General features: G+C 43.4%; 2 protein-coding genes and 1 pseudogene across 5 annotated transcripts; 1 reads left to right on the top strand and 2 right to left on the bottom strand.

Moving 5' to 3' along the window:
• Positions 1-3,733: 3,733 nt before the first annotated feature.
• Positions 3,734-5,045, top strand: LOC122455389 (annotated as a pseudogene).
• Positions 5,046-17,374: 12,329 nt separating this feature from the next.
• On the bottom strand, positions 17,375-25,457 carry GPR75 (G protein-coupled receptor 75). Its single transcript, XM_038394541.2, has 2 exons — positions 23,843-25,457; positions 17,375-23,034 (listed from the first exon to the last, which is right to left on the bottom strand). The coding sequence occupies exon 2, from the start codon at positions 22,938-22,940 to the stop codon at positions 21,288-21,290; it is 1,653 nt and encodes a 550-aa protein (XP_038250469.1). The 5' UTR covers positions 22,941-23,034; positions 23,843-25,457; the 3' UTR covers positions 17,375-21,287.
• Positions 25,458-55,791: 30,334 nt separating this feature from the next.
• On the bottom strand, positions 55,792-283,947 carry PSME4 (proteasome activator subunit 4). Of its 4 annotated transcripts, XM_038397749.2 has the most exons (47): positions 283,671-283,947; positions 248,805-248,945; positions 248,097-248,213; positions 238,197-238,241; positions 235,173-235,322; positions 223,062-223,125; positions 222,288-222,362; positions 216,276-216,398; positions 206,460-206,552; positions 204,490-204,755; positions 202,547-202,733; positions 200,634-200,723; positions 198,811-198,875; positions 198,093-198,243; positions 195,829-195,927; positions 195,273-195,342; positions 194,632-194,699; positions 192,221-192,436; positions 189,918-190,075; positions 187,869-187,964; positions 157,673-157,728; positions 154,497-154,553; positions 154,162-154,217; positions 153,981-154,079; positions 145,135-145,197; positions 144,864-144,959; positions 144,139-144,270; positions 143,251-143,460; positions 142,288-142,424; positions 133,977-134,030; positions 133,002-133,131; positions 131,716-131,797; positions 124,514-124,667; positions 122,598-122,667; positions 120,076-120,201; positions 119,270-119,422; positions 110,843-110,947; positions 104,759-104,850; positions 103,628-103,759; positions 101,932-102,140; positions 101,463-101,548; positions 86,365-86,493; positions 84,180-84,335; positions 68,900-69,062; positions 67,607-67,740; positions 58,091-58,229; positions 55,792-57,500 (listed from the first exon to the last, which is right to left on the bottom strand). In XM_038397749.2, exons 1-46 carry the CDS (start codon positions 283,883-283,885, stop codon positions 58,095-58,097), a joined length of 5,505 nt encoding a protein of 1,834 aa, XP_038253677.1. In that variant the 5' UTR covers positions 283,886-283,947; the 3' UTR covers positions 55,792-57,500; positions 58,091-58,094. The 4 variants fall into 4 exon arrangements, with proteins under 4 accessions (XP_038253677.1, XP_043367838.1, XP_043367839.1 ...); XM_043511903.1 differs by lacking the exon at positions 206,460-206,552; XM_043511904.1 differs by lacking the exon at positions 55,792-57,500 and having other exon boundaries at positions 58,093-58,229; positions 67,607-67,754.
• Positions 283,948-288,358: the final 4,411 nt, after the last annotated feature.

Here is a 288,358-nt window from a genome sequence, read left to right as displayed (position 1 = left end):
ACTGAGGGAGGGGGTGGAGTGAAGGTGGGATGCACTCAGGGGAGGAACAGGGTGAGAAGAGGTGGGGTGGGGTGGAGCGGGGGCGGGAAGAGGCAGGCAGGGATTTGGGGGAAGGGGTGGAGTGGGGAAGGGTGGGCCCAGGAGGAGGCGGGGTGGGGACTTGGGGAAGGGGTGGAGTGGGGGGGGCTGGGGCACAGCCAGGGGGTTGAGCATCCCCTGGCACATTAGAAAGTCAGCATCACTGGTTATAGGTCTATTACAGGAGTGGGTAGATGAGGTTCTGTGGCCTGAAATGTGCAGGAAGTCAGACTAGATGGTCATGATGGTCCCTTCTGACTTTAGTAAGAGTATCTGAATAAGGCGATACATTACAATTTTCAGTCTAACCCATGTCCCATAAGTGACTTGCCACAAGATGTCAGAACATGTTCGTATTAGAGCTGTGGGTCTAATATTTATTTAAATTTCTTTCTTGGTATAGGAATTAGATACAATGCTCCTGTCAGATATTTCTAAGTTATTATCTGCAAAAACACTAGAACTTTCAGTTGCCTAAGAAGCCCTTGGAATCATGGATAACCCTGCGACACCCCCTCCCCCAATCTAAAATGGTAACCCTGTGGGCAGGCACGGAATTGCCCGCCACTCCCATGTGTGGCCCTGTTGGCCTGACTGGAGCCACCCTCCCCACCCCAAATATAGAAGTCAAACTGCTCCTATGCCTCAGCCTGTCACCGAGGCAGGGATTACCCAGCGCAGGAGCTAGCTGCGGAGGGCTCTCATTGGTACAGGTCTGGTGCCTGTTAGAAGCAGTTGCAACAGTATATTGTAAACCGTCCCTTAGATTAAGAGACTAGCAGAAGCAAATTACATAGTGAGGTCATAACCTTAGTCATCCCCACACAACCTGGGTGAACAAGGTGCTTAGAAACTTCTTGTTTTCTAGTAACAAGCCCAGTGCTGAAAATGGCATTAGAGAAAAGCTAGGCCAAAAGGCTGAGTGGTAAACAAATGAAAACATTTAGTCCCAGAATAATAGTGGGGGTTATACTGATCCTGGAAAGCTATTCCACAGGGCAGTGTCAGCAGGGGAGAGAGGGCACTTACACCATCTGCAGTTTGACTGTATAAAGGCATAGAAAGGAGGCTAGTGCTAGATACAGGGAAAGACGCAAGGTTTGTGAGAGAGTCTAGAACAAATCAATGGAGTATTTTACATACATTTAAATTGAACCCTAAAACAAATGTGGGGCAGTGGAAGTATGTGCAGCTGACATGTGGTCCTTTGGTGATTATTTTAGTTAGTTTGTTTTGGTTTTATTTTATTGTAAATATCCTATGAGGTTACATAGCAGAAACACTGGCAATACTCATATAAACTTCAGGCAGAGAATAACCTCTACACTGTGTATGTAGAAGCAAAGAACCAGATCCTGCCATTCTTACTTACACTGAGTACTGCCCTACTTTTGGAAGAGTTCCACTGAATTAAATAGTACAGCTGTGGAGTAACAGTGCCAGAATATATCCTGAAAAATTTAGGGGTGAAATAATCAGGAAAATGACAAGAAGTTATAATTAACATGGTGCCATGTAAACATTTCCATCCTTTTTTTAAATGACTATAAAATATTGTAGCCCTGTGACCACCTGTCTCCACTCCATTCAACCCCAGCCTGAACAGAATGGATAATCAAGTTCTCAGAGCACTGCCAAGTGTTTCATAGAATCATAGAATATCAGGATTGGAAGGGACCTCAGGAGGTCATCTAGTCCAACCCCCTGCTCAAAGCAGGACCAATCCCCAATTTTACTCCAGATCCCTACATGGCCCCCTCAAGGATTGAGCTCACAACCCTGGGTTTAGCAGGCTAATGCTCAAACCACTGAGCTATCCCTCCCCCTTTTAAATATGCCCAACTGGCTCCTTTTTAAAATATATACAGTTAAAAGTAAACCAAGACTTGAATTGCTATAAGGGTCTATTTAATGTTGAAAGGATTATACTAATTGCTTTTACCTTTTTTTTCTCCAGGATCAGGTTCCTTACCAGAGTCTTTCATTTCTACTTAATTTCTTTCTTACTCAATGAGGAGGATGGATTCTTCAATCAAGATGATAATACCTCTAGCTCCAAATTTTCTAACTACTCCTATTTAAATCTTTCATCTATATCTGAGGTACTGGTGCCAAAAACTGCAAGAGCCTTTGACTTCTCACATAACATTACTGAAAAAATAATCAGAAAAGACTTTGAAGGATTTGGTGCTCTGGAAGTTTTAGACATTTCCTACAGTCAGATTCAGGAAATTGAATCTGGTGCCTTTGAGAATTTATTCAACCATATTTCTGTAAATCTTTCATTTAGCAACCGGTTGCATGAAATTCCTTATCTTGCCCCTCATCTAAAATTCTTACAAATACATGAAACCTCAGATTTTCCACAACATTTATAAATATTTTGAAAGATCATCAGAGACTGCTTTGAAGTCTTCTGTGTCAGCAGAAAGGTTGCAATATTCCAAAGAAAAGGAGTACTTGTGGCACCTTAGAGACTAACAAATTTATTTGAGCATAAGCTTTCGTGAGCTACAGCTCACTTCACGAAAGCTTATGCTCAAATAAATTTGTCAGTCTCTAAGGTGCCACAAGTACTCCTTTTCTTTTTTGTGAATACAGACTAACACGGTTGCTACTCTGAAACCTGTTAATATTCCAAAGGTTCATCTGGCTTGTTAAATGTTCATTCCAAGTTCAGGTGAAGCGTACAGGACTTTCAAAGACTAGATAAAAACATAACTGTGTTTCCACCTTCTATGATAAGGCATGCTTTCTGTCGAATGCCAAAATATGGAGTGTTTGATCTTTCAAAGAGTAAACTGTCTAAGGAAGATCTGACAAGAAAAAATGTCTGACATCTCAGTCTTTGCAAAGATCAGCTGGACAGTATTTTAGAGCTGAACATTAGTTACAACAATCTGGAAATTGATCTCTTGTCACTTTTTATCCTTTTTCTTCCAATGGAAAATGTACAGTCTATTGATGCTAGTTACAACAAAATAACGATTAGCAATGTAGATATTGGAAACATTTGTCATTTCACATCCAGCAAGCTTTTGTTTTTAAATATCAGTAACAATCCCACAAACAATTTAGATACTATATATCTCCCTTCAACAATTAAGATAATTGATTAGTCTTTCACAAACATAAATCAAATAGCAAAAGTTTTGGTGCAAAATTGTTTGATTAAGAAAAGATATATATTCAGGGAAATCAGTTAATCTATACTAGTGATCCAGACAGCTCTGGAACAGTTGTAGACAAAACTGAACCTGGAAGTATACATATTGCTGCAATTTCATATATTAGAAGACAAGAAGGTACACCTATAGAAAGCCTGCCAGAGAAAGTAAATTATTTAGAAATGTCAAACTGTTCTATTGTAGAACTCCCAGTAATTTGTCACTAATGTGCAAGAATTGCTATTTTTTAGATCTTAGCAATAAACCCATTTCTAAATTTCCTGACTTTATCAACCGCTCTGCAGCATCTGGATTTAAGTAACAGTGACATTAAAATAATAAAAAGAAAAGGAGTACTTGTGGCACCTTAGAGACTAACAAATTTATTTGAGCATAAACTTTCGTGAGCTACAGCTCACTTCTGAAGTGAGCTGTAGCTCATGAAAGCTTTTGCTCAAATAAATTAGTTAGTCTCTAAGGTGCCACAAGTACTCCTTTTCTTTTTGCAAATACAGACTAACACGGCTGCTACTCTGAAACCTGTCATTAAAATAATACTACCTAGTTTTAAATCAATATCCAATTTAACAGTGTTTAAAATTCAAAATTATAAAATAAAAGGTCTTTTTCCTGAATATTTCCCACTAGCTTTAACTGAATGTGATATTAATAAACATAAATTTAAAATGTTGTCTTTAAATGAAACTCTGAAAAAAGTTGAGTCTTAACTTTTCTGGAAATCTAATAAACCAAATACATCCTACCAGTCCAATTATTTTATTCACTAGTCTAGACATCAGTCAAAATTTAGTATCAGAGATTTCAGATCGTCTTGAAAAATTTCTTCCTATATGGAAATATTGTAATTTATCTGGGAATAAGATCTCATTTCTACAAAGTGGGTTGCTTCTAGAATCTTTGATTAAGTTAGATATTAGCAACAATGCCATTAGTACAATAGTGGAAGACATTTTGGGGAGTTTGACAAAATTAAATGTTTTAACTGTTCAAGGGAAACATTTTTTCTGTAACTGTGACTTGCATTGGTTTGTGAATACATATATCCATAGACCAAATCTGCAAATAAATGGATGAGAAAATCTAAGATGCAGCTTTCCACAAGATAAAAGGAGTGCATCGTTCCATTGGTGTTCAAATGGCTATTACAGCTTCTACAGCCATATAATCTATGTCAGTAATAACATGTTTATCTGGCATTTTGATGGACCCTGGAATGTAAAAATAGGCTGGAACTGGTGCATGGCAAAAAGGAAACAATGCAAAAATAGGCCAGAAAATAAGTTGTATTATGCCTTCATTTCGTACAGTGAAAATTATACAAGTTGGACTAAAGAGAATTTGTTGGAAAAACTAGAAATGAATGGGTTTAAAATATGTTACCATGAGAGAGAGAGAGAGAGTGTTCAAACTGGGGCATCTGGTACTTGGTAATATTTTCTATTTCATAGAGAACAGCCATAAGGTCCTTTTTGTTTTCTCCCCCAGCTTTGAAACAGCTGCTAATGTCAATATGAACTGTATTTTGCTGAACATCAGGTCCTGAATGAAAATAAAGATTCTCTCATTATGGTTGTGTTGGAAGACCTCATACCCAACAGCGTACCACAGAAATTCAGCAAACTCAGAAAACTGTTGAAAAAGAAAACCCATTTAAAATGGAGCCCAGAGGAACACAAACAGAAAATATTCTGGCACCAGCTCACAACTGCCTTAAAAACATTCAACGACCCACTTGTTTTGAAAGCAGATAATGGACTGACAAATATATGTAAGAGATGAAATGTGACTATTAGAATACATTAACTTGTGATGTAACATTTGCAGTCAAATAAAGCATATTTGCATATTTAATTTCAGGAAAGCTTTCCATTTACAAAATAGGAATTAAATCTATAAACTGATCAGTCCATTGAGAGATTATTAACCAGTTTGTGCCATATACATTCATTTCATCTTGAAAAGAAGCTATCATGTGGAATACCAAAGCTTTGATATTATCAGACAAAGTCATGATTTCTTAGAGTTTGATAGTCTACAATTTTAAACCTTGTCAGTGGTTCAGGAAATATAGTGGATTTCAGCAAAGAAAAACTTGAGTCATATCATATGCCGTAAATATCTTTTCAAAATCTCTGGTGAACTAGTCAAAAACAATGTGGTTAACATTATGGAGATCTAATATTGCTCATGATGAGAAAAGACAGAACAGAAAACAAAGGTATTAACACAACATTCTTGTGATTCAGACTGAAAAAAGTGTTGCAGTTCAGAAACCAACACAATTGCAATCACTCCCAAACCTGGTAGTGCCCAGTCTGAAAACTGCTTCTAGAGACCAAAAAAAAAAAAAAAAAATTCACAATAAATAATATGTAGTAATTGAATAGCACTTCACATCTGTGGTTTGCAAAATCCTTTACAGAAGCGAGGACTTTATAAACTAAAAGACTCTGTTAATACAAACCATTGGGGAAAAAGAAAAGGAGTACTTGTGGCACCTTAGAGACTAACAAATTTATTAGAGCATAAGCTTTCGTGAGCTACAGCTCACTTCATCGGATGCATCCGATGAAGTGAGCTGTAGCTCACGAAAGCTTATGCTCTAATAAATTTGTTAGTCTCTAAGGTGCCACAAGTACTCCTTTTCTTTTTGCAAATACAGACTAACACGGCTGCTACTATGAAACCTGTCATTGGGGAAAGAAATTCCTAGTCCATGTTGTGTTGTGAGCCCTTATTCAATGGCTAAAGTATTGGAACAGAACAAAGCTTAGATATTACAGTGATGGGTACTATAGAATATCCATTGACAACTAGATGTATGTATGTACAGATACCCCTAAGGTATCTACCCAGACACTTAAGAAAGTGCCAAGAAGAAAAAGTCTCTAACCCATGACCATGCAGGCAAGAGAAGCCAGGAGAGAGAAATGCTGTGCAGCTAATGGAGAAATACTGGTGATGGACAGGGGACTCAGACTACTTCACCTTAGGGCAGAGACATGGAGAAATTCCAGCTGACATCAGGGACCAGCACCACATTGTAGCTAGGAACAGAAAACTCACTGATTTTACATGCTTTTTGTTTTTCAACGTCATCCTTGCCAGATCATAAGTGATCAGGAAAGGAGTAAGAAATGCTACTCCTAGGCCTGGTCTACCCTACATGGATAAACCACCTTGCACTGACCTAGTTGTGCATGTATCTGTGCTTAAATTTGTCTCCCACTAAAGTAAGCTCTCCATTATGCCGACATAGTAACGCTACCTCCCCGAGTGGTGTCAAGCTATGGTTGATATACTGAGGCTCATGCAGTGCAAATGTAGACAATCCATTACCTATGGAGACCGGAAGCCCGCCACACCCTTTCAAAACCTCTTGAATTTTTGAAATGTCTTTTCCTGATTGTCCTTCTTGGTGAGCCCATCTAGCAGCTCTCCACTGTTGTGTGCAACTGTCCAGCTGACCATGCTGGCTTCATGCTCCAGACTCGCTCTGGCCTGGAGCAGACAGGAGATATTGGACTGTGGGGAGAAGAGGCTGTGCAAGCACAGCTACAATCCAGCCACAGAAACATAGACATCTGTGAAGGTGGCTGGTGTACAGCTTCACGAGCTAGGGGAGTAAGGGGTAGGTTGGTATAGGGTGTGATATGTGGAACATATAGTTTAGGTGTTGGGACATGTGAAAAGATGCCTGCTTGTCTGACAGGGAAGGAGAACAGCGAGGGGAACATCTGGGTCACCAACCTGATCAGGTAAATAACTTGGTCAGCAGTCCAATCAGGTAAACAATTGAGTTAGCAAACTAATCTTTGTGTTAGGCAGGAAGGTATTTATATATAACAAATAACTTTGTAACAATGTATTTAAGGGGAGCACCTGAATGTGGGTGCGAGCTTGCATTTAACCCTATGCTGTGCCTTGTTTTGGTGGACTGATTGCTAACTGAAGCAGCAAATAAATGACATACTTCACCTCAAGTCTGTCTGTGAACCTGTGTGTTCTCCCTTTGTGCTGCTTTCTAGTGCAAGTGGGACAAAAATGTGTTCTGTGCTGCTACAACAAATGTGATTGAGGCCTGGTAGAATCAAGTTTCAATTGCGCTTTCTGCAATGCGGAAAAATGTTTTCGTCTCATCTACATTAAAAATAACACTGTTTTCAACACCAAGTCAGTAACCCACTGCTGGCAACTGTTCTCAGCTTTGATCAATGTTCTAGTGTAGATGGGACTTGTATGCCATTTATTTATTGCATTCATAAAGCTTGATGGTCCAATGTTTCTATCATGAATGACAGATCTCAAGTAGTCCATAAACAAATGTTGAAGTTGTCCACAGAAAAGATACCTCTGGTCTATCTAAGTAATGTACACTTGTTTCGTTATAAGACAGCCTCGATGTTACTAAAAGCCAGAAGTACTCCTGTCGGGAGGTTAATCCACCAGTGGGTATGATTCTCCAATCACTACCAACAGTATAAAATAAGGAGTAATTCTGAGTTATCCAAGAGCAGAAATAGTAACCTTATGAATTAATGAGCAAGTGAATACAACCAGCCAAATTTAGCCTGGTGTGAGTTATGAGCAGGTACATTGACTCAATGGCAATTGCTCCTTCTTACCCCGAGATGAATTTGAACCATTAGGTTTAGAGTTCTGGGATTTTAAAAGGAAATGGTGGTATTTACGTAAGTAATGTTCAAAATGATGAGTTACACATTCCCAGCTTTGGAAACTGTCCATTTTCTAACATTTATAATAGCTATTTGTTAAACTCCTCTCAGCTGACAATTTCAACCAAAATGTTCTTTGGGCAAGAACATGAAGTGACTTATTTTCAATTGTATTTGCTAGCAAAGTTATAATTAAATACATTCTGCGTTAATTAAAATCTGTTTGATTAATCAGAAATATTCTGTAGTTACATAGATTTGACTGGTTTCAGAGTAGCAGCTGTGTTAGTCTGTATTCGCAAAAAGGAAAAGGAGTACTTGGGGCACCTTGGAGACTAACAAATTTATTTGAACATAAGCTTTCGTGAGCTACAGCTCACTTCATCGGATGCATATATCTCACGAAAGCTTATGCTCAAATAAATTTGTTAGTCACTAAGGTGCCACAAGTATTCCTTTTCTTTTTACAGATTTGACTGTGCCCAGGCTTCCAAGAATAGCTTCTCTTCTTCTCCCCATCCAGATTTCCTACCTTAGCCCTATCTGTTTACACATACCCAGTCTATCCCATTACAACACTACATTCTCTCTCTGTCCTGGAAAACAAGTTGGATATGAAACTGCAGCCAGATTAAATAACTGAATCCCACCAGGACAGTTAGCATAGCTCCCTCTCTGCTGTATCTTACACTTCACTGCACCTGAAGTGCTGGGCTGTGCCAGTCTTCAATGGCTTCAGATTTAAATCTTAGGCTTGATTCTTAGGTCAAAGTCTCCAAGCAAGATAGATGTGCATCTATTTAAACACCCAATACTGATTATGGCTTTCACTGAACCTATGGATTTTCTCATAGTTTCTCTTGCTCTGTCTTTGTAAAGATTTCACCTCAACATGCAATCAAACGTCACTATGATCAATGGATAGAGTATCCAAAACCTTCAGACCTGTGATCTTCAGTTTGGAAATTGCTATCTTAGTTCTATTGTAAAGAGGCCACAAAGAGCGCTGAAGTGTCAAGCCTTCTCTAATAAATTCTTGACCTCATGTAAGTACAGTATTTCCAATAATTATATGACACGTAAGCTTTTATAGAGCAGAAATGAAAAAGAGAGAGAGAGAGAGAGAGACTATGGCAACAATCACTCTAATGGGTGAAGAAATTAATTGTTACCACTGGAAGTCAATAACTGCAAAAACTGCTGCAATATCATAAACATTTTTAAAATTATAACCTATAATTATGCTCATGTAAATAAGTATAGGTCATCTGGCAGTCACCACCGATTTTGTGCATTTCTCCCACAAGCTCCTTTGTGCTTTCTTCCATGTATCTCATGCATAAAACACCCTGCTCAAACTATTATTATTAGTGATTTGTTTATGGTACTAGGTTCTTTTCAGACAATCAAGTAGGGATGGGCCCTGCCCCTAAGAGCTCACAGTCTAAGGGGACAATGGGGTTAGAGGAAGAGGAGCAACCAACAGCTATTTTTCTTTACCAATAACTGAGCAGCTATTAGCAGATGAGAAATTAATTCTACATTTCCTCTTCTGTGACCATTTCTACTCGGAGCCCTAAAAGGATTACCAAAGGATCATTTGGTAATAAACAGCCAACAATTTGTGATATTTGGTTACCAATTGCATCCCAATAATAGTACCCTAGAATACTTGGAACACTTAGTTCACCCTGTTTAATAGATCTATACAAAGTATCTGCACTCACTCTTGTTCTTTTTGTATGCCATATATATTCAAACAACATGCTCTGTATTCCCACTAGCGTTTTATCAGGGATACTCACAGAAAGATTTTTAAACAAGAAAAATGTTCACTTTGAGAAAGATGTTCACCTTGGCACGATGTTCACTTGACTGTAACTAGTCTTCCCAACCAAGAAATTATATACTTCCCCAGCACTCAAGATCTTTTTCCGTTGGCTGAAGTGTGGTTTGATATTTAAATCATAGATATTTAAATTGTACGTTGTTTGTAATTTGAATACCCAGGTATCTTATAGAATTTGTTGCCCATTTGTACCCAATATTTTCTGGAGGAGTGACTTTTCAGCATCTTGCAAATTTATAGCTAGTATTTCAGATTTGGCATAATTTACTTAATTTACTTAAATCCAGAAACTTTCCAGTGTTTTAAAAATATCCTTAAAACAAGTTTTTTGCTTTGAGTTGGAAACATACTCAATACCCATTTCAGGTTTCAGAGTAGCAGCCGTGTTAGTCTGTATCCGCAAAAAGAACAGGAGTACTTGTGGCACTTTAGAGACTAACAAATTTATTAGAGCATAAGCTTCAATACACATTGTTACTACTAACCCTGCGATTGCACCCTTCAACAATATAGATCTTTGCTTGTTCTTAAATTGATTTTTAATCTGAAAAGATATGTGTTTAGCCCTCTCATCTTTTCTTTTGCTGAACCAAAAAATGTCTGTTGAAATCAACACCAGTAATTTTCCCTTCCTGAAAATGAGTTTCTTGATGTAGAATAATTTGAGGGTGGATTTTTAAAAATTCTACCAAGGCTATTTTTCCAATTAATGACATTACTTAGCCCTTTCACATTCAAATACATTACTTTAAAAGGAAAAGCCATTGAGAGTAACTATTTAGCTTAGTGAAAAATTTGAAATTACTGTGATTTTTTAGCTGTTTGATGGCACCCTAATAGCTTTCTTTGACATGGTAACAAGACTTGGGGCTGGGGGGTGGGGAGAAGAGAGTTGTAGATGTGGTATATCTTGACTTTTGATACATGACCTTCTTATAAACAAACTAGAGAAATACAACTTAGATGGAGCTACTATACAGCAGGTGCATAACAGGTTGGAGAATAGTTATCAGCGATTCACAGTCAAGCCGGAAGGGCGTATTAAGTGGGGTCCCACAGGGATTAATTCTGGGTTCAGTTATGTTCAATATCTTCATCCATGATTTAAATAATGGCATAGAGAGTACACTTATAAAGTTTGTGGACGACACCAAGCTAGTAGGGGTTGCAAGTGCTTTGAAGTAAATAGGATGAAATTTGATAAGGACAAATGCAAAGTACTCCACTTAGGAAGGAACAATCAGTTGCACACATGCATAATGGGAAACGATGCCTAGGAAGGAGTACTGCATAAAGGGATCTGGGAGGTCATAGTAGATATCAAACTAATCATGAGTGAACAGTGTAACACTGTTGCAAAAAAAGCAAACATTATTCTGGAATGTATTAACAGGAGTGTTGTAAGCAAGACACAAGAAATAATTCTTCCACTCTACTCTGCACTCATAAGGCCTCAACTGGAATATTGTGTCCAGTTCTGGGAACCACATTTCAGGAAAGATGTGGACAAATAAGAGAAAGTCCAGAGACAAGCAACATAAGTGATTAAAGATGTAGAAAACATGACTGATGAGGGAAGACTGAAAACATTGGGTTTGTTTAGTCTGGAGAAGAGAAGACTGAGGGAGGACATGATAACAGTTTTCAAGTACATAAAAGGTTGTTACAAGGAGGAGGGCAAAAAATTGTTCTTCTTAACCTCTGAGGATAGGACAAAAACAATGGGCTTAAATTGCAGCAAGAGAGGTTTAGGTTGGACATTAGAAAAAACTTCCTGTCAGGGTAGTTAAGCATTAAAATAAATTGCCTAGGGAGGTTGTGGAATCTCCATCATTGAATATTTTTAAGAGCAGATTAGACAAACACTTCTCAGGGTTGGTCTAGATAATACTTCAGCCTACCTTGACTGCAGGGGACTGGACTAGAAGACCTCTCAAGGTCCCTTCCAGTCCTATGACTCTATGAACCTTTTGTTGCCAATGTCTCTCATTTCTAATTACGTTGCATTCATGATTGTGTGCCTGAATATAGCTTTGTTTCTGTTTGTAAACCTCCATCTATTTCTTGTATTAATCCCCCTCACCTCCTCAGTTCCCTCCCCTCTCCTGCATTCCCCATACTCTAAATCCACAACTGAAATACCAATTTAACATGTAAAACAGTCCCCAAATGACTGTGCTTTGTTAAACTGTTAGGCTAACAGAAGACAGATATTATTGATCATCCCAAATAAAGCAAATGTCGTAGTATTTTCTTTATAACAATAACATAGTTACTGTTCAGTTGTTCATTCCTGATGACTCCCAAGAAGTCCCTTCTGGTTAGCTTTAGATTACTCCTCAGGTATCTGAGTTCCCTTATTCACCTTCACTTCTGCCATTGCCAGTATGGTAACTAAAGTCTTTTGTCTTTTCTTTTAATTTCTTCTTTTTCCTGGGTTTCACCATTTCCCAAGAGTTTTTGAGGAGCTTATCTCTAGTTACTACCTCTGGAGAGATTTCTTGTATGTCTGAGATTTTGATTTCTATCACAAGCAACGGGGTTGTATTTTTTCCTTGTTTAAAGTTTCTTACCGTATAATACTGATTTTGGAAGCTGAATGAGAATCTAAATGGGAATCCCCATTTCTAGTGACTATCTGCCCTCCTGAGCATTCCTGTAATTTCCTGTAGCCCTCTTCTTTTTTTTAAGGTTAGGGCAGAGAGATCATGGAAAATGTGCAGCTTATAACCTTTGAGTATGAACTCTAAATGCTCTTTGGGTTTTTTCGTAATTAAATTTTTCTGCTGCTAATTTCACAGTTAGGTCTCTGAGTTTATTATTATTATGAGGCCCAGCCTGGGGGAGCAGTGCCCTGTGTGCTCTCTCCACTTTTACCTCTCCCAGAAAGCTTAGATGTAACAACTCTAGAATTAAAGGTTTTACATATCAGATTGGGTTTCCTCCTTCAGTGTTTTCATGCAGACCCTTAATTCTGATATTGTCCCTTCTTTATCTGTTTTCCATATTGTTCAATTTAAGCTGCATCTCTCTCTCTCTCTGTTCCCTCAGTGCCATGTGGTTCTGTAGCTCTGTTTCTCTCACTTGCTTTTCTTAGGCCAGTGACTCGCTCTTCCAAGTCAGCAACTTCCTTCTTTATTGCAAGAAGCTTGATCGTCAAATCATCTCTCATGCCTTCAACTCAGAGGTCATCTCCAGAATGCCTGCTTTAGTTGCCATTTGATTTTCTTCAGCTCTGGCATTTTTGCCTAATTCTGCTGCCATGAATTCACTTGGAGTCTGAGAGATTTCTCCATGCTGTGAGCCAGAAACAGTCTTCTCAGCCCTGGTCTACACTATGAGTTTAGGTCAAATTTAGCAGCGTTAGATCGATTTAACCCTGCACCCGTCCACATGATGAAGCCATTTTTGTCGACTTAAAGGGCTCTTAAAATCGATTTCTGTACTCCTCCCCGATGAGGGGATTAGTGCTGAAATTGACATCGCTGGGTCGAATTTGGGGTAGTGAGGACGCAATTCGACGGTATTGGCCTCTGGGAGCTATCCCAGAGTGCTCCATTGTGACAGTACTTTCAACTCAGATGCACTAGCCAGGTACATAGGACAAGCACCGGGAACTTTTGAATTTCATTTCCTGTTTGGCCAGCGTGGCGAGCTCATCAGCACAGGTGACCATGCAGTCCCAGAATCGCAAAAGAGCTCCAGCATGGACCGAACAGGAGGTACTGGATCTGATCACTATATAGGGAGATGAATCTGTGCTATCAGAACTCCGTTCCAAAAGACGAAATGCCAATATATTTGAAAAAATCTCCAAGGGCATGATGGACAAAGGCAATAACAGGGACCTGCAGCAGTGCCGTGTGAAAATTAAGGAGCTCAGGCAAGCCTACCAAAAAAAACAAAGAGGCGAACAACCACTCTGGGTCAGAGCCCCAGACATGCTGCTTCTCTGATGAGCTGCATGCAATTCTAGGTGTGTCTCTACCACTACCCCACCCCAGTCCATGGACACCTGCAAGAGGGGAGTCTCATACAACAGGGATGAGGATTTTGGGGATGAGGAAGAGGAGGAGGATAGCGCACAACAGGCAAGTGGAGAAACTGTTCTCCCCAACAGCCAGGAACTGTTTATCACCCTGGAGCCAATACCCTCCCAACCCTCCCAAGGCGGGCTCCCAGAGCATGAAGCCGGAGAAGGCACCTCTGGTGAGTGTACCTTTGTAAATATAATACATGGTTTAAAAGCAAACATGTTTAATGATTAATTTGCCTTGAAGAATTGGGATGCAATCGTGGCCAGTACCGTTACTGGAAAAGTCTGTTAACATGTCTGGGGATGGAGCGGAAATCCTCCAGGGACATTATTAAGGGGACATTCAGAGGTGGCCATTCCTGCTGGGCTGTTTGCCTGTGGCTGAAAAGAAATCATCCCTGCTTTAAGCCACGCAGTGGAGGGGGGGGGGGTGGCCATTCATGCTGACCTGTTCGCATTTGGCTGGCAGGGATCTTCTCTGATACTAGTCACACAGTAGGAGGAGGGGTGAAGCGATCATCCCAGAGAATTGGGGGGGGTTAGTTGGGTTTGTGCTTCACATTAACCAAAAACCGCAGCTGCCCCTTTTAAATGGACAACGCAATGGGTGCTTGGTACAGGAAAGGAGGGCGCCGCTGTTTGAACTATTCCCATGTTATGAAGGCTGAAGAAGCCGAAAGACTGTGGGTTACCATGGCTGCCTGCAAGCCGAATTCTGTTGCCCAGCCCTGTGTGTGTGATCTCTCACACCAAACCGGCAGGCCCTCAATATAAGAGGCAAAATGAGACCTTGTACCGAAAGCACATGTGCTATGTAATGTTAACAGCTTGGTTCACCGTGAAAGAGTCTCCCCATTGTTCTCTAAAAATGTGTCTTTTTAAACACTACTCTCCCTTTTTTCCTCCTGCAGCGGCAAATGTTTCAACGCTCCCCTTATCATCTCCGTCCCAGAGGCTAGCACAGATAAGAAGGTGAAAAAACGCACTCGCGATGAAATTTTCTCTGAGCTCATGCAGTCTGCCCGCACTGAAAGAGCTCCGCAGAATGCGTGGAGGCAAACAATGGCAGAATCCAGGAAAGCAGAAAATGAGCACGAGGACAGGAGGGACAAGCAAGATGAGAGGTTGCAGGAGCAAGAGGAGATGTGGCGGCAGCATGATGAGAGGAGGCAGTATGCAATGCTGAGGCTACTGGGGGATCAAACTGATATGCTCCGGCGTCTGGTGGAGCTGCAGGAAAAGCAGCAGGAGCATAGACTGCCATTGCAGCCACTGTGTAACCACTCACCCTCCTCCCCAAATTCCATAGCCTCCTCACCCAGATGCCAAAAACGTGCAGGGGGGGGGCCCTCCGGGCACCCAACCCTCCATCCCAGAGGACTGCCCAAGCAACAGAAAGCTGGCATTCAATAACTCCTTAAGTGCAGTGTGGCCTTGTCCTTCCCTCCTCCCCTCATCCACCACCCCACCCGGTGCTTCCCTCCTCACCCACCCCTCCCAGGTTACTTTGGCAGTTATCCCCCTATTTGTGTTATGAATTAATAAAGAATGCATGATTTTGAAACAACGACTTTATTGCCTCTGCAAGCGGTGATTGAAGTGGGGAGGGCAGGTGGCTTACAGGGAAGTAGAGTGAACGAAGGAGAAACAAACAGAACTGTCACACTGTAGTCTGGCCAGTCACGAAACTGGTTTTCAAAGCTTCTCTGATGCGCAGTGCGCCCTGCTGTGCTCTTCTAACAGCCCTGGTGTTTGGCTGCACGTAATCAGCGGCCAGGCAATTTGCCTCAACCTCCCATCCCACCATAAATGTCTCCCCCTTACTCTCACAGATATTGTGGAGCACACAGCAAGCAGCAATAATAATGGGAATATGGGTTTCGCTGAGGTCTAAACGAGTAAGTAAACTGCGCCAGCATGCTTTTAAATGTCCAAATGCACATTCTACCACCAGTTTGCACTTGCTCAGCCTATAGTTGAACTATTCCTTACTACTGTCCAGGGTGCCTGTGTATGGTTTCATGAGCCAGGGCATTAAGGGGTAGGCTGGGTCCCCAAGGAAAACTATAGGCATTTCAACATCCCCAACAGTTATTTTCTGGTCTGGGAAGTAAGTCCCTTCCTGCAGCTGTTCAAACAGACCAGAGTTCCTGAAGATGTGAGCATCATAAACCTTTTCCAGCCATCCCACATTGATGTCGGTGAAATGTCTCTTGTGATCCACCAGTGCTTGCAGCACCAATGAAAAGTACCCCTTGCGGTTTACATATTGGTTGGCAAGGTACTCCGGTCCCAAGATAGGGATATGCGTTCCGTCTATCGCCCCACCACAGTTAGGGAATCCCATTGCAGCAAGACTATCCACTATGACCTGCACATTTCCCAGAGTCACTACCCTTGATAGCAGAACGTCAGTGATTGTGTTGGCTACATGGATCACAGCATCCCCCAGTAGATTTGCCCACTCCAAATTGATTCCCGACTGACCAATAGCTGTCTGACGTTGCAAGCTTCCAGAGGGCTATCGCCACTTGCTTGTGAACTGTGAGGGCTGCTCTCATCTTGGTATTGTTGCGCTTCAGGGCAGGCGAAAGCAAGTCACAAAGTTCCATGAAAGTGCCCTTAAGCATGCGAAAGTTTCACAGCCATTGGGAATCATCCCAGACCTGCAACCCTATGCGGTACCACCAGTCTGTGCTTGTTTCCCGGGCCCAGAATCGGTGTTCCACGGCATGAGCCTGCTCCATTGCCACCAGGATGTCCAAATTGCCAGGGCCCGTACTTTGAAAGAAGTCTGTTTGTCCGTGTCCTCATCACTCTCGTCACTGCACTGCCATCGCCTCCTTGCCTGCTTTTGCAGGTTTTGGTTCTGCACATAGTGCAGGATAATATGCGAGGTGTTTATAAAGCTCATAATTGCCACGGTGATCTAAGCGGGCTCCATGCTTGCCGTGGTATGGTGTCTGCTGGAGAGAAGAGTTGCAGCGGAAGCGGTGGCTGACAACAGATGCCACGAGAATAGATATTTACTGAGAACGATGAGAGGACCTGCGAGGTGGATTCATGAGAGCAGGAGAGCAGAGTTGCAGCGGAAGCGGTGGAGGACGACGGTTAGCACTGTGCACATTTCCTGAGGAAGAACAAACATACCCAGGAGCCCATGACAGACAACATAGAGAGATTCGCTATTGAGACAATAGCAGCAGAGCAGAGTTGCTTCGGAAGCGATGGATGATGATGGTTAGCAGTCCTATTGCACCATCTGCTGAAAGCAGTATGGCGTCCGCATGGAAAAAAGGCACAAAACGGTTGTCTGCCATTGCTTTCACAGAGGGAGGGGCGACTGACGACATGTACCCAAAACCATCGCGACAATGTTTTTGCCCCATTAGGCATTGGGAGCTTAACCCAGAATTCCAATGGGTGGCAGAGACTGCGGGAACTGTGGGATAGCTACCCACAGTGCAATGCTCCAAAAGTCGATGCTAGCCATGGTAGTGAGGACGCACTCCTCTGCCTTAATGCACTTAGTGTGAACATACGCAATCAACTGTATAAAATCGATTTCTAAAAATCGACTTCTATAATATTGACCTAATTTCATAGTGTAGACATACCCTTAGTGAGTTATCTTTTTAAATGTTCAGAATTCCTTGGAGAATCCATCCTCTGCAACAGTATTGTCTGTTTTTGTGGGAAGTTTTGTAGGTTTGGGGGTGTGGGGGTTGATGGAGGCAAATTCTTTGCTATCCCCTCAAAGCTCAGGCTTCAGAGAGCCATGTTATTTTGGCCCCCTGATGGTCTCCTCCCCATATCTATTTTTACCATGAAGTCTATGAGAAATTGCCAAATTATAACCACTAAGTAGATGACCAGTAAGGATTTATTCTTTTAGTTTATAAAATAAATTAATCAACTGAAAATCATCTGGCTGTGCACTGTGCACCGTGCATCTGACTAATATTAGTGTTTTCCTCCTCATTTCTTCCATATATTTGTTACAGAATATCCCATCTCAAACAATGATCAGCATCAGATGCTTCAGAGGAAGGTGAAGTAACCCCACAGTAAGGATAATCTGCCCCCTCCCCATGAAGGTTTTATCCTAATCCCTAAATCAGAAAATGTTTTAAATCCTGAAGCAGGAGGTTTTATATCCTTCCAAAATTTCTTGGCATTAACTATTATAACTCTGGATGTTCTTATTACTCGTATCAGTGTCCAATCCCTCTTTGAATCTTGGTAGATTCTTGGTCTCAATGACATTATGCAGCTATGAGTTCTCCAGTCTAATTCTGTGTTATAATACAAGGACATGCCACCTTTCAGTTTCACTTCTTCTGTTATCAGACAGGGAGAACAGAAGCTCCAGATCTACCATCTCTAAACCATTCAGTATTTTATATACTTTTATCATATTCTCTCTTATTCATCTCCATTCCTTTCAATCTCTTAGTATGGGTGGTCCACCCCCCTAACCATTCACATGTTGCGTCTTGTCTCAGTTAGACTGTCACTTTTTTAGGAAGTAAGGGAATTTTATTCTGTGTCCAGCATAATGGTGTCCTGATTTGATGGGGCAATTAGGTACTACTATAGTACAAATAAATAAGATTACTGGAGATAAAAATCACTTATTTTGTGATCTTCTAATGACTCCTGATACTTAAATTAAGGCATCACTTCAATAAAATTACAGCAACATAATATATGTTCTATTTATCACATACATTCAGCTCCACAAAATGCTTTGTTATTTAATATTATGTAGGACAACTGAAATTGGACACTGTTCTTATTGCAGTTAAAAGTTCAGAAATGCTACATTTTATCATCTAAGACTACAAACATTTAAAAATATTAGGAATACAAAGTTACATCAGCAGTTAACTTAAGAAAAAACATTATAAAATATTTTGAAAAGATTTCAATCCCTTTCTCACTTTACTCATCATGCAAATATTGAATACATTTACTTTTATGAGCAAAGTGATCATAACCCTTAGTCATGTTATGTTATCACATAATTCAAAGCAAAATGCTTAATTTAAGGAGCATAAACAAACAAACCACCTTAAAACCTGATCCAGCAATCCTTGAACACCCAAAACTCTCACTGACTTCAGTGGGAGGTTCGGACATGCCAGGAATGCAGAACAGGAGATGTACACGTTAAGTACATATAGGACCCAATCCTGCATCCATTTCTCAGAGTCAGAGCCCAGTCCTAATATCCTTTCTCAAGTAAAGCTGCCACTTAGTGCAATCAGTGTGGTGTCTGAGTGAGAACTGCAGGATCAAGCCCATACCATCATCTCCACCCCAAAAAATTATGGGGCATCATGCTAAGGAGTAATCCAAAAACAGAAAAAAAACAAACGTGAGACATTTTAGTTAATTATATTTTATCGTCACTTTAGCGAGGACTATGTTATTCATTCACAGAAAAAAATATCTGGGTCTGGAGAAAGGAACCATTGAAATTATTTCAACTTTACCTTTGTGATAGAAATTTGTTTCGATTGCTTACTGCAAGAAATTATGTCATGTTTAAATTACTAAAAAAAGAAAAGGAGTACTTGTGGCACCTTAGAGACTAACAAATTTATTTGATCATAAGCTTTCGTGAGCTACAGCTCACTTCACGAAAGCTTATGCTCAAATAAATTTGTTAGTCTCTAAGGTGCCACAAGTAATCCTTTTCTTTTTTGCGAATACAGACTAAAACGGCTGCTATTCTGAAACCGTTTAAATTACTGATTATTATATTTTATTTTCTTTAAACTAAGAAAATTGTTCATTAAAGTGACATTCTTCAGTGAAAACACTGTAAAATAGTTTAGTTTCTAAAAAAGCCAGCTAAAACAATTCATATTACTATGAAAGGATGTTTTTCTTTTTCTAAATAATAAATCATTTTCCTGGAACTGAACGATGTAATTTTGTTAATTAAAGATGCCAACTTTTTCAAATTTGAGTAGCTAAAGTGAGGCACCTGAACTTGTAAGTGGGTTAATTATTTCAGAGCTTCTGCTGAAGTCTATAGGAGTTCAGAGGTGTTCAGCACTTTTGAAATACAGTCCACATATTTAAGTGACTGACTTTAAGAACACAAATCTGAAAATTTTGGCTGCCGATTTAATAGCAAAAACTTTATTTTAAAACTAAAACCATCCTGTTTCAATGGGATTTCCACAACACATAATACAATAAAACTAAATATCAGCATTATAAAAATATTTAACTTCTATATTTTGTTGCTTATGTAGGGCTGTAGATAAAATGCAGAAATAGACAAATAATCTGATTTCATGGTAAATAATTCATCACTAGACTGTTTTAAAATGTTTTAGTAGATAAGAAAATCTGAAAAAAGAGTAGTAATATTATGATTACTTGGTAATTTTGTTTTTTCCAGATATTAGTAATTTCTACCCGCATTTGATGGCAATGTCAGATCCTAATTTGCCAAATATATAAAGTCATAGACAAAAACCAAATAACAACACTGCTCCTCAGGTAACAGTTTGTAAAGTAGAAAATTACATAGGCTACTGCATTAGCAATAAATGTCAGCACTGTGATATTGCAATTGTCATTTGTATCCTCAAGTAAAACTTATAATTAGGCATTGCAAGTTAACTTTTATCGGTTGAAAATCATTTCTCCATATACCATTAAAATGGTATTTTATGACACCGGTGCCTACAATAAAGGTATAACAAAAATTAAGATTACCATATAACAAGGCACAATGCCTCTTGCAAGGATCATTCCTAATAGGTAGTGATATACAGCTATTTATAAGTAACCAGGAGTGATATCCTGGTCCCACTGAAGTCAGTGAGAATTTTCCATTGACTTCAATAAAGTCAGGATTTCACGTTAGAACCATAGAAAAATTTACTCAGTCTGGCACTTGTTATAGGAATATTATTCATTTGTTCAACACCTGAAATAAAACAAACTTTATACTTAAGTTATCAAGATAAATCCTTAAGCATCCACCCAATTCGCTGGAAACAAGGTTTTCTACATTCTTAAAAATACAGCAAATATATAACAAACCATAATGTTGGCAAAGTCTGTTTTCTTTACATACTTTGCCATATGATGTAATTAAACCTACAATTTCCACACTTACAGTGTTCAGCATAAAATTTAGTAACAAAAACACCCTAATATAACTATTCCAAATACAAATCTAAAAGATGTCCTTTTTATTAATGAAAAATTATACAATTTCAAAAAAATATTGTGGAAACAGTATTCTACTGCTTAGTTCAACTCTAAATAACTGAATATTAACAATAATAGTAATTTGTAAATTGGCAACTGGATAGCAAAATCAGATATAATACTATACCTTTGAGTTTAGAATAATCATGAATAAAAACAAACAAGGGGAGACAGAAAACCAGATGAAGCGTGGACAAGTTTCTCTGATATCATCCTCCAAGTTAAACAGAGGGGACAGGAATCTGTTTAGCTGAAGTGCTGTCATAATCTCGCACCAAGTCATTAGTGGTATGATAATGCATGGCAATATAGGATTTGGCAAATCCAAAAGTAGACTTTACTGGCTGTAAGCTATTTGGCGTGCTCACTTCCTGCGAAGGGCTGCTGTTATAGATGCTGTAATAAGGTTCAATGTGGGTATTCATGGGGGTTGAGCTGCTCTGTGCATAGTGCTGATGTCCAACAGAAGCCTTGGGACTCAACACACTTTCCTTAGAATGACTAGGACCACAAGCTTGATCCACAAACTTTTTCTGAGGTTTTGGAGACAACATGTATGCCGAATTGGTTTCATGATGGGATGACTTGTTTCTGTTGACATCCAAGCTCCCTTTGCCCATGGCTCGAAGCCTTGTCTTCTGCTTGCAGCAGAAAAAACCAAGGGCTAAATACTGGAGACACCAAAGGACTCTCCTCCTAAGTCCAGCACTGTTCCGGGAATATATAAAAGGATTTAATCCAGATTTGAAAAAAATGAGGGTAAATCCACACAACTCAAACTGGTAGAGGATGAAACCACCATTCCTGGACAGCACATCCTGCACCAAGAAGATCCCCAGGGGGAGACAGCAAACTAAGACAGAGAGGACAATGACCACACATGTCACCACCGCTTTGGAGTCTTTAGCTGTGGACAAATTCACTGTAGACACCAGTTGGAGCCTGGTGGATGCTGGAGCTGGCAGCTGGCTGAGATTCTTACTGTAGCCATGGGTCTGGACATGCTGCAACTTGTTGTAGTTCTGGTTCCTGTACAAAGCAGGCACGGCACACTGCACCCCATCCACCCCTCCTGAAGCAAGAGGTCCAATGAAAGGCTGCGGTCTGGAGGCATCTACTGTGATGATGGGGGGACATTTCCTCACTTGGGCATTTCTCCTCAATGCCTGAGCTATCATGATATAGGAGACTGAGACCACAGCTACACAGCAAATGAAATCACTCACATACAAGTAGAGGATGATCTTCCCTTCCCCACTGATCAGGCTGGACATGGGGAGGCAGAGGCGGGACTTACGGGTTCTCAGGGTGGCCAAGGTAGCCAAGGTGAAGCTTGTGGCCCACAAGAGCAAGGTGAGCAGGAGAGTGCAAGGGAAGGAGGCAGTTCGGTTGGGCTGCTTCCCCAGCACCATCCGCAGCCGGTGCAGGGCAATCACAGCCACTGTCTTGAGAGACATGATGATGAAGCCAGAGCTGGTGAGGTGGAAAGTAAAACAGAAAGCATCAGGAACACCATTCACAGAGTTGAAAAACAGGACGAAGGCAAACATGGGGGCAGTTACCCCACAAATGAAGAGGTCACAGAAGGACAAGTTGAGGATCATAAAGTCAAAGTTAGTCCTGAATTTCCTGAAGGCTGGGTCGAAGAAGGACAAGAAGACAATGAGGTTGCCATAGGACCCCAGGCAGAAGATGATGGCCAGCAGAAAGGTGCAGGTGACCAGTGTGGCTGTGTGGATGATTTCCTGGAGATCCCCCTGGAAAGAGGAAGAGGTGGAATTTCCACTGAGAGAGTGCAGCAGCTGTAGGGAGGTGTTGAAAGGATCCAGGCGCCTTGGGTCAGCCCAGTTCTGCAGCCTGTCTGTCAGGTTCATCTTCACAAAAATAAACACACTCCCACCCCCAAAAGGGGAGTCCAGTGCCTCAGCTCAGAGGCTTGGGGCAAAGCGGGTCCATGGTGGATGAAGCCTGTACACACCCCAACCCAAAGGAAAAAAAGTCAGAGCACAGAGATTAGCCCACAAAAGAGCATGAGTCACCGAATGACAGATGTTAGGAAGGAGAGGGACCTAACAGGACACACACCTCATCCCCTAGGGGCTGAGGCTGGGCTCTTCCCTAAAGTACAGGAGCCCCCCCAGTCAGTAAGGCATCGACAGAGACAGGGGACGGGGCCAGGGAGAGACCCCAGTCCCTGCAGGCAGGCCAGACCTCCCCCACCCGGTAAAAGGAGGCAAAGGCCCCAGTCAGAGCCTGCCCCACTCCCCAGGCTCCCTGGTGCATAGGGCCATGCCCACCCCACAGCCCCGCACCCGCCTCCCACGCTCCCGCAGCGCGGGCACAGACCCGGAGCCGCGGCGGCAGGGGCACCACTGCCCCGCTTGCCCTCTGCCCCCGGGAAAGGGAGTCGCTGAGCCCAGGGCAGCGGCGGGTCCGGGGCAGGGGCGGCGCGGCCGGCTCCTGGCGAGTGGCCCCGGACTGCCCAGCCAGGGCCAGGCAGGAGCAGCCGGCAGGATGCACGCAGGGCCCCTGGCGCGCCCAGCACCGCAGCCTCCCTGCCGGCCCCGGCGCTCCCCGCTCCGCCAGCAGCCTCCGCAGGTGCCCCGCACAGCTGTGCGCGCCCCTCCCGCCCAGTTGTTTCCTCCTCCCAGATGCGAGCCCCCCCCACCCCGCCAGCGGTGCCCGTCTGCGGCCCCCCGGGCGCCGCCATCCGGGCGGCCGGGCGCGGGGACTCGGGGCAGGGGAGCGCCCGCCCGCGCGCGCGGAGCCCCCTTACCTCGCTGCTCGCGGCGGCTCTGCCCCGGCTGCTGCGGCGGCGCCGGCCTGGCCCCCGGGCGGCCCGGCTCTCTGGCGAGCGCGGGGCGGGAGCCTTCCCCGGCTGGGCTGGGGGACAGGCGGCTGCTGAAGTCATCGCCGACGTGCGGGAGCGGATCAATCCCCTCACTGCCACCTGCAGCCAGAGCCCGGCCGTGCGCTGCACCCCAGGGCACGCACACGCTGCATCACAGCCACACAGTGCACCCCCGCTGCACAGTGCAATGCACCCCCGCTGCACCGTGCAATGCACCCCCGCTGCACCGTGCAATGCACATGCTGCACCACAACCACACACTGTACCCACCCTGCAATACACACTGCACCACAATTGCACACGGCACCACAACCACGCTGCACCCCGTTGCACTGCACATCGCAACACACCCACACAGTACAACACCGCCACACACTGCACACTGTACCACAACTACACACCGCACCCCCACGGCATGCGCACACATGCTGCAACACACATACTGCACCACCACCATATCCTGCACACCGACAATGCACCACTACCACATGCATAGTGCACCATCACTATATACTGCACCAGCACTGCGCACACACTGCAACACAACTGTGTGTGCACCATGCATGCACATGCACCCCACAACTGTACCTGCACATATGCATACTGCACCACAACAGTGCACACATTGCAACACAACCACACATTGCAACACCACAGCACACACTGGTACACACAGTGTGTGTCAACCACACACAGATCTACAAATGCAGCAACACAGCCTCACAGAGCCACACAGAGGTACACTGCCATATACAGAAGGACAACCACACACAGCCCCATCACCCCAGAACACAGCCATGCAACCCAATAATACAACAGAGAGGCACTGTCACAAGACAGTGTAACATAGCCATACAACACACAATTACACACAAACATGAGAGAGGCAGCATCATCACATAAAACTACCACACATAGCAGCACAACTTATAAATAGCAACACTGAAGAAGCACTGCTACCACACACACAAACACACATTCAGTGCCACAACACACAACAAAACACATCCCCAGACCACACAGAGTGTGACAGCAACATACACACACACCGCTGGTGACATGGTAATGCATAAAATGCTACAGCAACAAAGCCGTAGAGCCACACATTGTGTCAGAGTCACAGCAGCACTCTCTTATCCACATACAAGCCATGACTATGCTAGACCCTATGGCTGCCTCTAGACTGGCAATTTTTGGGAAAAGCATCCCTGGCCTGTGGATAGTGAGCTCTGCATGCTGACATTGTCTCCTTGTTACACGACTGTACAGCACCAGGCAAGAAGCAGCCCCAACGCTGGCTTGGGAATCCTAGCATTACTGTAATACAAAATCAAATAAGAATAACAGCAAGAGTGCGAGTACAGGTTGCCTGCTACCACTGGAAGCCCTCTGTCATGTAATCCTGCAGCTCTAGATGCCATAGTGTTAAATATGGGCCAGATGACACTACGGATCCCACTGCTGCTACAAACCAGCGGAGAGCTCCGGTCTGAATTTTGTCAGTAGAGACTCAGCCCTAGCATAGCCAGGACAAAAGTGCCTTCACAATATTACCAACTCATGGATTTTTTTTTTCCGGAGTGATGGGATTTTTCTTAGAACGGGGCTAGTTTAGTGATGAGGCAAGACACTCCAGCCCTCTAGCATTCCCACTTGCCCATTCCACTTGCCTGCCGCCTGGGAAAATCAGAGGTGCTGAAGGCAGAGCAGTCTCTCCCCCTTCCCCATCCCTAAAGCCACTTGAAGCCATTCACAAAGGGGTGAGGAGAGGGAAGAAGGGAGCAAGAGAATCCGGCAGCTCAGGGCAGCTCCATTTCCGCCTGCCCCCTCCCATCCTGTGAGCAATAAGGATGGGATGGTGCATCTGCTCCTTCCGGTCTCCATCCCTCTGGGGAGAGGTGCGGGGGGGGGGGGGGGGGGGGGGGAGAGGTGAAGAACCCCATGGAGCTTCCCCCTCCCCATCCTGGAAAGGGGAGATGGGACCAGACTTGCAGCCCCTCCCCCAAACTGGGAGAGGAAGATGAAGAATCCTAGGAGGAGCAGAGGTGAGGCTGGGCAGGGGTTGGGGTTAGAGCTCTGTCAGCAGAGGCCAAAATCCCCTTACTTAAAATATTTGGCAGCATGGGCAGCACTAATTATCGCTCACACTTATCAGGAAGGGCAGGAGTTATTCAAAAACAAAAGACAGACCAAAACCCCCACAATATGGTAATTAAAAAAACAAATCTCAAATTTGGGGTCCAATCTCATTACTTTTTGGGGTCCAACTCATAATTTGTGATCTCTTGTGCTTGGCAACAGTGAACCTTGACACCTGGTTTCAGCACTGGTCAGCTTCCTAGCCTTGGTATAGCTACAGTGTCCCAACAACTCGGTGGCACGCCAAGAATCAAATACTCTGTTGCCTGGCCAAGTGCTACAAATGGAAAGGGGAGAAAGACCAACTGGCATCTGCTGGGGTACATGTCACACTGCAAAAGAGGCTTTTAGGTGTACGTCTGAAGAAAAAGGGTTGGTCTTAACTGGTGTTAGCTGAGTTAGGTTAAAATAGCAGTGAAGACACAGCAACTCAGCTTTTAACTCAGTCTAGCAACTCAAGTTAAACCCAATGGGGCAGCCTCCTTTTGAACTCAAGCTGCTAACCTGAGTTAAAAGCTGAGGAGTTCCTGTATCCTTGCTGCTATTTGAACCCAAGGTAGCTAACCCGAGTTACGAATGCACCTCTTCTGCAGTGCAGACATACCCAAAGTGTCTGCCCAGGATGGGGCTCTGCTGCATGTTTGGAGTTTTAGCCTATAGGAATGAACCTACTGGATACCTTCCCTCCAGCCAGGTTTTTGAGGGAAAGGCATAGAAGGTGCTGTATTTTACCATGTTCAATCTCCAGCCAGCGGAGGACTCCCTAATACAGGTGAACAGGAAAAAGAAATAACAGCCAGAGACAGAGGGCAGCAGGCTCAGGAGGATGCCAGCTAATCAGAGGCAGAGTGTGAGCTGGAGCTGCTTGCTAGTGGCTGTAGCCTCAGAACTGGGACATAGGGATGCTGGGGGTGCTGCTGAACCTCCTGGCTTGAAGTGGTTTCCTTCATATATAAAGTTTACAGTTTGGTTCAATGGCTCTCAGCATCTTCCCTATACGAATTGTTCCAGCGCCCCTGAGCTGGGAAGAAAGGCAAAGCTGGGACTGATAGGGGCAAGCTGGCCAAGAAAGCAACCTGTTGTTGGCAGCTGTAGTGGCAGCAGCATGCAAGCAGGAGACATGGGATATGATGGGAACAGAGGAGGAGAGTGTAAAGCAGGGGTTCTCAAACTGGGGGTCAGGAACCCTCAGGGGGTTGCAAGGTTATTACATGGGGGGTCGCAAGCTGTCAGCCTCCACCCCAAACCCCACTTTGCCTCCAGCATTAATAATGGTGTTTAATATATTTAAAAGTGATTTTAATTTATAAGGTGGAGTCGAACTCAGAGGCTTGCTATGTGAAAGGGGTCATCAGAACAAAAGTTTGAGAACAACAGGTGTAGAGGGCCCCAATGAGACCCTGTTCCAGTTACAGCCCTGTACTGGGAGCTGGGCTGGGCTAGAAACCATGGGTTGATTTTTGTTGTAACCATTGACATCACTGGGGTATTTACATTTCTTCCTTTTGCTAACCCAGCCAAGTAACCCGGTTACTTATTTGAACTACTTGAGTGTCAGTGGGGACTCTTGAGAGCTAGAACCTATGGAGCCTGGTGCTCAGAGCACTTGCCTCTGAGTTCATGGTACACAGAGGAGTTACCAGTCACCTCAAAGGGAGCGGTATGCACAGCACTCAGAGCAACCCCCTGCAGCAGATGGAATTGATGATCAGTTGGCAAGAGCAAACAGGACAAATGCCCAGTTTTGCAAAAAAAGTCGGGACAGCCCTTAAAAAAGGGACTGTCCAGGCCAAAATGGGATGTACGATCACCCTATTGATTGTGTACTTGGTGAGAGTCTGGCTCAGGGCTTGCACAATTCACTGTTGTGATGCAGTGTGGCAATTCTGGTAGGGATCTGTAGCAACTTAGATAGAATAGAATAGAATAGAATACCAGAGTTGGAAGGGACCTAAGAAGATCATCTAGTCCAACCCCCTGCTCAAAGCAGGAGTGTTTGTTTTTGATCTTTTCTTCCCAGTGACTCATATATTGTTGTCTCCATGTCAGCATCATAGCAACACAGTATCACACAGAATGTCTCTCTCTCTCTCTCTCTCTCACACTCACACACACACACACACACACACACACACACACACTGTCAAAGATCTCTCCCCTCACACAGAGGGCAGCTCCATAATTCAAGGCTGCTTGTGAGGTTTAGTGAGGCATGTGCCATAGAATACAATGCAGGCTGCATATCGGTTGCCAAGGAAACTCACAGGCTGCATATCCTAGAAGTTTTCCTGAGGGGAAAGACAAGTCAGTTAAAGCAGCCTGGGGAAGTTTTGCTTGGAGTGAAATCAAAGTCCCAGGCTCATCTGGAGAGTAGAATAATGGCTGCATATTTAGTTTGAAGGCTCATTTGTCCCTGAACAGTGGTCAGGCTGTGGGAAGACTGCTGAGCATACAACACAATAGCATCTACAGTTCTCAGGACACATGTGTGGGTAACAGAACCCTTATTTCTGATTGTAGTTAAGGTTGTGGTTGCTTAGAGCATGACTATACATACTGAGCCAAAGTAACTGGCTAGTTGGGGTTTTGGAGGTTATACATGCACCAACTCATGAGGGTGAACAGCTAGGAACTCGGCACTAAAAAGAGAGGAGAGACCCTCTGCTCATTGTGTTAAAACAATTCTGCTGATGTTTTAAACCAGGATGAGAAGAGAATACTGGGCATGCCTAATCTCAAAGTAGCATTTCCCTTTTCCCTTCTTTTTCCTTGTAACCATCACGTAGGAACTGTTTTTCATAATGGAAGGATACTGTAACAAAGCAGCCTTTGGTGGGACACTACTATCAATTCAGTACCAATTCAGGACAAATTGCTTAGAGCATGGCAGTCACAGCCCAAGGCTGGGGGTCCTTTGCAAACCAAACCAGCCAAACAGAGAGGACTTTGGTTCTACCCCACTGGCTACCCAGAAGTCATACAAGCAATTCCCTTTGACGCTCCAGTTTCCCGGTATCACCACCAGCACTGCTCCTTATGGGGATGAATGGTTATGAAAACCAATAGCCCAGTAAAAGAATAAAAGGTTCTCCCGATCCCAAAGGACCAAGCCCCAGACCCAGGTCAATATACCAGTCAGATTTTACCCACAAATCATGCTGTTGCCAATCCTTTAGAATCTAAAATCTAAAGGTTTATTCTTAAAAAGGAAGAAATACAGAGGAGAGCTAAAATTGGTCAAAGTAATCAATTACATACAACAATGGCAAAGTTCTTGGTTCAGGCTAGTACCAGTGATGGAATAAACTGCAGACTCAAATCACGTCTCTGGAGTACACCCACAGCTTGGATGGGTGATTCAGTCCTTTGTTCAGAGCTTCAGTGTAGTAAAGTTTCTCCAGAGGTAAGAAGCAGGATTGAAGACAAGATGGAGGGGATGCAGCTGCCTTTTATAATCTCTTGCCATGCAGCCTGTGCTTCCTTTGTTTCAAACACAAGCTGCCCAGCACATTGCTTGAAAGCCTCAGAGTTCTCTTCATAGGCATTTCCCTGCATGTCTTGCTGAATCATAAGGTGTATCTGCCTTCTCTCAATGGGTCAATTGTATAGCTAATGATCCTTAATGGGCCATCAAGCAGGCTAGGCAGTCCTGATGCCAAACTGTCTGGGGTGTCACCAGAAGCATAGCACACGTTTGAAATATAGACAATATAAAGCCAATACTTATAACTTTATATACAAAAATGATACATGCATACAGATAGCATAATCATAACCAGCAAACCATAACCTTCTCATAGACACCTCACTTGACCTCCTTTGTAAAAGATTTGGTGCAACTATAAAACCTTGGTCGCAACAATCATCTATACAGTCACAGTTTATGTCAAAAACATCACAGATACATTTTCCTAAATTGATTTTTAAGCATTTCCTCCTCCTTTTCTTGGGTCACTGAGCCCTAGACTCTAACAGCACAAAGTTCAACAGGGTGCCAGTAGATAAAGTATTGATACAACTTCCAGGTGGCTGAAGGGCTTCAGTCTTGTGCTTTCCAACACACAATGTAGCCTGCTAACTAGCTTTGGACTTAACTGTTTTGAGTAAATTAGTATCGTCTGCAAACTTTGCCACCTCACTGATTACCCCTTTTTCCAGATCATTTATGAATATGTTGAACACCACTAGTCCCAGTACAGATTCCTGGGGGACACCGCTATTTACCTCTCTCCATTCTGAAAACTGACCATTTATTCCTACCTTTTGTTTCCTATCTCTTAAACACTTACTGATCCTTGAGAGGACTTTCTCTCTTAACCCATGACTGCCTACTTTCCTTAAGAGCCTTTGGTGAGGGACCTTGTCAAAGGCTTCCTGAAAGTCCAGGTAAACTATATCTACTGGCTAACCGTTGTCCACATGTTTGTTGACTCCCTCAAAGAATACTAAAAGATTGTGAGGCATGATTTCCTTTTACAAAACCCATGTTGACTCTCCCAAAACATTGTGTTCATATATGTGTTGTGACAAAGCTCTGTCCTTGCCTCCGTGGGTCCCGCGTTTCCTGGCGGATTTCGCTAGCCTGAGAGGCTCACTGTGACCCTCCATGTAACCCTTCTTTCTCTAGAGACAAAGGTCACAGTCTACTGAGCCATTTTCATTGTGTCTCCATAGCCCATTAGACAGCAAGGCATTCTCTCTTGACTACTGCATATTTCTGTTCTCTTGGGAGAAGCTTTCTGCTTAGGCAGAGGATTGGGTGTTCCTCTTCTCCCACCATTTGCAACAGAACTGCTCCCAACCCCGCCTCGGAAGCGTCTGTTTGTAAAACAAATTCCCTGTTAAAGTCCGGGGCTATGAGTACGGGGTCATTACAGAGGGCCGTCTGAAGGTCTTTAAATGACCCCTCTGCTGCGTTGGTCCACTTTACCATGTCTGGACCTCGGGCCTTCACCAGGTCCGTTAGGGGACTTGCCCTAGTGGTGAAGTGGGGAAATAAACTGTCGGTAGTAGCCTATCACGCCTAGAAATGCACGGACCTGCTTCTTTTGGGTCGGCCAAGGCCAGTTTTGAATTGCCTCTAGCTTATTCGTTTGGGGCTTCACTATGCCCCTTCCCACAATATATCCCAGGTACCTAACCTCTGCTAGCTCAATGGCACATTTAGCAGGATTAGCAGTGAGGCCAGTACGCCTTAAGGTGTGCAGTACTGCCTTAACTTTCTCCAAGTGGATTCCCCAGTCTGGTGTATGGATGATGATATCATCTAGGTATGCAGCTGCACAACTAGTATGGGGGCGCAGCAGCTTATCCACAAGGCACTAGAATGTGACTTGGACCCCATGTAGCCCAAAAGGGAGGACGGTGTACTGGAATAGCCCATCCGGGGTGGAGAATGCTGTCTTTTCTTTAGCTTCTTTGGTCACAGGAATCTGCCAGTACCCTTTTGTCAGATCCAATGTAGTCAAGAATCTGGCACTTCCCAGTCGGTCAACCAATTCGTCAATACGTGGAATGAAGTATGCATCAAACTGGGATATTTCATTCAATCAGCAAAAGTCATTACAGAATCTCATGGTACCATCAGGTTTAGGCACTAGAACAATTGGACTGGACCACTGACTATAAGATTCTTCAATAACCCCTAATTCTAACATTTTCTTTACTTCGGTCTTGATTTCCTCTCTTTTGGCTGCTGGGATTTGGTATGGTCTCTATGTTACCTTGGCTCCGGGGATCGTGCGGATATGGTGATAGGTCTCAGTCGTCCACCCTGGTTTTGTAGCGAACACATCTCTGTTGCGATTAATCATGTCAGCTGCCTCGATCTTTTCGATCGGCGTCAAGTCGGATGATATCCTCACTTGCTCATGTAAGTTATCCTCCTGGGGAAGGGTCTCCTGCATGACTAAGCATGTCTCTCAATCGTGCCAAGGTTTTAGAAGATTGATGTAGTAAATTTGCTCCGATTTCCAGCAGCCTGGTTGCCACACCTTATAGTTCACGGCTTCGATTATTTTGTAGGGTCCCTGCCACTGGGCCAACAGTTTACTTTCTGCTGTGGGCACCAGTACCATCACCCGATCCCTTGGTTGGAACCATCAAAGCTTCGCTTGGTGGTTATAATGGGTTTGTTGGGTCTCCTGTGCTCTCTCCAAGTGTTCCCGTACAATGGGCGTAACTCGGGCTATCTGATTTCTCATCTGCAGTACATGCTCAACTATGTTCCTCCTGGGATTTGGCTCCTCTTCCCAGGCTTCTCTGGCTATATCCAATATGCCCCGAGGGTGGCACCCATATAGTAGTTCGAATGGAAAAAAAATGATGGAGGCTTGTGGAACCTCCCGGATGACGAACATGAGGTAAGGCAGTAGGGTATCCCAATCTTTCCCATCCCAGCTCACCACTTTCCTGATCATGGCCTTGAGGGTCCTATTGAACCTTTCCACAAGGCCATCTGTTTGCGGGTGGTATACAGAGGTCCGTAGGGCTTGTACATGGAACAATGAACAGAGATCTTTCATCAACTTGGACATGAAAGGTGTCCCTTGATCAGTCAATATCTCCTTGGGTAGCCCAACCCGGGTAAAGATCTGTACTAGCTCCTTAGCTATTGTCTTGGAAGCTGTGTTGCGCAGGGGAACAGCTTTCGGGTAGCGGGTTGCATAGTCCAGTACAACAAGCACATATTGGGGGCCCCGAGCTGTCTTCTGTAGGGGCCCTACCAGATCCATGGCTATCCGTTCGAAAGGAACCTCTATTATTGGATAAGGCATCAAAGGAGCCCGCAAGTGCGGGTGAGGGCTATGTAACTGACACTCCGGACAAGAAGTGCAGTATCGCTGGACATCTTCATGTACTCCTGGCCAGAAGAACCTCCACAGGATCCGTGCCTGGGTTTTCTCTACCCCTAGGTGTCCTCCAAACAGGTGACTGTGGGTGAGCCTCAATATGGCTTTTTGATGTTTTCGTGGCACCAGAAGTTGTATCTCTTGCTCCTGCATTTGCACCACGCGGTACAGGAGATCTTTCTTCACTATAAAGTAAGGTCCGGGACCCCAGACCTTCCCATCCACGGGTATCCCATCAATCTCAGCCACCTCTTTCCTGGTGTTATCATATCTGGGGTCCTCCACCTGGTCCCGCCCAAAAGTCTCTCTCCCGGGACTAACTTACCCAAGCTCCCAGGGGCCGGCTTCTGCTTCTTCTAACGGCTTGCCGCCGTCATGGCTGGGGGCAGCTTCTGGCTCACCTTCTGTGGTGGAAGTTTCTCTGTTGGCTGCTCGCATCCATCTGCCTACTAGGGAGGTCTTCTGGCTTTGGGTGAGAATCCGGGTTCCCAAGGCCTTTGTGGCCTTCCTCTCCTTTTTTGTCTTCCGGGACTTTCGGGGGGCTGAGAACAGATCCTGAGAAATCTCAGTGAACATCGGGGGTTGACGTTCCCCCGGTGATGACTCACTGTCCTCAGGGTCCCCATCTCCCTCCAGCCTCTCCAGGGAAAGTAAATTATCAAACCCTGGATAATCCCTCCCAATGACTACAGGATATGGGAGTATAGGAACTATGCCCACGGTCACCTCAATGGGGTTTCCCTGAAGCTCTATCTCCACTGGGATGGTGGGGTAATAGCTCACGGCCCCATGCACACACGTCACTGCTACGCGTTTGGCTTGTAGCAGCTGACTATTTTTTACCAGCTTACCCGATATGAGGGTGATAGCACTCCCAGAATCCACAAGCACTGTAGTGTCTGCTCCATTTATCCTCACTGGCCTGGTGTAATTATGCGGGGCTAATGCGACCGCTGCGAGGTGGATAAGGGAGCATGGGACCTCCCAATCCCCCAAGTTACATTGCATAGGCTCCTCGGTGCTGGGACACTGTGCTGCTATGGGGCACTGTGTATGCTATGCCCCACTCCCCACATGCATAACATCTATAATTGCTTTTAATCACTCCCCTATCCCGGGGGTTAGGGGGTTTAGTCCCAGGGCTCCCCCCACTCAGGCCAATCCCTTCCTTCTGGGATCCCCGCTAGTTTTTGGCCCCCCCCTTCTTCCACCTAGGACTTCCCAGGGGTTTGGCTGCCCAACCTTCCAGGGTTGGGGTCGGGTGCTTGCTTCGAAAGGGGCCTTTCTTGGGTAGTCAGGTCAGTCCCCTGGCTGTCATCCATCTTTCTACCAGTGTTATCATCTCATCATACGTGGACGGATCATTCTGGCCTACCCATTTGCGGAGATCTGGCGGCAGTCCCCGCATGTAATGGTCTATGACCAGGTTTTCCAAAATCTCCTCCAGCCTGCACATCTTGGGCTGTAACCACTTCCATGCGAGGTGTATGAGGTCGAATAGCTGGGACCTCGAGGGTTTGTTCTCCTGGTATTTCTACTCATGGAACCTCTGGGCCCTTACCGCTGCCGTTACCCCTGCTCGTGCTAGGATCTCTGCCTTCAGACGGGTATAGTCAGTGGCATCTGTGGCAGGCAAGTCAAAGTAGGCCTTCTGGGCCTCTCCACACAAAAAAGGGGCGAGAATGCTGGCCCACTGCTCCTGGGGCCACGCCTCACACTGAGCAGTCCTTTCGAAGGAGAGAAGATATGCCTCTACGTCACCTCTTGACATCGTCTTTGGCAGACAACCAGTGGCCCTCAGGGTTTGCGTCCCATCAGACCCCTGGGCCTGGGTTGTGAGGATCTTCAGCTAGTTCACTACCTCTCTCAAGAGAGCACGATCTTGGGTCGCCTGGCTCATCAATAATTGATTGGTTTCCTGCTGTAGCCGCATAGACTCCTGTTGTGCCATTGCCTGGCTGCCGTGGCTTGTACCAGAGCTCTTACCACCTCCTCCATTGTGGTACAAAGCAAACAAACAAACAAAAAAAAATCCAAACCCCCAGTGCACTTTTTTTTTAAACCTCTTTCTTCCGCCACGCTGTGAACGAAATCCCACTCCTGACACCAGTTGTGACAAAGCTCTGTCCTTGCCTCCATGGGTCCCGCGTTTCCTGGCGGATTTCGCTAGCCTGAGAGGCTCACTGTGACCCTCCATGTAACCCTTCTTTCTCTAGAGACAAGGGTCACAGTCTACTGAGCCATTTTCATTATAAGCCAGCGAGGGAGGTGAGGAGAAGTTATCCTTCCTTGCACAGTCTTTGTTGTCTCCCAGTCTCAGTGATTAAACAGGGGGCAAAGGTTGGGGGGGGGAGCCCGGGCCCACCCTGTACTCCAGGCTCCAGCCCAGGGACCCTAATAGTATCAGCTAATGTAGCTGACCTTTTAGAAACATGACATGTACAATTCCCTGGGCTACTTTCCCCACAGCAGCTCTCACTTCCTCAAGCTCCACTTCACCCTTACCTCAGGGCTCCTTCCTTGTGCCTGATATGGTGTATACTACTCAGCCTCTCCAACCACACAACTTCTTCCCACAGCTCCTGACCTGCACACCCACCTGACTAACTGGGAGGCTTTTAATTAGTTTTAGCCAGCCCCTAATTGGCTTCAGGTGTCCCAATCAACCTAGCCTTGTCCCTGCCTTCTGGAAAGTTCTTAATTGGCCCCAGGTGTCTTAATTAACCTGGAGCAGCTGCCATTTCACTTATCCTGGTACCAGGGATTTGTTTAGCCTGGAGCTAATATATCTATCTCCCACTACTCTTCCATAGCCATCTGGCCTTGCTCTGTCACAGTGTCTAATAATTCTGTTCTTTACTATAGTTGCAACCAATTTGCCTGGTACTGAAGTTTGGCTTTCTGGCTTGTAATTTCTAAGATTACCTCTGGAGGCTTTTTAAAAAATCAGAGTTACATTAGCTATCCACCCAGTCATCTGGTACAGAGGCTGATTTAAGTGATAGGTTACATACCGCAGGTAGTAATTCTGCAATTTTGTATTTGAGTTCCTTCAGAACTCTCGGGTGAAAACCATCTGGTCCTGGTGAATTATTACTGTTTAATTTATTCCAAAACATCCTCTATTGCAGGGGTGGGCAAACTAAGGCCCGGGGACTGCATCTAGCCCTCCAGACATTTTAATCTATTCCTCGAGCTCTCTGTGGGGAGCGGAGTGTGGGGCTTGCCCTGATCCAGCACTCCAGCCAGGATTGGGATTTGTCCCACTCCACGCAGCTCCTGGAAGCAGCGGCATGTCCCCCCTCTGGCTCCTACACATAGGGGTGGCTAGGGGGCTCCACACGCTGCCCAAGTGCTGCCTCCGCAGCTCCCATTGGCCAGGAACCGCTACGGGGCCAGAGCCTGTGGACAGGACAGCGTGCAGAGCTGCCTGGCTGTGCCTCCTTGTAGGAGCTGGAGGGGGACATCCCACTGCTTCTGGGAGCTGCTTGAGGTAAGTGCCGGCACCCCTGATCCCCTCCTGAGCCCCAACACCCTGCAAGATGATCTCCATCATGCCTTCTGAACCCCTCCGTCCCAGCCCAGAGCAACCTCCTGCATCCCCAATGCCTCATCCCCAGCCCCATCCCAGAGCCCATACCCCCAGCCAAAACCCTCATCTCTTCCCCTCCCCTCCGCACCCCAACCCTCTGCCCCAGCCCAGAGCCCCCTCCCATAACCTGAGCTCCTCATTTCTGTCCCCACTCCAGAACCTGCACCCCCCCAGCCAGAGCCCTCACCCCTCCCACATCCCAAAACCCAATTTCGTGAGCATTCATGCCCTACCACACAATTTCCATAACCAGATGTCGCCCTTGGGCCACAAAGTTTGCCCACCCCTGCTCTATTGACACCTCAATCTGGGACAATTCCTTAGATTTGTCACCTAAAAAGAATGTCTCAAGTGTGGGAACCTCCCTCACATCTTCTTAAGTGAAGACCGACACAAAGAATTCACTTAACTTCTACACAATGGCCTTGCTTTCCTTGAGGGCTTCTTTAGTGCCTGGATTGTCCAGTGGACCCATTCGTTGTTTGGCTGGCTTCCTGCTTCCGATATAGTTAGACAAAAAATGCTGTTAATTTTTGTGTCTTTTCCCAGTTGCTCTTCAAATTCTTTGTCCTGCTTAATTATTCTTTTACACTTGACTCGCCAGAGTTTATATTCCTCCAGTAGGATTTGACTTCCAGTTGTTCAAAGATGTTTTTTTGTCTCTAATGGCCTCTTTCACTCTGCTGGGGTTTTGTTGTTCGTTTTTTTTGGTCTTGTAGTGGTTCAATGCGGGAGCCCTCCCACTCTGGGTCCTCTGGAGGCCACCCCGCCTCACTAAGTCACTGATACGTCAGCCGCTGTGGGGAACGAAGCAGTTTCCGCTCACAGCTGGGGCCCAGGCCTGTGCTCAGTCAGCCCTGGATCAAGGCAGGGCAGCAAAGAGTCTGAGGCTCAGGCCTGTGTGCAGGCTGAGCGGCAAATGAACAGTCAATTAGCCGAGGCCCTGGATCCAGGAGGTGCAGCAAAGAGTCTGAGGCTCAGGCTTCTGGCCTAGGGAAGGGGAGACTGCCACCCCCAGGTTGGGTGGCAGGGGAGACACAGACCCACCCACTCCACTGCGTCCTGGCGCAGGGCCCTAGCAGTGACAAAGCAGTTTGTCATTGGGTCAGCGGGGATCCATGCCGCAACACGTTGACTCACCCTCTGTCAGCGTTGCGGCCAGACAGAGGTCTGCTCCCCTAGGCCACTTCTACATTCCCCTTCTTGGTGTATCTGTTTCTGTGAGGAGCGGTCGAGATTGACAGCAGCTTCCAGGACCACGAGCAAGTCTTTGGGAGTCTGGTCCAACAGTGGTCCGGGCCAGTCATCTTCTCCCCCCGGGGTCAGATCCGACAGCGCTCTGGGCCAGTTGTCTGCTTCCTCCAGGTCTGAATCAGCTAGTAGCCCCGGTGGCCCAGGCCAGTCCTCTGCTCTCTCAGCACCCTCCACTGCTTCCCAGCTCGGGAGGCCACGGGGCGTCTGGTCTCTCCAGTGGTTGCCTCCCTACTGAGCTTTCTCGGTCACCTTTTATACTTCCTGCCCCTCCCTCCCACTTCCTGGGGGAGGGGCAACTAGGCCCTGGTTCTACCCATCAGGGTTCAGTGCAGGGGCCCTCCCACTCTGGGTCCTCGGGAGGCCACCTGGCCTCACTACACCCCAACCTCCCTTAAGTCCAGCTCCTGATCTTCGGAGCTGGGCTCTTGGCTTTCCCCTAGGCGGGACCAAAAGTCTGCCTTAGCATTCGGTTTCCCTGCGTGGTGTCAGATAGTGAAGGCATACTTCTGTAAGGTAAGGTACCCTCTCATCAGCTGAGCATTGGTGGTTTTCATGGTACTCAACCACTTTAGGGGCTCATGATCGGTTAATCAGAATGAAGGGTTTCCCGAAAAGGTAGTATCTGAGGGTCTCAATCGCCCATTTGATGGCGAAGGCCTCCTTTTCTATAACCGCATAGGGGCGTTCTGGAGAAGAGCTTCCGGCTAATGTAGAGGACAGGGTGCTCTTCCCCATCCACGTCCTGGGATAAGACCACCCCTAGCCCCACCTCCGAAGCATCTGTCTGGACCAGGAACTCTTGGTCAAAAATCGGGGCTGAATAGTACAGTTTCCCGACCCAGGCCCTCCTTGAGGGTTTGGAATGCCTCTTCGCATTCTGCCGACCATTGTACTCGACGGGGGCTGTCCTTAGTTAAAAGGGCCATGAGGGGAGCCGTGATGGATGCGAACTGGGCGATGAAGTGTCGATTGTAACCTACTATGCCCAAAAACTGCCAGACCTGCTGCTTTGTAGTTGGCATTGGGCAGACCTGGAGGGCTTGGACCTTCTGAGGGTCCGTACGAGGCCTCACCCTAGAGTATATCTCAGGTAGGTAGTTTCCTGCCATCCAATTTGACATTTCTTTGGGTTGGCCATGAGGCCTGCTTTCCGAATGGTCCACAGGACCACCACTACCCGGAGTAAGTGTTCTTCCAAGTGGTGACTATAGATAACAACATCCTCTAGGTAAACGGCCGCGTAGGTGATATGCGGACTCAGGAGGTGATCCATCATGTGCTGAAAGGTCCCGTGGAGGCCAAAAGGCATCAGGAAAAATTGATATAGCCCCGTTGGAGTGGCGAAATGTGGGTCCAGGGGGACCTGCCAATACCCTTTTGTGAGATCAAGTGTGATGATGTAATTGGCAGTTCCAAGATGGTCAAGGAGCTCATCAATCTGGGGCACTGGATAGGCATCAAACTTCGAGATCGCATTTACCTTCTGAAAATCAATACATAAGTGATGGCTCCCATCAGGTTTTGGGACCAGTACAATGAGACTGCGCTTTGATGACTCCCAATTCTACCATTGTTTGGATCTCTTTTTCCACAATCTCTCACATCTGCCGTGGGAGAGGGCGGGTCGCTTCTTAGACTACCTGTCCCAGGGTTGTCTGGATCATGTGGTGTGTGATGGTGGTCTGCCCAGGGCATGTGATGAAAGTCTTCCAGAAGGGTTCCAGGAGGCACTGAGCTTGTTTCTGCTGATTAGCTGACAGTGTGTTGCCCAACTGAGGCTCCTCTGTCTTGTCCAACTCAGGCACTTGGGGCCCTACGGCTGGTTCGGGTGGGTAGGGGATGATTAGCAATCCTTCCTGGGCATGCCAGGGTTTCAAGAGGTTCACATGGTTCAGCTGTTTCTTCTTCCTCTGGTTGGGCTGGTGAACCTCGTAGGTGACAGGCCCCATCTGATGGATGATTTCATATGGGCCTTGCCACTGAGTCAGGAGCTTTGACTCTTCTGATGGGAGGAGTAGAAGTACCTGGTCCCCAGGTGTAAAGCTTCTTGTTTGGGCCCCTTGGTTATAGCACTGCTCCTGGATCCCTTGGGCCACCTGAAGGTTTTCTCAGGAAAGGGTCCTGGTTTGGTCAAGCCAGTCTCGCAATTGCCATGCATATTGGAGGAGCCCCTGGGAGTTTGAGGGGGATCTCTCTCATCAGATCCAGTACCCCGCAAGGCTGGCATCCATACAAGAGTTCAAAGGGAGAGAACTTAGTGGATGACTGGGGTACCTTGCAGTTGGCCAGGAGCAACGGCGGAAGTAGCTGGTCCCACTGTTGAAGTTCTTGAGGAGGAAATTTCCTCAGCATTGTCTTGAGCATTCTATTAAAGTGCTCAATGAGCCCGTCCATCTGGGGATGGTATATGGACATTTGCAGCTTCCAAATGTCAAGCAGGGCACACACTTGGCGGAGTAACCGGGAGGTGAAATTGGTCCCCTGGTTGGTAAGGAGCTCTCAGGGAAGCCCCACCTGGGCAAAAACCTTCAGCAGCTCAGCCACAATGGTGCAGGTGCTGGTGTTCTGCAGCGGGATGGCCTCAGGTAAATATGTGGCATAGTCTAGTAGGCCAAGGATATGCCAGAACCCAGCCTTGCTCTTGGGGAAGGGCCCAATCAGGTCCATGGTGACTTGCTCAAAGGGCACTCCCACCACGGGCAAGGGAAGTAAGGGTGCCTTCGACATCCCGGGATTGGCGGCCAACTGGCAGTCAGGGCATGAATGGCAATAGTCCCTTACCTCCCAGTGAACTCCTGGCCAACAGAAGTGGGATAAGACCTTAGCCAGGGTCTTTTCTTGTCCCAGGTGGCCAGCTGCAGGGATGTTGTGAGCGAGCTTCAGAACACTTCTCTGATGGCATCGGGGAACAACCAGCTGGGTCTGGACCTCCTGGGTCTGGGGGTCCCGCTCTACCTGATAGAGGCGATCAGCTGTAAGTTCAAACTGCAGCCACTGCAGTGCTCTCTGGGGGTCTACTACAGTCCCATTGACACGGGACACTTGGTTATAGGCATGCTCAAGGGTGGTTTCATCCGGCTGGTCTTGTGGGAAGTTGGACAGGGAGGTTCTCGCAGGGTCTTCCCCCGCTGGATCTGGGGGCCGGGTTTGGGTTTTCCCCTCTCTGTTCCTCTTCCTCTGGTTCATGGTGTCCCTCTTCACTGGCCTCAGGTCCCTGGTCTATCCCTGCATCTTGCCCTAGAGCTGTCAGGGGAGGAGTCCCCCGACGGCTGGCCTCCCAGAGAAGGTCATTAAAGCCTGGCCAGTACCGGCCAAGAATGACGGAATAGGCAACGGTGGGGGCCAACCCTACCATCATCTCCTTGGTCACCCCATTTATTGTTAGAAGTACCCGGGCCTGTGAACACAATTGAGTCAAATTTCTCATATGGTCCTTTTTGGGTTCAGGATGACTCCCTGCCGTATGAGGGTCTGCTCATTTCCCAAATCCAGGAGGGCCATGACTGACTTGGGGCCCACTTCCACTGGCATTGTCAGCTTTGGGGAGGATGGCTTGTGGGCTCGAGATTCCCTGGTTCAGATCTAGCCAAAGCTACAATCCATCTCTGGACAGTCCCACTGTAAGTGTCCAAAACGGCCACACATGAAGAAGGGCCCCACGTTTGAATGCGCTTACGGGGGCGCTGCTTCTAAAGGTGGGCTTCAATGATAATCTGGGCCTGCTGAGCTCAAAACTCCCCGAGAGGCATGCCCTGTGGATGATCGGGGGGGCGGGGTTGGGTTACGGACGTGGTTCTGTGAGTTGTAGATGCCCGGGTGCTGCTCAGGTCTGGATCTGTGTCTGGGTCTCTGGGTCAATGCTGGGGTCATCGCCCTAGTTGCAGTGCCCAGAGCCTGGGTCCCCGGCCTGATGGGATCTTCAGCATCCAAGAAGTCCTCCATCAAGGTGACAGCTGTGCTTAAAGTTTTTGGATGATGTCAGAGTACCTATGTCCTCCCGCGGGTCAGGAGAATCTGGGTGAATTGTTCCAGGGCCACTTGCTCGGTGACTTCTCCTGCTGAATGCCGCTCTGGGAGCAACTACCACCAACAGAGGTCCTTTATCTCATGGGCGATGGTGCGAGGTTGGGCCCCTGAAGGGTAGGCTGCCTTTCGGAGCCGCCAATGAAAGGTCTCAGGGGTAATATTCAGGGCGTCCAGGATGATCGTCTTCACCCACTTGTACTCTTGTGCATCTTCATTTGGCAGCCTCTAGTAGGCGGTCTGGGTGATTCCACTCAAGTATGGGGCCAAGAGGGTGGCCCACTGCTCCTGGGGCCACCCAGCCACCACAACGACCCGCTCAAAGGTCTCCAAGAACGCTTCTGGATCATCCTCTGGTCCCATCTTGGAGAGCCGGGCAGGCACCAGGGCCATGGTGGGGCTGACGGCCCCCCAGATCGGGGCACACTGGGTTGGGGTAGCAAGGTCGAGAGCTGTTGGAGGCACTGCTGCTGCAGCTACCGATGTTGCACCCCCAGTTCCCAAGGGGCTTGCTGTTGTTGGGCCCCAGCTGCTGCACCAGTTGTTGTTGCTGCTCGCTTTCGGCCAGGTACATAAGGAGCTTCTCCAGCTCCATCCTTTTCTCTCTTTCCCCCCTTCCCCCAAGAACTCATCGGGGCAGCCACGGGACCCCTTATCACAGGGGTCAGATCGATGCCCATATTCTCCACCAAGTGTAGTGGCTCAGTGCACTTCGGATCCTCAGGAAGCCACCCCACCTCACTATGTCACTGATACATCAACCGCTGTGGGGAATGAAGTGGTCTCTGCTCGATCAAGGCGGTGCAGCAAAGAGTCTGAGGCTCAGGCCTGTGTGCAGGTAAACAAACAATCAGTTAGCCCAGGCCCTGGATCCAGGAGGTGCAGCAAAGAGTCTGAGGCTCAGGCTTCTGTCCTGGGGAAGAGGAGACTGCCACCCCCCAGATTAGGGGGGATGCAGGCCCACCCACTCCACTGTATCCCAGCCCAGGACCCTAGCAGTGACAAAGCACTTTGTCACTGGGGATCCACACCGCATCACTCTGTCAGGTCCGATGGCAGTCTGGGCCAGTTGTCTGCTTCCTTCAGGTCTGAATCAGCTAGCGGCCACAGTGGCCCAGGCCAGTCCTCTGCTCCCTCAGCACCCAGCTCAGGAGGCCACAGGAGACATCTGGTCTTTCCAGTGGTTGCCTCCCTACTGAGCTTTCTGGGCCACCTTTTATACTTCCTGCCCCTCCCTCCCACTTCCTGGGGGAGGGGCAACTAGGCCCTGGTTCCACCCACCAGGGCTCAGTGTGGGGGCCCTACCACTCCAGGTCCTCGGGAGGCCTCACTACAGTCCTCATACTGTTTTTTTAATTTAGGGTATACGTATACTTTGAGCCTCTATTGTGTTTTGAAAAAGTTTCCATGCAGCTTGCAGGCATTTCACTCTTGTGACTCTTCCTTTTAATTTCTTTTATTTTGTGTAGTTCCCCTTTTTGAAGTTAAATGCTACTGTGGTGAGTTATTCTGGTGTTTTTCCCCCTACGAGGATGTTAATTTGAGTTACATTATAGTCACTATTATAAATCGGTTCAGCTATGTTCACCTCGTGGACCAGATCCCATGCACCACTCAAGACTAAATCAAGAATTGCCTCTCCTCTTGTTTCAGAGTAGCAGTCGTGTTAGTCTGTATCCGCAAAAAGAAAAGGAGGACTTGTGGCACCTCAGAGACTAACAAATTTATTTGAGCATAAGCTTTCATGAGCTACAGTTCACTTCATCAGATGCATGTGGTAGAAAATACAGTGGGGAGATTTTATATACACAGAGAACATAAAACAATGGGTGTTACTATACACACTGTAATGAGAGTGATCAGGTAAGGTGAGCTATTACCAGCAGGAGAGAAAAAAAAACAAACTTTGTAGTGATAATCAAGGTGGGCCATTTCCAGCAGTTGACAAGAACATGTGAGGAACAGTGGGGGGTGGGAGGGGGAAATAAACATGGGGAAATTGTTTTACTTTATGTAATGACACATCCACTCCCATTCTTTATTCAGGCCTAAGTCAATTGAATTCAGTTTGCAAATTAATTCCAATTCAGCAGTCTCTCGTTGGAGTCTGTTTTTGAAGTTTTTTTTGTTGAAGAATTGCCACTTTTAGGTTTGTAATCGAGTGACCAGACTGAAGTGTTCTCTGACTGGTTTTTGAATGTTATAATTCTTGATGTCTGATTTGTGTCCATTTATTCTTTTATGTAGAGACTGTCCAGTTTGGCTAATGTACATGGCAGGTAGGGGCATTGCTGGCACATGATGGCATATATTACATTAGTAGATGTGCAGGTGAACAAGCCTCTGATAGTGTGGCTGATGTGATTAGGCCCTATGATGGTGTCCCCTGAATAGGTATGTGGACACAGTTGGCAATGGGCTTTGTTGCAAGGATAGGTTCCTGGGTTAGTGTTTTTGTTGTATGGTGTGCGGTTGCTGGTGAGTATTTGCTTCAGGTTGGGGGGGCTGTCTATAAGCAAGGACTGGCCTGTCTCCCAAGATCTGTGAGAATGATGGGTAGTCCTTCAGGATAGGTTGTAGATCCTTGATGATGCGTTGGAGAGGTTTGAGTTGGGGGCTGAAGGTGATGGCTAGTGGCGTTCTCTTATTTTCTTTGTTGGGCCTGTCCTGTAGTAGGTAACTTCTGGGTACTCTTCTGGCTCTGTCAATCTGTTTCTTCACTTCAGCTGGTGGGTACTGTAGTTGTAAGAACGCTTGATAGAGATCTTGTAGGTGTTTGTCTCTGTCTGAGGGGTTGGAGCAAATGCGGTTGTATCGTAGAGCTTGGCTGTAGACAATGGATCGTGTGATGTGGTCTGGATGAAAGCTGGAGGCTTGTAGGTAAATATAGCGGTCAGTAGGTTTCCGGTATAGGGTGGTGTTTATGTGACCATCGCTTATTAGCACCATAGTGTCCAGGAAGTGGATCTCTTGTGTGGACTGGTCCAGGCTGAGGTTGATGGTGGGATGGAAATTGTTGACATTATGGCAGAATTCATCAAGGGCTTCTTTTCCATGGGTCCAGATGATGAAGATGTCATCGATGTAGTGCAAGTAGAGTAGGGATATTAGGGGACGAGAGCTGAGGAAGCATTGTTCTAAGTCAGCCATAAAAATGTTGGCATACTGTGGGGCCATGCGGGTACCCATAGCAGTGCCGCTGATTTGAAGGTATACATTGTCCCCAAATGTGAAATAGTTATGGGTGAGGACAAAGTCACAAAGTTCAGCCACAGGTTTTCTGTGACATTATCGGGGATACTGTTCCTGACGGCTTGTAGTCCATCTTTGTGTGGAACGTTGGTGTAGAGGGCTTCTACATCCATAGTGGCTAGGATGGTGTTTTCAGGAACATCACCGATGAGCTGCAGTTTCCTCAGGAAGTCAATGGTGTCTCGAAGATAGCTGGGAGTGCTGGTAGCGTAGGGCCTAAGGAGGGAGTCTACATAGCCAGACAATCCTGCTGTCAGGGTGCCAATGCCTGAGATGATGGGGCGTCCAGGATTTCCAGGTTTATGGATCTTGGGTAGCAGATAGAATACCCCTGCTCGGGGTTCTAGGGGTGTGTCTGTGCAGATTTGTTCTTGTGCTTTTTCAGGGACTTTCTTGAGCAGATGGTGTAGTTTCTTTTGGTAACTCTCAGTGGGATCAGAGAGTAATGGCTTGTAGAATGTGGTGTTGGAGAGCTGCCTAGCAGCCTCTTGTTCATATTCCGACTTATTCATCCTCTTGTGGGTTCCAGGAGTAGCTGCTTCAAGAAACAGTTATTAATGTTGTCTAGAAATGTTATCTCTGCATCCTGTCTTGAGGTGACATGTTACCAGTCAATATGGCGATAGTTAATCCCCCCACATTATTTCAGTTTTTGCAGTTTCTCTGATCTCCCTGAGCATTTCACAATTACCATTGCAATCTTGCATAGATGGGTGGTAGTATATTCCTACCGCTGTACTCTTATTTTTCATGGAATTTCTATCCATAGAGATTTTATGGTACTGTTTGATTCATTTAAGATTTTTATTATATTTGATTCTATGATTTCTTTCACATATAGTGCCCCAACCGCACCAGTATTACCTACTCTGTTATTCCTATATATTTTGTACTCTCGTATTACCATGTCCCATTGATCATCATTGTTCCACCAAAACATCAATAAATATTGCATTTGGCATTTTTAACTCCTCTCCTGCCCCAAATGCAGCTTTCATACATTTAGAGGTACTCTAAATATAGGCACTGCTACACCAGATCAGACCAAAGCTCCATCAAATCTGGCATCCTGAATCCTAGAGTTGCCTTTGCTTCATGCTTTAGAAGAAAGCAGCTCTCCCTCCCACCCCTGTGCCCCAATGCATCTGGTTAACTCTGTGCTCATGATAATTCCTGTGTGGCTCATGCACACACCTCAAGCAAATATAACACTTAGGCTACAGAACTACTTTGTGGTGAATTCCATTTCATTCAATACTTAAAGCTGACTGCCTGCCCTTTAGAAGCCTTAAAAAATAATGTTAGTGCGACAAAATGTGCCTGCGCTGTGCAGGAGGTCGGACTAGATGATCAGAATGGTCCCTTCTGACCTTAGTATCTATGAAAATAGCGTTGGCAACATTTTCAAACAGGGAGACAAAGCTGTTAATAACTTTTCCTGCATGGGCATTCCCCTGGCTGAAAGAGCACTCTGTTTCGCATGGACCTGCTCAGAGCCTGAGAAGAACACAGTGTACAGATTAGCTGAGACAGTGCCTTTCAGGAGTCCCCTCTCCACCAGAGGAGGAGGAATCAATACTTCTTAGTCAGATTAAGACAAAGGGTATGTCTACATTTAAAATGCTAGAGCTGTGCAGCTGCAATGCTTCAGTGTAGACACTACACGTCACTATGCTGACGGGAGGACATCTCCTGTTGGCGTAGGTAATCTACCTCCCTGAAAGGTAGTAGCTAGGTTGATGGTAGAATTCTTTTGTCCACCTAGTGTTCTCTGCACTGGGTTTGGCTGGTTTAGGTACATCTCTCAGGGGTAAGGATTTTTCACACCCCAGAGAGACTTAGCTCTACCAAAGTAAATTCCTAGTGTACACCAGGTCTAAGAAATGGCTTTACAAATAAGAACAGCAGGAACTCCACTGAAGGCCTGGGAGTTTTTTCATTGACTTCAGTGGGCATTGGTCTGGAGCTAACAACTAAGAGAATTGTTCTAAATGAGTGAACTTTTTCAGGTAGTGAGAAAGGGCCAGATTCTGATACATTTACACTGACCAGTGCCTCATACCATCAATAATTCCCCCAATGTCAATTAAACGACTTGTAGGCTAAGGTGCTACCTAATGTAAGGATACCAGAATCTGACACCAAGATCTCAGTCTGGCAAAGCAATTAAGTACATGCTTGACTTTAAGAGTACGAGTAATCCCTATGATGAGGTATTCATTCCCCCACCCCCCGAAGGGATGAAGGTGGCTCAGAATGAGCTAATTAACCTAGTAGACTTGACCTGGGGGAGACTTAGGCTTGACTGACAAACACTAATTGAAGCTGGAGCCCATCTGACCAGGAGCTTGTCTAAAGCCAGGACATGGGAATAGCAGAGGCTGCAGCCTGGAGATCTGCAGTCACACTCTGAACTTGGTGAAGAGAGAAAGAGGAAACTCTCCGGGGGTGTGGACACCCTGGGATCTTGACCCAAGGGAAGGGTTTACCCAGAGGGGTGGTGGTGGTGAAGAAAACCTGCAGAGGGTGGAGTAGGAAGACTCCCACGGACATGGCAGTGAGGATTGAGACAATGCAAGCCTTGGCTGCCAATTGTAGGGTCCCTGGGTTGGAACCTGGAGTAGTGGGCATGCCTGCATTCCCCTAACAGCCTCTTGGAAAGTGGCACAATCTTGAATGGGAAGACTGCCTGGAATGGCACCCAGACAGCTGGTCCAGTGAGACTATTACCTTGGAAGGGGAAAACTATGTAGTGACCTGGCCAAAGGGCTGAGTCACAAAGAGGAAGCACTGTGATTCCTACAGAGCAAGAGGGGCTACGTTGCAAGTGAAGGAAGAAGGCAGAGCTAAATGGGCAGAGCTAATTCCCAGACGCAGCCATTGGGGGATGCCAGAGCAGGGAATAGATCTCTCCCCTCCTGCATTACAGTCCCATTGAAGTCAAGTAGTCACATGCTTAAAGTTAAACACACATTTAAGTGAACAAATATGATGATAAAATCAAACCAACCCTCCCCTCGCCCAAAGGTGGAGCATATTTCCATAATGTGTTCTATATTAATTACACTACAGTATTTGAAACTTCAGCGTATGCTGTAGTGTATTTAATAAAAAGAATGAAATCTCAAATAATATGAAATGTCATTGCAGCATCTGCTATTACATCTTTACTGTGAGCTGGAAATTAGCCAAAGGGTAGATTGGTGAGGGTCCACTTGACAGCATTCAGTATTAATACTTTGCATTTCTTTAGCACTTTTCAAGTAAAGATGTTAGAGCACTTTACAAACATGAATGCAATCAGCCTCCCACTACCCCGTGAAGAAAGTTTATTATCCAAGGTTATCAATGGAGAAAATGTATCTAGATGGCTTAAAAAAATACCTCAGAAAACTGAATATGGTATCTCCCCCATCTCTCTGTAGCCTCCTCTTGTTGTCTCTTGTCTTATACGTACGTTTTGAGCTCTTCATCTTTTTGTTCTGTTTTGTACAGCACCTAGCACAGTGGGATCCTGGTCGATAACGTGGGCTCCTAGGTGCTATCACAGGACAACTAACAAACACAAATAGTATCTCATTCTTTGATTGTTACATTAATTTACTTGCCATTCACAAAACATCATGGTCAGTTTTCAAAGTGACTGGAGATTTTGGGTGTCTCAATTTTTGGGTGCCCAATTAGATACACTTAAATGGGCTTCATTTGCAGGAAATGCTCAGCACCTGCCCTCTGAAAATATGCCTCCTCAAGGGTCTCAAGTTACGCATTCAAAAATGACACCACCGAAAGTCATTAGTCACTGAAAACATATGGCAGTAATACACACTAGATATTAACCAGCCTGACTGGACAAGGCAGCGAGGTGCTATGAAACTGCTATTGTGCAAGGACTCCTGCTTTATGTATTGGTATTGCATGCATTGTACTGGTTCTGTATGGATTTGTTATCACTGGAAAAGGCCCAGACAAATACATAAAAGCATTGCAGTGCTTTGTATATGCAGCAAAAACAACAACTCAAGAAAGTTGCACTGACAGTTTGAAAGCTCACCTGAGATACATGTAGATTTATTTTTAAAACATTTCTTTATAAAACCAAGAATATGGCAAATATTTTTGTTCAATAAACTTATGACTCAGTTCACCAGCCTGGCCAATGCACATTGTAGGCTAAATTCTCTTTCAGCTATTTTTCTATTGAAATTAATTATAAGGCTGTTCAGCAATGAGATGTCAGTCTCCTCCCGGAAAGGGCCACTTGCCTAGAGTGAAGAAGGAGAGACTCTTCTGGCCTAAACACTTGTTTCATGTTGCTGTTATCCAGATATGCGGAATGGGGTTCCCAAGGCATCAGTTGTATCTTATTGCTTCAGATTATGCTTTTCTCAGCTGTCCTGTCTCTTGTTGATGTTCCCTGATCACGGTTCATTTATCTTCCTTGGGTGAAATCCTAGCCACACTGAAGGCACTGGGAGTTTTGTCACTGACTTCAATGGAGCCATGATTTCACCCCTTAAGTTTAGCTATAGACCTCAGAGAAAACATTACTGTGTAATTAAACACAACTGAAAAATCATTCTCTGATCTTTTACTAAATGCAGGAGGGAGTTACCGCAAAGTGATTAATACTGTTCACTTTGAGCAAGAAACTCTTTCAGAGCCATTTAGCATGCTTGGGGACTAACAGGACGATTCTGATAAATGCAAGACCAGGGAGCGTTTGTGCAAAACTTACAGCAGAGTGTGACTATTTTTGGTGCTGCTCAAATAACGTTTTTAAAGGTTTCCTCTGCTATTAATCTTACAACAGCATAATAACAGTGGAGTTAGCAGACCTGGGTTCTGTTTCTGAATGTGCTATTGACTTACTACGTGACCTTCTATAAGTTATGGAAACCCTCTGTGCCTCAGTTTCCCCATCTGAAAAGTGGAAATGAGATAACTTGCCCTTCTTTGCAAAGTACTTTAAGGTCTAGGGATGGAAAGGTCTGTATAAGTGCTAAATATTATTACTGGTCATAGTTTCAAATTTGTGTGCCTACAATCAGGCTCCTGAATTCCCATTTGGGCACCTACATAAATGGGTTGAGAAAAGGCTGCTCAGTACTTTGAAAATCAGGCTATTTACTTAGGGTCAGGTTTTTGAAAGTGCTTAAGAGCTTAGGAGCACAAGTCTCACTGACTTCCTTAGGCATTTATGAACATCCAGCCCCAAGATGCCAAAATATGGATTTAGGAGCTTAGTTTAGAAACCGTAGTTTGAAAATTTTTGCCCATTGGAGGTGATAGTGAAGGGTTAAATATTTGTGAACTGGACACTTTCTCAAAAGGAAAAACTGTTTTGCTAAAGGTAATAATTAATTAATATGGAAGACCTCAGAGGAGAGAGATTTTTTTCCAGTACTATAGTTATCAAAATGTAGAAATATACCTCTCTGGGTTCAGCACAAATGTTTCTAGTAGAAGCGTGGCAGTCTTTTAAAAATTTAAGTAGAAGGTTGTGTGTTCAAATTCTCTTTTTAATATCAATCACCAAAATAAAACAAGCAGAGCACAGGACTACTGTACATAGTCTGCTGAGCTGCTATGAATATCAGAATGTGGCATGCGCTAGATAAAAAGGTCATTAGAACTCAGGTCTTGTATTTAGGAAGTGAAGAAAATAATTGAGGCAAAAAGGATCTCCATGGGAACAAGAAACAATACTGCACAATCCTTTTACACTGGCAACCTAAGTCTCTCTCTCGTCCTCCCCTTCTAAAGAAGATGGCTTACAGCAAAATCAATTTGTGTCCGTGAGACAGGAAACATGATCGCAATCATTTTTGCAGCATCTTTCATAAGACATTTGGATATGAACTCGTTCTTTACAGTATTCTTAGACCATCCCTTGACAATAAGCATTTCTAAAATATGACGGTCTTTAATCCTAACATTACTAAACGTCACACACACGCCCTCTGGTAAACTACTACTTAAGAAACTTGATCCCCAAGGCATCTTTTCCAATGCAAGGCCAAGTCCTGTGAATATTTTCTGCACGAGGTTCAGTGTTATTTTTGAAAATAATTTTAAATATCATTCCTCTTTATAACAGAGTGCGTGTGTTTCACAACTTTGCTAAAACAGCTCTAGACTGGTGCTGAAAAATATAAATGAAAGTAAAATGAAAATAATTTAACTCAGCTCACCACTTGTAGAATGAAATTACGAAAAGGGGAGGGGGAGGTTTTTCTAAAGTTGATAAACTGCTATGAAAAGTACATTACAGAAGTTTAAATAAACTGGGATTCTATCTGAGAGACAGTAGAACCAGGCATAGTTAATTTGGAACCTACATAAGCAAAACAATGACCAATTGCACCTGGAGAAAAGGGATATAGGGGAAAAGTACATGAGAAAAATCTGGGTCTGCATTAGAAAAATCCACTGACATGAGCAGCTCCCTTGGATATATTGCTGAAACTATAAATATTATCATTTCCATCCTAAGTTCTGTCATCTTCATTGAACTGTTCAGCCTCTTGAAGTTTAACATGGCCCAAACTCTACTTCAGTGTCTTTATAGTAAGAAAAAAGCTGGGCAGAGCCGTGAGGATCTCTCTTCAGACAGAGACAGCTTCTCTTACTTCTCATTCTAAGTGGTGCGCTATCTCTGGTAGTGTTGTTTGAAATGTGGCAACATCCCTTGAAGCTGAGTAGACTAAGAAGGAGACGGGTGCTCCAGAGAATAACATGCTTCAGCGTGTCCAGTATCCACTTGCCTGAAGTTGAACAGAACTAGGCAGATGAGTAGTGGGCCTCCCAGGCCAGTTTCTGAACAAAGGGCCCAGGTGCATTCATACAGAGGGAAAAGTAGGACCTATTCCTTGACCAGGGTTGCCCTGTTGCTTCAGATCTTACCCCTGAAATAAGAGAAATCCCTTCTCTGGTACCTTTTCTGTAGGTAGTGATGAAAGGAGCTTCTGCCTCTGCACAGAGTTCTTGAATTTTGCCAGAGGGTGGCATAAATACCATGGCTTGTTTGTGTTGTTGGCTACCCCGATAGAGCTGGGTTGGTGAGGTTCTGTGGGCTGCAATGCACAGGAGGTCAGACTAGATGATCATGAGGGTCCCCTCTGGCCTTAAAGTCTATGAGCTCTTCCCCACAAAGGATTCCACTGGAGAATTCTGAGGCACAGAGGAATTGCTGTCAAGTAATGAGTCCAAAGTTTAAGATAGAGCTGGTGCCTGGTACTCTAACTTCCATGGCTCTCACTGGATGCCTAACAGAGTCTATCACAGACTTCAGAGATAAATTGTTTATAGCGTTGATATGAATTTGACATGATTGCAGATGTGGAGGCTTTTGTGTCATTGCATCAGAACAATGTGGGTATAGTGAAACATGGTTGCCAGTGAGGCTTTAGAGTCCACTTCAAAGTCCCTTTTATCTTCTTCACTGTGGGGTCTTTGAGGAAGAATCCCCCTCAACCGGGATGTTCAAGTCAGGGCAGGCAGGGAGCAGTTGTGCCAGAGAACCTCTTCTGCAGATCCTCAGAGGGTCTCCTTGCAGATGGAGCAATTCAGCTTTCTGCTTGCTCTGTTTAGCATGCTCCACCATGGTTGGGAGGAGACTTAAAAGGCACTCTGGAGAGCAAAACCCAACAAACCTCTGTCCCCTAAGGGAGACCAGAGACCAGGGGAAAAGACGTTGCTTGCTACTGCCCGAACAATCAGCTTTAAAAACTAGGATGGCAATGACAAGGTGGGAGCACTGAAACCATCACTCAGAATCTGGTTTAAGTGCAGAAGGGCCAAGCCCCACAAACAAGTGAACTGCCTCCAGTATCTGTGAGGAGAGGCACAATCTAAATGTCTCAGACTGGGGGATATGTTGGGATTCACAATAATATTTTATGGCTGAAATTGATGGAAGCTAGTTAGAAATACGTTGGTGATTGTTAGCTTTGGAATATCTGATTTAAGTTGGGGTTGGTCCTGCTTTGAGCATGGAGTTGGACTTGATGACTTCCTGAGATCTCTTCCAACCCTAATCTTCTATGATTCTATGGTATGTTGCTTGAGGGAAGCCAACAAAGAAAATTTTAGCAATGAACAAAGATGGTACCCCAAGAAATGGTTCCTAAATCTAATGTTTTGGCAAAACATATTGTAGTTAATCATTGGCTGTGTGTGTGTTCTTTCTGTGTGCTGTCCAGCTCTGCGCAGATAGCCAACACAGCAGATCTCGATCAAACTGCCCACAAAGATCACTGACCTGTTTCAGTAGCGAAGGTGCCTGGCCAGGTTTATTGTCAACAAAGCATGGTCCTATAGATGCTACAGGACCCTTAAGACATGTATGCCTATTACAATGGACCAGCTCAGTGAATGGCAGGACTTTCCATTCCCCCCCTCGGCCAGCCAAAGACATGCCCTCTGAGATCCCTCTTTATACACTGATACTAGCAAGTTATGTAGTGCCCCTCTGACATCAGTTACTCCCTTTTACCTTGTAGATGTTGGTTTGATCAAAACATCTCTATCCATCACCCTGTTATCCTGACTTTATCTTTAAGAGGAGTCAGTGTATCCTTGTATATCTTTGGGGAGTGTGTTTACACCATAACCTTGTATCGGGGTGTTCTGGTACTACCCTTCTGGAATGTGTTTGCATGAGTGTCCTGTGCCAAGTACTTTTCAGGAATGTCTGTGTTTTTGCAGTGCCAGCCCTGTTCTTGCCAGATTCTGTGAACTTGCAAGCAGACATGTTTTGTAACAGAGCCTGACTTCTGCTCACAATCTGACTTTTGCTAACTTTGCTTTATACCAGCAAGGATTGACCACTACTGTAGTTCAGGCTTCAGGCCTCATATACAAGACCTCATGTATTAGGCTCTCTTTGTACTACACATATCATGGCGCAAGCCTAGGACAGAATGAAATTAATCTGAGACACGGAAGAAACAGTTAAAAGACAAATTTGTTTGCACAATCACAAGTACGTTTTTATCCCAGGGAATTTTCAAGTCGAGCAATTAACTACGATTTGCAGAGCTCACCTATCATGGCCAGTGCTAGTTGCTTATTAGCTACAATACAAAAGGAGTACTTGTGGCACCTTAGAGATTAACAAATTTATTTGAGCATAAGCTTTTGTGAGCTACAGCTCACTTCATCGGATGCATTCAGTGGAAAATACAGTGGGGAGATTTATATACATAGAGAACATGAAACAATGGGTGTTACCATACACACTGTAACCAGAGTGATCACTTAAGGTGAGCTATTACCAGCAGGAGAGGGGGGTGCGGGGGAGAAGGGAAACCTTTTGTAGTGATAATTAAGGTGGGCCATTTCCAACAGTTGACAAGAACGTCTGAGGAAGAGTGGGGGATGGGGGTGGGGGATTAAAACTATTTCCCCATGTTTACCCCCACCCCCATCCCCCACTCTTCCTCAGACATTCTTGTCAACTGCTGGAAATGGCCCACCTTGATTATCACTACAAAAGGTCTCTTCCCCCGCCCCCCGCTCTCCTGCTGGTAATAGCTCACCTTAAGTGATCACTCTGGTTACAGTGTGTATGGTAACACCCATTGTTTCATGTTCTCTATGAATATAAATCTCCCCACTGTATTTTCCACTGAATGCATCCGATGAAGTGAGCTGTAGCTCACGAAAGCTTATGCTCAAATAAATTTGTTAGTCTCTAAGGTACCACAAGTCCTCCTTTTCTTTTTGAGAATACAGACTAACACGGCTGTTACTCTGAAACCTAGCTACAATACAGTTACTATTATCTTTGAAGCACAGGGCCATATTCTCAGATCCCTTTTTATCCCAGTTCCATAATCTGGCTAACTTGCCAACTGAGAATGGGAATTCTCAGCTGATGTAAAGCTGGCTCCTATGTCAATTGCCCTAAACCCAGCAAAGGGGGCAAAGCAGAACTCTCTGCTTTCCTACATCAATTTTCAGCTGAGGTGTTGTCCTTTAAATAGCATAACTTATTACATGTGCTTTCTACAATCTTTAGTGCTTTCAAAGTTAATTTTCATGCTACTGGAGAGAGCTGAATTTCTTTGACTTTAGACAGCCGTTTGACTAGTGAATTCACTGTTGTGAAGGTAAAGCCTTTGGTCCTGGTCTCATCAGAATTCACAAACTAAGGAGGGTGAGGCATCATCAGCACATCAATGCAAAGACAAAAGAAAACCTAGAATCCTGCTGGAGGAGGGACTGGTCATTCAACAAGTGGCATTCTTCCCTCTGCAGTTGTACTGATTGAATATCTCAAGTAAGATATTAAGGGAAATTTGTTGTTGAGATGCTAATTCTAGGAAGTGTCATAAAACAGAGGTTGTGTCCACCTGTGGTTAAGTATTCCTAAAGAAATTTTCTCAATAGAATGGTGTTGATCTCAATATCTTGGCCAACTTCCATTTGTGTGATTACTTTGTGCCCTTTTAAAATTATACCCACATTTCAAATGAATGCAGTGTTATTCCCTTGCTGTCGTTAACTGTGGTGCTGTGGGATGTTAGAACGGATGACATGTTCTATTCCTGAGGTAGTGCATTTCAGTGATGGGTAAAGAGACTATTGTTTATACAAAAAAATTTAAAATGGCAACCTACAGTCTGCACCACATAAACAACCTGACTTCTCTTGAATTCCACAAAATATTCCATATAGATCTGATACAACAAGCCCACAGAAATTGGAGTAGACAATCCTAAATTAGATTCTGAAAGTAGTGAAAGACAAAAAATGCAGATGTTACAAACAATCCATTTATTGGGTTTTAAACTAGGTACACAATTGAAATAATTTTGGCACTACACTATGCAGTGGTTACATCTGTGTGCTGACACTTAGTAAATACTGTACTAGGAACATTGCTGTGCTTTAAAATTGTATTGAGTCACTCAATCAGCAGGTACATATTTCAAAATGTGTTGTAGTGTTCCTGTAAGGAAGACTGTACAGGTTGTGTGAAAGATGAAACACATCAACTTGTGAACTATTTCATTGTAGGAGGTACCTTGCATTCTGTAATCTAATCACATCAAAACATGTGATGTTAGCATTTAAAGATGGTCACAAATGTTGCATTAAAATCCTCATCAGATGTAGTCACGAGAAAAATGAAAACTAAAACAAAATAAAATTTCTGCCTTTTAAACAAGGAACGATGTTTTGCTAAAGAAAATAATTTAAAAAACACTAATGGCATTTGATTTGATACAAAAGCCAGAAGCACTATAGTATTAACATTGAAGCGTCAATTTTTACAAATTAATCTCACAATGATGTTATGTAAAAGGTTGCAAACTGTACAATGTCTTCCTAAAGCAATGCCTCTACAATTTATACAATCTTTTACATCTATGTAACACATATTAAACATGTCGTTAAATAGCCAATAGATATCAGTCTCTGAACAAACTTGAAGGCAAAAAAACAAAACCAAAAACAGAACTTCCACAATCTTAGCAGTCTTCCATTTATGCAAGGTATGCTTCTCCAAATAGTGACTAATAGTATTTTTAATGAGAATATTCTGTTAAAAAAATTCAGCCATTCAGTGCTTTTACACACTGTACATACTCTTCAGTCTTTGAATTAAAACATTGCTTGATAGCAAAAAATTCATATCTATGGGCTCTATTCATCTGAAAAGATCCACAGCCTTCCACCTTTCAGAAGCTGCGGATGGCCATGGGTTTAAGTAGTGCACCTGGTCAGATTACCTCCTAAAACTTGGCCAGGCCATGGAAATTGCCCCACTTTCCATAGTACTGATCTAGGCTGCAGAGGACAGAATGGATATTTACATTTCCATAGAAGGTCAGATTTAAAAGGGTAGTCCAACTCTCAGATGGATTAAATGGTACAGAGTTTGTCACCTAATGGGTACTTGAAAGCAAGCAGTGAAAAAAAATCCTTTGAGAAAAATAGGTTCTTGGCCTCTTGTCATGGGAGTAGGTGGGTTTGAGGTTCATAGGTACCAGCTCCTGCAGGTTGATACGATAAAAAACGTCAACCAAAACTGGAGCACTTCCCTTAGAATGTTCAGACTTGCAGTCGTGTGTGCTCTGCAAATCCATTGACGTAAAAAATGAGTGGGCACATGGAATAAGAAAGAGAAAGGAGGAGATGGGTGGTATAAGCCAGTGAGTAGAGATTGAAGGTGGTAAGGTTGTATAATGCAAGTCCATGACAGTACACTTTGAAACAAGTAATGATCTGGCCCCGCAGATGCAGTAATGGAAGAACGCAGGGCTCCCATAGCTACTCCCTGTAGAGTTGTAATTTGTGATGAATAGAGCTCTGTTAGGACCTAATATTTGTATTTTAAAAATGGTTTTGATTAGGCATCAGGATTTCCAAGACTAAAAGTTCCATACACAATAAATTAGTTTTGAGTTTCCTTTATTTTTGCAGAAATGTTTTCTAGGTCCTCATTTTTTCCAAGAAGAACCTGAAAATAGAAATAATTAAAAACAAGATTATATCTTCATCCATGTTCTCGTGATATTACAGAAAATGATGATTAAAAATGTCCCTTGCAGGCTAGCACAGTAGCCCAGTCACAACACACATCATTCCCATGCAAGAGATCAGGGTTCAAATTCAAGTCTGATTCCTTGTTCTGCAGGTCAACAAGGACTAGGAACACCGTGAATGTGGTATGCTCAGTCTCAAGGTACCTTGTGTCTCTCTAGTGATGCTCCTCTGACAGAAATGCAGAGGGCAGCTTATGGGCTGAGAAGGTTTGGGAGCAAAGGGAGTGTTGATAAAACTTCTTTTCTTCTGACGTCCTAGACTTTTAGTTTATTGTGTATTCCCTTATTTTTGTTTGAATAAAGTAAAGATAAACAGCAGGTCACTAAAAGCAGAGTTTTCAACCAACAGAAGATACTCCACTGAGCATTGATAGGGACTTCATTTGGAGGGAACGCTTTTCCCTGGATCTGGGACCTTCTTTCCTTCACTTTGACTGGATGGCTAGAGTGGATATCATAAAATGGCAATGTTTTCTAATTTAAACCAAAATAAATGCAGCCTTACCTATTTAAGCATAATAGCATGGTGATACTAAGAGGTCTGTAAGGACAAGCAGCTGGTCATCAGTGAACTGCTGTTTGTGCTCCTGCCAGTTGTCATGGTGTGTCCTCCGGAAATTGGACAGTGTTTTCTTTACTGTCATCTGTGTAGCAGGCAACAAAAAAATTAGATCTGTATTAATTTTTGATATTTTTTAAAAATTGTTTCACATCTGTGGAAAGTTTCCCTAAATGGGATAACAAATATCCAAAACATTTCCCTAAATGGGATAGCAAATAACAAAAGTAAGAGAGGGTTAATCACCTTGTGCAGTAACTGAGGTTCTTTGAGATGTGGGTGCTCCACTTTAGGTGACTGTGCACCCTGCGCCTCTAGTCGGAGAATTTTGACAGAAATACTTGGCTGGGCCACACATGCGCTCTCCCAGTCTCGCGCCGGCAGCGGCAATTAACTAGTGCTGTGCAGCCCCCTCACTCCCCCAGTTCCTTCTCTACCACAGAGGAATTATTTAGAACACCGAAGTAGAGGGGAGGAGGGTGGGCAGTAGAACACCCACAGGGACAACCATCTTGAAAAACCTCACTTACTGCACAAGGTGAGTAACCCTCTCCTTCTTCAAGTGGAGTCCCTGTGAGTGCTCCACTTTAGGTGACTGTAGGGCAGTGCCCCTCAGGGGAAAGGAGAGAAATTTGGAGTTAGGTCTGAATGTACGATAAGACAATGTGTCCCAGCCGAGTGTCAGAGGCTGAGACCCGATGGATGATGTAGTGTTGAATGAATGTGTGATGAGAAGTCCAAGTAGCTGTACTGCACATGTCGGTAATAGGCACATTGTGCAGGAAGGTAACCGATGTGGCTACAGATCTTGTGGAGTATGTTCTAATCCTTGAGGGGGGGTTGTAGGTCATGTTGTCGGTAACAGAGCTGAATGTAATCTGAAATTCATCTGGAAAGTCTCTGCTTAGAGATGGATTTTCCTTTGGAATGGTCCAAGGTAGGGAAGAACAATTTAAGAGTTTTCCTGAATGATTTGGTCTGTTCAAGATAAAAGGCTAGTGCCTGTCTAACGTCAAGGGTGTGGAAAACAGCTTCTTGCCTGTACTTGTGAGGTTTAGGGAAGAATGTGAGAAGATGGATAGGCTGATTGATGTGGAAAGAAGAAAGGACTTTAGGCAAAAATTTGGGGTTAGGTCAGAGTGACCTTGTTTTTAAAAAAAAAAAAAAAAAACAACCCACATAGGGTGGTCCAGCCGTAAGACCAGAAATTTCTCCCATACGATGGCAACTAGGAAGGCCGCCTTCATGGAAAGATGTAGAAGAGAACACATGGCCAACGGTTCAAACAGGGCGGTTCTGAGAGATCAAAGCACTAAAGTCAGATCCTACGGGGGTGTTGGGGCTCTGGGTTCTGGGTAGAGACTGTGCACTCCCTGCAGGAATCTTTTGGTAATCGGGTGAGCAAAGACTGAAATGCTGTTCACTTTGTCATGGAATGTTGTAATGGCTGCCAAGTGCACCCGCAATGAACTCACTGAAAGGCCAGATTTCTTAAGGTAGTCCATGACCACTGGTATGGGAGAGATGGTGGCGTCGATTTTTTTTTTTTTAGGCACTACGTGTGGAATCTCTTCCATTTATGTAGGTATGTAGCGGGTGTAGTAGGCCTTCTGCTGTTTAGCAGGATGTCTTTAACACCCTCAGAGCAAGTTATCTCCTTTGCCATGGAACCATTGAGGAGCCAGGATTTGAGATGGAGCAACTCCAGGTTTGGACGGAGAGTCTGACTTGCATCCTAAGAGAGGAGATTTGGAAGAAGTGGAAGCCAGGGGCATGATGACATCTGTTTCAGGTATGGGTGCCAGGTTTGTCTGGGCCATGCTGGTGCTATCAGAATGACTCTGGCTTGATGGATTCTGATCTTGTCCAGGATCCTGGACAGCACTATGGTACGAGGAAAAGTATACAGGAGGGGTATGTGTCACAGAATGAAAAATGCATCGCTGCTGGATCCTGATCCCAGACCCACTCTGGGACTGGACATTTGCTGTTTTGTTTTGTGCTGAACAGGTCTATCGCGGGGAACCCCCATAGCTGCAATATGCTTTGGATCACGCAGGTTTGATTGCCCACTTGTGGTCATTTGAGAACCTTCAACTTAATGTGTTGGCTGTGCTATTCTGAGACCCCCGGCAGGTAGGTGGCAGATATGGTGACTGTGTGTTGTATGCACCATGTCTAGAGTTTTATGGCCTCCATACATAGGGAGTGTGATCTTACTCCTCCCTGTTTATTTATGTAGAACATGCAGGCTACATTGTCCATCATGATCTGTATATTTTTGTCTTTAATCAGAGGCATGAAATGTGCACAGGCATTGCGAACTGCGAGTAATTCCTATACATTGATGTGGAGTGTTGATTAGGAAGGAGATCATCTTCCCTGTACTGTGAGCTTATGTAGGTGGGCACCCCACCCCAGTAGAGAGGCATCCGTTGTGATTATCGATTTGGGAGGAGGCTGAAGGAAAGGGACACTTGCGCAGATGTTGTGTGGGTGAGTTCACCATTGTAGTGAGTCCTTGACCTTTGTTGGCATACTCAGAAGTTTGTTCAAATTGCATTTGTGTGGTGTGAACACCATCTTGAGCCAACACTGCAAGCAGTGCATGTACAATCTGGCATGTTTCACCATGTATATAGTCACTACCATGTGATCTAGTAGCTGAAAACAGGTCTTGGCCGATATCCTTGGGCGGTGCACTGCGGTACTGATGTGGTTTGTTAGAGTGGTGGATCTCTGAAGAGGTAATGATGCTGTCGCTTCTAGAGAATTTAGATGTGCGCCGATTAAGTCCAGTTTCTGGACTGGCGTTAATCTGGAATTTTGGACTTTTATTTGTATACTGAGACTGTTGAAGAGTGACGTTGTCTGGTGCATGACTGTGATGGCTTCTGCCCAAGTGTGAGCCTTGATTAGATGGTCGTCTAAGTAGGGGTATATATCATGACCCAGTGCTTGCGAAGGTGGGCTGTGGCCACAGCAAGGACTTTGGAAAATACTCAGGGGGCCATGGAGAGGCCAAAGGATAGTACTGTATATTGCAAATGGTCCTGTCCTAGTATGAATCAAAGAAATTTGTTCTGCATAGGGCTTATTGTAATGTGAAAATATGCATCTTTCAGGTTAAGGGCTGCAAACCAATCCCTTTGTTCCAGTGCTGGAATGATTGTAGCTAACATAACCATCCTGAATGTTGTGTTCTGATTAATTTGTTTAACTTCCTGAGATCGAGGATGGGTCTCCACCCTCCAGACTTCTTTCGGGTTAAAAAATAATGAGAATAGAATCACAGAACTGGAAGGGACCTCAAAAGGTCATCTAGTCCAGTCCCCTGCACTTGTGGCAGGATTAAGTATTATCTAGACCATTCCTGACAGGTAGAAGCCCTTCCCTCTATGATGTACCAGAACTGTGTCTACTGCGCCCAGTTGTAGGAGATGCTCCACTTCCTGTCTCAGGAAGGGCTCATGAAAGGGGTCCCTGAAGAGGGACAGGGAGGAATGGAGAGGAACTGGAGGGCATAGCCAGACTTGATGATTTATAGTACCCATCTGACAGAAGTGATGGTTCACCAGTTTGGATAGAACTGTATTAAACAACTGGTAAAGGGATGATTGGTGGGAAGTCTGGCAGCAAGTTGTTGGCAGCAAAAGTCGGGTGGAGGTCTGGTAAGCCCTTGACCAAACCTTCAAATCTGCTGTTTAGAGGTTGATTGTTGAGATGTGGTGGGTTGGGAGGAGCTTGGTCTGCGTCTGAGTGGTCTCTATCTATCCCTCTGGTTACTGTATTGTCTTGGCTGCTGTGTGTACGATGATCCTTGCCGCCGTGTCAGTAGAGTCCAAAGAGGCTTTGAGGACAGTTCTAGCCAAGAGGTGGCCCTTGGAAATGAGCGATGTAAACTGCTCTCTTTTGTCCTCTGGTATGTAGTCAATAAAGTCAGAAAATTTGGAAGCGTTTTTATGGTCATACTTCACCATAAATGCTTCATAATTAGTGATCCGGAAGTGTAGTGTTGTTGATGAATAGGCCTTGTGGCCGAGTAAGTCCAATCTTTTCCACTCTATCATAATGGGTGGTTCTAGAGTAATGCTGTTTGCCCCATTTGTTGACTGCATCAATTGCCAATGAATTTGTCTGAGGGCATGTGAATAGAGATTCCATCCCTTTCGAAAGGATGTAAATATTTTTTGTCTGAACTCTTACATGTGGGTGGGATGGTAGTAGGGGTCTGCCAGATGTTTGTGGCGGATTCCATGATTGCTGAGTTAATCTGAAGGGCAATCTTGGAGGAAGTGACATTTGAAGTATATCCAAGAGCTTGTGACGTGACTCGGAGATCTCCTCTAGGGTTTTCTGGAGTGTCTCTGCTATTCTTTTGAAGAGCTCCTGGAAATTCCTGAAATCAACTCCAGCAGTAGGCGTAAGGGACATAATAGTCTCATCCAGTGACAATGAAGTGCAGGTGCAGGAGCTGCTTCCTAAGCTAAACCTTCTTCCCTCTCCTCAACACTGTTTGGGAGGGGTAGCTGGTGACACTGTGGATAGTGGTGAAGAGTGCCTATGTACCTCCATGGTGCCACTTAGGGGTCTGGGGTAAAACTGTCTATAAGCTGCCCATGGGTCCCAGAATGCCCATTCAGATGGGAAGGGCATGGGGCTCCCAGGGGTGACCATACCACCCTTGAAATTCAGACGCTGGTGTAGGCTTAGGGAGTTCCTGATGTGTGGACCGAACACTGCCTTGCATAAGTGAAGAGTGTTGGGAGGAGAAAACCTCCCCCTTCTTCATCTTCATCCTCCTTGCTAGAGATAGGAGGAGCGACTGTGGTTGGTGGAGGGAGCGGTAGCGAAAGTACTGAAGAAGTATCGGTACCAAGGAGAGACTATTCTGGTACTGGGACAATTGTCAGGTCCTTTGGAGCAAGAAACTCTTGAGGATGTGGTACTGATGAAGGTACCTCTGTGAAAGGCGGTTGTGATAAATGAAGGGCGGGGGGGGGGGTAGCTCCCTTTTATGGGCACCCAGCCAGCCAGCCAGTCAGCCAGCTATAAAGTCCCTCTTGGTGTCTGTTCCCTGCTTGCTTTACCTGTAAAGGGTTAACAAAGTCCCCCAGATAAAGGAAAGGGAGTGGGCACCTGACCAAAAGAGAGCCAATGGGAAGGCTAGAACTTTTTAAAATGGAAAAAAACTTCCCCTTTCTCTCTGTTATTGTTCTCCAGGAAAGAGGGGAACAGGGAGCAATTATGCTATGAGAAGCTTTAAGCCAGGTATGATCATAGATACCTAGAACTATTTATTTGGAACCCCCAGATGTGTAAGCAGATTAGGAATGTTTAGAAAGACGCGATTAGGTTATTTCTTATTAGCTTGTGGACTCTGTGCTAACCCCAGATGCTTCTGTTTGCTTGTAACCTTTAAACTGAACCCCCAAGAAATTTTGGGTGCTTAATTTTTGGAATTGTTTTTTTTAAATCTAGCAAAAGCCTAAGTTCCACATGTATTTTCTTTCTTTTTGTTTTTAATAAAATTTACCTTTTTTAAGAACAGGATTGGATTTTTGGTGTTCGAAGAGGTTTGTGCATATGATGTTTAATTATGTAAGGGGACTGTTGCCCCCTTACTAACATTCAGTGGGGTTGTTTTAGTTGCTAGCTCCCAGTACTAAAAAGGGGGAAGGATCAATGGAGAATCAGGACCCTGAGACTGACAGTCCCCAGGAACAATGGGGAGAGGCCAATGCTCCAGGTCAGCCTGAATGACAGGGCAGGCAGGCTAATCAGGGAGTCAGAAGGCCAGGGAGGTCCTGTCCTCCGTGTAAGCTGGAATTGCCTGCATCAGACAGAGTGGGGCTGAGTTAAGGAGAAAGCAGGGGCCCGAGCTGAGCTGGGCCGGATCCAGAGGGACCAGAAAAGCAGCCCAGAGAGAGCAGACCCTGTCCTGGGAGCAGAGCTGCAGCCCCAAAGCCAGAGGCACAGCCCAGAGAGAGCAGACTTGCCCTGGGAGGAGAGTTGCAGCAACCAGAGCCACAGGGGCCAGAAAAGCAGCCCACAAAGCAGGTCAGTGCTGGGAGCAGAGTCAAAGAAGCAGCCTGCAGAGCAGACCTATCCTGGGAGCAGATCTGTAGCAACCAGAGGCAGAGGGGCCAAAGAAGCAGTCCAGGGAGCTGGAGGCAGAGCAGCAGCAGCAGTGCTGAGACAGAGTGGTAGAGCTGGGGCTGGAGCAGGCTGGAGCTGGGTGTAGTGAGCAGCTGCGGAGAGCGAGGAGGATCCTGGGCAGCAGGCCCAGCACTGGGAGACACCTCAGCCAAGAGGCTCTGCAGGCCAGGCTTGGATTGTAACCCCGACAGGGCGGGGACAACGCTGGGAAGAAGGGTCCTACCACTTAGAGCCTGAGAGCGTGGCCACCACCAGAGCAAATGTCCAACCTACAGCATCCCTGCAGCACAGCCAGGGCCTGAGAAGAAGGCCTGGGACTTACAAGGAACAGACTGTGAACTGTCCTGACATTCCAGAGACACTGTTTGTGATGTTCCCTGCCACAGAGCGGGCTGATGTGTTTCCTTTAACCTTTCCCTTATTCTTTTTAAAATTAATTGTTGATTAAATAACTTGCATTTGCTTTAACTTGTATGTAATGGTCAGTGGGTCAGAAAAGTGCCCAGGGCAGAGAGAGTACCCCGGATTGGGGACAACCTAGTCCCTGTCCTAGGTGACCACAGCAGGGTTGGGGGTCGAGTCTCCCAGGAATCCTGGGCCCTGCCTTGTTGGGGTTACGAGGACTCTGCCAGACAGGAGAGTGGAAGGGGAGTCCTCAAGGGCAGCGAGGCCACTGGGTAAAGGAAGTGGGAGTGAGGACTCGGATCCTTTCGCTAGCCCACTTCACCAGGGTAGTGCAGAAGCCAAGAAAGTTCCCAACGATAGCAGGACTATTCCCACGCTTACAATTAGCTGCGGCAACAGCTAATTTTCTTTGTTTTCTTTCTCAGCTCTTCCCCGGAGGGGAGTGGAAGGGCTTGACGGTACCCCACAGGAAGGAATTCCCAAGTGTGCCTTCCTGGGTCCCAAGGGGTTTGCATTTGGGTGGTGGCAACATCTACCCATCCAAGGTCAGAGAAAAGCTATAACCTTGGAATTTTAATACAAGCCTGGAGTGGCCAGTATTAATTTTTAAAAATCCTTGTGGGCCATCACCTTCTGCGCTCAAAGTGCCAAAGTGGAGAATCTGCCTCGACAGAGAACTGTGGCAATACCAGAGGACCTTGCGGTACCAGTAGGAAAGGAGCCAACAGAGAGCATGCCAAGGATGGTGTGGCAATCTGCGGTGCAGTGTCTGTGCTACTGAACATAGGGCCAGCAGGTGGCACCGTTGCCTTTTGTACTGCAGAGTTGCTTGGTACCGAGCGCTTTTTCTGTGCTGCCAGTGCCGGGGTGGAGGAGGCGGTCTTTTGTCTGCCCTCCTTCTCAGAGCCTGCCTGCTAGGGTCTGTGGCTGTGACAGTACCGCCGGTACTGGAAGTCCCTGCTGACTCAACGGTACTAAGCCATGGTGTGTTCGCTACCAATGTGGTGGACAGAGTCGGGGAACGTTTCCTCTTTGATGTGGTCTTGTTAAGGGGAGTGTTAGCTCTCCTCTTTCCACATCCTTCAGGAGATAGGTCCCTTCCTTTCAGGGTGGAGGAGGTGGGTCTGTCAGCAGGCGCCTGCAGTGATAGGGTGGCAGGAGAAGTTTGCAAGCCCGGGTCTCAGGTGAGATGGAGGGACTTCTCCATTAGGATAAGTTTCAGTTTAAGATCCCTCACTTTCCTTGTCTGGGTCTTAAGACTGTGGCAAGGGGTGCACTTCTGGGGCACATAAGTTTCCCCAGGCACCAGACACACTGCGAGTGTCCAACAGAAAGCGGAACTGCCTCGCGACAGGAGAGGCAGCGTTTAAAGCCAAGCGAACTGGGCATTCTGAGGAAAAATAATGTCCCTTAAGAGGACGAAAGGAAAATTTTTATTTATTTTTTTAATGGGCAGAAAAAGAAATAAAGGGTTCTTAACCAACTAACCTAACTACACTAAACTACTTGACTAATTTAATTAAACTAAATGTGAGATAAAAGCGAGAGCGCGCACTGCTGGAGCCCTGACTTGAACCAAGGGTGGCTGAGAAGAAACTGGTGGGTGAAAGGGTCGCACAGAACTAGTTAATTGCCACTGGAGGCGCGAGATGGGGAGAGTGCATGTGCAGCCCAGCCAGGTACTGCTATCGAAATTCTCTGACTAGAGGTGCAGGTTGCACAATCACCTAAAGCGGAGCTCCCACAGAGACTCCACTTGAAGAAGAACAGGTAGTTCTATATTTGGATGACACTCCTCAACTAGCATTTGTATACATTTAGACAGTTGGAAAGTCTGGAATGGACCCCCAAAAATTCATCCAGTCCAGATCTGTAAGATTTCAGAATTTAGAACTAGTTTTGAATTCTAATCTCTCTAGATCAGCATTGTCAAGTCTCTTAAGTATAGTGAAAGAAGCTTTGCTTGTTGGTTTTTTGTTTTGTTTTGAAAACTTTGGAGACCTATGATAAATTCTTAATTAATTTTGATCAAAATAGTTTTATTCCCTCCTCTAAATTTTCAATCTTGTTGATGCTGCTGTAGGGGCTCAGGCTCTGCTGGGTTTTTCAGACAGATGGTAAAAGGTTTAAACAATAATTTTTGTTCAGTCAAATACAACTTGCAAAGTGGGTAGGAGATCAGACTTTTAGGGGGACATTCCAGAGATATCGTCTCCTATTATTATTTAGTACATCTCATTTGGTGCACCGCAAAGGCAAAATAATTATATGCACTCTCCAGATTTAATTTTTGTAATCCAGTGAAAGTCAGCCCTATCAGAACTGGTTAGCTCTTTCAAGGAAATTCCCCTCCACAAAGTTTAAACACTATAGTTAATAACAATAATATAGTTAGATTGCTAGCAACAGCTACAGGTAAAGATGCTTAAGTATTTCCATTCAAAGCCCCTTTTTTGAGTTGCTCACAGAAGTTTCCAGTACTTTCATCTATCAGGCTGCAATCTTATAGGCCCTGGTCTCTACCCAATGATTTTGTTTGCTTTATTTTGTTTAGTTTGTGTAAAAACTGTGTTAGTCATTTTTGAGTACAAGGAGAGTGAAGGAATTTCCCCATTATAAATAAAACACTCAAACTTTCTACTTAATTTATTTTTGGCTCTAGTGTAGAAATGACTGAGGCAGAATAGAAATATGACAAGGAATTGGCATGCTTTCATAAGGTGCCTTTGAGTTAAAGCATGTTTGGAATTAGCAAAGTTATGAGCTTTTGAAGAAAAAATGTCACACTGTGACACATATTCCTTCGCAGTCTTTCTTCAGGAAGCTAATGTAAGGATGACAGACATGTTTTAGATTAGAGTAAACAGAAAGAAATAAATAGGAACCAACTATTTTTACCTCAATAGGCTGAGGATCATTCAGGTGGGCACTGAGGTCCATCAGAAGCTGGGGCATCCAAGTGGGTACATCATAAGGGCTTGACAAAATACATGCACTAAGACCAAGCACACCAGCATGGCGCTTAACCAAGTCTGCAATGAAAAGACCGTAATATACATGTGGCAGGATACAAATCTCTCAAAATATGTTTCCATAACACAGCCAGACTTGAAACTTCACTTTTAGTAATGCCAGCTATTTTTAACTTATGAAAAGTACTAAAATAAATACACATTAAGCATAAGTTATCATGAGCAGTAAAGCGCAACTAACATCCATACTAGGGGAATTCTTAATCTCCACCTCTTCTATCCACTACAGGCTTTTGTGAAGAATCAAAAAGGAGAGGTTATTTACCAGTTCAAGGGCTGTCTCTGCAGTGGACTCAAAAATGCCTGTACCAGTGTTTTGTAACTTTCTGGTAAACTGTTCCTATTGGGGCTCATGTAAATACAGTCTAATGTCACTGAAAGTTCTAGGGAGGGCAAGCTCTAACTTAGTTCCTTTCTCCGGTGCCTCACAGGTGAAGGTGGATGAGGAGTGTGACTGCTAAGACAACCCTCAAAGAATTACACTGACTGGTAAAATAACCACTTCCTTTTTGACGAGTCTCTGAATACATGTACATTCATGGAAATTGGTAAGCAGTACACCCTAGGTATAAGAATAAACCACAAAAACCTATTAACCTAGTCATATAACTCTGCCCTGTAGTAGTATACTGTTATTTAACATTTATACTGTATCAGCACCCGAAGTACATAATTGGGATTGGGACCTCATTGTGCTAGGAGCAATACAAACATACAGGAAAAAAGTCAGATCTATAAAAATGTTTTGTCTCGATGCTTTATAAACATTTCAGTATTATAAATATTTGCATACACAACAGATCCGTTTCTTTATGTATACTGCTTGAAGCCTGTTCTAGCCATCTGGGTTGTTCATATAATAAGTTGTCTAAGGACAACGTAAATAAAAAGAAAAGGAGTACTTGTGGCACTTTAGAGACTAACAAATTTATTAGAGCATAAGCTTACGTGAGCTACAGCTCACTTCATCGGATGCATGAAGTGAGCTGTAGCTCACGTAAGCTTATGCTCTAATAAATTTGTTAGTCTCTAAGGTGCCACAAGAACTCCTTTTCTTTTTGCGAATACAGACTAACACGGCTGCTACTCTGAAACCTAAATAAAGTAACTGAACCAGTTTTTTAATTTACAGTTTGCTTCTCCAAGGCAGTGTCTTTACCTGCAGAAGGAATGGTATCCACCACTGTGCCAAGGTCTCGTTTTCTCTTTTTTGGTAGTCTTGTCTTGCAGAGCTGTTCAAAGTGAGCCTGCACCGGGCTATCCATAGTGAGGAAGTTGCACTGTAGCAGGCCACTCAGTGTGGTAGCAGCCATTTCTCTCACCTAGGAGCAGAAACATCAGCTACATCAATTACTACAGCAAACATTCATGGCTGACTTTTATTACTGCCCTGTTGGACTTATCAGTTAGATCATGTTGCCATACTGTGCTTGACAAAGGTCTTTCAAGTTTTTATCACCTCATCTTAGTAGGTCATTAAATACAATTAGTATATTAAAGTGTCACATATAAAGCAATAAACAATATTTACAATTTTAAAACTGTCTTTACACAGATTGACAAAATTAGTGATCCACGACTGCAGCAAACAATAAAATTTCAGTGTCAAACTTGTATTGTAAGCTAAAACAGCAACTGATTTTGAAATTTGAAAAATAGTCATGTGTGATAAATATATAATCCAGAACAATTTATAATAATGCTACTGTAATTTTATAGAAAATATATAAATAGTACAACTATTATAGAGATACCTGCTTTGTCCATTAATGAAATTGGTACACTAAGATCAGTTTACACAGGGGAAAATATACATTTATCCAAAGTGTTTCATTTTTTTCCTTGCTACATATGAAACTTTTACAATCCACAGTTTAGGATTAACATCTTGGAGGTATGCAAATTTAAGAATTTTTATATTCATGATATGTATTATCCTAGCTGAATCTTGGGAAATTTACAAGGCCATCCTGTATTAAGACTGAATTATGACAATGCTGTAACTCTTGCTGATGTTTATAAGCAATGTTGGGTTATTAGGCAATAATATTATGTCAGTAGTGTGCAGTCACTGATTCAGTTGTATAGCCTTCCAGTATTCATTTTACTGCCTTGAGCCTTGGTCAATCCATCAGAAAACTGACTTGTAAAAATAGATATGACAGAAACATGCACCACTCTTTTGTAACTAAGTTACCAAAAAAGTACAAGCCAAATCAATTTCAACTAATTACCCACAAATTCACAATGCTACAATCTTTTTTAAAACTTCACTGGGTTTAATTATATCTGAAGACAATTAAATTACTGTTTGCTTACAAAAACAGTTTCGCCTACTCAGTGTTACTACATCACTCCTAATAGGCCATTAAAATTAGTGAAATACACAAAAAAAAATTAATAAATTGTAGAAACACAGGTTCTGTCTTCAGAGTAGCAGCCATGTTAGTCTGTATTCGCAAAAAGAAAAGGAGGACTTGTGGCACCTTAGAGACTAACAAATTGATTTGAGCATAAGCTTTCATGAGCTACAGCTCATTTCATCGGATACATCTCAAATTTGGTCTTGATGTAGCAAGCCCATTGCTATTAAAAATCGAGGTGTATGGGCTGACCATAAGAACATTTTAACATTTAAAAATCTGAAAGCCCAATTAGCTTATTAAAATGTGGTCAGCAGTTGCCTCATTTACTGATAAGTACATACTGTTACACTTACATTAAACAGAACGCACATCTATCTAGAGTACAAACACCTACCCACGCTCTGAATCCAATGTAGCAGATTATAATAAATTATATCCTTGAACATAATGTTCTGAACCTCCACAAAGCAATAAAGTATAGCAGCAAGTGCTGTAATAATTAAACATAGTAAGTTAACAATAGGCTCTTGAGGCTTCCTTCCATTTAGATTTCCACAGCATATTATTCAAATGTGATCCTCGTTATTAATAGTGTAAAGTATGAAGTGAAATAGTCTGCCAGTACTGTTTATCAGCAATTTATGAGCCTCTTAAGGACTAAGCTGTTAAATGAAACATTAAGTGCTAATGCAAGTCCCAGAATAGGTGGAAGCCTGGCTGTAAAGTGAGCAGGCTCACTAGGTACCTAATCATTTACATCACTGTTCACTGTATTAGAATCCATTTTCAATATTGTCAAATCAACCTTACTAATGGCAATATTTTGCTGCAAGGAACATGTAGAAACAAAGTCCTTAAAAATCACATTAATAAAGTATAATTTTATACATATGTACTGCAATGCCCATTAACATCTCTCATAGTTAAGAATTTATAAGCCATTAGGCCTATATGATGATCTAAAAGCTACAGAGTAGAAACATATTCAGTAGACTACTCTCTCATGCATTAGGATTTTCTAACTACATTTTTTGTAGAGGAGTCAAACTGTAGCAGTTGGCTTTCTTGTATCTAAAAACAAGTAATAAGTGTTTAATGACACACTGAAAATTAAAACAAAAAATTCAGACCACAAGGAAAAGTTGTAGTGGAGTATTCTCAATGTACTATTTGCTGTAAGAAGCTAAAGACACTCAAGTTTCTTAAAAGGGAAACTGCAGTGTAATAAAAAGATTTTAAGCAGTATATTTAACTAAATAAAGAATAAATTAGTGAAGAACTTTTGCAAAAAGAAAAGGAGTACTTGTGGCACCTTAGAGACTAACAAATTTATTAGAGCATAAGCTTTCGTTAGCTACAGCTCACTTCATCGGATGCATTTGGTGGAAAAAACAGAGGAGAGATTTATATACACACGCACAGAGAACATGAAACAATGGGTTTATCATACACACTGTAAGGAGAGTGATCACTTAAGATAAGCCATCACCAACAGCAGGGGGGAGAAAGGAGGAAAACCTTTCATGGTGACAAGCAGGTAGGCTAATTCCAGCAGTTAACAAGAATATCAGAGGAACAGTGGGGGGTGGGGTGGGAGAGAGAAATACCATGGGGAAATAGTTTTACTTTGTGTAATGACTCATCCATTCCCAGTCTCTATTCAAGCCTAAATTAATTGTATCCAGTTTGCAAATTAATTCCAATTCAGCAGTCTCTCGTTGGAGTCTGTTTTTGAAGCTTTTTTGTTGAAGTATAGCCACTCTTAGGTCTGTGATCGAGTGACCAGAGAGATTGAAGTGTTCTCCAACTGGTTTTTCAATGTTATAATTCTTGACGTCTGATTTGTGTCCATTCATTCTTTTACGTAGAGACTGTCCAGTTTGGCCAATGTACATGGCAGAGGGGCATTGCTGGCACATGATGGCATATATCACATTGGTAGATGTGCAGGTGAACGAGCCTCTGATAGTGTGGCTGATGTGATTAGGCCCTATGATGGTATCCCCTGAATAGATATGTGGACAGAGTTGGCAACGGGCTTTGTTGCAAGGATAGGTTCCTGGGTTAGTGGTTCTGTTGTGTTGTATTTCTCCCTCCCACCCCACCCCCCACTGTTCCTCTGATATTCTTGTTAACTGCTGGAATTAGCCTACCTGCTTGTCACCATGAAAGGTTTTCCTCCTTTCCCCCCCCTGCTGTTGGTGATGGCTTATTTTAAGTGATCACTCTCCTTACAGTGTGTATGATAAACCCATTGTTTCATGTTCTCTGTGCGTGTGTATATAAATCTCTCCTCTGTTTTTTCCACCAAATGCATCCGATGAAGTGAGCTGTAGCTCACGAAAGCTTATGCTCTAATAAATTTGTTAGTCTCTAAGGTGCCACAAGTACTCCTTTTCTTTTTGCGAATACAGACTAACACGGCTGCTACTCTGAAACCTGAAGAACTTTTGTAGTATATAAAGTACAAAAAAAGAAGAAAAGTGTGAAGCTGCCATTTTGACAGTCTCCTAGATTAGATCAGGACTGAGAAAATTAAAGTCCCATTTAAAAAACACTATAAATTAGATAATTTACTGTAAGACAACACTGAATCTATGTACTTTTTATGTGTTTTGGTTGATTTAACAGCTGTTTTAACATTGACTCCATGAACAAAACATCTTAACCCTTTAAGGGACCATTTACCCAGACTAGGTGTTTCCATTTCACAGATTTTAATACCAGAATGGATAAGTTATAAACAAACTAGGCAGCTGCCTAGGCGGTATATTCTGCCTAGGGAAATGGGGGCCAACCTAAGTGGCACTGCAACACTGCATGTCAAGTTACAATGCTACTAACTCAAATTTGGCCTACCTGCCCCTCCGTCATGATGGGGGTGCAGCTGGGCTCACTGCACGCCCCCCCAACCCAGTTGAGAACTTCTGTTCTGGGAACAGGAGGGGATGGCAGACTGAACTTTTGCCTAGGCCGGCAGACTGTCTTGAACAGTCTTTGACAATGGACCATGATAATGATCTAGTTTGACTTCCTGCATAACACAGGCAGTAGAACTCCAAATGCTAATTCACATATCAAGCCTAATTACCTGTGGTTGAACTAAAATGATTTGAAAATTACAATTAAGGACTTCAAGGGATAGAGAATCTTGATAAGATGTTCCAGTGGTTACTTACCCTCACTTAAAAATCTGTGCTGAATTTTCAGTTTTATTTTTTTTTTTTAGCTTACTTCAGCTTTCTAGTCACTAGATTTTTTTTTAATACCTTTGTCTGCTAGATTAAAGAATCCAGATATTTTCTCCTTGTAGGTACTTTGAGACTATGATCAAGTCATGTTTAAGCTTCTCTTCAATAAACTATAGACTGAGGTCCTTTAGCTTCTCATTGTAAGATGCATTTTCCAGACCTCAAATAATTCTTGAAGCTCTTCCCTGAATCCTTTCCAACTTTTCCCAACATCCTTTTTTAAGTGTGGACACCAGAAGTGGATATATTATTTCAGTAGTGGTCTCACCAATGCTACAAGCAATATCACCTCCCTACTTTTACTCTATATTTCTCCAAGGATCCTTCCAAGGATCATGAGCCATGGTATTATACTAGAGTTTATGTTCCTTTGGTCATCTACCATGATACCTAAAAAAGATACAGTAGATGAGGTAATATCTTTTATTGGACCAACTTCTGTTGGTGGAAGGGACAAGCTTTCAAGTTTCACAGAGAGACCATCTTGGGCCTTCTCTACACTACAGAGTTTTGTCGACACAAGTTAAGCCGACAATCAAAATTGGTATAATTACATCGCTTGTGCATGTTCACACTATACTCCTTCTGTCAGCAGAGTGCATCCATACTTGGTACTGTAGCATTGACAATGAGAGCAAAGCACGGTGGACAGCCATCCCACTGTCCTACTTGACACCTTCTGCAGCTAAGAGTTGTGGAGCGGATCGTGCCATGATGCAGTTCTTTCTGTCCCAGAATTCCATGCGATTCTGACTGCATTTCGGGGCATTTTTCAATGGCCTGTTTACTGTGTACCCACCATCTTTGTGTGAAAGGATGGATCCCGCACCGCTCTCTACTGTTGTAGTCATTGTTATGAATACATTGCAGATGGTCATGCAGTATATCATGAGCACCCAATCTGAACAGGAATCAGAGTTACCTGACCTGCTGTATGTCATGTAAAGAAACACCAACAGATTACTTTTGGCATTCACGGAGCAGCTGAACACAGTGGACTGTGGAATACAACTTTGGCAGACTAAAAGTACGTTGGTACTGCTCCATAATATTTGTGAGGCTCAGAGCAAAAAATTTCCCCAGGATGGAGCAGCCAGATACCAGTGCTATTAGAGGGGCTATTCGAATCAGGGAGGTTTTGAGGTGATATTTTGATAATGAGCCCTAGTAATGTAAGTCTTTCTATATAGCACTCTGCCATGCTTTGTTAACTTGCTTGAAAATTGTGATGATTCCCGATTGGGATTTGTAGTCAGCAAATGATCACCACTATGTATTATTACCAACAGCAACCACCTCATGTAGGAGACAAATGAAGATTGGTTATCTTTCAGAGAGTTTGTTTTTATTAAATACTAATTAACAACACACATGAAAGGCTTGGTGGGAAGGCAGATAACAATGAAGGGCAGTATAAGCTCTCACAGCTGTGTGTAAGTCCAGCTATCATTTTGGAAGTTGTCCGACGGGGGTGGCATGAATGGGGTACCAAGATGTTCCGGGAAGTTGCAAGGAATGCGTGGGAGGAGTTTGGGGAGGGCATGGAAAGCAGTTCTGTAACAGCTGGGATGGGAGGGAAGCATGCATGTGTTCTGCCTGGAGAGTGATTAGGGACTTCAGCATCTCCATTTGCTCCTCCTTCACTTTTATCATCCGCTCTTGGTCCTTTACAATGCACTCCTCACTCTCCTTTCTGTCCTGACTTTCCATTTTAAATTTTTCCTTCAGGGTCTCTCTCTGCTCCCTGCGTTCACTTTTTATGGCCTCGGAGGATTGAAGCACCTCTTGGAACATGTCCTTCCTGCTCCGCCTTGGTCACTTCCTTTTCTGGCAGAGGCGCTGTGCTGGTGAGTAGGGGTACCCCTGAATGTCACATCTGTGTATTGTTTCTTGTGCTTCTGCAGAATTATGATGGTCATGCACAGCAACAAAACATAGTAAAATACACCTCTTAATATATCAATCACTTTCTCATTGTCCCTTGGCAAGTGTGCATCTTAGCGAAAACCCTAAACATGGTGTGTTCAGCCTAGGTGGGTGTTGGGCGTTCAAGATGGGGCAAAGGCTCTTCGTGGTTTTTAAGGGGATCACTGCTGGCGAGTAGAATCATACTGTAAATTCTGCCACCATTTTCCACAGGTGGGGATCACTGAAGCTGATATTTCACTCCTGAGTGTAAGCAAGAGTGCATCTCCTGCATGCATGTGGCTTCAGACCAGGTCCCTACGCTGCTTGCCTGCATGCTGCTTTGGTCCCTGCACAAGTGATTGCCAAGTGGCATGGGAAAGTTTCCTACAATGAGGGATGGAACAAAGCAGCTCTGCGAAGGAACTTTTGGCAGAGGATTGGGGAGTACCTGCAGGAAAGTTTCCTACAGATCTCTCTGGAAGATGCTCGTGAAATCTCAGTGTGCGTTAACACATTGTTCCATTGCACTGCTTAGCTGCACAGGGAAACGTCCAGCACACAGAAACACAGCTAGTATTGTACATTTCTATCCCTTAACCCACTTCTAGCACATAACAAAGCAAAGGACAGCTCTATCTCATATCACCAAGTAGCATCAACTGAGAAAGATTACTTACCAGAGCTCCCCTCTCCTGCATCATGCGTACCAGAAATGGAGTGGTGGGACTGGCTAGAGCCCTCCTGGGTGGAGAAGAGGTCCTGGCTCACCACAGTATTAGATCACCCTGTCATCTGTCCCATCTTGTCATCCAACTCGACCCCTTGTCCACCACTTTGTCCTTGGAGTTGAGTCTGCTGTCCACTGTCTCCAGCCACCCCTGCAGTATCCCCAGATCTCTTGGCAGTGAAGGTGGGGCCCAGCTCCTTATAGAAGAGGCACGTCTTCGGTGCAGCACCAGAGCAACGGTTTGCCTCTCTTGCCTTCTGGTACGCCTGCCTCAGCTCCTTTATCTTCACATGGCACTGATGCGTGTCCCGTTCGTAGCTCCTATCCAACAAGCCACGAGAAATCTGCCAGCGGGTATCGAAGTTCCTATGACTGGAGTGGAGCTGGGATTGCACAGCCTCCTCTCCCCACAGCTCAAGCAGATCCAATAATTCAGGTGTGATCCAAGTGGGAAAGCGTTTGCTTCATGGAGCTGCCGTGGTCAGCTGGGAAGATGCAATGTGAGCTGTCCACGCCGAATAAATAGGAAGTGGAATTTCAAAAATTCTCTGGCCTTTAAAGGGGGAGGGGTGGATGCCTGCATACCAGGGTGTAGGACAGCGGAGTGCTGATGAGAGTGGTCAGGTTAGGCATTGTGGGATATCTCCTGGAGGTCATTTACAGTGACATAATCAAGTGGGGTATCTACACTGATACTTTGTCGATGTAACTTTGTCGCAAAAAGTTCTATGCTTCTTGTCAAGGTGATTTTGTGAGCAAAGCAGGAGAATTTTGTCAGCAGAGGTAGCACTGTAGCGTGTATACCTCCACTGTTTTGCCGACAAAACCTGACTTTTGTCAACAGAACTGTGTAGTAGAGAAAAGGACTAGGACGTGGGTTTTATGGCCCATTACAACAACTTGTAACACACCCTGCTGCCTAGGAACCCGCCATTGTCCTACAACTGCAGAGCTGTTAATTGCCCATTTCATTTTAAGTGATAATCTACAACATGCTTATGCTTAGTCTGTCCCACCTTGCATTTAGCTTGGACACTCTAGATTCCTTCTCCAGACTTGAGGAAGAGCTCTATGAACCCTGGAAGTTTGTCCCTTCCAGCAACAGAAGTTGGTCCAAAAAGAAATATTACCTCATCCACCTTGTGTCTCTCATGTCCTGGGATCAACACAGCTACAACAAAACTGCAAACATGAGGGCTGGGCTGAGAACTGTAGAACTGATTCCTGAGGAACCCATGAGAAATACTAGAAATTTAAAAAGTCCATTAAGAGAGAGGCAAAAGAAGTGGCGGGGAGAAGCATCAATTTTAGCACTTTTACTTAAAATAACCTGAAAATCCACTTCAGAACTAAGAACTTGTCTGTCACGTTTCAGCCCAGAACAAGGAGACAAGGTATACAGACTATCAGAAATGAGGTTCTATACTGAAACCACCTTCTCATTAAATATAGCACGATGAAAGCAATACTATGGTAATTACTGAAACATACTGGAACTTGCCAATTCTTATAATGAAAAAGCAAGATTACTGCTACAGTAAAGTTTCCATGGTAACAACATGATTGCAAGAGATTACTACACAAAATAGCTTTTGCTGATATCTACCTCAGCAGTTCAAGGACATACGTTTTATCTAATTATTTGCAAATCTATGTAACTATTAAAAGTGAACATCAATTTTTGTAAATTATGTAAATGTGGGATTATGTGATGCATGCTTTGATTAGTACGGATAACCAGTTATCTAGGCTTACAGCGCTTGTTCTACTGTAATATTATAACATGCAGTGACATGACTGATACCAAAGAGACCTGCTGGAGAATGGAGCCAGTGCATTGGGAGCAGAGGGTTAAAGTGCTGTTCTTTAAATACAAGCTTTAATCTTGCACAATTTGAAATATTAATTCTATATTTATGTTTTTAAAATTACTTGCAATTCACCTTTCACAGCTTAGATTTTCATAATAGTGAGACTTTTCAGCCCAATTTTAAACAGATTTTACACAAAAGCATGACACAAGATGGACTTCTTGTCCTTCAAAGAAGAGAAACATGTTACATGAAAATGAACTTTTAGTTAGGCATTATGGAAAAGTTCTCCTTTGCAAATAATACACAGAACAAAATGGTATTTGGGGACCAGAGGTGAAAGGGCTCAGTTCTGGCTGAAACATTAACATTTCTCACTATGATTCTGCACTGTACATTATATATATTATATTATATATTATAGTGACAAAGGTCTGTCCTTGCCTCCGTGGGTCCTGCGTTTCCTGGAGGATTTCGCTAGCCTCAGAGGCTCATTATGACCCTCCATGTAACCCTTCTTTCTCTAGAGACAAGGGTCACAATCTACTGAGCCATTTGCATCATAAGCCAGCGAGGGAGGTGAGGAGAAGTTATCCTTCCTTGCACAGTCTCTGTTGTCTCCCAGTCTCAGTGATTAAACAGGGGGCAAAGGTGGGGGGGGGAGCCCGGGGCCCACCCTCTTTTAAGTTGGATGCATTTAAGTTACTTAGGAACTTGAAAAAAATGGTTACTAACTTCCTGTAACTGTTGTTCTTCAAAATGTGTCTACTTGCTCTGAGCACCACTGCTGGAAAGTTTCCCCGAGTAGTATCGTTTGGGTTGGCTCTGGTACCCCTTGGAGTCACACCCTCATAAAGGTGGTATATAGGGCCCCACCGACCTGCTGTCCCCTCAGTTCCTTCTTGCTGCCTAACTCCAACAGAAGGGCAGACTGGGGGGTGGGGAAGGGGGGTGCGGAGTGGGTTTGGAATGGACATAAGCAATACATCTCGAAGAACAGTAGTTACAGAAGGCTAGTAATTATTTTTTCTTCTTTGAGTACTTGTTCATGTCCATTCCAATGTAGGTGACTCCCAAGCAGCTGGAGAGTTTGGAGTTCATTGGCACACTGACTGTAACACTACTTGGCTGAAACCCACATCGTCTCTAGCTTGCTGGGTGATGGCGTAGCGGGATGCAAAAGTGTGGACTGATGACTATGTTGCTGCCCTACAGATGTCCTGAATCAGAACTTGGGCCACGAACGCAGCCGATAATGCTTGAGGCTCTTGTAGAAAGGGCTCTTAGCGGAGGAGCTGGCACCTTCACTAGGTCGTAGCATGTGCAGATACAGGAAATGATCCACGATGAGATTCTGTGAGCTGAGAGTGGACGGCCTTTCATTCTGTATGCAATGGCTATAAAGAGCCGAGTAGATTTCCAAAAGAGTTTAGTCCTTTCCATGTAAAACGCTAGTGCATGCCTAACATCTAGCACGTCGTGTGTCTGTTCCTCCTGTTAGAATGTGGTTTCTTATAATGAATAGGATAGGAAGATAACTTGGTTATTATGGAATTGTGAGACCACCTTTGGCAGGAAGGCTGGGTGGGGCCGCATCTGCATCTTGTCCTTGAAAAAGGCTGTGTACAGTGGTTCTGAAATAACGGCTTGGATCTCTAAGACCCTTCTGGCTAAAGTAATGGTGGCCAGGGAGGACAGCTTCCAGAACAGATAAAGCAGAAAGCACATTGTCAGCAGTTTGAATGCAGTAGAACCTCCGACCCCCTTAGCTCCGGTGGAACCTCTTCCACTGCTCCCACCTTAGAAGCGACTGCACCTCCTGGTCCAGAAGTTGCTTGTGAGAAGGTCCCTGAAAAGGGATGGAAAGGGAGGGTGGGAAGGAGGGGAACAACTGACTTGAAGAGTGTATCCCAGTTCTATCATGTGTAGCATCCAGCAATTTGAGGTAATGCGGGCCCATCCCTACTAGAAGTGGGATAACCAGTCCACAAATATAGGAGAAATCAGATCCACACATTGTCCTGATACATTCCAACAAAAGGCCTGCTTAGACCCTGCAGATTGTCTTGGGAGGGCGGAGAGGGAGGCAGGCACCGGGGCAGACAAGGACTGGGATGGAGAACTTCTCTTATAGCCTCTACTTCTTCTCCTGCTATTGTCTTATCTCTGCTGTGGGGGGTAGAAGCGGGCCATCGGTTGGGGATTAGAGTGCTTCCTGGCAGGAGCCGGTGTACACAAACCCAGGGATTTCAGAGTGGCTCTGGAGTCTTTCAGACTATGCATCTTCAAGTCTGTTTGTTCAAAAAAGAGCAACTTGCCTTCAAATGGAAGGTCCTGCACAGTCTGTTGCACCTCATAGGGCAACCTCAAGGACTGAAGCCATGAGCTTCTTCTCATGATCACAGTTGAAGCCATGGATTGGGCTGCTGAGTCTGCCACATCCAAAGCTGCCTGAAGGGACATCCTTGCCACCAATTTCCCCTCTAAAGCTAGGGCCAAGAACTCGCCTGACTCCTGAGGCAAAAGCTCCTTGAATTTCGCTATTGCACTCCAGGAGTTGAAATTATATTGGATCAGGAGTGTTTGCTGGTTTGCTATCCTGAGATAGAGGCCGGCAGTTGAGTACACCTTCCTGCCAAAAAGGTCTAGTTTTTTGGCATCTTTGGCCTTGGGAGTCAGCCCTTGCTGACTTTGCTGCTCCTGCTCATTTGCCACTGAAACAACCAACGAGCCCGGTGGTGTGTGTGTGTATAGAAATTCATACGCTTTGAGAGGGACAAAGTATTTTATCTCCATCCTCTTTGCAATAGGTTGGAGGGACGCAGGAGTCTGCCACAAGGCCCTGATAGGGTCCAAAATTGTATCATTCAAAGGCAGAGCCACCCACGATGGCCCTGAAGCTGCTAAGATGTCTACCAGGGCATGGAAAGATTGGAGGATCTCTTCCACCGGGCTGTCAGTGTTAGCTCCTGAATGGTGGGAGATTGCAGAGTACCTCCCAGATTACAAGGTGGAAAAAGAAGACTCAGGACGACACGTTCAATCAGACATGTTGAGGTTCAAGAAAGGATGCTGGATGCTAGAGTCCCTCTGCAGCCTATGCTGAACCTGCTGCCATCAGCACCCAGTTCTACATTCTCCTCCCACAACTGTCCTATGAGGTGGGGATGGGGGGGTATTCGGTATCCCTTGCACTCAACATCAGGGGAGGGCACAAGGACCAGAAGGTGCTCATTCTCACACCTTTGATTGTTACTGCAGTGCATCTGTAAGCAAGCTTTTCTTGTTTCTCCCCCCACAGTGTTATCAGCCCTTTTTGCCCCAGGTCATTTTACTTTTCTTAGCTGTCTTTGTGTGCATATAAAACTTAATGGATTGAGGAGAAAAGGCCCCTTATCCATTCAGTACACGGTGGTTGGTGGGGGTGGAGTTTACAGGGAAGAAAATGCAATGGAGGGGACAATTTGGTAAGGAACAACACAGGTAAGTGTCACATTACTCTGGCTCATTGTTGAAACTGGTTTTCAAAGCCTCATGGAGATGCAAAATCCCTCAGTGTTCTCTTCTTATTGCCCTGGTGTCTGGCTGCTCAAAACTGGCTGCCAGGCGATCTGCCTCAACCCCCCACCCCAGCAGAAACTTTTCTCTCTTTGTTTCACAGATATTATGGAGCACACAGCAGGCAGCAATAACAATGGGGATATTGCTTTCACTGAGGTCTAACCTAGTAAGCAAACAATGCCAGTGATCTTTTAAAGGTCCAAAGGCACATTTCATCACCATTCTGCACTTGCTCAGCCTATGGCTGAATCAGTCCTTATCGCTATCCAGGCTGCCTGTGTACAGCTTCATAAACCATGGGAGTAAGGGGTAGGCTGGGTCTCCCAGGATCATGATTGGCATTTCAACATCACCAATCGTTATTTTGCAGTCTGGAAAGAAAGTCCCTGCTTGCAACTTTCTGAACAGATCTGTGTTTCTAAAGATAGGTGTGTCATGCACCTTTCTCAACTATTCTACGTTGATGTCGGTGAAACCACCCTTGTGATCCACCACTGCTTGCAACACCATTGAGAAGTCCCCATTTCAGTTTATGTACTCTTTGGCAAGGTGGTCTGGTGCCAAGATAGGGATATGTGTTCTGTCTATCGCCCCACTGCAGTAAGGGAACCCCATCATGGCAAAACCATCCACTATGTCCTGCACGTTGCCCAGAGTCACTATCCTTCTTAGCAGAAGTCTGTTAATGACCCTGCAAACTTGGATCACAACAGATCCCACTGTAAATTTATCCACTCCAAATTGATGCCACACTGGACGGTAGCAGTCTAGCATTGCAAGCTTCCACACACCTATCGCCACTCGCTTCTCTACTGTCAGAACAGCTCTCATTTTAGTATTGCTACACTTCAGGGCTGAGGAAAGCTCTTCACACAGTTCCTGAAAAATGGCCTTACACATTCAAAAATTCTGCAGCCACTGCTCATCATTCCATAGCTGCATAACGATGTAGTCCCATCAGTCAGTGCTTGTTTCCCAGGCCCAGAAATGGCGCTCAATCCTGTCAAGGTGATGCGTGACTGTCACCAGCAATTGTGAATTGCTCCGCTCTAGGTCTTCCAGCAGGGCTGGTTGTGTAGCATCACACTACTCCACGTGTGTGATGTAAATAGTATGTATCGGCTATGTAAATACTGCACGATAAGGCACAAGGTTGCTCACAACAACAGTGTACAACTGAGCAAGGTCCATGCCTATCGTGCTATGGTGTCCTTGTGGGTAACCCAGGTTTATGAAAAAAGATGTGAAAAAGGCTTGGTTTGTTTGCCGCTGATTTCAGGAAGGGAGGGAGGGACGTAAGTGCATCATGTGAGGCTAACACCATGTTGCCATAACCACCCATGTCAATGTTTTGGTCTTGTAAGGCATTGCAAACCCAACCCAAAATTCCACTTGGCTACATGCACTGTGGGATAGCTACTCACAATGCAGCACTCTGTGCATCAATGCAAGCCCTGCTAGTGAGGATGCACTCTGCTGACACAATGAGCGTAGTGCGGACACACAAGATCAAATTGCTTAAATTGGAGGCTTGATGTCAACTTAACTTTGTAGTGTAGACATGGCCTCAGTCCGACTATACTTCTGGAAAATCCTAGTAACACTGATAATCTCTCAAAAACACAAAACTAAAAATTACTTCAACAGTGGTGATAAATGGAAGATATTTAAAATGCATTTCTACTCTGAAAAGAAACTTTATAAAAAGGCCATTGTGAAGTTATGTTTCTATATTTTGATGGCTTCCATAGCAAATTTTTTCCATTTAAAAAGTAAAAAGATGTTTTTTCTAACAGTCAGTCCTGCAGACTCAACCTAGAATCTGAGTCAGGCTTAGATTTTTTGTTTTTGTTTTTTAAATTACTCATGCATCACACCAGTAATAATGGCTCTGCAAGACAAATTCTGCCCTCAGACATGGGCAACTCCATTGTCTTCAAATTATATCTGTGCTACTCTACTGAATCCATTCAGAACTGAAGACAGAATTTGGTTCTGCAATAGGAACTTATTTCTAATGTATTAGCCTAGACAGAGTCCAGTTCACTTGCTCATAATACTGCAGAACCAATACTGCCAATCTGAGTCAAACGTAGTAAAAACTTACTTTTGTCACTATAATCAGCTGCTGTGAAAGAATACACACAGGTAACCTCTGCTGAGTAAGAAAGTGTTATTTTTACATAATCAGATTTTAGAGTAGAAATGCATTTTAAATCTGAAGGTTGGGTTTTCTATTAATACCCATTATGTCCTTAGTACTGTAAAGATACTGAGTACTTGTGGCACCTTAGAGACTAACAAATTTAGTGAGGAAGTGAGCTGTAGCTCACGAAAGCTTACGCTCAAATAAATTTGTTAGTCTCTAAGGTGCCACAAGTACTCTTTCTCTTTTTGCGAATACAGACTAACACGGCTGCTACTCTGAAACCTGTAAAGATACTATCTCTCTTCCAACTGTATTTAAAACAGGACAGAAAACATTAGGAGGCTTGTGCCATTTTATTATTGCTAATGAAATGCTTTCTGGAATAATTTTGTTTTCCTGTCAAAAATAGAATTTTATATAGAATACAATTCCATACAAGTTAGCATTTTTATTATATATTCAAGAAACTAAACACAAATGCATTTTCTATTAGTGCTAAATATGGAAAACTTTCTATTCTTTGTATGAAGTTACACAGTAAGAGGCAAGAAACTAGATATATATAAAGATAAATATAAAAAACTTTAGTTCTGCTTCTTTTATTCACATTCAATGTCTTTCACTGAAAGTCAAAATACATGGGAATAGGTATAACTTCATGTTTACCTCAAGCTGTTCATCTTCCAAAAGTTTTATAACCAACCATCTTATGTCATTGACAGCTTCTCCATTGTTGAGGAAGATAAAGAGATTATAAAATACCATAGTCTGGAGGTAGGTCAGTATTGTGTACCTAGCATGCCAAGAACTGCTTCTTGCTGTCTGAAAGCAACAAAGATTAAACAGTTGGAATTAAAAACAAGGGCATGCAGACAAGCTATCTGATTTACTCTAAATATTGTCATGTACCATTACTTAAACCTTTTGTGCTGCTGCAGCAAGTTACGCATAAAAGTTGTTTTCCCTCCTTATAGTTAGCTTTGTTTTGTTTATGTTCTTTTAGGCTAAATTTCCAAAGCATCTAAATACTTAATATTTGTAGTACTGGATATATAACTGAGAAACTAAACAGATCACACCTTTTGATTTGTTCATGACCTGTTCTAAGTGGTCAAAAAGTTTAGTTATGCTCAATTTTGCATTGAAATTGTCTGTATAGTGGACTTTAACTGTGAAAAAAATGCTTGTTACTGACAAAAGATGTAAGCAATGGGTGAAAGTTGAACTAGTACCACCACTTTGACTGCATCCCCTCCTGACACCCGTTTTCAGTAATGGGTAATTTTTCTAGAGTAGATGACAGTTGAAAGATTAAAGGAAAAAATCCATTTGCTCAATTTTTTTATTTTGTGCATTTGATAGCACCTCTGTATACAAATCAGTTTCTCCTTTTCTCTGTATAGTCTGTTTTCCTTTTCATTTCACAGAGTTATAAATAGGACAGACATACATTTTAACAGAAAAATACCATTGTAAAACCACAAAAAATAGGAGAGGGACCCAAGAGAACATGCTACATTCTGAAACTACATTTCAACTTGTTTTTGAGATAGTCAGCTGGAAATCTGTTCTATGTCTAACGCTGCAAGTCTGCCACAGAGGTCACGGAAGTCACAAATTCTGTAACTTTCCGGAACCTCTGTGACTTCTGCAGCCTTCCAGTCCGCTTGACCACAAGGATGCCTGAGCCGCACTGGGCCCCACAGCAACAGTGGTGGTCCTGGGCTGCCCCACCCCTGCCAGGAGCAGTGTTCCTGGGTAGTCTCCCATCAGCAGTGACGGCGGGCACCCTGGAGCATTCTCCCAGAGCAACGGCGGGTGGCTCTCCCGGAGAACACCCCCAGAGCACCCCCAGCACCAGCAGTGTTCCCAGAGCCTCCCAGGACACCCAAGATTTAGTCAGGGGTGTATAATACAAGTCATGGACAGGTCACGGAGCTGTGAATTTTTGTTTGTTGCCAGTGTCCTATCCATGACTTTTACTAAAAATACCCATTACTAAATCTTAACCATAACTATGTCCCTTTCAAAGTGAAATTTTTATTTTAAGCCGACTTGTTACTAAACCCTTACTTATTTTTATTTCTTAAAATAAATTTAACATCCTATTTGGGGCAAATATTTTACAAGTAAAAAAATAAAACTGGAAACAGAACTGTTTTGAGATAGTATTTTGTTAGAAACAAAATGTGAAACATTCATAACATTCATTACAGGATTTATACTCATAGGAACCTAAATGTAAGTTTAATCCTTTTTCCGCTAAAGATAACTATACTTTCAAACACTGGGTATAATTTTTAGTGAATAAACTAGAAGAAAGGCAATCCTTTCTTTACAAAGAGTTTAATGTTTTATTAATATGTATTTCTGCTTGGCAAAAAATAAAAATAAAAATTGGAAGCTGATATAAAAGCCATTTTACAAAGCTAATTCAGATTATTGTTCCTGATGACCAAACACTAACATGGAATTTAGTACAAAGCAAAAAAGTCAGCAGTCTCAGTAGTGCTGCCTTTTTGGCTGGTGTACAGCGAATTACTGTACTGCAATCAAGAGTTTAACTAAGTACTTAAACATTCTTCATGATTTTGGTGAGATGTGTGCCACTTCAATATAGAAATGAACGAATAAAGCAGTTATACTGACAACAGTGTCACTATACAGATTCAAAGAATATAAGCAGCAAATCATTTCAAAAACTACAGAAGACCTTTGCACATGTAGCACTGGCAGGAAATAAGAAATACTTTGTTTCATAATTGTTAACTCAAGTTATCTTGTATGCATAACAAGCTCAATAGGTTTTAAAGTGATGTGCATTCATTAAAACAATTTAGATCACACTCACTTGTTTTAGCACCTGGAGTATCAAAGGCACTTGTTGAGGATATAGCAATCCCTGAGACATTAATGATAAACACATCTTAGCATCTCTTTTGAGTTCATCATAGCTATTGTCATTTTCTACTGGTGCAATCTACAAAATAAGAACAAAACAGGAAGAGTTAAATATTTGTTGCTAAAGAAAAATCCTGAAAGAAAAAAAAAGAAAAACCTCTTTGCATGAAATTAATATGTTATCTGAGGGGGGAAACTATTCATTTTAATAACTCAGTAGTAAAGATTAAAACTGGGTCAGTCATCAAGAGGGGTCCTATTTACTTTAGAGGACCATGTGTCTAGGAAAGTTTAAAATTTCTGTATTTTAACATGTAAGATTTATCGACCTATAAATGCTCAATTGGCCTAAATTTGTTAAGCAAAGTAAATGAGTGTTAGGCAAAAGTTTGAAAAAATGTTTTTAACGTTCTAAGGAAGGATATAAAGTAGATGGCTGTTTAAACAGAAAGTTTTCCATATCCAATTAAGTTTCTCTTTCATATCCTCAAAGCCAGTCCAGACACTTGGGTATAATTCCACCCTGCCAGTAGAAAAGCACACAAGAACTTTTTGGCCAGGTCACCCCCTGTATATGAAGGGTTTGCTAGCCCATAGAGGGCAGCTGTTGCTGTCTCCAGCAGTAGAGAAGTCCTTTGCGGTTTGATAGAAGAAAGAGGAGGAAAAATGGACCTGAGACTGCAGAACTCTCTCAGTCTGGGTCACCCATGTGTATGGTTTTCCCTTTTAGGCTGTCTGCTAAGAGGTTCACCATGTCCTACTCCCACCTCCAGGAACTAACTCAAACTCCTCAGGTACCAGGCTATTTCCCTCAGAGGCTCTCTCCTTTTGCTTTGTACAAGGTTTGGAATGAAAATAACGGCTGAATTTGACAACTGCTGGTTGCAGAACCATTGGCTAAACAATAGATGCGCTAATAATTCACTTGATTGAGAAAAGATGACAATGTTTTAAAGGTTGTTCTTACATGTGGAGGATATCTTTCACTGAAGATCTCTGATAGAGAAGAAGTTATTCACCTTGTGCAGTAATGAGGCTTCTTTGAGATGTGTGTCCTTATGAGTGCTCCACTGCAGGTGTGTCTGCATCCCTGTGTTGCTGCTCGGAGAACTTTGGTAGCAGCGTCCTGTGACGGTGCACCCCACAACGCTTTATGGAAATATGTTTATGAATGCATATATAGATTCATAGATACTAAGGTCAGAAGGGACCATTCTGATCATCTAGTCCGACCTCCTGCACAGCGCAGGCCACAGAATTCACCCACCCACTCCTATGAAAAACCTCACCCATGTCTGAGCTATTGAAGTCCTTAAATCATGGTTTAAAGACTTCAAGGAGCAGAGAAGCCTCCCTCAAGTCAACCATGCCCCATGCTACAGAGGAAGGCGAAAAACCTCCAGGGCCTCTCCAATCTGCCCTGGAGGAAAATTCCTTCCTGACCCCAAATATGGCAATCAGCTAACCCCTGAGCATATGGGCAAGATTCACTAGCCAGATACTACAGAAAATTCTTTCCTGGGTAACTCAGATCCCATCCATCTAATATCCCATCTCAGGGGATTTGGCCTATTTACCCTGAATATTTAAAGATCAATTACTTACCAAAATTCCATTATCCCATCATACCATCTCCTCCATAAACTTACCAAGTAGAATCTTAAAACCAGATAGATCTTTTGCCCCCACTGCTTCCCTTGGAAGGCTATTCCATAGTTATATATGACATAACTAGAATGTGTTTTATGCTACATATGCCATGCAACATATCTATGTAAAGGTTATGATCTACTAAATATATTCATCCCATTTGTATGCATGTGTCATTGTTGTATTCGAAGTTATGAATATTGGCTGTATGCTTGTTTGATTTTAAATAACCACAGTAAGGTATTTGGTCAGCTTCTTTAGAAAGGAATTTGCAAGTTACGTGCCCAATCAAGAAGCACTTAACGCACAATGGATCTTGGAAGGCTCCAATCCAAATAAGAAGTCTACTCGAGGATGTTCAAGGTATACCTCTACCCCGATATAACGCTGTCCTCGGGAGCCAAAAAATCTTACTGTGTGTAGTGGGGTGGCTGCCCCACGCCTATTCTAGAGGGGGCTCCAGCAGGCCAGAGAGGCTGTGCAGGTGGACGGCCAATCAGAGAAGGCTTGCTAGGGAGCCAATCAGAGGCTGAGTAAGAGATAGCCAATCAGGGCCAGGCTCAGCCCTATATAAAGGCTGCCCAGGAAGGGAGCAGGCAGTCTCTGCCAGACCTTCAGAGGGTGAAGGTCTGTCTCCTGTGCAAGGGGACTAGCACCAGGGACAGCGCAGCATGGGACAGGCGAGGGGAGCAGAAGGAACTCCAGCCTGGTATCTGCCAGGCTGCAGGCCCCGAGGGAAGGGCCGGGCTGGTGCAAAGGGGACGAAGGAGAAGTGACCCAGGGAGAGAGGCAGACAAGGGGAGAGAAGGAGGGCAGGATGGCTGCCATCAAAGGGTCCCTGGGTCGGGACCCAGAGTAGAGGGTGGGCTTGGGTCTCCCCCTTGCACGTACACCCAGCCATTGGATGTGGCGATAGTGGACTGCACTGGACCCCTGGCAAAAGGGGTTAGATTTTGGGGTGTGGTTGGCCGCTGTGGCTGGGCAAAGTGAAAGACTGCTGATAACCCCCACCCCCCATAAGGGGGTGAATGAGGACTAGGAGACACTGCTGGAGAGCACTGTCTTGAAGAGGACACCACAAGGAGGGAGCAACATGGGTCCAGGCGCCAAGAGAGGGTGAGAGATGGACGGGACACCACCAGTGAAGGGCGCTCTGCCCTGGACTGAGCTAATTCCCTGATGAGTCAGCAGGAGGCCCTGTGGTGGCGAGTCCCAACCCTGTCACACTGTGTTATAGGTGAAACCGCGTTATATCAAACTTGCATTGATCCACCGGAGTACACAGCCCCGGCCCCCCGCAGCGCTGCTTTACCGCATTACATCTGAATTTGTGTTACATTGGGTCGCGTTATATGGGGTAGAGATGTAGCATGTGGACAATGGCTGCTGTCTGTAAAAACTGAGTCATGCATGGACATATAACTTGCCATGTGACTCCAAAACTCCATCTTGGAGTTGGACTTTGCATAGAAGAGAGGAGAGGGTCTCTGCCCACAAGAGAAAGTCTATTTAAACCCCTGGGAGATCCCTCCATTTTATCTTCAGCTGGCACAAGAGATAGCTTCTCCATCCCCAAGGATACCTGAAACTAACTGGAACAAAGGACAGTAACTACAAGGGGTGTGAGTGATTGCTGGATCCAGAGCAGAAGGATGTTTCTGTTCAAAATGTTCTGTGTAAATTAATTTTGTTCTGTGTGCAAATGAGGAATGTATGTGTAAAGAAATAAGTGTGAAGGCCATCGTTGAGCCAGATGTACAAGAAAGGAACCAGAAACAAATGCAAGGGCGCCAGGAGGCTGCAACATGTTCCTATTGAAATGTCACAGGAGGGCAAATTAATGACTCTAAAAAAGACAGGCACCTATCAATGGGGACAAAATAGCAGTGATCAAAACCAGCATGGGATAACTCCCTGAGGAACTTGATGAAAGAACAAGATAAAGGATAAGAAGGACAAGTTAAAAAGCAAAACAAAACAAGCACTTGTCAAACAACAATTGATTACAGCATGACAGTTCAAAACTCATTGATCCCAATGAAGGAAAATCACTATATAAACAGGGGGGCTTGCCATGAAACTTAGGGTTTGTCCTGCCAAGACTTCCCCGAAGCATCGTGTTGCAACCGATGAAACCTGGCTCCTCCCTAGAGGTGACCAACCTAGCTGGCCACTAGGTTGATCCAGACTTTGGACTGGTAACTATAACATCGACTGGCAGGACAGTGTGTGTGGTGTGACTGAATGCATATGCTAATTGCCGTATCTTCAATAAACACGGCGTACTGCCTTTTCCCCTGAAAAAGATCCCGTGTGCTTCTTATAAGTATAACATTTTTGGTGGAGAATTGCAAAAGGGGGAAGACATGCAGTGTGATTGTTGAACATACTGCTAAATATTGTTAAAAGGTATACCATACGTATAAAGTGATCAATCATTCAGGTGTGCACAACCCTGGGCGTAGAACTGTTGGGCAATAGGGGGAGGATTAGAGTCCTCGCTCCAACCAGTCTGTACGGGAAAACGATATAGATAATATATATTCAGCCCCGGTCGTAGAAGTGCTCGGCCATAAGGGGGATGGTTAGAGTCCTCATTCCTACCCGTCTGTTGGGGAAAAATTGCATAGATGAATATACTCTCGGTCATAGCAGAATCAAGCCCAAAAGGTAGGGGGCTTAGTGTTTTCCCCATCCTGCTCTATCAGGCAGAGTTCTTTTTAGTGGGTATAGACTTTTGTGTTTTATACGTCCCAGCATGAGCGTGGGCGCGGAAGAGTTATAAAGGTAAAAGAGATTCATAAAGAAATATGTTCAGGCGGTATTTTCTATGTGAGACCCAACTCTGAAGGATATAGGAGTGTGGGCAAATAGTGGTAGCACCTGTGTAGGAAATGTTTAAAAGGAAGCAATCCAAAGATGATACTTTATTCAAGAGATTAATCCTTTTAAACAGATCTTGCTCTGTTAAACCAAACTCTGAAGGATATAGGTGTCTGGGCAGTGTAGTATTTTTTGTGAGTGATGTTGTGGTGATTTCACAATTTTGAAAGAAATGTTTTAGGAGAGGGACCAGGAAGGGTGGGGGCTAGTTGAGAAGCCCACCCTTCTTGCTAAATTGGTAGTGGAATAAAGCCTGTGTCCATAAAAAGGGACAATTCAACAAGGGAAGCAGAATCGGGCCCAGACAAGCAGGCAGGCAACAAATAAAAAAATTGGAAAACAGGTTGGAACCCTGAGGGCATAGTGGCAGGTAGGGGTGTGTGTGTGTGTTTGAGAGAGAGATTCAAATCCCTGGAACAATACTTGGAATGGTGAAATCTGAATTGAAGATTTTTCCCCTGAAAAAGATCCCGTTAAAAAAAGATTCACAGCTTCTTATATGCATAACACACTGCAGGTGACTCCTAAGCAGTACCCCTTTTGGAGGCCTGGGACTTCAGAGTGGGGTCAGTTAGAGATGACAGTACTGTGGAGCCAAAGATGGCATCAGAGGCAGAGTCCCAAGTGATCGCATAGTGTTCTGCAAAAGTGTGGCCTGACGTCCATGTCTCTGCTCTGCAGATTTCTGAGACAGGGACGTCCTTGAAAAAAGGGACAGATGAGGAAATCGATCTTGAGGAACAAGTCTGGATCGAGTCGGGGTGTGTGTGTCACAATACAAATTTGGTAGCACTATCTGATGCAATTCGAGATCCGCTTACAGCGTCTTTGGGCTGATACTGCTCAGCTCTTGGATCTTTCCACCACAATGAGAAAAAGTCATGGGGACTTCCTGAAAGCCTTTGTAGAATGCTAGAACTCTCCTAACATCTAAGGTATGTAGTATAGCCTCCCTATTGTCTCGGTGAGGCTTGCGATAGAAGATTATAAGATGGACTTACTGATTCATGTGAAAAGGGGAGGTTACCTTAAGGATGAATTTTGGATGCGGCCTGAATGTAATCTTGCCCGGAAAGAATACTGTTTGGGGGGGGGGATGTGCCCTCAAATCTGCTATCTCCCCTATTCTAACTAAGGTAATTGCTATCAGGAAGGCTGTTTTCATTGAGAGGTACATCAGTGAACAGGTGGCCATGGGTTCAAAGGGGGGCCTAGTCAGGCTTTTCAGTACCAGGTTTAGGTCCCACGAGGGGGTAGGAGTCAAGGTTGAGGGAAGAAATTCATTATACCCTTAAGGAACCTTTTAGTGGTTGGATGTGATAGTACCGAGTACCCCACTATAGGTTGTTGAAAAGCTGTGACAGCTGCAAGATGGACCCTAATAGAGTTTAGGGACAATACTGACTTTAACGGTCAGAGAATATTCCAGAATATGTGGGAGTGTTGCTGACATTGGAGATAGTTGTTACGATGTACACCACATCTGAAACCTGGACTATTTCTGCAGATAAGTACGTCATGTGGAGGACTTTCTATTGTGTATTAGAACCTCTTGTATTTCCTTTGAGCATCAACTTTCTAGATGCTGGAACCATGCAGGAGCCATGCTTTGAGGCAGAGAATCCCAAAGTAGGGATGTAGGTTACACGCTTTATCTTACGAGAGGAGATATGGAATGGTTGGAAGGGAGACTGGAAGGCACATTGTGAGCTGTGGCAGGTAAGATACCAGGTCTATCTTGGCCAAATAGGAGCAATCAGGACCGTGAGCTTAGTCCCTTCAGCAGTAGAGGAAACGGAAGGAAGTGTAAAGAAGGTCCTTGTCCCAGGGGAGAAGAACATTGCTTAGAAAGTGTTGTCTTGAGCAGCAGCAGGACCACTTCTTGTTCTGGTACTCGGCAAACAGGTCTGTGGATTGTCTTCCCCATCATGTGAAAAAGTCATGGAGTACTGACGGGTGCATCTCCCACTTGTAATCGTGCGTGAATTAGCAACTGGGATCATCTGCTATTGAGGTCTGCATGCCCAGGAGGGAAGCCATGGACAAGATGATGTTGTGGAGATGCACCAGTTCCATAATTTCATTGCTTCTGTGCATAGGGAGGGCGACCTGGCCCCTCCCTGGCAAATGTAGTATATGCAGGTTATGTTGTCCTGTTAGGATATTTGTATGCGATTCTGCTATCAGCGGGAGGAAATGGGTGCAGGCATTCCTGACTGCTCTCAGGTTGAAGACATTGATGTGTAGAGATCTCTCCAGAGGTAACCATTTGCTGAGTGATGCATCGGTGGTAAGCAGTGATGATGGTGTCCTCTGTGAGAAGGGAATCCCTTTGCCTACATTGGCTAGGTTCTTTCACCAGTCCAAGGAACTTTTGATCATGGTAGGTAGTGACGGGTTTGTCCACACTGTCTTTGTTCGGCCTATAAACTGAACTGAATCATAATTGGAGGCATTGCATGTGGAGTTTGGAGTGCAGTATCACAGCTGTGCCCACTGCCATATGCCCCAACAGTTGGGGACAGAGTCTGGTTGGTACTTGAGGACTGCATTGAGCCGTGTCTATGAGTGAGACCAGGGATAGGAACCTGTGTTGAAGTAGGAAGATTTGGCCTGTAGAGCATCCAGGTTGACTGCCATGAATTCCAGGTGTTGCATTGGCGTGAGGGTCAACTTCTGGGTGTTGATCTGAAAGCCCAGTTCTGTAAACAAATGTATAGTGGTGTTGATGACTCAATGAGCCTCCTAGAGTGATCGGGCTCTGAGGAGACAATCGTCCAGGTAAGGATAGATCATTATCCCTTGTGAATGTACATGAGCGGCTACCACTGAGAGAACTTCGGAAAATAGGGACCAATGAGAGTCTGAAGGGGAGGACTCTGTATTGGTAATGGTGTGTCCCAGAGTGAATCTGAAAAATCATCTGTGAGCCGGTAGTATTGAAATATGAAAGTAGATGTCCTGGAGGTCAAGACCTGAAAACCAGTCTCCCTGTTCCAGAGATGGAATGATCATTGATAAGGTGACAGTCTTGAACGTCTGAGCTTTGACAAACTTGTTGCGAGCTCAAAGATCCAGTATGGGTCTCCAACCTCCCTCCCTTTTGGGTATTAGGAAGTAACAAGGATAGAACCCCTTGCCTTGTAGATGTTGAGGAACTGGTTCTGTAGCTCCTAACTGGAGGAGTCAATCTATCTCCAGTTGTAGCAGACTCTCATAAGAAGGGTCCCTGAAGAGTGACAGGGAAGAGTGTTGTGGAGGGGGTAGAGAGGTGAAGTGGATGGAGTACCTGGATCAGATGATTTCTAGGATCCATCTGTTTGACATTATGTGTTCCCAGGCACTGTGGAACCCTACCAAATGGTGACCAAATGGGTGCATGGTCATAGACAGTAGTGGGAAGTGGTCTTGTGATGCCTTGACCTGCCCATCAAAAGTGGTGCTGAGAGGGTTGAAGATTGTGGACCAGATGCCTTATGTTTTGGGAATTTTCCCTTTTTTCTTTGTGGCTCTTAATAGCGCTGTGATGGGAATTGAGATGAAGAATCTATGTGTTGGGATTGGGGGCTAAAAGATCTTTTGTCCCCGTGTGTACATTCCCAGCAACCGGAAGGTGGCCCTGGAATCCTTCAAGGTGTGGAGGGAGGTGTCAGTCTTCTCAGCAAAGAGCTTCACATCCTTGAAGGGGAGGTCCTCCACTATGGTCTGCACCTCCTTTGGGAATACAAACAAGTGGAGCCATGAGACCTATGTCATCACCAGTCGTGGATCTGGCGTAGATCTGCTGTTGGCGGCGTAGAGGGCCAACTGAAGTGATGTTTTTGCCACCATTTCTCACTCCTGAATGATGGCCTTGAAGGATTCCCGACGACCCTCTGGCAATTTATCAATAAAGTCATTCAGTTTATGGTAATTTTGTGTAATTGTATTTTGCCGTGAGTGCAATACGAAACCGAAAGGTGGCAGAAGAAAAAACGGTTACCTATCTTTTCGTAACTCTTTTCCTTCGAGATGTGTTGCTCATGTCCATTCCATTCTAGATGTGTGCACGTCCACGGGCACAGCTGTCGGAGACTTTTGCCTTAGCGGTATCGTTAGGGTCGGCTGTGGTACCCTCTGGAGTGCCACACTCATGCCTCGGTATATTAGATGCTGCCAGCCTTTCGCTCTCTCAGTTCCTCTTGCCGGCAATTCTGACATAGGGGCAGGAGGGCGGGTTATGGAATGGACATGAGCAACACATCTTGAAGAACAACAGTTATGAAAAAGGTAGGTAACCATTTTTTCTTCGAGTGCTTGCTCATGTCGATTCCATTCCAGGTGACGCACAAGCAGTATCCTTGGAAGTGGGCTTGGAGTTCACAGATGTGCGGCTTGTAATACTACTCTACCGAAGTCGGTGTTGTCTCGGGCTTGTTGAGTAAGTGCATAGTGAGATGTGAACTTGCGAATGGATGACCAGGTGGCGGCCCTGCGGATATCTGAAATTGGCACATGGGCTAGGAAGGCCGCTGCCGAGGCTTGCATTCTAGTTGAGTGGGTGGTTAGAATCGCTGGAGGAGATTTTGCCTGATCATAGCAAAATTGGTTTGTTTCTTTTGATGTATAAAGGTAGCGCTCTCCTGACGTCCAGTGAGTGCAACCTACGTTCCTCATCAGACTTATGAGGCTCTGGGAAGAAGACTGGCAAAAATATGTCCTTGCTCATGTGAAATTGTGAAACCACCTTGGGCAGGAAAGCCGGATGTGGCCACAGCTGGACCTTGTCCTTGAAAAATACAGTATAGGGCGGCTCCGAGGTAAGTGCCCTAAGCTCGGAGACCCTTCGGGCAGAAGTTATCGCCTCCAGGAATGACACCTTCCAGGAGAGCAGAAGAAGGGAACAGGATGCCAAGGGCTCAAAGGGTGCTCTCATGAGCTGCGTGAGAACCAGTTTCAGATCCCACTGAGGGACAGGGTCCCAGACCTGGGGGTAGAGTTGCTCCAGACCTTTCAAGAAATGGACTGTCATGTTATGAGCAAAGACCAACCTGCCCTGGAATGGAAGGTGAAAGGCTGATATGGTGGCTGAGTGGACCTTAATTGATGAAAGGGACAAGCCCTGGAGCTTGAGATACATAAGGCAGTCCAGAATCACCTGCAGTGAGGCTTGTTCAGGCCTAACCATTGGGTCGAGATCCAGCACATGAATAGTTTCCATTTGGCCAGGTAGGTTGCTCTAGTGGAGGGCTTTCTACTACCCAGTAGGACCTGCTGTATGTGGCCCAAGCACTCTTGCTCTTCAGCATTCAACCATGCACCAACCAAGTTGTTAGATGCAGTGCTGCTAGAGTCGGGTGCAGGAGCCTGCTGTGATTCTGGGATAGGAGATCCAGGTAGAGGGGCAGCTGCAGTGGGGTCATCACCAACAGGCTATCAGCATGCCGAACCAGCATTGGCGAGGCCAAGCCAGGGCTATCAGGATAACTTTGGCCTTGTCTTGCTTAATCTTCATGAGGACTCTGTGAAGCAATGGCACCGGTGGGAAAGCATACATCAGAGCTGCCAACCACAGGAGTAAGAAGGCATCCAACACGGGAGCCCCTGTCGATCCCCCCAAATGAGCAGAACAGGTGGCATTTCCTGTTCTGATGCATCGCGAATAAATCCTCCTGGGAAGGTCTCCACTTTCAGAAGATCCTGTGGACCGGGTTGGGGTGGAGCGACCATTCATGGCAAGATGAGAAGGCTCTGCTAATATGTTCCTGGTCTTGGGGAGGTGTGCTGCCATGAGATGAATGGCATGCTGCACACAGAAGTCCCAGAACTGGAGGGCTTCCTGGCAAAGGGCTGATGACTTGGCTCTGCCGTGCTCGTTGATATAAAACATTGTGATGGTGTTGTCCATCAGGACTTGAACCACCTTGCCTTGTAAATGGGACTGAAAAGCCTGACAGGCCAAGCGAACTGCTCTGAGCTCCCAGATATTTATGTGGAGGGAGTGGTCGACCCCCAACCAACAACCTTGTGTACTGCGCTCGTCCAGGTGGGCTCTCCACTCTAGGTCTGAGGCGTCGGAAACCAGAGTTAGCGACGGGAATGGGGCCTTCGAAGGGAACGCCCTGCAACACTGATGCAGGGTCCAACCACCATGCCAGTGATGACTGGATGTGGTCCAGCACCTTGACTACCAGGTCTAGGTCGTGCCTGTTGCGGATGTAGACTCACGCCAGCCACGCCTGCAGCAGCCAGAGATGGAGCCAGGCATGATGGACTACGTAAGTATATGCTGCCATGTGGCCTAGCAAGCTTAGGCAAGTGTGGGCGGTGGTAAGCGGGTGGCCCCTTACATGGGAGATCACATCTGACATAGCTTGAAAAAGGGCCTCCAAAAGGAAGGCTCTGGCCCATGTGGAGTCAAGGACCACCCCGATAAACTCTATTTGTTGCACTAGTATGAGGGTCAATTTCTTTTCATTCACTAACAGGCCCAGTCCATGACAGGTGGAACACACCAGATAGAGACTGTTTTGCACTTGATCCCTGATGATCCTGCTCTTGATGGGTGGCGGGTGGGAGAAAAGGAACTCTGGTTCCTTTGCAATGACTTATTTCTTGTCCACACTTTTACAAGTTGGGGCTACCGATGTCAGCGTTTGCCACACAGTTTTACCTGGGTCCAAGATGGCTTCATTGATTGGGAGGGCGATCTTCAAGGAGGATGAAGAGTGGAAGATATTGATGAGCTGATGGTGTGTCTTTGACCTCCTCCAGTGGTATGTGGGGGATATCTGCTGCTCTTTTTATTAGCTCCAGGAACAGATGGAAGTTGTCTGCCATGGACAGTGATGAAGGCATGACCACTTCGTACGAGAAAGAGGAGGATATGGCTTTACATGTTACCTCCTCCTCCGTGTCCCCTTCTTGTTCCTCCGTTTCCCAAGGCTCTGAGGCCCTCAAAGCTGTGGCTGAAGAAGCATGCCTGGAGGATTTTTGGGCAATGCTTGAAGCTCACAAGGCAGGCAGTTGTTGTGCTTCTCAAAGGGCCTTGGATGGCCATTTTGGTGGCATAAGGCCTGGCGGAGGTGCCCCTTGGTGGCCGTATCAAGATGGTGGTGGTGGTACATCTGTGGGTACATTCCTGGATGCTGTTGATAGCGGGTCTCATATGGAGCTTGGGAGGAGTACAATGAAACCTCCTCAGGCTAACTATCCAATCCCTCACTCCACAGTGGAGGGATATGGCATGATTGTGGGGATATGCCCCATGCTCAGCAAAGGCTCAATCTTGTGACATCGGTACAGAGGGGCATAGAATTGGGTGCCTGTATCATGCCCAGATCACTGACCTGGGAAAATTCTGCTGGAACCTATCGTCCAGATGTTGGTGGAGATGGAGACCTTGTCTGTCTCCCTGGTGCTGTGTGGGCTATTGTTGCTGGTGGCACCAATGTTGACTTGCGTACCAGGAGCATCTTCCTAGGATATTTGCCCTTATCTCTCGGTATCGAAGATCTGCCTAAACGGTCCATGGGCCTGTTAGCGGTACTAGATAACGATGGTCACCATGAGGCATGGGTGTCGGATTGTGGTCTTGATGCCTGTGGTGTCGAGGATACCGAGTGAGGCGGCAAATGCTTTCAGCTATTCCTAGGCTCGCTGAAGGGACTTCCCACTCTCTTTTTTGACTCGTGAGGAGTCCCCAGTCTGTTTCTTCGACCCACTATTTTTCAAAGTCAAAGGTTGAGGGGAAGAATCATGCCTGCCAGAAGGTAGGGGTCAGAGAGTTGCGTCCGTAAAGATAATTTTTTGGCAAAGCTCTCTGTCCTTGCAAGATCTCTGCCAGAGCTGCTGGCAGAGAGAACTCTTTTCTTGGATATGGCCCTTGCCATGGCAACAGATGCACTGGGCGTGCTTGTCCACAACCGGGACCGTCTCACTGTAATTGCGGCATTTCTTTAAGCCCAGAGAGCCTTGTCCAGGAGGGTTCCCCCCCCGGGGGTTGAGAGAAGAACAAAGTCCATTCTTCTTCTTTTAGGCAATGACCAAACAAACAGTAGGAGGAGGAGAAGAAACAAAACAGGCTTCTAAGGAAGCTAAAAATTAGCAATTGTAAAAGAATAAATGATCCACAAATGGACAGCTAAAGCTCCATCACTAGCTGGGGCAGTTGAGAAGGAAAGGAGGACTGTTAGGGCTTGTCTACACTGGCAAGTTTTGTTGCCAAAAACTGCCTTTTGGCGACAAAACAGCAAGAGCGTACACACTACAATGGGACTTTTGTCACGAAAAACGCCCAGTTTTGGCAACAAAAAACTTCCTCCCCTATGACAGACTTTTGTCTTTTCCCCTCCCTTTATTGTCAACAAAGGGCCAGTGTAGAAACTGCTGATTGTTTTGTCAACAGAACTGGCTTCTGCCAGTATCCCATAATGCCTGTCCTGATTGCTCTGCTCAGTGTTTTGAGCTCTGCTGCCCTGCAGGCATGCACCCCTCCCCCTTCAAAGCTCTGGGAAGTACCTGTGGGCTGCTCCGTTTGGGGAACAAATAAAGAGAAAATAATTGGAATGCTCCTGTTCTGTCCTGCACTAGGAACACAGCAGCAGGTAGACTGCTGCTGCAGGGGGCGGGGATTCCTCAGCACGGAGAGCTCACAGAGCTGCTCATGATGCTGCTCTTGGCAGCTGAGGGAGCTGTGGGAGAACTCAAAGAGAATCCCCAGATGCGCAGCAATCAGCTCTTCCTTCCCACAACACTGAACTGTGGGATATATACCCATGGTGCATTGCTCACCCTGTTGATGATGGTGTCCCCAATGTGGCATGATCTATCGACAGAAGGAGCAAGTGTGAACACCCCTTGGAGATTTTTGTTTTGTCGACTTTTGGTTGTTGACATAAGTTTTGTAAACAAAACTGGGTAGTGTAGACAAGCCTTAGTCCCTGAGCGCTGGCTAGCCTCGTGGCGCAGTACAAGGTAAGACTGTGCATGTGCTGGCCCAGCGGACACTGCTACCAAAGTTCTCTGATCAGCAGACACAACTACAGTGGAGAACCCATAGGACATTACTCAAAGAAGAACTCCAGGTTTAGCATTGAGTTAGAAGAAAAGTTAAACTAGAAATATTAGCAATATATTTTTGTATCAGTAACCCTTTTGTGTGTTTTGGGGACATACGTTATTTTTAGATAACTAGCTGATCTGACGTTTTATTAAAGTAAGAATGACTCTTCCCACAAAGGCAACCTGTACTTTAAACAGAAATGGATGCTATTCTGCCTTGCTAAGTTCTTATGATGGGCTGATATAGAACACAAGGGATCCTGAACTCCCAGTTGATTAAATGAAAAGTGAGCGAGAGTATGTTTTAAATAAGGTATAAACTGACAAAATTGGTAACCAAGGATTAAAGTAACAAAGCTTGCCTAAGCAAAGTTTAGATTTTTTTCCATTGCCATAGAGCAACAGTAGTCTTTCATCATAATGTAAATTTGACAGGATTTTTTAAAAAGACTGTCTAATTTACATTCAGTATGCGGGAATTAATGATGAATCCCTCGTGAATTCTAAATCGAATGAAATTTGCTGTTTTTTTTCATGGCCTTAACAGTTGTGAAAAAGCCTGCTTTGTTGCTGTCTGTTAATTGAATTTGATCTTAATATAACTATAGGGGCTGTTTCCACTACTGGAGAGAAAAAAAAGTGAAGATGGTGATATTCCAAGTCTAAAGGTACTCGTGTCTTTTTACAGTGACTTGGGTTAGGGTGGACAGTATAATCTAGAGAAAGCCTGCTAAGAATAATAGGTTCCTTATATCAGTCATATTTTAGGCCAAAAGGCCAACTGCTGTGAAAAACAAGCTGTCCCATTCTATGCAGTGGTGGTGAAATGAGCTGTCTCAACTTATGAATGGTAGAAGGACTACAGGAGCCTACCAAGACCTATAGAATACCTCCATCTTTGAAAAAGTAAGAGTCTCACACCTGCTAACACTATGGTGTTGGAGTAACGGCAGAAGAAAACAGTTTAAGTGACTATACTCTTTAATCTTCTAGAACACTGCAGCTAAACAGCACTGCATAAAGAGTTTCTGAAGTATGAAACAGAACAGTGGTCTGCTGGACACTACTCTACTTCCTTTACCAAGTGTCCCCATTATGTCTCCGCATTCAGAAACTCTGGCCAAGTTCTGCCTGTTCATTGTAAGAGCATACACCTGAAAAATATCTGGATCTCTCTGCACCCTTTCATCTTTTTGAAACAGTTCAGGATTCCTCCATAAGATCAATCATATATTTCTGTGTGCAAGAATGGGAGGGTGTATTAGAAAAACGCTAGACCAATGGTTCCAGATTCTATAAGTACACTACCAATTTCACACACAAGCAAAGGAGGATGTTGGGGCAGAATTTGGCTAGCCATATATATATGCTAGCCATATATATGCACAGTTTTCTATTTAAAAAAAAATTAAAATTTTTATAACTTGTTTTTAAACCAAATGTGACTAAAAGCTCAGTAATTAAAATGGGTACCTTAAAAAACAAAGGTAAGAGTTGGAGTTGTTCTGTGACAGCCGTGGAGAAGGACCGACCTGCACTTGCCATCAACCACTTCAGGACTGTTTATAAAAAGACAGAAATACTTACTGAATAACAAGGTCAACAAGCAAAATGACAAATGTATAGGCCAAATTCACTTCTGGCATAGCTCACCAGATTTCCACTAATGTTAGTGGAGTTGCATCAACAGTAAGTTTGGCCCTGTGTTCTTATGTTAGAGCCCATGAGTTTTCATTAGAATAATTATTATTCAAGACATAAGTGGAATAAGTTATACATTAACACAGTCCAACCTACAAGAGGTACAGACACCTCTTTAGTATAAAGCTAATGTAACAAAGGCAAAATTGCATATTGTAAGTACGCCACTTGCAGTACTCAATCATAAGTCTGTGCAGCCAAACATATTGTCTGTTTTCACAAGTTAAATTCAGCAACTCACTGGTTTTCAAGAGTTTAATGCCCTGAGTTCGCTCATCTTGTTCACCAACTCCATTCTCTTCCATAACATGGTTCTGAATTTCTTCATCCACTTCCATAAGAGGTTTGAGCTTTTCAAGTATTCGTGTAGTGAACTCATGGACATGAGGGGACTTTGTTGGAGCAGTAGTTGGCAAGGAAACATCTATCATGAATATGTAGGTCAAAACACTAAAAATAAATAACGCAAATTTATACATGAAGAAACCAGTTAAATGTGTTCAGTGGCTATTTGCCAATTTCAATTACTAGTTGAAATTTAATACTTTTCTGAAATTTAAAATTTCTTCCTGTAGACCACATAAAATAAATAAAACCAAATCCTATCTGAAACAGAATGCAACATCATTGTAATTCAGATCTTTATCTCAATTTAAGGCATTACACCACAAGAGTACAATGCACCAAGACAAATAACCTCAGTTCACTGAGCTGCTTGACTATATATACACACATCTAAACCTCAGTGAGAACATGAGGAAAACTATTAATTGTGGGCTTAAGAACAGTTTTCACCTAATGAGAGAGAAAGTGAAAGACTCAAGGGGGGAAAATGCTATGGCTTCTATTTTTAATGAGTTCACATTTTTCATCTTTGACAATGTCTATCTATTGCATTCGGAATCTTATTTGGCGTGTAGGTAACTTGATATCCTGTAACAGAATTATTTTTCTTATTTCTGACAAACATGCTATTTTGCATACTGTACATGAAAAGATATGCTGTTTACTTATAACTCTTTCCTCAAGGTTGCAAACTGCAGACACACAAAATGAATCATACAATAATAAATGGTTAAAAAAACTGGGCATGTTTAGTCTTGAGAAACAGAGACTGAGGGGAAACCTGATAATCTTCAACTATATTAAGGGCTTTTCTAAAAAGGATGGTGATCAATTGTTCTCCATGTCCATTGAAGGTAGGACAAGAAATAATCACCATAATCTGCAGCACAGGAGATTTAAGTAGATATTAGGAAAAACATTTTAATCATAAGGATAGTTAAGCACTGGAATAAGCTTCCAAGGGAGGATGTAGAATCCCTGTGATTGGAGGTTTCTAAGGAAAGGTGAGTCAAATACTTGTCACGTATAGTCTAGGACTGTGTATTTGGTCCTGTTTCACCATGTAGGGCTGGACTAGATGACCTCTGAAGGTACCTTCCAGCCCTACATTGCTATGGTTCCAAATTATTCTCCGACTATAAATATTTCTAGAAAAACCCACTCTAGCACATCTGAGACCCATTGTTCATTAGTTATAGGTTCTAACTTGTTACAATTTGATAGACTTTCAATGGCACTTAGGAGCTTGTGTGGTTTTGAAAATTTTACCTTGGTCTGGCAGGGGTTGGGTACAGTTCATTTGTTTCTAGAGCGTTAGAGCTCTCCCAGTGTGAAAATGAGAGGTCACATGAAACAACAGGATGAGGATCAAGACATCACTCTATGTTTACAAAAAGTGCCTGTTAAATAGCAATTTATGGGTACATTATTTTTGGAAGATATTATTTATTTCTATTCTGATACTACATGTATATGTAGTAGTATGTATATGTTCACATACCTAGGAAGACAATCATCCAAAGAAAATAAATACTTGAGTATTCAATGGACATGAACAGAACAAAGAAAATTCTTCAGAAGAGAACACGAACCTTCCTATTCTTTCTCTGACATTTTTGTAAACCTGGGTGAGTTTAGGTTCCAAGTACTTTAGTAACCTGTGCAACAGCTCTGGTACTCTCCATTCTTGCTGTGCAAGGCCACCTTGCAATACGTAGAGTCGGCTAGAAATTGGAACATGAAGACTTTAGTTAGTTTTACTGTATTGACAACTGCAACTTATTTTTCCCAAGTCTTGTTTTAAATGATTTACATATATCCATGAACTACAGATACACAAGAGTATAAAAGCTTTTCAATCACAAAATGAGAGTAACTATTACAGTACTGCTGTTATGTCAGTACCATAGTTCCACAATTGTTACAGTTCTCAAACTTATTTAATAGAGCCCCCCTTCTTTGTGTCTGTAGTCATTTACACCCCTCCCCACCCCCACTACATATACTGCTACCCAACTTTGAAGGCAGAGTGGAGAGCAGCAGCTGCTGGTCAGATGCCCAGCTCTGATGGCAGCTACACGCCAACAGCAGCACAGAAGTAAGGACAGCAATGTGAAAAGTGATATTGACAAATATCACTTTTCACAGCAGATTTAGAAGTAAGGCTGCAGCAGTGCAGAAGTAAGGGAGGAAATGTGAAAAGTGATATTTGTCAATATCACTGTTTATAGCAGACTTAGCATCCCATTGCCATCCTTCTGTGCTGCTACTGCCGCTCCGGGGCTGACCTCTTTATCCCCGCCTCCCGGGTATGCACGGCCCTTCTGCATGAGTCCCAGCCACCAGGGGCTGACAGCCAGAGCTCAAAAGAGCACAAAGCTAGCACCTCCCTTGACACATTCAGGAGGTACGCCCTATAGTTTGAGAACCGCTGTCCTAACTGAATCCAATTAATCATAGTGATGTGCTTTAAGCAATGTTTTTCCCCTCTGGGCCCTACTCTACCCCTGGGGAACTAAGGATAGGAGGGGGAAGGGCATGAACAAGGAACTACAACTAAGACAGGTTCTTGTGTGAGATGTGCAAGTACAGGATTAGACTCTTGGCTCTTCCACCTTGCAGTGGCCAGTCACAATATACTCTGAGTGAACTTTATCCACATCTCTTACATTTGTTCATGCTTTACCCATCAACTGTAAAGCAATTTGAAGGTAACATTTTACCATGCATCTACAAACGATCCTCCTTCACCACTCAAAGGAGACTCCAACAACAGCTCAAATAACCAGTGCAGTTTCCGAGGATCTCTGCTCTCCTGATAAAGAAAGTTATAAATCAGTAACTGGAAAACAGAGGAATTTGGTGATTCTACTTTAAGCCATGTAAAAAGAAAGACAATTAAATATTTGCATTAAATGTTCTTGAGGTTCCTATGTATGTATTATTACATAAATGAAGACTGTTTTGCTTTTCTCAAAATTAGGGTCCAATAAAAAAAAAAAATCAGGACCATACAGAAATGTGGCATTCTAATCATGTATAGTAATGCAAAAGATTTAATACAAATTACTTAGTAAAGTACAGTGATTTAAAAATAGTGTTATTTTTATTTCTATGGCATTTTAAAGGATGTAATCTAGTTATGAAAAACTATTAACATTTAGTGTAGAGAAATCTTACTGGATACAAGGCCTGGTCTATACTAGAAAAAAAAAATGGTTACCTAAATTTTCGTAGCTGTTGTTCTTTGAGATGTGTTGCTAATGTCCTTTCCATTCAAGGTATGTGCGTTCTCACCACACACACAGTCGTTGGTGATTATTGCCTTAGCAGTATCCGTAGGATCAGCTGTATCGCCCTCTTCAGTGCTGCACTCATGCGTTGATATATTAGTGCTGACCCTAAGCCCTCTCAGTTCCTTCTTGCTGGCAACTCAGGTAGGAAGGTGGATAATGGAATGGACGTGAGCAATACATCTTGAAGAACGAAAAGGTAGGTAACAGTTTTTTATTTTTCAAGTGCTTGCTCATGTCACTTCCATTCTAGGTGACTCACAAGCAGTATCCTCGGAGGTCGGCTTGGAGTTCACAGTCTAGCAGCTTGCAGTACTGCTCAACCAAAGCCAGCATCACTCCAGGCCTGCTGGATAAGTGCACAACGGGACATGAACGTGTGGATAGATGACTGGCTGGCCGCCCTACAGCTGTTCTGGATAGGCACTTGGGCTAGGAAAGTTGCCGAGGAGGCTTGTGCCCTGGTTGAATAGGTGGTTATGACTGCCGAAGGTGGCACCCCTACCTGATCAGAACAGCAGTAAACGCAGCCAGTGATACAAGTAGAAATTCTTTGAGTGGACACTGGATGACCTTTCATCCTGTCAGCCACCATGATGAACAATTGGGTTGACTTGGCTTGTTCCTTTCAATGTAGAAGGTTAACACCCTCCTGACATCTCAGGAATGAATCTATGCTCTCCTCCGACTTATGCGACTTTGGAAAAAAAAGACAGGTAAATAAAAGTCCTGGCCCGTATGCAACTGTGAGACCACTTTGGGCAGGAAAGCTGGGTGTGGCCGCAGCTGGACCTTGTCTTGTAGAAGACCGTATAGGGTGGTTCTGAGATAAGCGCCCTAATCTCGGAGAACCGGTGGGCGGATGTAATCGCAGCTAGGAATGCAACCTTCCAGGACCGGAGAAGGAGAAAGCAGGAAGCCAGAGGCTTGAAGGGGTTAGGCCTGAAGATATTATGTCAAGCACCCAACTGTACGAGGTGAGCCGTGACCAGTCTGACCAGAAGGGGTGCAGGAGGTTGAGAAAAGAGCCAGGAGGTGGATTCTGGGGAGTGACTGGGGCGCCGTCCTTGGGTGCATCCTCAAAACACCTGCTTCTGGCTTCCTTGGCCTCTAGAAGAACTAGGCTGGGGGGAGGAATGGGAAGACGATGGGTGACACCACTGAAATCCTTTGTCCCTGTCCTTCTTCCTGTAGGAGCTGGACTGGGGGACACCACAGAACCTCAACGGAGGTGGAAGGGGACGGAAAGGCTTTCTAGCCTTCTAAGGGGTCTGAAGGCCCAAGAAACGGAGGGTGGCATGTGAGTCTAAGGCCGTGGAGCTGTTCGTCAGTCAGCTCCCTCAAATGGAAGGTCCTGAAGGGTACAACTCTGGGACAGCCCAGAGGACTGTAACTACCAGCTGAGCCTTATGACCACAGCAGAAGTCACTACTTGGCCAGCGAGTCTGTAGTGTCCCAGGCCATCTGGGGAGTGCCTCTCGCCACTGCTTTGCCCTCATCCACCAAGGCAGTGAACTCCTGGGCTCGGTCATGTGGGAGGACCTCCTTAAAGTTGCTGATGGAGTCCCACAGGTTGAAGTAGTACCTGCCTAGCAGGGCCTGATGGTTAGACACCCAAAATTGCAGGCTGGCTATCAAATAAATTTTCTTGCCAAACAAGTCCAGCCTCTTGGTGTCTTTACTTTGTTGCCAGCAGACATGACCGGGGTCCCCCTAGAGAGTGGGTGAGAGATACTCCACCCCCTTTGTGGGGACCTAATACTTCTCTTCCACCTTCTCGGAGGTAGGTGGAATGGAAGAGGGAGACTGCCACATATACTTGGCAATTTTAAAGACCCCTGGGTGGAGGGGCAATGTGACCCGGGACAGGTTGGAGGAGAGTATAACATTAAAGAGGTCGTCAGACTCCTCTGCTAGCTCCTTGATCTCCAAGTTCAGGTTGGCAGCCACCATTTTGAGCAGGGCCTGGTGCTCCTTGAAGTTGTCGGGAGAACTGCTCATTTGTGAGGAGCCTGCCACTGTTTCGTCCAAAGACAATGAAGATGACTGCATAGCAGGGGGAGGTGCAGCTTCCCCTTGCTCGTCTGGGGATGGCTCCTTGGGTGTCAGTACCTACTATGTCACCCACGTGTTGGATTTGGCACTGTGTGCTGACTTGGGTGCTGGCTGTGCCAGGTGCAGCTTGTCTGATTAGGCCTGGGAGTAATGGTGGGAGTACGGGACTGGCATAACAAGTACACCTCAGGGGTTCCAATACTACCACTGAGTGGGTCATTGTCCCGTCTCCATGCCGCAGGAGCCATGCCAGTCTCATGGGCCGGTGGTAATTCGCCTTTTATAGGCGAGGGGCTGAACACCCCTTCAGGCTCAGACCATTGCCCTTCTGGTGACTAGGGCAGAGCTGTAGATGCCCGAGTCTGCTGACTGACCCTCGTTGGCAACTGTAAGAAGGTGAGGACCGATGCCTATCCGAAGAGCAGTACTGGGAAGCTGGAGACCGGTTCCGTGACCAGGAACGATCCCGCACTGGTGGGGATCACCACCTGGGAGATCACCTAGGCAATGGTGATCTGCACCATGGCGAACTCTGGTGCGAGACCTGACGGTATCAGGGGTACCGAGATCAGTGTCGCGACTCAGGTGTCCTGTGTCTTGCAGGCCGAGACCTTGGCCTCAGGGACCTGCGTTTTCTAACTGGGGACTGAGGCTGCGGTGCTATGGCCACAGTGATGGGGACAGATGCTTATAGTCCGGGGATTGGGGATGCTCCACTGCTTTAGGGAGCGGTCCCATAACCGGCTTGCCCGTAGATGCCGGGGCCTTGGCCAGGTCCATCATCTTGGTTGGCATCTGCAGTACCAGTTGGCCTACTTGCTCTTTGGCCGCTGGGTCCACTTCGGGCAAAGATGACTCTACTAGGGGCCGGGACCTCTTACTGCTCCCAGGAGTCAGAATCATAGAATCATATAATATCAGGGTTGGAAGGGACCTCAGGAGGTCATCTAGTCCAACCCCCTGCTCAAAGCAGGACCAATCCCCAATTAAACCATCCTAGTCAGGGCTTTATCAAGCCTGACCTTAAAAACCTCAAAGGAAGGAGATTCCACCACCTCCCTAGGTAACGCATTCCAGTGCTTCACCACCTTCCTAGTGAAAAAGTTTTTCCTAATATCCAACCTAAACCTCCCCCACTGCAACTTGAGACCATTACTCCTTGTTCTGTCATCTGCTACCACTGAGAACAGTTTAGATCCATCCTCTTTGGAACCCCTTTTCAGGTAGCTGAAAGCGGCTATCAAATCCCCCCTTATTCTTCTCTTCAGCAGACTAAACAATCCCAGTTCCCTCAGCCTCTCCTCATAAGTCATGTGTTCCAGCCCCCTAATCATTTTTGTTGCCCTCCGCTGGACGCTTTCCAATTTTTGTACATCCTTCTTGTAGTGTGGGGACCAAAACTGGACACAGTACTCCAGATGAGGCCTTACCAATGTCAGATAGAGGGGAATGATCATGTCCCTCAATCTCCTGGCAGAGGCGGGTCACTGGCTGAACTAGGGGGTCCGACCCCAAGCAGCTCCAGGGTGGGCATGTGGCCTAACATAAGTCCTTTGCCCGAAGCCCGCTTTTTCTGTGGTGCTAGTGGGCCCATCAACTTCAACAACTTCTTAGGCACTGTGGAGGGGGAAAAGGTGCTGGGTGGGTTCCGGTGCTGTGGTGCACTGCACGCCAATGCTGAGGTGCCAGGCGTGGAGTCCAATCGAGAGGGCTCCGAGGTAGGATGAAGCGAAGCCTCCATGAGAAGGACCCTCAAGTGGATATCCTGCTCCTTCTGAGTTCGAGGACGAAAGTTTTTGAAGATCCTGCACTTATCATCCTTTCTGTGGGACTCCCCCAAACACATTAAACAGCTCTTGTGGGGGTCACTAATGGGCATCGGCTGGCTGCACAATGAACATGGCTTAAAGTCTGGGGAATGGGGCATGCTCCACTTCGAGGCAAAGTCCCAGCCGGGACTCTAACTCCTAAACAACTACTCTAATACTTACCTTACAGGTCTAAGTACCTATCAACTAATAACAAAGGAGAGAGAACAACAGACTGTAAGAACCACTAACACTCTTGGGATGTAAGACAAGGTGCTCCGACCAACCATCACGAGCGGTATGAAAGAACTGAGAGGGCACAGGGTCAGCAGTGATTAATATACCAACGTATGAGCATGGCACTCAAGAGGGAGCTACATCCGACTCTACAGATACTGCTAAGCCAAAAATCTCCAATGACTGTGCATGTGGGCATGCACATAGCTAGAATGGAATCGACACAAGCAGGCACTTGAAGAAGAATTAAGTTTGCTTAACTACTTTGCTCAGGGGTGTGAAAAATCCATACCTCTGAGCAGCGGCGTTAAGCAGACCTAGCCCCCAGTGCAGACAGTGCTAGGTTAATGGAAGAATTTTTCTGTTGACCTAGCTACTGCCTCTTGGGGAGGTGGCTTACTAAACTGTCGGAAGAACCCCTCCTGTCATTGTGAGAAGCCTCTATACCAGTGGTTCTCAGCCTTTCCAGACTACTGTACCTGTTTCAGGAGTCTGATTTGTCTTGCGTACCCCTAAGTTTCACCTCACTTAAAAACTACTTGCTTACAAAATCAGATATAAAAATACAAAAGTGTTCACAGCACACTATTACTGAAAAATTGCTTACTTTCTCATTTTTACCATATTATTATAAAATAAATCAATTGGAATATAAATATTGTGCTTACATTTCAGCATACAGAGCAGTATAAAACAAGTCATTTTCTGTATAAAATTTTAGTTTGTACTAACTTTGCTAGTGCATTTTATGTAGCTTGTTGTAAAATTAGGCAAATATCTAGATGAGTTGATGTACCCCCTGGAAGACCTCTGCATACCCCCAGGGGTACATGTACCCTGGTTGAGAACCACTGCTCTACACTGAAATGGTGCAGCTATGTTGCTGTAGCATTTCAAGCGTAGACAAGCCCTTAAAGGTCAACAGGCCACCCTAGTTACGTTAATCTGTATCTATACATTTTCCAGATCCTTTTCAATACGTGCATGATTAAACTGTGCACTTTTTATTTTATAAACTAAGGACAGTTCTGTGGTCTGAGCTTCAAAAGGAGAGTAAGGAAAAATTCAGCACTAGTGGTAAAAGATTTTACAGTAAGTGCAGAGATTAATGTCATCAACAGCTAGCTCTTACATAGCTATCACAAAACTAGAAAGCAGATGAAAGTGAACTATACTTCCAGAAGAAAAAGCATCCACAATTGTGAATGAGAAAATGTATTTTACTGTTTTCTGTAGGACTTCAAGGATTAGTATATAATGCAGTTTTTAGGTTGTATTTACTACTCTGAATTTAATCCTAATACAATAAATCTAAATATTTTTCTTCATAACATTTTTACATATTACCAAAAATTTGTGTTTAATTTATTTTAACATGAATAACGAGCAAAGCTAAGAAATATTGAGAACTTACACAGGAAGTTGCTATACATGTTCCCCAATCATTATAAGTTTCCACGGTAATATTGGATAAAGCTGTTCGAAGTAGTGGGCACAAAAGCTTCCAAAGTTTCTCTACCTACTCAACAGAAAAGCAAAGGTGAGATTATGGATTTTGCCATGTATGGCTCCTACTTAACTTCTCTAACTCCCAACCCCTCAAAGAGAAATTTGCTTCGTACAGTAGCTCAAAATTATTAGAATCCTGAAAAAAAGTTACTAGGAAAGGCAACAATTCAAAGTGCCAACATCTCTTTCTGTTTTATTTACAGGGTGCTCTGAAGTACTGCTCAGTCAAATTCATACATATGCAGCCTCTTCGGTTTTTTCAGTTTAAGTACAATACTACTACAGGATTGCAGATTTTGTTGCTTCTGTAGGCTGAGTGCTTTGCACAACCAGAGACTCCTTGCATTAATCTAGTCTCTCCCCATGTTCCCTGTGTGCCACCCTCCCATCCCCTTCTATTTCTGCAATCAGCCACCCCTTCCTCTATGCTGGATCTCTGTGTGGCCCCCATTCTCAACCCATGTCCCCCCATGCCAAAGGTTCAATGTGTTCCCCAATCCCGCCTTCCCTCCTGTCCCCCAGGGGCTCTGTCATCCCCATTTACTCCATTCTCCACACCATTCTTATTATTTTCTCTCTTACATCTTTTCGCTTTCAGGATGTCTACATTTAAAAACTGTATTGGGAAGATGGGCAGAGCTGAGATGGGGGTTTTGTTACACTGAAAGGTGTTATTGGCTGCCATCAACTAGTTCTTTGATCAGTAGACAATTATTTACTCCTGGGGGAATTCTGCACCACTGCGCAACACAGAATTTTGCAGAAATTAATGTTGTGCACGCAGAATTTCCTTCCCCTCCCAGAAGAGTCACAGTACTGTGAAGACACTGTTTCATTTACTATAGTACTATATATTCATATTTAAGCAGTATGCCAGTGGAAATATTTAGTTTTTATATATACATTATTCTCACAGCAAAATGACTCACCAAGTATTATTATTTCATCAACTACAATTTGTTAACAACATAGCAAAAGCATCCCAATTGATTAACAACTTAGATTGGTTAATAATTAAATCACACAATGTTTTAATATCACGTGCTACAAAGAACCACCGGAGACACATTAAAGAGCCACTTGTGGTTTAGGAGCCTTAGCCTAAATATCACTGGTCTAAACAGAGAAATGCCACCAAATTAAGAATAAGGCCTCACAAGCTCAGCCAAACCCCCAAATTCAGATCTGCAAAGTGTTTTGGGAAGCAGTTTGTACGAGGTGTCATAGAAGGCAAATATAACAGCAGCAGCAGCAGCAATACATTGCATTTCCACGTATATTCTGTCCAAAGATCTCAAAGTGCTTACCAAACTTTAGTGAATTAAGCCTCATAATACTTTTGATGTAGAATAGGGAGTGTTATTTCCATGAGGAAACTGAAGAAGTCAAATCACTTGCCCAAGGTCACATAGCTAATCCCTGGAAATCACTCAGTGCAAGAGGCAGCAATAGAACCCAGATCTCCTGACTTGCTGTAGTGAGATATAATTCCAGACATTTCCAGCTACCATATATAAACTGTAGCAAGCAGTCCCAAGAATGTGATTTGCCATGAGATCAACTTCAAGGCAAATCTTCTTCCATTATCTTGTGGATGAAATTATCTTACATTTATATGGTGCCTTTCATCCCAAAGCACTCTGAAATGTAGTCACCTATGAAAGGAGCAAAATCTAGAATGTACACTTTGTGGAGTACAACATTCAATACAACTGAATTAAGAGACTTGAATATGCTTTTCAACAATCTCTTTAATTTCTTAAATACTTCAAGACTGTTAATGACTCATTTTCTCTATTACTAGATGGTGTTGGGGTTTGGGTGTACATCAAAAGGTTTTACTTGTTTAGTACACTTTCTAGAGATTGAGCAGTTGATTCAAGATAGAACGACTCAGTATTTTACATATTGTTTTGGAGCACAAAGGAAAATTCCAAAAAATGACAGGCCACTTTTGTAGTCTCCCGTCTCAGATATTTTATTCTGTGTTTGCAACATAATATTCTTAATTTTTTTTAATGCAGTAATAAGCAATGGATAGCTAATTATGTTAACATTAATTTAAGGCCTTGTCTACATTACAAAGTTTTGTCGGCAAAAGTTATGCCGCTTTAATTAAAGCCACTGTTTCATGTCCACACTAGCTCCTTGTGATAGCGAAGTGCATCCACACTAGCAGCTCTTGCTTTGACATAGAGAGAAGTGCACTGTGATAGCTATTCCACTATGCAACCGGCTGCAGGTACTTTGGGAAGGGTCTGCATTGCCTCATGGGGTAGGTACAGCATCATATGATGTAGGTTTCTCAATCCCATCATTCCTTTCCTGGGACATCCTAGTAGATTGTCAGCTGCTTTTTCAACTGAAGTGTATAGGGGGAGGGAGAGGAGAGTGGTGTGTCTGGGGCAGGGGAAGACGGCAGGCTGACCGACCTATCCTGAGGAAGGGGGATGGGGACACCCCCCCACATCAGCCCCCGGCTCTGCTCGGCACAGCAGTCTCTTCCGAAGCAGCCCCCTCTGCCTGCCTGCCTATGGTTCTGTGATTCCCTCAGTTCTCCCACAGCTTCCTCAGATGTCGGGAGCGGCATCCTGAGTAGTTCTGTGAACTCTCCATCCTGAGGAACATCAAAGCAGCATAGCAGTCCTCCCCCGGCCCATCCCAGCCTTGCTCCCTGCAGCAGCAGTCTGCCGGCCGGCCGCTGTGTTCCTAGCGCAAGGCAGAACAGGAGCTTTCCAATTATTTGCTCTTTGTTCCCCAAGCGGAGCAGCATGCTCAGCTGTCAGATACTTCCTGGAGCTTTGAAAGGGAAGGGGCACATGCCTGCTGGGCAGCAGATATCAAAACAGTGAGCAGAGCAATCACAGCCAGCATTGTGGGATATTGGGAGAAGCCAGGTCTGTCGACAAAACAAACAGCAGTGTCTACACTGATGCTTTGTCGCTTTAACTTTGCCACAAAAGGTTTTATGTTGAGGTGATTTTGTTTTGACACCAAAAGTAGCTAAAAACCTAAAAATACATTCAGCACTACAGAATTTTTTTTGGAAAAAAAGCCTATTCACACAAAAATGAAATTTCAGATGACCTATAACTGTGAATTTGACTGGTCAGTTTCAACTGGGGAAAAGTTTTTCAGCAAAGAGAGAGAATCTGTCCTTTGACACCTTTAACCCAGTGGTTAGGGCCAGGGCCAGCCTTAGCATGGGTGACTGCTCAAGGTGCCGCGGTAGGGGGGATGCCAAGAGAGTGTCACAATAACAGCCTCCTGCCACCTTGATCCTCAGAGCGGCAGCCCACGGTCCACCTCCAGCCTCACTCTGGCCCTAACCCCTGCATCTTCTCTTCACCCTGCCTCCAGCCCAGCTCCTCCCCCAGCTCTGATCCGCCCCCATCCTCCGCTCCGCCTGTACCCCTGCTTTGCCCCCATCCCTTGCTCTGCCTGCACCTCCACTCCACATCCTTGCCACACTCCCAGCTCTGCCTCCAGCCCCAGTCCAACCCCATCCCCTGCTCCACTCCCAGCTTCACCTCCAGCCCTGATCCACATGCACCTCCACTCCATTGCCAGCCGAGCTCCATTCCTCACCCAGCTCTACCCCCCAGCCTCACTCAGGGTGTCATTTAGGTAACACAGGCCCTGATTAGGGCACTTGGCTGGTATGTGGAAGACCCAGGTCTGAGCCCTTAATTCTGGAGCAGGAACTGGAACAAAGATTTGCCCCCTTAATGGCCCCACCTCACCTGAGCATCCTAACCACCACGCTATGGGACTGTTGTTCTTAATCTCTCCTGCTGAAGTTCTTCCAGTTTATAGAAACACTTAAATATTCACTGGGAAGAGAGAACGCAACTCTATAGAATGATGATTAAGGCACTCACCTAGGAGGTAGGAGCTGTGGATTTAATTCCCTCCTCTGAATCAGGCACATCTACCTCTACAAAGTGTAACAGCTTCAACAAGAGAGAATAAAAGCAACACACCTATAGCTTGGTGGTTAGGATGCTCATCTGAGACATTTGTGGAATCTGAGTTCAAATCCCTGCTCCAGAGTGGGGATTCAAACCTGGATCTCCCACATCCCAGGCTGTGCCCAAACCACTGGGCTATAGCTTCTAAACGAACACCCTCTGACCCATGAAGTTTGCAGGCCCAAAATGGACTTTTCAAAATTTGGAATTATTTTCAGAACCAAACTGAATATTTTCCCCTGACTTTTCCACTTTCTGGCTGAACTGAAAAAACACCCAGCACTATTCAGCACATAATTTTTCTTTGACATTTTAAAATGCTGTTTACTCTGAAAAGTGAAACTGGCACCTTCTAATTCATATTTGCTTTGTGTATCCAGACTTATTTCTGTTTATTTTAACAACAAATAAGTCAGTGCTTATTTTAGTCTTACTGAACCAACACAGCTAAGATTCAGCGACCTAGATTTTATTTTGCCTTGCACATCAATGGCAATGTCTAAAGCTATGCATTAATATATATATTTATGAAAAAATTCAAGGCTATGGGTTTGTGCAGGTGTCATGGAGTATAATCAGCAAACTATGTAGTTGCCTAGGTATAAATGAAGTAATAATCTGGTCTGCAGAAGAGGTGGTTACTCACCTGTGCAGTAACTGACGTTCTTCGAGATAAGTGTCCCTGTGGGTGCTCCACTGTAGGTCTCGATGCGCCCCTGTGCCGTTGTTAGGAGATTTTTACAGCAGTACCCATATCGGCTGCACATTCGCAAAGCCTGCCTCACACATACCAGTCTTGTCTTAATATTGCGCATGCACAGCCAAACTCCTCAGTTCCTTCTCTATAATGGAGGCCGCCCCAGCTCCGAAATAGAGGGGAGGAGGGTGTGGAGCGGATCACCTACAAGGACACTCATCTTAAAGAACGCCAGTTACTGCACAGGTGAGTAATCTCCTCTTCTTCTTCGAGAGGTGTCCCTGTGGGTGCTCCAATGTAGGTATCTCTCAAGGAGGTAGGGACTTTGAATCTGGAAGGAATGCAGTAGACAGAACAGCTCTGCCCACACGCGTATCGGTGATGGGTCCCTGAGTAAGAGCATAATGTTTTGCAAGTGTATTTTCAGAAGCCCAAATGGCAGCTCTGGAAATGTCCTTAAGGGGGATGTTACGTAGAAAAACCACTGAGGCTGCCATGGATTTGGTGCCGTGAGTCCTGATAAAAGTAGGGGGAGTCACATTCTGTAATTGATAGCAGAGACAAATGCAATCGAGATCCCGTTGGAAAGTCTGTAGTTAGAGATAGATGAGCCCTTAGAGCATTCTGCAATGGGGACAAATAGCTTGTCGGAACGCCTGAAGGTTTTAGTCCTGTCCAAGTAGAAGGACAAAGCTCTGTGCACGTCTAAAGTGAGCATCGTAGATTCAAAGGAATTTGCACCAGGTTATGGAAAAAGATAGGGAGATGGATAGGCTCAATGACATGGAAAGATGAGCGCACTTTCAGTAGCATTCTGGGGAGTAAGCGTAGGGTGACTTTGTGCTTAAAAAATATGGTGTAAGGCAGATCTATGAGTGCTGCAATTTCTCCTGTGTGTCTCGCAGAGGTAATTGCTACTAGAAATGCAGTTTTCATAGAGAGATGTAGGAGGGAACATGTGGCTAATTGTTCAAATGATTTTTGGGTTAGGCATGTTAAGGCTAGGAGAAAGTTCCAAGGTGGATTAGGTGGATTGATGTCAGGGTATAGGGTTTGGGGTCCCTTAAGAAATTGCTTAGTAATGGAGTGAGCAAAGACAGGCCTATCATCGATGGCGTCATGGAACATTGTAACTGCAGCCAAGTGGACTTAGATGGAACTCAGGGAAAGTCCAGAGAGTTTAATCTCTAACCGATAGTCAAGGATTAGCGGTAGAATCACGGAAAAAAGGAGCAGTTTCTTTGGCAGCCCACGGGTATGTAAATCTTGTCCAGTTATGAAGGTAGGTGGTGTGTGTACAATTTGTTGTGCTATGAAGGAGTATATTTCAAACCTGCTCCCAGCAAGTTCACTCTGCATGAGAGAACTATGAAGCCAAACCTTGAGGTGTAACATGGTTAAACTGGGGTAGAGTACTAGACTGTGTTGTTGGGACAAGGGATTCGGGTGGAGGGGTAGTGGGATGGGTGCGGAAAGCGCCATCTTGGCGAGAAAAGGGTACCATACCTGTCTGGGCCACGTGGGGGCAATCATTGACCCTGGCTTGGTCTGTTCGTATTTTGATCAGTATTTTGTGTATGAGTGGTATCGGGGAAATGCATACGTTAGGTTGGTGTTCCATGGGAACATGAACGCATCCCCCGAGGAGTGTTTGCCTAGTTCCGCTCTGGAACAAAATCTTGGGCATTTCTTGTTTGCTGCAGTTGTGAAAAAGTCTGTGATTGGGTATCCCCATGTGTGAAATATGTCTAATACAATATTCTCGTTTAGTTCCCATTCATGGTCTATGGGAAATCTTCTGCTGAGGTCATCTGCGGTGGAATTGAGAGAGCCAGGTAAGTATGCAGCTGATATTTAGACATTGTGCTTCTGTAGAAAGTGAGTGGGATCGCCTCCGCCCCGCCTGTTTACATAGAACATGCAGGCAATGTCATCAGTCATTATCCTGACATGTTGGTTTTGAATGAAGGGGAGAAATTGGAGGCAGGCCTTGAGTATCATTCAGAGTTCTAGACATTGATGTGAAGGGACTTCTCGGCAGGAGACAAAAGCCCCTGGGCAGTGTATTAGGGCATGTGTACTCCCATCCCGTAAGGGATGCGTCCGTAGTTATGATAACCGGCAGGACGTCCTGTAGAAAGGGGACCCCAGAGCAAAGGTTGTGGGGCAATGTCCACCAGTGGGGGAGTCCTTGACTCTGGGAGGTATGTATAAAAGGTTGTTCAGACCATGGACATTTGGTCTGTAGACAGTGGTCATCCAACTTTGGAAACATCTAATGAAGAGGCGAGCATTCCTGACTACAAAAGTGCACGTGGCCTAGGAGCTGTAGGCAATCTCGTGCAGTCACCTGTGGACTGTTGGACACCTTGCTAACCAAAAGGTTGATGGTGTAGAGAAGGTGGAGTGGGAGAGATGCTATTCTTTTGCATGAGTCGAAATGTGATCCTATGAACTCCAGTTATGGGGTGGGAGTGAGCGTAGATTTTCTTTGTTCATTCGTGGGCCAAAAGTATGGAAACATTGGACTGTCCATTGTGTGAAATGAATGGCTTCTTGGAGGGTCCTGGCTTTGAAAAGGCAGTTTACGAGGTAAATAAAAATTATGATTCCCTGCCTTGTGAACTGTTATGACTGCGAAGAGTTTGGAAAAGACACAAGGTGCACTTGAGAGACCGAAAGGTAGGACCCTGTACTGCTAGTGTTGTGAGCTCAGAACGAAGCGAATAAAACGTCTGTGGGCAGGATGTATGGAACATAAGCACCCTGCAGGTCGAGGGCTGAAAACCAATCTCCCTGCTTCCGTGTTGGAATTATGGTTGCAAGAGTCACCATTTTGAATTTATTTATTTATTTATTTATTTAAAGGGATGAACTTATCTAGTAACTAGAGTGCTAAACTAAGGGAAAAAAGGATGTAGAATGGGTAAGAGAAAAAGTTTTAACAAGTATGCTCTAGCCAGGGATGGTAGAGAAGGAAATAAGGAGTTTGGCCGCGCATGCGCACTATTAAGACAAGAATGGTACGTGACGCAGGCTCCGCACATGCACGACCGATACGGGTGCTGCTGTAAAAATCTCCGAACAGCAGCTCAGGGGCGAACCAACACGTACAGTGGAGCACCCACAGGGACACCCCTCGAAGAAGAATCTTCATTACTGCTGATGATGCATAATATGGAAAGAACACAGCTTGACTTTCAGATCTTGGACTGAATTTACAGGGCTGGAAGTTAGAAAAAATATTTTTTTTCTTGCATACTGAGCACATTTAAATCTGAAAATCATTGAGACCCAATAAACTTGGGATTCCACAATACTATTTGAAGAGACAATGAGTCCTGTGGCACCTTATAGTCTAACAGATGTATTGGAGCATAAGCTTTTGTGGGTGAATATCCACTTTGTCAGATGCATGCAAGGTACCACAAGACTCTTTGCCACTTTTACAGATCCAGACTAACATGGCTACCCTTCTGATATTTGAAGAGAGTCACTTTTCAGAATAGAAATGAATTTTTAAGGTAGCACGTGAAAGTTAGTTTTTAAGTAATATGCTGAAAGACCTTCAACCTGGCCATTCAATTGATGAGCATATACTGATTAAACAACTGGAATTGATTCCTTTACTTTTGCAAACCACTTAAAAATGTTACATACACACCTTTTCAAATGTCCAGTGTTTAGAGCCTCTTATCAGACCAGCTATAATTTCAGCTACACATCGCTGGGTACTTTCATGAGAGTCTGCTACCAGATGTTCCAAGTGGGGCTTTAAAACTGGCAAGAAGGCATCATCAAAGTTTCTGAATATGCCCTGTTAAACAAGATTACACTTAAAAATGTTTCACTTAAAATATTTTTAACCTTTAACATTGCATGCAATTTATATTAATATTCCCAGGCTAATAAGAGCAGCAGTTTGTATTGCTACTGTCACTGAAAAAGTAGCAGCGTTAATTCTGTATGGAATGTTTCTTTTCCTATTTATTGTCCTAAACACCTCAGAAATGGATCCACCTACTGCTGTAGGAAATACAATATATAAATATGGGTAGTACACATACATGTTGCATCATTTTCAGTTGCACAAGTTTTTAATTATTTAACCAAATTTATATACATTAACATAGTGTTATTAGTCTTAACTATATTTTCTCCGTAAGAGACATAGGAGATTGAGAAACAAATTTAAAGTTTAAGTATATCGTTAGGTAATGTTTCTAATATGTTCAAAATAGAATTATCCCCAAATGTATATACCCTCTCTATATCACCACTATAAGGGAAGAATATATTTGGAGAATTCAGAAGACAGTATAATGAAGTTAGTCATAGCGACGCTTAGGGCATACCTTCTCTCAACATTTAACAACAGCGATAGCTTGGGTCACTGAATGCAATGCTTTTCACACTGATTTGATAATTATCTATATAAGGAAATTAATTTATCCATAAAAATCTAGTTACCTTGAAAAGGCAAAATCTGCGAGGATTAAATTTGTCTTTTCCTTTTCTGTCTTCTAGAGATAGAAACTTTATTAACTGCTCAACAAATTTTGGATCGGAAAAGTGATCATATATGATTTGTTCTGCCTGTAAAAGAAAACAGTGATAAGCCTTAGTTTAATTTCAAGGTGCCTAGCTACTGCAAGAGTCTCATCTTGGGGGAAAAGATCTTTCCAAGTCCTAATTCTTATTTTTTTCTACTTTTGCCAAATAAGGAATCCAAATCATGCCCATAGTCTCCATTTTCCCCAAACAAGCATTAGGTCAACATCTTAGTGCCCAGAGACTTTTACTCCTATAGTGATGTTGGGCCATCTTTCCTTCCACTAACATAATGCTTTCAAAGTGGCCATTTCCAATAGCACTTCCTATGGGCACCAGCTCTGTACTCATGACTATTCTCCTGATCACTTCAAAATCTTTATCATCATTTCATGAACCACTCATTAGTAGAAACTATGAAGCACTGACACGGTCACATTTTTAAGCAAAATGTATCCCAACTAATCTGAAAATTGGGTCCCCTGTATAGCAATTTTCCATAGTATTTTTTAAAATTTATTTTGGTTTCACACTTTCAGTCATTTCTCACTTTCATTCTTTCCCCTCAAACAAGGTCCAATTCAGTAAGGCACTTGAAGATACCCTTACCTTTAAGCATGAGAGTCCAAATTAAGTCAGTTTTAACTCACATGTTTAAAACTGTGTCCACGCATTGCATACACCTGGAAGTCAAATTCTATATTCCTATTTTATATGCCTCTACAAAGCCAGGCCATGCCTGACTGGAAAGGATTAAAATGTCTCAAATATTTTTTTTCATAATGTATCTACTGCTGTGAACCAACTACATAATTCTAGGTGCCCTTACATTTTTTTTTTTTTAAATAGGCACCAACACCACCTATGGTAGAATATTAAAAATCTAAATAAAATGACTATGTCATCAGTAATTCAATCAAGTCTTTGCATTCCAAGGAAACTCCACCAGTCCACACCAGCAACAGCAAGTACATCAAACACCACAATGTGGCAGAGGCATCAAAAGCAACTGATTGACTTTTAGATCTATCTGATCTTTGCTCTACATCAGGAGGAGATCGACCACCAAAACTAGCAGACAGGAAGGATCAAAATGATAGTACTGCAAGGCAGCTCTAGGACTCTCACTAACCTTTCTCAAAAGAGGAAGATTAGAGATGGCGCAACAGCTGCAAAAATATATATTTGGTTACATGAATTAAAAACAAATTGTAAGGCTTATTTAGCATAACGAAAGACTAAGAAACATTAGTTTCAGCAGGCCTTCCCACACTATGTTGCCATTATGCATCAATCCTGTTCTGGAAGAGTCACCTTTAGAGCAGAAAGCTTAGTGTCCATACTCACCTTCTTGTTGACACTATCAACTACAATCAGCAAAATTGGTAATTAGTAGGGCTGTCAAATGATTAAAAATATGAATCACAATTAATTGCGAGATTAAAATAAACCATGATTAATTGCAGTTTTAATTTCACTATTAAACAATAATAGAATATCACTTAAATATTTCTGGATTGGGGGAAGTGTGTGTTGGGGGAGTGTGTATGTGGGTGAGAGACAAACTGCATGTGTGTGAGAGACAGTGTGTGTGTTGGGGGAAGTGAGTGTGTTCAGCGTACTGTCTCTTTCAGCAGAGCACTCCCCAGTCTGAATGCTTGTTCAGACTGCAGCAGCTGCCAGCGGCTCCTGCTCCTAACCCACAGGCAGCAGCAAACAGGCTTCCTGTCACCCCACCCTAGCTTAGCAGAGACTGGGTAGATGGGGAGGAAGATGGGAACCCCAACATTAGCCCCCAGCCCACTCTGCACAGCAGAGAGGAGCCTACCGGTGCTGAACACCTTGGGTGTGGGGAGTAGAAGCAGCAGTGGCTGCATAGCAGAGCAGTGGGGGAGGAGGAGCACCCCTGCTCCAGAGGTGCCCCTGGTGCCCTGGCCCAGCCTACCGACCCCTAAGGCCAGCAGCAGCAGCAGCCATGCTTCCCATGTTCCCTGGCCCCAGATCAGCAGCAAATGGGTACATAGGGACACCCAGACATCAGCTCCCACCCCCCACCCCTCTGCTCTGCACAGCAGGCAGAAGGCAGGCTCCCGGTCCGGCTTGGCCAGAGGCAGCTCCATGGGGGAGGGAAGGAGGAGATGGGAGCAGCAGTGGAGCAGGGTGGCAGGGGGAGAAGGCAGGCAGCGGCACCACCCTAAGCATGGCGCCCTGGTGTGTGATTAACACATTAATTTATTTTGAGTTAATTGTATGCATTAACTATGATTGACAGCCCTAGTAATTAGCCATTCAATGTGGCCATCAACTTATTTCAAACATTATCTTGATGATTGTTCAGTGCTCTAATGACTTAAAAGTCACAAATAATCTGTGCCAGTCTTGAATCAGAACAATCCAGACTCTCAAAAAAAAAAAAAAAAAAAAAATCCTAGCATGCTTACCTCTACCAACTCCTCTCTCCTCCTCCCAAGCTTTGGTTGTTGCTCAGCAGAAGCATAAACTACCATATTTCTAAATATTAGAGGAAATATATATTAGCATTACTTTCAAAATAAATGAAAGAACAAAAAACAATTCCGCTAATTCTCGACATTCTATATACTGATATCAAATTAAATCTGTGGACTCAAACACCAAAATCTAAAGCAAATTTCTAATATCTTAAACACTTTTGAAACCATCTTCTCTCTTGCCTCCACTATTTGGGGTTGGTGACACTTATAGCCTTCTTCCAAAACACGATTGTAAACCAGGCTGTTGTGCAGACTGATCTCTTTGACATCTGCTGATATTCAGCCCTTGTAAAGAGTCTTTGGTCTCCCATTTGGGTCTCTTCCATCCATAATCACTGCAAGAGCCATCCTACTTTTTTAACACTCTGGTCTCTGTTGGATATGCCCATACCAATGTATAAATAGCCTCCCTAAACTTGTCTTCAACCGGAGCAACCCACATTAGGCCACTTACAACCTCGTTCTGATCTCTATCTTGAAGTGTCCAACCATCTGACCATCCTGACATCTTCATTTCTGTGATGGACAGCATACTGATTTATCTTCTTGTGACTGGTTAAGTTTCTCTTCTCTACATTAAGATGGGTCAAATACAGTTTTCTACACTTTAACGGCATTTTTTTGTCACAGAGAACTGGGGTCAGCTCCCACCGTTTGCACCATACAGCTTTAGTGTAATGCTGGGCATCACTCATGAGGGAACTATCGTCAACAACAAGTAATCCTAGGTATTTATATTGTTTTACTCTTCTAATCTCTCTGCCTGCAATATCCTCTATGTTGAGTCCTTTTCCCTCATTCATCATATCCTCAGTCTTACCGACACCGACGCTAAGCCCCACCTGCTCAAAACTATGCCGCCACTGTTCAAAATTGGCTTGCCAGGTTTCACAATCTTCTGTACATATTACTATGTCATCAGCAAACATCATGTTCCAAAGCGGTTCCCTTTGTATATTCTCATCATGTCCATAACAATTGCAAATAAAAAGGGGCTCAATGCTGATGCGCAGAGTAGGCCAATGTTTACTGGAAATTCTCTATGGTAGCCCCATTTAGTTTTGACTACGGTAATCACTACATCATACATATCCTGGTTTAGATGGACATAACTTTCTGGCACACCTCTGTCACAAATTTTACTCTAATCAGATGAGTGTATGCCTTCTTCAAGTCCACAAAGAACAAACCCAGTTGCTGTCTCTTTTCTCTGAACTTCTCAATGAGGATTAAATAGAGCAAATATGTCACTAATTGTGTTCCTTCCCAGCATGAATCCATACTGACCCTATCACATTTCAACCCCCCCATCCCATATACACGCTTTTCAGTAATCTTCTCCTATATACTTTCATAGCATGTGACAAAAGCTTAATTTGATGACAATCATAAACACTTCTGAAACCTAGTGTTAAAAAAGGGCATCATTGGGGCAAATTTAGCCTCCCAATATTTTTTTAATGATTGATTGTAAAACAAGCTTTTACAAAATCCAAGACCAACAGATGCAATTCCAACAGAAATAGTTAAACAAAAAATATTCCCCACAATGTTTGCAGCACACAAAAAGCTCATATCACAATTGGCTGGAAACGGATTTGCAATAAACATAGAAATGGAGACTATTTTCATTGTCCAAGCCAGGAGAAGTACAAAAAGTAAACAAGTAACACAAAGAAGAAGGAAAATGGATTTTTAAAATTTTCAGTTTTAATTATAGTTAAGAAAATTAAAAATATTATTTTTGACCCAATAGTGTCCCTTTAACTTCAACAGTATTAGTCAAACCTTCTGTTTTTCTTATACAATTTTGCCCCCAATGCACATAATTTAATAGTACTCACTGAGGCCAGGTATAGTATCCCCAGTGTGTTTTCTCCACAAAACAACACGACTCCCAAGCTTGTTTAGTCTTTGGTAAACTTTCACTATCGAAATGCAGCCACTGGTTATCAGGTCTGTCACCAGCCTGAATGCTGGAAGGCTTGGGGACTCCACCTATTTTTAAAGATGTATTAATGTTATATCAGATTTGTTCACAAGCCCATATTTGTTAACATACCCACACAGTTATTTACTGTCAGCTTTTTCATGAGAGAGCCATTTCAAGAAAAGACAGTTACCTTTTCTGTAACTGGTGTTTGAGATGTATTATTCATATCTATTCCACAATAGGTGTGCACACTCGCCACATGCACCGGTGCCAGAAGTTTTTCCCCTAGCAGTACACATGGGGGGAGTGCCCTAGCGACCCCTGGAGTGGCACCTCCATGGTGCGGTATATGGGGAGCTGCGTGCTCCCCCCACCCTCAATTTCTTCTTGCCAAACAACTCCGACAGAGGGGAAGGAGGGTGGGATGTGGAATAGACATGAGCAACACATCTCGAAGAACACGAGTCACAGAAAAGGTAACTTGTCTTTTCTTCTTCAAGTGATTGTTCATGTGTATTCCACAATAGGTGATTCCAAGCTATATCTGTTGGAGGTGGGTAGGAGTTCACAAGTTCTCGGGATGGAGTACCGCCCTGACAAACCTGGCATCATTCTCGGCCTGGGAGACGATCACATAGTGCGAGGTGAATGTGTGAACTGAAGACCACATGGTGGCCCTACAAATGTCCTGGATGGGGATGTGGGCCACGAAGGCAGCCGACGAGGCCTGCGCCCGAGTTGAGTGTGCCCTCACAATGGGCAGCAGCGGAACCCCCACCAGCTCATAACAGGAACGGATGCACGAAGTGATCCACTTAGAAAACTGCTGAGTGGAAATCGGCTGACCCTTCGCGTGCTCAGCCAAGGCGACGAACGGTTGCGAAGACTTTCTGCACAGCTTGGTCCGCTCGAGGTAGAAAGCCAGAGCTCGCCTCATGTCGAGCGTGTGGAGACAGCATTCCTCACTAGTTGTGTGAGGCTTGGGGCAGAGGACTGGCAGAAAAATGTCCTGACCCATGTGGTAGGTGGAGACCACCTTTGGGAGGAACGTGGGGTGTGGGCGGAGCTGGACCTTGTCTTTATGAAAGACTGAATACGGTGGTTCGGAGGTTAGGGCCCTTAGCTCCGAGACCCTCATGGCCAACGTGATAGCTATCAGGAAGGCCATCTTCCACGAGAGGTGAGACCAGGAACATGTGGCCAGTGGTTCAAATGGGACCCCCGTGAGATAAGCCAGCACCAGGTTTAGGTCCCACTGTGGAACCAGGGGCTTAGAATATGGGTAGAGATGGTCCAAACCCTTAAGGAACCGGCTGGTCATAGCATGGGAAAACACCATATGCCCTTGCACTGGGGGATGAAAGACCGATATGGTCGCCAAGTGTACCCTGACTGACGAGGGTGCCAGGAGGTACCCTCAGGTGGAGGAGGTAATCAAGGATAAGCTAGATAGGGGTGGCCATCGGGGAAACACCCTAGTCTGCTGCCCACCTCAAAAACCGAGACCACTTTGCCACATAGGAGCTGCGAGTGGAGGGCTGTCTATTTTCGAGGAGGATGCACTGAACCTGTTCCAAGCATGCACTTTCCTCGCCACCTAGCCACGGAGCAGCCATGCCGTGAGGTGAAGCGTTGCTAGGTTGGGATGGAGGAGGCGGCCCTGGTCCTCAGAGAGCAGGTCCGGGTGGAGTAGCAACTGCCATGGCGGAGCGACCGCCAGCCCCGAGAGGGTCCCATGCCAGTGCTGCCTGGGCCACGCCGGGACAATGAGAAGGACCTTGGCTTTGTCCGTCTTTATTTTCTCCAGGGCCCTGCTGATCAAAGGGAACGGGGGAAAGGCATAGAGGAGCTGGCCTGACCAGGACAGGGTAAAGGCATCGGAGATAGCGCCCCTCCCTAGGCCCCCCCAGAGCAGAACCGGGGGCATCGTCGGTTCTGCCGGGTCACAAATAGGTCCACCTGGGGAGTACCCCACCTTCAGAAGAGTGGGTGAGCCACTTCCGGGTGTAGAGACCACTCGTGCTGAGAGGAAAAATCCCTGCTCAAGTGATCTGCCCTCACATTCCAGGAGGAGGAAGGCTTTTAGGTAGATGTCATGGGCTATACAGAAGTCCCATAGACTGAGAGCTTCGTGGCAGAGGACAGAGGATCGGGCCCCGCCTTGCCTGTTGATATAGAACATCGAGGCTGTGTTGTCTGTGAGGACCCTGACTACCTGGCCCTCCAGGTGCGAGTGGAAGGCCATACACACCAGTCGCACCACTCTGAGTTCCTTGATGTTTATATGAAGGGGTAGATCTCGTAGAGACCACAGGCCTTGGGTCTGAAAGTTCTCCACATGGGCCCCCCAACCCAGGTCCGATGCATCTGACACCAGCTTCAACAATGGGGCCCTGTCCCTGAACAGGACCCCTTGGAGCATGTTATTTGGGGAGGACCACCACCGCAGGGAGGTGATCACCGAGTTTGGCATGGTGAGGACTTTGTCCATTCTGTCCATGGCCTGGGAGAACTGCGAGGCCACCCAGAGCTGGAGAGGCCTCATTCTGAGTCTGGCGTGATGGACCACATATGTGCACGCAGACATGTGACCCAGCAGTTGCAGGCAAGCCCTGGCTATTGTTACTGGGAACTTTGTGACCGAGTCAATGAGCCCTTTCAGGATCTCGAACTTGTCCGGTGGAAGAGAAGCCCTGGCCAACGTTGCGTCCAGTAGCACCCCGATAAACTCTATGCGTTGGACCGGGACCAACATGGACTTGGCGTTGTTTATTAACAGGCCCAGGGAAGTACATGTGGACTGGAGCGCCACATGATCCCTCACCTGCAACCGGGAGGTGCTTTGGACTAGCCAGTTGTCCAGATATAGGAATATTTGGACCCCCTGGCGTCTGACGTAGGCCGCTACCACCGTCATACACTTTGTAAAGACCCTGAGGGCAGTGGACAGACTGAACAGTAGGACCGTGAATTGGTAGTGTGACTGTCTCAGCATGAAACGGAGGAAGCGTCTGTGCTCCTCGAATATGTGGGTGTGGAAGTACACGTCCTGTAGATCTAGGGGAGCGTACCAGTCTCCGGGATCCAGGGAGGGAATGATGGAGGCCAGGGAAACCATGTGGAACTTGAGTTTCACCATGTAGTGGTTCAGGCCTCACAGGTCCATGATAGATCTGAGTCCCCCTTTGGCCTTCGGGATAAGGAAATACTGGGAGTAATACCCCTTGCCCAAGAACTCCTTGGGCACTGCCTCTATAGCTCGTAGGTCCAGGAGCCGACCCACCTCCTGCTTGAGCAAAGCCTCGTGAGAGGAGTCCCCCATGAGGGATGGGGGCAGAGGGCAGTTGGGTGGGGAGGAGGTAAACTGAAGGGTGTAACCTTGGGAGATGGTGTTGAGGACCCATCAGTCCGAGGTGAGCAGCGACCATTCCGGGAGGAAAGCACACAACCAACTGGAGAAAGGGAGCTTTATTGGGGGGTAGGTCTCTGTTGAGAACTCCGACCATCCCGTCAAAAACACCTTTTGACCACCTGCTTGACCTTAGAAGACCCAGGCTGGGGGGCAGGCCGGGATTGCCGTTGCGGGCACTTTCTATAGTCCCACTGCTTCTTGTGGGCGGCCTTGTACTTCGGGAGGGCGGCCTGGGTGGGAGCCTGCTGTGACTTGAACTTGGGTTTTGCTGGAGAAGGGACATAGAGGCCCAAGGTCTGCAGGGTTGTGTGGGAGTCTTTCATGCCCTGTAGCCTTGTGTCTGTTTCCTCAGCAAACAGAGCCTTCCCGTAGAAGGGGAGATCCTGCATTGACGACTGCGCTTCGCTGGAGAGCCCAGAGAGAAGAAGCCATGACACTTGTCTCATGGACACCGCTGAGGCCATGGACGGTGTGGCCGTGTCTGCTGCATCCGAAGCAGGGATGCCCATGTCTGCTGCATGCCCTTTCAGCCACCCCCCCTTTCTCCATGAGCACCTTAAACTCCTTCTTATCATGCTTCCAGAGGGAATCCTGGGAAACTTGTGGAGGGATTCCTAGAGGTTAAACTCGTAGTGACCCAAGAGAGCCTGATGGTTTGCTACTCATAGCTGAAAGCTTGACACCTAATAAACTTTTCTCCCAAAAGCATCCAGCCTCCGAGAATCTTTGTTCTTGGGGGTCAGGGCTGGTTACCCCTGCTGCTCCCTATGGTTGACCGACTCGACCACCAAGGAGTTGGGCGTCGGGTAGGTATACAGATACTCGTGTCCCTTCATGGGTACAAAGTACTTGCGCTCCTCCTTTTTAGAGATGGGAGCCAACGAGGCTGGTGTTTGCCACAGGGCATTTGAAATTCTTGCCACCCCTTCATGGAGTGGCAAGGCCACCCAGCTCAGTGCTGAAGGGGCAGCACATTGAACAGAGAGTCTGAGGGCTCTTTCATCTCCTCAGCCGGGAGTTGAAGGCTCACTGCCATCCTTTTTAGGAGGTCTTGGTGGGCCCGGTAGTCCTCCTGCGGGATGGGGGGAGGGGCGGGGGGAGAGGCCGCAATCAGCTCCTCCAGACAGGGTGAGGCCGGTGCGGTGCTTTGGGTATCGTCTGGCACCGGAGGATCCACGACCTGATTGGACTCCGGGCATGGGACAGAGGACACAGGTCCCACTGACCTTTTTTCTGATGGTCTAAAGGTGGAAGTGGACAGTGCTTCCGAGGCCCCGGCCACCGAGACAGCCTCCAGCGGGGGCTGCGCCAGAGGCCACAGTGCCCACTGGTACCACTGGGCCAGCCACGACGCTTGGTGCCATTGTGCTTGCTGAAGCACCGGCGGGGCCAGCTGTTCGGGCTGGCTAGTTTGGTCTGTAGAGGGGCGGCTCTGAGGGGAGGCTGGGTTGGCGTATGATCCACTGCTGCCTCTGGACCAGAAGAATCGGCGGTGCCGGGATCTAAATCGGCCATGGGACCTCGATCTTGATGCGGAGGAGTGGCACAGACAGTTGTAGCTGCTCCGCAAACGGCCTCGACAGACGGACCCATGTCGGCGAGACGACGGCAATCGACACCCGGGGCTATGGTGCTTTGGCAGAGACCTGGAATGGGAGTCTGAGCGGGAACAATGTCGACGATCGTGCCGCGACAAACTGCGGTATCTCCTGCGAGACGAGGACCATTGGCGACGTCCGCCATGGTCCTGTTGATATTCGCTTCACCAAGAAGAGCGGTGCCGGGAGTCCCAGTCGGACGGCACCTATCCAGACAGTCTGGCTGGTGTTGAGGGTGATCCACATGGACTGAGCCCTGAATGGTTGCTGAGTGGTGAGCAGTATCGGGAACATTCCCTGGACTGAAACCAGCACCGGGAAGGTGGTGACTGTGGTGATCCAGCGGCGGCTTGCCTCTGGAGCATGGGGCCGACATTGGCGGAGCTCCAGGCACTGGCATGGACATGACGTCTCTGGCTGCCTGGAGGGCTTCGGGCGTAGATGGCATCTGGACTTCCGGAGAGGCCTGCTCCAAAAGGGCCGGGCTACTCTGCTCAACACGGAGTCAGAGGCGTAGAGCCCGATGGGGATCGAGGACTACCCAACATGGGCCTAGCCTCTGTCCCAGACTTCCCTTGGTGTCGTTGCAAAGAGGGAGTCTTTCTGGTCCTGTTGGCATACCCCGTGGACAGGGAGTGGTGCCAACTGGATGATGGTACCCGGAGGGTCTCCATGTACTGACGCCATGGTGCCGGGTACCCATTTGGAGCAGCGTGCCGGGGTTGGGGCCAGCGCCAACTCCATCAGGATGGCCCGGAGCCTAATGTCCCTTTCTTTTTTAGTCCGGGGCTTGAAAGACTTGCAGACCTTGTACCTTTTGCTGATATGGTTTCTCCCAAGCAGCGCAGACAATCCGTGGGCGGATCACAACTTGACAGAGCGCCTACAAGAGCCGCACGACTTAAAGACTGCCTGGAACTGCTACGTCAAAAAAAAATTGATGACCCTGGGAAAACATGTACAGTGGCAACCTTAGTCATGGAGCACATACTTGTGCTTACAATCAAGGTACAACACAACCAAGAAGTCTAGTCTAGACGGGACTGGTATCTGTAAAGCTTGTTTGGGTGTTTAGTTCAAAAGACAAAAATATTTTCTTCCAAATACTTTTTTGAATGCTGCTCATCCTCCAGGAGTTCTGCTCACGTTTCTCTTCCAGCTTCCAGTTCATTTTCTATATCTAGTTTTTAGGAAGGTTTTGGTTACAGGTAGTGCAATAGAGAAAGGGATAAGCATGCAGTTTGAAGTAGGGAGACAATTTGTTCACACATCAATTTTTTAAACCAAGAAAATTTGTTACAAAGATACTATTAAATCACAAGATTTACAACTTTAACTAACCCCTACTAATATTAAGAAGAGATTTGATTTTTCCTTCATGTGTGATGCACCATCGAGAAGAGCCAAAACAGCAGACTGAAATTCTGTAGTGAAAATGACTTAAACAACACTTGAGCCTGTGAGGTCTTGTTTAAGGGGCAGGTGAAGTTTTCTGCCTGTTCCTATTTGTAATGTATGCATGTACAAAAAGGGAAAGAGCATCCTGAACTCGGGTTTAAAATGGTTTACCTTTACAATAACTAAATGTTGGGTTCATAGGACTCACGTAACCAAGAAAAGTCATCTGTCACACTGACAAATTCAGAAATAATATAAAAAAAGTGTTATTTAATATTTGTTTATACATAGTGTTCATCATAATCTGGATCATAAAAAGAATAAGGAATGAACAGAAAGCAGAGGCACCTATTAGTATATGCAAGTCTGATTTTGTTCTCATTCAAGTTAATTGCAAGACTCCCATTGTCTTCAAAGGGGGAAGGATCAGGCCCTGTGTCTATATATAAAATGTGTACACACACACACAACCCTCCCTACAACCAGCTGAATAAACTACAAGTACACATCTACTTGTGAGATGTGAACACATTTTGTTTTAAAGGCAAGTGAAAAATGTTTTAGTTAGGTTACCCATTTTGTTTATACCATAATAACAGAGAACATGTGTTTTCTATTAGTAAGGTAGGTGGGAAAATATATTTCCTAAAAGATTCAGGATAAATTTAGGTATTTAAGATCTAAAATCTCTCATTAAACACTTACTGACTTCATAAGGGCAGATGGACACCTTTTTGTGGGCTCTCTTCAACTGTTTGAGGATGCCAGCAACAGCTGAGATCCCCATCTGAAAAGGAGAATGAGGATTTCACATTTTCAGTGCAAGGATTTGTCTAGTCATTCAGATCATAGTCACTCATCCTCCCAGGTGAATGGCACTCCCTTTAAAAAGTCAGTCAACATCATCACGTGGCACTTAGTCACACCAGCAGATGAGATTAATTCCTCCAGTCATCTCAGGCCCCTCATCACAGAGAACATGAGACCTAAATTCCCTCTACGCTGCATGGCCGCGCAGCAACCTATTAAGCGCCATGCAGGCACTCAGGGCTGTGGTGGGGAGAGATGCCTCTCCCCCAGCCCCCAGACCTGCCTCAGAGGGGAGAGGAGCCCTTTCCCCTGCCCCAACCCAGCCCTGGATCTGCTGTGGCCAGGGGAGAGGTGCTTATCCCGCAGCAGCAGCCCCAGCCCTGAAGCTACCGCTGTAAGCCCTCTCTCCCCACTGTAGGTCCAGGCAGCCTGCACCCCAACCCCTGTCCCCACCCCAGAGGCGACACCCCCAGCCGGAGCCCTCACTCCCCCCAGATCCCAACCTCTTGCACCAGCCCAGAGACCCCTCCTGCATCTCAAACCCCTTATCCCTGGCTGGAGCCCTCGCCCTCACACCCCCCACCGCAACTCTCTGCCCCAGCCCTAAGCCCCTCATCCCTGGCCCCACCCCAGGGCCCACACCCCCATCTGGAGCCCTCAGCTCCCCAATCCACCCTCTGCCCCAGCCCTGAGTCCCCTCCCACGCTCCAAACCCCTCAGCCCCACACGCCGCCACATGAATTTTGTTATGTGTCACACATCACCTCCACACTGGTGCACATAACAAAATTCATTCTGCACATACATGGGAAAAATTAGAGGGAACACTGCATGAGACATAGAATTAAACCTCTTTCACATGGTGTGCATAGCACAAAGCCTGCCGTCTAGTTTCCTCTTCCCCCCCAATCTCCCACAATGCTGAAAGAGTGTCCAAGTCTCACTGACAAGCAGGATAAACAAAATTAATAGTACACATTTTTGCTCATTCAAAAGCCCTCAGATCAACTGCCATTGTCATAGGACTCCCAAAATCATATGCAATTTGAGGGATGTACTTTTGTATGTATAAACAGGGCTCTGCTCCCCAACTGGAGTCTCTAAATAACAAACAACCACCAACACCATTTGATCAGGGATTGACAAAGCAAAAGAAATTTTAATCAGTTTGCCATCTTTACCTTGCGAACCACTATTGCGTCGTGGTTGAGACACTGCACAAAGAATCTTATGGCACGGACAGGTAGTACCCTATCATCCCTCAGGAGGAGAGACAGAAAGCCAATGCCTATGTGTTCAAACTTCCAGGGGCTAAAAAAAACAACATATACAATGAATAGTGGAGTGCTGTATGTGATGCTGTTGTTCAAAAAAGGTTATAAAAATATACCTAAAAGCAAAAAACCATCTGTTAAGAAGGGGTATCTAACCACCATAAAACTAATGTTCTATTCCATAACCATGCTGTACGGGCATCAGTCTTATTAAGAGAAGGCCTGTCTACATCACTTGGGGAAAGAAAATGGGCCTTGAAGTGAGTGCAAATTGCATCCATTGAAGGCTCTTTACAGTTAGACTGGTGTAAAATTACCTTAATGCAACTGAGAATTAGACCTCACATATCTTTATTTAGCTGGTAGTATTTTAAAAATAATATACCTGGTTAATAGTAATTTAAAAGTACTTGCACTTCATTGCCATCTTTATGCTAGATAAATAATTGTACTCAAAAATTGTTAGAAATGGACAGAGGTATTGAAAACAACAACAACTAATTACTGCATTCACCTATAGTACAGGAATCGGGTGGATGGCAGCAATGCAAGATTCCTCATATTGACCTGACACTTCCCTGTTCAATTGGGAGGGAGAGTTGAACAACCCTACAAATGGCCCTTCTGTCTCCCTATATCCATTCCATTTGATGTTGGTTCTTGTCCATCAGAAGTAGGCGAAGGCCAAACACGTTTCATGTATGAGATGTCAGACAGTACAACTTTTTGATCACTACTGATCTAAACTGCATTTTAACCAGTCCTGTACAGGAAAGGCTGCATATGTCATTTCCAGTTATCGAAGCTATCTATTTTACTGTGCATTTTTTTAATTTAGAAAAACTAGCACACAAAAAAGTTCACGGAGAAAGGCAAACTTACAGATTTCTTTGATTCATGCAATCTAACAGCATGTAGACCAAATTTTCATAGTTTCTGAAAAAACAAAAGTAAAATGAGTATATAGACGTGAAGTGTACTGTCAACAACTAGACATCATGGAGAGAAGTGTTTAAAAGAATCTTTATATAAACAAAATAAGGCATTATATTTTCTCTTCATTCTCACAACAAATATAAATATAAATATATATATATATAAATATAAATACTACAGACAATGTCTGGTAATTAAAATAACACTGCAGATGCTGTGTATATGACATGTTAATTTTTTTTGAGAGGAAGGGGTGGAGGGGAGAGAATCGCTGTTGAGTCAAGGGAGGAATATTACGCTGATTCCTCCACACCGTGGCTTTGTCTAGACTAGGATTTCAAGGTGTAATGTTGGATCATGTTAGTCAGCTAAGTCTAATTAAAACCCTTAAAAACTCGAGTCAAGACATGGCAAGCTATACTTTAGCATATGCTAAAAGGGTTGAGTTTAAGTTTTAATTTGTCTGGTCTTGACTAGACTAGAAGTTTAGGTTTTAGAGTAAGTTAACTAACGTGCTCCAACATAGTACCTTTAAATTTCTGTCCAGATAAAGCCTAAAAAAGGCAGCTAGTTTGCCCAGCTGAGTGGCATTTTCTGCACTGTGTTTTGGAGGTGTGAAAATCAGGGTATCATTTCCCTAGAATGCACAAGTTGGTCTCTATCCAATTAGATCAACTTGCATATCATCAAAATATTCAAGTCTCGGTTTTTGACATTACTGACAAGCTCACAGGTTAATTCACCCTCACGTACACTATTAGAAACCAGGAGTAACTCCATAGGGTCAGTAGAGTTTCCTGCCAAAAGCTGGCATAAGAGAGAAGTTGCATGTACTTTATAATCTGCCTGGATATACACCGGGGCAGGAAAACTTTTTGGTCCGAGGGCCACATCGGGTTTCCAAAATTGTATGGAGGGCTGGTTAGGGAAGCTTGTGTCTCCCCAAACAGCTAGGGTGGCCCAGCCCCTGCCCCCATCCAACCCCCCCTGCTTCTTGCCACCTGACGGCCCCCCTGGGACTCCTGCCCCATCCAACTCCCACTGTTCCCTGTCCCGATGGCCCCTCCAGGACTCTTGCCCCATCCACCACCCCCAGACCCCCCACCCCTGACTGCCCCCTGCCACACTATCCAACCCCTCCTCTCATTCCTGACTGCCCCATCCAACCACTCCTTCTCCCTATCCCGACCCCCACCCCTTACTGCCCCCTGCCACCCCATCCTACACCCCCCCTCCCAATTCCTGACTGCCCCCCGGGACCCTTGTCTCATCCATCCCCCCTGTTCCCCGCCCTCTGACCGCCCCGACACCTATCCACACCCCAGACTTCCCTGGCCCTCTATCCAGCCCCCCCTTACCGCATTGTCTGGAGCACCGGTGGCTGGCGTCGCTACAGACGCGCCGCCCAGAGCACTGGGTCAGGCCGTGGCTCTGCAACTGCGGCGCGCTGAGGCTGCGAGGGAGGGGCCGGGGACTAGCCTCCCCAGCCAGGAGCTCAGGGGCCGGGCAGGAGGGTCCCACGGGCCGGATGAGGGCTGCAGGCCGTAGTTTGCCCACCTCTGATGTACACTATGCTTTGCCATACCAATAAAATGTGCTCTATTTTAGATTCTTCAGTCCTGTCTGGCCACTTTGCAAAGTGGCCAGATTCTGGCTGTAAATGGACCATGGACAATTCCCCATGTGAAGGGGAACTTTCTGCTGGTGTGTTATCCCTTGATGATGAGGATCCTTTGCCAGATCCCAGCCCTGGCTTAAAGCCATGCCAGGGGGAGGTATAGGACGTAATGGAAGTCGGTCAGCGCCAGATGCTGGACCAATGTACAATCAAGAGTTGTAATCAGCTCCCTACTAGCCATTGTTCCCTTGCACCAGGAAGAAATGAGCTAGACAACTGTTTTCGTCTCGTGTCCCTTCATTCAACAACCCCCTTTTTAATTTAATACTCTTCTAGCATTTTTTAGTGAAAAATTTATGCCATTCAGAGTCCTCCAAGGAAGGGTCAGACTGTATAACATGGAATGTCCTAGAACGAAAATTCACATGCAAGGCCAACTTCTAGGCCTTTCCTGTGAAGTTAAGGCCGACTTTTCCCTCAGTTCTCTCCATGTCAGATAATTTTCCCAGTGGGATGTAGAAAACAGTAAGTCATCCCTGGGGGGTGCGGGGAAGGGTTTAATTTACCGATGCAGGTATGAAAAGGAACATAAGAGCTACTGGGGAACGCTGTTCTGTAACACCCTTCCACCAAATGCTGCCTCGGCAAGGATGAGGATGTCGACTACAGTGTTTGAAAAAATGTGGATGGAAGGTCCTGTAATAGCTTTATAGACCTTCTAATAAGATGTGTGTGATCTTTCCAAAAAATCATTGCTCTTTCCACAGAGTGAGTGGTAAGTGGTAATGAGGAGTTGTACCTCAGGCTCCAAATGCCTCTGCTATATAAACTTTTATTACTATGTAGGCTTTATTTACCTCGAGCTTATGAATTTTACTTCCTTAGGATATTTGGCTTCATCCAGGACAAAAATACCACTTCCTATTATACAAGAAAGATTGCTGTTACCTTGGGGACAGAGGCCTCCTTAGTTTACAGAACTATGTTTGATGGAGCATATAACAGACTTCATTGAGAGCATACCAAGCTCCAAAACCCCCTTGGTACCAGGAGGGAGCAAGTAAGCAAAATACTTTCAGGGAGAGGAGGAAGAGACCTACCAACTGTGAAGATGAAAGGCAGTTTTATTAGGATTTGTAGCATGCAGCTCAAGATCATAACAGGAATTTGTGTTTTGACTGAGGACTGGTAAGAATGGTGGTCCTCAGCCATCTGTTATACGCTGGTGAGGAGAGATTCTCATGGATTTCCTTACAGTGCAATATGCCCGAAGTCACTGACTTGTCCACATGTACACTGGTCAGGCTAACACCAGAATATCCTTAGCTTTAGCATACTGTCCCTTATGTGTATCTCTTGTAACATCAACATCTAAACCTCAAGTGATACACAGACATCTGTGAATCTCCTCCAAGATACTAGGAGGATGTTTATCACTTTCTCAGAAAGAGTGACTGATTCCTTTCCAGGTGATGGGCTAAGCAGCACTGGATTTTGACTCAGAATCAGCCCCCCATTGTGTGAAGTTTGACAGGAGGTTCCAGTTACATTTAAATTGGGTCTGAGAACCAAGACCTGAGAGTTAATGAGAAGACAGTTACAATTACTGTGGTCTTGCTCCTTCACAATCTGATTTACCATCTTTACTATCAGCAGCAGAGGGGAGAGCATAAAGGAGGCCACTTAGCCCACTTCTGAGATAAGGGGACCACAACCTATACTTCGGGGTATCTCTTGCTCACATAGCACCTCTTCACATTCCAAATGGACTGGGATGCAAACAGAGCCATCAATAGGCTTCCAAACTGCCCTGCAACACACTGAAAGGCTAACTGATCTAGACGGCATTCCCTTGGTTTTTCATGCGTCTTGGTGAGCTGGCCGACATTGACTTTCCTTCTTGGTACAGAACTTTGAGTAAAAGAGTAGAGGCTTACGTCCAGGACATGAACTACTCCTGTAAGTAATGCTGAACATTTAACTTCTTAGCAATTGTTCAAATACCAGATTTCTGAAGAATCATCTGCCGGAAATGGAAGAGTAAGTTTGATGGTCAATAGCATGAGACAGTGCTAGTTTATTTTAATTTACTTTGGGGAAATCATAAATATTATCTTAAGCACCCTTTTTCTGAGTGGTTCACTCCCAGATAGGAGCCCCCCCCCCAAAAAAAAATTCCCCTCATAGGAAATCTAGGTGAGGGATGTTGCAAAGGGGAATTTTCCCAGACTCATGAAACCCGAAAATCAAGAGCAGCTTTTGGAGTTGGATGGTTTTCCAAGAAATGGTGGCCTTAGTCTTTCTACTCCAGAAACTGTAGCAAAAAGTCTCCTCCTAATGTGTAGGAACCTGCAAGAGCAGCAGTTTCAAAGGGAACACTTGCTGAGATGAGGTAGATTGAAGATTCTCTCACTGGAACAAGGGAGGGACCAATTCCCTTGTCTAAAGCCTTGTTTTGTTTTTTTTTAGGTGGGGGTCATCTATCCTCCCAATGGCCTCCCAGATGAACACAGAACTGCACAATCAGAGACTGCAGTTAATAGTCCAGGGCTGACACTGCTATATCCAAGTTTAGTCTAGTAATAGCCTTATTTTCATCTATGGGAAAGTCATTTTTCTGCAGGGAACCAAAGAAATCTGCAGGGGACATAAATTCTGCGCTTGTGCAATGGCGCAGAATTCCTCCAGGAGTAAACTTTGCAGGGTTTGAGGGGTTTTTTTTTTCCCGATTTTTCATTTTCTAAAAACATAAGCAACTGTTAAGTTAGATCTCCATTCACGCTAAACTCTCGAAAGCTTAGCTGAGAGTCTGAGGTATGTCACTTATAGACCAGTTTTAGATATTTCTACTTCTCTTTGGAGAATCTAGAAAGGAGATTCTCTCATGAAAGGTTTTAAGATGTTGTGTTGTTCCTTTACGAGTTTATTGTGAGCACCAGCCTTCACCAGTCCCTGGGGCAGACCTCCGAGAGAATGGTGATGGGGTCCTAGGAGGGGGAAAGCGTGTTATCAGAGAGATTGAAAGAACAGTCTGTAGACATGTATCCTGCATGTTTTCCTAAGGAAAACAGTAGCCCTCCTGTGGGATGGCTGGAAGAGGAGAGAAGCTAGGTGCATCTTCCAGGTAAGGGGATCTGTATCACTTTACCCCATGCTCCCTGCTGCTGGATCTGGGCTGATTAGTGACAGACTACACAAAATGAAAAGTGAATCAGAGACACTGGAGATAAAAGACTCATTGATAGGACCCTACCAAATTCATGGTCCATTTTGGTCAATTTCACGGTCCTAGGATTTTAAAAACAGTAATTTAATTATTTCAGCTATTTAAATCTGAAATGTCATGGTGTTGTAATTGTAGGGGTCTTGACACAAAAAGGAGTTGTCGGGGGGTTGCAAGATTATTGTGTGTGTTGGGGGCGGAGGGGGCAGGTTTGCGACACTACTACCCTTACTTCTGCACTGCTGTAGACAGTGGCGCTGCCTTCAGAGCTAGGCAGCTAAAGAATGGCAGTTGCTGGCTGGGAGCCTCTCTCTGAAGGAAGAGCCGCCGCCAGTGGCAGCACAGAAGTAAGGGTGGCATGATATGGTATTGCCACCCTTACTTCTGCGCTACTGCTGGCAGGGCACTGCCTTCAGAGCTGGGCGCCTGGCCAACAGCCACCACTCTCAGGCCACCCAGCTCCGAAGGCAGTGCAGAAGTAAGGTGAGCATGGGGTGAGACCAGATTTCACGGTCCATAAACTGTTTTTCACGGCCATGAATTTGGTAGAGCCCTACTCAGTATCAAATGTCCCAGGAGCTTCTCACTTTCATGGCAGCTGAGCCCTTGCAAGTAAAACAGCTTGTGGGAAGGGGGATACTTTGCAGCCTTCTCAACCATCTCAGCATGAACCTTACTTACACACTGGCTGGGAACAGGAATTTCTTCCTTGGGGTTACTATGGGTGTCTCTTCCCCCAAGATTCAGGAGGCTCCAGTGAACCTTTCCTGGTTGCTCTGAAAGCTGTGGGAAATGCATTCCTCATTCCTAGGAGAGTGCTAAGGGGAGAGAGGTGCAAGGGGGAGGGAAGTTTGAAAAAACAAACAAACAAAAAAAAATTATCCCCAGTTCCATGCCACTCATTCAGGCCACATCTCAGTGAAGGGAGCTTCCATGTGGCCTACTCAACTGTCTCAGTGTGGACCTTGCCAACATGCCAGCTGAGAGCTGGGTTCCTGAGGTGTTCTGTCTCCCATTTCTGAGGGGAAAAGGGAGGACAGGTGGTCTTCAAACCCTCCTCAGAAAGCCAAAAACAACAAAATGTTGGGACTAGATTTAGCAGTTTTGAGGATAAAAACCTCAAAACCAATGAAGAAACAGAGCATTTAGGGTTTTTTTGTTTTTTTTTTTTGGTTTCTTTTTTGTTTTGTTTTTTTACAAATCCTGTGAAATCTCTGCTACAAAGGGAGACCTGGAGTCTGCAGTGGGCGCTTCTTGGAGGAATCTTCCTATGGGGAGATCCTTAGCCCATGCCCTGAGCAAAGATCTCATCCGCTCCCAGTTGCCATGGAGACAGGGAACACTCCACCATTAAGGTTGTCTGACATGGAGGGACCGAATAATTGTTTCGATTATTCCAACCCCTCTGTACTACACTGCCTCCAAGCATCAACTCTCTAAATGAATTTCCAAACTAGATGTCAACGTCATTGCTTTAAGGCTGATCCATACCTTCTCTTCTGTCTATTGCAGCAATTATTCCCAGGGGAATTCTGAGCCACTGCGTGTGCACATAATTCATGTGCCAGGCATAATTCTTTTCCCCCCCACAGAAAATAACTTCTGCTGGAAAGTTGCCGCAGTTATGACTTTTGGCCACCAGGGGCTGCTGTGGTACTAGAACAGAGCATCTGCTCCCAGGCCAGCCCCAGCTGGGATAAGGAAAAAGAAGAGGCTGCCTTCCTGGCAGTGCCCTGCCAGTGAAGCTAGGTCAGGAGAAAGGAGATATGGGGGAACAGACAGAATGGGGCACATGGGGCTGCTGGGGGGTTACAGACTGGGGTTCATAACTGCTAATGGGGGAGGACAGACTGGGGCAGGGGCTAAATGGGAGTGGAGTGCAGGGCCACGTAGGGACAGGGGAGGGGATGCAGGGCCACATGTGGGAAAGGGGGGTGGCTGAGTATGGGCACAGGGACACATCGAGGAAGGGGGGGTGGCTGAGTGGGGGGGCACAGAGATATGAGAGTACGGGAGAGGGGGTGCAGGGACACACAAGCTGGGGCTGGCTGAGGGGGTGCAGGGCCACATGGGGACGGAGTGCAGGGACACATGGGGGTGGCTGAGTGGGGGTGCAGGGCCACATGGGAATGGGGGGGAGTGGGTGTCTGAGTGGGTTGGAGGGACACATGGGGACGGGGCAGATGTGCCTGATTGAATGGGAGAGGCTAGGGGTCTGCCAAGGTCTGCATGGGGGAGGATCCCTAACAATCCCTCCCCACTCCACCCAAAAAAACCTGTTCCATACTTTCCCCACACACACCCAACAACCCTCCAGGTTCACTCCCCGGCTCCTTTCCTCCCCCTCAGCTCCTCCATTACCCTCGACTCCCCCAAGCCTTTGCACTGCTTCTGAGAGGGCTGGAAATACAGCTCTGTATTGCAGTTTAAATGAATTATTCAAAATTTTGCATAAATATGCCTAGTAAGGAATCTATTTGTCAAAAAACATTTCCTGAATCTTTTGTGTTGTCTGTATTGTTACAGACATACTTGCTGACAAGTATTTTGAAATAAATTCCAAAGTAATTGAAACTGGTGTGATTATATTGTGTTATTTTGACAAATAAAATATGCAGAATTTTAAAATATTATGCGCAGAATTTTTAATTTTTTCATGCAGAATGCTCCCAGAAGTAAGCAATATTCTCTTATTACTATGTTGTCTCATACTCAGGCACACTGCTGCCTTTTCTGTTTCAGCTGCACTGTTGCTGTTATTGGTGAGCACCCTCTTGAAGACCTCACGGAAGGGGTACACAAGCACAAACACATTAAAGTGATTGAAAACAAAGCTGGCAAATGCACAAAGTAAATCAGTTGAAAAAAAATCGTTCATTAGTCTGAATTACTGTTATCTTAATAAGTACTTATAACTATAACTGGTACAAAATTTTGAGATGAAGTGCCATTTTGTGAACACACTACTGGAAGGTGCTCAGGCACTATGATGATGAGAATATGGAATATTCCATTCTATATAGGTTTTCATACAAGTCAATGGTGTCCCTTCCAATGCAGTTAAGAATTACGGAAAGACAGCTACAATAAGAAATTAAAATGATGCAATAATAGAAGGAAAGATGGTCGCAGTACAGTGTCTCTTGTAGGCTAATGTATTAAAAAAAAAAGGTTATGAAGAAGAGATTACTTTTAAACAGTTTCATTTTTGCTAGAGAAAACCCTACACATAGATGTCACAAATAATGATTTCTTATTAGCCTCAAAACTCAGAAGAAAAATAGCACATCTTCTTGGAATATTACATTTAATGAACAATTTTAGATTAAGTTTACATCATCACTCATGAACTGTATATGTTTATCGACTAAAAACTATTATGCTTACTGAAGTCTACATAGACCAATCTAACTTACTGCAAGGCCTCAGCATTCTTTTCTTTCTGTCGTTGAATTCCTAACTGAATCTCTTCTGAACTAAGCATCATCCCGCTGGCGCTTGGGTTTTTTGCTTTTTGCATTAGAATGGCCATCTCAACACATTTCTCTGGAACCTGTTGAGAGAGAAGGGAAACATCCCTAACTGAACAGCAGCCAAAGAATATTAGCCATCCTTTTGGAAAAGGAGACACCCAGAAAGGCAGTCAAATGAAGTGCCCATACTGTCCCTTCCACACAGATATGAATAAGCCTCCCTTTATATTTTACAAAATTCCCTTGAGAGGCAATTCAGGTTGTTCCTTTGTTATTTGACAGGAATCACTGCTCCCAGTAGTTTGTTATAAGATGGAGGAAAATTTAGTAATTTTAAAATACTGATAGAGCTATGATTACATGTCTATATTTTAAGGCATGGAGTAAACCATGCACAAACTGTGATTTTATAGTTAAACAAAAATGGTAAAATATTTATGATAATGGTTTCCATCCCCATGTTTCATTTATTAAGTAAATTTAGTATCGTGAAAGTTGTTAGATTAACAACAGAACAGACACAACACAAGTACTGATGGTGCAAGATTCCCCACACTGTCCTGCAAGTGCTCAACAACCTTGATCTGGAGGGCCCACACCTGACAAGAGCTAAAAGATAAGTTCTTTTTCATTCCCATTGTATACCTGGCCTCTAAAAATTTGGGGGGGGGGGAGGGGGGATCAAATTTTAATAATCTTAAACTCAAATCTGTAATATTCCAGTCTTAGATATATTTATCTATATTTATGCATACTGGAAATCAGAATGAAATCAATACATGAATATTAGTAGTCAAAGCTAAAACGAAACATGTAAAATTTATTAAATGACTGATTCATTTTATCAAATATAAGTCAAACGACCTCCAAATGTGATGTTAGCTTTTAAGTGATTTTTTTGCTTACTGAAAAGTCCAATCCAATTGTTTCATACTGTCTGTGGATCTTTTCTGCTAGGTCATCAAAGAGTCTCACTATAGATGGCTTTTCCAGAGACATAGCTTTGCTAAGTCCAGAAGAAACAATTGCTGGCCATGTCTGTACAATACAGTCCCAATCATGAAGATTTGCCAGGCATACTCCACTGTGGTTTCCAAGAAGACAATACAAGGCACCCTATAGTAAACAAGAGTTGTAATATTAAAAGTTATATAAAGCAATCATTCATATAGAATAAAAATTTGTTGCTCTGTATTGTACACATTATTAAATTGTAACATGAACTGAGATTAAATCATCCAGTTTATCACTAATATATACAAGATATTCCACACAATTCTTGACATATTAAATATTTATTTCAGTAGTGTGTGCAAGTAGTGCTGACTAATTGGATTTCTCTTTCATAGAATGGTTGTGAGGGAACTATTTCCACAGAACACATTTTAATAACCACAATGAATAAACACACCCCTTCCTTGATCTACTAGGGTTGCTAAAAAAAACTACTGAACTAAGAACAGTCTGCTGAGATTTTATTGCTTTGTACTATTTTTTTTTTGTTTTAATTAGGATATAAAAGTGAACAGCTATTAGCATAAAGCATTCATAATTTCTGAGGTCCTGATGAAATGGGGTATATTCATGAAGGTAGCGTATGATATACAAATATTTTTTATGAGCACTTTTTTGGGATGACTGCCTAAGTCACTTTAGGGTTAGCTAACCATGAGTAATTCAACCATCCCAAAGTCATACTAATAAAATCTTTACACCATACCACATGTATTTTAACCATTAAAATCTTACACACAAACTGAAGACAGATCTGAAATTAAGTAACTGAGACAGTACTTTAAACTGCTGCTGAGTAACATTGTGTCGGTCTGGCCGCAAAAACTCCAAAACCAAAGGAATGATATCTCTGCAACAAAAGTTGTATGTTCCCAGTGCTGTGAAGAATGCTTGCTGAGCTTTATTTCTGACCTGTAGAAAGATAAGCATTACCACAGATCTACAAGTACACAAAAGAATATACAAAGCAGTGATATCCTAGTTCCCTTCAATTACTAACTTGCAGTTCTTAGGAAGGTGAGTCAGTGCATTTGTCTTGCCATGGCCCATGATGCATCTGTTCTGTAAACTGAAGACTTCAGTTTCCACAACTGTCAATCTGGCACATTTGCTAAGCACTTAATACAAATGAGATTACAGTTTAATAACTCAAAAGAGTCTATGGTCCCAATTCTGATTTTGGATGAGTGTGTGCGGCTGCTATTGACTTTAGCAAGTCTTTAATTCATAGGACAAAACACACTTTTGCAAATTTCAAAAAAATCAGTCAAATTTTGGGCCTAACCAGGATTGGACAGAGCCCTGGAAAGAATTATGTGAGTAATTAAATGTTTCATACATTACTGAAATGGAAATAAAAAAAACAAAGATTCTGTGACACTGAATTCTACCAACGAATTAAAAGCTATATTACATTACATTTCACTGCAAATATCAAGTTGAAAATAAACTCAATAAATGTAATTGTTGACTGAATTAATTTAGCACAGAAGACATATTCTTACCTGACCATAGGAACTTGTAGACAAACACAGAAGATCCCTGATCATGTCTTGGTGTATATTTTTATATTCACAGCCTTCAACAGTTAGAGTTCTCAGCTAAAGGAAGTAGAAAAATCCCAATTAGACACAGGCTCTATTTGCAATTTTACAAATCTAAGAGAGGAAAGTTATTGTAGAGATTGAGAATGTTTTTAGTTAAATAAGATGTTACAGATTAACATTTCCTAGTATAGTTGCAAGTAAAAATTGGTAATACAGAAATGTACATTACCTCATGCTGCAACATGACTCTGTCAATTAGCAAGGCTCTAATATGCTGCTTCTTTCCTTGAAGCTGCAAGGAAAAAATCAGAGTAATTTGGTTCAGATCTCAAAGCTAACTTTAGCAATGTAAATATGAACTCTCACCTCTTATGTTTTCTGTACACAATATATTATCAGCGGGTTCTACAATGAGACATTCTGACTGTTGGGCTGCAGTTATACAAAGGATTTTTTAAAAAACTTCTGCCACAGTGTCAACTTGTATCCGTGGATATTGATCCACGTCATGTGATGGAGTGAAACTGTAACCTTGACCCATGTCATATGTCTGGAGATAAGAAATAATGACCACTCTCATACAGCACTCTTGTATGTCACTTCTTTATTACACAGTGTTAATCACGGTATGAATATGCTTAGATATTTGTACAACTGCCCCCAACTTTCTTAAAGATTTTTCCCTAACCCCTCAGCAATTTGAAGCTGGCTTATGCCTCAATACATAAAAGTTTATATCTCGTGCACAGTTGAACTTAGCATGTGCCCTTCATAACTAACTTCAGTCAAAGAAATCTGGCATTTGTTTATGGTCAATTTAAGATTATCTTCTTTTGTATGCTACAGAACATTGCTCCGTCTCATTGTGGTGTTTATTTTTGCCCATCAGCAGCTGATAATCAAGTTCTGCCACACTATCCACATCTTCAAAAATCTGGGACATGAGCCTTTGGTATACCTAAGGTGACGAGGCAATCCCAAAGGAAACTCACTTAAACATATGTACTAAAAATGGGACTTAAAAGGTGAACAATTTTTCACTTCCTATCAAGTCAGACCTGCCAAAACCCTTGGCTTGCATGCAAAACTGGTAATACTCTTACATTTTGAAGTTTCAATATCACCTCTTCAACCATTCTCATGGGCTGTTGCTTGCATAGAGCCACATGTAAAGGATTCCTTTGCATAGCATTGTGACTGTCTCCACATTTAAGAACAAAAATCTGGCTTCCATCATTTGTTTACTTTTGTATTTTGTCTTTATGCCTTGGTATTTATCAGTACTTCTATATATCACATTTTTATTACATCTCCCATTACTGCTTTACCACAGGGGAACAGCATCAGCGCTAGAACAAGGATGTGAAAGTTTCAGAAAATCTTTAGTGAAAATATGGCTTTAGGATCTTAGATGGAATTTCTGATTAATCTAATATCAAGAGGTTAATAGTGTTGCTGCCATTGTGTTACAAACAAAACCCATGTGGAAGATGGGAGGCTGCCTATATATAGTAATTTACTGCATCCTTATCTTCCAGTCCAATAGGCAGGATTATGAAGCATTTTTAATTCATTATGCCCTCTAAGAGGCTAAAAAAGTACTCTACTGTTTAGCAAACTTCTTCCCTTTTGTATCTATTGGAGGTTGAAACTAACACGACTCTTTGTTTACATCCTTGTTTGTACATCAGAATAGCAGATGTCAGCATAATTCTAAAAATAGAATATTGCACAAATTCCTCTGAAGAACCAGAAGAGAACACACAACATTTTTGTGTAGAGCAAGAAAAAGAAAAATATACAACTCAAAATCCTTAGTAAATATTTGAATAAAAGACTCTATTCAAGTTATTTTTCCTATTATTCGAAAGGTAACAGTGTCTGATGATTTTGGGGTGTCCGTCTGTACAGTTTATGAATTCTGGGTGAGATTATGAAGTTATCCCTATGAAAATTGATTTCTTCTTATTCATCAGCAGGTGAACAGTTGGAAAATGGACATGATTCTGATCCAGACCTTAGATTCTGAGTGGTCCTTGATCAGCCAGTCATCTAAGTCAGCCTTTCTCAAATGCGGCCACCAAGGGCTTTTCTTGCAGCCACAGCCTCCTGGGCAGTGATGGGGTGGGGGGGAAGAATGGCAAAATAGCAGCCCCTCCCTGTTGCTCCTTGATACACCACCTTGGTGTTTTTTGCTGGGGTTGCCAGCAGGGGTTTGACCCTGCCCCCCTCCGGAGACACCTGGGGCACAACGCTGGAGGAGCAGGCAGGCAGTGAGTTCCCCAACTTCCCAGGGGCAGTGGGGCTCAGGATTTGTGCTTCAGCCCTGCGGAGGTGGGGGCGATGGGGCTGAAGAGCTCCGGGTGCATGGCAGCGGGCCCCAGATTCCAGCCACACGGCTTTGGGCTCCATCCCTAGGCACCGTCTCCCGTCAGTGGGGCTTCAGGATCTGGACACAGGGCTTCAAGCTCCAACCCCCAGTATTTTAAGAAAAAAATATCAGAGTCACCAAATAGGAGAGCCAGTCTGAGGCCACCAAAACATTTGTCCTGAGAACCCCTGATCTAATTATGGAAACACCTGGATACTCATTTTTTTCAGATAGGCTACCATCACACGGGACACCACTGAGCGCCCATAGGACAAAACCCAGAATTGGTAATGATTGTTGTTCAACACAAACCTCAGGAAGGACTTGTGCGTTGGGTGTATTGCACTGTGAAACTTTGCATCCTTGAGGTCAAGGGCAACATAACAGTCTTACTGATTTAGGGAGAGGATAACTGACGCCAAGCGAGACCATCTTGAACCTGTGTTTCTTGTTATAGATGTTCAATGGTCTGAGATCTAACACCGGATGAAACCTCATCTTTTTGGGACTAAGTAAGTACCTTGTATAGAACCCCTTTCCCTTCTGCTGAAGGGAAACCTCCTGCATAGCATCCAAAACAAGATGGGACTGCATCTCTTGTCAAAGCAGACATTCATGGGACAGGTCCTTGAAGAGGGATGGGGAAGAAGGTTAGTTATGGAAAAGGGAGAAGAACTGAATTGTGTGGCCTCTCTGGACCACCTCCAATACCCAGCATTCTGATGCAGGACCAGGCCTGTTGGAAGTGAGCCAGATGTTTGCTGAAAGGAATGGAGGGCAATGATTGTGGAAGGAATAGTATGTTGTCCTTGGGCACTGAGTCAAATCTGCTGATCTGCTGCCTAGTCAGTGCTAAAGCAGGGTGGTGCAACTAAGAGGTAGATCCCCCACACCCTCCAACAGACTTTCTTCTCAAGGGCCTTTGCCTGCAACCTAGGCCATCCTGCGACCTAGGGGCTCAGATGGCCTATACTGGAAGAATAACTGTCACGGATAGGGTTGGGCTCTGAAGCGTCTTCTTCTGGAGGCCAGGATATAGATCCCCAGGGATATGAGGGTGGCCCTAGAATCCTTGAGGGATCTTGTGATAGGGTGTTCACCCCAAAACCCGCCCCGAAGGGGTTAATGGAGGCCAGATGGGACCATTAACCTATTAGGCTGCAAGCTGGGAGAATTAAGGCTGAGAGGAAAGCTATAATTAGGGTAAACTTACCTGTGCAGGAACAAGAGGGGCTTCTATACAGAAGAGAGAGGCTGCAGGGAAGTAGTCTGCAGTCACTCCCTGGGAGAATGGAGGCGTGTTTGGGGCTATACAGGCAAGTAGCCTACAGTTACTCTCTGGGAGGAGGGAGTTGTGGGGCTGGCAAACCAAGTGAAGGGTGGAGAGCCAGAAGGTAAGGAAAGGGCTCAGGGAAAAGGCAGCAAGGTGGGTGCAGGAGGGTGCAGACCTTGGCTACTGATTAGAGGGTCCCTGAGCTAGAACCTGAAGTAGAGGGCAGGCCCAGGTTCCCTTACCAGCCACTGGGGAATTGGTATCATAGGGGCAGTGCAACACATTGTACCTCAAAGCAGCACCTTGGAACTGCCATATTCACCATGGTGATATGATTATGATACGTTTTGTCCAAAATATGCCTTGTGAAGTATCATTTTAAAAGTCTTGATCTATTGAATATTAATATCTGTTGGATTGTATATGGTATCATTGGATGTGAAGTTATGAAGTTTTGCTATGTGTGTATTACTGAAATATGTTGTGAGGTTGAAACACCCACAACCAGCCTTTCAGGTATAACAGTGGAGTAGCCAGGCGTGCTGATGGCCCATTAAAGGGAATCCACTCTCCCAATGGCTATCCCAGATGACTTCTCTGAGAGAACATGTAGACAATGGAGACTGCTTGACCAATCTGGACTGCCTGATCCCCATGTCAAACAATCTTTCCAGCAAGCTGGAAGAAACTATAAAAGAGGGAAAGTGACATCATCACTTGGCCACTCCCCCTGCCCAACTCAACACCTGGTGAACAAAGACTCTGAACAAAGGAAGGGATCCTGTTTAGTTTGTAGAACTCAAGACTACAAATTTTTATTTCTTAGGTAACCAACTTAGATCTCTACACTTGCTACTTCTAATCACCTAAAATCAACCTTTCTGTAGCTAATAAATCTGTTTCGTATTTTACATAAAACTGTGCATTTTGGTTGAAGTGCTTGGGAAATCTCAGCTCAGTTTACAAAGACTAATGTGTGTCCTCTCCACATAGAGGGAGAGGCAGACTAGGGAATGAACTTACACTGACCAAAATTCTGACCAGTGAAAGACCGTACAGTTCTGGGGTGCAAGGCTGAGGAACTGGGGGGAATTGGCCGGAGCCTCTCTATTGTTGGTTCATGAGCGGCTGAGAAAGCATTAATGTAACTCAGTTGGATGTGTCCCTGCCTGTGGATGTTTGTGTAAGTGCAGTACCTGCAAAAGGTTTGTAGCCTGACACAGCATCACAGAATGAGAGGGATACCAGATTCCAGGTTGCACCCGGGGTCCCATCATAGGCAGTGAATGAGAAGAGCTAGTCTCTGAATGGCCAGGAAGAGGCACCAACTACGGTGAGTGGACGCTGTGACAGATCTCATTGCTTCATCAGTCTTCTTGTGGAAAAGTGAGCAGCCCTCAAATGGCAGGTCCTCAATAACTGTTTGAAATTCTTCAGTTATGTCTGCCGAGGCCAGCCAGGAGGAGTGGCGCATTGCAACTGTTGTTGCCATCACCCTGGAGGCAGTGCCTGAATGTCCAAAGCTGCCTACAACGAAGTTCTGGCCACCACATGACCTCTCGCCAGGCTGGCCTGGAACTCATCCCTGAAATAGTGTGGCAGCCTATCAAACAGTTGTAAGATACAGGCAGCTGATGCGGTCGCATTTTGCCAAGATCCTCATCAGGAAGCTCGAAGTGGAGTAGGATTTCTGGCCACCGCGTTTTAGGTGCTTCATCGTCTCATCTTTAGAGGTCAATTTCTGGCCACTCTAATGGGATTGCTCATTGGCCACTGGATGCAAATAGAACTCTGTTCATATCCAATAGCCAGGACTTGGTACCATCTAGCTGTCCATTTGGATGTCAGTGCCGGTGATGCTGGTGTCCGCCATAAGGCTTTCATGGGCTCCAATAGCCCCTTGTTGATCAGGATCACTATGAGTCCCAGTACCAAGTACAGGATATTGAGGAGTTTGTGTGGCATATCCCACACCACCTGCATAGGTATCTCTAAGGCCACTGATACCCATGTCTCATGAGGTCTTAGAAAATCTTCTAGTCCTCAGGAGTGGCAGCTGACTGTTCTGGAACAAGGGTATCATCTAGAAGAGCTCATGGCCAGTACCATCCATCCCTTGCTCTGGATCTGCTCCACTGGAGCCGCCTACTCCTGGTCCCAGGGATGCTGCAGGGACAGGTCCAGTCTTTGGCACAGGGGTGATTGTTTGCCTCATGAGTGTGGTGGAGAAGCTGGTCCTGGATAATACTGCAGTCCCAGGGAGTCCACATGGCATGATCATATAGCACCAGGCCCCCCAATGTGTGGTCTCAGTGATCCCAGTACTGGGCTGGGTTGGTTCTGCCCTCCACCACAAGGACATGTCTCTTATCCCTCAGATGAGGTTGATACTGCTGGGTAGCAGGACCTGACCAGGGATGGCTAATGGCTTTCCTCTGAGTCAGAATCAGTCCTTTGGGAAGGATGGTGCTCAACCTGTGGGTCTAAGGGGAACCTGACCAGACAGTGGAAGCATCAGTCACTGGGCCCAGAAATCGGGACAGCATCAGGGTGAATGCAGCTCCAGTAGCCGCACAGGTGTCAGCCATGTCAGCATGGCCCAAAGTGCTTGATCACCAACAGATTGGTGTGGCAGTAACTGCGCTGGAGCTGGGGGCAATAGAATGACCAGCACTGCAGTCAGGCTTCTATCCAGTACCGGGCTATCTTTCTTTCTGACTACCTCAGTAATGAGAAGACTAAAACAGCCACGACAGCATCAGGTGAGACCTCTATTATGGCTAGGTCCACTCAGCAGGTACGGGTTCTCGTGCTTAGGGAACTTTTCCTAAGTTTTGAGGCACCCTTAATGTCCAAATGCATGGTAGTCTTATGCAACCTTGAAGTCAGATCCAGGAAGGGTGATGATCTTCACCTCTTTGCGCTCTGAGTCTGATCCATTTCTCTCCTTCCCAGATGAGGAAGCCAGAGGACTGAGTGAACATTTGGCTGGCTTTGATGAGATGCCAGGGCATTTTTCAACAGCCAGCGATCTCCTGAGGATCCAGGCGCCTAAAGTCCAGGGTCAGAGATTGGCCTTATCACTGCTTCATCAGACAACCCTCGATTGCTAGGTCCACTCTGAAAAGCACCTACAGTTTTTACAGAGTTTCAGAACAAGTCCCTAACTGAGACAGAACATGGTGAGTTCATTGTTCAGAGGCACGACTGCTTCACAGAGTGGGCAGCTCTTAAAGCCCAGGGATTTGCCATGGTCAGCCATAGCAGCTGGTAGTGCCAGTGATCACAGGGGGAGAATCCTTTGTCCCCCACAGCATCCTGTAGACCTAACTAAACTGAGACAAAGTGGATGAAAAAAGAGTCACTTTGGGGATGAAGAACAGCTGGCTCTAACCAAATCCAGTGAAAGCACCAATGATTGTTGCTAGGAAGGGGAATCCAAGAAATGGGAATTCTTGAAGAACTAATAAAACTATGATTTTATCCTCTGTTGAGTGCATTTGCTCCCAACCCCAATTATCAAGGTAGCATGCAATCTCAGGTTCCATGCCTTCACTAGTCAAACACAGAAATAGTTGTAGTGGTTGGAAAGGCCTTGGGCGAGTTAGGAGACTACACACTCGAATACAGACTTAACTACTGTGTCACAGTTTGGGCAACTGCACCTGTATTTCCCTTCTGCGGTCAAGCAAAGGCACCCACTCTAGGTTCCCGGATCTTGAGCAGTAATCTTTATTGGGTCAAGACCTGAATCTCTCTTCCTCTTGACCAGGGGATTTTCCAGGCTGCACAGTTCCCTGCCTACACTGTGAATTCCCCAGCAAGTTAGACTACGTAGACAGGCCTGTGTCTGCATTTTGCTTTCTACTCAGAGGCTATAAATAGCATAATTGATCATGGTTATAAGTTACCACACAGACATTTCTAAGCAAGCACATCTATTCTTAAGGTGAAAGCGCTACAAAGAAAATATATTAAAAACAATAAAAGAACCTATGTGCATGCTAATTATTTTATCAGAGATCACCCTCCCTCCCAACACCAGGAAGGGCTCCAATCAGAGTTAATCTTTCAAACCTCACCAAAGGGTTTTTTCTGTGGCTTCAAGTTCATAACAGCCTCAGCTCAGAACAAGCACCCCAATTGTGCAGATCAGCCTGTTTCTTTATACAGATTGAGCCTCTGATCTCAATCTTTAGGAGCAGGTAATCAGCAGATAATGGTTCTCTCCTCAGGGCATAGCTTCAAAAAACTTGGTTTCTGCATAATCGGTGGAGGACATTTGCATTCATCTCCCCCAAGCTATTTCCCAGGGGTTCCACTTCACAGGTATTGTCCCAAAAGATCATTCTTGTTTGCCACATTGTTCAATATAGTTCTATGACCATGAAGGCCCACAATAATCTCTCTCTTTAATACAATGGACTCCAAAATATTTAAACTTAATTCTATATGGTTTTCCAAGGAAACTGCCAAATCTGTCACATACTGCTATCTAACACTTTTACCACCTCAAAACAATATCTCTAAGATATTTCAGGATGCTCTCTCATGAACTAAAGCAGAAGATGAGATGCAACCTACAGACGGTTTAAACATGCAGTAGCAACATGCTACTGGTGTGGGTGTCTATGGGGGACTTGACTGACAAGAGCAGATTCTCATTAATGATCATGCTGTACATTTGCTGCTGGCCTAATTTAAGATCTTGGTCCTTATCTTTATTGCTTTAAACGCGTGAGGACCTAACTACCTCAAAGATTGCCTTCTCTGCTCTCTACCTCAGCAGCCATGTTCAATAATCTAGATTTCACTTCTCATAACATTGGGCAACTCATTTAAACTCTCCATGCCTCAATTTCTCAACCTGAAAAAGTAGATATTAACGTTTACCCCTTTTGAGAAGTGTTTGGAGATCTATTGATGAGAAGTGCTAAATATTATTTAAACTAAGGGAGAAGAGTTTGGTTCCTATATGCTTCTCAACTTAATTGGCATCTATGGTTCTAATATCATTAGTGCTTCACAAGTGCTAGCAATAGCAGCAATTTAACATCCAAGGACTATATTATTTCCATGCAGATAAGTCACCAAAAATAAAAAATCCCAGCATGTAGTTTCTTAGCTAATTAGCTAAGAAAGACTAGCAAATTAACAAAGATCTATCATTAATAGTATCAATATTCAGTACATAAAAAGGGATGTTATGAGGCTTAATTAACATTTGTACAGTGCTTTGAAACCTTTTGAAAAAAGGCACTTATTGTAACAAAAATATTCTAATGATACATCAGCCCACTGTAACTTGTATCAATTTCACTAGGAATGCAGGCAAAGTTCCATTAAGACAGTAAAGGCCAAAAACCAGCCAAACCTAAAACTTTAAAAAGGTTGTTTTTCCCTAACTAAACTATGTAAACAAGATACTGACCCTGTTCTCCATTGACTTCTTCACTAAGTTAAAGCTCTTCCACCGTGAGTCAAACTCATGCTTGTGAGACCCTTGGAATTGTAAGAGATCACCAATGATCTAGAAACAAATGGTTTTACATTATGTAAAACAAGTCAACCCATTAAAATTAAAATAAAACACATAAAAATTACTATTATACCTTTATGATTAGAAACAAAGACTTGGTATCATCTTCTGAGTTGTTGAGTATATAGTCTACCGTTGGAATGGAAACAAAAAGTGTGTTATCTGATATGAAGCTCAGTTCAAAGAGTTAACTACACTCAATGAAATATTTTCGCTACTTGTGAAGCTCAAAACATTGTGTCATTTATGTTGCCATACAATTCACGACAACAGATTTTGCCTCTTTGCTTTGCTCTACAATACTGATATTAGATTTAAAAGCACAATAGACTGACAACGTTTAAAGCAAATCTTTGCAGACATACTGAATATAGGATGGGGAGAGAGAGAGACAAAAAGTGTACTTACGCAGTAGTTTCCTTATGACCCTAGCCATGGTTTCTCTGTGGTTCTCTCTTGATAAATCTACACAAGATAATAGAACATTCATTATACATAAAGTATATTCTCTAAGTTACACAGTGTTATAAAATATAAAGAAGCTTAACTGAAAAAAATAATTAATGGAAATCCGAGTGTGACATGCAAAAGCTTAAGAACAGATTAGAGTTTCTTTATATACCTCAAATTATATGAGGTATGGAACTCTATAAGGGTGATATAAAAAGACTGGAAAAAATATTATATTTTTATAAAAAGAAAAGGAGTACTTGTGGCACCTTAGAGACTAACAAATTTATTAGAGCATAAGCTTTCGTGAGCTACAGCTCACTTCATCGGATGCATATATTTTTATGTACATACACCTTTAATAGAAACAGTCCTGATCATCTCTATGACACAGTCATGGGGTACCCCACTCAGTTTTCCACATCATGCTGAAATCCTATGTTGCAGTCACCATCTGTCAGACCAAATACTGGACAGGACATCTTTCAAGTTCATCATCTCCGTTCGCTAAATGAGTACAATAATGGTTCTTCAAGCGAAGTGGCAAAAATGGTTTACAGTCCCCATGCAGGTTGAGACATGTTTCTGTTCTGCCTTTCAGGGTATATATACACTGCAATAAAAAACCTGCAGCATTGAGTCTCAGAGCCCAGGTCAGTTGACTCTGGTTCGCAGGGCTCAGGCTGCTGAGCTAAAAAGAGTGACGATATTTGGACTTGGGCTGAAGCCTAGCCTCTGAGACCCTGTCCCCCCCTGGGGTGTCGGAGCCCAAACATCTATACTGCAATTTTTAGCCCTGCAACCTGAGCCTTGCGAGCCCAAGTCAGCTGACTTGGGCCAGTAATGGCTGTGCTGCAGGTCTTTTATTGCAGTGTAGACATACCCTTAGGCACAGTTAGTAGTGGTCAAGTGCTTTGCCTAAGATGAGGGAGAGCAAAATAGGAGTTTGGTTCTGTGCAACGTCAGAGTGGTGCAGCGTGTCCATCATATCACAAGCTCTGAAGAATACACTGACTGGGGGCGGGAAAGAAGAGCAGAATGCCCAAGGGGTGGGACTTTATCCTTCAGGCAATTAAGAAGGGGAGAGAATGGAGTTTCTATTCTCTTTGGTTGCTTGGAGGGGACGGTAAAGTAGTACTTTGCCAATCCAGGCAATGGGAATGGTAGAAGGAAGAAAGAGAACTTCCCATCGCTTCAAGCACTGAGGACAGTGGTTGGAGAGAAAGTTTTATTCAAAGAGAGAAGCTTCACCTCTGACAAGAATCTTTCATATGCCAGGTTAATCCTTTAGAAGTGCTGCAAGAAAGAGACCTGGGCTCAAATCCCTGTTACACTATAGCTTCCTGTATGACATTGTGCAACTCAGTTTCTCTGCACCTCAGTTCCTCATCTTGACTTTTTAAGCTCTCTTCAGCCCGGTTAACCTCCATCTCTGGGTCCTGAGAAGCAGACTGTCCTGCTCGCAGCGTGCTCTCTCAGTCTGTGTGTCTCCTTGTCAGCCTGTCACCTCTTGCTGACTCCCTAGCCAGCCTCTAGCAACTCATTCAACCTCAACCCTTTTCCGTGGTTCTCTAATGATCTGTTATCTTCCTTTTGATCCTAGGCTTACACTTGGGAAAAATAAGCCATTCTTAGCCTGGCTGTAGTCAGGTAGAATATATTCCCCAATGAACAGCTTCACCATTGTTTCTTCAAGGCTTCTTATCCGAGTCACCATTTTACCTTTCCTGCTTGATTCCTTTAACAACTTCTTTTGATCTAACTCCATAGCAAGTAACCCATCATAAATACGCACACATAGGCATGCACCATAATGAAAAAATAATACAGATATTTCCCAGTTGGTCCCAGGTGCCTAAGACCACTAAATACAAGACTTGGCACAAAGAATGGTATGACTTGAAGCTGAGAAGCACCCAAATTATGAGACATGAAAAGAAAGAGATTATGAACTACTGAGCTACATGACAGACATATATATACTAGCTGCTCTTCTCCCTCACAGCTATGCAATCTCAGAGTACACATGGCAGAGACTCAGGTCTCACATGCCAATCATTTACTACGAAAACACAATTAAATGGATGTACGTGGGTAAAGACTGCTGAATCAGGCCCTTTGTTTGTAAGTAGCATATTCAGTTTGAATATCTGTCCCCTTTAGTAAACTTCTGGAATATTTTTTATGTTTTACTAACATGATAAATAAGGCTTCCGATTTCCCCTTCTGGGAGTTGTGGCTTTTTCACCGTGGCCTAAGCATTGCCAGGCTTTTCTGAAGTTTTCCTTCCATTCTCTGTACCAACTGTTGTAACTGCTACTGGCCCAACTGATCTCGAACTCCACCCCAGCTACACACAGATAGACAGGTTCTCTGAAATATACAGGACTGATCACCACCCTAAATAACCAGGACCACACAGCACTTATGCATTCAAACAGGACATACTTTGCAGCTGCAGCCACAACAAAAGTGTTAGCCAAAGTATATGTTATACGTATTGCCCACCATATCAATATGTATTACATATTATATTAACATTATATAAATGTTAGCATGAAGTCACGCTAAATTGCATTCTGCTTACTCATGCTGAGGTATATATCCCACAATACCCCGCACAGCACAATACTGCACTTCACACAGGCAGATGCAGAACTTGTCAAAACCAAGACACATGAATGCTCTGCTCTGGTACAAACTTAGGAGGTGCCTTCACAGGAATGTAGTGTCCAAAAACAAAATAAGGAAAGATGCACCATGATACCGGAAAAAACAAGATACAAATTTGTTTGGTAAATTTTAGTCCTGGATGATGTACAGAGTGCTCATAAAAAGTTACAATATAAATATAGGAAGTTTGGAGAGTGTATTTCGGAGCACAGCTTCTGTGTAAGATGGACTAAATACTGCAACTGTTTCCCAGAAGGACTGGTAACATATTAACTCTTTCCTTTCTGTTTTGTACCGCTCTGTCTTTAGATAAGAAGTTTGGCTAAGCTTGGTTAGTTGGTCTCAAACATTTTTAATAATGAACCATAAATGTAATCAAATCAATTGGCTATGCATTTAACAATAAGAGTACAAAATTAATTATCTCGTGACTTGATTTAACAGAGTTGGGACTGACCTACCATAGTTAACACCAGTGTAAAGTTTTGTCTCTTCCAAAGACACCAGACTTGGAACCCTGCATGAAGACAAAACACATTGTATTACAAGGTAAGGAAATCTGTCTAACAAAATGAGTTTTATTGACAACTAATTTCTACTTACAAATAAGGTTAATGCTCGTGGATGACTGAGAAGGCTTAATTTACTAATTTTATTTGTTATTTATCTTTAACATTCTGAAAGCTAGGAATACCTACTGGTCAGGCAGTTTGCCTGTTTTGAGAGAGTGAAAACCAAAGCAAGGCCACCTTGAGTATAAAATCTTGAACAAGTTCCATTTAACAAGAGTTTGAAATGTCTCACTTCTTCTGATGCATGTTCACGTCAGCATGACAATGAGGGACAGTGGCACTGATGCAGCTATTTATTGGATTAATTGCGGGTGAATCAGATTACTGGATAGCAGGGAAATGAATAAGAGTCTCAGGAAAGGCTGAATATATAAATTCAATAGCTTATTTTCCCCCACACCTGTGGTCCTTCCTTTAAAAAAGAATGGTGTGCAATGTGCCCATCTGTTAATGCTAGTCTCTGAAGCCCAACACTAATAATAACCATGCCAAGAAAGTACATAATAGTCAGCACAATACATCTACATGACAAGTTTTTTCTTATAAAGAAAAGCTTAACCAAGATAATGATTTGGTTATGACTTGATTCTACTCTAAATTTTTAGCTGTGCATTCTTAGTCCTTGTAAAATGTGTTTTTTGTACATGGTTGCATAAATAAAACAGCAGACTGTGACACTGGATGCCAATGTATCTAATGGCAAGACCAAGTCATTAGAATATACATTACATTTTCTTTCCTGTTTTGTTTCTAAAGCTACATCATAGACACTAAGGGTAAGTGGATTCAGATCCTGAAGGAAAAATCACCAGGATACTTTTCAAAGAAATTCAGGAGCTACATAAATACTGCACTAACGTGCTGCAAGAACAGTATCACCAAACGGTCCATACTGCTAAATATAAATTTCCTGTGGAATTGAGGACTGCATCAACAGTGGAAATGGTGCAAAAAAAGTTAGAAAACTGGGAAGAGGAACAATATCAGTCTCTTATTGTTATAGATGTTTGCTTGGCAAGAAGTGCTTACACACGTAGCACCGGCATCAGCACACATAGTGCTAACACGATAAAATGAAACAAGGCTCCACATTTAAATTGGTGGATTGAGAGCTTTACTCGTCAAGACCAGAACTGAGGGTTATATTTACCCTAGAACAATAATTGATATCACTGATACCTAAAAAAGAACAGGGAGCTACAGTCATTACATTAAGTGAGGTACTGGGGATGTCAACAACAACTGCAGGAAAATCCCAACATCCTAAAACCTAAAATAAATCCCAACACCCTAAATCCTAAAATAAAGTCTTCTAGCTAACAGACACATTTAATTGTTTTTGTATTGTTCACATCTACACATTAATCAAAATCCCAAATCAATTAAAAAGGAAGACATTTTAGTTCAATTTTAAAAGCTCTCAATTTAACAAAAAAAAAAGTTTTCACTTTATTTTCCCTTCTGTGTTTCTTCTAATAGCACTAAATAAGAAGCTTGAAAATAAATATATCTTTCCATACTAATAACTTTTCATTTATTTTTCCCTATGAAAAGAACTGATATTAACATGGGTGCTCCATTTATAGTGATTTGTTTGGGTACCAACATTGATTCCTGAACAGCTCCAACATTAAGGTAAGATAGCTGTTCCCTCTTAAAAAAAAAAAAAAAAAAAAAAAAAGATACTGATGGTGCTACATAGAAAAATCTATTTTTAGAAAAATGCTGGCTAATTAGCATAAATCCTTCTCAAAACAGATGTTTACATTTCTCTAATAGATGTTTCCAATTTGGAAGATATTAACAATATTAAAGAAATGAAGGTTACTTATTTATAATCAGAGTTCTTCAAGATGGCGCTGCATATTTCCACTTATGGGGTACTGCACGACCTATTGGTGTTTAAGAGTAGAACATTCTCCAAGCAGTGTCTGTTAGTGTGCTCACATTCTTACATCTCCCCTCAGCATCTTCGAATATTTTGAGGGTGAGGCTATATCAAGGGGCCAAAAAGCCTCTACCACTTCAGTTCCTTCCATTACCAATCCAGAGACTCTCAGAAAGAACAAGAGGACTCTCAGAAAGAGGAGAGAGTGGGTGAGAAGTGTGAATATGCAGAGCCATCTCAAAGAACTTTGGTTACTAGTAGTGATTTTCATTTCTTTTTCGAGTGGCTCTGCATACTCCCGCTTATGGGTAGTTTGATCAGCAGTGCTGAAAATAATCTGGAGGAGGGAACAGAGTCCTAATTGATTAGAGACTGAAACACCATTCTACGAAGTCTAGCATCAGTCCTGGAAGCCAAATCACGAGCATGATGTTTACTAAAGTGTGTACAAAACTCCAGATTGCAGCCCTGCACATTTCTGAAACAGGGACTTGCTTAAGACACCGCCACAGCTCTGGTGGAAAAAGTCCATACCGTTATAGGTATAGGAACTCCTGAAAATGTGTAGCATTCAGCAATACATTATTTAATCCATCTAGAAATAGTCTGGGGAGATATGGTATAACCCACATGCCTGTTAGCATAAAACATGAATAATCTATGTGATTTTTGAAAACTTTTAGTCCTACTTAAATAATATGCTGTGTTACTGACATAAGCTAGGACCGTATAGATCATTGTTGCAACCAAAGTCCTGTAGTGGCACCAAATCTTGTATAAAGGGGGTCAAATGAGGTGTCTAAGACAAGGTTATGGTTTGCTGGTTATGATTATGCTGTCTATGTGTGTGTGTGTGTGTGTGTGTGTATCATTTTTATAGTTAAAGTTATGAATATTGGCTCTATACTGTCTGTATTTCAAACTTGTGCTATGCTTCTGGGGAACACTCCAGACAAGTTGATGTCAGCTCTGCCTAGCCTGCTCGATGGCCCATTAAGGACCATCAGCTATACAACTGACCCACTGAGAGAAGGCAGACTCCTCTTATGACTCAGCAAAGTATGCAGGGACATGCCTATGGAGAGAACTCTGAGGTTTTTCCATGCCATGTGATGGACAGCTTGTCTTTGGAACAAAGAAAGAAAGACCACATGGTAGGAGAATATAAAAGTCTGCTGCAGCTCCTCCATCTTGTCTTCAATCCTGCTACTTACCTCTGGAGGGACTTTGCTACACTGAAGCTCTGAACCAAGGACTGAAAGACCCATCCAAGCTTGTGGATGTACTCCAGAGACTTGATTTGAACCTGCAGTTTATTCTATCACTGTTGCAAGCTTGAACCAAGAACTTTGCCATTACTGTATGTAATTGATTCCATTTAACCAATTCTAGCTCTCATCTATATCTTTTTCCTTTTATGAATAAACCTTTAGATTTTAGATTCTAAAGGATTGGCAACAGCGTGATTTGTGGGTAAGATCTGATTTGTATATTGACCTGGGTCTGGGGCTTGGTCCTTTGGGATTGAGCTTTGGGATCCTTTGGGATTTTTTTTCTTTTACTGGGAAATTGATTTTCATAACCATTTGTCCCCATAACGAGTGGCACTGGTGGTGATACTGGGAAACTGGGGTGTCTAAGGGAATTGCTTGTGTGATTTGTGGTTAGACAGTGGGGTAAAACCAAAGTCTTCTCTGTTTGGCTAGTTTGGTTTGCCTTGGTGTGCATAGAAACCTCAGCCTTGGACTGTAACTGCCCTGCTTTGAGCAATTTGTCCTGAATTGGCACTCTCAGTTGGGTCCTGCCAGAACCAGCATCATTACATATACAAAAGCTCTTCTTGCATCCAAAGTATGTACAACAGATTCCAGCTTATTAGTTAGCAGCTTTGGAGAAAAGACTGCCAAATTAATTGTCTGACAGATGTGAAATTCAGAAACGACTTTTGTCAAAGACCTGGGATCAGGCCTAAGAACCACCTTATCTTTATGAAAAGACATAATTGGAGGATCAGCTATCAGTGCATTTAATTCACTCACTCTTCTGACTACTGTTATGGAAATAATGAATTATCTGAACCAGCTGAGCGGCAGCGAACCAGCGGAGCAGCGGGGACAGCAGAGCAGCTCACAGCAGGAGTTTGCCTGGGACTGGTAAGTATCCGAGTGTGTGTGTTTGCTTGCTGAGGAAGTATCCGAGCGTGTGTTTGCTGGGAGGGCAGGGAGAGAGCCTGAGTGAGTGTCTGATTGGCTGCTAGCCTGCAGGGGGCGGGCATTAGGGTGTCTGTGTGTTTGCGTCAGGGAAGCCTGGCTGTTTGAAAATAGCCAGACCCTCGCGAACCAGCTGAGCGGCAGCGAACCAGCGGAGCAGCGGGGACAGCAGAGCAGCTCACAGCAGGAGTTTGCCTGGGAGTTCGCCTGGAGTGAGCCCAGTGAGGCTTACATCTTGCCAACGTCTCTGAGGAAGCTCAGAGTAGGTAGGTGATATGGAAGGGGGGGGTTCAGCTATTGTGACCTGCACTGGATGTGCCATGTTTGTCTTTCTTCCACAGGACAGAAGCGACTTTGTCTGTACAAAGTGCAAGCTGGTCTCCATATTGGAAGAGAAGATTGAAGGTCTGGAGCAACAGGTAACGACCCTGCGTTGTATACGAGAGACTGAGGATTTTCTGGACCAAACTCAGGATAGCCTTCTAGGGGCACAAAGCTCTAAAGATATAGAGCAGGTTGCACAGAGGAGCCAAGAGGCCAGTGAAGAAGCTTGGCAACATGTGACCTCCAGAAGAGGTAAGCGGAATGTCCGGGTTCCAGTAACACAGACACAGGTAACTAACCGCTTTCATGTTCTCTCCACAGGTACCAATGCGGAGAGTGGACCAGATGATATGTCTGGGGGGAGAAAGCAGAAGGAGACCCCGCTGGTTGGGAGGCATGAGATGCGATGTCCTGTGGTTGGGGGTTCCACGACCACCACTCCCAAGAGGAGAAGGCGGGTGGTGGTGGTCGGGGACTCTCTCCTCCGGGGGACTGAGTCATCTATCTGCCGCCCTGACCGGGAAAACCGAGAAGTCTGCTGCTTGCCAGGGGCTAAGATTCGTGATGTGATGGAGAGACTGCCGAGACTCATCAAGCCCTCTGATCGCTACCCCTTCCTGCTTCTCCACGTGGGCACCAATGACACTGCCAAGAATGACCTTGAGCGGATCACTGCGGACTACGTGGCTCTGGGAAGAAGGATAAAGGAGTTGGAGGCGCAAGTGGTGTTCTCGTCCATCCTCCCCGTGGAAGGAAAAGGCCTGGGTAGGGACCGTCGAATCGTGGAGGTCAACGAATGGCTACGCAGGTGGTGTCGGAGAGAAGGCTTTGGATTCTTTGACCATGGGATGGTGTTCCATGAAGGAGGAGTGCTGGGCAGAGACGGGCTCCATCTTACGAAGAGAGGGAAGAACATCTTTGCCAGCAGGCTGGCTAACCTAGTGAGGAGGGCTTTAAACTAGGTTCACCGGGGGAAGGAGACCAAAGCCCTGAGGTAAGTGGGAAAGCGGGATACCGGGAGGAAGCACAGGCAGGAAGGTCTGTGAGGGGAGGGCTCCTGCCTCATACTGGGAATGAGGGGCGATCAACAGGTTATCTCAAGTGCTTATATACAAATGCACAAAGCCTTGGAAACAAGCAGGGAGAACTGGAGGTCCTGGTGATGTCAAGGAATTATGACGTGATTGGAATAACAGAGACTTGGTGGGATAACTCACATGACTGGAGTACAGTCATGGATGGTTATAAACTGTTCAGGAAGGACAGGCAGGGCAGAAAAGGTGGGGGAGTAGCACTGTATGTAAGGGAGCAGTATGACTGCTCAGAGCTCCGGTACGAAACTGTGGAAAAACCTGAGTGTCTCTGGATTAAGTTTAGAAGTGTGTGCAACAAGAGTGATGTCATGGTGGGAGTCTGCTATAGACCACCGGACCAGGGGGATGAGGTGGATGAGGCTTTCTTCCGGCAACTCACGGAAGCTACTAGATCGCATGCCCTGATTCTCATGGGTGACTTTAATTTTCCTGATATCTGCTGGGAGAGCAATACAGCGGTGCATAGACAATCCAGGAAGTTTTTGGAAAGCGTAGGGGACAATTTCCTGGTGCAAGTGCTAGGGGAGCCAACTAGGGGGAGCGCTTTTCTTGACCTGCTGCTCACAAACCGGGTAGAATTAGTGGGGGAAGCAAAAGTGGATGGGAATCTGGGAGGCAGTGACCATGAGTTGGTTGAGTTCAGGATCCTGACGCAGGGAAGAAAGGTAAGCAGCAGGATACGGACCCTGGACTTCAGGAAAGCAGACTTTGACTCCCTCAGGGAACAGATGGCCAGGATCCCCTGGGGGACTAACATGAAAGGGAAGGGAGTCCAGGAGAGCTGGCTGTATTTCAAGGAATCCCTGTTGAGGTTACAGGGACAAACCATCCCGATGAGTCGAAGGAATAGTAAATATGGCAGGCGACCAGCTTGGCTTAATGGTGAAATCTTAGCGGATCTTAAACATAAAAAAGAAGCTTACAAGAAGTGGAAGGTTGGACATATGACCAGGGAAGAGTATAAAAATATTGCTCGGGCATGTAGGAAAGATATCAGGAGGGCCAAATCGCACCTGGAGCTGCAGCTAGCAAGAGATGTCAAGAGTAACAAGAAGGGTTTCTTCAGGTATGTTGGCAACAAGAAGAAAGCCAAGGAAAGTGTGGGCCCCTTACTGAATGAGGGAGGCAAGCTAGTGACAGAGGATGTGGAAAAAGCTAATGTACTCAATGCTTTTTTTGCCTCTGTTTTCACTAACAAGGTCAGCTCCCAGACTGCTGTGCTGGGCATCACAAAATGGGGAAGAGATGGCCAGCCCTCTGTAGAGATAGAGGTGGTTAGGGACTATTTAGAAAAGCTGGACGTGCACAAGTCCATGGGGCCGGACGAATTGCATCCGAGAGTGCTGAGGGAATTGGCGGCTGTGATTGCAGAGCCCTTGGCCATTATCTTTGAAAACTCGTGGCGAACGGGGGAAGTCCCGGATGACTGGAAAAAGGCTAATGTAGTGCCAATCTTTAAAAAAGGGAAGAAGGAGGATCCTGGGAACTACAGGCCGGTCAGCCTCACCTCAGTCCCTGGAAAAATCATGGAGCAGGTCCTCAAAGAATCAATCCTGAAGCACTTAGAGGAGAGGAAAGTGATCAGGAACAGTCAGCATGGATTCACCAAGGGAAGGTCATGCCTGACTAATCTAATCGCCTTTTATGATGAGATTACTGGTTCTGTGGATGAAGGGAAAGCAGTGGATGTATTGTTTCTTGACTTTAGCAAAGCTTTTGACACGGTCTCCCACAGCATTCTTGTCAGCAAGTTAAGGAAGTATGGGCTGGATGAATGCACTATAAGGTGGGTAGAAAGCTGGCTAGATTGTCGGGCTCAACGGGTAGTGATCAATGGCTCCATGTCTAGTTGGCAGCCGGTGTCAAGTGGAGTGCCCCAGGGGTCGGTCCTGGGGCCCGTTTTGTTCAATATCTTCATAAATGATCTGGAGGATGGTGTGGATTGCACTCTCAGCAAATTTGCGGATGATACTAAACTGGGAGGAGTGGTAGATACGCTGGAGGGGAGGGATAGGATACAGAAGGACCTAGACAAATTGGAAGACTGGGCCAAAAGAAATCTAATGAGGTTCAATAAGGATAAGTGCAGGGTCCTGCACTTAGGATGGAAGAATCCAATGCACCGCTACAGACTAGGGACCGAATGGCTCGGCAGCAGTTCTGCGGAAAAGGACCTAGGGGTGACAGTGGACGAGAAGCTGGATATGAGTCAGCAGTGTGCCCTTGTTGCCAAGAAGGCCAATGGCATTTTGGGATGTATAAGTAGGGGCATAGCGAGCAGATCGAGGGACGTGATCGTTCCCCTCTATTCGACACTGGTGAGGCCTCATCTGGAGTACTGTGTCCAGTTTTGGGCCCCATACTACAAGAAGGATGTGGATAAATTGGAAAGAGTACAGCGAAGGGCAACAAAAATGATTAGGGGTCTAGAGCACATGACTTATGAGGAGAGGCTGAGGGAGCTGGGATTGTTTAGTCTGCAGAAGAGAAGAATGAGGGGGGATTTGATAGCTGCTTTCAACTACCTGAAAGGGGGTTTCAAAGAGGATGGCTCTAGACTGTTCTCAATGGTAGCAGATGACAGAACGAGGAGTAATGGTCTCAAGTTGCAATGGGGGAGGTTTAGATTGGATATTAGGAAAAACTTTTTCACCAAGAGGGTGGTGAAACACTGGAATACGTTACCTAGGGAGGTGGTAGAATCTCCTTCCTTAGAGGTTTTTAAGGTCAGGCTTGACAAAGCCCTGGCTAGGATGATTTAACTGGGACTTGGTCCTGCTTTGAGCAGGGGGTTGGACTAGATGACCTTCTGGGGTCCCTTCCAACCCTGATATTCTATGATTCTATGATTTGCACAACCCTCCCATGTAAATGAGCGAGAAACAATCTGAGGGCCAGATGAATGACTCTTAACCCCAACATGTTGGTGTGCAAGCTTCCCTCCCAAGAAGCCCAATAACTGCAAACTATAAGATGACTCAAATGTGCCCTCCCACTACTGTTTGATGCATCTGAAGATAACCTTACCAATGGCGAAGGAGGATTGAACTGGACACCACTGAGAACACTGCTCTGACTGACCACTCTGTCAATAAGTCCAGAATGTTTTGAGGTATGCTGACTAAAATATGAAGATTGTCCAGATTTGGTCTGAAGACCTAAGACATCCAATGTTGTAGTGGACTCATTCTGACACACATAAATGCACTCACATACGGAGTAGTAGCCATGAGATCCAGAGAGAAAATTACTTTCTGAGTTTACAATATTTGAATCTTTAAAACATATTGCACTATTTTTAAAAATCTGTTCTCTGCCAGAAAGGCGCTCTCTGCTACAGAGTCCAATATGGAGACTATGAATAAAATTCTCAGAGTGGGACAGAGATTCAATTTTTTCACATTCAGAATCAGTCCCAGGTGTGAAAAAAGAAAAAAACAGGGTGGTTGTAAAAGCAATGTGGCTTACTAGATCCTCATCAATAGCAGCATTCAGCAGTCAATAGTTCAAATATGGGTAAATACAAATAGCCTACTTTCACAAATGAGCTGCTACCACAGAGAGGCACCTTGCAAAAAATTTTAATGCCGTGGAAAGATCAAATGAAAGCACCTCATACTGGAAATGGCCATCATGTAATTAAGGTACTTTCAATGACCATGTTAAACAAAGATATGAAAATAAACATACTTTACTGAGAGCTGCAAATTAATACATAGTTGAAAATGAAGAGATTATAGAGCCAGAGTTAACATACGGGATCATGTGACACTCTGTACCTCTGGGGAACACCCAGCACCCCCATGTTCATCCTTGTAAAATGATTGTGTGGTATCCAATGCAAAGTTTGTCATGTTTGGTGTCTTTGGAAAGCTCATGATGGTTATTATAGTGTTGTTATAGTAATTGTTACAGTAATGTTAGAGGTTATAATTTCATATATGTAGGTATGAGGCTGAACAAGCCCAGACAAAAACTCTCCAGAAGCAAAGGGGCAATTCACACCTCATCAGGACATGGATGGGACAAACCCAGCCCAGCCTCACAGGAATAAAGGATGCTGGCCCTATGCAGCAACAAAAGAATCTGTTAGGGCTTGGCTAACTTGCAAGTTACAGCACAATAAAGGAGCCCCAGGAGCACTAGCTCACACTGGCAAGGCATGTAGAGCGCTCTGACTCCATGGCTACAGCGCTGCTGGTACTCCACCTTGGCGAGTGGAATAACATTCGCTGTGCCCCCACTGGAGCGCCATGGTGCCATTGTGAACAAGGTGTTGCATTACTGCGCTCTGATCAGCATCTAGAAACGTCCTATAATCCCCTTAAGCCAAGTGGCCATTCTTGTCATTATTTCTGAATCGCTGCAGGAATGCGGATATGCCATTTGAAAGCTCCGTTTCTGACAGCCGGCTGCTTATCTGCTCCAAGACAAAGCAGCCATTAGTGTGGAATGCTGTGTGTGTGAGAGAGAGAGAGAGAGAGAGAGGGCGGGGGGGAGGAGGGTCTGCTGCTGTCTGAACTTACAAGACAGCATGCTGACATGCTCTCAGCCCCCCCAAAACCCACTCTCTCCCCACATACACACAACACACTCCCTGTCACACTCCACTCCCCATCCCCATTTGAAAAGCACGTTGCACTCACTTCCATGCTGGGATAGTTGCCCACAATGCACTGCTCCCAATGCTGCTGCAAGTGCCGCAGATGTGGCCATGTCAGTGCGCTTGAAGCTGTCAGTGTGGACAGACTGCAGCACTTTCCCTACTGCACTCTCCGAAGGCTGATTTAACTCAAAGCACTCTACACCTGCAAGTGTAGCTATACCCTTGGACTCTCAAGGGAGTCACCCCTCTTTCTTAGGTCAGTTTGGAACTGCGATGAGGTAATGCTCACCTGATTCTGAAGGGGTAGGTGGTCAAAGCCAAGAGGGAAGAAAGGACATGATAAAAGGGAGAGACACTGGCCATGCTCACTCGCTCTCTCTTTTCCACCTACATCTAAAGACACCACACCAAACAACTGAAGCGCTGATCAAAGGGGAAAGCCTGGCTGAAGAGCAACCAGCCAGCCTATGGTGAGAAGCATCTAAGATTGTAAGGGCACTGAAAGTCTTAAAATCAGCTTAGAATGCATTTTACTTTTATTTCATTTGACCAAATCTGACTTGTTATGTTTTAACTTATAATCACTTAAAATCTATCTTTATAGTTAATAAATCTGATTGCTTATTCTACCCGAAGCAGTGCCTTTGGTTTGAATCGTGACAGAGACTCCCCTTAGGGTAACAAGTCTGGTGCACATCAATTTCTTTGTTAAACTGACAAACTCATATAAGCTTCGACCGTGCAGTAGGCATAACTGGACACTGCAAGATGGAGGTTCCTAGGGTTATGTCTGGTACCAGAGATATTGGCTCGTGTCATTCAATTGCACAGTCCAAGGAACAGCTTACATGCCAGAGGCTGTGAGTGAACAACCCAGGAGTGGGGTTTCTCACAGCAGGGCCGGGTAAGGCTGGCTCACAGAGTCCAGGATTGGAGTGACCTAGCAGATCACCGGTCCAGATAACACCAGAGGGGAACGTCACACTGGTGCAGCGAGCAGGGTGTAGGTACAGCTTGTTACTCCAAGTGAAGCTCACACTTGAAGCACAGATATTTGTGATTTTAAGTGAGTCTTAAGTGCAGTGGCTAACAACAGTCAGTAGGAGGTCACAGTTTTGTTATTTTCTGTGTGCTTATTTCGGGAAAGTAAAAACAGGAAAGAAGGAAAATGAGTGAAAGCAGTGAAGCAATTTCAAAGTCGGAGCTTTTTAGGCTGCAGATTACAGAAAAGGAGTGGAAGCACCAGAGTTTATTACAACTGAAAGAACTGGAGATATGAGAGAGAGAGAGAGAGAGAGAGAGAGAGAGAAGAAAAAGAAAAAAAGGCAGCCAGGGAAGTGGCTGCCCATAGAAGGACCATGGAAGAGAGAGAGAGAAAGAATGAGAGCATAAACACCAACTGGACTTGCTAGAGAAGCAGAACCAGAACCCCTGGACCCCAATGACTCCGATCACTCCAAAAATTCACAAATGGGAACACTTACGTTTTGCATACAGTGAAGACGATGATATTGCTGAATATCTGACTACCTTTGAAACGCTGTGTGTAAAAATGAAATCCCGAATGATAAGAGAGTTCCTACCCTGATTGCAAAATTAACCGGTAAAGCTTGAAATGTATTCAATGGAATGCCTATTGAAGATGCTTTAAACTATTGTACATTTAAAGATACTGTTTTGCAAAATTTTCCGATTATCCTCAAAACATACAGAGTTAAATTTAGGAATCTTAAAAGGGATATTGGTATGAGTAATGGGGAATATATAAACAAAATGAAAGATTTGTTGGGAAAATGGGTGAGGTGTAAAGACATGGCAAGTTTTGAAGGAATGTTAGGTCTTGCTGCTCAAATGTATTTCCTAAGCATATATAAGGCTGATATAAAGCAGTGTCTATAGGACAAAGATGTAAAGTCTGTGAATAAGATGGCTTTTTTAGCTGATGCCTTCAACAAGAATCAGGCATCTATTGAGGGCAGGCCACAGAAAGAGGCGTTTAAAACTGGTGGGAAGGGAGGATCCCATTTTACCCCTGGGAAAAGAGAAGGGGCATGGGAGCCTAAACATTCTCTTGCCCAAAAACATTTCTCTTACCCTCATCCCAAATCTCCTGTAAAAGTAGAAGAGCTCAAAAGATGCTACCAGTGCAATTCCACTGATCATCTGATGAATAAATGCCCTGTGCTAGGAGGAAGCAGGCAACCAATACCTCATGTTAGTTCTGCTGTCCTCAACACAGAAACCCCCCAAGCAACTGAAACCTATCATACTGGTTCTGTGAGGTTAGCATATGCAGATATGGAGCATGTTAAGGCTGTCCAAATTGATGGCAGGGAATACTTGGGGCAGAGGGATACAGGGACCCAGATCTCTCTGGTTAAACAGTGGGCGGTCCCAAAGGCCAGTATGTTGCTTGGCCAAATTGCAAAGATTGTGGGGGTAGGTAAAAACAGATTCCTCATACCACAAGCTAAAATCCATGTGGTTTGTGAAGTGTTTTGACTATGGAGGTAATGGAACACCTGCTCCTTGATGATTTGACCTGCTCCTTGATAATTTTTTCCATGTAGCTCAGGTTAAAGTATTTGCCTGCAGCAGGAGGGAATTTTATGCTGGGACCCCGAGGGAAAGGGTAAGGTCTGAGGAACTGCTGAGAGAATGGGAGTGTCTCCTTGATCCTTCTGCAGCAGGGAAAAGTCACATGCTTCCAGGTGGGAGGGTGGTTGAGGCCAACTCCTGCACTGCAGCTGGAAGCAACACCACACCAGGAAGAAATGGGTGTAATTCCTGCCAGGAAGAGAACTGTTGTTAGCTGCTAGCAGGTCGCAGCTGAACCAGAGGCAAAACTGGCTCCAGGGAGCATAGAGAAATGCGTCCCAACGGAGAGCCCAGAGAAGGGGCAGGGAATCTCAGAAATTATTTAGATGGGTGAGGATTCCTGTGACTAACACAGGGAAGCAGTGTGCTTCCAAGTATGGGAGGGGCTGAGACTAGCTCCTTTCCAGCAGGATTCAGAGTAGCAGCCGTGTTATTCTGTATCCGCAAAAAGAAAAGGAGTACTTGTGGCACCTTAGAGACTAACAAATGTATTTGAGCATAAGCTTTTATGAGCTACAGCTCACTTCATCGGATGCATTCAGTGGAAAATACAGTGGGGTAACATGCCCTCAGGCTCAGGAGAGGTGTCATAAGGAAATTGTCCCAGTTGTTAGCCGGTAGAGCTTTGCAGCTGAACAAAAGACAGAACCGTTCCTAGGGTCATAGATAAATGTGTCTTAGGAGGTGGCGCAGAGGAGGAAACAGGAGAAGGAGTAGTGAGGGTACAGGAATGTCTCCTCACTAGTCACTTGGGGCAGGATGCCCAGGACACTAGGAGGATGGCTGGGTCAGCATCTGTGCACCCAGGCACTCAGGCTGTGACCCAGGTTTTGAGAAGGAACTGTGTAAATGACCTCCTGGAGGGAAGCAGTCACAAAGCTGACTTCTCAGGGACAGAGAGAGGGGTGGCAGAGAGTACCCCAATCCAGGTCCCAATTTTTCAGGATACTATTTCTGATAAGTTTTTGGAAAGTAACTGTGTCTCTTTAACTCAAGATGCAGCTCCAATGCCTGTGATAACAGAGGAGTTGGGACCAGGAAATTGCCAGGTGGTAGTTTGCCAGAACACAAGTGACCCAATTGAGAGAAAAAGGGGTGTTCTCCCCAAGGCTGGTGAGAGATAGGAAGAAGTTATGGAAAAGCTGCTGGGAAAAGGTGAATCTGACCAAAGTGTAAACACACCTAGCCCACAGAGCACAGATCATGGTCCTCTAGGAAAAGGGAGGAGGGAAGGACTCAGTGCTGGGAAGGGGAAACACAGGGTAACCCCAAAAGGGGAGCTGGGTTTTCTACATAGGTACAGTCCTGGGGTTGGGAAACCACTCCCCAGAGGGCCAGCCAATGTGCAGGATCCCCCTGGACACTTATCTTGCCAGACTCTGAGATACCAAAATGCCAGAAACATGATTAAATTAGGAGCCCACACAGAAGGGAACACTGGAGGGAAAGAAAAGCCAGTGACTGATTACTTGGAAGAGAGTCAAAGGACACCATGGGTAATGAACAAACTAACCTCAAACTACAATATCTGAACAGAGGGCGTAGCATCATAAAGATACTTGTGAACAGCTATCTGTGATAAAATTTTTGGTATTAATGTTAAGTTCTGGAGATAAAAATTTTGACATGGATGTTGATCCTTATGATAATGCTACTTTTCAATTAATACTTGTTAACAGGTTTAAAGCTGATCACAGCAGAGAAACCATAATAAACCTGGTTTGCTGTGTGTGAATGGGGAAACAGAGGCACGCTGTCTCATGGCCTTAATGGCTGGATGCCAAGAGAATGATGAAACTGCCTTCGAGCTAGTCAGTGACTAACCCTCTTGCACTAAACTAAGAGGGGAGGTGTAACGCTCTGTACTGTGGGGGAACACCCAGCACCCCCATGTTCATCCTTGTAAAATGATTGTGTGGTATCCAATGTAAAGTTTGTCATGTTGGGCGTCTTCAGAAGGCTCATGATGCACTGAGCGTGGTTGTTATAGTGATGTTATAGTAATGTTATAGGTTATAATTTCACATATGTAGTTATGAGGCTGAAAATGTATCCTCATGGCTTAGAACAAGCCCAGCCAAAAACTCTCTAGAAGCAGCGGGGCCATTCACACTTCAGGGTGTGGATGGGACAAACCCAGCCCAGATTTAAAGGAACAAAGGGTGCTGGCCTAGGCACCAATAAAATAATCTGTTAGATGCTCAAGGGAGTCACCTCCCTTTCTTTTGTCAGTTTGGAACTGCGATGAGGTAAGACTCACCTGATTCTGAAGGGGTGGAGGAGGGGGTGTCAAAGCCAAGAGGGAAGAAAAGACATGATAAAAGGGAAAGACATTGGCCATGCTCACTCGCTCTCTCTCTTCCACCTACATCTACAGACACCACACCAAGCAACTGAAGTGCTGGTCAAAGGGGAGAGCCTGGCTGAAAAGCAACCAGCCAGCCTGTGGTGAGAAGCATCTAAGTTTGTAAGGGCACTGAAAGTCTTAAGATCAGCTTAGAATGCATTTTACTTTTATTTCATTTGACCAAATCTGACCTGTTATGTTTTAACTTATAATCACTTAAAATCTATCTTTATAGTTAATAAATCTGATTGTTTATTCTACCCGAAACAGTATCTTTGGTTTGAATTGTGACAAGACTTCCCTTAGGATAACAAGCCTGGTGCATATCAATTTCTTTGTTAAATTGACAAACTCATATAAGCTTCCAGCGGGCATAAATGGACACTGCAAGACAGAGGTTCCTAGGGTTGTGTCTGGGACCAGAGATATTGGCTAGTGCCATTCAGTTGCACAATGCAAGGAACAGCTTACATGCCAGAGGCTGTGCGTGAATAGCCCAGGAGTGGGGGTTCTCACAGCAGAGCTGGGTAAAGCTGGCTCACAGAGTACAGGATTGGAGTGACCTAGTAGATCACCAGTCCAGATAACACCAGAGGGGAATGCCACAGACCAAAACTTTTGCTATTGCTGTTGACGACATCTTTGATTTGATGAGCCAAGGAAAATTGCAAATAATACCGTCTCTGATAATAGAAAGTAGAAGGTCTCCTCCTAGAAGAAATCAAGCCCAAGAGCGAACCATCGATCTTGTCTCCTTCCGCTTTTTTCAGAAGTTCATCCGTCTTTTCACTGAAAATACCTCCCCTTCAAAGGAGAGATCTTTCACCTTAATTCTAGTATCCAGAACCAGAGTAGAGGGAAGCTAAGCATTTTTCCTCAGAGTAACTGGAAAAGCCAATATTCTATCAGAAGAGTCCGAGGCATCAAATGAAGCCCTGAGAGCACGTTTTGCCATATTCCGACTCTCCTCTATGATTGCAATTGCCAATCTTCTTTTATCATTTGGCAAAACCTGCACAAACAATGACATCTTTTCCCACAGGTGGAATTCATAGAGGGCCATAATTGCTTGGTAATTTGCCATCCTAATATCAGGAGAGGAAGAAGAGAATACCTTTCTTCCTAGGGAATCAGTCTTTTTCCCTTCCCTATCAGCAGGAGTGGAATGCGCTTGTCTAGAATTCAAACAGCCACCACCAGAAGCAAATTAGGTACAAGGTATGTGTGAAAACATGAAAACCCTTCGAAAGGCATCTGAAATAATCTGTCTCCTAGGCTTGCAGAATTTTAGCAGGCTGCAGTAGACCATCAAGGATTGGAACAACATCCTACTCTTGGAGGTAGCCCTAAGAATGTCAACCACCAAATGGGAGGTACCCTCCACAGATACTGAAGGTAAGTTCACTGTGGATAACATCTGATCTAGCAGGTCATGAAACCGTAGAGCATCCTCAGAAGGGGAAGATGCAGAAGCTACCCTGACATGCTTGTCTGGTGACAAATCAGGATCATAGTCTGTGTTCGCACACTCTTGTACAAAAAGAGGAGCTATCTCATCATCATCTTCAGACAGAGTATCATGCACCATTGTCTGAGATGCAGATAGATCCAGAGGAATCGGATTTAAGGATTTCTCTGCTGCCAGACCCTCTAGCGTCACCTCTTTATCCATACCTACAAGAACCGAAAAATTACTGTAGTAACTCTGTATAAAGCTATGGAGCCCAGGATTGCCAATTTCCCCAGAAACTGGGATTCAGGAACATACCTGTAGGAGGGGAACCAATAGGAGGCATGAACCAGGAGGAAACAAGTTTCTTTATTCATCCTCTAGCCTCCTCTGGATACGGATCAGGCCTCAGATTCGCAATGGAACACACTGGAGACAGCAAAGGACCTTGAGGGAGGACAGAAAGAAATGGAGAGAAAACTCTTTGAGATGATCCTAAATGAGTCTTAGGAGGTATAGACGGATCAAGAGAAAGCATAATAATCTCCCCTGCTCTCCATTTTTCCGATTAAGATAATATAGACCTCAGAACAGGCAAAATAGGTCTGTTTCTCAAGATCTTCTGTTTCTCATTCAGATCCAAGGAATGTTCAGAAGATAAATGGTGCACATAAAGCACCAAAGTAAAAAGTCTCTTCAGATCAATAGATGGACCAGAACTGGAGCAGGCGTTGAGGCTGGAGCCAAAGACTTAAATGGCAAAGGATCTGCTGAAATACTCAAATCCTTGAAACTGGAACTGGCCTTGGTTTTGGAGCCACAGAGGCCTGTCAGAATTGGATGGTTCTGACATGTGGAATCCAACTCTGCTAACAGTAGCCATCTTTTCCCAGTATTCTTCTTTAGAACGGACACAGCCAGAGCCAACGGCATGGCATTTGATTCTGTCACAGGTGATCTTCCCATCTCCATTAATGGTACCTTTCAAAGACCTGGCTGCCTGAGAAGCAGGACCCGGAGAGGGACCTGATGAGGGTTCCAATTTCCTGGAACCTTTAGAATTGCTCTACCTTGCTGGAAGAACTCAAAGGAACTGCAAATGGCCTCTTAGACGTTGGATCCGATGAATGCCTGGATCCAGAGGGTTTAGCCTCAAGTACCTCCTTAAGGAGAAGAACCTGCAAACTGTTCTGCCACTCCTTGCAAGCTCTGGGCATGAAAGTCCAGCAGATGGAACACCCTAAAGGAGAGGGTGGCCTTCTCCCAAGCACTGCCCTCTCCCAAGCAAGAAGAACTCTGATTCCAAGAAAAATAAGAAAAAGTAGAACTATAAAATTGAGGTTCTCCAACACCAGGAAGATAGCCAGGCACAAAGCACATCTCTTGAATCCCCAGCTTCTTTTTTTTTTTTTTTATTTGGTTTCACCATAATCTGGAACTGAGTTACTAACTTAATTTTCTATACTTCTCACCAAACTACAAATTACGTTAAACAATTAACAAAACACAAAGAATGGATTTCGTTGGTGTTGGTCCTGCTTTGAGCAGGGGATTGGACTAGATGACCTCCTGAGGTCTCTTCAACCCTAATCTTCTATGGTTCTATGATGGGGGAAAAGCAGACCTGAATGGACCAGAAAGGTTTATTTGCATCTTTGGCACACGGTCAGAAGGAACTTAGGCGGTATACGGCTCTGTGTCCCTTTTCATAGCCTTCCCTCAGAATGTTCAAAGACATTGAGTGGAGAGATAGCAGGGGCATGAGAGTGCTCTAACTGGAAACTACTTGGAGACGGTTCTACTGTTAGGCATCACTAGGCAGTGTAATACCACACAAGTGGGAATATGCAGAGACAGTCAAAGAAGAAAGGAAGATTTCTGGTTTCAGCTAGACTAACAGTGTCTCCAAACAAAAGACAACTCCCCTTCTGACAGGTAAGAAAGTAGTACCAATAACCTGAATCAGTAAAAAAACCCAGATGTTAGGCTATTAGCTTTCTTTAATACAATATGTTGGGGATAACGTCAACTACTAAATTAGCTCAATTATAAGAAAAATATTTCTAAGATATAAAGAAAACTAGTATTAAAATTAATACTTTAGCGGTTTCTCCAGCCATCAATGGACAAAGATAAGTCCATAAGTAGCAACTCTACTCAAGGCAGTAAAAAGGATTAAACTATGATTATATAGGCACAGGAGTTTTTCCTGAACTGGATCTATTTCTTCCATCCCACTACTTTCAGGCAGAAGTCCGCTGGCAGAAGAACTCATCATTTTCTGCAAACAAGCCATGTTCTGCAGCAACATCTCTAAATTATGAAGCAAGGGAAAAGGACATTTTACCCCTCTCAAGTCTGTCTACTCCACACTTCGGGATCTGGAGACCATTAACTATAATCTTAGCTCAGATAGTATCGAATAATTAAGGACTAGATTAGAATATCCTTACTCACACAGTATTATTTTACTGTACAAGCAGTCCCAATGATCTCAGTGAGCCTACTCATCGTGTAAGGTTCTATATTCAAAACGAAGAAAGGTATCATTCTTGTTCCAAAATAGGATCTCCTCTTTATTAATATATAGCACTAAAGCTCAGCTACTAAGTCAGCAGCTTCGTTTTAACTATTGAAAAATCAAGCTTTTCTAGTATACACACTATCAGAGGAACATGGCATTTTTGTTATATTTACAGCTGATGCTGAAAAGCAAGATCCCCTCAGAGACACTACTTACATAATTAAAAAAAAAAAGATAATACTTCATTTTATACACAAAGCAAGTGATATCACACAAGAGAATCTAAATGCAATCTCGTGTGTTGTATTGCATCTCATTCCATACTAACTGCATCCAATACACATGGATTGGCTAAAAGAACCTACACTTTGTGTAGGCTGAAAACATGTAGATCCAAATTAACTGAAGCCATCATGAGAAAATTGTTAGTTTATTCTCCACACTACCAACCCTAAAATCTCCTTTATAAATAGAAAATATAAGGTTTTTTTTTTCTAGTTTGAAAACATTTCAATATGTGCCTTGCCCAATTCTCTACAGATGTTCTATACCTATCACAGTCCAGTCATCAGATGCAGCTTCAAAAACAAAGGCCAGTTGGCTTCACGCCATTCCACCAATTGAAATGAAAGTTTTCCTAAATGCAAATACGTATCTTGCCATGTTTAGGATTAGATCATGGGCCAAACCAATTATTTTATGTTTAACATACAAGATTCAAAAACAAAGAACACAATTGGAAGGTGAAACAAGGAGAAAACAGGGTTACTCACCGTGGAGTAGTAACTGTTGCCTTTTCTGTGTGCAGCTCCCCCAGCAGAGCTGGGTAGTTTCCTGGAGATGCCAAGAGAGGTTAGCTAGCCCTGCCCCTCATTGTATGACAGCAAAACCTTACACATTCAAAAGAACTGGTCCTTTATCATCCCTGACCTTTAGAACGTCTTGAGTGAAAAAGATACTAAAGAAGCTTGTACAACAGTTGTGGCAAAGAGGGAGGAGCGATACATGTCCTAATCAAGCTGTATTTAAGAAGGAAAAATGGGGTCTCAGTGAGTAACCCTGTTTTTTGCTTTCCCAGAAGAGCTGCTTAGAGCTACCATAGTAGTACTTAGGCTGTGAAAATGGGAAGCTAGAGAGGAACACAACTGAACAGCAGTGAAAGATGTCTTAACCCTTTAGCACTTGAGAACGTGATAAGTAGACTGCACTGGAAAATTCTGATTTATAGCACCATGAGATTCATTACATAAAAGAGGAAATTAAGTCATTTATAATCCTTAACAATGTTACAAAGACCCCATGAGCATAACAGGAGATTGTTTATGTAGAAATGTTATGTACACAAATATTGTGTGACGATAACCATCACACAAAATGTTATATTTCTGCAACCAGGGTATAAACTTCATACCACTGAAGATTTTGACTAACTATTCAGGACCCTAACTCACCAGCACTACAGAGATACTAAATCCCTCAGGATTTTGCACTCAGCCATATTACTCCTGTGCTAGATGGGATGAAAGCTGTCCAAACCACCTCCTTCCATCTTCTACCTGGCCTGGAGTAGAACTCACAAGTCCACCCCAGTCCATCAAAGTCAGATCAGTAACTATTGTTTTTCTCTTACATTAAAAGACGAAGAAATATGAATCGTCAAAGAGCATTTCTGAAACACTAATTTACCAGATACAAAGAACATTTCAGAGGGAGAAAGTAGCACACACTTGTTTAGGCCAACAATTCATGAAATCTACTACTCTGCCTCTAACACTGGCCTATATCTGGCACTTCAGATGAAGAATGGAAAATCCCTCCCTCCCGCAAAAAAGTAGGTTTCAGACAAAGGAGAAAGAAAGATGCCTTCTTGTACCCACAGCAATCTGCTTACAGCCGGAAGCCACTTACTTTTATCTCAGCTAGCATAACTTCAAATGGTGGCCATTAATTTATCTACCTCCTTTTTAGACATAGCTACAGTATTCAACTCTGACAGCCTGCAGTCACACATTCTACATGGCAAATATGATATGCATTAAGCAGCAGTTAATTTCCTTTTATTTATTTTATATTTACCTGTCAGTAATTTTTTCAAACATAATCTGCTCTTGTATGAGACAGATTGTGCAGTAATAGTGTAGGCACTTAAAATGGAATATCCAGTATTTTGTTTTTACTTAGGAAGGGATTTCAAACATGCCTAAGTGATTTAAATCACGTGAAAGTCAATAGGACCTGTGCTCCTACATCATGCAAGGTGCCTTTCAAAATTCCATTCTTAAAATATAAGCAAAGGAATTACCCAGTTTTAGAAAAGCAAGTTTAGGAAAGCGAGAGTATTATAAGACCTAAACCAATAAAGCCCAAGACCACTTACTAGGTGAGGCACCCTCTTCAGGCAGCAGATAACCAACTCACAAATCAACTGATGCTCCAAGCTACATGATGGCATTGGTGGACTTTTTAAAAAACAAACAACCTTTGTAGTTGAAAGACAGGTGCTACTACAGTCATTAAAGGATAACAAGGGATATAAAGGATAACAAAATAAGACAAAAACTGATGAAGAAATTAGATATGAAAAAAAGGTCACAGACTCTGAGTCTGTGAAATCAGAGGAACACTTAATACACCTGAATATTACTCCCGAGTGTTAAGAGTATAGTTTGAAGTCACTGGGGTGCTTCTATTAACTTGACATGAAGAAAAATAAAACCAGAAACAGAACTAGATAAAAAACTCACAGCAAATTAAGATTACTGAAAATGGGTCAAAACAGTTTTCTCACAGAAAACATTTCAAAATACAAAACTCGTTTCTAGAAAGAAATGACTTGCAATAACTATAAAAAAAAGTTTTTAAAGAAACATCTTTTAAACAAGCTAGGATGTCGGTATAAAAGAGAGTTTCATCCAACAACAGCAAAAAGGAATTGTGGGTTAATAGGGTCCATGGTAACTCATTCTCATAGGACAGCTACTGGGGAAGAGTACTCCTAAAGCAAGGGAACCGAGAATAGGAATCAATCCTAAACATTTACAATGCGAAAGGAAAGTCTTCTGTCTGTCCGGCGAGTAAAATATTACTTTGAAAACCAAGACCAGTGAATTTATTAAGCCCTAAACCAATTTTTCTTTGTAAAAAAGGTTAAGCAGAACTGCTTGCAAGTGTTATTTTAAAGATATCAGTCTTCTAGATAACTATTATTTTTGTACAACAGAGAATTAAAATTTCAATTTCTCACATATAAAACCTGGCAATTGTATATGAAAATAAAGGTTAACTATAACAGGCAATGCTGATTTTATTGCAAATGGCTGCTCCTTCTGTTACAGAGCTTATGACATTTTTATCTGGATGAATGATTTATAATTAGTTTTCCATTTTTTACCTTTATTTAATCTAAAAACTTTACTTCCTTACACAATTAGACCCTGTCTTTTTTGTAACACTGATGGTTAGAAATATGACATTGAATTATATTAATGAAATTTAAGAAAGCATGGCTCAAATTAATTATCAATACAATAAGAACTTAAGAATGGCCATTCTGGGTCAGATCAATGGTCCATCTAGCCCAGTATCCTGCCTTCCGACCGTGGCCAATGCCAGGTGCTTCAGAAGGAATGAACAGAACATGTAATCATCAAGTGATCCATACCCAACAGAAAAAGGTAATTGGAATGTAGAAAAGAAATTTATTTGCTTAACGTAGACCCAGAACAAAGGGAACACATTTGTGAAAACCACAGAGATAAGGGATTGAAGATACCTTCACAAGATTATAAAATTGTATTAGCAAATAGGCACAATACGAAAAGTGTGTCAACCACAAAGTAAATACCTATAATAGACCCCTAATGTATCGTAGAGAGATGTTAAAATAATACTATAACCTAGGTGTGTCCACCAGGCAAATGAGTAATTATTTCTGGTATGTTTGCTAGAGTCACACTTGAGGGTCGACATTAAATCTTAGTCAAGGTTGTTGGAGAAATTAAATGCAATTACTGCTGAAATAAAACAGACCTTCAGCAATTACTACTGAAATAAAACAGACCTTTGGACAAACTTTTGTCTGTCTCCAAACAAGCTGAATCCCTAAAATCACCAGGTACCATAGGTCCTCATTAGGGGTAAGAAGTAAATCAATCAATCAAAGATTTGTGGTGAAGTCTTCAAGTTTTCTGAGTTAGGTACCATCAGCCTAAGTGCCCCTTTTCTCATTTTTGCAGCTTAAAAGCCAATAGACCAAAGATAGATTTCTAACAGTAGTATTATCATCTAATTGACAGACTTTCCTTTTGTACCTACCTAAAGTTCAGATACTACCTACAGTTCTGAACAGAGAGCTATGGGTTAAATTTTATGAAATATCCAAGTTAAAATAGTTATCAAGTTTAATTGCAGTTAATGTTATTGTTTAAAAGTTGTATTAAAGTTTTTTAGTATTAGTAAGCTGTTACTGTGCATATACATACATGCTCATAAATACAGAAGAAACATTTTAATAATTAAGTATTAAATATTACAAATATTAATCAAATTGTTTATTGCATTAATCTTGGTTAATGCAAAAAGCATTTGATTTGAAATGGAAGTGAATATTTTAATGTTTGGAATTGGAATGCTGATTTGATAATGAACCCTGGAAGTTGTTTTCTGTAGAACAAAATTGGGGATAAAGTTTCCAATACTTGAAGCTGAAATAAACTCACCTTGCATTAAAGTTAGCTTTAAGTAAACAAAAAATAAACTTAAGCTTCAAGATCAAAGGAATTTAAGAGTACTGTACATATACACACAACAGATTACAGATTTATAACTGTTAAATGTTACAAACATTGACAGAAAACAGAATTAAATGATTTAGAATAATTCTGTTGGCACTGTATTTTCAATTAATATCAAGAATCATGAAATTATAATAAGGATTAAAGAATCAGCTGAAAGACAAAGGCAGCCTCACTTGAAGATCAGATCGTGAGCAAAGAGTTGTGTTTGTCTGGATCCAGACAGCAGCTACCCACTTCCTAAAAAAGGAGTCCTGAAAGGTAACCTTCCTCTCACCAAGAGAGGAATATTTTTAACCAAGTGGTACTAGTCCCAAATCCTAACCAAAACTATCTTGAGAAAGAGAAACTTTCCTGAAGATTGAAGACACCAACACACAAGCACGCAAGCCTGTCTTATCCTACCTAAGCAAAGCAATATTTGTCACTCAAATTCCATAGGTAAGCCCTGTACACCAAGGGAGGGCAGGATATTGGCTCAGGAAGACAGAAGATACTACTTTTCTAAATGGTTAGAAAATTGGAATTAAAACCTTTGTTCCATAAACCAGGCCACTGTGCTGATAAGGTCTAAATTCTAGAGGGAATAGACTTAGTAACCAAGCAACTTCCATAGTTCCAGATAAGGAAAGAAAAGTTGTACTAAATACAAGAAAGCAAAAATTGTATTTAATAGCGTTAAGAAAACGTTTACTAGGATGTGGTTTCTACTTAAAATTTAGGTTGATGTAACTACGGTACTCGGGGGCTGGATTTTTCCAACCTAATCCCCAGTGTAGATACAGCTGAGTTGAAAGAAGAATGCTTCCATTAACCTATCTACCATCGCTCAGGGAGGTGGTTTTCCTACAGTGATGGAAAAAACCCTTCCTTTGCATAGACTGAGTCAGCACCAGGGGGTTATGCCAGCATAGGTATGGTGCCATAGCTGTAGTGCCCATAGTATAGACATGGCTTAGGACAGAAATATAACTGAGTCAGAGGTTCTGAGAGTTAAGTTTTTCTATGCATTACTTAATTGCTGTTTTAATAAACACTGTATTTCAGCGCAGAACCTGCTCGTCTTTTGGTGTGTTTTAAGACCAAGTTGGCTACCACTGAGCTCTTAAAGCTCTTAAATTTAGTTAATTGCTTAGAATACCATTAATATAAAGTTCATGGTCATTTTGCTGTATGTTACATACTTTTAAATTGTGACTTGAAGTGTTATGTGTGTGGTGTTTGGTTATATTGCTTTTTGTTTTCTTGTTAAACTGGTATGGAATGCCAATAAGTTATTTGCATCATTTACCATTAATGCCCTTTTGTTTTAACATACTGATATAATTGAATATTAATATTTTTATTTTTGAAACATGTTTAATTACATAGTGTGGAACATATGTGGTGTAACCTAAGAGTTATTGGTATCCATTTGGTCTCGTATTGCAATCTATTTTGACTACTGCGTTTAGTTTTAGAAAGTTTAAGTGATTTTAAGTTACTATACTGAACTTTCTTCAGTTTACTACTGTATTTGTGATACTGATTTTCAATCATTGTGTTAAATTTTGCTTGTAACGTTTGATTGCCAATTGTTTAAATGAATGTTTTTAATCAATTTTTCCATTTCTTTTTTTTTATATAACTATTTACCTTCTATATTGTGTAAATCATTTGCATATTATTTACCATGTAGTTAATTTTAAAGGGGTCTTTTTTTCCTAAATAAATAAGCCTTATTTCAAAATCACATTTCTTTGTTTATTTGGTTGGCATCCTCTAATCCAATGTGAGACCAATCTCCTTCTGGGAGAGTAGCAAATTAATTATCAGATAGCTCCATCTGCTGATTTTCTTTTCCTTGAACTACTCCGAAGAGGAAGTTGGTTAATACTTTTATTTAATCATTTACTGTTTCTCCCAACCGTCAACTTTGATAATTTTTGGTAATTTCAATTTTAAAACTACCCGGTACTCAATATTTTGAAAACCGCCACTTTAACCTCCACACTATACTTGTTTTTTTGCACCAGTGTAGCTACATCAACTTAGTTGCCTTGATGCTGAACTGGTGCAAACCTCTAATGTAAACAATGTATGCCAGCAAAAGAGTGGCTTGCAATACTACATTACCCTGATTCAAACCTTAGTAAGGTGCACCACACCAAATCACTTACTACACCAGTGTAGCATCTCTTCACTATAGGTCCACACCAGCTCAGCTATAGTGGCACAGAGAATCTCAGGGTGTAGACAAGCTCTTGAAAGCAGTGTAGACAATATTTTATTCTCTCTGTAAAATGCCATGCACATCTATGGATCTGTATTAAATATTAGGCAGGCCGGGACAGGAGCTTAAGTTTAGGATGATGGCCATTCAAGTGCTCACCTAAATATGTACATTTTGTGTTGAAGTACTTCTGAACACTGTGATATTACAATAAGGAATCCACTAAGCCAGTTTGTGTATTTAAAAGAATCTTTGCAAAAACTTACACCAAAGTTTTCAAATATCAGTGCTGCAAACAGTCACTGAAATTTGTAAGAAGAACCTACATTATGTGGCCTGATCTGCAAAGCTAGTGAAAGGAGCTGAGAATGCTTAGCACTGCTGGGGGGGGGGGGGGGGGGGGGGAATAAATAAATAAAAAAGTCAGGCCACTTCTTTTGGTCCCTCTATCTTGACACATCCAAGTTTGAAACCTGAAAATTACTTATAGTCTCAGTGACTACACGTTTTCCATAATATTCTAACAAATGTAATCAATAATATTATGTAAAAAACAAACAATAACGAACTCAATGCAATTATGACTGAATGAACTTTTCACTGTTCTTGGCAGTTAGCCTAACGTAAGAATCTTCCTGCACCCAATCCAGATGCAGAATTGCAAGGAGAACATGGGCCAGAAGAGACAGCATCAATACAATCTAGTGTGCAGAGCTGTATGTTGCCTCAGCTATTCAGATCATTCTCCTCCCTAAAGGAACCAGACCCTAAAGATGTTACATCTCCAAATTCTGTTGTCTGGTTTTTGTTTTGGGTTCCTTTTTGGTAGGACCTGTTATTCACATACAATATCCTAGTATACAAGAATGCATACAACGTTAAAAAAAAAAAAGGCATAGAAATGAAAGCTTATTATTATTATTGTTATTTATTAACTTTATGTTCATTCTGGTATACTGCAATACTCTGAGTCAGGCAGCCCTAGCTTTCCGGAGGTAAGGTTGCCTGTAGGACAGACCATTTATCTTTATTAAATCCTACTTTCGCTGCAGAAAAACTTTATTTTAGCTCTTCATGTCTTTTTCTTCTGGGAACAGAAAAATTTATTTTGACATGAAACTAAAATGATTTCTGTATTTCTATCAGTCTTCTTCCTTCCCCAGAAGCCAGGATCACATTTAGGATACTAGTGCACAGCATCAATCACTCAGCTTTTATAAAGCTATTAATTAAAGTTAAGGGGAGAATTATACGGGGTATTTAGATAAAGGAAAGGCTGGTTTTCGAGGGAAGTCTTCAAGAGCTTTAAGTTAAGCCTTGAAAAGAGATGATTGAGAATTATCTTAATCATGGTTTGGAAAAGACTTGATGGGATCATACAAGGATCTAGGGATAAAATCTGTTCACATGACAAGACAAAGGTGTCACCTGAGGTCATCAGTTAAACTAAAGGAAAAAAGATTTAGATGAAATGTCAAAAGCAGTCTCTTCGTAAGGGTCATCAATATGTGAAATAGGCTGCCAAAAGAGAGAGACAGCATGAAGGAATTTGAGACTTGAGAGATATACAGAATAAACTAGTTACATTTATCGAGTTGTAAAATTCAGACACAGTGATGCAGAGAAATCTGTGATATTTGATTTCTGAGGCCACGTTTTTATATACACACACACTTTAAAAACTTATATATTAGTTAACAATGCACACCTGTTAAGCCAGAACAAGAAAGGCAAAGCTTCCAAAAATATTGCAACAAACAGTAATTTAAAATTTCACTGGTAGGCCAGGTCTCATCTGATTCGAAAGAGACAAAAAAGCAAATATCTGATAAGAATAAAGTCTCCCAGCAGGAACTTACAGCTATTGCCTGTGACAGAATGCAGGGAGTTAACTGGCGAGTCTGCGCTCCAATCACTGACACAAATTAGCTTCCCCTCAGAGGGCTGATTGGGGCATCAAAATGTACTTAGTTAATCAGGATAGCAGGCTGGGTGAGCTAAAGGATTAATTAGCCCCTCAGCTGAGGGCTGACAAAAAGGCACAGGAAGGAAGTGTAAGGGAAAGAGCAGGGATAGCTGAGCCCAGACTCAGGGAGACCTCTAATCCTGATAGGCCCAGGGAGAAGCACTGAGGATACCAGGGCCATTGTGCATAATTACTGCTGCACAAAACTGTAAAGGTCTTGGTGGAGGGATCTAAAATAAACAGCATGGTGTGGATATTAAATGGGACAGAGAACTGCCCTGTTACATTGGCCAACAGTACTAATTCCAAATCAGGAGAGACTAAACGATCAACTGCAATGAAAAGCCAAAAAGCAGTCTTAGTCCATTTTCTGACCAGCCAGCGTTGGCCGCAACTCACTAAAGAGCGTACTGAGGATCTTACCACCTAATTAAAAAAAACTTCCACTTTGATGGTGAATCAAATTAAAGCTTCAATTCTAGAAAACACAGCATGACCTAGGGATTGGGTGGAGGAGACAGTGAACAACTGCTCAACTGAATTTATTTTTTATAAATGTATGTGACCACAGATAAAGAAGTTCCACTCCTATGGCTATTTGACATCTTGTGGACTAGATTGTGCCTAGTTGTATCCTAGTGCGTAATAGTGGGGGAACCACTTAATGGGTCTTTCTTCCTCTTTCGTGACCCTGTGCAAAAGGCAGCCTCAAACTCAGTCTCTGCACTCCTGGCAAGTGTCTAGTACTGAAGCACCCCAAGGAGGGAAGGCAGCAACAGGGTGTGGTGGGAGCCCTGGCCCCACTATCCTCCCACACTGGCCAAGAGAATAGGACTAGGACAATTTCACACCTTCCCAAAGGGTTCTGTAGCTCCCACTCTGGCATGGACTCCCACTCCCAGAGGCTGCTGTTTGCGTGAAGCACCTCAGTGCTCATTTTGTAGCCCAGTGCAAGCTCCAGGTATAAAAGCCAGAATACAGCTCTACATGTTGTAGAGTTCTTCAGCCTCTTGTGATAACAGAAGGAATACATTTTAACTCATAGTTGCATTTAAATTTCCATATTTCAACATTTTTCAAAAGAGGAAATGATCCCAACCATAGCACAATGAACAGATTTTAAGCCTGAACTACTAACATGCAACAGGAATAAATTCCTTTACATTCACAATTATAATTTACTGTAGTAGAGAATATATATTTTCTGAAGTCCACAGTATACAGGTGCAGGTAGCCAGGTTCACTTCTGGTCTTACACATTTGCATAGGTATTCAGAAACCTAATCGGAATGAAACTAATCTGCTCTTTTAATGTATCAAAAGACCTCAAAATTCAATTTCTGACCTTTTCTGAAGTTAATAACCCATTATAAATAAGAGGGGAAGCTCAGAGCCCTGATGGCTTTATTCTTTCAGGTTGTCTGGTAAGAATCTGAACAAGACAGCAGTACACTGGCTTACATTGTACATGTTCTCTTTGTGATGAGGCAAGATACAAATATTTTAAATGAAAGTCTGCATACTGAACAATGAAGTAATTTTGACACAAGGGAAACAGCTTGTTTGATCCAGTGTATGTGTGCATGGGAGGGCGGGGGGGGGGGGGGGAGAAAAGCGTCACAACCTGAGAGCCAGCAGATCTGTTCTCTATTCCTGCATCTACCACTGTCTCACTATATAATTCTTAAGTTACTTAACCTCTCTGTGCTTCAGTTTCCTCATATGTATAATGGTGACAATGATACAATGCTGACTACCTACCTTCGTAAAGCATATTAACATCTATGCATGAAAAGTGTACATGTTAAGTATTATTTCACATCTTAAATATCTAAGTATTTATAGAACCACAAACCTGAAACCATGCATTTTCCTTAGTGCCATTAGATACGTTTGGTTTTCAAAGAATTCACACACACACAAAAATCTGTCTTAGAATTCACTGTGCAATAATAAAAAGAATAGGAGTACTAAATTAAATATTATAATGTTTAAAAATATAGTACTAAAAATATATTACTAACAATATTTTAATACCTTATTCATAAACTACATACAACAGAGCTTACTTACAGGTGAGCTATCCTCTCTCCTTTTAGAGGAGGTAGAATGTTCCCCGAACCAATTAGGCAGTTGTGCACTATAGTGAGACACTGCTGTACATCATCTCTGGAAGTCAAAAAAGTTAACATTTAAGTCAAAAATTTCAATGTTAGAAAATAAGTGAAGATTATTTATTTTCTTTTTATAAATTATTTTAATAAAGATGTTTTTTCTTGGGTAATCTTAGCAGCTTCTTCCCACTAGAGGTGCTCTGTAGGCAAGTCAAGCATTTCTGATTCTCTAATTCATTAATCTTAAAGACCATTTCATAAAATCCTTTCATGATACACCTCCTTTCACAAAGCCCTAATCCTCAACAGTTTAGTTTTCCGAATTATATATTTTGCACACCATCCTGAAATAGTGAGGGAAATCATCTGCAGCATGACATAAAGAGTCTAATTTAATGCACAGATAACACTGATTTTTCCAAACCCCAAAGATTATCTGAAAATTTTTATTTTCTTCATTACATAAAATGTTCTAGTGTGACGGGGATCATTTTCCAAGGAAGATTTTTTTTTTAAACAATGTTTTGCTATCTCTGTGCTACTGTAGATTTTGAAGAGCAAAATAACTTTTTCCTAACTATTGGTAATGAGTGGCCTCCTAAAATCAAAACTTAGACCACTTCCATCATATAGGGGGGACCTGTGTATTATATTGAAAATTTACATTACTTACAAAGTTATTCCTCTGTCCTTTTATTAAAAAAATGAGCAGAGTTTATACATTTTAAAATAATTTCTGGCACTGTTTTTTGAATTCCTAACTAATTTTTTGGGGGAAGTGCTCCTTGATTACAAAATCCTTAGCTATTATGCATTAGATGTGAAGAATCCTTAATATTTTTAAACACTGATGTCTACATTTGAATTTTTTATTCATCTTCACCTGTATGACTTCAGTATAAAGTGACTGGAAATATTTATATTAAGGATATTTACTCCCGACTGATTTTTGTATATGGCTTAAGCATAAACTGCTAAATATGTGCTTTTATTTCCAGGACAAATATCCACAAAAACGTGATTTCTAGTTCTCAGACACTGGTGTCAAACTATTGGAGTTGGCAACTTCGGGAGAAAAAGGAACTCAAGCACTAAAATATTTCAAACATCTCTGTACTTGGGTACACAGCACTCATCTAAGATTCATCCCTAACCGTTATCTACCAGCCAACCGCAATACCACTAATGGCCTCTATTAGGTCTCTTGCCCTGTTTTCCTCTCATTTTCTAGTTCAAGCTCTTGAATTTATTTCCCTGCTACTGCTTTTTTTCCCCTCAATATTTTTTTTTTTTAATATTTTGAGAGAGCCTATATACCCTAACCAAGACAGATGTCTCATCATGCTACACATTATATAAACAGATTAAGAGATGGTCCCTGCCCTGAAAAGCTTAAAATATAAATAGAAAAGACAGACACAGGGCAAGGAAAAGGGATATATAACCAGAGAAATGGGTTGTAAATCCCATGCTAGTTCCCCACTCTGGTTGGCTCCTCTTTAAAATATATTTTTGGCTGGATTTCTGTAGAGAGATGATTGACAGGAGCAGGTAAGAGGTTGTCATGGATATAGGAAAATGTGGGAACCTGCTCACAGGGACACAGAGAGCTGGAGGGGCCCCACATGTCTGTCTTCATGAAGGACACCACTAAAAACTTAGTTCTTACCTTGATCAGATAATACTACTTATGAGTTATAAAACAACAGGTCCATGTACTTTAGTCTTTTAGGAAGGAGGTTAAATTGATGAAAAGACCTCTATGTTCAAGGGCTTGTACATTGTGATGTTTCTGACTATAGTTCAAAAGAATCTGTCACATATATAAAGCAAGGGGCATCCACCAAAATGCCCAGAGTTTTCAGATGGAGCTTCTGGGGGTCACAAACAGGGGTTCATAAGGGCTAGTGGGGGAGGAAAGACTGGGGCAAGGACTGAATGGGAGTGGAGGTCCAGGATAGAGTCACCTAGTGTATACACCTAGTGTATACCACATGATACTACTGACCTGGACATTTCTTGTTTTCCATTTGCATAGAGCTCTAGCTTGGTGAGCTCTGGCTGAAGAAAAGAATCCAGTAAGTAATAGGCAAAGGTTATTTCCTTAGATGAAGGAACATGCCACTGGATATTCAGGTTCCACAAGTCACCTGGTTTACCCCAGTCCTATAAGAACAAAAACAAAAAGATATTTCCCCTTAGTAAAATGTGAAGCAAACATTAATTAAAAAGTTAACAGATGTGAATAACATCACTTCCAAATATAAGGCTACCCATAAGTAAAAATAACCGCAAGTTCAAGGAGCTAAATTTATACTCAAATCTAGTTGGCAATCCAAGAACAATACAAAACCTGCAACAAATAGCTAGAATATAAAAGATATACTTGCAAGGAATAACTCGCTGACAATTTTGATGTTCTCACTGAAGTAGATTCTTACCATTTGACACAATCCTGCAGTTAAATATTGCATTAGCACATTTTGGGATGACTCAGCACATTAGAAAAGCTTTGTGCTGTAGCAACTCATACCTGAGATAGGAAGGGGCCTGTTATTTTGCAATTTCTAGACAGAATTCAGATATGGTACTTAAACACCTATCTTTCCTCCAAATTCACAGACACCTGCTGATATCTGCTTATGATGGCAAGAGCTCTAAATCAGCTAACTGTCATATCCTTGGCAACTCGTCGCAAACATCCTCTTCAGCTCCAGTTCTTGCCTATCTTCATGGAGTTAGTTAAGAATATAATCTTATCATATTACATCTAAAACTTTTAGTTTGGTTGACCTCAGAAACAATCAGTAAAGAGGAAAGTTAACATTACAGGGATTGTCCATTTGTTAAAAAAAAAAAAAAAAAAAAAAAAAGCTTGCTGTTACTTGTCATCTTTCGAAAAATATCCAAGTCTTCCATGGATATTACTTTGTAGAAAGACAAGTTAAGAGAGAAACAAATATTATAAGAAGCATATGATAGATTTTTATGAAATTAGCAGTTGGAATAAAGTGTCTGTTTAGAAAGCATGTGATATGCATAATTAACTCTGAAGTATTGGGTTTTCTCCTCAGTTTCAGGATGAGTATTCAGAACAACAGGGTTTTTTTTTTTTTTTTTTTTTTTGAGGCATGCATATAATGGAAGTAACAAGTGGTAGAAAGCTACATGACTTGATTTTCACACAAATATATACAACAAAACTGCACTAGCTTCCACCAATGAAGATGACATCCACTACAATTTCGGAGTTTTTCAAAAGACAATCTGATTACTTAAAATGTAATTTTATTGCTAGAAAAGGCTCCCTTAATAACCTGAAAACCAGCTGACAACTTGCTCATTGTTGTATATTAGTATGTCAACACAAAGAAGATAAAAACCAAAAGGCAAGCAAAAATATTCAAGTTGCGATTTAATGTTTTGTTATTATCGCTGCATCTATTTATATTTTAATAGAATTTTAAATGTGAGTGTAATTTCACTGTACATTTATTCTGATTATTTTTCTTTAAATATTGCTCCTAAAATATTTGTCTAATATTTCTCTGTTCTGATCCTTTTATAAAATGGTCTCGTTTCCCAACCACTTTCTACTGGCATAAATGATTAAACAAAGAGCAAGGTAGTGGAAAATCAGGTTCTTAAAAAAAACACACATTCATATTTACTTATTTTGCATACATTTCTCACTGTTCATGAAATCATATGTCCCCATATGTGGGGAAGAGGAACTAGGAAGGGCTATAAGTCTGAGTCATCAGATATGGAGGTGAGGTAATGATGCTTTGGGAGACCCTATCAAAGATGTTAATAATTTTCTAGGTCTAGACTTTTTTTTTTTTTTAAACATAAAAAGAGGGTCAGTGGAGTGTTGAGGAACCCAAAACTTTACTGCTCAACTTTAAAGCTAACAGCAATTTAGCTGCATCTCATGATTGTCAGGTCTCAAGTCAGCTCATCATAAATTGCTACATTTAGGCATAATACAAAACTATAATCATCATAAATTTGCTTTACACTATAAATATAGTAGTGTGAACATCAGCAATACTAAGTGTGCTCCATGTCATTAAGCTATTCAACATAATACTTAGAAATTAATCTTTTCAACTACTAGTGTACGTTTATTTCAGTTAATATAGCTACTAATTTGCAATGCAGGTTTCAAAGTTTAAAGCATCTTTCAATTACACTTTCCATATTCACTGTATTGATAAATCTTGAAATAAAAACCCCCAAATAAAATAGAGTAGCATTTTTAAAGAAGGTTGTCAAATCCTCTAATCCTAAATAAAAGAAAATCCTTGCCTTGATAGGAAAGTATTCAGAAAGAGGCTTGTCAAAGCCACCTGGCACACTGCAGTATTCTGTGGGGTAGATAAGTGTAGTAGAACGAAGAAGATGGTGCAGTAGGTTACAAGACAGAATGTAACCCTGCTTACAGGTTAAATGTAGGGTTCGCTGCAGAATCTTCACAAGCTGCTCCCTGTATGGCAGCAACTTCTTTCCATCCACTCGAGTGATCTAATAAAAGGTGTAAACATTCAGAAGTAAACATAACCAATGAAGTTCAAGAGCTGTAGCACAGGATAATAAAGATCAACACAAGTCCATAGTACCTGGTATAAAACTAACTCTTAAAGTGGTGCTCCATTAAATTTGTATAGAAACATCCAATTCTGCTGCTACATGAAACAATATCAACTTGACTAATGCAACAGAATCCAATGCACCGCTACAGACTAGGGACCGAATGGCTCGGCAGCAGTTCTGCGGAAAAGGACCTAGGGGTGACAGTGGACGAGAAGCTGGATATGAGTCAGCAGTGTGCCCTTGTTGCCAAGAAGGCCAATGGCATTTTGGGTTGTATAAGTAGGGGCATAGCGAGCAGATCGAGGGACGTGATCGTTCCCCTCTATTCGACACTGGTGAGGCCTCATCTGGAGTACTGTGTCCAGTTTTGGGCCCCACACTACAGGAAGGATGTGGATAAATTGGAAAGAGTACAACGAAGGGCAACGAAAATGATTAGGGGTCTAGAGCACATGACTTATGAGGAGAGGCTGAGGGAGCTGGGATTGTTTAGTCTGCAGAAGAGAAGAATGAGGGGGGATTTGATAGCTGCTTTCAACTACCTGAAAGGGGGTTTCAAAGAGGATGGCTCTAGACTGTTCTCAATGGTAGCAGATGACAGAACGAGGAGTAATGGTCTCAAGTTGCAATGGGGGAGGTTTAGATTGGATATTAGGAAAAACTTTTTCACTAAGAGGGTGGTGAAACACTGGAATGCGTTACCTAGGGAGGTGGTAGAATCTCCTTCCTTAGAGGTTTTTAAGGTCAGGCTTGACAAAGCCCTAGCTGGGATGATTTAACTGGGACTTGGTCCTGCTTTGAGCAGGGGGTTGGACTAGATGACCTTCTGGGGTCCCTTCCAACCCTGATATTCTATGATTCTAACAGCAACTCCTGACTCTATGGCCTCTCCAAGTCCCAGTGCTGTCCAACCTCCATCAAGTGCAAGATTTCTGCCTTCACAAGTGGATCTTTTCAAGTTTCATTTTAAAATATATATCTTCTCTTGCACAGTTTCATCCCTTGTCCTTTATTGGTACTAGAATCAAACGCTTTAAATTTATTTCCCATATAACTAATACATTCATTTTCTGTAATGTACATCATGTTTAAAAAGGATGAATTCAAACTGGAGCAGGTTCAGAGAAGGGCTACTAGGATGATCCGAGGAATGGAAAACTTGTCTTATGAAAGGAGACTTAAGGAGCTTGGCTTGTTTAGCCTAACTAAAAGAAGGTTGAGGGGAGATATGATTGCTCTCTATAAATATATCAGAGGGTTAAATACCAGGGAGGGAGAGGAATTATTTCAGCTCAGCACCAATGTGGACACAAGAACAAATGGGTATAAACTGGCCACCAGGAAGTTTAGACTTGAAATTAGACGAAGATTTCTAACCATCAGAGGAGTGAAGTTTTGGAATAGCCTTCCAAGGGAAGCAGTGGGGGCAAAAGATCTATCTGGTTTTAAGATTCTACTCGATAAGTTTATAGAGGAGATGGTCTGATGGGATAATGTGATTTTGGTAAGTAATTGATCTTTAAATATTCAGGATAAATAGGCCTAATCCCCTGAGATGGGATATTAGATGGATGGGATCTGAGTTACCCAGGAAAGAATTTTCTGTAGTATCTGGCTGGTGAATCTTGCCCATATGCTCAGGGTTTAGCTGATCGACATATTTGGGGTCGGGAAGGAATTTTCCTCCAGGGCAGATAGGAGAGGGCCTGGAGCTTTTTCACCTTCCTCTGTAGCACGGGTCACGGGTCACTTGAGGGAGGCTTCTCTGCTCCTTGAAGTCTTTAAACCACGATTTGAGGACTTCAATAGCTCAGACATAGGTGAGGTTTTTCGAAGGAGTGGGTGGGTGAGATTCTGTGGCCTGCGCTGTGCAGGAGGTCGGACTAGATGATCAGAATGGTCCCTTCTGACCTTAGTATCTATGAATCTATATATTACCCACTCTTGCTTAATTCTGCAGTCTTTAGGAAAAAGACTATATGAAATACTATATGTAAACTTTAAGTATAATAGTGCAATAGCAAAAATGAACTTCTTTCCTCCCAAAAGCGCTAAAGTTGAGCCAACGATGGAACAGATATGCAAAGAGACAACCAGAATTTAACTTTTAACATTCTTTGGAATACCTCTGACAAAAGCTGAAGGTTCCAGAGTAGCTCCTTATCTAGCTCTTCATCATGCAAGACATCATCATCTAAAGAGCAAAAGTATTAAGCGCTACTGTTATTATATGGAAGTTAAATGTTCATATAAAAGTTTTCCAATTTCAAAAGTTAAATCCACTTGAGTATTACAAATCAGCTCAGGCATTCACATCCAGAGTCTTACATTTATGAATGTTTAACCACCTCCAACCTTCAAATTCATATTTAATTCCCACCTACCAGATGCCAAGTGTGTTCATCAAGAAGTAAATGCATTTATTTAATACTAATTCAGGAATCAGAGAGTCAAATCTATTCTTATAAGTGCTTTTATTAAACATGGCAGACGAAAAGTTTGTTAATATTTATCTCTTGAAATGACTTTTGGAAACCACATTTCTTTAGAATTTGCTTACAAACAATCTTTCTATACACATCCTAATAAAAGCACTCTCTTCTCACTTATTCTTTCCCCGTCAGTCAGATGACTAATTTATAGAAGAAAGAAGAATATTCTCCAAAGAGTAGATGCAGATTTTAAAACACCAATTCTATGTTTTAGATCAGCAAAACTCAATCCTGTACGAAGCTAGTGGAATACATTTGAAATCTTCTGAACTTACTTATGGTAAGATGAGTTATAACACTGCAGCACTGGGGCACAAAGAGCTTCAGAGATTCCTCAGGGCAGCACTGAAAACATTATCATAAATAATCAATTTAAACAAGATCTTATGGTGATAAACAAGAAAAAGAATCAGCATCATCTCAATATTATTTACAACAGAAAAGAAAAGAAATAAGAACAGGACCTTACTCAGCTTGGCTGTTATTCAACCTAAAACTTTTTGATGGTTGGAGTTTGATTCTATACTTTTAATTCTCAGCAAGCACAATGGTATATTTAAAGTGTAACACAAACTGCATCTCAAACTTGCAGTCCTATGGATTTTAAATTATACTCACAAACTATTTAACCTGTTACATTTTCATCCCATTACAACTATTAGATTTTAATCAGGATAAATACAGATAGATTGTAAGAAAAACCTAAATTTCCAAACACATTTAAAGTTTTCCACAATAATAATGCAGGTTCAGTAAGTTGTAATAGTTTTGTATGTAAATTAAATGTCTTGTATGCAACTCCTAGTGAAATAAAACTTCTCTTTTTCTCACTTTTACTGCAGCCCGACACATGTCAGCAACCATCCGACCAGCAACTCTTGTCTCAAATATATTTGAAACAGCGAAGTTAAAAACTTTTTCCAAAGCAACCTAAGTGGAATACAGAAGAGGAAAAAATTTATCTCATCAACCATCTTTTGAACAGAGCAATGTACTGCAGTACTGTACATATGAATAGAGGTGATGCATGTGTGTGGCAAATCATGTCCTCATTGTTATTCTGTAAAATGTTACTGTCAAAAGCGCATGTCAAAGAAAAGCAGAAGAAACATGGAACTGGAAAGTCAGAAATAGATATTCCGCAGAATCATTTTAAATACTCAGAATGCTTGAAAGTTTAGTATGGAGAGATCACCCATTCAATTAGCTTTAGTTATAGATGTTGTGTAGTGTAGTGCGGGGAGGGAAGGGGGGAGGAAGAAGGGGAAAGACAGCAACTTATTGACAGAGAGAAAATCCTGCATAGTTCCTTGCTTGTATGGCATGGCTGGCTTGTTACAGGAAGCTTCTGCAGACTATGTCAAGTTCACTGCATTGGAAGATAAGGATGCTACAATATGTTTGGGACAAAGAGCTTCACAGTCTGAGAACTTTTCCCCCATGCATCCGACGAAGCAAGCTGTAGCTCACGAAAGCTTATTCTCAAATAAATGTGTTAGTCTCTAAGGTGCCACAAGTACTCCTTTTCTTTTTTCCCCCAAGTAACTTTCACTTTGTTACAACATGAGAAGAAAATAGACGCTCACAGAAAAGAAATTTTCCTGCAACAGCTACAACTTAAAAGATAAAGGGTGGGCATCACCACTGAAAATGCTTCAAATACAGGTAACTCTTATATTAAGCATGGCAATATTTTTAAGTCTTTGATTTTTTTGTAAGGTTGTATTTTCTCATTAATAAAGTCAGGGGTCCGATGACATTGAGTGTAGAAAAAAAAAACAACACACATAAGTAGCGCCCCAGATGATGCCGTATTGGGATACTGCCATCGATATTGGCAAATATACTCCTCAGGGGAGTTCCCCATGGGAATGAAGGCAGCTAGAGGAAATCTAAGACCTATTGCTGGTTAGCAGGGGAAGTCTATATCCAATATCCAATTCAGCTTTAGGATGCTTCCAAAAAGACACACACACAAAAGAAGAGGTTTTCATCAAGTAAGCCACAGAACTCTTCAGAGAAGTATCCCACTCCCTCTGTGGTAGGCTCTCACCTCTCTGCCTCTCCCTCCTCACAACTGAGTGGCCCAAAACACACGTTTTCCTGCCACCATATTGGGTGAAAGGAGCCAGATCCTGGCAATGGTGCTGGACCAGTTCTAGATCAGCTGCTTTCCCTGCCTCCACTTTGGATTTTCAGAAGGTTTGCAAACTGGAGGTTTAGTTCCTATCCCCACATACAAGCATCTTTACTTTTCCTCACATCCTACAAAGCTAGACCCATAGAAGGGGAAGAGCCTTAAACATTTTGTTAAGTGCCATTTAAAAGAAAAGAGCTTAATTCTGTCACCTATCTGTAGGACAAGTTAGATAAAATGCAGTGCAGCCTGCAGGTGACTACTTACTATCCAAATAATGAAACAATTAACCCATTCAACTGGAAGATATACAGATTAATACTTTATAACAGCAACAACACTTAGAAGGTTTATATTAAACCAAAAGAAGCCATACAAACTACTATTTTTCATGAACGCTTGATGAAGCGGCTTAATTTTTGCATGCTAAGTGTCCAAACACACATGAACTGTAATTTAAATATCACAAGGACAGAGTTTTTACTATAAGATTCAGGGAAGGACTTTGCTTATAACACTGGTGGACAGAGAAGCCACAGTAATAGCGATTTCAAACCTCTGGGGGAGAGAAGACGGTATCTGGGACTTCAGTAGTCACCACTAGCAGATGAATGGGGAACCTTGCTAAACCAAATTGACCTCTACTTTAGATTTAGATTTTAGATTATCTGTTAGTAAGAGTATTAAGTGTAGAGCATACACTTTAGAGTAAGTTTTAGCTAAGACTTTTGTACTGGAGCACATCATTGTAGTATTTGACAAAGCAGACATCATGAAGCATTTAGCTCTTCTTTTCCAGGTTCTCATCAGAAGTCCAAATGTGCGGCCATTATCGAGAGAGAAGTTTCAAATGTGCAAGCGCTTCGCTATCATAGAAAGAACAAAATCCTCCTTGTACAAAACTGAAAATGAACCAAAGGTAAACATTTTCTTTTTTCAGTACAAAAGTTCCACATACCTTAAATATCTCTTTTGAACACTGAGTGAGGATTGTACTGAAAGTGGAAGAGAGACCTAATTCCACTAAACTCTCGAGATGAGTCATCTTCTCGGTCTCAGTCTCCTCTCTAGTTTGTTCTAGTGTGCTACTTTCTATGAGTCCAAAACATCTACATAATTGGAACAAATCAAAATTTAGTAAATGAATAAAAAAGAATCTTACTTTGAAGATTTTCATGCTGAGAGAGGCTATCCTTCAACAAAAAAAACTTCAAAAACAGACTCCAACGAGAGACTGCTGAATTGGAATTAATTTGCAAACTGGATACAATTAACTTAGGCTTGAATAGAGACTGGGAGTGGATGGTCATTACATAAAGTAAAACTATTTCCCCATGTTATTTCTCCCCCCCACCCCTCCACCCCTCCCCCCACTGTTTCTCAGACATTCTTGTTAACTGCTGGAAATGGCCCACCTTGATTATCACCACAAAGGTTTTCCTCCTTCCCCCCCTCCTTCCTGCTGGTAATAGCTCATCTTAAGTGATCACTCTCCTTACAGTGTGTATGATAAAATCCATTGTTTCATCTTCTCTGTGTGTGTATATAAATCTCCCCACTATATTTTCCATCGAATGCATCCAATGAAGTGAGCTGTAGCTCATGAAAGCTTATGCTCAAATAAATTTGTTAGTCTCTAAGGTGCCATAAGTACTCCTTTTCTTATATACACTTACCTGTCCATAAACTGCAGAACAAAATCTTCAAATTCAGCAGTAGCAGAGCACAATTCTCTCTCCACCTACAGTTTTCCAATGTAAAGAAGAAAGACTCTGAATGTTTAACTTTCCTAATTAAATATATATTTATATTCCCTAAATTACTACCTTTTAAAAAATACTTTCTAAGTAAGGTTAACACTTGGATCGACAGACTGGAGAACTTAGTATTGCAGTCCGTTTTATCTACAGTACAAGAAGGGAGCCACAATCCAATCTTCTTTATACTGTCCTACCAGCATGCCTGGCCCTGCAATCTGGTGGTTTAACCTCTGAGGGTGAAAGTAGTTCAGTCTCCACGGCCATTAAATCCTTGGCCTCAGCTATCTCCAACAAGGATGTCAATTAGTGCTAATTGTGATGGTAGATTTTTTCATGTTATCTGTACACTAGGAACTCTGGGTGCAAACTCTTGCTATATTTTCGTGAGTGCTGTGATTTTGTGGTATTAACATTGAATGTGAATGAGAAGTCTCTGGCAGCTCAGAATTTCTGCCTGAGCTAACTGATGGTACAGTTCTGAACACAGCCATAAAGGGCCACTGCTCAGAGACTAAACTGCAAGAATTGGACTTCAGCTGCCACCAGCAGGGGCCACTGCTCTATTTATAGAATCCATTTGCTCCCCAGCTTATACAGTTTGTGTCAAGCCTGGGAACAACAGACTGTGGGGCAAGCAAAGAAGTGGGGGAGGAGAGGCAGAGGGTGGCACGGGGTGAGGAGCTGCATCCGTGGGCCACTCCTACCCAGTCCTCTCCTCTATTCAAACACTAAGTGGGGAGAGGAAGGGATCACAGAATCAAAGGTGAGTGGCAAATCGGGGAGCACAGCAGAGAACTGTTTCCAGGCATGGGTGCTGGATGGAGGCAGTGTTTAGGGGACGCAGATGGAGCAAGGAGGACAGTGCCCAAAGGAAGGGAGGGGGTAGCAGAGGACAGATCAAAGAGTTGAGATCAAAGCCTGGGGAAGGGATGGTTTTGGATAAGGGCCCCACCTATCCACTAGCAGTGAATGGGAAAAGGTCCCCCAGTTTGTGTGGTGCATTTTAGGATGATTTCAATTAAATGATCATGCACAAAAAGGGTGATTTCCCATAAGAGTTCAAAACTGACAAAAAAGCAGCAAGGCACTTGCTTGCTTATTATTAAGAAAATCATTTCCATTTTTGGATTTGTGAAGGTGGCAATCATGGAAACTCAATGTTCAAACTCCTTTCCAAGAGGCTACCAAATAGCTAAATTATTAATTTTAGGCAATACCAAATTGGGCCAGATTTGGACTAAAAATGAGAGATGGAATATATCTCATTAACAAATCTTCAGTCTACATTCTTCGTTGGATTTATTGTAAACACATTAAAAGGGCACTACCACGTGGTTTTACAGAACCTAACACTAACAGAAGGCTATGGTTTTTGGGTTTTTTTGAGTATCAAATACAGTTTGGATTTAAAATACCTCCAAACACTGCAATATTGTACTAATGTATGATAACTGAGAAGTGAAAAGGGATCACTTTTCATTGCTCAGTTCAGTAAACCTAAACAGTGAAACCATTTAAGATTTTGAAAATTATTTCTTTTATATTAAGCTGTTACTAATAGGAAGTGTGTTATTTTTAACTATGCAGGGCAACACGATGCCCCTCTAAGACTCTTGGTAACGCACTTGTACAAGAAAGCAGTTAAATTGTATTCCTGTAGAGAGATCATTACTATCATTGTACCATGAGAGTAAGCAATGTTTTGTAGTTTATATTTTATGTCTAGGAAGCATTCTTACCTCTGTGAGATCATCTCTCTCTTGCAGCACAGATGAACAATCTACTAAAGGCACCAGAGTAGAAAACGTTGCAATAAACTGGAATGTGATCTGTTGGGAGTTGCAAATATGTCTCAACGCATATTATCACATTATACATATTAAAAGCTGATGAGATTTAAAACAATCTATGGGATTTAAAGCTTGAGGCATTAATTAGAACAGGAAATCTTTACAAACTTTCTGTAAAAAAAATGAGAAAAAAATTAGTTGTTTTGGAAACTTTTATTAATATCTTTCATTCAAAGCAGAAAACTTCTGTACTGGTTACTACCAAAATCAAGTACAGAAAATAATTCCATTTTCAGTAAGATTATCTTATTTTGTACAATTCAATTATGGAATTTTAAGGAAGAGACTTCCAACCTAAAATGTAAAATATGCATAGGTATGCTACATTGAAAGATGCACCAAATGTTGAAAGTGACATTAGATGACAAATATATATTGTTTAAATACCTGATCAGCATAAGTCCCTAAGATATGGGCATTTCAGACCTGATCCAATGCCCACTGAAATCAGTGGGCATCTTTCCGTTTACTTCAATGAACTTTAGATCAGACCCTTAGGATATGTCCACACTGCAAATTAAGGTGCATTTGTAATGAAGGTAGGGGTACTTGTGCTAGCTTTAATCTAGTTAGTGCGGGTAATAATAGTAATGAAGATATGACAGCACAGGCTTCAGCATGAGCTAGACAACCCATTGCAAGCCCATCGGGGACCCTGTGAGTGTACACAGATTGCTGTGTCTGCTGCCAAGTCTTCCCTGCTATCATTACCTGTGCTAGCTAGGTTAAAGCTAGTGTGGGTCTGCTTACCTGCATTACCATTACATCTGAATTTCAAATGTAGACACACTCTTAGAGGCAAATTTCTGCCCCCATCCCTTGCACAGATGTGCAATAACCAAACGTGCCATTCAGTTCACTGAGCTGAAGGCTATGCAAGGTGAGTCCACTGTATATGCACTGCAGAGTACTGCTGTACAGCAGCATAGAAGGGTGGTCTATGACAAGCCACGAAGCGTGGTCAGTGAATCCACAAATTACATGGATTGCCTGGCTAAAATCCATCCAGATGCTGCAGTAATAAATAGATGCTCTGTGCCATAGCTTCGATATATTTTTTTGGGGATATAAGGAATTTTGTCTCCAATTCTCACATAGGTCTCTTGCCTAAAAACCTTCTATATGTCAGAATTCAACTGCACTTTATATTGCAGCTCCATTTATAAACTGTTTTACTAAGGGTCAATTTGTGATTATAGGTTAGGCCACAATTTAATCACGGGTATTTTTAGTAAAAGTCACAAAGTTAGACAGGTCACGGGCCAGTCACAGGACCGCTGCCCAGCAGACCACAGCTGCTTCGGCCGGCCACCCACCAGAGCAGCAGCTGATATGTCTATCCCAGGGGCCACCTGAGCAGCTGGCCCCGGAGCCAGCTACTTGAGCTGCCCTAAGGTCAGGCACACTGGCACCTGCAGAAATCACAGAGGTCACAGAATGTCACGGAATCTGTAACTTCCGAAACCTCCATGACAGACACGGAGCCCTAATTATGGGTGATTTAATAAATGGTTAATCAACCGTTATATCTTTATGGAGGTCAACAAGTTGCTTATAATGATCTATACTTTTTACTGATGCACTGAGGGTTATCTATGTACACACACTATTCATATCTGTAATATGTTTATAACATCTATTAATCATTTATTAATCTTTTATAAATGGAACCTTAATATGAAGAGTAACCTAAAATCCTTTGGAAACATAATCTGAGATCAAAATTAAAGAGCCTTCAAAGTAACTTTAAATAGACAGACTGTATTTTATACTTTAGGAAAATCTGAGATTTATATACTTACCATGCATTTACTAAAGTCATTTGGATCCACACCAGGCAACGCTCTCATCAACAGAGGTAGCATGTGCGTTGGACCTTCAGGAAACCACTTGCCCCCAGACACCAGGCTACGAGCTACGCCAATTACGCAGCTTAAAGTAGCTGTGAGCTGATGAGGTTCTGTTAATGTCTCTAGTGCAGGGTATGTTCTACAAAGTTTGAAGAAAAAGACAGATTAAAAACAGCTAAAAATTGTAAACTTCTAAAAGAAAAACCATACCTGATGAAATTAGATAAACAATACTATGTCAGTTTAACATGTTCCTTTTAGAAATTATCCAATAGTCCAAACCTTTTGTTGTATTTCACTGCACAGTGAATTTAATAACTCCTTTCTTTTAAAACATGCTCCTCTCATCTGAGTAGAGCTGTTCACCACCAGTGTCCCACAGAATTATTGTTGAATAAATTATGGGTGATTCCAGTACATGGTCTGGACTAGATCCAGGGCTATAAAATTAAAAACAAAACAAAAACTAAAGACTGACTATTACAGGTGCTATGGGTCAGTCAAAAAAGCCCATATTATTAAAATACTATACAAATGGTTCAGATATTATTTAAAATATGAGCTCTTTATGGATTTCAAAAATTATATGTAGGACAAAATATTGGTCTTTATTGTCTCTAAATACCAAAATTAAATAAAGATGTAACGTTTAATAGTTTTATATTAACCCATTAACTGAAGAAAGGCCTGTATTTCAAGACATCTTGTTAAAAATTAAAGCTCACATTTATTACACAAATAAAATACTGGAGTTGAATTTTTACCTGTCCTGTGCTTTTTTATATAAGGCACTTCTTTAGCACCCCATATAGTGATAATTGTGAAATAATTCCTATTATTGTCATGACAATTCAAAGACATACTGAGTCACCGTGTCACATCTGCACTACTTCATTCAAAACACACTAAATTACAAGTCTCAGATGTGCCTACACAGAACAGAGCATTGCATTACGTGTATTGAGACAAAAGCATTTAGCAATATAAACCTTATTATGCTCCACCACTCAATTATGCAGTCATCACTAACCCAGAATAAATACATTACCACTGTTGCCTTACTTAGAAGAGCAGATATGTTATTTTTATAAGTAACAAATGTAGCGAGTAAATAAAGGAATGTGGAAAGTTAATTTTTCAGACGCTGCAAAGTTCAATTATATTCTCAGGAAGGGGATGGTGCAATGGTTTTACAATTTTGATCGTTTGAAGGGAAATGGTAAGAACAGTAAAGGGGATTATGTTGTTGCCAGTTCATTTGATTTTTATAGTGAATTTCAATTATAGTTGGGGGCCCAAAACATTCCAGATGAGTGCTATTTTTGCAGTTTTCTTGTAAAATCAAAGGCAACATCAAAGCAAATTTTTTACCTACCTGTAACAATACAGGTACAATGCATCATTTGTCAAAAAAATTGAAAAATCAATACAAGTATGTAATATATTACACACTTTTTGCTACTCAAATAACATTAAAGATACTTATGTAAACTTTGGCCCAGACTGTGAGCTGTGACAAAGAGAGTTCAGCACAGCTCAGGAGTGAGGGGTGCAAAACTGGCTTACAGTTGATCCTGAAACTGTCTGTTGACAGTCTCCATCATAAATTAGAGCAGCTTGAAGGCAATTCTAATTTATGCTAGCTAGCAACAGTCCCAGCCATTCCAGGAACCAGGGAGCAGCCGAGCACAAAAAGTAAAAAGCACTTCCTCCTTCACTTGGCAACACCCCGACTAACCTAGTTGCAGGGATGGGTGTGGATGCGATCTAATTCAGCAGCTCCCCCAGCCCAAGTACTGCCTTTCATCAAGGAAATACTTCTGTGGCTCACTATGGCTGCTGGGGGGCAAGCTCTGAATTTATATTTGAAGTAATGTTTCTTCATTGTAACTTACTTTTCAAGTACAGGTGGAATTACTAACTCAGGACGCATTAGTGCAAGATTTTGTAAGGCTTGCGCAGCCTCTAGGCTTCCAGTTTTACTAAACATAGCCAGAAGGACAGGTTGAATAATGCATTCTACAAAGTCTGTAACATCTTGATCAGCAAGTTTATGGCTATCAGGCACAGGAGTTAGCCAAGTCTTCTTCTTGTAACGCTCACGATGCAGTCTTCTAACAACACTACTTGGTAACCTTTGAAGCAGTTTCATCAACTTGTTCTGTTGGATATATAACCAGAGGAAACAATCAATTTCAAGTAATTAGCAGTGAGAATGGACAGTGGCAAAAACCTGATATAGCCTTCCTATACCAGGAACTCAAAAATAAGATGTGTTAACTTCAGGAGAGTTGCTCAAAATGGATAAGAACCACAGGAATGTAGTAAACCTAAATGTTCAGAATTCACTATGAGAATTCAGTTCCCAGAACATTACAAGCTACACTGTACATGTCATTCCTAATCATTTCTATAAACACTTAGAACACATGCTTATATACTCTGTACAGTGACTAAATTAGCTCTAGAAAAAACTCAGATAAATGAAGATTATTTACCAGCAATGGAGATCTTCCATAAATATGAATGTGAAGAGGATATGCTTGAAACATTCTGGAATATGTAAGCCATCCTGTGATCTTGGAGCTGCTCAGGAATGAGGCAGGACTCTGGCATGAGTTAGAGCAGCCTTGCCACTAACTTGTGCCAGCTACCAGGGGAGATGCCCTCCACTGCCTGGTAGAGGACCCATTACAATACCTCTAAGCCATCCAAGGATCCTCTGAGGGTCAAGAAACCCAGCTTTAAGGTTGTTAAGGGATCTACCCCACTTCATGGACTGTATTTGCAGAGTAGGTTGGGAAAGGTACCTGCCCTTGTGTCCACTATTCACATGTATCAATATCTATTTCCAGTGACAAAGAGTTAATGTAAAAAACACCACGAAAGACTAGGTTAACCTGGTCTGTGAACCAAACCTAATTTATGACTGTACTGCTGGAATTCAGTGCAGCGAATTGTTCACCAGAAATATTTGCACCAGTAATATTTGCAATAGTAAATTGCCTTTTAGTAAGCTCCTTTCTGCCCTAACTTACGCACAAGCAACTCCCATTCAAGAAAGTTGTATGAAGGTAGAATTGGATCCAATAATTTTTCATATGTTTTTCTAGGATACTTCTAATTAAAAATAATTGTTTGAGATTAAAAAAGCTCATTTTATCTCCGAAAGGTACTGTGCACAGAGAGATATATAAAAATCCAGTTCTGTTGAGAACTGTAACATCAATTTTAACTGTGAAAACTAAGCTACAGTCTAAATTCAATACTAAATATTAGCAAAATGTAGACATAAAATAGCATGTAACAAAAATAGCATAAAATGTTAAATAGTGGATTTTTAGCTGTGCTTTTAACAAAAGTTCAGTTCATGTTGATTAATCAAAGGTAGATTCTGCTATACTTACAAATGTAGGTCAGTATTGTATCATATTCTCTTAATGAGGAAAGTGTGCTTCAGACACTGGAATCATACTATCAATTATTTCAAAATCAGGTTTTACTAGGTGCTTGAAAAACTGACAGACACAACAGAGACTAGCAGCAAGTTTAATTTGACATGTTCATTTTCACTGCTTGTACTGTAAGACAGTTAAAAAATAAACCATGTTTTCTTAATAGATAGTGGTAGTTTTCTGGCTCCTTTTAATTTCACACATCACATTAGTGTTTTCGTGGAAATTTATTTTTTAAAGTATATACATAGTCCATAGTAATCTATTATATGATGAAATTGTTTGCATAAAGCAGCATATACTCTTTTACTAAGAGCGAAGAGCACAGTAGTGAAAAATTCAGGATAAAATTATAATCCCACTCCAAATTTAAAATCTTTAGTCTTAAAATCAAAGCATAACAAACTCACCAGCCAGCGACCATTATTTGAAGGATGGTAAAAAGATGCAATACTATTGAATAATCCAGACAAGTGCTTCTGTACTAGTTTACTTGGTCCACCCTGTCCAAAACCAAATACATATATATTTAATCTACTTAACTAGAAGAGCATGAAAAAGGACACTGTAGAGGTCAGAAATCAAGTTTAACCTACCCAAAATAGATTATTCAGCATCATGAGACAAGTTAAAGATAGATATAGTATCCTTCCATAACAAATGCAACTTGGATTAACTAACAAACTATTAACTCAAATCACTGGGCTTGGTTTTGGTCACAGAAACATTCTATTACCTCTTTCTGCTTTTCTTCTGTTCTTGCGAACAGAAAGAGTTTTAAAGTTTGCAAGAATTCCACTTCTATCTATTTTTAGAACTATCTTTCTTAAAGTATCTTTTTATATATAACAAATGCCATGCAATATTACAGTCTGAGGAAGATGGGCAGGAAAAAGGAAACTGCAATATTCTGGTAACTTATTATTGAAGACAAATTCAAACTACTGTGCAAAGGATACTGAACTTTTGTTCAGCTTTTAGTGAAGAATGGCAGTGTCACTAAAAATACCCAAGACCAGACATAGGAAGCCTAATAATTGAAAGAAATATACATAGGCTTGGAAGGATTAGATTCTTATTCGGTTATATCAGTTTCACCATCAACAAACCAACAGAAAAATATTTCCATGAATGATAATCAAAAATTACAGATAGGCTAAGAAAGAAAAATACTGCTTAAGAACTTATTAGAATTTCATTTAAGAAAATTTGCTTTGCATACTCTGACATGTGATGTTAACAACTTGTGTTTTACCAGTTACAAAGATTTAATTTTACTAAATCTCAATGTCTTCTCCAATTAAATAACTCTTGTTTGACACCCCCTCCCATAATTTCTCGAAACTGTGAAAATTTAAATAGATAAAAAAATCTAAAATGCTTAAAAATAATCATCAATATTATTGGTCAAAATTGTAAAAAAAATAAATAAATAAATAAAAATCAAATTTTGCCAACTCTAAATATACATTATTGTAAGTGGGGTGGCTGATTTCTCTTAGAAATTCATATTCAAATTTTTATATATCTAAGAAAGTTAATAGGAGGTTCTTAACCCAGTATTAAGAGCAGCACAGCTGTAAGTCAGTAAGAATAAAAAGCAAGTTACCTGAGATTTGAACCTTGTAATGAGGCAGAATGGCCTCCCTCCGGACTTGAGAGCGAGGGACCACTAATTCCTCCAGTGAGCAGAGCCAGACCCGCCCTTCCCCCCCAACCAGAAGTACCAGGGTGGAACTGGAAGTTATAGGAAAAGCCCTGCCGCTCAGGTGAGTAGGAGCCACAGAAGAAGATATACCTCTCCAGTCTGCTGCTACAGCCAAGCCGACGGTGTGCAGTGCCTTGCCTCTGGAGGAGACTATGTAACACTGCACCCCATATTCTTCAGATATTATGATGATATGATTATGGCATAATTCTGATGTATTTTACGCAAGATAGGTCATGTGAGATATCATTGTAAAAGTTATGATTTACTGAATATGATTATCCTATTTGTATGCATTATCATTTTGTATCTGAAGTTAGGAATATTGACTATGCATCTGTGTTACAAATGTGAGCACACATGGAACGCCCACTAGACAAAGGACTTTCAGTCTAGATGGCTGTCTGGGAAGAGCCCGTTCAAGTTAATGAACAATAGGCCTTAAAAGAAGCCTCATTTCACACCTGGGGGGCCTTACTGAGGATGCTACAAACAGCCTTCGACTCATGGCTGCTATGACACTACAGGGACATATGACCATGTTACCTGGTGCTGGACTCCATCTTGGGATATCAGTGTTTTTCCACTGACTGGCATGGGAACCAAGCTTTGAAACAAAGGGTTCCTGCCAAATGCAAAGGCTATTTAAGGCAGGGGAGGGACATCATTGTGGTTCTTCACTGACTCCCCATCCAAAGAGACTCCTGGAAACAACTGAAGAACTAAGACTGAACTGGAAGAAGTGCTGGACCCAGGCTAAAGCGATTTTAAGCCTGTGAATGGAACACCTGGGGATTCCAAGCTGTAAACTAGTGCAGCTTGCCCCTTAAGAATCTGCAGCCTGCTTGTATCATCATTTACGGTGAGGATTTGCTATTCATATCCAATCTATGTAATATATTAAGCTTAGTTTGCGTGTTTTGTTTATTGCTAGGTAATCTACTTTGTTTCATTTGCTATCCCTTATAATCACTTAAAATCTATATTTTGCAGTTAATAAATTTGTTTTTGCTTTGTATAAAACAAGTGTGTATGGGAGTCATAACTCAGGAGCAGAAAGCTGTTGTATATTCCTCTCCACATTCAGGGAATGGACAAATTTCATGAGCTTATGCTGTACAGTTCCCTGTGCAGTGCAAGACGGTATAATTTTGGGTTTACACTTCAGAGGGAGGTGCACAATAGCTGGGAAGTTCCTTAGCTGGAGCTTTACCATGCAGAACTAATCACAGCATCTGCATGTAACTGTACCTGGGTGTTCCCCTATCTGTATGAGTGCTGGTGAACATGCAGGCTGTTCACAGCAGTACAGTGTAAAGGGAGCAGTATAGTGTAAAGGGAGCCTATGCTGGTGTATCGGGGGAGCTCAGTGGTACCCCAGTTCCAGGTGGCACCCCAGGGGGAACCTGTCACAACCATCCTTAGAGAGGAGTTGCCAGGACTACCGTGTGCAGTGTACCCTGAAGAGACAGAGAACCCTTGGACTACGGAACCCCCTCTCCAGACTGTGATAGGAAGTAGCCCAGGGAAACCAGACTTTAGTCCAATTTCATTCCCAGAGCAGGGGTCAGGGTATTGTGGCTGGATCCCCCGTTGATCCGGTGGCCGAACACTCCGTCACTGTTAAGGCCCAGTGGAGTTGGATGGGTCCGGGTCCCCATACGGCTCCCCAACGCCAACCCCATCCCAGGGATGGCGACATTTGTACCCCTAGGCCAGAAGGTCTGTGTTTGGCTTGTCCCATCAGGAGACAGTGAGCCTTAGACTGTGCGTTTGCTGGCTGCCTTATTTAGGAGGCTTAGGCTAAAGCCTGCTCCTTATTCTGCCCCACCCAAAGGACCAGAGCCCTAGACTGTTAATTACTGCCAGCCCCAGCCAGGAAACTGTGGGCTAAAAACTGCTCACTGCTCTGCCCGACCTGAGGGGCTAGAGCATCAGCCTGTTACTGCTTCTTGCCTCTACTAGGTGGCTACAGAGCTGTAGAAGTCTTACTGCTTGGCCTCACCAGCAGGACCCAAGCCTGAGTGCTGTTGCCTGACACAGCTAGGTGGAGTGACCTCCTGCCTCATTTGAGAGCAAGGGACCACTACAAACCTAAATGTATGCTTCCTGAACAAATATTTCCATTCAGAACAGGGCAGCTACTTAGAATGATTAATTCATTCCATGTAGTAATGTTGGCAGGCTATAGCATAATGCTAGAAACCTTCTTTTTGTAACTGTTATTGTTGGCATTTCTTTACATTCTTTGATGAAACAACATAGCTCCATTTCAGTGAACTAACGTCACCCAAAATTAAATTCATGATTCTTTAATTATCCTTACAGGATGCGAGGTAGACCCATGAAAATTTAGACTGTAAACCTGAGCTAAATTGAAACTCTAGTAACAATAAACTGTAATGAAACAGACCTGAAGTTTAATTGTTTTATTTCAATATGATGTACTCTATCCTGCAATAAAGCTATAAGAATTTATAATATTTTATAGTAATAGACTAATGACAGAAAACATAGGATTAGGATTCCCCACTGTACTCTAATGGATGAGGCATTTATGATGTGTTGCTCATGTCCGTTCCCGTCCAGGTGTGCACATGTCCACATGTGTCCCCATTGGAGATTTTTGCCTTAGGGCCAGTTGTGGTGCTCTCTGGAGTACCGCACTCATGCCGTGGTATATCAGGGGCCGGCGGCCCTATGACCTCTCTGTTCCTTCTTGCCGACAACTCCAACAGAGGGGCAGAAGGATAGGTAATGGAATGGACATGAGCAACACATCTCCCTAAAGAACAACAGTTCTGAAAGGTAGGAAACCTTTTTTCTTCTTCCACTCCTCGCTCATGTCGATTCCATTCTAGGTGACTCACAAGCAGAATCAATGGAGGTGGGCTTGGAGTTCACAGTCTCACAGTTTGCAGCACTGCTTTGCCAAAGCCAGCATTGTCTCGAGCCTGCTGGGTCAGCACGTAGTGCGATGCAAATGTGTAGACGGATAACCAGGTTGCGGCCGGACAGATCTCTTGGATGTGCACCTGCGCTAGGGAGGCTGTTGACACCTGTACCCTAGCTGAATAAGCCGTCATAATCACTGGCGGGGGCATTTTTTCCAGCTCATAGCAGTAGAGGATGCAGCCCATGATCCAATACGAGATTCTCTGGACTGACACTGGGCAACCTTTCATCCTGTCAGCGACAGCAACAAATAACTGTGTTGATTTACAGAGCAGCTTTGTTCTAACAATGTAGAAGGCCAGCGCCCATCTGACATCCAGGGCATGCAGCCTGAGTTCCTCATCCTTCGCATGAGGCTTTGGACAAAGGACTGGTAAGTAAATGTCTTGACCACTGAGGAACTGGGAGACGACCTTGGGCAGAAAGGCCAGGTGTGGACGCAGCTTGACTTTGTCCTTACAGAAGTCTGTATAGGGCAGGTCTGACGTGAGCACATTGATCTTGGTCACCCTACGGGCCGCAGTTATAGCAACCAAGAAAGAGACCTTCCAGGAGAGAAGCAGAAGGGAGCAGGAAGCCAAGGGTTCAAAGAGGGGACCCCTGAGCATGGACAGCACAAGATTCAGATCCCAAGGTGGGACCGGATCTTGGCCATGTGGGTAAAGGTGCTCCAAACCCTTCAGGAAGCTTCCCGTTATGGGATGGGTGAAGACCGACCAGCCCTGAAGCGGAAGGTGGAACACAAAAATAGCTGCCAGGTATACCTTGATCAAAGTTAGTGACAGACTCTTGTGCTTAAGGGGTAGTAAATAAACCAGGATGTCCTGCAGAGGGGCCTCTTCTGCACGAATGTGTCAGTCTGAGACCCAACACATGAACCGCTTCCACTTCACCACATATGTAGGTGGACGGTTTTCTGCTGCCCAGCGGAACACTCCCATTTGTCCACACTCAACCACACAGCAGCCAAGCGACTCCAGGTTTGGGTGCAGCAGGTTGCCATGGTTCCGGGACAGCAGACCTGGCCGAAGAGGTATCTGCAGCGGGGTGGCTGTGAAGAGACTCAGCAGCATACCGAACCAGTACTGATGAGGCCACACCGGGACAATTAGAATGCTTTGTCTTACTTTACCTTGAGCAGGACTCTGTGGATTAACGGCACTGGTGGGAAGGCAGTATTTGACTTTGGGTGCTGATGTACGCTTTGTCCCTGCCCCGCAGAGAACAGAACACGTGGCACTGCCTGTTCTGTCTGGACCTGGGGAAGATCAGGCTGACCACTTCCAGAGGGAGCGACCATTTGTGGTGAGACGAGAAGGTCCTGCTGAGGCAATCTGCCAGGCCGTTCTTGGCTCCAGGCAGGTGGGCAGCTACCAGATGAATGGCATGTCACACACAAGTTCCAGAGGCTGAGCGCTTCCCCAACAAAGGCCAGAAGTCCTGGCTCCATCCTGCTTGTTGATGTAGTACATTGCGGCTGTATTGTCCATCAGAACCTGCACCACCCTGCCCTTCAAGTGGAACAAGAATGCCTGGAAGTCCAGGCAAACCACTTTGAGCTCCATGACATTCATATGAAGGCCCAGATCGCTGTATAGCCAGCATCCTTGGGTGCTGAGCTCACCCAGATGGGCTCCCCAGCCCAGGTCAGACGCGTCTGAAACCAGGGTAAGCGACGGAGACGGGGTCACAAAGAGAACCACCTGCTGCACCGACTCTGGATCCAGCCACCAGTCTAAGGATGAGAGAGACATGGGTTGGCACCATGTCCTCTCAGTCCAGGACATCCCTGCTGGGGATACAGACCAAAGCCAGCCATGCCTGCAGAGGTCATACATGAAGATGGGCATGGCTGACCATGTATGTGCACTCGGCCACGTGGCCCATTAGTCGTGGGCTGTGGTAAGTGGATGGTGTTTTCACATGGGCAATCAAGTCTGACATGGTCTGGAAGTGCACTTCCGGAAAAAAGGCCCTCGCTCGTGCGGAGTCAAGAACCGCTCCAATAAACTCTATGCGTTGGGCCAGCATTAACGTGGACTTTTCTGTGTTTATTAACAGGCCCAGATCATTGCAGATGAACCACACCAGTTCGACGCTCCGGAGACCTGCCCTTGATGAGCCAGCTGTCGCGATACAGGAAGATCTGGACCCGCTGATGTCTCAGGTAAGCCACTACCAGCGCCACCCACCTTGTGAGCACCCTGGGGGTCGAAGACAGGCCATAGGGTAGCACCGTGAACTGGAAGTGACGCCCGGCCACTATGAAACACAGGAAGCACCTGTGGCCCAGGAATATGGAAACATGAAAGTAAGTGTCCTTCAAGTCGAGAGCAATGTACCAGCCCCCCGGATCCAGGGAAGGAATGATGGACACCAGGGAGTCCATGTGGAACTTCAATTTCTTGAGAGACTGGTTGAGGCCATGCAGGTCCAGGAGTGGCCTGAGACCTCCTTTGGCCTTTGAGATTAGAATCCTCTTCATTCAATGTCCCGAGGAACCTTCTCCACACAGCCCCCAAGCCCAAGAGTTTCTCTACCTCCTGAACTAGGAATCGCTCGTGAGAAGGGTTTCTGAAAAGAGATGGGAAAATGGGGGGGGAGGAAGGAGGGGCAGCCAAGAACTGTGGGGTACAGCCCCAAGCCACTATGTCCAGGACCCAGTGGCCCCACATAACCCATGACCAGGCTGAGCGGTAGGGGGAAGGTGGTTGAGGAAAAGGCGGGTAGGATCGTCGACTGACTGTGGCGTCACTCTCGGGCACACTCTCAAAACGTTCACTTCTGGCCCCCTGGGTGTTTGGCTGCCCCAAGCTGGGCAGGCGAGCAAGAGGAAGAAGGGCGACAATTAATAAAACTAGCATCCCTTCTCTTTGTAGGTCCCTGATGAGGCTGCCAGGGTCTTGGCGGCAGTGGTAATTGGAAGGGCTTCCTGGCTGATTACAGCGTGTGCATGCCCAACAAGCAAAGGGTAGCCCTAGTGTCCTTCAACCGGTGCAGCCCGGCATTTGTTTGATCAAAGAGCAAACCAACTCTGTCAAAGGGGAGGTCCTGGATCGAGACCTGCATCTCCTAGGAGAGGCCTGCCGTCTGGAGCCAGGAACTACATCGCATGACCACTGCCGGTTTGGCCACTCTTGCCGACAAGTCCACTGCATCCCATGCCATTTGCAGGAAGCATCTGACCGCTGCCGTACCCTCCTCCACCAGAGTGCCAAACCCTTGGGCCAAACCCTGAGGGAAGGATTCCTGGAACTTTCTGAGACCGTCCCAGAGATTAAAATTCTACTGGCCCAGCAGGACCTGATGGTTCACCACCCAAATTGCAGGCTGGCAGTAGAATAAATCTCTGCCCCCAAATAAATCAAGTTTCTTAGCATCTTTGTTTTGGGGCATCAAGGATGTGGGGGCCTGCATGTCTTTTTTGTTGGTTGCAGATACAACCAGCAAACCTGGGGACAGGTGGGTATAGAGGTATTTGAAACCCTTGGCAGACACAAAGTATGTTTTCTCAGCCCATTTCGAGGGGGGGCGGGATGGAGGAGGGGGTTTGCCACAAGGCCTTGGCTATATTGAGGACCCTCTCATGCAGGGCAACCCAGATGAGCATAGAGGCCAAGAGCACATTGAAGAGGGTGTCCTCCTGCTCCCCCATCTTCTGTACCTCGAGCCCCAAGTGCTTGGCCACGCACCGGAGAAAGGCTTGATGTTCCCTAAAGTCACCCGGCGGGCTAGCTCTGGAAGGTCCTGTGACCGCCTCATATGGGGATGACGAGGAAGACTGGAAAGCCGGTGGGGGTGCTGGGGTCTCAACCATGGTCGGAGAAAGAGGCTTTCGGGTGGGCAAAGGTTCCTCCATCCCGACCTCAGAGTGGGCTTCCAGTACCGGGTCCGGTGCTGGTGGGGCCACCACCCAATGTTCTGCTGCAGCTACCGACCAGTGCTGTGAAGGAGGCACCATCACAACCAGTATGCCCCATGCACTCCAATAAGACCACTGTGCTGGCCAGTGGTTGTGCTGCCATTGCGGTGCTGCAGATAAGGGAGCGGGCTCCGGTGCCCAATCACGCCAATGAGACCTTGGCAATCAGCTGAACTGGCCCTCCGTACCGGAGGAACCCTCTTCTGGTGACCAGGGAGGAGCCATCAACATCTGCAATTGTTCGCTGGTCATGGCTATTGGTGATCGTTGCCCAGGCGTAACTGAAAGGTAACTGTAGCATGGAGAGTGGTATCAGTGCCGGGGAGACTGGTACCAGGAACATTCCCACCATGTCAGGGATTGGGACCAATGTGACCACCAAGAAAGCGAGCAATGCTGGGAATAGAAAGGGAAGCGTCGACCCCATACTGGAGAGTAGTGCCGAGGGGGATCTGGAAACTTGCCTGTGTGACCGGCGACACGATTAGGATCTGCCCCGGTATTCCCGATGCAGCAGCAAAGAGCGACGCCTTCTGTCCGGCGATCAGCGTTGTTCCCCTATCCCCTGAGGGGTCTTAACTGCAAGCTTGCCCTCTTGGGGAGCCTTAGCAGGGTCCTGCGGCAGCGGGGTCATCATCGGAGCAGGTGGAGACCTGTGCGCTCTCTGCAGAACCAGCACCGCCCCTTCACGTGTGACTCCCCAGGCACTTAAGGAAGCTGCCCTGGGGGTCACTCACAGTCACAGGCCTGCTGCAGTGCAAGCAGGGCTTAAACCTGGGAGACCCGGGCATGGCCTGCCTGGGGCAAAATCCCACTGGGACCCTAACTACTAACTAACTAACACTTAACAAGTACTTAATAACTACTTAGCACTAGCAAAAGTGAACTACGTACAACAGCCTTAAAGCACAAAATTCAGAATGACAGACAACCACTAGCTCTAGCTAAGAAAAAAAAAAGGGGCTCCGACTGACCACCACGGGCAGTAAGAAGGAATTGAGAGGGCATAGGGCCAGCGGTGCCCGATATACCATGCTCATGCAGCGGTACTCTAGAGGGTGGCACAGTCAGCCCTACGTGGCCCTAAGGCATGTGGGCAAACACATTCCTAGAATGGAATCCTTATGAGCAAGCACTCAAAGAAGAAATAATTTTCTGTAACTAAGGACTTGTATAAATAAAGGACACAATACCCAGTGGGACGGGAAAGTGATAGTGACAATTACCACAACCAGAACCTCAGAAAGGAAAAAAAAAAAAAAAAAAGCCCAAATACTTTGGCTACAGAAGTTCTCCCTGTCTCACTGTGGGAGCTCAGGACCCAAGAATGAGAATCCTGTTTGTAAAGCATCTCTGAAGAACATCACTGTGGACAAACTTCATGCTTGTATTGGACTTTAAATCAATGAGCTGCAGCTCATTTCCAAAGTGCCACTTAGAGCAGCCCTGAAATAAACCTTATGTCCCACATCCCCAACCAACGGTAAGGCACTACTTTTAAATAAACATTGGGAAAAGAAAGCCTCAGAAATAAGCATCTGCTGAAGCTGAATACCCAGGCACTTTAATCATTTTAGCTACATAGCTGTTCAGAGCTTTTCATTACCAGTTTTTAATGTACTATATAAAAAGAATACTAACCATCATGGCTGTGATCCACATTACTGCATGTCCTATATCATAAGCATTTGTTAGGAATCTTGGAACTAAAACTTGACCGCTTCCCACTGGAAGATTCAAACTTCTCAAAATCCTTGTAAATATCTGTTAAAAAAGTTAATATTATTACTTAATACTATTTATAAGAAGTTTCTGTACAATACTTGCAATGGGGCAACAGTTCCTGCATAGTTGTTATTAATTTGCTAGAATAAACATCCGAGTAACAAAACATCACATATGCATTTAGTGACTGGCTACTCATAGTTACTGCAAGTTCCATTCTTAGCAGTGTGCGGAACAGATACAATTTTAGGTCCCAGCATCAAGGGTTACTCTGAGACAATCAGTTTTCACATAAAACTGAAATACATTTAAATGCATGATTGTAGGAGAACTATCATGATACTAAACACCCAGCAGTCTGAGATTCAAACTCCTGGTACTAGAGAACTAAAATCAGGTTAAAAATTATGCAATAGTTTTTTCTCTCTCCTGCTGGTAATAGCTCACCTTAACTGATCACTCTCGTTATAGTGTGTATGATAACATCCATTGTTTCATGGGGTGTGTGTGTGTGGGTGTGTGTATCTTCCTACTGTATTTTCCACTGCATGCATCCAATGAAGTGGGTTTTAGCCCACGAAAGCTTATGCTCAAATAAATTTGTTAGTCCCTAAGGTGCCACAAATACTCCTGTTCTTTTTGCAATAGTTTGGTTATCGTTACAATTTAAACTTCTACCTAGTATTCCAAATGATTTGTGCATACTATAAACAAGAGAGTGTTTTCCAAGAATTGCTGTGGGGCACTCCACCTACAACTTCTTTTCAGTTAGAAAAGGTACCATAGACAAGGAGTTATTTATTTTTATTCCAATATTTTTGATGATGTGATAGGTTTGAGAGGGAAAATGAGTGCCAGCAGCTTCTTACATGCACCTATAGTTTTTGAAGATGGAAGGAAAGTTAGTCTTTAGTGACCTATCCCCACATACTACTTCTGCATCAGAAGCTTGAGGATAGGGCATAAGGGTCCTTTTATTCATCTCCTTATAGTTGGCAACTAGGTGTTGCAGCTAATAATGGAGATTCAAACCATACCAACATGTTTGGGGATCTTGGATAAGGCAAAATAGAGAAATGGGAGAACAAAGAAATGTTAAGTCTGAATGAAAAAACAAAAACAAAAAAACCAGGCAAGTATGATTAAAATGCAGTTCCAGAACCATAAAAAGGAATATGAAATTAAAGACAAACCCACTGGATTTAATAAACAACATGAAATTAATAAGGCCCACCACTTTTTTGATGGAAGCAATACAAAAGAACATGAGAGAGAGTATAGTAGTCCACAATACAGCAGCAAATCCAACCGGAGAGGCGTTGCGAAGAGAGCGCACGGCCCCAGTAACGGACGGCAATGGCGACGAAAAGGCAGGAGAAAGCACAGAAGCTGCAGGTGTGCTGAGGGTAGAATGCCAGCACCATACATATGTCCAGGGAATGAAGCACGTGGTGTCTGGAGAAGGTATATAATTTGGGGTAAAAGGTGGGGAGATTAAAGTGTCTGGTAGAAGGTGGGGCATTGATTGAGGTGGAATGGGGATGCCACTTTGGGGAGGAATTTGTGGTGGAGGAGGAGGGAGACACTGTCCTTGTGCAAGACAGTGAAGGGAGGATCCACCATCGTGGCCGCCAGTTCGCTGACGCATAGTGCAGAGGTAATGGCCACCAAGAAAATCACCTTCACGGAGAGTTGGGCAGGGAGCAAGGGGCGAGAGGTTCCAAGGGCAGCTTAGTGAGGGTGGAGAGGACCACGCTGAGGTCCCAGGTAGGGGTCTGCTTGCGGATTGAAGAAAAGGCACTGAGAAGGCCATGGAGGAAGCGGACAGTAGTCGGGTGAATGAAGACAGAAAAGCCATTCACCAGGGGGGAGAAAGGCACTGAGTGCTTCCAGGTGTACATGAATGGAGGAGTGGGCAAGGCCAGAGTACCGGAGGTGGAGGAGGTAGACCAGGACAACAGGCATGGAGAAAGCATACAGGGAATAGCCATGGCCACACACCCAAATAGTGAAGCAGCACCATTTCACCTGATAGCAAACTCTAGTGGGCCGTCACCTGCTGTGTGTAAGGATGTCGTGGATGGAATCAGAGCAGAGCATGCCACGTCTATCTGCGAGCTCCATCCAAATACCAGCCCATGAGGTGAAGAGGGCTGGGGCTGGGTTGTCAGATTCAGCCAATGGGTTGTTCAGGAGATTGGGAAGGTGAATTGGGGGGCAGATGGAGAGAAGGAGATCTGTAAAGCGATATTGGCGAAGCCAAGCGGGGGCCACAAGGATGACGGTCGCCTGATCCCATTGTATTTTGCTTAGGGCTTGTAGAAACAGGAGAATGGGCGGGAAGACACAGTGGAGTTCGGTGGTCCAAGGAAGGAGAAGGGCGTCGCCCTGAGATCCTGGGCCGAGGGCTCCCCTGGAACAGAAGGGAGGAAATTTGAGATTGTCTGCCGCGGCGAAGAAATCCCAGTGAGGTGTCCCCCACTGGCAAAAAACAGAGCAGAGTGTGGGGTCATAGAGTTGGCATGGAAGAAGAGACTGAGGGTGTTGACAAGAGAATTGCTCGTGCCAGGAAGATGCACAGCATGGAGAGCGATGTCATATTTAAGGCACCAATTCCAGAGGAGGATGGCCTTCGCACAGCGGGAGGGGGAACGTGTCCCGCCCTACTTGCTGACATAGGCAACTGTTGCATGTTGTCTGAGAGCAGTTGGACGTGGCAGGAGCAGAGGAGTAGCAGTAGCATTCAGCAGGCTAAGTGAATGGCATGAAGTTCAACAATGTTGATGTGCATTCTTGCCTCTCTGGACAACCAGAGGCCCCGGCCATGTGTCCATCCACGTGTGCCCCAGCTTGCCAGGGAGGTGTCGGTGGTGAGGGTGGTGCATGGCACCGGAGGCATAAATGGGATGCCCGCCTGGAATGGAGGATGGGTTGTACCACCAAATGAGGAAGGTTGAGGGCAGTGATGATATGGTGAAGGAGGACCTGATTCTGGGCATGATCAATGGGAGGTGAGACGGACGGAGAAATGAGCACTTCATCAGGCAATGAAAAGGCACCGGTGGGGACCTGCGGGGCCAGTGGAGTGGGAGCATCCGAAGGAGCATTGTAAATGGTGATAGTGGATGGGGAGGGCTGACTGAGTATACGACATTGGTATGGGTCCCAAGCGGCCCAATAGGGTCGGGTGTAGGGGTTGCTAGGAATCGATGGTCCCCTTGGGTAGGAGAACCACAAGGCTGGCTGGTAGGGCTGCACTCTGGGATCCAGGATGTAAAGTTGGCCAGCGAGAAGGTGGGGTTCGTGTCAAAAAACTACTCCGATTTGGAGGATGGGTCTGGTAAGCAGCGGAGCAGTCAGTACCAGTGGAACCGGTGGAGCAGTGGGAGGCATTGGAGGGCAGTACATCAACAGGAGAGGCTCCTCAATCAGGGATGGAGGACCAAGGGCAGCAAGCAGTGCAAGGATGGCAGCCTCAGCTAAGCTGTAATTGTCAGCAGTGACAGGCACCCCAGAGCGCGCGGAACAGGACAGGAGACACAAGATGGTCCCGGCAGCGTGGACGGTGATGGAGCGAAGGCAGCGGAGCTGTCACCAAGGCTGAGGTCAGTGCCATTGGAGAATGGTGCAAGGACTTATGCTCCAAATGTGACTTTTTGGAAGAGGGGGCCCGATTGTCGGCGTGTGACTTCTCACCTGACCGGGCATGGCTTGGGGAGGAAATGCTACGCTTGGGGGCAATCCCCTTGTGCCCATGTGCGTGCTTCTTATGCACACAACGCTACTTGGGCAGATGCCAGGCGGGATGGGAGTGGGGCTGATCAATAGTCCAATAAATCTGCCAGTGCCAGATCTGGTGGCACACAGGGGCGCACTGCCTCCTCCATAAGGAATTTATGGAGGTGAAGTTCACAAGCTTCCCGAGTTCAGGGTGGTAACGAGCAAATAGAGCAACGCACAGCAATGTGAGCCTTGCTGAGGCAGTAGAGGCAGAATTGATGCTTATCGCTCACAGAGAACAATGGAGAGCAAGAAGCACAGTACTTAACCTTGGTTTGCTGGGACATAGTCCCCTGGCTGGGGAAGGTTTCCACCAAGGGGGAAATTAATTCAATTAATTAATCAATCAATCAATCTTTCACACTAACTAAAAACTAACTAACTAAGGACAGGGAAACTAGAACCGACAACTACACCAGGAAAGAACGACATACAGGAGATAAAGGAGAAACGCAGTACTCAAAGCAAGCTAAGAGCACTGAAGAACAGTGGTTCCGACTCTAGCCATGCAGCGGTTAGAGGGAACTGGAGCAGCGTTGATCCACACGGCTTAAAATCTCGGATGAGCCACGCGGTTGACGCATATTCGGGTCAACATACGCTACTATGAGCAGTTCTGGCTCTGGCAGAATGGCGCGAATGAGCACCCGTGATTGGAATCCACATAGGGACCATCACTCGAAGAAGAACACGTATTTATATTATAAGAGAAATTGGATTTAATCTTTTCATAAGAGACCAAATTTCAGCAATAAAGCACCCAAATTATTGAGGAAACGGATGAAGTTAATATTTACCCTCGAAGGATTGAAAATTTAAGTGATGATCATTTAGAAGTCAGGAGACTAAGAACATAAGAATGGCCATACTGGGTCAGACCAAAGGTCCATCTAGCCCAGTATACTGTCTTCTGACAGTGACCAATGCCAGGTGCCCCAGAGGGAATGAACAGAACAGATGATCATCAAGTGATCCATCCCGTCACCCATTCCCAAGTTTCTAGCAAACGGAGGTTAGGGACACCATCCCGCCCATCCTAGCTAATAGCCATTGATGGACCTATCCTCTATGAACTTATCTAGTTTCTTTTTTAACCCTGTTATATAGTCTAGGCCTTCACAACATCCTCTGGCAAGGAGTTCCACAGGTTTACTGTGTTGTGTGATAAATACTTCCTTTTGTTTGTTTAAAACCTGCTGCCTATTAATTTCATTTGGAGACCCCTAGTTCTTGTGTTATGAGACGAGTAGCTCTCTGGAGATTTATTTCGTATGTTTAATATCCAGTGAAAAAAAGTTGAGTCTGAATGCCCTAAAATAACTGAAGCAAGCTGTATCTAAAAGTATCAGAATCACACAATTTCATTTGTTTTCTCAGTAAGAAGGGACAGGTGGCTATATGAGCCAGCAGTTTAAGAGATATAAAAACGTTGGCCAAAATAGTCTCTTTCCAACTTTTTGGTCTTCTTACAGCTTACACTTAGCCTCACAAAGGCATTAATATGATCCTTCTCAGTACCAATTGGACTATTTCCAAGGAAGCTGGCTGGCCTGAATTCTATAGTGTTCATACCATTGAGACAACAAAGAAAAAGCAAATATTACACTATATCTTTATTAACTCAAATTTGGAATTGTTTGAAACAAAAATAACTTTGGACTTTTGAAAATGTGCATGCTACATCAAAATCTGATCCAAGTTGGCAAAAGCTGGTTTACACCAGAAGATTTTAATATATTAAAATGTTATGAACAGCTTGAAATCAAATGTCAGAGGTTCAGTGCATATGTGCTGTGCATCAACTAATTCAAAAGCGGTTCCATACTTGGTCTCATTCTTGCAAGTAAGTGGGATTACTTGTGCATTTAAAGTTATTCACATGTATAATTGATTACAGAAGGGTGGTGCAACATAGTAATACCCTTTTGAGTCAACTGATGAAGAGTGCCAACTCCCAAAGCTATACACAGAGTTAATTCAGATTTTCAGCTGCACGTACCTACCTTGAAAACATGGTTATACGAGGCCAAAACAGAGGCTGCAGAGAATATTTATGTTTGGTATTGCCTACATTGAAATATATCTTCAGGGTTACTGTAATATTATTGCAGGATAAACAATATCACTTGTAAAAATAATAGATATTACCTTTGGTACATATGGATCCCAGTCTATGTACCCTATGTTGTCAGTGGCCAAGCGAGCAAAAAGGTTTACTAGATGCTGGGGGGAGGGAGGGAGGGGAGAAACAAAAAAACAGGTCAATTTTCCATAGCATACATTTCTAAGAGAAGAACTCGAGGCCCATTTCATCAGTGGCCACAGAGGCAAAATATCAGTTCACCTCAGCAAGAGATTTTAAGATGACATTCACCAATGTCACACAGGGCATAAATAAGGAGTTAAAGAAGCTTAATGTAAACACCTGAGAAATCATTACAATTCCTGCGCTGAGATCCCCACCTCACTTGTTACTTCTTTTAATATTCATGACTAAAATACAAACAAAAACTACACCCCTCCACCCCCATATCTCTTTCATATTAGAGATACTGAACTATGGGATGCCGTTATATTGGTGGGATTTCATAGAACTATATCACAATAGCCCTTTGCATCCCCATAAGGATTGACTGGTAGTCTAGAAAATGCTAACATTCCAAAGGTTAAAAAGGAAAGCTGCATGAGAGAGCAATTATAAACTGCCCAACAATCAAAACTGCTGGCTTGTTTACTCAATCAGCAACAGCTTGTTGGAAGTCATGAAATTACCACCTCTTTCCTCCACACTAGAGAAAGGGGAGGAAAAATGGAACTCGATGTGACAGTGTTCAAGTTAAATATTTCAGATCTATTTACAAGCACATTTCAGCTCTATTTATATAGTGCTATTCTACAGGATTAGGAAAAGTAAATACTCACCCCCTCCCATTGTGGAAGATTCTGAACTGAAAACCAGAGGCCTATAAATTCATCAAACCAAAGCCTGCAAGAAATGAAATCAAGCCAGTCATTTCAGCACGGCACCAATCTCTCCTCCATCATCAGGCACACATTTCATCTCCACTCTACTAGGCAGTTTCAGGCACCTTTTCTCTTGATCTCACTTTCACTAATCCAAGTATTTTTTCCCCCCCTTACTGACTGGCTATGGTCACTGTCCTACCACTAGTTCTTTCATCCCTACCTCTGACCCCAAGCTTCAGTCCTTGGCGTTCGTTCCTCCTCCCTCCCTTACCACCTCATCGTTTCTGGCCAACTTTTAAATGTAAAGTTTAGTAGAAGTTTTATGTTAATGATTTACATCTGTATTTCACTTCCTTCTACCTACCTCAGTCTCACCAGTTTCTTGTTCTGTCTTAGTTTTCATCTCAACTGGCATACTCACTAGTAAGAACCTATCGCACCTAGTTTGCACCACTCTCCTACTCTAATGTCTAACATTTATCCCTATTGTCCAAGACCTATAAAAAGCATCAGACTTGATCCCAAATTCTTTCAGAGCTTGGGAAACAAGCTTCACGATTCCTCCACCTAAACCCTTATTTTTTCCTTTATTTTACTGAAACCTTTCTAATTCTCTCCTTTAAGTCCTCCACAAGTCCAATTAAATTAGAAGTATTTAAATCAGCAGGGCTGATGAAAAACATCCCAGGGTATTTAAGGAACTAGCTGAAGCAATCCTGAAACTGCTAGAGATTATCTTTGAGAATTCATAGGGATGGGTGAGGTCCCAGACAACTGGAGAAGTGCAAACATACTGCTTATCTCTAAAAAAGGGGAAAAAAGAAGAGCTGGGGAATTAGAGACCAGTCAATCTAATCTCAGTACCTGGAAACATATTGAAACAAATTATCAATTTGTAAGCACCTAGAGGATAAGAGGGTGATAAGTAATAGTCAACATGGATGTGTCTAGAACAAGAACTTTCCTTCTTTGACAAAAAGGAGTACTTGTGGCACCTTAGAGACTAACAAATTTCTTTGAGCATAAACTTTTGTAAGCTACATCTCACTTCATCGGATGCATTCAGTGGAAAATACAGTGGGGAGATTTATATACACAGAGAACATGAAACAATGGGTGTTACCATACACACTGTAACCGGAGTGATCACTTAAGGTGAGCTATTACCAGCAGGAGAGCGTGAGGGGAGTGGGGGACACCTTTTGTAGTGATAATCAAGGTGGGCCATTTCCAGCAGTTGATAAGAACGTCTGAGGAACAGTGTGTGGGGGGGGAATAAACATGGGGAAATAGTTTTACTTTGTGTAATGACTCATCCACTCCCAGTCTCTATTCAAGCCTAAAGTTAATTGTATCCAGTTTACAAATTAATTCCAATTCAGCCACAAGGAGCCACAAAAGTGGTTCCCTTAACCCACCCAGCTAATCTAATATTGCTAATCTCCACCCCCAACGAACATGATACAGTTCTGTGGTGACCTAGAATCCTATTTTCGACATCTCCAACTCAAGGAATATTTCCAACACACCTCTGAGTAGCGTACTAACCCACAGAGACCTTCCTACCAAGACTACAAAAAGGAAGATTCTGGGTGGACTCCTCATGAAGGTCAAAAAAACAGACTGGACTTCTACATAGAGTGCTTCCGCCGACGTACATGGGCTGAAATTGTGGAAAAGCAGCATCACTGGCCCCATAACCTCAGCCATGCAGAACACAATGCCATCCACAGCCTCAGAAACAACTCTGACATCATAATCAAAAAGGCTGACAAAGGAGGTGCTGTCATCATCATGAATAGGTCGGAATATGAACAAGAGGCTGCTAGACAGCTCTCCAACACCACATTCTACAAACCATTACCCTCTGATCCCACTAAGGGTTACCAAAAGAAACTACACCATTTGCTCAAGAAACTCCCTAAAAAAGCACAAGAACAAATCCGCACAGACACACCCCTGGAACCCCGACCTGGGGTATTCTATCTGCTACCCAAGATCTATAAACATGGAAATCTTGGACGCCCCATCATCTCAGGCATTGGCGCCCTGACAGCAGGATTGTCTGGCTATGTAGACTCCCTCCTCAAGCACTCCCAGCTATCTTTGAGACACTACTGACTTCCTGAGGAAACTACAATCCATCGTGATCTTCCTGAAAACACCATCCTAGCCACTATGGATGTAGAAGCACTCTACACCAACATTCCACACAAAGATGGACTACAAGCTGTCAGGAACAGTATCCCCGATAATGTCACAGCAAACCTGGTGGCTGAACTTTATGACTTTGTCCTCACCTGTAACTATTTCACATTTGGGGACAAGTATACCTTCAAATCAGTGGCACTGCTATGGAAACCCGCATGGCCCCACAGTATGCCAACATTTTTATGGCTGACTTAGAACAATGCTTCCTCAGCTCTTGTCCCCTAATGCCCCTACTCTACTTGCACTACATTGATGACATCTTCATCATCTGGACCCATGGAAAAGAAACCCTTGAGGAATTCCACCAGGATTTCAACAATTTCCATCCCACCATCAACCTCAGCCTGGACCAGTCCACACAAGAGATCCACTTCCTGGACACTATGGTGCTAGTAAGCGATGGTCACATAACCACCACCCAATACCATAAACCTACTGACCGCTATTCCTACTTACATGCCTCCAGCTTCATCCAGACCATACCACACGATCCATTGTCTACAGCCAAGCTCTACGATACAACCGCATTTGCTCCAACCCCTCAGACAGAGACAAACACCTACAAGATCTCTATCATGCATTCTTACAACTACAATACCCACCTGCTGAAGTGAAGAAACAGATTGACAGAGCCAGAAGAGTACCCAGAAGTCACCTACTACAGGACAGGCCGAACAAAGAAAATAACAGAACGCCACTAGCTGTCACCTTCAGCCCCTAACTAAAACCCCTCCAACGCATCATTAATGATCTACAACCTATCCTGAAGGACGACCCGTCATTCTCACAAATCTTGGGAGACAGGCCAGTCCTTGCTTACAGACAGCCCCCTAACCTGAAGCAAATACTCACCAGCAACCACACACCACACAACGGAACCACTAACCCAGGAACCTTTCCTTGCAACAAAGCCCGTTGTCAACTGTGCCCACATATCTATTCAGGGGACACCATCATAGGGACTAATCACATCAGCCACACTATCAGAGGCTCATTCACCTGCACATCTACCAATATGATATATGCCATCATGTGCCAGCAATGCCCCTCTGCCATGTACATTGCCCAAACTGGACAGTCTCTACATAAAAGAATAAATGGACACAAATCAGACGTTAAGAATTATAACATTCAAAGACCAGTCGGAGAACACTTCAATCTCTCTGGTCACTCCATTACAGACCTAAAAGTGGCAATTCTTCAACAAAAAAACTTCAAAAACAGACTCCAATAAGAGACTGCTGAATTGGAATTAATTTGCAAACTGGATACAATTAACTTAGGCTTGAATAAAAAATGGGAGTGGATGGGTCATTACACAAAGTAAAACTATTCCCTCCCCACTGTTCCTCAAATGTTCTTATCAACTGCTGGAAGTGGCCCACCTTGATTATCATTACAAAAGGTTCCCCCCTCCCCTCCTGCTGGCCATAGCTCACCTTAAGTGATCACTCTGGTTACAGTGTGTATGGTAACACCCATTGTTTCATGTTCTCTATGTATATAAATCTCCTCACTGTATTTTCCACTGAATGCATCCGATGAAGTTAACTGTAGCTCACGAAAGCTTATGCTCAAATAAATTTGTTAGTCCCTAAGGTGCCACAAGTACTCCTTTTCTTTTTGCGAATACAGACTAACACAGCTGCTACTCTGAAACCTTCTTTGACAGGGTTACTGACCCTAGTAGATAGGGAGAAGCAACAGATGTGATATATCTTGATTTTATAAGGCTTTTGACACAGTCCCACATGACATTCTCATACACAAAATAGGGAAAAATGGTCTCTAGATGAAAGTACTGTAAGATGGGTGCACAACTTGTTGAAAAACTATATTCGAAGAGTAGTTATCAATAGTTCACTGTTCCACTGATACAGTTCAACGTATCTAGTGAAGTCCTGCAGGGTCTGTCACTATACAATATTTTCATTAATGCTTGGAGAATGGAGTGGAGAGTATGCTTATAAAATTTTAAGAGGACATCAAGTAAGGAGGGGCTGCAAGCCCTTTAGAGGACAGAATGAGAATTCAAAATAACCTTGACGAGTTAGAGAATTGGTCTGAAATCAATATGATGAAATTCAATGAAGATAAATAAAAAGTACCTTTTTGCCTGGAGGCCCAGGGGGAGCCAGCTGAGATCACTCAGTTGGGGTGAACTGCAAAGAATGGGGCAGACAATCCCCAAAGCTGGTGGATATTTCAATTAGATTTACCAAGCCAGCACTAAACAGCTTCTGTTATATCTGACTGGTTACTCAGAAGTCCAAAACACAGTTTCCTTAAAGTAACCCAGCCTCAGGCTTCCACCCAGAGACCCAAGTCAAGAATGATGAAGATGAATGAAAATCTTATTCGCCATATAAAAGAAAAGATTCTATCAATTCCAAAAGATTGGACACATTACCTCCCAGGTTAATGAATATTCCAGTTCTTACCCAAATACATACTTATAGCCAATTCTTATTAACTAAAACTGAAATTTATTAAAATACAAAAGAGATACATACAGACATGAGTCAATCTTAAGGTTCAGATTCATAGCAGAGATGATAAGCTTTGTAGCTGCAAAGAGTTCTTTTATAAATTTAGTCCATAGGTTATAGTCCAGTGTTTATCTTCAGGGCAGTCCAGTTAGAACTGGGATCTCAGTCCTGATGGCTTAGGCTTCCCCTGCATGAAACCTCAAGCAGGTCTGAGATGACAGGATCAAGACCCAAGGATCTTTTATACAATTTCAAGCCTTCAAGCCCATGTTCACTCACTTCAAGCCAAACTAACATGGCTGTGTAGTTGCAGCATCAGCATTGGGAGAGAGCTCTCCCAGCGCTATAAAAAAAAAAAAAACAAACCAACCACCTCCACGAGGGGAATAGCTACCAGAGCTGGCGCACTGTCTACACTGCAACTTTACAGTGCTGAAACTTGCTCAGGGGGGTGTTTTTTCACAGTATAGACAAAGCCTTTGAAGTAGGTCCATCACCAGTACTTAGCTACATGAATTAACATAAGGCAATTGCCTGTTTTTCACCATTCACAGATGACTGCCTATACGTTTCAAAAAGAGAGGACTACAGAGATATTCAGTGTTTAAGGTTCATTTAAATGCTAGGATGTTCTTTTGATCTCTGAATTAACAGAATACAGCATAGACAGGGACTGTTGATTACTCTGTTGACCACTACCCATATACATGTGGTGGCAGAAGACAGAACAAGGAGCAATGGTCTCAAGTTGCAGTGGGGGAGGTCCAAGTTGGATATTAGGAAAAACTATTTCACTAGCAGGGTGGTGAAGCACTGGAATGGGTTACCTAGGGAGGTGGTGGAATCTCCATCCTTAAAGGTTTTTAAGGCCCAGCTTGACAAAGCCCTGGCTGGGATGATTTAGTTGGTGTTAGTCTTGCTTTGAGTAGAGGGTTGAACTAGTTTACTTCCTGAGGTCTCTTCCAATCCTAATCTATGATTCTATGATATGTAAATACACAAAAACACAAACATTATCTCTCATTACTCTTTAAGGGTTGATTTTGAGTCATTCATCCTGCAGGATGTTTAACCCTTTCTGGTCATGCGTCACCGTACTACATTCAGAAAGGAAAAGTCAAAGGCACAACTACTAAAGGAGGAACAAATGGCTAGGTGGTAGGACAACTGAAAAAGATCAGGGAGTTAATAATAGATCACAAATTGAATATAACCCAACTATGTGATGCAGTTATGAAAAAGACATATTCTGGAGTGTATTAACAGGAGTGTTGGAGATAAGACAAAGGAGGTAATTGTTAGAGGCCCACATAGTTTTTGCAAAGGCAAAATAACAAAAAAAAAGAAAAACAAAAAAACTTAAAACTAAAAACTCAGCGTGCAGTAGCAGCTCCTGCCTCATAGGGCTGGCTGGGCTCCTGCTCTGGGCATTGCAACCTGGTGCACAGGGTCCACAGCACTTCTCAGGTTTGTCTCAGCCACCTCTCCAATATGACTAGCGGAGGGGAAGAGACCAAAACTGAGTGAGTGTCTGAGCCCAGGCAGCCCAGTGGGACAGAAGCAGCAGCAGCAGGGTGAGTGCGGGATGGTCTCACTCAGCAATATCCCACCTGGGCCTCGTCTGTCCCCCCTGGGAGGCTTGACCATCCGCCAAGCCTCCAATCCAGTCACAACACCTGGAGCTCAGCCCAGCTAGTCCTGCAGGACAGGAGCTGAAGGAGCTGCTGCTGTGGGGTAAGTGCAGGGTGGGTTCACTCTGCAACACCCCCCCACCCAGGGAATATCTATGGGAGGACAGGAAAGGAGTTCCTGGGACTGACTAATGGGGACTTGGGCACTGAGGCTCAATGGTGGAGGAAGAATATTTAAAGGGGAGGGGGGGCAAGGTTCAAAGGGGGATTTCATAAAGGGGACCTAGGCACACTGGGGTTGGAGGCTGGAGAAGGAAGCAGTGGGGGTTGGGAAAATCTGTGGTATCCCATGGAGTTTGGGGAAATTGAGTGGGGATGGAGAAGTGGGAGTTATTTGGGAGCTGCAGTAAATTTATTAATGTGAATGTAATAAAATCCTTCTTCTCAAGCCCATTTAATACATGCACATAGATTTATATCTGTCTCATCTCTCCAGTTCTTCACAATGGATGCCAGATCTTTATCTCAGGCTTCCCAAATTTGTAACTGCCATACCTTTAACTGACTACCGAGGAATCACTTCATTCAGCTTGTTAAGTTTAATCAGGTGAGTGAGTGCATCTTATAATACATATGAATGGGAGAAGCCACCATATAGTTCATGTATTCTTTAGAAAGATTATAGGTGTCACTTAAGGTTACGTTTTAGTCACGGGTATTTTTAGTACAAGTCATGGACAGGTCACAGGCAGTAAACAAAAATTCATGTCCCATGACCTGTCCACGACGTGTACTATATACCCCTGACTAAATGTTGGGTGCTCTGGGGCGGGGGGGCCCAGGGGCAACGTGGGTACTTGTGGGGGGGAGAAACGAATCAGGACCCCTGCAGCTGCTGGGGTGGGGAGGAGGGGGGGGGACTGGCAGGCTCCCTTCCTGGCTCCATGCAGATTGCCAGAAGCGGCAATATGTCCCTCGGCTCCTAGGCAGAGGCATGGCCAGTGGGGCTCTGCGTGCTGCCCCCGCCCCGAGTGCCATGGTTCCCAGCCAATGGGAGCTGTGGGGGTGGTGCCTGCGGGCGGAGACAGCGTGTGGAGCCGCCTGGCCATGCCTCCGCCTAGGAGCATATCACCATTCTGGGGAGCCCACTGAGGTAAGCATCACCCAGAGCCCTCACCCCCTCCCGCACCCCAACCCCCTGCCCCAGCCCTGAGCCACTTCCCACACCCAAACTCTTGCTGCTGCTGGGTCGGGGGAAGGAGGGAGCCAGGTAGTGGCACATGGCCCAGGACCCTCGCTGCTGCTGGGAGGGGGGCACAGCAGCCCGAGACTACCCCAGCCGTGGCTCGTGTGGCTGGCCCAGGGGCTGCCCGAGCTGCTCAGGTGGCTCCCTGGCCAGCTGCACCAACTGATGCAGAAGTCACAGCCATCCCAGAAAGTCATGGAATCCATGACTTCCATGACAGACTCGCAGCCTTAATTTACTTTCTAGCAAAACAAAAAACTTTTTCTTCTAATGAACCTTTCTTCATCTCTTTTCTGTTTCCACACTATCAATAGCAAGAGCCTCCTCTCTCAGGATTGCAATGTTTATTAAAACCTACAGAAAGGAGGAGAGAAAAGGAAGGAGAGACAAAAAAGTAGGAAAGGAAACTTAAGAGTAAGGAGAACTGGAAGGCTTGGAAGTGACTCAAAAAAAAAAGCTAATTATCTGTAATTCTTGTTCTCTGAAGGCATTTACAGTATAATTGATCCCCGCCCTAAGCCTCTAGGTAATAATGTGACTCATAAATTATCATAACACAAAATTCTAAACCACTGGCTTCTAAGAGGCAGTAATGCATGCCAGCTCTGCTGTTGAAACTTGGCTAACCCTTAGTGTTTCCAATATGCTCTGCTTTCCTCGAAAAAGTAGTAAGATTAATAAATTACTGAAATGTACTTAATTTACAAGGTCCTTGAAAAATCCAACTCTGAGGTGGCTGAGCAGAGATCAGTAACACAAAACACCTTCAGAAAGAAAGAATTACAAGAAATTCACTTATTCAACAGCAGCTGCCTTACAGCAGATGCATACTTTTAGATGCTCAACAACAAAAAAGGATGTCATATAGGTGTAAACACAGAACCATCTACAGAGACCCACATCAGCAAGGTCTGGAAAAATACGGTAATATACATCTTGATAACAACAATAGTTAATAAAAAAAAAGGGCTGTGCTGCATATTCTTCTGGTCAAGACCTGCTCAGAGGCTGGCTGGGGCAACAGCTTTAATATGACCTTGAAGTGGTCAGCTTGAAAAGGAATAGCAATGGGATATGCAATCCAACAGCCATTTAGATATGACTTCCAGTGACAGCCTGAAACAGCTCTGAGATCCAATTAATTTCAGTGACACCTGATGTCACTAAAAGCAAGTTTATCAAATGATCAGAGACATACCTGTGCCCCTAACTTGCATAATTACCATAATTGTATTCAGAAGTTGGGTAACTGCACATGCAAATTACCTAAATTGCTCTGCCTCATTTCCCACCACCACTGAGCGATTTCAAACAAAATAGTAACGTTCAGTTATTGAAGTTCAGTTATTATTCCATAAGAGCCATACTCTCCTTCAGTCTTTGTGTAAAACGCCCATTGTTATCAATAGGAGATCTGCTGTGGATAGAGGGTAGCGTTTGACCCTGAACAACATAAGTGCAGATCACAGACCCCATAAAAAAATGCAGTATGGCTCTCTTCACAGAATGAATTTGACACGTGTGTACTGTGAGCTCTAATACACTTCAGATAATCTTTTCATATCAACAGGTTTCAGAGTAGCAGCCGTGTTAATCTGTATCTGCAAAAAGAAAAGGAGTACTTGTAGCACCTTAGAGACTAACACATTTATTTGAGCATAAGCTTTGCATCCGATGAAGTGAGCTATAGCTCACGAAAACTTATGCCCAAATAAATGTGTTAGTCTCTAAGGTGCCACAAGTACTCCTTTTCTTTTTTCACATCAAGTTCATGGAGAACAGTTTCCCCAGGAACTGCCTTCAGTCTTGGGGAGAATATTGACAGGAAGACTGACTGTTTAAGGTTTCAGAGTAGCAGCCGTGTTAGTCTGTATTCGCAAAAAGAAAAGGAGTACTTGTGGCACCTTAGAGACTAACAAATTTATTAGAGCATAAGCTTTCGTGAGCTACAGCTCACTTCATCGGATGCATTTGGTGGAAGAACTCGAACACCACTTTGGGGAAGAATTTAGGATAACCAAATACCATACCATCCTTTTAGAACAGGTTGGGGTGGAAGTCAGTAACACCTCAAGCTAACTCACTGAAGTCACTGCTTCCATGTAACAAAGAAATTCAAGAGGTTTCATCAGTTTTCTAATGACCAACTTAATATCACACGTAACCAGAGACTTTTTAATGGGCATTTGCACAGGTGCTGACTTTCCAAAGCACCGGGGGATACTCGATCCCCTGCTTTGTCTCAGGCCCCACCCCCACTCTATCCCTTCCCCCAAGACTCCATCCTGCCTCTTCGCCATCTCTTCCTGCCCAATTCCGCCACATCCTCACTCCTCCCCCCACCCCCTTCAAGCCTCCTGAACACCAAGAAACAACTGATCGCTGTAGGTCGGAGGAGCTGCGGGGGGGGAGAGCTTGTAGGGGGGCTGCTGGTGGATGCTCAGCATCCACCATTTTTTCCCCTTTCTCCCCATTTTTTTCCCTGGAGCACCCACCGAGTCAGTGCCTATGAGCACTTTCAAATGCAATAAGTCACTCAGACACCTGATAACTACAGGCATCGGTGGAACTAATTTCAGTATTCATAGGGAAAGCTAAAATAGCTTAGGGTCCTTGGACAGCATGCACCCTCCCTCCCTATTTAGGTCAGTCACCTACAGCCCCCAACTAAAACGTCTCCATAAAAACATCATGTGCCAGCAATGCCCCTCTGCCATGTACACTGGCCAAACCAGGCAGTCTCTACGCAAAAGAATAAATGGACACAAATCACACATCAAGAATTGTAATATTCAAAAACCAGTAGGAGAACACTTCAATCTCCATGGACACTCAATAACGACTTAAAAGTGGCAATTCTTCAACCAAAAACACTTCAAAAACAGACTCCAATGAGAAACTGCAGAACTGGAATTAATTTGCAAATTGGACACCATCAAATTAGGCCCAAATAAAGACTGGGAGTGGATGGGTCACTACAAAAAGTAAATTTTCCCTCCCTTGGTATTCACCCCTTCTTGTCAACTGTTGAGAATAGGCAACTTCCACCTTAATTGAATTGGCTTGTTAGCACTAACCCTCCACTTAGTAAGGCAACTCCAATCTTTTCATGTGCCATAATATATATTCTGCTTACTGTATTTTTCACTCCATGCATCTGATGAAGTGGGTTTTAGCCCACGAAAGCTTATGCTCAAATAAATTTATCATCTTTAAGGTGCCACAAGGATTCCTCGTTGTTGGTGCTAGAGTAGGCATCAAATCCAGATACACCCAAGTTCAGTCACACAGAATGCCTTGGGAGCTTCAGTACATACACAATTTCCTCACACATTAAGGCCTGGAGTACAGATCTAGATGGTGAAAGTCAGCACACCCCGTTGCTCAGAGAACTCCATGGGGATTCTGCAACAGAACCAAGCTTCAACTGGCATGATGCAAGATGAACTTGAGTACACTTCAAGCAATGTGCTGATAAGAGATCGTCAGGCTGCACAAGTAATACAAGAACTCTCAGCCTGAGTTACCAGCATCAATGCTAAATGGAACTGCATAACTAGAGTCATGAAGAATCCATGCCCAGGAGTCAAAAGAAGACCATGTAAGGCCACAGTGGTCAAATAATGGCCACTAAAGACTGGCCAAATATCTGCACTCTACAGTGAAGACTTCAATTCAGTGTCCAATCCCAGTAATGTATTCATTTGATGCAGTGAGGACATGCATTTCACTGACTTAACAGTGCAGCTCGATAATGAGAGAGTGCTAAAGCACAGACCTGGCACAGTCTATGTTAAAGCAGTTAGCACTAGTGCAAAGTCTTGATGCCCACTGGGAACACTTGACCCTGATTCACTAAAAGCTCTACTCCCTTTGGGGGCCAACATCACCGAAGCCTGTAGCCTTGCCAACCAAGGTACATCACTAGATATGTTAAAGTTGTATATTTCATGTAAATTCAGAAAAAGGCACTCAATTTTTTTTTTTTTTTAAAGTTAGAAGAACTTTTTTTTTTTTTTTTTTTTTTTTTTTTTTTTTAAATAATGGTAACAAGATACCAAGAAGCATGTGGTGTAATGAAGGAAGAGCTGAAAGGACAGAGTAGTGACCCTGGGGAGCTCTTCTCATTTTTCTTATGGAGAAAGAAATGGATGGTTGGAAACATAAGTAACAGCTCGTGTTCTGCAACAAAGGTAGCTCCTACTTCCCTGCCCGAGAAGTCAAAGGCTTACAATTTTCAACTATTCTAAGAACTGTTTTGAAGCAGCAAAATTACAACTGTTAGATGCACTCCTAGAATGATGTTCATTACAATGCAATTTCAAAAGACATGAGTACCAGATATACATATTTATCAGAACCGACATATGAATCTATTTGCATGATGTGCAACTTCATAAATCACCAATTAACAGGCAATGCCTTGGCCATGTAATGTGGTATTACCCAGTAAAGAATAAAAATAACTAACATTTTGAGATATACTTACTTAAAACCTTTATGGTGAAGTTCTGGAGGAAGGGAAGTGGGTAGAAATAATTCAAAATAGGTGATGGCCTTTTGCATGGTAACATCAAATGGGCACATTAAAGGCCGCCATTCATCTAGCATCTCCGTGGAGGCATTTTCTGGAAAATACCTAAAAAAGGGGAAGTCTTAATTTTCACTTCATTTATTTATTTTTGCCATGAATTTAAATTTTATAGCTAAATTGTGCACTGAGATGTTATGGTGTAAGGGCCACATTGTTAGAAAGAAAGAGATAAGAATCAGTCCAGTAACCCAATAAATCCTCAGCCTCACTCAGTCTCCCAAAAAAATTAAAAAAAATGAAGTCTGAAGGATGAGATGACTGGAAATATGGATCATTTCCACAAAGCGTGCAACTGTAATAAAATTTCTTATTCTTATTACAATTAAAAAATCCTCATGATACGGAACCGCTTCAATGTAAAGATTGTGAGAGACCAAATAACTAATATTTACACTAAAGACGGATCTTAATGGAAGTAGAGCTAATGTTCTGTTTCCTCCTAATAAAGTGCATCTGGAAGACTAGAATAGCCCTATAGCAAATATGGAACTTTTCTAAGAAGGAGCTGCTTACTCATGTAAAATTAGTGTTTAGAATTTGTTCCATAGTCAGAATAGGCATTAGTTTATATTAAAAAGCTACTGCGATAAAATATGGCTACTTAAAAGCCATGCCACCAATTCCTGCAACCTCACCCATGCAAAATTTAGAGTAAAGAGTTTCCAGAAGTTAAATCAAATTTCACATTTTCATTTTGAACTAAAAACATGCATTATACATTAAGTGTAAATTTGATGCTAATAAAAGATGTCAAATTGTCAGCAGTGTTCCCTCTAATTTTTTACGTCCATGTATGGAATGAATTTTGTTATATGCACCAGTATGGAAGTGACGTGTGACACATCACCTTCATATTGGTGCACATAACATTCATGCGGCGGAGTGGGGCCGAGAGGTTCGGAGTGTGGGACAGGGCTCAGGGCTGGAGCAGAGGGTTCAGGGGTTGACAGCTCTGGCTGGGGGTGCAGGCTCTGGGATGGGGCTGGAAATAAGGGGTTCAGGTCGTGGGAGGGGACTCAGGGCTGGAGCAGAGGGTTGGAGTGCGGGGGGGGGGGTGCAGGCTCTGGGGTTGGGCCAGGGATTAGGGGTTTGGGGTGCTGGCAGGGGCTCAGAGCTGGGGCACAGCGTTGGGATGCAGGAGGCTGCCGGCTCTGGGGTGGGGCTAGGGATGACGGGTTTGGGGTACAGGTAGTCCCGGGACTGCGGTGGGGAGTGAGGATTCCCCCCAGCCCTCTCTCGCCACAACAGCTTGGGGCTTGGGGAGAGGTGTCTCTCCCCAGCCTCAGCAGCTCCAGCGGGGCTGGGACGGGCCGAGGGAGGGGCTCCTCTCCCCTGGGAGTGGCAAGTCCAGGGCAGGTACCCGCTGGGGCTGGCGGGGAGGGGCGCCTCTCCTCGCCGCAACCCTGAACCCCTGTGTGGGGCTTAATAGTCAGCTGTGCAGCCGCACAGCTTAGAGGGAACTGAGATTGTCAGCCCTAAAAACCACATTCCTTCATTTGTCCAAAAAAAATAGCACTGCACAACCAGCGTCAGTGTAGAATTCCCTCACCCTGCCGACGCTTCTCAACACCAACTTGGGGTGATTACCTCTAGATAGCTGTTCAAACCTTGGTGTCTCTGACAATAATACTTAATAGATGCCAAATGTGGCAATGGTTTTATAACGTGGATCACCTGCTCACATGAAAGTGGACAATGAATATCAATATTTCACATAGGCCAGAAAAGAGCTACCAGACCTCTCAACTGCATTCCTTGTATATCCCAGAGTCCTATAAGTCTATTAGTATAGAGCACTATAGAAAACTCTAGACCAGGGTGAGGGCATATGCACTGTGGGTAGTGGATATGACTGAGGTGATATGGAAAAGACAAAATCATGGTTGCAGATTACAAAGATTGGTTTAGGATTTATTTTATAATATCCTGGCTTAAAAAAAAAAAAAAAAAAAAAAGCTATGTGGCTTTCCACCTTTCCACTTAACTTTTTATTTGTTTTCAATTAAGGTTTCAGCTTAGAAGAAAAAAAGTGTATTTTAAAAAACACACACACTTTGTTTCAACATTGTGCAGAGTGCTACCCTTAGTTATTGCCCTTCTGATTTCACTTTGAACATGTTACTGTAAAAACATACCACAGGAATCATAGGCTCATACATGTGGTTGAGGAAACTAAAAAAAAAAAACAAAAAAAAAACCACCTTTCTTAAAGGTAAAAGATCACTCAAATTGATACATTTGAGGCAACAGCTGTAGAAAAATTATTAATAAGGACTCCAAATTTATCAAAACAAATGTTTTACACTCTTCTCTCTCCTTCCACCTGCCCCACTCCCTTCCATAAGTAGGCCCAAAAATAGGTCTTTTAACCTCTAACTTAAAAGATTACTCTAAATTGTATCAAGGAAAGCAACAGACCATTCTATTATGGTGTCAACTTTCTGGATAGCAGGACTAGGGAATCAAGAATTTATTAAGCTTATTTCTGTTAAGCAGATAACACGCACTTGAAAGATTTAGTTAAACAATATTTCCAGAGAAGAAATAATAGAAACTTGATGTATTTGCATCACTTCAGTTCTAATAAAAAAAAAAAAAAGTGCATCATACGGGTTTAAAATGATGAAATAAAATTAGTTCCATAAAACAGGAGCCTTGTCCAGAAAATATTAATAAATGATTTTTCACTAGAACAAAGGCTTTTATCAAATATAAGGAACCAAATATAATTCAACTTTGGAACTTCAACTATAAATGCTAAATGTTATGTTGGAAAGAGAGAGGGGGGATCAGAAAGCTTGCACTGTTTAAAAAAATAGCACAGACAGTATAAAGAACCCCCAAGCACCTAACACGTTCCAGAAAAGAAATACTAAAGGCACGTGCTTCAGAAAGATTAGAAAATAGTTAAGAACTTACGGTCGACAACTTTTCACAAGTGTTTTTAGAACGCTTTCTACAGAACTGAAACAAAAATGAAAAAGAAAGTTAGAAGCTGTATTGAAATAGATTAATGTAATTACAACAGTCAGTTTATGATTGTTTAAAATCTAAGATGGTATTGATGCAATTAGACACCATCTGTGTACATGCAGTGGCGAATCCTTCTGTTCCATACAGACCTAATCACAAGGATTAAAACTGCTTTAATTTCTGATTCTACTCCTTACTCCTCTCTAGTATTCACTGTACTTCAATCAGAGTGAAAAACTAGTACCATATTAAAGAATAATATCTTGCCTTCTATTATGGACTAACAAGCAGAATCAACATAGTTTTTATGGATACTTGAAACTATAATAGAAAAAAAAAATCACATAAGAGTCTGTTAAGTTTTAAAATAGATGAAGGGCAGTATATTTCAGTACCTTTCAGACTCCAAATCCTTAACTATTTTTTAGATTTGGTTTTTGTTTATGCATAATCGAATCTAATGCATTTGTATATATCCCTAACCAAACAAAAGAAATTAATTAACTGTAACTCGCTAGTTATTTCTACAGCTTCCCTGACACTTAGCAACAGCTGACTGAACAAGTTTTCCTAGCTATGGATAACATTGTTTTTATCAGAGTAACAATGACTGTTTTTAATAGCAATTTTCACATGAAGCTTCTTCACATGTGTAACATCTAATTCAGTCAAACCATTTTTTAAAATTGAAGCAAAACAGTAAACGCTTTCAAAAAGAGGAGGAAGGGAGAATCATGTATCAATGGCACTATGACAGGCAATCTGTTTTTACTTTTTACATGGCTTTGTAATTAACATTTAATTTCAATAGTAACAATAGTAGACAGTTGCTAGATTGCATTTTGGTCAGAGGCCAGTCTCTGAATAAAAATATTCTATGAAGTCAGAACATCATTGTACTGTACATGTAGTTTACCCACTGCTTAAAAGTAAAACAAATACTATATCCCTACCCTCATGATACCAAAAAATAAGAGATAAAAGTGGAGCCTTGCTCAGGATAAAGAGATCAGTGTCCAGTAAAAGTTCTGATGTCCAGCTAAAATACCTTCTGTGCTCTCCATGTAAACACTATACTGTGCATCTGACAAGTCCCACAGAAAGGAAATAAGACTCCACTTAAACTCACAGAAAAGAATATAAAATGGATAAAGTACTTTTTCATAGAATCATAGAATTTTAGGGTTGGAAGAGACCTCAGGAGGTCATCTAATCCAATCCCCTGCTCAAAGCAGGACCAACACCAACTAAATCATCCCAGCCAGGGCTTTGTCAAGCTGGGCCTTAAAAACCTCTAAGGATGGAGATTCTACCACCTCCCTAGGTAACCCATTCCAGTGCTTCACCACCCTCCAAGTGAAATAGCGTTTCCTAATATCCAACCTAGATCTCCTCCACTTCAACTTGAGACCATTGCTTCTTGTTCTGTCATCTGCCACCACGGAGAACAGCCAAGCTCCATCTTCTTTGGAACCCCTCTTCAGGTAATTGAAGGCTGCTATCAAATCCCTCCTCGCTCTTCTCTTCTGAAGACTAAATAAACCCAGTTTCCTCATAAGTCATGTGCCCCAGCCCCCTAATCATTTTCATTGCCCTCTGCTGGACTCTCTCCAATTTGTCCACATCCCTTCAGCAGTGGGGGGGGACCAAAACTGGACACAATACTCCAGGGGTGGCCTCACCAGTGCAGAATAGAGCGGAATAATCACTTCCCTCAATCTGCTGGCAATGCTCCTACTAATACAGCTCAAAATGCCATTGGCCTTCTCTGCAAAAAGGACATACTGCTGACTCATATCCAACGTCTCATCCACTGTAATCCCCAGGTCCTTTTCTGCAGAACTGCTGCCTAGCCCGTCGGTCCCCAGCTTGTAGCGGTGCATGGGATTCTTCCTTTCTAAGTGCAGAACTCTGCACTTGTCCTTGTTGAACCTCATCAGATTTCTTTTGGCCCAATCCTCCAATTTGTCTAAGTCACTCTGGATCCTATCCCTATCCTCCATCGTATCTACCTCTCCCCGCAGTTTAGTGTCATCTGCGAGATTTTCACAGTGAAGCCTTTGAAGTATCTACAGTCCTGCAACACTACCTCTCTGTTCAGTGCAAATCAGCAGTTTCTTTCACCCTCTCCCCAGGGTCTGCATTTCAAGCAGCATTCTGTAGAAGACAGAATTTTGCAGATTTTATCCAGAACTGAAAAATTGCCAGAGTCCAAAACATCCTTGCAAGGTAAGCTGGTGACTTACTAAAACAGTTTCTAATAGCCACAAGAAAAAGAAGAGACCAACCCCCTTTTGCAAATAAAGGAATAAAGTCAAATTGTCAAATTCGGTTAATACACGAAGACTTTGGATTTAAGTGCCACTGCACCTGAAGAATCAAATAGTTGGAAAAATAGTCAGGTTTCATTATATTAGACGACAGGAGTTCCACTATGCAACAAGGAAGGCCTAGATCAGCAGCACTCCTGGATAATTTTATACTAAGCTGTTGAAGATTGACATTAAAGATTATTCACAGTGTGGAAAAATAACATCACATTCCACTCAATCAAAGGAATTGCAATGGAGAATTTGGAGGCTGGAAAAGGGGAACTGAGAGAAGAGGAGATGAGACTCATCTACTGATGCCAGAAATCACAGACCTTTCTTGCTGGCCCACAAGTTTTACAGCAGATCTTAAGCAAGGATGGGTGAAGATTTTAATCTTACAATCATAGCTTTACAACTTTGCCAGGTAAAAAACAGTGGAGGCTGCAACCCAGTATCCAATTAAACTGCATGTCAACTTCAAGACAGTACATTCTCTGGGGATTCCAGTTTGACTATCCCATCTGTGAGAGAAAGGCAAAGAATAATACAACAGGAGAGAATAACTCAGTCTGTGGAGTAGCTGGTTACTGTCCTCATTATTGCCTTGAACAAACTCTGCCTCAACCCTCTGACCAGTGGCTTGTGTTTGTTTCTCCATGTTTATTTAGATTCCTTGCAGACTGTGATGGAGAACTGTTTACAATATCAATATTTACCAGGCTAGCAGATTTTTGTATGCAGCTGTAACACTAAATATGATCCAGGACAGAAAGCAACAAATACATTAAAAAACTGCCACTATGGATCAAACCTATGGCCTAGCTAGTCCAGTAACATGCCAACACTCCAGGTCAGTATCAAATACTGCAGAGAAAGGTGCTAAAGGGCATGTCTACATTGAAAACTTATGTCGACCAAATCTAGTAATTACTGCGGTGGCTCATGTCCACACTACTCTCCTTCGATCAGTACTGTGCATCCTCACTCTAGGTTCCCTGCTCCCTCCCCTGCAGCCACCCAGAATCTCGCCTCCCTGCCAAGGGCAGGGCAGCCACCCAGGCTCCCAACAGGGAGAAGGGAGGTGGAAGCCTCGAGGCAGCCGGGCTCCTGGCAGAGAGCCAGGATGCCAGGAGCAGCCTGGCTTCAAGCAGGGAGACTGGGTAACAGCTCGCCTAGGCAGCCCGGCTCCGAGCGGGAAGCCTGGGCAGAGGGCAGCAGTCTGGCTGGGAGTGGGGAGGACTTTCTTGTCAATTTCACAACTGCAGCATGGAGCCATAAAATTGATTAAAAAGCAGCCAACAGCTAATGTAATAACACAGTGTCTACACGGACACTGCATTGCCCTAACTATATCAACATAAGCCCTGCACCTTTCATGGAGGTGGAATTACATCGGTGTAGTAGGCCACTTACATCAGCGAGAGCAAGGCTGTAGTGTGTAAACTGACAGTTAGGTCAACATAACTGTATAATGGACACCAAGGCAAAGTCTCTGTAATGAAGACTTAAGGAATAACTTCATGGGGAAGTTTCTTCTTAGTACTTCTTAATAGCTGGCTGATGTCCTAAAGCATGAAGGTTTATATCCTTTATAAATATCCCATATAAAGTTAACTGTGGATATTACCCACATAAATCCATGATCATTTTTTAAATCCAACTAATCTTTCTTTGATTTGTTTTTAACCAGCCCTTCTCTCCTTCCTCATTACAAAAATTGGACAGACTTGCTTATTATTAGCAGTCTTGTAATGTATCTACCTTTAAAAAGAAAAGCCAGGTAAACCTCTATCCCTGGACATGTTTTAAGTACTGTAGGGTTTATTTTCTTTATGTGGAAAAGGATATATGATCTCTCTAACCTGTAACATCTAACTTTTGTGTACTCTTTCAAGATTGAGTGTACATTTGTTTAAAAATAAAAGGAATTAGTTTAAAGCCTGATACTATTGTCTATATTTCAATAATTATCAAAAAACAGTGAAATACACTGTGAAGTAGGGAAATATAGCCTAGATGAACCTACTATGAGGTGGGTGCACAAATGGTTTGACAACAGTACTCAAAGAATAGTTTTCAATAGTTCAGAGTCAGGCTGGAAGCGCATGTTGAATGGGGTCCTACAAGGATCTGTTCTGGGTCCAGTTCTATTCAATATTTTCATAAATGATTTGGATAATGAGATAGTGAGTATACTTATAAAGTTTGCAGACAATACCAAGATGGGGAGGGGTTATAAGTGATTTAGGAGGACAGGGTTAGAATTCAAAATGATCTTGACAAACTGGAGAAATGGTCTGAAATAAACAGGATGAAATTCAATAAGGATAAATGCAAAGTACTACGCTTAGAAAGGAACAATCAATTACACAAATATAAAATGGGAAGTGACTACCTAGGAAGGAGTACTGCAGAAAAGGATCTGGGGCCTATAGTGGATCACAAAGTAAATGGAGTTAATATATTATTATTGCAAAAAAAAAAAAAAAAAAAAAAAAGGCAATGTCCATTCTTGGATGTATTAGCAGGGTGTTGTAAGCAAGACTCAAGTAGTAATTATTCCACTCTACTGAGCACTGATAAGGTTTCAAGGGGAGTACTGCGTCCAGTTCTCAGCACCACACTTCAGGAAAGATGTGGACAACTGGAGAAAGTCCAGAGGAGAGCAACAAAAATGACTTAATGTCTAGAAAACATGACCTACAAGGAGAGATTGAAAAACCTGGGTTTGTTTAGTCTGGAGAAAAGATGATTGAGGGGGAACATAAGTCTTCAAGTATGTAAAAGGTTATAAAAAGGAGGGTGATAAATTCTTCTCCTTATCCACTGAGGACCCAACAAGAAGTAATGAGCTTAAATTGCAGCAAAGTGGATTTAGGTAAGATATTAGCAAAAACTTCCTAACTGTAAGGGTAGTTAAGTACTAGAACAAATTACCTAGGGAGGTTGTGAAATTTCCATCATTGTCTAACCCAAGGGTGGCCAAACTGTGACTCGCAGGCCGCATGCAGCTCTTTAACAGTTAAAGTGCAGCTCACAGAGCCCCCCAGGCCCTCCCCATTCTTCACCTGCCCCAGGGGGGAGTGGGGCCTCTACCCTGCAGCAGGGTAATGAGGCTAGGGGCTTCTGCCAGAGATGACTGATGCCTGCTGAGAGTGGAGGACATGTGCTCCCTTCCCAACAGCTTGAGTCACGCCCTCCCAGGCGCACACACCCTCTTACCTTCAGTGGCCCCTCCCTGCAGCTCCCGTGTGTTAGCTCCCCATGCAAAGGTAGCAGCAAAGAGCTAGGAGCTGCAGGGAGGAGCCACTGCTTTAGCTCCATGGGGAGAGGCAGCAGCAAAAGCTGCAGCTCTGCTCTCCCTGCAGCTCTGAGCTGTTTGCCACTGCCTCTCCCCATGGCCGCAGCGCCTAGCTTGATGACGCCAGCAGCTGCCGTGAAGGGAGGAGGCTGGCGGCACCACATGAACGAGCAGGGTCAGCAAACTCTGGCAAAAATCTGGGAGGACATGTGATCCCACACGTGCTCCCTCCACATGTCCTCCTCAACTTCTGCCCAGTGGGGAGGCGGGTCTTGGGGCTTCAGACCTGCAGGGCGCGCCTGCCCGGGTTCAGGGCTTCATCCAGAGCGAGGCTGGCGCCTCCCACAGGGCTGAAAGCCCCACACCCCAGCAGGCGTGGCCTGGCTGTCAAACTTCTGAAGATTGTCATATGTGGCTCGGACGCTCAGGAAGTTTGGCCACTCCTGGTCTAACCCAGTGGTTTTCAAACTTTTTTTCTGGCAACCCAGCTGAAGAAATTTGTTGAGGCCCACAACCCAATGGAGCAGGGGATGAAGGGTTTGGGGTGTGGGAGGGGCTCAGGGCTGGAGCAGAGGGTTAGGGTGCGGGCGTGAGGGCTGTGGGGTGGGGCGTGCAGGAAGGAGCTCCAGGTTTGGGTGGGGGGGCTCAGGACTGGGGCAGGGGATTGGGGCACAGGCTTACCTCGGGCAGCTCCCAGTCAGCTTCCGGGACACAGTGCGGTGTCAGAACAGGTAGGGACTAGCCTGCCTTAGCCAGGCAGCACCGCCCACGGGACTTTTAATGGCCCAGTCAGCGGTGCTGACCAGAGCCACCGCAACCAAGTGCCTTACATTCCACGACCCAGTACTGGGTCGAGACATGCAGTTTGAAAACCACTGGTCTAACCTGATCTTAAAAACCACCAAACATCTGTCAGGGATGGTCTAGATCAATGGTTCTCAACCAGGGATCCAGGGCCCCTTGGGGGGCCACCAAGCATGGCAGGCATTAGACTCTCTAGGGCCCAGGGCAGAAAGCCAAACTCCACCGCAAGGGACTGCAGCCCAGGACACTGAGCCCCACCGCCCAAGGCTCAAGCTGAAGCTTGAGCAATTTAGCTTTGCTATGTCCGCTGTGATGTGGGGCCCGAGCAATTGCCCTGCTTCCTACCCCAATGGCAGCCCCGCCTTTTATATGCAGAACAACAGTTGTTGTGGCACAGGTAGGCTGTGGAGTTTTTATTGCATGTTGGCGGGGCCTCAGAAAGAAAAAGATTGAGAACCCCTGGTCTAGATAATATTTAGTTTTGCCTTAGTGCAAGAGACATAACTAGAGGACCTATCAAAGTCCCTTCCAGTCCTCTATTTCTATGATTCCTCAGAGTAAATAATGCAATACTAAAATTTCTTTCTGAAGGTTATTTGTATTTTATACTTATGTAAGTACAAATTTCTGCTACATTTTCATAACCTGTTTTAAAAAATAATTTTCACTGACAAAAATCCGTAGAAGCCAAAATTGCCAGGCTGCTAGGTACATTTGTTTCATACTGCCTTTTCTACTTTATTTTTCTCCTTAATGTGGTTTCTGGTACCACTGTCCTTGCTCTCAACCACTTTCCACAAACTTCAAAGTTTTGTAGTAAAGTTAAATTCATTTAAGAGACATGCATTTCTAAAGCTATGTAAATATACATTTTGTCCGTATTCCAAGTAATAATTATTCAAACATTAAAATCACCTCATGTTGTATCCTTTGATGTTTGTTGGTTAAAATAATTAGCAGATAGCCATTTTTCTCAGCCACATCACACACAGTATATTTTTGAAAATTAGAAAGGTTTAAATACAGTGCGACATTCTCATAAATAGTGGTGTAATGTTAACATTGGTTTTCCAATATAATTATTTATGCAGAAAGTTACACCTGTGTGACATGTGTTACAGTCTAACAGAACATGCAGAAGATAACACATCGGCCAGAGCTGAACAAAAAAAACATTATCCTTACCACCTATGTAAAACATTAAGCACAAATGTTTTAGGTGAAGACAAGCCTGGTCGATATGAACTGAATGTAAAAAAGAAAGATGTAAAACATGACATGGAAAACAACAGTTCTATCAATAAATATAATATAAGATTAACTCTAAAGGTAGAAAATATTTAAATGATCCTGGCAATATTTAAATAATTTTCCCTTCATATACAGCAGAAGGAATTCACTCAAATTTGAAAATTTCAACAATGTTGCAAAAACACCATATGAGAACACATCGCACTGCATAATAAACGGGATGCCATAAACTTCAAATCTAGTCAATTAAAAGCAAAGGTTGATATATCACCTCCATTTGGAATCCTCCTTCCAATTTTTGTGCTTTTACGGCCCCCCCACCCCTCAAATTTTTTCTCCCCGTTTATTGTGTGGGTTTTTCACACAGCAAAGGAAAATCAAACTAATTGACTCAACAGGCAAATTGCATATAGTTAGTTTCACTAGGTGTTGGCAAATCCATAATTAATTACATTTTTTCCTCTGACCTTTTAGATATAGTAATCCTTTAGGTGTTACTTGAAAAAACAGCAGATAAACTATTTTCAGAGAGAAGAGCAAATTTTTAAATTTGGCCATTTCCCTTTAATAGAGTATTTTTTTCAGACTATATATAATTATCAGAAGATCTCAGAGGGAAGTCTTCCCTAATATAAGTACACCAATAATTTGATTGTTTTCTCTTCATGACACACAGATCATAGGCAGGGTCCTTTTCAAAATTTATGGAAAAAAGTGTGTCTCATTTACAACTATCACTGATCAAAGAACTTTTTTCCTGTGAAAAATTTCAAATGAGAAATTTTAACTCAAAAGTGGAAAAATTTCAGTTCAAGCTGTAGTTTTTTGTCAAAATGTTCTGAATTTGTTTTTCTTCCTTCCTTCCTCCCTCCCTCTCATTTCTTTTATTCCCCCCCCCTTTTTTTTGGCCACTGAGTGCAATAAAATTATTATAATCTTGGACTTTTCCTTCACTTTTTCCTCTCCATTTCCTTTTTGAACTCTAACTTTTCCAAAGTTGGAGAAATTTTTAATAGAAAAAATGAAATGTAACTGTGCCACTCACTAACTTTTCAAAAGTTGAGGTTAGTGTTTCCCATCAAAAAATGGGGCTTCCACAACATTAGCAGCACCTTCCTGAAAAATTTCAACTAACTCTATTCTGCTTGTATGTATAGGAAATAATGGAAAATTGGATAGAGAAAAATCAAGAAAATGTAACATAGGGACCTTTGAACCTTTATCTGACAAAGAGGAACGGAAAGTTCAATAGGTAGCCATAGATGGAATTGTAAAGTCTGTGCACACTGCATGGCTGCAAAATAGGCAACAACTTTATGATAGGACAGAGAGGTTAAAATGATCTGTATAGGCAATGGATTGATAAATACCAATTGTGCTTTATGTTTACTGTAAATACACAGACCTCTGTATGGGTGAGATCCAAATTTCAGGATTTTTGTATACGTGAATTGAGAATGGTTTGCAATTTTTGAGTGTGGATACCAAGAAAACATTACATATGAATGTCCTCTATAACCACACTTCACACAGTGCATATTTGCTTTATGAAAAAGCAATGTGCGATTTAGACATTTTCGAAGTTTTTCCCCTTAAAAATAAAATAATTTGTTTTCTAAAACTTTTAACTTTGTAGAACAATTGCATTTGCCCACATTAATGTATTAGCATTTTTGATGTATAAATGAATATATAATCTTCCTGAACGGAAAACATTTTGTTTCTCTGTGTGTGACACAGGCATTTTACATGTAAGTTTCATATTTTGTCTGTGTAAGAGACACTTTTTTTTCCCAACTTGTTGTGAGATGGAATTAAACAAAGGAATTTAAAAAAAATTATCACTGAAGTTTATTAATTAGACTGTGATTTATTTTCCCAATAGAAGTGGTTGAAGACCCATCACTTGATATACTTAAACCTGAACTTTATAGAGTACATGAAAAAAGAAATATCATAACAAATAATTATTCACTGTCAGAGAGATGTGCAAGATGATGTCTTTTTTTTTACCCTTTATTTCCATGAATGTATAAAAAGTCTAGATATATATTTGTTCATTTGCTATATATCAAGATCTAAATGTTAAAAAATAATCTTCAACCACATTATCAGTGTTCTAAAGACCCCTTAAATGAAAGCAATTACTTCAATAAACTACAATAAAATAAAACTTACTTAGGAAACCAATTTAATCCAAGGTGTTCTGTTTTGGAATACAATATCCTCTCCAACATTTCATAAAGTGGTCTCCATGGTAACTCCAAATCATCTCTTGAAAGAAGTTCTTTTTTCCTAATTTAAGAAATGAAGTGCACTTTGGGATTAAACATTGTCCTTACCAGCACACAGCATACATTAGAATACCTAAAAACTGAACAGCAGAAAGTTATCTGAATATACATTTGTCTTTTTTCCACATTATTGCTACTAATGGCATGCCAAACACTATTCACTTACAAGCATTCTTTCTGGGATTCAAGACATCCATAATGTGTCTACAAAAAAATTGCCAAGTGCAGTTATATTACTCATTAATAAATACTTTCAATGACATGTGACACACACATCTCTTAATTGTTCCTCTTAAACTTCAGTTCTCAGACCATATAATTTTTGGAGATCTCCATCTTCTTATAGGATTTCTATATCAAGCAAAGCAAAACTAACATAGGATATTTAGCTCTTTGATCAATATTGAAATCAAGCCTCAAAAGGTACCATTTTTCTCAAATTTCCCTCCATTATCAAAGATCTGTGCAGGGAAAGTGACGTAATTTGTACAGGGACAAACAATGCAGTTAACTATCCTGTAGGTCAAGGATCAAATGTCCAATTTATGGATGTAAAAATTTAAGTAGAAGAATGTTAGCAAAATGTACTTACTTTAACAGGTTTATCAACAGACGTGCAAATCCTTGCATCATGCTGATCTCCAGCTTTGGAATTGTTACCAACTCATACAACAACTTGATAAAAAGCACATGATCTTCTTTGCTAAATTTTCTCCCATATAGTCGGATATACCTATAAGGAAAATATGAGTCAGTGTTGTGCACTGAGCATATTCATCCTGCCAAAGAACTGACCCCATCTAGGAATCTTACTGTTCAACCATGCAGGACTAAAGTAAAAACTACCCAAAAGTTTTTAGCAGTAAGCACAAAGTCTGGTCAATATGCTAGGCAAAGAAAGAAGATCCTGATGAAGGCAACTAGCTGTGGAAAGGAAGGAATTGAGGCAGCTAAGGACCACATGACCCTTTATAATTCCTGTTCCAAATGTTCAGTGCCAGATAAGGGCATTCATGCAGCCCCAATGGGCACTGCTTTTTCAGAAAGTTCCTGAAACTCAGGAGCAACAAGAGTTGTATCCCACAAGAGGAAATATGCATAGACCACCTCTAAGAATACCAACAAGTTTCACCATTCCTATTTTATATATATTCCTGTCAAGAAATAATCTCTAAAAGTAAGAGCCAGTTATGAGAATATTCATGGCCACATTCCAGAAGGTCATGGATAGTGGCTCACTGAAGAGAGAGCAATCTAGGTAAAATGTCATCCTGCCACAGAAGAGTAAAATGCCCCAACCTCTCACTCAGAGAAGTTGATGACAAGTGCAATTTCTTGTATTTAATTAGCCTGCGGCAATTTACGTTTGTTCTTCCTCCCACTCCTCCAGTGTCTATCTCCCTTATCCCCCCACCAACATTGGTATGATGGGCTGCAAGCATGTATCAGCATGGGCAATTATGATGGCCAAAGAGAGCATGCATTATTCTGCATGCGACGGATAGTTAAGAGAACAAGTGAAAGTGTGACGGATGGTGGTGGGGTATGAACGGGTGCACTTTCTCTGACACATTCATGCTTACTCGCTTTCTCTACCCACTCACTAAGAAAGCAGAATGTGGGAGAGGAGTCCTAGGGATCAGCAAGTAGGGGAGGGAGGTAAGGAAGTTCTGGGATTATTAAGAGAGAAATGGGAAGAAAAGCACGGAAGTATTCTCAGGTAGCTGGTAAGCAGCTGCTAGAAGCAAGAATGGATTGGAGACTGTTCTGGCTGCAGAATATGACGTCAGGGAGTAAGAAGGGGGTGAGGAAGTTGAAGGACTGAGGGATGGTAGTAGAGATGGTGGTGGAAGCTACATGGATAAGGTAGCTGAGCTTGGCAGTGCTGTTACTTGCTGAGTTAGCAGACAGGACTGACGGACAGGCAACCACCTCCCAATGCCTCCCCCAATGACAGGCCTGAGATGCAGCACTCAAACTGGGAGGAAGATCCAATCCAGAAACCACATTTTTCAGTTTATTTATTTTATACATTTGCACCTGTGATGATTTGGGGACACTCCGTACAACTTATGAATTTTGGTTGATTTTAAATAGGATTTTATGAAGTTGTTGCTATGAAAAATGCTGTTAACTGGAATTAACCTCTAGCTATACATAGCCACCATAGGCTAACAGGACCTGGCACGTACCCACAAGACAATGGACAGGATATAACTTTACCAACTGTGCTTTGACCAGACAATAGATATGCTAAGAAGGTTTGCTGGAGCTGAGCGAAGATACTTTCTCCTACTTGTGTGTAGGAAGGGGGGAAATGAAGATAGTGGAAAGTTACCAGCAGTAGGACAAAAAGGGCGAAGTGACAAACCAGGAATTTTAAAAAAAAGTCTGGGAAGTAAGGGGAAGATGGAGAGAGACACAGGATGTGTGGGGTGCCGGAGAGAGGAAGGAAAATGGACCAACAAAAGTCAGAGAAATTGAGCTGGGGAAGAAGGCTCTGTATTTCAGAACTGAAGCCATGCACTGCAGCAGAAGGTCCCTGGATGTTGCAGATAATTAAGGCCCTACCAAATTCACAGTCTATTTTGGTAAATTTCACTGTCACAGGATTTTAAAACTCGTAAATTTCATGATTTCAGCTATTTAAATCTGAAATGTCGGGAAGTTGTAATTGTAGGGGTCCCGACCCAAAAAGGAGTTGGGGGGGCGGTGTCACAAGGTTATTGTAGGAGAGGTTACAGTGCCGCTACCCTTACTTCTGTTCTGCTGCTGGTTGCGGCGCTGCTGTCAGAACTGGGTGGCCAAAGAGTTGCAGCTGCTGGTTGGGAGCCCAGCTCTGAAAGCAGAGCTACTGCCAGCCGCAGTGCAGAAGTAAGGATGGCATGATATGGTATTGTCACACTAACTTCTGCACTACTACCTTCAGAGCTGGGCCTTTGGTCAGCAGCCACCAATTTCTGGCCACCCAGTTCTGAAGGCAGTAATGCAGAAGTAAGAGTGGCATGGTATGATATTGCCACCCTTACTTCTGCACTGCTGCTGGTGGGACGCTGCCTTCAGATTCGGGCGCCCAGCCAACAACCATCACTCTCCCACCTTCCACCTCTGAAGGCAGAGCAGAAATAAGGGTGGCAATACTGCGACCCCCCCTAAAATAACACTGCAACCCCCCTGTAACTCCCTTTTGGGTCAGGACCCCCAATCTGAGAAATGCTGGTCTCCCCCCATGAAATCTGGTCTTTTATGTGCTTTTACCCTATTCTATACAGATTTCACGGTCCATGACATGTTTTTCACGGCCGTGAATTTGGTAAGACCCTACAGATAACTCTGACCCCAGCCCAAGAATGCCCCAGCGTGGTGATGAAACGAACGCAGGGAAACGTATGAAGGAGTTTATTATTTTTGTACAGAGCTGTGTATCTCTCATTCTACTAAAGAACGAGCAAGAAGATTGTAACATCAAAGTTAAATCTATACGATGTGTCCCTTGAAAATGTAAACTGTGGGCCCAGAACACCACATAGCTAGAGTTCTGGGAGAGGACACGCTTAAAATACTGGAGAAAGCTGAAGGGTTACCACTGCTTCTAGGACCTACACAGGGGTCCACATTGTCGCAGCTCTCAGCAGGGGGCGCCAGATGGAAGATCTGCACCCCAACTAATAGCCACAAATCCTAAGAGAATAGCAATGCACTCTGCTCAGACTCTGGGGCATAAAACATCCTGAGATTTAACAGCTGGATCCCTCATAGCAGTCTCGTAAATGTCCAAGAGGGGGTTCCCAGCTAGAGCTGTGAAAGCAGCACTTTGGCATATCTATTATTCCCATATAGCCAGCCAGTTTGTCCTTTCATTTGCATGGGCCTTCTACAAAGGAACAGGGAAGAGAAGGACATGGCAAAATATGATTGTAAAGCATGTTTTGACTTCTTAGTGCACATTTTAAAAAAACAAACACTTAAACAATGGCTCAAAAAGGCTTTAAAAATTACTATTCTTGGTAATGATTTTTGCCAAGTATCTTGAGATACAGAGGCTTTGCCTTCATGACAAAAAATGTGTTTTTACCACAGGATAACTAATGTGCATAGCTATCCTGACGTAAACCCCCTAATGGAGACAAGACACTGTAGTTTTTGCCATGAGATACCCAGGCAATGTCAACACTATACTCCATCTGTGGTTCACCTCACCTAGGTACCTGAGGGTAAAACTACAGTGCCTTCTCTCCAAGGATGTTTTGCTGCCAGACTGGTCAGAAGCATCAGTCCCGCAGCTGAAATACAGGATGAAGCAACACTTCAGAAATAAAAACCTGTGTAAAAACTAAAGTTTTTCAAATTACAGAGGGGTATCGCTCGTGCCCCCATTGATACAGCCTCTGAGCTGGCTCCAGGGCAAGCACAGCCAGCTCTGCTCACTCCCTGGGGCCTTTGTCTCTGCCAGGGCCACTAGTAGGGGGCACACAGCTCCCTGAACATCCTGTCTGTTCACAAGAGTTGCCTGAGCTGGGCAGTGGGCTCTGCTGAAGCACTAGCCATGGGATGCAGGGGTTCAATGGGAACAAGCAAGGCAGCAGCAGCCTGCCAGCAACCCTGGATTCTGGAGGGACTGCTGGGTTCAGGGAGAACAGAAGTTCCTGGGAGACAAGAAGGGGCTTCCCTGGGCTCAGGGAAGCAGAAGCCACTGGGCTTAGGGAGGGAAGGGGGTATTGCTGGGTTGAGAACACCTCATAGTCAGGCCAGTCCCTGCCTTCTGTAGCTGGGCAGGCTCCCAGAGCCAGGAGCTTGCTCTTCCAGGCACACCCCGTTGGGAACTGGGTAGGGGTGACAGTTCCTGCAGAGATATCCCTGACCCAGCTGTGCTGTGCCCCCATGGCTGGTAGTGGAGCAGATGCTGCAGACTGAACCGCTGCCAGGAGGCTCTCACAGGGACTTCATCAGCTGCCACCTCTCTGGCCACTATCCACAGCACTACCAGGCTTGAGTGGTCCAAAGCCCTGTCACCAACCTGGACACCCTGCTGGGTAGCTCCAACACCCCTGACAGATAAGTACCCCAGCCCAACCCCATAACCTCTCCTTGCAAACCTACCATGTGGGCCCATTGCCTCATCCATCTCTTGCTGGCTCATTCCTGTCCTCTTAAACCATCACACAGACCCATCCATCCTCCCACACCATGTCCCAACTCCCCTCCCTCCACAATCCCGCACACTTACGTCAGAAGCCATCTCCCAGTCTCTGCAGGGTCAGTGTTGGCCCTTGCTGCAAGGGAGGGAAGTGAGAGCGTTCACAAGGCTGGTAGGTGCAGTGTCTCTTGCAGGCGGTACATTGCCTGGGGCCAGGCCTACCTTTGAGTGAATACCCTGCAGGGAGGACCTGGCTGCCACATGATTCTGTGCTCATCCATCACCAACACCCGGCAAATAAGCCCCAGAAAGGGCCACCCAGCCAGATGCAGCTACTCGCAGAACAGCTAAGCAGGAGCCCCCCACACACTTGAACCCAGTGTGGGCATGTGGGATTGGCTGGGCTACTGGGGAGTTTTCCAGATGGTGCCAGGGCCCCTGTCTGGGCAGCCATACCATGGTACTAGGGCTAAGAGTGAGGTACATGGTGAGGTTACACAGCCGAGGAGCAGACAGGGGGCAAGGTGAGCATGGGATGCTTACACAGCCAGGGAGGTAGGAATGGCGGAAGCAGGACAGAGTACATGGGGAGATGTTAGCATCATGGGGGGTTGGGCGAGTGTGGGGGAGCTGCATTCTCAGAGTGGCTTTGTGGTGCCATACTGTTGTTTGAATGCTGTGCCAAAAGTTAAAGGAGTTGGCCCCAGCAGGGTGATGGGAACCAGCACCCAAGCCAGGCCTACACCACAGCAGGCACTTGGGCTGGTGTTCACACACTGAACAGACTTGCTGCCTTTCATCGCAGATCTCCCTCAGGCCTTGTCCGTGCTAGCCATTGCATGATGCTGCCATTGTCCCAGGGCACTAGAGATGGGTGGACAGCCAGGCGAGCCATTATTGCCAATTGCTCTCTGCTGCCGGATATAACTGGCAAGTGTTCCCACACAATGAATCTCTGCCCCCCAGTGATCATTTCTGCTGGGCTCCAGCACTATAACATTTAGCACTGTATCACTGCCTGTCTCCCCTATGTTTTTACTGAAAGACAGCTAAATGCATCCGATGAAGTGAGCTGAAGCTCACGAAAGCTTATGCTCAAATAAATTTGTTAGTCTCTAAGGTGCCACAAGTACTCTTTTTCTTTTTGCTAATGCATGTTAGTTATCTCATTGCAAAAAAACAAAAAACAAAAACCAACAACAAACCCCACATACCTAACTAAAAACTTTGAAGGTACTGCTAATGTCATTGGGGGAAAAAATATATTTTTAAAACTGTAAACTATATATGTAACAATCTTATCAAGTCACCTCTGACACCGCTAGAAGGAATGTTTCTAGATTTAATGTTTAAGTAATGCTATGGGTATCACTCTAACAAGAACATGAAATTTACAGTTAAGGAATCCCAGACCCAATGAAGTTAATAGCAAACATCCCATTGATTTCAATAAGGGCAGGACTTCACCCCCACAACTTTTCATTTAATATTCCCTTTTTAAATAGGGATTGCAGCATGTGTTACACAGAATCACGCACAGTCTGGATGCCTCCTGGAGGTGAATGCTTGGCTGAGAAGATGGTGTCACCAGGAGAGCTTCTGCTTCCTTGACCACAGGATGCTGTTCCAGGAAGAAGGAATACTAAGTAGAAATGGGGTCCACCTATCGAGGAAGGGGAAGAGCGTATTTGGATACAGACTGGCTAACCTAGCGAGGAAGGCTTTAAACTAGGTTTGAAGGGAGCAGGTGACCAGAGCCCACAGTAAGTCAAAAACATGAAGACAAGGGGGAAAGGGTCGGAATTGGCGGGGAGCATGGGCTGTTATTGCAGGGATAAAGGAGAGAAAACGGAAGTGGGGAGAGTGGGAATCAAATCAGTATCTTAGATGTCTGTATACTAATGCAAGTAGTATGGGGAATAAGCAGGAAGAACTCAGAATGCTAGTAAATAAACAGAACTATGACAGTTGGCATCACAGAATAATAGACATGACTGGAATATTGGTATAGAAGGATACAGCTTGCTCAGGAAGGACAGGCAGGGAAAAAAGGGTGGAGGTGTTACCTTATATATTAAAAATGTATACACTTGGACTGAGGTTAAGATGGAAATAGGAGACAGACTTGTTGAAAGTCTCTGGGTAAGGATAAAACAAGTAAAAAACAAGGATGATGTCATGGGAGGGGTCTATTACAGACCACCGACCAGGAAGAAGAGGTGGATGAGGCTTTTTTTAAGCAAGTTACAAAATCATGCAAAGCACAGGACTTGGTGGTGATGGGGGACTTCAATCACTCAGACATCTGTTGGGAAAATAACACTGCAAGGCACAGATTATCCAACAAGTTCTTGGAATGTACTGGAGACAATTTTTTATTTCAGAAGATGGAGAAAGCTAGTAGGGGAGAGGCTGTTCTAGATTTCATTTTGACAAATAGGGAGGAACTGGTTGAGAATCTGAAAGTGGAAGACAGTTTGGGTGAAAGTGACATGAAATGGTAGAGTTCATGTTTCTAAGACTATGTCTACACTACCCCCTGGATCGACGCTCCGGGGTCAATTTAGCAGGTCTAGTAAAGAGCTGCCAAACTGACGGCAGATTGCTCTCCAGTCGACCCCAGTACTCTACCCCAAACGAGAAGAGTAAGGTAAGCTGATGGGAGAGTGTCTCATGTCGACCCAGCGTAGTGCGGACCTCGCGGTAAGTCGACCTAAGATATGTCGACTCCAGTTATGTTATTCACACAGCGGAAGTCGCATAGCTTAGGTCAATTTACACGGTAGTGTAGACATAGCCTTAGGAATGGTAGGAGGGAGAAGAGCAAAATAAAGACAATGGATTTCAAGAAGGCAGACTTCAGCAAACTCAGGGAGTTGGTAGGTAAGATCCCATGGGAAGCAAGTCTAAGGGGAAAAACAATTGAAGACATTTGGCAGTTTTTCAAAGAGATATTATAAAGGGCACAAAAGCAAGCTATCCCACTGCATGGGAAAGATAGGAAGTATGACAAGAAACCATGCTGGCTTAACCAGGAGCTCTTCCATGATCTAAAAATCAAAAGAGAGTCCTACAAAAAGCGGAAACTAGGTCAAATTACAAAGGATGAATATAAACAAATAACACAAGTATGTAGGGACAAAACGAGAAAGGCCAAGGCACAAAACGAGATGAAACTAGCTAGAGACATAAAGAAAACATTCTACAAATACATTAGAAGCAAGAGAAAGACCAAGGACAGGGTAGGCCCATTACTCAATAAGGGGAGGGGAAATAATAACAGAAAATGTGGAAATGGCAGAGGTGCTTAATGACTCCGTTTCAATTTTCACCAAGAAGGTTGGTGGTGATTGGACATCTAACAGAGTGAATGTCAGTGAAAATGACAAGATCAGAGGCAAAAATAGGAAAAGAACAAGTTGAAAATTAATTACATAAGTTAGATGTCTTCAAGTCACCAAGGCCTGATGAAATGCATCCTAGAATACTCAAGGAGCTGATTGAGGAGATACCTGAGCCATTAGCGTTTATCTCTGAAAACTCATAGAAGACGGTAGAGATTCCAGAAGACTGAAAAAGGGCAAATATAGTGCCAATCTATAAAAAGGGAAATAAAGACAACCTGGGGAATTACAGACCAGTCAGCTTAACTTCTGTACCTGGAAGGATAATGGAGCAAATAATGAAGCAATCAGTTTGCAAACATCTAGAATATAATATGGTGGTAAGTAACAGTTAGCATGGATTTGTCAAGAACAAATCTTGTCAAACAAACTCGATAGCTCTCTTTGAAAGGATAACAAGTCTGGCGGATGGGGGGGAAGCGGTAGACGTGGTATATCTTAACTTTAATAAAGCTTTTGATACTATCTCACATGACCTTCTCATAAACGAACTAGGGGAATGCAACCTAGAATGATAAGGTGGGTGAAAAACTGGATGGAAAACCATTCCCAGAGAAGCACCCGTGTTAGTCTGTATTCGCAAAAAGAAAAGGAGTACTTGTGGCACCTTAGAGACTAACAAATTTATTAGAGCATAAGCTTTCGTGAGCTAATGCATCCGATGAAGTGAGCTATAGCTCACGAAAGCTTATGCTCTAAGAAATTTGTTAGTCTCTAAGGTGCCACAAGTACTCCTTTTCATTCCCAGAGAGTAATCATCAGTGGTTCATAGTCACGCTGGAAGGGCATAACAAGTGGGGTCCCACAGGGATCAGTTCTGGGTCCAGTTCTCTTTAATATCTTCATCAATGATTTAAATGATGGCATAAAGAGCACACACAAAGTTTGCGGACAATACCAAGCTGGGCGGGGCTGCAAGTGCTTTGGAGGATAGGATTATAATTCAAAATGATCTGGACAAACTGGAGAAATGGTCTGAAGTAAATAGGATGAAATTCAATATGGACAAATGCAAAGTAGTCCACTTAGGAAGGAAAAATCAGTTGCACACATACAAAATGGGAAATGATTGCCTACGAAAGGAGTACTGCAGAAAGGGACCTGGGGGGGGTCACAGTGGACCATAAGCTAAATATGCGTCAACAGTGTAACACTGTTGCAAAAAAAAGCAAACATCATTCTGGGGTGTATTAGCAAGAGTGTTATAAGCAAGACACAAGAAGTAATTCTTCTGCTCTACTTCGCGCTGATTAGGCCTCAACTGTAGTACTGTGTCCAGTTCTGGGTGCCACATTTCAGGAAAGATTGTGGACAAATTGGACAGAGTCCAGAGGAGAGCAACAAAAATGATTGAAGATCTAGAAGACATGACCTATGAGGGAAGATTGAAAAAACTGGGGTTGTTTAGTCTGGAAAAGAGAAGCCTGAGACAGGACATGATAGCAGTTTTCAAGTACATGAAAGGTTACAAGGAGGAGGGAGAATAATTGTTGTTCTTAACCTCTGAGGATAGGACAAGAAGCAATGGGCTTAAATTGCAGCAAGGGAGGTTTAGGTCGGACATTAGGAAAAACTTCCTAACTGTCAGGGTGGTTAAGCACTAGAATAAATTGCCTAGGGAGTTTGTGGAATCTCCATCACTGGAGACTTTTAAGAGCAGGTTATACAAACACCTGTCAGGGATGGTCTAGATAATACTTAATCCTGCCATGAATGCAGGGGACTGGACTAGATGACCTCTCGAGGTCCCTTCCAGTCCTATGATCTCTGCTACATCCAGTGGTAATTTGGCAAATGAAAGAGTCACATAGTAGTGGGGAGGGCCAGAGGAGTAATACAGCGCGACACCTTCTTGAAGATCACTCCTCAAGTGAACAAATTCCTAATGAATACATTTTACAGAGTCCTCTCCTTCTCAGCCATATACAAGAGGACAAGACACCTCTGTTCACCATATTCATGATTCAGGATATGGACCAAGAGTATAGTATGCACCCTCTCTTGCACTCCAACATCCAATTCGATGCTAGCTTTCCCAAAGGAACTTGCAAAAGAAAGTTCCATGGAACAATATCAGCTACATTTGAAGTCTGTAAATTGAGTAATTTACAGACATGGTTAAGCTGTTTGTGATATTTCTGCCCCCCCCGGAAAGTTTCTGAGTCTATAAGCTTATTCGTTACCATGGCAAAAATGAAATAGTTCTTCATAAGTATCCTGTTAAGTAAGTTACCTCCACCAAGTATGGTTTCACAATATTTGAGGAGCCAGTATACATGCATATGGCAAGGTAGGGAAAAGGAAGGAGAGAGGGGAATAAACTCCAGACACAGAGGAATCCCTCCACATGCCTTCAATTCAAACATTGTATTATTCAGTTTCAAATCACTCAGTTTTTGGCATGGCAAGCTATCCAAGTGTTGCCACATTGTATTACAGAGACAGATCTCTCAGGTCTGCTAATCAGAATTTGCTAAAATCCACCCAGTTTATGCCTTCACACTGTGCTTGAGATTTGGATCCCCTGAGTTCATATGTCATTAGTGTCCTTTCCTGATCCAATGGTAGGCTGCTACATAGTGCAATATTATCTCTGCTGTCTCTCTCCTGGCTCATCACTTTTTCCCTCATCACTTTTTGATAAGAAGTCTTAGAGATTTCCGCAAGTTACTAAGAATTCTTTTGTCCACTCCCTCATATTTTGGACACTGGAGTATAAAATGCCCTCTGGCTCAATCCTTCTGTCCCAAAGGTTGAACAAATTACTCCTCTCTAGACTTGGTCTGTGTCTTGCACCTTCCAATTTCCCTCTCTAGATTACAATTATTGAGATTGCATTTGGCAATAATCTGCCACAGGTTTTTCCACATATCACTGTAGTGAAATAGTCTGCTAAGGATAGTTCTATGCAGGGAACTGTAGCAGTCTAATTTGTCGCTGATTTTGATCGGTTATTCTCAGTGACATATTGCTGGTTTTTATTCTGATCTAGCACCTTGAGCATTTTTTGCTTGCAGGAAGTGGGGTTATTTGCTCCACTGGTCACAAATTTAAGCTGTTAGCCCTGCAAGGGATAACTGTACAGGACCAGATCATGTTTTCATATGGATTTAAGTTTTGATTCGCTAGTGCTTTGCAGTAGAGGAAGTGTTACCACTTCAGCTAAGATTGCATCAGAAGCTGTATGTACTTTTCTGAATGCTGATTAGTCGGGGAACAGACTGAACTATGCTGTGTCTATGACAACATCACCATACATCTGTCATTGCACAGAATTTAGCTTGATCTTCTTGCTGCACACAAGCTTTTATAAAGCTGCCTTTGGCTAACCTAGAAGCGACCTTTAAAATTTTTTAAAGAAAAAATTACTTGGAAACACAGAAGTCTCCCTCTATCTTCCTCACAATAATTTGGTAACTAGACAGGACTTTTATCCTTTTCCCCTCCCACCACCAGCGAAACACAAACATAGGTACTGCGGAGGCATCATGGTAGGTATCTGCATCTCCGGCAACAAAGACTCATCTTGCCTACACACAGAGGTTCCATCAGTTAATCTAAAATAGGTTTAAAAAAGCAATTTAAACCTATAAACCTCTGTGTGGCTACACTTCTGATTTAATCCTAGTAAGGGCTTGTCTACACTTGAAACATTACAGCAGCACAGCTGTGAAGCAGTAGTGCTTCAGTGTAAAAAACTAATTACACAAATAGGAAGGGTTCTCCCATTGGCATAGGTAATCCACCTTCCTGAGAGGCAGTAGCTGGGTCAACAAAAGAACTCTTCCATCAACCTACACATAGGGACTTAAATTGACTTAACTACATAAGGTAGTTGGGTCGATCTAATTTTTTATTGTAGACCAGGCTTAATTTTACTGACAAGAAAACCTGATACAAATCTGGTTTAAACCATATTACAGATCCACACAGGGGTTTTCACCAGTTTAACTAAAGAGATTTAAAAACACATCTTTAGTTAAACTGTGTGTATGTGTGTAGATAGACCAGGCCTCCCTTCAATCCCACCTTGAATGGAATGATGCTAAAAAACAAGATTGAGGACAAAAGGAGGCCCCCTCACCCAAAAACTTGGGTGGGCAAAAAAGGAGAAATATTGTTCAACAGAAGTTAAGCCTTGCTAATCTCCTTCTATAGTAACAAAAGCTTCTATAGCAAGCTTTATAAGTAAAGAGCTGCCTCAACAAATATCTATCACAGGTAATGTTTTAAGGCCAATCTATTTCATAAAAATAAACCATTTTTGGAGGAAAAACATGAAGTTTAAATCACTTTTAAAGTAATTTTAAGGTACACCTGCCAATTTGTGGTATTACACATATTTTCCTTTTTTTAAAAAAAATTCTCTCCTGTTGAGAAGATCCACACATACAGAGAAAGATGCCTATTTAGTGAAAGAGTGAGACTGAATTTGAAAGTACTTATGTATAGTCAAAAGTAAACTGAAAAAAAATATTTTTCTCTAATCTTACAGTAATAGTAATTTCAGGTTTCACTCAAAAGTAAATTTCTCAGCTGACAGCATCCCTTTAAATGTGGCTGTGGCCTCTACATTACACATATTTTCTCGAGTAACAAACTACTGCAGTTTCAACTTTCTAAACTGATATCTTTATCTGCACTATTGCTCTGTTTCTTTCCTTGTCCAAGGAATTAAGTCTACCTTTGGCAGCAGAAACTCACGTGACCTATAACATGACTTCTGACATTAAGCAAATATTCTTTCCTCTTAAAATAGTCTAGTCCCATTTCAGTGGGAAAATGTCATATCTCATAAATAATCCATCACTTTTGTGTGCAACCAAGAACAAAAGAATTATATCGACTGTATTGTGTCAAAAAAAAATCTGATACCAAAGATCGCAAGTTTGATATAAATATGTTAAATTGTTCTAAAGGCTTTGAAAAACCATCTTGCCCACTCACCAATAGTGGAAGGGAAAATTTTCTGGGAGTGCAGGGACACCTGCCATCAATTTATGAAAAATTTAAGCTTTTATTTAAATACGTTATTTTCAGCTGTAAGACCTATGAGTACATTTGGATCACATTTGGAAAGTTAAAAGATGCAGTGATGCCCACAACTTGAAAAATCTACTCACCCAGGTTTGTAGAAGCTAATGCTTCATTAAAATAAAACATCTAAAAAAGTATGTAGCTTTTATGGTTGCAAAGAAAACCTTCCAAATGTGAACCAATGCAGTGAATCAGGTCCACGGAGAGACAGCTCCAAGGACAAAACAGGCAGGTAGACAAGGTGGGAGGAGAGTTTGAATAGCACAACATCAGTTTAACTGCGGGGTAGCTCAGCATTAATTGGTGTATTTAGGGGGAAAGAGCAGCAAGATTTTTTGGGAACACAGAAGTTGGCTAGCAAGAGAGAAGGTCTTCAGGCTTACCCTCTTCTTTTGCTAGTCAGAAGGAAGGCGAGTAGCTCAAGATACTAGTGGATTTCAGCATGGTGAGTAGACTTAATCCTTGGACTAGCAAGAGATGAGAACATATTTCAAGCCCTTGTGATGTTTTCCTGAGTCTACATTCAGTTCCAGTTTCTCTGCTGCTGTTACTCATAACTAAGACTGCAAGTTGTCATGGAGGTCACAGATTCCGGGACTTTCCATGACCTCCGTGACTTCTGCAGTGGCTGGTGCACCTGGCCAATGGGACCGTGGCCAATGGGAGCTGCAGGAGTAGTGCCTACAGGCGGAGGCAGCCCGCAGAACTGCCTGGCCACGTCTGCACCTAGCAGCTGAGCGAAGGGGGATGCCGCTGCTTTCAGGGAGCCCCCCAGATAAGCACCGCCCAGAGCCCGCCTCACCCCATCCCGTGCCCCAACCCCCTCCCACACCCAAACTCTGCTGTAGAGGGGTGGGAGAGGCATGGAGTCAGGTAGGGAGTCTGTCGCCCATGCCCCCGCAGCACCAGCGGCGGTCCCAGGGCGCTTGCCACCGTCTATGCCCCTCCTCCCCCTCAAGCAGCCAGGCTGCCCTCCCTCAGCATCTGCAGGCCCCCCAGGGAGCCCCCCACCCGTCAGTTTTACCAAGCAGCAACAGTGTGAAATGATTATACCAGTCAGTTTTGCTGCTGTTATATAGCACTCTGTGAATAGCTGTGAAACTGTCATTAATCATGTCAGTTTCATGCAGCTGTTGCTTTTGGAAGGTCACAAGAGCTAGGAAATACTGGAAGGGGAGCTAGAAGAGCTGAGGCTTCAAATGTATGGGATACCTACTATCCAGAGGCTAATACAAATATGGAGTCCCAAAGCACAGTCCAAAGACAGCACCATGGTAGAAATGCCATTTGGGGGCAGTGAGGCTGGGCTTCTGACTTAGGCATTACCACTGGGCCTCACTGTCTTTCATATTTACTACTATAATACAACTTTAGTCCCACTACTGGCAGATAGCTGGTAAAAATTTTCAAACCCTGTGTTTAAGTTCAGATTACGAAAAAAAGAAATGTCAACTAAAAAAATTTGCACTAACAAAACCCATAGAACAGTCTCTGTTGTAACCTTCTACAGGTTGCAAGCTATAAATTGCTACTAATACAAGGAACATTCTTTTCTTCCTTATTAGTATTCCAGCTATTCTGATTCTTGTGGTTTCATGAGAAATACCGATAGCAATTTCTATTCCTGGTGTGTTTATTTGATGAAGCATATGATAGGTAAAGATTCACTCTGAAAAATGATTTTGGGGAAAGCATTTTTATTGCATTTTGTAAAAGTTTAATAAGAGTCAGTTGATTTGATGCTACATAAACACTAATGACACAGCAGGGTTTCATCCTATTATCAGAAAAATGCCAGATCTTGTACTATTTGTCTGATGGGCAAAATACTGGGCTGTGTGAGGGATCCTGCAATAGCATCACACCAACTTATAATTGTGCAAACACATGTTGAAAATGTGGGAGTGTAGCATCCAGAGATATCTTAAAAGAGGAATCGGTTATTGGTGTAAATGTTCAAACAGCAAATTAGGTACCCTGACTTCTGGGTTCTGTTTCTAACAGAGAGTCATTCTGTGCCCCAATTTTCTTAAAATCTCTGCTGTTGTCTTCCATCTGCCAAGTAAAATGGACATAACACCACTTTCCTCACAGATTTCAGAGTAGCAGCCGTGTTAGTCTGAATTAGCAAAAAGAAAAGGAGTACTTGTGGCACCTTAGAGACTAAAATTTATTTGAGCATAAGCTTTCATGAGCTACAGCTGCATCTGATGAAGTGAGCTGTAGCTCACAAAACCTTATGCTCAAATAAATTTGTCAGTCTCTAAGGTGCCACAAGTACTCCTTTTCTTTTTTCCCCTCACAGAGGCATTGGTAGGGAGATTAATTTTAGTTTGTAAACCAAATTGAGGTCTATGGATGAAAGCATACCTCCCAAGTGCTCTGTATTCTGCAGAACACTCTGGATTTTGAGTTGGTTTGTTTTTTAAAAGAACATGGCCCCACTGGTCTGACTGAATCAAAACAGCTCCAAAGCTATGGGGATGAGAGAGTGAGGACAGTAGGAAGCAGAGAGAAGCAACCACTGCCTTTTTCATAGGAGAAAAGGGAAAGGGAAGAGCAAAGCTGCTGCTCCTTTAAGGGTGGACAGGCAGGGAAAACAGTGTTGAAGCTGCTGCTGTTTTCATGGAAGAGGAGCTGGGGCACATAGAGCAAACTGGTCCAGGTTCAGGAGGAGTTGGAAGCCAAAAGTTTCCTTTGGCATCTAGGAGAACAGCACAGCAGTGGGGCTTTTCAAGAAATTAGGAGGGCAGCAATAATAAACTTTGAGAGGGGAGGCACAGAGGACAATTGAAGCTGGATACAGCTGCCTCCTCTGCCCCACTCTCAGTTCTGCTCCACTGCACACACCACTAAGGCCTGGTCTACACTACATGGTTAGGTCCACGTAAGATGCCTTCCATCAACCTGCCTACGGAAGTGTATTCACTTAAATTTGGCTCCCACTGACGTAAGTGCCTCTCTATGCCCATTTAGTAACACCACCTCGCCAAGCACTGTAGAATCACAGTCAATATAATTAGGTCAAAGCAGTGTCAATGTAGACATTGTACTGCTTATGTCAACTATTACTGGCCTTCAGAAGTCATCTCACAATACCCCACACTGACAATACAATCAACACTAGCGCTCCTGGTGAGGGCATGCACCACCAACACAAGGAGCTAAGTGTGCACGCACGAGCACAAGAGAAATAACTGCAGTGGCTCTACCAGCTCGCTCCAACGGGCTGCTCTTCCTGCAAGCAGTGGACAAAGCAGGCAGCTGCCAAACAACGTTATAAGGGAGCATTGCACAACTTTAAGCGAGCATGTTCCCTAATTAATCAGCAACATAACAACGAAACAACGTTAACTGGGACGACTTTAAGTGAGGAGTTACTGTATCTGTTCTATCACTTCACTTCCCATGTTGCCACCAGAAAGATAGCAGTGATCAGTGGAAGGGAAAAGAAGAGGCAAACAGAAGAGTCAGAAGACTTTTGTTTTGAAAACCACTAGGTCCCTGTGAAGTGTCTGCCATTTTATTTTAGATACCAGAAACAAATATTAACTGAATTCTGAAAGCAGATTTTTTTAAACCCCTAATTCTAATTTAGTAACATTTGCTTCAGAATGCTAGCAGGTCAACCCATCTCTAATCAAGCATTTTGAAAACTACGCCTGTGAATGTGAAATAAGATTTTTATATAAATTAACAAATATTACATTCCACTTCCAGAATCCTCTAGAAAGATGGTTGCTGCATAGCTTTACAGCTTCCTTCCCAACCTCCTAAAATCCACAACCATCAGCAATTGAATAGCTTCCCCCCTCACCACCATCTAATTTCTACCAGATATTATTATATAACTCTTTTCTTTCAATTTAATACCATTATGGATGCTCCTCCATCTCCAGACTTTCTACAAAATCCTAAAAAAGCAGAAGCTGTCAGGCAGTCCTTTTGCCAAAATAACCGACCAGGAAGAGGCTGCCCCTCTGAGACTACATGAAATTACAGACTGGCTAAAACAAGTCTCAAGTGAACAGACTATCTTGAGAAAAACTGAAGATATAAGTGAAATCAAAAATATTACTAGTACATATGAAGCTAATTTGAAAGTCTTGGCATCAAGACTGGAGAAAGCTGAGAACAGAATCTTCTCACTACAAGACACAAAGAAGAAATAACTATTCAAGCATGGCAGGAGAAGGTTAACTATCTCAAGGGGATCAAGGAGAAATGATCTGAGAATTGTGGGTCTTCCAGAGGGGATGAAAAAAGGGAGGCCTATGGAATTTTTATCCACTATGCTGCCAACGTTTTTGTCTCTGCCCCCGATCAGAATGAAATATGGAGAGAGCCCACTGCACCCCTGCACAAAATGCAACGCCCATGGCCATAATTGTAAGATTTTTTTAAAACACAGTATTGAGGAACTAATTTTTACAAAAGCCCATAAACTTAAAACTCTAACATGGAAGGGACACAGGCTGATGATTTTCCCAGATTACACCAAGGATGTAGCAGAAAAAGAGGGATAAATTCAATAGATCAAGAGCCTTAGCCAAAGGGCTGGGTTTGGACTACTTAATTTCTTTCCTTGCTACTTTCAGAGTTAAAACAGAAGGCAAGACGCTTAGTTTTATGACAGCAAAAGAAGCTGAAAGGTGTCTGATCTCACTATGGTAAAAGACCTCACAGAAGACACAGACAGAATGCATGAAAACAACTCTACCAGACCAGTCATGGCAGTGCTGGAATACAATTCTCAGTCTAGCAACAAACAGTATTTGGCAAATTTACCAATTTGTCTCCTCCCTTCCCTTCAGTTTTATTTCCTTGAAATTCCCTGGTTTCACCAATGAGGGTGCCGGCTGAGAAGAGACTGGGTGCGGAGAAGGATCTCATCTCTGATTGTATTTTGACCCGCCAGATCTTCCATGCAGACCCAGGAATCAGCTCTCGCTGCTACTGTTAGCAGGCTGAAGTGTTACAATTTGGACACTCCTGTATTGCCTGCACTGCCCCCCTCATGATTCCAGTCCACCATCACAACCTCTGGAGGTCCCAATGCACAGGGACCACATCCACCTCTGAGATCCTGACTCGAAGCAAATTGCTTCACCGGACCTGGGGACTTTTTACACCTGTGAACAGAGAAGTGTGATCATGTTTTCTACCTAAGGCACTCTCCCCTCCTGGTACCTCTTCCAACCTTCCCCTCCATCTTCCCCACTCTTTTAAAAAACAAAATCTTCTCCTTCCCCCCCCATCTAATTTCCTAGATTCTGGTTTTATAGCAAACCTGGAAATATTCAGTCCATTTACCCTTAATGCACACTTATTGGACATACCAGATCTAAACAATATAATGAAGATATCAGTTTAAAGATGAATCTTTTCAACAGCATTCCTGTAAATAAATCTGACCTCCTAAAATCCAACCCCAAAATAACCATTACTGCTAGTTGTGATTCACCAAATTATTGACAATGTGTTAATATGAGACCGGCAGCTGTTTTTTCAATAATATTCAGATGCTCTTCTTTAATTTCTATTTTTGTTCAATGAGTTGAAATAAGTGGTATGATGATTTACATTGCTAATGTAACTATCGAGCAGTGGCATTCACACTCTAATTGAGAGTGGACAAGGCTCTAGGGGAAAAGTTTAGGCAGAACCGTTCTGCCAATGAATCCTTGTCTGAAACGATCCAGTTATGTTAGCATAAGGTTATCTAAACAAATCATGTAACTTTCTTATATATCCACTATAAACTTGTTCTTAAGTTTAAATGCTAGCCTTCTTCCTCCTTTTATGTTGCGAATAGTGCAGAAACCACGCACTCCCTTAGTCTATTTCTTCTTTATGAAGTTAGAGAGAATCCAGTTATACCCCCAAATAAGTGTTTTGAGGGGTGAGGGATGAGTGATGAGGCCACCCCCTTGTAAACCTCCTGTACTTAGGTCCTATTTCCATTTGGATAAGAGTTGTGTATTTTTAAGTGATCCTTCGTCAGTTTAGAACACTTCATTTCTTTTTCTATCTTTTACTTTTCCTGGTCTGCCTTAACCTCTCCCTTTTCCCCTCCCTTTCTGGCCCTTAAGGCAGTGAAAAGGAACTCAGATATACCATTCCTAGATCTGGAACTAACAACGGCCTGAGCAATTACACTATTCAGATGTCTGAAAATGAGATATTTGACCTAAACACTCCATATAGCTAATATTATACATTGTATTTCCTGGAACATCAAAAGAATGAATCATGTGAGAAAAAGAAAAAGAATTATCTCCCATCTAAAAACACTTGAAAGCAGATAATCATCTTTCTATAGGAAAGAGAAATTCAGGAGGAATGGATGGGAGGAGAGGTATTTAACGATTTCTTCTCTGCTACATCTTTGGCTGCAATGTTGTTTCACAAAAAAAAGAATTTACAAATTCTAGTTCTATGATTCTGTAAGGAAGGTAGTTTTTTGCTACAATCTCCGACTCTATACATACCCTGATTAGTATACATGGCCCCAATAAAGATGATCCACATTTTTTTAAACAAGTTTTTTCCCAGATTAAGGAATATCCCACTTGAATCAATCATTAGAGGAGGAGATTTTAATGAGATGTTGGACCCTTTTTTAGACAAGTCAGGCCAGCCCCAGCATAGACACTCGCATATTAGAAACATTATAAAATATTGTATGGAAAAGTATTGTTAAAAGATGTGCAGAAATTACAAAACCCTACAATGGTTTTTACTTTTTTTTTCCTCCTCACATTCCACATATTCAGAAATAGATTTCTATGAATCTGGTGGACTCAGTGTTTAATGATGAAATAAAATCTATCCTGATCTCTGATCGTGCACCAGTGTTACTACAATTTTCCCCTCCTGAGACAAACTGTAAAAGATGGAGACTGAACTTCTCTCTTTAGAAAGAAACATTTTCAGAACTGTCATTGAAGTTTGTTTTTTCTTCAAAACTAATGACACACCAGAGATATCCAATCCACCCTATTGGATACATTAAAAGCTTTTATTAGGGGCACAATCATTTTCTACTCAGTGGGTAGCAAGAGGGCTAGCCAGGTATGGCTCCTGAAATTAACTGAACAACTTAAAAGCTATGGATTTAGAATGTGCAAACTACCTCCGCAAGGAAATCTTTATAAAGTCATCAATCTTTGGTATGAAGTAAATAGATTGACTTTAGCACAAGCCAAATTTCATTTTTTTAGGCTCAAACAAACATACTGTGAATGGGGAGAGAGAGCAAAGAAAGTTTTCACATGCAGCCTGAAAGTGAGAGGTTCAAGATCCTGAATAGTATCATTCAAATCAGAAAAAGGGCAGATTATTGCTAATCAAAAATAAATCAATGATTTTGTTTTTGAAATTCTACCAGCCTCTGTATAATAAATAATGGTTCTCCACCTGACACAGAAGAAATGAATAATTTTGTTAAAACTCTTAGCACTGAAAGTGGCAGTGTAGACACAGCCTAAAACTTTAATCGGTCAGGGGTTTGAAAAAACACCCTCCTGAGCAACAAAAGTTTTAGCACTGAAAAGTGCCAGTATTGACAGTGCTTTATTGCCGGGAACCGCGCTTCCAGCGATAAAGCTACCACCCCTCATTCAGGGTGGTTATTTTTTTTTTTTTTTTTTTTTTTTTTAAAATCGCCAGGAGAGCCCTCCCCGGCAATAAAGCATGACTACACTGCCCACATCACAGTGCTGCCGTGGCCGTATTGTAATGTGGGCAGTGTAGACATACCCTTAACCTCCCACAAATCTCAGAAGAGCAGCAGGCAAGGCTAGCCTCTCCCTTGCAATCAGAGGATATAACCAAGGCCATCAAGGAAATGAGTCCAGGCAAGACCTCCAGTCTTGATGGCCTACCAATAAAATTCTATCAAAGTCCCAAAGAACTGGCTCCTAACCTGTTATAATTTATGAAGATGCCCTAAAGAAAGATACATTACTTCCTACTATGAGGGAAGCCCTAATTACTGTACTACTTAAACCAAGTAACAATGTGCAAGAGTGTACTAGCTATAAATCTCTCTCTTTAATTCAGGGGTTCTCAAACTTCATTGCACCGTGACCCACTTCTGAAACAAAAATTATTACACAACCCCAGGAGGGAGGACCAAATCTTGAACCCACCCAACCCCCACCAGCTCAGGCAGGGGGGCCAAAGTCCAAGCCCCACCACCCCAGGGGGAGCCAAAGTCCCAAGGCTTCAACTCCAGGTGGGGGGCCTGTAACCTGAGCCCCATCACCTAGGACTGAAGCCGCCCGGCCCCTGGTGGTGGGAACTGGGCTTTGGCTTCAGTCCCAGGTCCCAGCAAATCTAATGCCAGCCCTGGTGACCCCATTAAAATAGGGTCAAGACCCACAGTTCGAGAACTGCTGCTTTAATCAATACTGATATAAATATACTTTCAAAACTATTGGCTAAGATACCTGAAAAAGTAATGAGTGATAAGGTTCATCCCAACCAAGTGGGATTTACTAACAAAAGGCACAGTTCTGATAACACACGTCAGTTGATCAATGTTATGCCATTCCACTAACATTCTAGAAATTCCCATGCAAGCATTTCACTCGATGCAGAGAAAGACTGACAGTGAACTGGAAATATATCTGTTTCTTACCCTGGATAAATTTGGGTTGGAGAAATCCTTTATTTCATGCATAAAGCTGTCATATTCCAATCCCAACTTTTGCATCCTAACAAATAGCACAAGACCCTCACTCTTTGATCTGTTTCAAGGAAATAGACAGGGATGCCCTCTCTCCCCTATCATTTTCAACTTAGCATTAGAACCATTTACAAGATTAATTAGGGAACACTAAGGTATTTAACGGATCAAATCAGGGTCTCAGGAGACAAAAATCCTTCTCTCCTAATATATTAAAAAAAAAAACAAAACAGGTCAATCAATATCCTACAAACAATAGATAACTTTGGAAATTCTCTGGTTACAAGACAAATTGGGATACATCAGAAACAATCAAGATCCATTGGATTTAGCTGGAAGTGGCTCTTTTATACGGACATTTAGATGGCAGCAGAAAAACCTCAGATAGCTTGACATCCTATTCCCTAAAAAAATTAAAAAAACACAGTCAAGGTTAACCTAACCCTATTAATCATGCAGTTATGAAATGATTTAAATAGATGGTAGGCACTACCACTCTCCCTTTTGGGAAAAATGATCATTAAAATGAATGCCCTTCCCAGGTTCCTTTTCATTGTGACCTCCCTCCCACTCCATACTCTTCCCTTTTATTTTATTAAAATCGACAACATGTTCAGGTCCCTCTTGTGGGGTGCTAGTAACAAACTCAGAATCTCATTACAAGGATTACAGTTTTCTGTCAAAACAAGTGGTTTCAGGTTTCCCACCTTTAAAGTTTCTCAGGCAACAATTCTTAGCCAACCAGCACAGTGGCTCATTCCCTCAAGCTGCAGAGACCCAAACTGGCTCCACATGGAAGCAGAAATGGTTGCTCCTTTACTCTTTAACAAAGCGCTGCAGTCGGATTATTACCGGATTCCCTAAAGAACAATTACCAACTACTGTGGCCACCAGAAATACTTGGCATATGCCTATTAAATTTAGTCACCCCCTTCTACATACCATGGCCTCTATCTGGAATAACTCAAAACTCTGTAAAGCAGGGAGCCCCATCATTTGGCCAGACTGGATTAGGAAAGGGATTCTGACCATCACTCAATTTATTGAAAATGATTCCTTCCTCCCTTTTACAATATTAAAAGAAAAGTTCAATCTAGACACTACGAAGGAGTAGCAATATATCCAACATAAACGTGCCATCTCCCAGCTGCTTGGCTCCAAAGCCTGTGCTACCCCTGACCCACCTAAAATGCTTTAATTTCTTACAAAAAGAAAAGGAGTACTTGTGGCACCTTAGAGACTAACAAATAAATTTGTTAGTCTCTAAGGTGCCACAAGTACTCCTTTTCTTTTTGCGAATACAGACTCACACGGCTACTACTCTGAAACCTGTCATTAATTTCTTACATTACCCAGATTGCCAAAACCTATGTCAACATTATATGCACACGTGGCCGGAAAATTTGAATTAAACATGGATTGCCTAAAAGAGAAATGGGAAGAGGAACTAGGCAAATTCTTCTCTACTAAACAACAGAAACAAATTTTAGCCAATACTCTAAACTGTTCCTTGGGCACCTGTTTTAAGATTAATCCAGCAGAAAATCATACGGATGATGCACTGGACCATTCTCCAACTGCTCAAAACAGGTGCTGCTAAAACAGACAAATGTTGGTGCTGTGATTCAGCAGGTGCTAACTTAACCCATACACTCTGAGAATGCTCCTATACCCATATGTTTGGAGCAGAACTTAACTGGAGAGTGAATTTTTTCCTATCAAATAGAATTGTGTTACAAGCTAAACATGTAATCTTAAAGCTAATAGATGTTAATTGAATAAATCTGAAAGACTTCAGCTAAGCAGAGCATAATTGCTAAAAAAGACTCGTACTACATAAGAACGGCTATACTGGGTCAGACCAAAGGTCCATTAGCCCAGTATCCTGTCTTCCGACAGTGGCCAATGCCAGGTGCTTCAGAGGTAATGAATAGAACTGATCTAAAAAAAACAGAAGTCCAAAAAGTGACCAACAACTGAAGACTGGAGCACAGACATCATACGTTTGGCAACCATGATAACCATAACAGAAATACCTAAGAAAAATTCTCAGAGATATGAGATGCTTTCCTGGAAGTATCTGAATGATCCTATTAAATGTATCCCTCACTTCCGCCTCCTCTCTCCCCACTTCCTTCCCTCCCAACCACCCTGAAGAGCGCTTACTATGCACAATTTTGGCAAATAGAAGTGCTTCCTTCTATATACTGAGAAGAATATATAGCATTTCAATAGGCTGACACTGAGACACATGGGGGAGGGAATGGGTGAATCAATAAAAACCAAAATATTTCCATTTGAGCTTTATGTACTTAAAAAAACACCACTAAAGGAAAAGCAATTAAAGGATATAATTTGGTTGGGTCTCAAGAAAACCAAATTTTATTCCACATCTTTTGAGGAAGACTGTACTTTGTTCAGTAGTTTGTGTTTTTGTTTATATCCATGGAAAATTCAAGCTTTCCACAATTTATGATCATGCCAGTGGCCAGAAACCATCACCAGCCAATCAACATCCCTTTGATTCCTGTGGTGGGATAGGTTTCAGAGTAGCAGCCGTGTTAGTCTGTATTCGCAAAAAGAAAAGGAGTACTTGGGGCACCTTAGAGACATTCAAAAACCAGTTGGAGAACACTTCAATCTCTCTGGTCACTCGATCACAGACCTAAGAGTGGCTATACTTCAACAAAAAAGCTTCAAAAACAGACTCCAACGAGAGACTGCTGAATTGGAATTAATTTGCAAACTGGATACAATTAACTTAGGCTTGAATAGAGACTGGGAATGGATGAGTCATTACACAAAGTAGAACTATTTCCCCATGGTATTTCTCCCTCCCACCCCACCCCCCACTGTTCCTCTGATATTCTTGTTAACTGCTGGAATTAGCCTACCTTGCTTGTCACCATGAAAGGTTTTCCTCCTTTCCCCCCCCTGCTGCTGGTGATGGCTTATCTTAAGTGATCACTCTCCTTACAGTGTGTATGATAAACCCATTGTTTCATGTTCTCTGTGTGTGTGTGTGTGTGTGTATATAAATCTCTCCTCTGTTTTTTCCACCAAATGCATCCGATGAAGTGAGCTGTAGCTCACGAAAGCTTATGCTCTAATAAATTTGTTAGTCTCTAAGGTGCCACAAGTACTCCTTTTCTTTTTGTGGTGGGATAGTGGGTTGGCCTGCATTTCATTCACCTACTTCCCTCTCTGTGGTTAGGAAAACACACATGGAAATCCTGGCCTGATTTAAGCCAATGACAAGACTTCACCCTTGCTGTCTGGCAGCAGGAGGAAGAAAAATGGGGAGAAGCTCTCCAAACTTGTTCCACCACTTGTGCAGGGAAAGCCCCTGGCGGGCTGGGCCGGTTTGTTTACCTGCTACATCTGCAGGTTCGGCCAATCGCGGCTCTCAGTGGCCGCGGTTCGCTTCTCCAGGCCAATGGGAGCTGCTGGAAGTGGCGTGGGCCAAGGGATGTACTGGCCACCACTTCCAGCAGCTCCCATTGGCCTGGAGCAGCAAACCGCGGCCACTGGGAGCCGCAATCAGCCGAACCTGCAGACGCAGCAGGTAAACAAACTGGCCCAGCCCGCCAGGGGCTTTCCCTGCACAAGCAGCGGAACAAGTTTGGGAACCACTGCTCTAGAGTCTTCTTTGAAAACTTCTAATTCTTGGTTAGAAGTGTCCTTTACAGCTATCCCATTCCATCTACTCCAAAGCAAACTGAATGAAAGAGGTGTTGCAGAGAAAGGCCAAGAGAATTTGCAGTTGCTTGTATTCAAGCAACCCAACTCCTGTTAGTAAGATTACTAATTGTAATGAAGCCTGAAGGGTTCAGCAGATGAAACAATTTTGGACTTCTGGAAGGAGGAGTTGGAGTCAGAAAGATGAGAAAGTAACTGAGGCACTAGGAATCTTAGAAAAGGATAGCAGCTGGTCGGAATGGAGAGTCAATGCCTTTGTTAACACTCATGGCATTATAACGTAATAGAAAGACATTAACCAATTTCAGAAAAAAATTAACCGCAGTTTGTCAGTACTAAATGTTGTTCCTTTAAGAAACAGAAGGGGAAGAGAGTATAAGAATACACAAGTCTCCAGAGCATAAGCATATCACTATGCACAGGAAGCAGAACTAGACAATGAAATGGCTTCTGTTTTTACAGCTTCAAAAAGACTTCTTTGTGTAAGTGGAGAAAAAACAGATTGTTAAGCTTCTAATCATTCATCTTCAACTAATCCAACTATGCATCAAGACATTAAAATATTCCCTCCTATGAAGGAGCTGAGCAACCTGCCCTCAGCAGCACTCCAAGATTAAGGAAGCCAACACTAGTAACATCAACATGAAACTTTTAAAGCTTTCAAAGCACCCTAAAAATTGTCTCCACAGAAGGAACACAATATTACAGTTAATAAGGAGTGTGTGTGAAGGACTTCATGAGTCCCACAGGATTCTTGGGAATCCACATTTGAGAAGGTGTATTTATTCATATGCAAGAAATATTAATGTGGAATTAAGGTAGTAGGCACTCAGTACTGCCCTATTCTCCTTGTGCCTTTAATTGTTAATTAAACTCTCCTTGTGAGTTTAATTCCCAAAACTCAAATATTGGAGAACCAGGAAATGTTCAAGTTAAAGTCCCCTGTAATGAAGGTTAACATTATGTGAAACAAATAGGCAGCTTTGGACAACCATAAAATACTGAGTTAAGTGACACTTCCCACACAACCTTAACTGCCCCATTCGATTCCTGCTTTAAGGAGTTCATCAGTGACATCACAAGACCTTACCCCTCCCTATGCCCATACCACCCAATTGCAAGTATTCCTCAGATCAATGGTGCTGCACAGTGAAGGTCCACTGGACTGGACTGTATGATAAGGGGTTCTGATTTGGAGTTTAATTGGGCACTGAAAATGGCAGGGTTTTCCCATTCTTATTGCCATCCCCGTGCAGGCAGTTAACTTTTACTCTGCACACAGTACAGTGTCACAGTAGCTCTCAAAGACCAAATTAAAAAAAACCCACCCCTGTCCTTATTCCTATGTGGTGTATACTAATCCCTCATTTTACAGTTAGAGTACATGGCTTCCTCATTTTTATTTTTAGAAAATGTACTGTACTATCAAATAAACATTCTAAACTATAGCAGAAAATTATCTGTATTAGAGAAAGGTGGAAACTCTGCCATGGGTAAGATTGAGAACTGCTTTCACTTACTAAATTTAGTAACTTTTCTAAAATCCTCCAAGGTTTCCAATACAAATTTTTCATGTGTAGCAGAGGATAGTTTTCTGTCCAAATCTACAGTGATCCATAAAAGCAGTTTTTGAAATATGAGATGCAAAAATAAGTGTTAGTCATGGTTTGTAAACCATTAAAAAAAATTAATGGTTGTTTAAATTCTTCTTGTGTACCTTTGAGTCCCAACTTTTGCCCAGGAAAAACGTGATTTCCTCACAGACAGAATAGGGAGTAAAGTCAAAGCTTATAATGAAACATGGATTGCAACCATATAGATAGATCTCCTACTGAGTTGATGTACATTCATTTTAATTTTGTGCAACCTGTAATTCAAAAACAGCTGAATCACATTTTTCATGCATTGGCATCTTCCTGCATTCTGCAACAAATCTGTTGCTACTCACAACAGTAATTACCTCACTGACACAAAACTACGTTGCTAGGAACAAATCTTGGTCCTTTAGCTCCAAAAATATAGGCATCTACCTCTACTAAGTTATAGAAAGGCTCATATGTCCTTCCTAAGCTGCACCAACCACCAGAGAATAAATTGTTTGTCATAACAATTACAATAAGAACATTAATAACTTGTTTAATTTAATTACAATCTATATTAGTTAAATAAAGAATATGCACACGTTTTCAATGAGATATTACAATGTGAAAAAACTGATGTGGTACTAGCAAGCTTTTTTTGAGCATGAAACAGACACTAGACAAAATTTTTAGATCAGGATAATTTTGTGATGACTTGTAACTTTTAAAAAAATGTTCTCAAATTGACTATAAACTTTTCAAAAAGATTCTCTTTTGCTTTCAGAATAAACCTGGCAATTTTCAGGACAAATTAATTTGGTAGCCAAAGTTGAAAGGGCACTGAAAATAGGAATTTATAATGGAACCTAGTCACAAATTTATACCCCAATCCTTCAAACACTTAAGTATAATTTTACTCATATTAGTCCCATTGAAGTCAATGGGACTACTCACATGAGAAAAGTAATTGCAGGATTGATGTCTTAATAGAAGAATTCTCTCTCTTTATAAGATGCTTTCAAAGCACAATTAAAGAGTCCATTTACTTCACTGGAAATTTTGAGTGTACAAGGAATGCACCATCAAGCCCAAATGCATTTAAAAAGTGATCTGAAAGACATTTTACCTGATGAGATCTGATTTCAGCATTTTGTGTTTCTTCTAAACAACTGATGACATCATGGACATCTGAAACAGCTGCATTTCCAAAACCACCCTGTGTATTAGTGATGTTCTCAGCTGTTGCAATATGCAGTAAACAAGATCCAAGACGCAGCTGTCAGCAAGAACTGAAGTAGTAACTGATTTTCAATTGAAAATGTATTTAGGTCTGATCTTGTACTCCTTGTGTACTCCAAACATTATATACACACACAAACACTTAAAAACGTGTATAAATAAATACTTTATGTCTGTATGTAGTAAGTGCATATATACTTTTCATTTACTCTACTGTTCATACTTCTTTTGTTTTCTGTATAGTTAATTGCTTTATAAAACATTTGAAATTTGGATATCTGCAATAAAACTAAACAATAATTTTACCATCCTGAAGATTCTGCCTTTTTTCTGGTTTTGATTATAGAAAAGTAAGTTCATACAGAAAACCAGTGTGTAACTTATGTAGGACAGTTGGAGAGGGAATAAAGAGTTGACCTCCACTTCTCCCCCAGTATTTTTTTTTTTTTTAAGATAACGTGTTCCCAGATCATTGCAGTGCATTATAGTACCACAGAAATCTTGGGATTAACTAAAGGGCATTTTTTACTCCTTCTGTAGAGACAACCAAGCTGCATCACACACACAATGAATTCAATCTTCAAAGAGGAGGTGGCAAAATATACTAGTCCTGTCCCTTTTGTGATTCAGAAGGCAGCACAGAAATTATTTTAGATGGAATATACTTACTGCCCTACTGACTAAACTGTTACCGAAGTTGCAGTTTACAGTATATCATCTAATGGTTAGTTCAACATACACACTGTCAAACTGCAAAGAGCCTAACTCCAGCAGATGAGCTGCCAAAGTCACCCTACCTTCAGAGGCAGTCCTTCCTCTCAGCCACTGACAAATGCCACAACATGTTTAGACAGCATTAGCATATGAACCTCTGCCATAAGACTAAAAACAACAGGCATCACTGTAAACAGTATGAGTTAGCAGATGGCTAGGGGAAAAACAGTACCAATCAAATTCAAAATGTCTCATAATGCAGTCATGTAATGCTATCCAAGAATACTCTTTAGTAAACACAAGGTCACTTGCACTGACATTAGTCAAAACCAGATTTTAATTAGCATATATGTATTAAATTCCCAACAAGTATTCAAAAATACTATTTTTCCTTTTTTTAATTACATAAGTGAAGAGCCACTTTACAATAAATTTAGGAAACACACCACCAAATGCAGTAGTCACAGATCTCTAAGAAACTGACTTACTCATTAGTCTCAGTTATGTAGCAAATGTCACTGCTGTAGAGATGCAGAGTGCTTAGCAAAGACAAAATGTTATTCATATGGATGTGATACACTGATTAGAGGATTGCAGCAGTCACCATGTAAAAATGGCATCATATGACATGGCCAGGAAGAACAGATCATTAGAAAATATGAAACTGGCTATGTTTTTTAAAATGTATTTACACATATCTATAATGCCCAAAACACCTCCAACTTTCATCTACACCAGGAAATTTTAGAAAAAATTCCCACTGGTGTTACCACTAGAACTATTATTAGCACCAGCGGGAACCTAATATAGATAAGGCTCTGGCAACTCTGTTTTTAACCATTGTAAGGCTTTGTTAACACAATGGCAAAAATGCTAGTAAATGCCAGAACCTAATTATGCTAATGCTCCCACCAGTACAGAACCAGGGGGAGCACTAATGCAATTTTTGTTAATGGACTGTTTTATAACACTTAAATACTTCACCTACAAATATGTTTGCTATGGAGAAGGGACTATTAAATTCCAATTTTGAACTATGCCCTTTTGGAAAGGCAGCACTTCAGTACTTTTGATGTTCATGAGATACACTGGTTTGAAAGCACTGGAAACTGAATTTCAACAGTGTAGCGACAATATGGCTAACAGAAGGGCAAGCTTAGGATCTACAACCTATCCTGAAGGACGAGCCATCGCTCTCTCAGATCTTGGGAGACAGACCAGTCCTTGCTTACAGACAGCCCCCCAACCTGAAGCAAATACTCACCAGCAACCACACACCACACAACAGAACCAATAACCCAGGAACCTATCCTTGCAACAAAGCCCGTTGCCAACTCTGTCCACATATCTATTCAGGGGATAGCATCATAGGGCCTAATCACATCAGCCACACTATCAGAGGCTCGTTCACCTGCGCATCTACCAATGTGATATATGCCATCATGTGCCAGCAATGCCCCTCTGCCATGTACATTGGCCAAACTGGACAGTCTCTACGTAAAAGAATGAATGGACACAAATCAGACGTCAAGAATTATAACATTCAAAAACCAGTTGGAGAACACTTCAATCTCTCTGGTCACTCGATCACAGACCTAAGAGTGGCTATACTTCAACAAAAAAGCTTCAAAAACAGACTCCAACGAGAGACTGCTGAATTGGAATTAATTTGCAAACTGGATACAATTAACTTAGGCTTGAATAGAGACTGGGAATGGATGAGTCATTACACAAAGTAAAACTATTTCCCCATGGTATTTCTCCCTCCCACCCCACCCCCCACTGTTCCTCTGATATTCTTGTTAACTGCTGGAATTAGCCTACCTGCTTGTCACCATGAAAGGTTCTCCTCCTTCCCCCCCCTGCTGTTGGTGATGGCTTATCTTAAGTGATCACTCTCCTTACAGTGTGTATGATAAACCCATTGTTTCATGTTCTCTGTGTGTGTATATATAAATCTCTCCTCTGTTTTTTCCACCAAATGCATCCGATGAAGTGAGCTGTAGCTCACGAAAGCTTATGCTCTAATAAATTTGTTAGTCTCTAAGGTGCCACAAGTACTCCTTTTCTTTTTGCGAATACAGACTAACACGGCTGCTACTCTGAAACCAGAAAGCTCTGCCACCTCTGGGTGGAAAGGCATATGTTTCATTTCCATGCCCACTCAGACCTTGGACTGTGAATAACAAAAAGAGACCCCCGTTTTGATGTGTATGTATACAGTAGTGAAACTGGACTGAACCCATAAACTCATTTTACATAATCCAAACATCCATCACTTGGTAACAATAGCTTTTTGTCATCATGCACCTAGGATAAATTAATATGGGATTTTTTCAAAAGCACCTAAGGCTGACATTTTCAAGAGACTCAGGGAATTAGGCACTTAAACCCTCTTGAATTTCTAGTGGATTTGGGTGCCTAGCTCTTTTAGGAGCCTTTGAAAATCTCAGCCTGAGGCACCTTTTGAAACTCCTAGTCAAGACCCAGCAACCTGGATGTAAAAGGGACCTGGTAATGGAATATGGAACCTGAACAACCCATCTGACCCAAATGGTTTTATTAACTGTGTGTCCAAAGGATAAAATCTCTTAAAAGTAGTTTCCCTCTCAATACTGCAAAATAGTTACAAATTGAATCAATTTCTTTAACAAGGGAAAGGTGAGAGAGGAAGCAGGTTTTCACATCCCACGTAAATATACAAAATTAATAGTTTCCCAGTAGACAAAGATGCCTTTACCAATGAAACATCCCCCTTTGCCCTTACTTCTTATTCCAAAGTACATTTTGACTGTTTTGTATCATTCATGGTGACACAACACTAGATACATTTGCAGAGACAGAGTATTTTATGCCAGAGAAGAGATTGAGGTTAACCTCAACAAGTTACTCACCGGGTCTGTTACATATTCCAGAGTCTAATTCAGTTTCCCTGAAACATAACTGCTCTTTGGAAAGTAGAACTACTGCCCTATCACATCTGATGAAGTGAGCTGTAGCTCACGAAAGTTTATGCTCTAATAAATTAGTTAGTCTCTAAGGTGCCACAAGTACTCCTTTTCTTTTTGCGAATACAGACTAACACGGCTGCTACTCTGAAACCTGCCCTATCACAGTCTACTCTCCCCACAAAGTATACACAGATGTGCAAGAAGAAACCACTGAATAAAAACCTGTGTGCTACTTTTGGCTGCAATGACCAGTACAAACTTATTCCTAGGAGAGATGGAGCAGTCATGTATAGTTTCTGGCTAAATAAGTGAAGGCTTAGTGAGTAAACTACCTTCTTTAAAGCCAATAAAATCCTCCTTTCACAGAGACTAACAAGCTAAGCAGCCTTGAAATGGGAGTCTAGTCTCTATTGCAATACGAGCCTACAGTGGAAATTGCACAAGTTGGGGAGGCAGCAGCAGAAGTTCCCCAGCTTCCCCCAAAAAAAGCAGCAGCTCCCAGAGGCAGCAGCATCAGTCCCGCTACTTTAAAGACAGGGTTTAACCTGCAACACCCTAAAACCTGGCTCCAGTCCCAGCTCCTGCTGGTGTCACCTTTATAAATAGCCCCAGACAAAGGTCCCTCTGGCTCTTGGGGGTAGAGAGGAGTGAGGGCTGAAGTTTAATGAACACAGGACAGACTCATTGTGCAGGGGTTGGGGACCTCTGTACTGTCACATGCTAAAGAAGAGGGTCTCCCCTCACAGCCTGAGCTGCTGCCACTGACCCCCCTTCACAGCCTGCAGACTGCTCAGCCCACAGGCACTTGCCCCCACATTAATGATGAGCAAAAACTGTTGGGAAATAAAGGGATAGAGGGCAAAAGGCACCCACACCAATTGGACACACACACAAGGCAGCAGGTACAGAAGACAGCGGGGAAAATACATACTATAGAGAGAAACCTGGTGCGCACACGCGTGCGCGCACACACACAGAGGTTAGAGGATAGCTAGGTGCACACACATTGCAGTGGGGGTAATAAAAGGCAGGTGCACACCACCCGTGTGTGTGTAAACAGAGGATAAGTACACGCACCTGAGGGGAGGCATATTGAGGGCAGGTACACCCCACCCCCAGGGGAGAGTTACTGAAGGTGGGTACACACACCCCTCCCCACAGGGAGGAGTACGGAGGACAAGTACACCACTGCAGGAAGGGGTAAGAAGGGTGGATGCACATAATCCCCAAGGAGGGTACCAAGGGAGGGTGTGTACATGCACATACACAAAGACCAAAGGCAAGAGGGATACCAGGGCCAGGTGTACATACACACCCACACATACCCTCAGGGAGGGCGGAGATACCAAGGGTAGGTATGTACACCCCTTGGGGTAGAAGGATACCAAGAGCAGGTGTGCACACATGCACGCACACACCCTGGGGGTGCCAATGGTGCATGTACACTCATGTCCCAGGAGCAACGATGGCGTGTGTACATACAAACACACACACCCCGGGGCACTGACAGCACGTGTATACACATCCATGCACTGGGGAATGGGACAACGATACACCAACAGCACGTATGCACACACGGATGTATGCCGGGGGGAACAATGGCACATGTACATACAAACACACACACATATGCTGGGGCTACTGATGGCACGTGTACATACAAACCGACTTACCAGCAGTACCAATGGCGTATGTACATGCAGGCATGCGTGACCAGGGTACCACTGGCATGTATACATGCACTCACCGGGAGTACCATTGGCAGGCGTACCTGCAGGCACGCACGCACTGGGGTACCAGGCACTGATGGCAGGGTGTATACCATCGGGGATATTGATGGCGGGGGGTGCATACACCCCTACCCCAGGGGGCACCGACGGCAGGCGCGCGTACACCCACATACACCCATTCTCCGGGGGGCACCGACGGCGGGTGCGCGTACACACCCACACACACCCATGCTCCGGGGGGGGCACCGACGGCGGGTGCGCGTACACACCCACACACACCCATGCTCCGGGGGGGCACCGACGGCGGGTGCGCGTACACACCCACATACACACACCCATGTCCCGCGGGGCACCGACAGCAGCGTGTGTACGCCCATATCCCGGGGGCACCGACGGCGGGTGGGCACACACCAACATACACACACCCATACCCTGGGGGCACCGACGGCAGCGCGCGTACACCCATGTCCCGGGGGGCACCGACGGCAGGTGCGCGTACACGTCCACATACACACACCCATACCCCAGGGGCACCGACAGCAGCGCGCGTACACCCATACCCCGGGAGCACTGACGGAGGGTGGGTACACACCCACATACACACCCATACCCCGGGGGCACCGACGGCGGGTGGGCACACACCCACATACACACCCATACCCCGGGAGCACCGACGGAGGGTGGGTACACACCCACATACACACCCATACCCCGGGGGCACCGACGGCGGGTGGGCACACACCCACATACACACCCATACCCCGGGAGCACCGACGGAGGGTGGGTACACACCCACATACACACCCATACCCCGGGGGCACCGACGGCGGGTGGGCACACACCCACATACACACCCATACCCCGGGGGCACCGACGGCGGGTGGGCACACACCCACATACACACCCATACCCCGGGGGCACCGACGGCGGGTGGGCACACACCCACATACACACCCATACCCCGGGGGCACCGACGGCGGGTGGGCACACACCCACATACACACCCATACCCCGGGGGCACCGACGGCGGGTGGGCACACACCCACATACACACCCATACCCCGGGGGCACCGACGGCGGGTGGGCACACACCCACATACACACCCATACCCCGGGGGCACCGACGGCGGCAGCGCGTACACACACCCACACCCCGATTCCACAGCCCTACGGCCGAGCCGGCTGGGGCCGCTCTTCCAATCCCAGCGGCCCCGGTAGGACTCGCCCTCGGCGCCCCGCAGGGAGGCGCCGCCTCGGCCCAGGCGCAGGACTCACGTGGAGAGTTTCCTGGTCCAGAAGAGCCCCCCGGGCCACAGCTCCTGCAGCTGCACGGCCCGGCCCAGGTTGCCTTTGATCTGGGCCAGCAGGCGGCTCGCCTCGGCCTCCAGCCGGTCCCCGTACGGCAGCAGCTTGTTGTAGCCGATCTCCTTCTGCGGCACAAAGCCCAGCGCCGTCCCGGGCGGCCCGCTCCCGCTCCCGCTCCCGGCCATGGTTGCCGCCGTCCCCTGCCGCCGCCCTCTGCGCCCGGCTCTGTCCTAACGAGTCACACAGCGGCTCCTGGTGACGAAGCAACCAACCGAGCGAACGGCCGCCTCCCGCCCGGGCCAGGTCACTTCCTGCGTGGGGGGCGGGGGGAGCGGAAGCGGGAGGTGGAGACGGGGGGGCTGAGCCAGCAAGGGGCAGGGGTTGGGGGGGACTGAGTGGGGGAGGGGGAGCGGAAGAGGCACTTTAGGAGCGTTGGGGCACTTGGGGCAGGCACTCTGGGGCCTCCGAGGGGCAGGGAAGAGCGGGGCAGGCACGGGGAGCTGAGGGAAGTCGGGGGAGGCGCTCGGGGGCTCGGGGAGTGTGATAGGGAGACGTCAAGGAGAGGATTTGAGGAAGGAAGTTGGGAAGAGGCAGGGCTGAAAGGAGCTCTGGAGGGAGAGGCCGAGTTGGGTGTCTGAAGGGGAGCCAGGATTAGAGGCTGAGACAAGTGTGGTGGGGACTGAGCTGAAGAGGGACAAGAGAGAAGGGGCTGAGTCACTGGCTGCCTAGCCGTGCTGACCTGCCCTAGAGCTCTCTCCGGGTTGGATTCGTTCTGGCAATATTTAAAGTCGCTCTGTCTTGTTAGGAAGGATTTCGCTGGGCATTTGAATGATGCCGTTTACAATTTCTCTTAAAAAGAAATCTTCATGCAAATTGTCCCACCCTGACAGCCCTTGACACAGAGTGCGGGAGAGGAATACTCATCCCTGCTTCTGTGGCATCCAAGCAAATATGGTACTAACCACAGTGTAAAACTGTTCCCCACATGGTCGTGGCAAGTGAGGCAAAAGATAAGTTTCCTAATTACAAGCTGTACTGACATTTTGTGCCAGCGCTGAAGGGAACAAGGGGGTGAAATTTTGACGGAATGATCACACAAAGTATATTTTTAAGAGCTTTTAATTCCAACCAATATAAAGAGACAACTAAAATGAAATATGCTAATTGGAGGACGATCTTGCTATTGAAGAAATCAACATCAGACATTGTAGGACTGCAGGATCCATTCACAGTCTGTAGTAAATATAGAGAGAGGAGACAGAGAAAGCTGTACAGTTGTGTTAACTAAGATTAAATGCCCAAGAGGTAGAATCATCTAGAATGTGACTGTGCTAGTAGTGGTGGATTTCACCAGTGTAAGAAACAATGGTGCTATGCATCCACACTAGTTATCCCATTTTGGGTGGGTTTGTACCCCATGCTTACACATAGCACTTTAATCAACAATTGCAGTTTCATGACCCTCTAGGTATCTGGTCTACAAGTTCTCAGCACAAGTCCCTGAATCAATGGCTTGTGAGACATTTCAAAAGGCTTCTGTGTGCTCAAGGGAATTGTGGGAAAAGGGGGAACTATCCATGTAAGTACCTAAATGAGACTGAGTCATAAATATAAAAAGAAGGCTAACCACCTTTAAATCCCTCCTGGTCAGAGGAAAAACCCTTTCACCTGTAAAGGGTTAAGAAGCTAGGATAACCTCACTGGCACCTGACCAAAATAACCAATGAGGAGACAAGATACTTTCAAAGCGGGGGAGGGGAACAAAGGGTTCTCTCTGTCTGTGTGTGTCTTTTGCTGGGACCAGAGCAGGAATGCAGGTCAGAACTCCTGGAAAGGGTTAATAAGCAATCTAGTTAGAAATGCATTAGATTCTGTTTTGTTTAAATGGCTGATAAAATAAGTTGTGCTGAATGGAATGTATATTCCTGGTTTTGTGTCTTTTTGTAACTTAAGGTTTAGCCTAGAGGGATTCTCTATGTTTTGAATCTGATTACCCTGTAAGGTATTTACCATCCTGATTTTACAGAGGTGATTCTTTTTCTTTTACTTCAGTTAAAATTCTTCTTTTAAGAACCTGATTGCTTTTTCATTGTTCTTAAGATCCAAGGGTTTGGGTCTGTGTTCACCTTTGCAAATTGGTGAAGATTTTTATCAAGCCTTCCCCAGAAAAAGGGGTATAGGGCTTGGGGGGATTTTGAGGGGGAAGTGGGCTCTTTCCCTGTTATATTTGTTAGACACTTGGTGGTGGCAGCAATAAAGTCCAGGGACAAAAGGTAAAATAGTTTGTACCTTGGGGAAGTTTTAATCTAAGCTGGTAAAAATAAGCTTAGGGGGTTTTTCATGCAGGTCCCCACATCTGTACCCTAGAGTTCAGAGTGGGGAAGGAACCTTGACAGACTGATTTTTCAGAAATGCCAAGTGCCCACAACTCCAACTGACATTCAAAATCCACTTTTTGTGGCTTCATGGTTTACCAAAAAGCAGTTTAGCAAGTTTACCCTGATGTGAGGGCTGAAGTCACATTTGTCCTCCAACTTCTGTGAAATTGTTGGGGTTCAAAGGGGAATTCAATATTGGTGTTTCCCAGAAAGTATGAATTTTAAATAGGAATTGGGCATCCAAATCCATTAGACACCTTTGACTATCTCAGCCATAATGTCCTCAGGGCACATTCTTTTATAAGCATAAACTCTACTTCTGGAATGCTATTCACTGACAGTGCAAAAATTCTGGCTAATAGTTCATATGGTAACAATTCACATCCTCACAGGAGATTTTCCTGATAGATTTTGATCAAAAGAGGTTGAAATAATTTTGTTTCTTATTAAGAAAAAATAAAAAACAAGTCTTGTATGGGGAGACACTAGTAGAAAATGGGTTGTATTAGACATATTGATCTGCTGTGATAAGTGTTGTCACAGCATAAACTGGTCCTTTTTCATGGCAGTTGGGTTCAGCCTTACTTTTCCCAGGTGATGAATTTGGGCTGGTGGTTGGGCAGGTGACCAATCATCATGTGCCATGGGGAATGGGGGTGCTTCCTATAAGAGGAAGCCTGCTAAATTAGAAGGAAAATCAAATGACATTAATTTTAAAATAATTTCTTTAGGAGGTACTGGTCTAGTAAAGAACTGAAAAAGGTCTTTCCAAAGCGAGGGGCCTGGAGTGGGACCAGCTCAGATCTCTTGTTGAAAGGGAACTAAGGTACGAAGAGCGAGCAAAAGAGAGAGAGGTGGTCCTTGCAGCTCTGATACAAAGATAGTTGAAGGAGCCTGATATGAGTTACAGTATAGTGGGCCTTCTGCCAGTTGGTACCGAGGGACTTGGTGTCACACCAATTAAATTACATAACACGACAATCAGGAATATAGGTAGATTGTGACTGGTTTATGGAAGCAGCAGTTTTCAGTGCAAGATAGTGTTTAAGAAATTGACATTTGAAAACTAGACATGATTTACTCTGTGTTTGGATTTGAACTATAATTTTGATTACATTTTTGCTATTGGCAGGTATTTTCAAGTTAATTTTAAAATTGTATTATGTTACTTCAAATCAACAATATCACTCTACATAGCTGTCTTTGAAACCAGAATTAAACATTATTTTATCTATTGTACATCAACATGCAAAACGTTGCTAGCACCAAAACATAGTAATCCTGGTACAAATTAATTTGCCTTCTTGGCACTCACAAATGTGATCAGTATTTTTCAGAAAACTTGAAATAGGTAAACAAGCAGTTTTAGAAAACAATTCTAATTCCATTTGCAATAATAGTATTGAGCACACACTGTGTTTTGTCCATTCTATCCATTTTAAATACATTGATTAATTAACTGTTAGAATTGTTTGGTTTTTACCTCCTTTCCAAAAATGAAATAATTTTAAACTTTTTTCCCTAGTGTGTTGACACTAAACTGTTTAAAAAAGCAAAATGATTTACAGAGTCAAAAATAAACCTATGCTTCAGATTTGTAGTATGTCTTGGCTGCGGTTGGCACGTAAAAGCACATTTGGTTCCTGAGTCATATGATGGACTAGTATTCTGAGCTGAGGATCCATCTGCACTGCTTGCATCAACAGCTCTTATTCAGTGGGAGAAATATCAATTGAGAGCACATTAAATACGGTGCCACCTGTCATCTTTGGCTTTAAATCTTAAGAACAACTGATGAATCCAAATTAAGTGTGTTAGCTGTGAAGGAAATGCAGTCCCTCCATTCATGAGAAATTTCAAATTTTACCATTGGTTTATATCACATCACCCACTGTTCACACATTCCTTTGTTGAATGGCTTGCTGCCTTAGATCAACTAACACTAGCATTGTCAACACCCTGTATTTAGGAAACTTGTCCCTGAGCCTAAAACGTGACTATGATCTCAATCTGAAGCAATCAGCTTTCCCCACAGAGCATTTTTGTCCAGTGTCCAATCTCCCTTTCTAGAATAAGGTAAATTTGAAAATTGGTGATAGGCAAACTACTAAATATTTGACAATTTGGATAAGCACCTTAAAATATGTGGTCTTATTGTATATGAACTACTAGGCCTTCTCTCACTGTAATCTGACTACCTCAGAAGCCTCCTCTCAAAATAAATAAATAAAATACTTAAATAAAAATCAACAGGACACAAGAGAGTATATTGCTTTTTGA

The sequence above is a fragment of the Dermochelys coriacea genome, chromosome 3, assembly GCF_009764565.3.
Source record: "Dermochelys coriacea isolate rDerCor1 chromosome 3, rDerCor1.pri.v4, whole genome shotgun sequence".
Lineage (NCBI taxonomy): Eukaryota > Metazoa > Chordata > Testudines > Dermochelyidae > Dermochelys > Dermochelys coriacea.
The sequence above is the reverse complement of the archived record's forward strand: the minus strand, read 5'-3'. Positions and strand labels throughout refer to the sequence as shown.

Bases quoted from the DNA above. Each gene is read 5' to 3' on its own strand.
- GPR75 (XM_038394541.2), bottom strand. From the start codon at position 22,940: ATGAACCTGACAGACAGGCTGCAGAACTGGGCTGACCCAAGGCGCCTG.
- PSME4 (XM_038397749.2), bottom strand. From the start codon at position 283,885: ATGGCCGGGAGCGGGAGCGGGAGCGGGCCGCCCGGGACGGCGCTGGGC. The intron at 222,363-223,061 runs GTGAGTATTTAC...CCCTCCCCCCAG, and splicing joins ATCTTCCACAATGGGAGGGG to CATCTAGTAAACCTTTTTGC. The intron at 134,031-142,287 runs GTAAGTTAGATT...TTGTTTTTTCAG, and splicing joins AAGAATGCTGAGGCCTTGCA to AAACTATGAAAATTTGGTCT.